This window comes from Oppia nitens, unplaced genomic scaffold (genome assembly GCF_028296485.1).
Source record: "Oppia nitens isolate AA-2021 unplaced genomic scaffold, nextdenovo-longstitch-racon4-pilon3 scaffold4_pilon_pilon_pilon, whole genome shotgun sequence".
NCBI lineage: Eukaryota > Metazoa > Arthropoda > Arachnida > Sarcoptiformes > Oppiidae > Oppia > Oppia nitens.
The window spans coordinates 3,452,435-3,740,792 of NW_026533232.1; the positions used below are offsets into that span (position 1 = coordinate 3,452,435).

At 27.1% G+C, this 288,358-nt stretch overlaps 45 protein-coding genes and 1 non-coding gene across 62 annotated transcripts; 24 read left to right on the top strand and 22 right to left on the bottom strand.

Annotated features, from left to right (window-relative positions):
* Positions 1–695: 695 nt before the first annotated feature.
* LOC128960655 (CLIP-associating protein 1-like) lies at positions 696–4,110 on the top strand. Its single transcript, XM_054306793.1, has 7 exons — positions 696–933; positions 1,376–1,703; positions 1,765–2,360; positions 2,460–2,588; positions 2,708–3,534; positions 3,599–3,667; positions 3,731–4,110. Exons 1-7 carry the CDS (start codon positions 831–833, stop codon positions 3,941–3,943), a joined length of 2,265 nt encoding a protein of 754 aa, XP_054162768.1. The 5' UTR covers positions 696–830; the 3' UTR covers positions 3,944–4,110.
* An 879-nt stretch (positions 4,111–4,989) lies between these two features.
* LOC128960656 (cyclin-dependent kinase 2-like) lies at positions 4,990–6,239 on the top strand. The gene is made up of 3 exons (XM_054306794.1): positions 4,990–5,299; positions 5,354–6,026; positions 6,081–6,239. The coding sequence occupies exons 1-3, from the start codon at positions 5,163–5,165 to the stop codon at positions 6,180–6,182; spliced, it is 912 nt and encodes a 303-aa protein (XP_054162769.1). The 5' UTR covers positions 4,990–5,162; the 3' UTR covers positions 6,183–6,239.
* Positions 6,240–6,690: 451 nt separating this feature from the next.
* On the bottom strand, positions 6,691–7,308 carry LOC128960226 (transmembrane protein 79-like). The gene has a single exon (XM_054306298.1). It carries the CDS (start codon positions 7,306–7,308, stop codon positions 6,691–6,693), a length of 618 nt encoding a protein of 205 aa, XP_054162273.1.
* Positions 7,309–9,996: 2,688 nt separating this feature from the next.
* On the top strand, positions 9,997–18,455 carry LOC128960432 (glutamate decarboxylase-like). Of its 2 annotated transcripts, none has more exons than XM_054306506.1 (13): positions 9,997–10,076; positions 10,142–10,237; positions 11,898–12,134; positions 15,363–15,453; positions 15,520–15,626; positions 16,062–16,180; positions 16,361–16,440; positions 16,530–16,701; positions 16,899–17,042; positions 17,109–17,258; positions 17,343–17,392; positions 17,493–17,640; positions 18,229–18,455. In XM_054306506.1, the coding sequence occupies exons 2-13, from the start codon at positions 10,162–10,164 to the stop codon at positions 18,400–18,402; spliced, it is 1,548 nt and encodes a 515-aa protein (XP_054162481.1). In that variant the 5' UTR covers positions 9,997–10,076; positions 10,142–10,161; the 3' UTR covers positions 18,403–18,455. The 2 variants fall into 2 exon arrangements, with proteins under 2 accessions (XP_054162481.1, XP_054162482.1); XM_054306507.1 differs by having other exon boundaries at positions 10,154–10,237.
* A 2,644-nt stretch (positions 18,456–21,099) lies between these two features.
* Positions 21,100–22,263, top strand: LOC128960686 (transmembrane emp24 domain-containing protein 7-like). Its single transcript, XM_054306842.1, has 3 exons — positions 21,100–21,551; positions 21,615–21,860; positions 21,933–22,263. The coding sequence occupies exons 1-3, from the start codon at positions 21,369–21,371 to the stop codon at positions 22,161–22,163; spliced, it is 660 nt and encodes a 219-aa protein (XP_054162817.1). The 5' UTR covers positions 21,100–21,368; the 3' UTR covers positions 22,164–22,263.
* A 90-nt stretch (positions 22,264–22,353) lies between these two features.
* LOC128960684 (uncharacterized) lies at positions 22,354–23,559 on the bottom strand. The gene is made up of 3 exons (XM_054306841.1): positions 22,624–23,559; positions 22,499–22,560; positions 22,354–22,401 (listed from the first exon to the last, which is right to left on the bottom strand). The coding sequence occupies exons 1-2, from the start codon at positions 23,488–23,490 to the stop codon at positions 22,504–22,506; spliced, it is 924 nt and encodes a 307-aa protein (XP_054162816.1). The 5' UTR covers positions 23,491–23,559; the 3' UTR covers positions 22,354–22,401; positions 22,499–22,503.
* A 145-nt stretch (positions 23,560–23,704) lies between these two features.
* On the top strand, positions 23,705–28,517 carry LOC128960508 (protein transport protein Sec24C-like). Its single transcript, XM_054306609.1, has 15 exons — positions 23,705–25,091; positions 25,166–25,328; positions 25,387–25,470; positions 25,527–25,647; positions 25,706–25,888; positions 25,954–26,207; positions 26,264–26,560; positions 26,639–26,799; positions 26,874–27,012; positions 27,075–27,197; positions 27,267–27,398; positions 27,645–27,700; positions 27,764–27,973; positions 28,034–28,221; positions 28,281–28,517. The coding sequence occupies exons 1-15, from the start codon at positions 23,811–23,813 to the stop codon at positions 28,354–28,356; spliced, it is 3,468 nt and encodes a 1,155-aa protein (XP_054162584.1). The 5' UTR covers positions 23,705–23,810; the 3' UTR covers positions 28,357–28,517.
* A 550-nt stretch (positions 28,518–29,067) lies between these two features.
* Positions 29,068–33,023, top strand: LOC128960632 (prosaposin-like). Its single transcript, XM_054306759.1, has 8 exons — positions 29,068–29,265; positions 29,334–29,518; positions 30,895–30,939; positions 31,000–31,215; positions 31,301–32,356; positions 32,430–32,510; positions 32,581–32,691; positions 32,777–33,023. The coding sequence occupies exons 1-8, from the start codon at positions 29,208–29,210 to the stop codon at positions 32,819–32,821; spliced, it is 1,797 nt and encodes a 598-aa protein (XP_054162734.1). The 5' UTR covers positions 29,068–29,207; the 3' UTR covers positions 32,822–33,023.
* Positions 33,024–34,232: 1,209 nt separating this feature from the next.
* LOC128959505 (ras suppressor protein 1-like) lies at positions 34,233–36,166 on the bottom strand. The gene is made up of 8 exons (XM_054305467.1): positions 35,751–36,166; positions 35,453–35,503; positions 35,185–35,305; positions 34,982–35,100; positions 34,842–34,924; positions 34,685–34,779; positions 34,459–34,611; positions 34,233–34,399 (listed from the first exon to the last, which is right to left on the bottom strand). Exons 1-8 carry the CDS (start codon positions 35,899–35,901, stop codon positions 34,285–34,287), a joined length of 888 nt encoding a protein of 295 aa, XP_054161442.1. The 5' UTR covers positions 35,902–36,166; the 3' UTR covers positions 34,233–34,284.
* Positions 36,167–38,348: 2,182 nt separating this feature from the next.
* On the bottom strand, positions 38,349–41,018 carry LOC128959597 (uncharacterized). 2 transcript variants are annotated; one of them, XM_054305593.1, is made up of 5 exons: positions 40,160–40,398; positions 39,645–39,926; positions 39,197–39,565; positions 39,086–39,115; positions 38,349–38,899 (listed from the first exon to the last, which is right to left on the bottom strand). In XM_054305593.1, exons 2-5 carry the CDS (start codon positions 39,898–39,900, stop codon positions 38,502–38,504), a joined length of 1,053 nt encoding a protein of 350 aa, XP_054161568.1. In that variant the 5' UTR covers positions 39,901–39,926; positions 40,160–40,398; the 3' UTR covers positions 38,349–38,501. The 2 variants fall into 2 exon arrangements, with proteins under 2 accessions (XP_054161568.1, XP_054161566.1); XM_054305591.1 differs by lacking the exon at positions 40,160–40,398 and adding an exon at positions 40,505–41,018 and having other exon boundaries at positions 38,350–38,899.
* A 1,445-nt stretch (positions 41,019–42,463) lies between these two features.
* LOC128959497 (GA-binding protein subunit beta-1-like) lies at positions 42,464–44,678 on the bottom strand. Its single transcript, XM_054305456.1, has 5 exons — positions 44,471–44,678; positions 44,178–44,260; positions 43,571–44,108; positions 43,334–43,505; positions 42,464–43,265 (listed from the first exon to the last, which is right to left on the bottom strand). The coding sequence occupies exons 2-5, from the start codon at positions 44,243–44,245 to the stop codon at positions 42,523–42,525; spliced, it is 1,521 nt and encodes a 506-aa protein (XP_054161431.1). The 5' UTR covers positions 44,246–44,260; positions 44,471–44,678; the 3' UTR covers positions 42,464–42,522.
* Positions 44,679–46,977: 2,299 nt separating this feature from the next.
* Positions 46,978–52,505, bottom strand: LOC128960227 (glutamate-gated chloride channel-like). Its single transcript, XM_054306299.1, has 8 exons — positions 52,475–52,505; positions 49,993–50,137; positions 49,138–49,217; positions 48,503–48,681; positions 48,321–48,436; positions 48,160–48,242; positions 47,547–48,085; positions 46,978–47,469 (listed from the first exon to the last, which is right to left on the bottom strand). The coding sequence occupies exons 2-8, from the start codon at positions 50,082–50,084 to the stop codon at positions 46,978–46,980; spliced, it is 1,581 nt and encodes a 526-aa protein (XP_054162274.1). The 5' UTR covers positions 50,085–50,137; positions 52,475–52,505.
* Positions 52,506–57,938: 5,433 nt separating this feature from the next.
* LOC128959548 (SWI/SNF-related matrix-associated actin-dependent regulator of chromatin subfamily E member 1-like) lies at positions 57,939–60,114 on the bottom strand. The gene is made up of 6 exons (XM_054305526.1): positions 59,863–60,114; positions 59,721–59,795; positions 59,412–59,543; positions 59,265–59,340; positions 59,116–59,189; positions 57,939–58,912 (listed from the first exon to the last, which is right to left on the bottom strand). The coding sequence occupies exons 1-6, from the start codon at positions 59,950–59,952 to the stop codon at positions 58,025–58,027; spliced, it is 1,335 nt and encodes a 444-aa protein (XP_054161501.1). The 5' UTR covers positions 59,953–60,114; the 3' UTR covers positions 57,939–58,024.
* Positions 60,115–63,977: 3,863 nt separating this feature from the next.
* On the bottom strand, positions 63,978–68,444 carry LOC128959416 (probable cation-transporting ATPase 13A5). Its single transcript, XM_054305360.1, has 13 exons — positions 68,141–68,444; positions 67,951–68,090; positions 67,720–67,864; positions 67,546–67,650; positions 67,439–67,468; positions 67,026–67,386; positions 66,796–66,953; positions 65,350–66,646; positions 65,034–65,279; positions 64,770–64,971; positions 64,293–64,447; positions 64,148–64,236; positions 63,978–64,001 (listed from the first exon to the last, which is right to left on the bottom strand). The coding sequence occupies exons 1-13, from the start codon at positions 68,363–68,365 to the stop codon at positions 63,999–64,001; spliced, it is 3,156 nt and encodes a 1,051-aa protein (XP_054161335.1). The 5' UTR covers positions 68,366–68,444; the 3' UTR covers positions 63,978–63,998.
* A 756-nt stretch (positions 68,445–69,200) lies between these two features.
* LOC128959546 (uroporphyrinogen decarboxylase-like) lies at positions 69,201–70,553 on the top strand. The gene has a single exon (XM_054305522.1). It carries the CDS (start codon positions 69,459–69,461, stop codon positions 70,542–70,544), a length of 1,086 nt encoding a protein of 361 aa, XP_054161497.1. The 5' UTR covers positions 69,201–69,458; the 3' UTR covers positions 70,545–70,553.
* On the bottom strand, positions 70,547–73,855 carry LOC128959545 (dentin sialophosphoprotein-like). Its single transcript, XM_054305521.1, has 4 exons — positions 73,664–73,855; positions 73,459–73,603; positions 71,229–72,775; positions 70,547–71,165 (listed from the first exon to the last, which is right to left on the bottom strand). Exons 1-4 carry the CDS (start codon positions 73,676–73,678, stop codon positions 70,680–70,682), a joined length of 2,193 nt encoding a protein of 730 aa, XP_054161496.1. The 5' UTR covers positions 73,679–73,855; the 3' UTR covers positions 70,547–70,679.
* A 3,489-nt stretch (positions 73,856–77,344) lies between these two features.
* On the top strand, positions 77,345–78,369 carry LOC128960469 (40S ribosomal protein S3a-like). Its single transcript, XM_054306559.1, has one exon. It carries the CDS (start codon positions 77,485–77,487, stop codon positions 78,283–78,285), a length of 801 nt encoding a protein of 266 aa, XP_054162534.1. The 5' UTR covers positions 77,345–77,484; the 3' UTR covers positions 78,286–78,369.
* Positions 78,370–78,680: 311 nt separating this feature from the next.
* LOC128960470 (uncharacterized) lies at positions 78,681–79,632 on the top strand. The gene is made up of 3 exons (XM_054306560.1): positions 78,681–78,832; positions 78,903–79,384; positions 79,457–79,632. Exons 1-3 carry the CDS (start codon positions 78,790–78,792, stop codon positions 79,463–79,465), a joined length of 534 nt encoding a protein of 177 aa, XP_054162535.1. The 5' UTR covers positions 78,681–78,789; the 3' UTR covers positions 79,466–79,632.
* A 229-nt stretch (positions 79,633–79,861) lies between these two features.
* On the bottom strand, positions 79,862–83,646 carry LOC128960468 (exosome RNA helicase MTR4-like). The gene is made up of 8 exons (XM_054306558.1): positions 83,091–83,646; positions 82,391–83,029; positions 82,191–82,322; positions 82,049–82,128; positions 81,463–81,952; positions 81,228–81,400; positions 80,462–81,132; positions 79,862–80,382 (listed from the first exon to the last, which is right to left on the bottom strand). Exons 1-8 carry the CDS (start codon positions 83,521–83,523, stop codon positions 79,899–79,901), a joined length of 3,102 nt encoding a protein of 1,033 aa, XP_054162533.1. The 5' UTR covers positions 83,524–83,646; the 3' UTR covers positions 79,862–79,898.
* Positions 83,647–86,257: 2,611 nt separating this feature from the next.
* Positions 86,258–87,468, top strand: LOC128959940 (uncharacterized). The gene is made up of 2 exons (XM_054305978.1): positions 86,258–86,437; positions 86,500–87,468. The coding sequence occupies exons 1-2, from the start codon at positions 86,314–86,316 to the stop codon at positions 87,423–87,425; spliced, it is 1,050 nt and encodes a 349-aa protein (XP_054161953.1). The 5' UTR covers positions 86,258–86,313; the 3' UTR covers positions 87,426–87,468.
* A 360-nt stretch (positions 87,469–87,828) lies between these two features.
* LOC128959589 (translation initiation factor eIF-2B subunit delta-like) lies at positions 87,829–89,712 on the top strand. The gene is made up of 4 exons (XM_054305584.1): positions 87,829–88,051; positions 88,118–89,161; positions 89,263–89,443; positions 89,512–89,712. The coding sequence occupies exons 1-4, from the start codon at positions 87,929–87,931 to the stop codon at positions 89,706–89,708; spliced, it is 1,545 nt and encodes a 514-aa protein (XP_054161559.1). The 5' UTR covers positions 87,829–87,928; the 3' UTR covers positions 89,709–89,712.
* Positions 89,713–90,236: 524 nt separating this feature from the next.
* On the bottom strand, positions 90,237–91,800 carry LOC128960228 (putative ankyrin repeat protein RF_0381). The gene is made up of 4 exons (XM_054306300.1): positions 91,697–91,800; positions 91,546–91,569; positions 91,175–91,454; positions 90,237–91,039 (listed from the first exon to the last, which is right to left on the bottom strand). The coding sequence occupies exons 1-4, from the start codon at positions 91,709–91,711 to the stop codon at positions 90,237–90,239; spliced, it is 1,122 nt and encodes a 373-aa protein (XP_054162275.1). The 5' UTR covers positions 91,712–91,800.
* Positions 91,801–94,854: 3,054 nt separating this feature from the next.
* Positions 94,855–96,674, bottom strand: LOC128959977 (differentially expressed in FDCP 8 homolog). The gene is made up of 6 exons (XM_054306023.1): positions 96,441–96,674; positions 96,032–96,361; positions 95,565–95,960; positions 95,284–95,493; positions 95,102–95,214; positions 94,855–95,032 (listed from the first exon to the last, which is right to left on the bottom strand). Exons 1-6 carry the CDS (start codon positions 96,528–96,530, stop codon positions 94,930–94,932), a joined length of 1,242 nt encoding a protein of 413 aa, XP_054161998.1. The 5' UTR covers positions 96,531–96,674; the 3' UTR covers positions 94,855–94,929.
* Positions 96,675–96,830: 156 nt separating this feature from the next.
* Positions 96,831–100,822, bottom strand: LOC128959976 (dihydropyrimidinase-like). Of its 2 annotated transcripts, none has more exons than XM_054306021.1 (3): positions 100,397–100,822; positions 98,747–98,841; positions 96,831–98,677 (listed from the first exon to the last, which is right to left on the bottom strand). In XM_054306021.1, the coding sequence occupies exons 1-3, from the start codon at positions 100,508–100,510 to the stop codon at positions 97,039–97,041; spliced, it is 1,848 nt and encodes a 615-aa protein (XP_054161996.1). In that variant the 5' UTR covers positions 100,511–100,822; the 3' UTR covers positions 96,831–97,038. The 2 variants fall into 2 exon arrangements, with proteins under 2 accessions (XP_054161996.1, XP_054161997.1); XM_054306022.1 differs by lacking the exon at positions 100,397–100,822 and adding an exon at positions 99,091–99,335.
* Positions 99,673–99,744, top strand: Trnap-ugg (transfer RNA proline (anticodon UGG)). Its single transcript has one exon. It is a non-coding gene; the product is annotated as a tRNA-Pro (tRNA).
* Positions 100,823–102,453: 1,631 nt separating the features above from the next.
* On the top strand, positions 102,454–104,610 carry LOC128959978 (trimeric intracellular cation channel type 1B.1-like). Its single transcript, XM_054306025.1, has 6 exons — positions 102,454–102,737; positions 102,803–102,959; positions 103,029–103,213; positions 103,282–103,369; positions 103,444–103,676; positions 104,201–104,610. The coding sequence occupies exons 1-6, from the start codon at positions 102,617–102,619 to the stop codon at positions 104,281–104,283; spliced, it is 867 nt and encodes a 288-aa protein (XP_054162000.1). The 5' UTR covers positions 102,454–102,616; the 3' UTR covers positions 104,284–104,610.
* Positions 104,611–104,818: 208 nt separating this feature from the next.
* On the bottom strand, positions 104,819–107,194 carry LOC128959974 (actin-binding protein IPP-like). Its single transcript, XM_054306020.1, has 3 exons — positions 106,837–107,194; positions 105,260–106,774; positions 104,819–105,202 (listed from the first exon to the last, which is right to left on the bottom strand). The coding sequence occupies exons 1-3, from the start codon at positions 106,948–106,950 to the stop codon at positions 104,978–104,980; spliced, it is 1,854 nt and encodes a 617-aa protein (XP_054161995.1). The 5' UTR covers positions 106,951–107,194; the 3' UTR covers positions 104,819–104,977.
* A 441-nt stretch (positions 107,195–107,635) lies between these two features.
* On the bottom strand, positions 107,636–112,653 carry LOC128959973 (GTPase-activating protein and VPS9 domain-containing protein 1-like). Of its 2 annotated transcripts, XM_054306019.1 has the most exons (4): positions 112,325–112,653; positions 110,625–112,260; positions 108,715–110,564; positions 107,636–108,609 (listed from the first exon to the last, which is right to left on the bottom strand). In XM_054306019.1, the coding sequence occupies exons 1-4, from the start codon at positions 112,466–112,468 to the stop codon at positions 107,671–107,673; spliced, it is 4,569 nt and encodes a 1,522-aa protein (XP_054161994.1). In that variant the 5' UTR covers positions 112,469–112,653; the 3' UTR covers positions 107,636–107,670. The 2 variants fall into 2 exon arrangements, with proteins under 2 accessions (XP_054161994.1, XP_054161993.1); XM_054306018.1 differs by having other exon boundaries at positions 108,715–112,260.
* A 396-nt stretch (positions 112,654–113,049) lies between these two features.
* On the top strand, positions 113,050–115,664 carry LOC128960526 (dymeclin-like). The gene is made up of 7 exons (XM_054306634.1): positions 113,050–113,336; positions 113,403–113,552; positions 113,631–113,852; positions 113,917–114,625; positions 114,697–114,810; positions 114,872–115,399; positions 115,461–115,664. The coding sequence occupies exons 1-7, from the start codon at positions 113,185–113,187 to the stop codon at positions 115,608–115,610; spliced, it is 2,025 nt and encodes a 674-aa protein (XP_054162609.1). The 5' UTR covers positions 113,050–113,184; the 3' UTR covers positions 115,611–115,664.
* Positions 115,665–116,341: 677 nt separating this feature from the next.
* Positions 116,342–123,135, top strand: LOC128960525 (cytoplasmic aconitate hydratase-like). 6 transcript variants are annotated; one of them, XM_054306629.1, is made up of 15 exons: positions 116,718–116,870; positions 116,934–116,982; positions 117,055–117,097; positions 117,288–117,380; positions 117,455–117,652; positions 117,712–117,820; positions 117,932–118,273; positions 118,350–119,211; positions 119,268–119,349; positions 119,419–120,175; positions 120,246–120,284; positions 120,363–120,471; positions 122,494–122,663; positions 122,721–122,859; positions 122,920–123,135. In XM_054306629.1, the coding sequence occupies exons 3-15, from the start codon at positions 117,085–117,087 to the stop codon at positions 123,037–123,039; spliced, it is 3,033 nt and encodes a 1,010-aa protein (XP_054162604.1). In that variant the 5' UTR covers positions 116,718–116,870; positions 116,934–116,982; positions 117,055–117,084; the 3' UTR covers positions 123,040–123,135. The 6 variants fall into 6 exon arrangements, with proteins under 6 accessions (XP_054162606.1, XP_054162604.1, XP_054162602.1 ...); XM_054306631.1 differs by lacking the exons at positions 116,718–116,870; positions 116,934–116,982 and adding an exon at positions 116,342–116,401; XM_054306627.1 differs by having other exon boundaries at positions 116,934–117,097.
* Positions 123,136–125,725: 2,590 nt separating this feature from the next.
* LOC128960476 (talin-2-like) lies at positions 125,726–137,042 on the top strand. Its single transcript, XM_054306567.1, has 9 exons — positions 125,726–126,196; positions 128,135–128,300; positions 128,363–128,460; positions 128,914–129,043; positions 129,112–134,456; positions 134,547–134,666; positions 134,728–135,354; positions 135,424–136,074; positions 136,300–137,042. The coding sequence occupies exons 2-9, from the start codon at positions 128,165–128,167 to the stop codon at positions 136,918–136,920; spliced, it is 7,728 nt and encodes a 2,575-aa protein (XP_054162542.1). The 5' UTR covers positions 125,726–126,196; positions 128,135–128,164; the 3' UTR covers positions 136,921–137,042.
* A 73-nt stretch (positions 137,043–137,115) lies between these two features.
* LOC128960477 (39S ribosomal protein L32, mitochondrial-like) lies at positions 137,116–138,196 on the bottom strand. Its single transcript, XM_054306568.1, has 2 exons — positions 138,024–138,196; positions 137,116–137,969 (listed from the first exon to the last, which is right to left on the bottom strand). Exons 1-2 carry the CDS (start codon positions 138,094–138,096, stop codon positions 137,434–137,436), a joined length of 609 nt encoding a protein of 202 aa, XP_054162543.1. The 5' UTR covers positions 138,097–138,196; the 3' UTR covers positions 137,116–137,433.
* A 2,938-nt stretch (positions 138,197–141,134) lies between these two features.
* Positions 141,135–148,730, top strand: LOC128959902 (bromodomain adjacent to zinc finger domain protein 2B-like). Its single transcript, XM_054305936.1, has 11 exons — positions 141,135–141,143; positions 142,345–142,401; positions 142,465–142,511; positions 142,569–143,472; positions 143,543–143,654; positions 143,723–143,827; positions 143,882–147,472; positions 147,549–147,695; positions 147,760–147,869; positions 147,930–148,352; positions 148,408–148,730. The coding sequence occupies exons 2-11, from the start codon at positions 142,370–142,372 to the stop codon at positions 148,556–148,558; spliced, it is 5,622 nt and encodes a 1,873-aa protein (XP_054161911.1). The 5' UTR covers positions 141,135–141,143; positions 142,345–142,369; the 3' UTR covers positions 148,559–148,730.
* Positions 148,731–154,625: 5,895 nt separating this feature from the next.
* On the top strand, positions 154,626–155,983 carry LOC128960230 (uncharacterized; the record flags this gene model as incomplete). The annotated part of the gene is made up of 4 exons (XM_054306301.1): positions 154,626–154,667; positions 154,734–154,829; positions 154,912–155,630; positions 155,944–155,983. Coding segments are annotated over 4 exons (897 nt in total), but the record flags the coding sequence as incomplete, so codon positions are not given.
* Positions 155,984–156,341: 358 nt separating this feature from the next.
* Positions 156,342–158,514, top strand: LOC128960231 (uncharacterized). The gene is made up of 9 exons (XM_054306302.1): positions 156,342–156,425; positions 156,521–156,700; positions 156,793–156,871; positions 156,935–157,330; positions 157,453–157,504; positions 157,639–157,710; positions 157,819–157,985; positions 158,059–158,333; positions 158,395–158,514. The coding sequence occupies exons 1-9, from the start codon at positions 156,342–156,344 to the stop codon at positions 158,512–158,514; spliced, it is 1,425 nt and encodes a 474-aa protein (XP_054162277.1).
* A 2,532-nt stretch (positions 158,515–161,046) lies between these two features.
* On the top strand, positions 161,047–170,409 carry LOC128959901 (tyrosine-protein phosphatase Lar-like). Of its 6 annotated transcripts, none has more exons than XM_054305930.1 (15): positions 161,047–161,361; positions 161,425–161,621; positions 161,747–161,834; positions 161,893–162,402; positions 162,460–162,810; positions 163,450–163,470; positions 163,588–164,169; positions 164,796–165,098; positions 165,349–167,198; positions 167,264–167,502; positions 167,626–168,104; positions 168,167–168,529; positions 168,600–169,306; positions 169,373–169,527; positions 169,606–170,409. In XM_054305930.1, the coding sequence occupies exons 1-15, from the start codon at positions 161,280–161,282 to the stop codon at positions 169,808–169,810; spliced, it is 6,132 nt and encodes a 2,043-aa protein (XP_054161905.1). In that variant the 5' UTR covers positions 161,047–161,279; the 3' UTR covers positions 169,811–170,409. The 6 variants fall into 6 exon arrangements, with proteins under 6 accessions (XP_054161905.1, XP_054161907.1, XP_054161906.1 ...); XM_054305932.1 differs by having other exon boundaries at positions 167,650–168,104; XM_054305931.1 differs by lacking the exon at positions 163,450–163,470.
* A 12,687-nt stretch (positions 170,410–183,096) lies between these two features.
* Positions 183,097–186,589, bottom strand: LOC128960026 (homeobox protein Hox-C9-like). Its single transcript, XM_054306089.1, has 2 exons — positions 185,717–186,589; positions 183,097–183,464 (listed from the first exon to the last, which is right to left on the bottom strand). Exons 1-2 carry the CDS (start codon positions 186,558–186,560, stop codon positions 183,097–183,099), a joined length of 1,212 nt encoding a protein of 403 aa, XP_054162064.1. The 5' UTR covers positions 186,561–186,589.
* A 6,208-nt stretch (positions 186,590–192,797) lies between these two features.
* On the bottom strand, positions 192,798–195,990 carry LOC128959620 (NAD(P)H-hydrate epimerase-like). The gene is made up of 3 exons (XM_054305614.1): positions 195,861–195,990; positions 193,739–193,955; positions 192,798–193,306 (listed from the first exon to the last, which is right to left on the bottom strand). Exons 1-3 carry the CDS (start codon positions 195,962–195,964, stop codon positions 192,812–192,814), a joined length of 816 nt encoding a protein of 271 aa, XP_054161589.1. The 5' UTR covers positions 195,965–195,990; the 3' UTR covers positions 192,798–192,811.
* A 474-nt stretch (positions 195,991–196,464) lies between these two features.
* On the bottom strand, positions 196,465–198,015 carry LOC128960669 (chromatin target of PRMT1 protein-like). 2 transcript variants are annotated; one of them, XM_054306823.1, is made up of 3 exons: positions 197,881–198,015; positions 197,018–197,501; positions 196,465–196,963 (listed from the first exon to the last, which is right to left on the bottom strand). In XM_054306823.1, exons 2-3 carry the CDS (start codon positions 197,481–197,483, stop codon positions 196,650–196,652), a joined length of 780 nt encoding a protein of 259 aa, XP_054162798.1. In that variant the 5' UTR covers positions 197,484–197,501; positions 197,881–198,015; the 3' UTR covers positions 196,465–196,649. The 2 variants fall into 2 exon arrangements, with proteins under 2 accessions (XP_054162798.1, XP_054162799.1); XM_054306824.1 differs by having other exon boundaries at positions 197,018–197,521.
* A 234-nt stretch (positions 198,016–198,249) lies between these two features.
* LOC128960670 (proteasome subunit alpha type-2-like) lies at positions 198,250–199,476 on the bottom strand. The gene is made up of 6 exons (XM_054306825.1): positions 199,440–199,476; positions 199,310–199,366; positions 199,179–199,255; positions 198,764–199,101; positions 198,598–198,671; positions 198,250–198,506 (listed from the first exon to the last, which is right to left on the bottom strand). The coding sequence occupies exons 2-6, from the start codon at positions 199,348–199,350 to the stop codon at positions 198,329–198,331; spliced, it is 708 nt and encodes a 235-aa protein (XP_054162800.1). The 5' UTR covers positions 199,351–199,366; positions 199,440–199,476; the 3' UTR covers positions 198,250–198,328.
* Positions 199,477–199,527: 51 nt separating this feature from the next.
* On the top strand, positions 199,528–201,009 carry LOC128960232 (probable mitochondrial glutathione transporter SLC25A40). The gene is made up of 4 exons (XM_054306303.1): positions 199,528–199,851; positions 199,908–200,137; positions 200,199–200,266; positions 200,331–201,009. The coding sequence occupies exons 1-4, from the start codon at positions 199,707–199,709 to the stop codon at positions 201,007–201,009; spliced, it is 1,122 nt and encodes a 373-aa protein (XP_054162278.1). The 5' UTR covers positions 199,528–199,706.
* Positions 201,010–201,153: 144 nt separating this feature from the next.
* On the bottom strand, positions 201,154–202,050 carry LOC128960233 (fas apoptotic inhibitory molecule 1-like). The gene is made up of 3 exons (XM_054306305.1): positions 201,924–202,050; positions 201,408–201,648; positions 201,154–201,356 (listed from the first exon to the last, which is right to left on the bottom strand). Exons 1-3 carry the CDS (start codon positions 202,032–202,034, stop codon positions 201,154–201,156), a joined length of 555 nt encoding a protein of 184 aa, XP_054162280.1. The 5' UTR covers positions 202,035–202,050.
* Positions 202,051–202,390: 340 nt separating this feature from the next.
* On the bottom strand, positions 202,391–203,157 carry LOC128960234 (mitochondrial import inner membrane translocase subunit Tim21-like). Its single transcript, XM_054306306.1, has 2 exons — positions 202,896–203,157; positions 202,391–202,836 (listed from the first exon to the last, which is right to left on the bottom strand). The coding sequence occupies exons 1-2, from the start codon at positions 203,155–203,157 to the stop codon at positions 202,415–202,417; spliced, it is 684 nt and encodes a 227-aa protein (XP_054162281.1). The 3' UTR covers positions 202,391–202,414.
* Positions 203,158–207,653: 4,496 nt separating this feature from the next.
* LOC128960491 (homeotic protein ultrabithorax-like) lies at positions 207,654–210,571 on the top strand. Its single transcript, XM_054306587.1, has 2 exons — positions 207,654–208,155; positions 210,220–210,571. Exons 1-2 carry the CDS (start codon positions 207,654–207,656, stop codon positions 210,522–210,524), a joined length of 807 nt encoding a protein of 268 aa, XP_054162562.1. The 3' UTR covers positions 210,525–210,571.
* A 19,189-nt stretch (positions 210,572–229,760) lies between these two features.
* LOC128960067 (homeobox protein Hox-B7a-like) lies at positions 229,761–251,511 on the top strand. Of its 2 annotated transcripts, none has more exons than XM_054306138.1 (3): positions 229,761–229,782; positions 244,379–245,091; positions 251,190–251,511. In XM_054306138.1, the coding sequence occupies exons 2-3, from the start codon at positions 244,446–244,448 to the stop codon at positions 251,465–251,467; spliced, it is 924 nt and encodes a 307-aa protein (XP_054162113.1). In that variant the 5' UTR covers positions 229,761–229,782; positions 244,379–244,445; the 3' UTR covers positions 251,468–251,511. The 2 variants fall into 2 exon arrangements, with proteins under 2 accessions (XP_054162113.1, XP_054162112.1); XM_054306137.1 differs by lacking the exon at positions 229,761–229,782 and adding an exon at positions 238,427–238,497.
* A 20,744-nt stretch (positions 251,512–272,255) lies between these two features.
* On the top strand, positions 272,256–272,789 carry LOC128960235 (uncharacterized). Its single transcript, XM_054306307.1, has one exon. It carries the CDS (start codon positions 272,256–272,258, stop codon positions 272,787–272,789), a length of 534 nt encoding a protein of 177 aa, XP_054162282.1.
* The last annotated feature ends 15,569 nt before the right edge of the window (positions 272,790–288,358 follow it).

Consider the following 288,358-nt stretch of genomic DNA (forward strand, 5'->3'; position numbering starts at 1 on the left):
CAGTATTACTACATTAGTATAATGTTATGCCATATAATAGTTTAGCGAACATTAGATTCAATTTTTCAATCAATTGATTGAATCGTAAAAAATACAATTCAAATATTACGTGAAAATACAAAATCATATCATTTAACTATTTATATCATCAATAGTTTAGTTTAATTTTTGTTCAATAGTTTATTAATTATTTATAAGTGTTTGTACTATATTTTTATACAATAAACAGTATTAGATTATTAAACAGTAGATTAGGTAACTATACTCAAAACTATTACATTTATTTTACAATACAATACAATAAACTAAACAATAGTATTATTTAATCTAATGTTTAATGATATTAATATATTGTATACATAATTAATAAATTGATCCACATAATTTTAATTTTTTAACAAATTAGACTAAATTTGTTAAACTAAATAAATGCAAATATATTTAAATTAATTGACGTAATTCATGAATGAATCAACATTTACGACAGTTTATAATGAAAATATTATTACAGTATTATTAATACAACAATATATTGAATACAATATAATGTGTGTAAACTGTAAGGGAGTTTCTATAGTATACCATATATGATATATACAGTGTATATATATATAGTGTATATATAGTGTATATATAGTGTATATATAGTTATATACAGCACTTATATAGTATTATATACAGTGTTTGAGTGTTTGCTTCGTTGTTAAACTTGATATATATATATAGGACTCACAAAACTAACCCTTAATTATAAGGAAAATATAAACAATTTAATCAATAGTTTGAATTAAATATATAATTAATATATATTTGTGTTAACTATAAATCAGATGAGTCTACATAAGCCTGTAGTAAAACGGGCCACTTCTGCACCACCAGTCAAGAGGAATGCCTTAAATACAAATAAAATCAATTCAATGGACGCCAACTCAAGTAATACTATTATCATTGAATGTGTCAATCATTTAATACATTAAATTATATTTTTATATTTTCTTACACTTATTTAGTACTAAAATAATAACATATTTTATAATAAAATAAAATTATATGAATTTGTCCACTGATTTGATTAGCAATACATTGCTTTCATTTATGTCATTTGACGCGCATTTTAACCGCATTTTAACTGCTTATGGATGAAACCAATTGCTACCTCTTCCCCCACTTTCTAACCCCGACCCACACCCACCCCTCCCAAACCTAATCTAAATAAATAATAATAAATAATTAAATAGTTGTATTAGTCTTGTAGTTAACTTAATGGGTTTGACAACTAATTGAACCAATTGTTAAAATTAATGTCATATATTGTTTGACACATTTTATTAATAATGGTTTTTGTTTTATTAACTCAAATAAATATATTCTTCAGAAGCCGGTGCTGCAGATGAAGTGTTGTTTATGAATGAGTTTGAAGACGTGCCTCGAGTTATGATATTTTCGGGCAAAGATCTGGAAAGAGAATTAGCAAAAATCCGAGAGATCTGTTCGGATCCAAGTATTCATTGGGAGAAAAGGACAGAAGCACTGAAGCGTTTGCGGTCACTACTAATAGCCGGCGCCGCAGACTTTGACGAGTTTTCTGGTTATTTAAAGCCATTAGAGCTGTCATTCCAAGTGTCGGTTAAAGACTTGCGATCAAAAGTAGTTCGCGAGGCTTGCGTTACAATTGCTTATATGTCTGAACGACTTGGGATCAGGTATTATATTGTGGTTTTGCATTTGTATTATTATCGGTAATTATAATGAATTTATTTACAGATGTGACCGATTTGTCGAAGCATTGCTACCAACTCTTATAAATTTGATTCAAAATAGTGCCAAAATTATGTCGAGCTCTGCAGTGGTTGCCATCCGTTTTATAATACAATCGACTCATACAAATCGTTTAATTCCAGTCATTACATACAATATATCGTCGAAATCCAAAGAGATCCGCAAATCTTGTTGTGAATTTCTTACCCAATTACTATACACATGGCCTCCTCAGGCACTGGAGAAGCACGTGGGTATCATATCGGATGCAATTAAAAAAGGCATTTGTGACGCCGATCCCGAAGCCCGAGCCTATGCACGCAAAGCATTCTGGGGTTTCTCTGATAAGTTCAAGAAAGAGGCCGACTATTTGCTTAATTCATTAGATGGTACTAAACAACGGATACTTCACGGCGAACAATATAATATGACGAACTGGAGTTCAACTAATTCACTAAACAAATCGAGTCCTCAAAGACCTCGAACTTTTCGAACCAATAGTCTGTCTTCCAATGGTTCGGTCGAAAATTTGAGTCGTCAACCAAGTATTAAATATATCGGCGGCCGATCCAAAATACCTGTCCTTTCACCACGAAATGAAGGTTTATATTTGATTCATAAGTTATTTATTATTTTGTAGGCATGTTTGTATAGAATATGTTTTATTTGATTTGATTTTTATTATTTTGATTGATGTACAGTACCTGCACGTTCAGTTATGCCCTCTCCCTTTAGAACTACCAGTGCTATTGATTCGGGGGCACAGCAAAGGGCTAAAGCAAGAGCTGACTATATTTCAGCTCTGGCACAGCCTAAAGTTATTAACAGTCGTAAGTGTTGTGAATCAAATTTAATTAAATTTTTTGTTTATTTATTAAATTATAATTATGTAGTTATAGTAAATATTTAAATTATTTGTCTGTATTTACTAATTGATGACATTTAACAGCTCGATCTACGTATAAAAGGGCCGATTATTTGGCTTCGCTTACATCACCCGATAGGAGTCGATCTAAATCAAGAGTTTCAAAGTCACAACCGGGCAGTCGGTCGGCGTCTCCCTCGCGATACTTCAATGTTTATATGGAAAAGACATATAAAGAGTCAACTATACATGACATGCATGTATTGCCAACTAATGACAGCTATATTGCTAACCATAGCCTTAACCACAGTTTAAGCCAGAGTGTTAACCATACTGTTGATCACATTATTAATCATAGTAGTGGCAGCCATAATCTTAATCATAGCCTTAATGTTAGTGTCAACCATAACGGTGGCCCCAGTGGTGATCATAATGGGAGTCAACAATATGTTGAGTGTGAAGACAGTGCTTACTTTAATATAGTTCTTATAAGCTTACGTTCCAACACAAAGGATACCGAATCTCAAAAAGAAAGTCTTAATGATTTGATTGAATTGATTCGTGAGGGAAGTAATGAAGAATGGGCTCAACGATTCAAAGAGGTTTATCGTATTTTATTGGATAAAATGACTGAATTAACTAATAGTGCCATTAGAGCTATGGCTTTAAGAGTAATGTGTGAATTATTAATGAAAAGGACTAAATATTTTCCTGAATTTATTGAATTAACTATTCTTCGAATTCTTGAGTCGAGTAAAGACTCTGAGAAAGAAGTGGTTCGTGCGGCTGAAGGCGCGGCCGGGACTGCGGCAGCTGTTTTGCCACCCGACCAGTGCCTCAAAATACTTAACTCTGTTATTAAAACCAGTGAGAGTCCTATTAACATTGCAGCTATTAAAATGTTAAATAAAGTAAGTCTACAATTATCGACAAAATGATATTTTAATATCTATAACATTATTTTTAATATTATAGTTAATTGAATTACAACCAAAGCATATTGTGATGGATTTATTACCCCAAATGATGCCATCATTACTACAAGTAATTTATAAATAAAATAATTTATAATAATAAACACTAATTGTTTATTTGTATGAATCGCAGGCTTACGACAATCCCGAGAGTGCCGTTCGTAAGGCCGCTGTTTTTTGTATGGTTTCCATACATTCAGTTGTTTCCGATGCGATTAATCCATACGTGTCGTCATTAAATGCAAGCAAAATGAAGTTATTACAGCTTTATATTGAGAGAAATAAGAGCCAATCTGGTCCCGGACCCGGAGCCAGTACTGGATCACCATTAATGGCCAGCTCTTGACTCATAACTACACCATTAAATGACTATTCTTTGTGCCACTAAATCTTCATTTCTCTGTTAAAACATTGACTTTCTTGACAATTGTGTCAATAAATTGATTCCACAAACTCTTAAATACTTAGTTTGCAATCAGTTTCTAAAACTTTAGATATTTTGTTTTAATAACTAATAAATATAATAATAATATGTTAAAACATTATTTTAAATATTAAAACATTGTTATATATTATCTGTACTAAAAACTATTTTTGCAAATTGTTTAACTCTTTAGTTTATACATAAGTACAGCACTTATCAAACATATATATATATATATTATTTAATATTCATTTTTAATTCTTTATAATTCATTTTTAATTCTTTATAATTCATTTTTAATTCTTTATAATTCATTTTTAATTCTTTATAATTCATTTTATAATTAATTTCTTAACTAATGTTTTATTATTTCATAGATATTTTAATATTTATAAACACTAACTCATTAGAAAAAATAAAATAATAAATAGATTTGTATTTTCTTATGTTTTCAATATATTTAACATTAAGTAATTGATTAATTGGGAATTTGTTGAAAAAATATTGTGAATAACTTAAAAAGTAATGATCAAAACGTCAATTTAAACAAATTAATTAACAATATAACGTTTTTAATAATATTGTAATAGTTTAAGTTGAATAAATTTATATTTATTGTAATTTATATTTTATTAAAATTTTAAAATAAATTAATGACAATAATAATTACATATTTTTATTATTTGTGATATTTAGCGATATTATAGAAAATGAATCATGGTTATTTGTTTTAATTTTAATTATTATTATTATTCAATGTTTTAATACGCTATTAATAATTAAATATTTTTTATGTATTTATTGCTTTTATTAGTTGATTAAATTCAATAAATACTAAAACATCTAATACTGATATTATAATATATTAATAAGGGTTACAAAAGTGTTGACATAATTGATGGAAATGTAAAAAATATTAATATTTAAATGAATTTATTAAATGATTTGTTACCATAAATGACGTAAAGGACAGGTGTTTGTGAGGAAAGGGAGGGAATTAAACAATAAGTTTTAGCGCCAAATATCCATTGATTGGCTGTTTTTAATGCACTTTAATATTGTCTCACATTTTCTGGTATTTAACAATCATTTTATAATTTGAATGAATGGTCCGATAGTTGTATAACTTAAGTGATAATCGATGGACAAAATGAAGACAATTGAAGAGAGTTTCTCAAAGATTGAGAAGATTGGAGAAGGAAGTTATGGAATCGTCTATAAGGCTAAAGACAAACACAATGGATCTCTTGTGGCACTCAAGAAGATCAGACTTGACTCGTAAGTTGTCTTTTGTTGACTTATTTGTCTGACATTGTGTTTGTCTATTAATAGTGAGTCAGAAGGAGTTCCCTCGACAGCCATCAGAGAGATAGCACTTCTCAAAGAGTTGAATCACCCGAATGTAGTCCGACTTCACGATGTGGTTCATTGCGACAAAAACCTATATCTTGTGTTTGAATACCTCAATCAGGATCTGAAGAAACTGCTGGACAGTACAAGTAGTGGTTTGGCCCGATCTCTGGTCAAGTCATATATGTGGCAATTATTGCAAGGCTTAGCCCACTGTCACTCGCATCGAGTTCTTCATAGAGATCTTAAGCCACAGAATTTGTTGATTGACACAAACGGTAACATAAAGTTAGGAGACTTTGGTTTAGCCCGAAGTATTGGACTTCCCATACGCACCTATACTCACGAAGTGGTTACTCTTTGGTACCGATCGCCCGAAATACTACTGGGCTCTCACTTTTATGGGCCATCAGTTGATGTTTGGAGTCTCGGTTGTATTTTTGCCGAAATGGTCACTAAAAGAGCTCTCTTTCCGGGAGACTCTGAAATCGATCAGTTGTTCCGAATATTTCGAACATTAGGAACACCAGATGAAAAAGTTTGGCCCGGAGTTAGTAATTATCCCGACTATAAGTCAACATTCCCTCAGTGGACCAAACAAGACATAAGCAAACTGTTGCCAAACATGGAATCGGATTCCATTGATCTGATTGCGGTTCGTCTCATATTTGTCTCAATACTTTAATTATATCCAAACTTTTTATTTTAGAAACTTTTGACATATGATCCCAACCGAAGAATATCTGCGCGAAAGGCTTTAAGTCATCGATACTTCAAAGATGTTTCGATACGACCACCAGATTTAGATTAACTATAATAATAATACATTTTTTACTAATAAGTTTTATATTTTTTAATTGAATTCAACACATATCTAGTTTTAATTATAATTTTATTATTTAAGAATTTAATTATTTGAGTATAATTTCATTTTATGTATATTAATGTAATGGTTATTATATATATATATATATATATGCCAATCGAAATATGATAATAATCTATATATATATATAATTCTATATATTTATGAAATGCATGAATATTTCTAATAATTACATTAAATAATATGATTTGAGATTAAATGTATGATATATGAGATGATAATGAAAATGATTGTCTTTAAGTAGTTTTACAATATATATATAACTTTACTTTTACTCAAACGAGTGGTTAAAAATAACAAAATAATGAATTCATGCAATGAATTAATATATTCAAAGATACTTAAAAATGTTTTGAATTACATATGAAGTGAAAAACAAAATATAATTAAATATTAAAAGATTTGTTATATCTATGATTGAGTTGCTTTGGATTCAAATGGTTCGTCCGAAAGGTTTGCCGCCATCGAAGAGAAAGTTGCTGTTTGTGGTCGAAAGGAAGTACGCGTTCAACGAAAAGACCAAAAGAGTCGGAACAAAAGTTACGATAAATCCAAAGATGCGATATTTGGGTGCAATTTGGTATCCAATCCAGAATCCAATTCTACCGATCAAGAAGTATACATTCAATAGTGGAATAAATCGTAAATTGCTTTCTGATAAATAGGTCGACAGAATTAGTTGATTGATGGCATTCATGACAAACTGTTCCAATGTGTTGGTTAAGATCTTATTGGATCTCTCGACAACCGATTCATATCCGGCCAATGGATTAATAGCGTGACTCAATAGACGGCTTACCCATACATTAATAGTTGTTAGTATGACTACTGACAGACCCAACACTTGGTAACGAAGAGTCCAAACTAATCGGTCGGTCAGTGAGTGCAAGTGAGGCACTGATACGTATCGCTGACCGAACTGATTGTAAGCGTAATAAGTGGCGGCCAGAAATGTAACGGCAATTGACATCGATATCAATACTGCCTTTCGGTTGGACCACAACTGAGTGTCTCCTCGACTGCTTTTATCTGTTCTGGTCTTCGGTGGCATTATTCTTGTTATTGTTGTCTTCGGTCGATATCTTCAGATGTCTGACAGTTGTGTCAACTGTTGAACTATTTGTTAGAGTTTTGGCTCTTTTTGATGATTCAAATCAGTTTCAAACCAACGGTTCATTCAAACTGCCAAACAATGGACTCAATAACTGATTGCATCCGCCCTTCACTGCCTTCACTATCACTTCAATTGGTCGACAACTCATAACACGAGATGACATCACAAGCAATACAATCAGTCATTGGATGAAACATATGAATGAAAGACAGGGGTCGCCAATACCGCCAATACTCTGAAATAGTCGACTACTTTGTTGTTAACAAAAATCCGTTGCTTTTGTCGACCCTATTGTGTGTCACACCAGAGGTCACACTCTGTGTCACACTTTGACTGTAATGCAGTTGAGAGGCATTTCGGGTTTGATTTCATTCAAATGGTTCACACATTTGACATTTAATTACAATTCAGTACTAACTCTACATTGACTTTACATCTCTCACATAATTTTATTAGGATTTAAATCTTTTAATATAAAATTTATATAAAATTATTTATAGATTTATCACTAAATTATAATTTTAATATATTTTGTTGAATTTCTAATAGTTTCCCAAATTAGTCAAACATTATTTAATTTGATTATGAAAAATCTAAATATTTTAAAAAAATATCAAATTTAAATGTTATGATAATTATTTATTTAAATTATAATTATATTTGACTGATATTGCTTTAAGTGTTCATAAATTAAAAATAATAATTTTATAATAAAATAAAATTTCTTTTTAATTACAATATATTTTACTTAAACAATAAATAAAAATGTAAATTATTAATCATGACATTGATTTGATTTGAATATCTTGTTTAGTATTTGTGTATAAAAACACATTAATGGTAACAGAAATTTACAAAAATTTTCATTTAATTAATTTTTACAAACTATTTACCAATTTTATGTATCAGTGGTAAATAAGCCTGCCCCTTTTTATATTGATGATATGCAAATAGCATTAAACAGATCACATTTAATTAATTTTAATGATTTCATGTCAAACATTAAATTTTATTTGAAGTCGATTTAGTGATTGATAACATGTTGAAGTGCGGGATGTAATGACTTATATTTTGTTTGACTATCAATTTGTTTAATCATAGACTACTGTATTATTTGTTGTTAATAACAAAATGGGTGAATTTTATTACAAGTTGATCAAAGTTTATTAAAGTATTTTATTTCAATATATTTTTTTTTAATCTAAAGTTCTACATTTATAACTTGTTTTTAATAAATAACATAATTTATTATTTATAAAATATGTTTTACTAATATATGTATATATATTAGTCTATCAATATATTTTGTTATGAAGAGTAAACACATTTTAATGTCTATATAAACTAAGATTTAAATAGACTAACAAAAACACTAAGTATTTAAAATATAAAAATTTATTGATTAAATATAAAAATTATTGAAGCAAAAAGTTAAGTACAGTATTATATAAGTTTTTTTTCACTTTTACTGTAATTTAAATCTTGAGCAATATTTATATTTTTTATATACAAATTTTTGATTTATAGAAAATGCTGCGAAAATACTAATAATTCATAACATATAATAATAGACAATTAAATTCAATGATTACAATAATGTTGAGCACATATATCTAACTATTATTTGAATGCATATGCGCTCCAAAAGGGCATTAGTTATCATTTAGTGCTCCGTTCTCTCCAATCATTGAAGTCGTTTATATCGGGATTTCATGTGTCGACAAATGCTATCCAAACGATTCGTTTTCTTTATCCCTCAAGCCTTTGGGGAGTGACTTCTCACATATAATGTCAAACTATCACACATATACACACATAGACACACACACACATACACACACACACATACACACACACACACACACACACACATACACACACATACACACACACACACATACATACATACACACACACACATACACACACACACATACATACATACATACATACATACATACATACATACATACACACACACACACACACACACACACACACACACACATCTCTCATCTCTTTCATCTTTATTTATTTTTATGGCTCCAAAATATTACTACAAATATATATTGTCTCTACAGTATGTATTTGTCCATAAACTTTAACCGATAATAATAAGCAAAATATAGCTATTTATTAGGATATTATATTAATTTAAAATAACAGACAATAAATCATAGATTTGTGAAACATTTATGAATAATAATCTATGTCTCACAAAGTATTACGCAATTTTGATAACATTTGAATAGTTCAGTCACTCTCTATGGTCTCCCCCGCAGTTTATATAACCTTTGACTTTATATAAATAGTTAGTCAAAAAAATGTGAAATCATTGATGGCGTAAATGATAGAAACATATTTTGAATGAATTGTTAGAAAATCTTGAAATAATATGTATTTTAGTTTACTATACAAGAGTTGTATACCAAAAATAATGCCAGAAGTGGGCGGAGGTTAACACAAAGCTGCAGAAGATATCGGAATTTTGTAAAATAGCAGTCTTTAAGTCTACCATTTGTCAGACTCGCCATTGCGTCACCACTTCTTACATCCAACGAGAGTCCGACCACTTCTCTTATATATATATATATATAAGCGATATTGTCATTGAATCCCGTAGTCCACAGGCAATAAGTGATGCGAATGACAGCAGTTTAACTATATATAAGTTCAACCATTAGTTTACTACAAAATTCAATATTGTTTGTATTAATTTATTATAAAATAATTAAATCTCTATTTATTAAATTTGTATAATTAATAATAGTTTAAACAACAGTTATCCAAATGGCGTCTTCTTGTTCTTGTAATGACGAAAAAAAGATAATAAACTCGACAAACATTTCACAACTTTATTATACAGGTATGTCTCAGGTTTTTTACTGTAATCTTTTGTTAAATATATATAACACTAATTTTTACAAATATATTAAATACATTTATTGACAAAATGGATTAAAATGTTTATCTATAGTACTATAATCGCATTAATGACACAAAATTAGCATTAAATGAGTTAAATGTATGATGTTTTGAGGCAACTATTATACAAATAAATTGCAAGAATAATGTTAAATAGAGACTTCATTTAGAGTACAGAATGAGTGCTTAAATGCCGTTAAATATGTTTACAATACAATCATTTGAAAAGTCGTGGGCTTTAATAAAATACTCATTTAATTAGATTTTGTGGGATTTTGTGACCAATTTATAGTACAATATTAATAATCTTTTTTTAATATAAAAAGTTAATAATAAAATATCATTTGAAATATCAGTAAAAATATTTTTATTGTTTATACAGTAATATACAATAGTTTATAGTTTTATTATTAAAAATCTAAATAATTCAAATAACATATTAAGCAAATAAAGTCTACAACACATTCATTACAAGTCAATCATAAGTTTGATCCAAAACATCGTTCAATCACTGCTTCAGTGATTTTGGGTCTCAAATTAGAAAAGTATTTATTTGTATGATATAAAAGTCTCAAGAGATGGGATTTATGAAAACCTATTGTATGAGGAAAGTCATCATTTTGTAGCTCTAGTGCTCACCGTTTGCTCTTTTCAACCAAATTATGGCATTCAGTGGTTCGCGAGAGTACGCTATGTAAAAGTGTCTCAAATTAAATGTTGGGTCTAATAACTAGAGACTCACTAAATATACATTTCATAAATTATAAAAATAAACACTATTTAGTGGCATTATTTATTAGATTAGAAAATTATAATTTTTACCAAAAATAATAGTTAAATATTGTGTTATTATGTATAAATAAAATATAATTATAATTTATTTTTATATAATTTATAACATTATGAATGTGATATTTAGTGATATATCTGATTTTGAAAATTACAAATAATCATATTTAGTAAATTGCTTATGTAAATATCAAAACCTGTTTTTTATTTCACTAACATATTTTTATGATTTTTTTATTTTCATTAAAAATGATTATACTAAATGTTAATTTAGTTTTAAAATAATTTTATTATAATTAGTATTATTATTATGTAATTCAAATGGATTATTGAGTAAATTACTTATACCTAATTACTTATACTAATTACTACTATACAGTATATATAACTACTGTCAATATGTAAATAAGTAATAATGAAGTCTTTAGTTATAAAGTCAAACACAAGCATACAGTGATTGAGTCTGTATTCGTCTATTTTTTTCATGGCTCATGAAATCAGTAAATATATGTATTTTTGTACGAAATCCAAGGCCTGAACTTTTTTGATAACATATCCATTCATTTAAATGATATTTATTTCCATAAAATGTTATACAATTGTTGTAATACAATATAACAAATTTATATTAATCTAAATTTAGAAATATTATTGATTTCATAACAAAAATAAACTTTAAAATTAGCTCTTGAAGTGTTATTTACATTATATAAAAAAAATTAACTAATATTTTAATGATTTTCAAACAAATACGACTTACATCTCATATAATACAAATTATATGCAATTTTAAACTTTACATTATTTTATAGATTTATTTCCAATCAATGAAAACGGAAACAAACCGACCAAAGAATTCTTGCTAAAAGTCATTGAAATATGTCTCGACTTTATTCAAAAATCTAACGACAGGTCCACTAAAGTGATTGACTTTCACACACCTGAAGAATTGCAAAAATTGTTTGATTTTTCGATACCCGACGAACCACTAAATATCGGACAAATATTGAATGACTGTAGAGATGCCCTTAAATATCAAGTGAAAACTGGTATGTCTTTTACATTTTCAATGCAATTCATTTGAATATTTTTCACAATATATATATATATAATGATATAAAACAGGAGTCAGCTGTAGTCGACATAAACACATATATATTATAAATGACTTCAACGCCACTAATGTGACTAATATTAATAATATTTCCAATTCTAATACAGTATTATAAAACTTATGATAAAACATATAAAAAAGTTATTTTGCAAAACAAATAGTTTTGTCTGAAAAAATCATTTTAAAGTCGACTAATATAATAGTTGGCATACAATAGAGTTATTGTGTAGTAAAAGGCAGCAAATTATCAATTAGTTTTCAGATGAACTCATTTTTTAATAAGTGGTTATATGAGGCGTGCTTTGGGATGTGAGTTAAGCTTACACTACAATCGCACACATTTTAAGGCACTGTTTTGTTGGTCGAGCCTTACATTGCCATTAAAGACTAATATTGTTTTTCTTTATGAAATTCAATATTTGAGTTGATGTTAGTGTAGTCATAATAAGAGCGTTTGTAAGAGGAACTGGATCTCAGTCCCTCATAATGGCATAGGAGAAGGAATATTGAAAAATATTTATGCGCCAATTAATTGCAATTTTGTTTCGCTTGACTTTTTGAGGGAGAGATATATATTATATATTTGAAGGGAAAGACAGTATGTATCGGTTATCACCGCTAAGGACTACTCAGTGAATTGAACAGTCGTTTGCCAACACCAGTGCCACTATTTTTCTATTGTCCCAAATGTTGGGCACTCATACCACTCATAAACTATAGACTCTCTTTACGAGAGGGGAGAGAGAGAGAGATAGAAAAAGTACGGAATCTTCAGTTGAGTGAATGACTCTAATCCTCTTATTTGTCACAAATAATAACAGAGAGAATCACTGAAAGAGACACAAAGTGAGAGAAAGATGAGAGTAATTGAAATGACATACAGTTATCGTATGAAACGTTTGGTTTAGCCATACATCATATGATTGTCTTTTGGTATAATATATATCTAAATGATTAGCTTTTCTCTACTTCACATATAAGTACTTATTATTTAAACACTTAGTTTTCTCAACCATTGCTTTTGTCAAAAAAAATATAATCTCTTATACAGTACTTGTATATTATTTTCCATTTCTCATAACTAAAGGATTATTATTTTTAGTCACATTCACAAATAGACAAAAAACTAATATAAATATAATATCAATAAATTAAATATTATATATAATTTTGTATATATTCTACTGTATATCAATTTTAATTAATATAGAAAATCTGTAGTTTCATATAGTTTAGAATTGATAAAATTTTATTAATTATGAAATAAACCAAAAAAAAGTTACATTATATAACTTTTATACAGTATAAACGATAAAAATTTAATAAAAACTGATTACATGCAATATTGAAGGTTCGTTAGTAACTTGAATTCAATTTGTAATGAAATTTATCAGAGAAACCACATCAGGAAATTAGAGGAACGGTGCAAATGAATGTCACCTCAAAGTTATATTGTAAAACACACCAATGGGTGAATGCTTTAACTGCAGTGCTTTATAAATATACTAAACACTGGGAAATATATATCATTGTTCATAGCTTACTATTCAATGTTTGCCGATATGACATGAGTAACATCATGAGAGAGAGAGAGAGAGAGTCGGGAAATAAAGTGAATGGGAAACTAATCAATGAGTACTACACTTGTGTAACACATTTTTTGATATATTTGTTCACTAAAGATAAGCCAAATGTATGGCAACAGTGCTGATAGTGATTGAGCTATATCTAAGCCATATATTGAAAATACATAACTGTGTCCAACATAGACATGGCTTAACTCACTAAAACATCAGTCATCTGTTTGATTGCCACGACTTAAGGCACTATCAGTTAAAATAAAATTCACATTTCGTCTAAACTTTCAATTTTATACTCCTTTATAAAAATCATAAATCTTTTTTAAATATGAAACGATTCTATATTTATATTTTCATAAACTTTAACTTATTATTATATTTGATACAAATCATTGAGTTATAAGTTAGAAATAGAATATTATAATAAAAGTGTCTAAAATTACATTTAATGTGAGCAATACTGCTGTCAGCCACTGCACCGACACTTACTTACAAAATATGAAATTGAAATACAATACCATTACAGGCGTGAAAGTGAGAGCGCAAACCATATGTTTAAACATATAGTATAGGCCTATAACTTATTGATTACCATTTCACTGACATTAAGCTTATGATATAAAATACAGTTATCTTTATGTTATAAATATCATATAAATGCTAAAGTGATGAGACTGTGCTCTAATCACTGACTCTCCGTCTAAATCACAGTTATAATGATATACCAGTTATTGCTTATAATTATATACAATAATATTCTTTACTTAGTGTTAATATTTGTTACAGTAAAACAACATTTAAATTATAAAATAGTGTTTTTGGTCTAAAAAATAGAGTCAAATAATAAGCTAATTTTAATTGCAAATATTATCTAATTCTCATAATTTTATAAATCTCATTAATATTTTATATTTTTATAAAAACCAAAAAATAAATATTTTTAGGCAACATTTTAATTAAATACAGGAATATATTTATAGATTAAACATTTAGTGTACATAATGTTCAGTAATTTGTGAATTATTTTCAATTAAACACAAGATTACACTTAAAGTATGTCCTATTGTATAATCGCTCAGTCAGTTGTAAAATACAATGAAAAAGGGCTCAAATAATACATTTGAAAAGAGAAAGTGAATGAAAATAATTTGAGGCACTCTTTTGATTGTATAAGCGATGGTAAACTTGACGGTCAAACATACAGTAGGAAAGCAGGTCTGTTAGGCACATGAAATACAGACACACAAACATATCATACAGTGTTGTGTTGATGACATAACTGCATCCACTGTTATATTCCCTCCGATAATATTAAACTTCTTTTATTTTGTATCACAACCCGACTCTTGCCATAACTCGTGTGTCGTTTGGCTTTTCGCTTCTCTCACTTCGACGGCTGACTCAGGGATTGGGAATTAAATGCTTGATATGAGTTAAACAGCTGTCTATACAATGATTGGTGTTATTTGCAATATATTTCATATTATTACCGTTTCAACAATAGTTTATTAATCTTAAATATAAGCGACAAAAGCAAAACAAAGGCAATTATAAGCATATTTGTAAACATTTTGTCCGCTTAGCTCATCCGCATTTCTTCAACCAATTGTCGTGTGGTCTCGACATTGTCTCCTTAGCCGGAGAATGGCTTACGGCCGCCGCTAATACTAATATGTATATTATTATATTAAACTATTTTAAATGTTATTTTTGATAAATTAAAATTTATACAATTTATAGGTTTACATACGAAATAGCACCGGTATTTATTTTAATGGAACATCATATCCTTAAAAAGATGAGAGATATTATCGGCTTTACTAATGGAGATTCAATTTTATGCCCCGGTATGTATGCACTCAACTTTCATTATAGCAACCAATTAGTTTCACAGCATTTAAAAACATTTTCATAAATTGGTTTAATTATTATTTTGTTTATATGAAATTATATTAAATTTCTCAGTTATGTATTAAGTTATGTTATTTATTAAAGTTAGTAAAGTTATAAAAGTTATAAACTAATATTTTTATTGGAAATTTAATTAATTGTTTTCTTTTTGTATTTATACAATTTAATAATGTATTGCATTGTAAATTTATTGTACTTTATAATATTATTGTAATTTATAAAAATCAAGTTAATTATATTTGCGTTGTTATTAAACAAACTTAATACATAATAAATTAAATAACTTTATTGAAATATATTAAAGTGCTGTATATATCAATATATCAATATATATATATTATATTAAATTATATATATATGCCAATGAAAAGGTGGTGCAATATCTAACTTGTATGCTGTAATCATCGCCCGACACAAACTGTTTGCTGAATATAAGGCTAAAGGACTTAAAGCACTTTCACAACAACTGGTTCTCTTCACATCAGAACACGTAAGCACTGCTAATAGCAGTTCCTCTAAACCCAGACTTCTTGTATGTCAGTCAAGTGGACCCATAAAGCAATTCATTAGATATATATAATTGAAAAATAGTGTAGAAATTGTCAATTCGTGTCTAATTGGTTTCGTTAAGACACAACACAATGCAACTAAAAGACATCTCTTTTTTTAGAGCCATTACTCGACTCGAAGTGCTGGTGCTGTTTGTGGCTTCGGTACAGATAATGTTATTGACGTTCCCTGTGATGAAAGGTTTGCAAATAAATTTCTATTAATATTCTATAGTTTAGTCATATAATTATAATCAAAGTTTAATTTAATAAATTATTTGTTGAGTTTAGGGGACGAATGATACCATCAGAGTTAGAAAGACTTGTCAAAGAAACCATTTCAAGAGGTGACCGACCATTTTTTATCAACTGTACCTCTGGTACCACCGTTTTGGGAGCTTTCGACCAAATCAACCCATTGGCAGATATCGCCGACAAATATAATATTTGGCTTCACGTTGATGTATAGTATTTCCATTTAAATTAAACATTATATGCAATTAGCGACATATTATTAGTTAAACTGTCTATTAATAATTGATTATTAATGTTAAACATAGAAACTAAGTATTTATTATGAATTAGTAAAAAAAGCTGATTAGTACAAAACAAGAGTAAAGTATTTTCAATTGTATGTATTGTCGGCATATCTATCTATAGGCCGCGTGGGGAGGAGGATGTCTATTGTCACGAAAGCATAGACACAAATTGGATGGCATTGAAAGGGCCCGATCTGTTACTTGGAATCCACACAAACTCATGAGTACTTTACTTCAGTGTTCAACCGTTCATTTCAAAGAAAATGTTGGTTTCAAATAATCATTTGAATAACAGTTATCTTACTGTCATTTTTTCTTTTTAAAAATAAAGGGTTTACTTATGGATGCAAATCAAATGTGCGCCGACTATCTGTTCCAACAGGACAAACATTATGATGTCAGCTATGATACCGGAGATAAAGTCATTCAATGCGGTCGACACAATGATATATTTAAATTGTGGATTATGTGGAGATCAAAAGTAAGCAATTTAGCTGTTTTTCTATTGTTTAAATTGTATATCAATAAAAAATGCTATCAATTGTTATTTTTTATTAATTTAAAGGGAATGGAAGGCTATGAACGACATATCGACCATTTGTTTGATTTGACTGAGTATGCATTCAATTAATAATACAATACATTATTGTTTTCATATAACTATTTTTACATAAAATATGATCCAATGTATTGTAATGTATTTGGAATGTAACAGTTATATGGTTGAAAAGCTAAAGGATCGCCCTGATCAATTTTATTTGATTATACCGGAGCCAGAATGCGTCAATATTAGCTTCTGGTATATCCCTACAAGGCTTAGGAATGTACCACACGATCGACAGAGAATACAGGAGTTGGGAACGGTATGCTAACCATTGTTATCAAAATATGCTGCAAAACATTGCTTTTATCAAAAAGCTTTGCCAAAACTGCATCTTTTCTGTTAGAGTTTTACAGTATATATAGTTTTATTTATAGTATTTATTGATTAGTTTATATAACTTATAGCATTAGTACAATACTACTCTATTGCTTTTTTATACATATAATGCTTGAATTCCAATAATTTTCAAAAATATAATAATAATAAATAGTGTTTACAAATATTTTTATAAAGCACTATAGTGTCTAAAATAAATTATTTTATGTAACACTTACAAGAGTACATAGAATATACAGTATCAAGAGTTTCGTTTAAAAACATTTTAGTTTTATAATTATAGTTTAAACTATTTCCAAATTGTTAAAATTATATTTTTAAAATAAATAAGTTTTATTTAGTTATTTTATTAATAATAAAATTTAAACACAATTTATTTGAATTATTACTTGAATTACTTATAACTTAAATGTATAGAATAAATATATATATATATATATATACTGTATATATACTGTATATGATTGAGTTATTGTTTTTAAGTAATGTTTGTTATTTTAATTAAAATAAGATAACACCACAACTAAAGGCACGAATGATGAATTCGGGAACACTTATGATAGGGTATCAACCGGTCGGCGAAATACCCAACTTTTTTCGCAATATTATATCAAACTCTGGCGTCCAAACAAAGGACATTGACTTCTTGTTGAGCGAATTGGACCGTTTGGGTCACGACTTATAAATTAATATATTTATCATTCCGACCGATATCTTAATTACAAATATATAATTATATAAATTTTATTTCTATCATTTGAATATATTATAGTATTAGATATTATGTTTCAATGAATGACAACTCACTGCCGACGTCTTTCTAATATAATATTTAACATAATATTGAAATCTATGAATTAGTTTGTTGTCATTTCCTAATTCCCGTCCTTATCTTTACTAAAAATCATAAAATTGTTGAAATGTGTGTCAAATTTAATTGAATATGACTTATGTTTAAAAGTTATAGTGTTCATAATAAATATATATTTATATTATAATTTTAAATTATTTAGACAAACAACGAGTAAATATATTTTGATGAACACTTTGTTGTGTATAAATAGCAATATACTGTATTAATGTATACAATATTATTAAATCTAAAGTATTAAATACAGTCTATATTATATGAGCAATGTATTAGAAATTAGATATATATTAGATTATATTGTATTAATAAATTAATTGTTGAATAATGTGTTAGAAAACTCAAGATATTAAAATAATGTTAAAAATTGTTGAAAGATTTTAGTTTATTTGAGAAATTAATAAACTCATGTTATTTAAAAAGATTGTCTCCAATAGACATAATTATAAACATATTAAATATCAGGCAAATGCCGACAACAAAATCAAATGTCTTCCAAATACATAAAAATTATAGCCATTTAAAAATAGGCTATAAATTAATTAAAATATTAAACATATTAACAGTGTCTTCTAACTATTTTTTTTGTTAAAAACATTAAAATAATAATTTTTTTATTGTAGTATTAATAATTTTAATTAAAATTAATAATTATACAAATATATATCCAAGAATTGTTGAAGAAATAATAACAAATAAAAGTATAAAAATCGTTAATAATTATAATTAAATTGTAACTAATAATACTGTTGTTATTGTTATTATAATGAAAAGTTTAATTGTGTTATTTTCAGTGCCTAAAAGTTCAAATATTTTATCAATGCATAATAATACTCTTATTAGTTACTCTTAATTAAAATTATTTTATTTATTTATTAGAATAAATAAATATTATTTTTTAAGTTTTTATATATAATAATAATCAGCATTTTATGTAAATTGATTTATAATATTTAAATTAATAAATAGAATTGTTAGACCTTATTAACAGTAATATACTATAAATATTAATTTAAATTGAATTGAATGTCTAATAACATTAACATTAAGACCAAGAGTATTGACATATCATTGTATTTATCAATAATATTATTTATATTATTGTTTTATATAAACAATATACTGTATGTGTGTTTAAAATATATCATTAATATTATTAAAATATAAATTATTGGTTTAAACAAAAATGGTATTTAATAATTATTTTAAAACTAAAACAATTAAATCTGTTAACAATGGATCTAATTATATAGCATTGTATATGATATGCATGAAATTTAAATTAATCTTTTTTATCATTTACTTTAGTTTAATCCCAAAATAATAAGTAACAGATAATAATAAATTAACTGAAATAACTATAATTATTAATGTATTGTGAAAATCTAATGCATAATTCATTTATTGTACACTTAGATAATATGTGAATAAAAAATAAAAATTAAATAATTTAAAATATTCTGTAATTTGAAATACTATTAAAATACTTCAATATTAACTTTAAATATATAATATTATACTGTAGTTAATTGATTAACATTTATTGTTAAACATGTTAATTGCATTAATGCTAATTTTAATACTATTAATTTATTGAAAAAAATCTGGAAATATAGATAACTATTACATTTTTATACTTCATTTATCTTAATTTTTAATTGAAACAATTATTTAGAAAAATAGTTTTAGTATTAAATCATTTATCAAAATAATACAATTAACAGATATTCAATATTACAAATCATATAATTGTTTAGAAAATATAGGATCTAATAATCAAGACTTGAAAATTATGAGATTAAAAAAGGTTTTCTTATAATTATTTTTTAATCAAAATATTTATTTTATAATAAAAATTTTGTTTTCTATACAAAAACCAGTTAAAAATGTTATGACTAGAAATGTCAGATAAAATCGTGGACACAATTTCATGTTTTGTATAAATAATGTTTCAAATGGGTATTTAGTGGTCAAAATATATAACAGACATTATAATAAATTAAAATATTTGGATCCATTGAGGAAACATAAAACAGTATATTTACTCAGTTTATTAATAATACAGTATTAAAAATAAACTGTTAATTTTGATGCCACAAATCAAACTAAATGTATACTTAAGTTATATCATTAATACTGTATTATAATTATGTATTATATCATTTATGGCTTTCATTTTTGTTTTGCTTAAAATGTTTTTAAAAAAAGTTTTATATAAATAATCAAAGTTGTATAATATAGTAAAAATTTAAAAATAAATAAATATAATGTTGAACTAAATGTTGAATTATTACAATTTCAAAATTATCAATATTAGAGTCGGATAAAAGTTTTAAAAAATGTTGAATCGCATAATAAAAAGTCTATACATTTTTAATCTCTAATTATTTAAAACTTTTAATAATAATAAAACTGTAATAATTTATTAATAATATAAATAGTTATGATTTAAGTAACAATACTGTAGTTATATTGCCATCTATTGGGTGCCATATGTTGAGAGTAATGATGAAAATAGTGTATTAAATGCAATGTCTTGAATGCAATGCATTGAATGCCACGTCGTTTACACTGTTTGTCAACCAATAGTATGACACATAAGACACCAATTAATGCATTGAATTGAAGTGAAGTGTCATTACCTGACAATTAACTGATATATGAAAGCAGTGATCCATTTGGTGATTATCTCAACTGTTGATGACATCCATAATCTACCATAAATTGGATCCGTTGTAATAATAAACTTATTTTGTTATTAGTGAGTGATTTATCGGTGGCCAATGATGATCAACCAATTGATGAATCAGATGAACAAATATGGCATTCATTTGCTAGTATTGTATTTGTGGTTACTTTTTGTTGATGTCTTGAGTGTTGAACTGACATTTGAATTGCCAGACAACGCAAAGCAGTGCTTTCATGAAGATATCAGACAAGGCGTCAAATCAACGGTCGAGTTTCAGGTATGTGTTGAGTGAGTGACCAATTGAAGTGATGAGATATTAATGAAATGATTGTATCATTAGGTGGTGACGGGCGGTCACTATGATGTTGATATGAGTCTTCAGGGACCAAGAGGTGAGGTGTTATATCAGGGAATCAAGAAGCAGTTCGACACATTCACGTGGACACCGGCCACGACCGGCACGTATACTGTCTGCTTCAGCAACGAGTTCTCTACTTTTAGTCACAAATTAGTTTACTTTGACTTTCAAGTGGGCGAAGAACCGGCACTTCCCGGCACTCAGGAACACATGACTGCTATGACTAAAGTATGTCAAACTACTCAACCCATCAAAGATTGTTAATTAAATGATTAATCTTTTATTTGTATAACTTTACAGATGGAACAGTCATCAGCCAATATACATGAAAGTCTTAACTCAGTAATCGACGCCCAAACACACTATCGATTAAATGAATCCAAAGGAAGGAAACGGGGAGAAGATTTAAACACAAGAGTCTTGTGGTGGTCTCTCATCGAAACCAGTGTTGTCTTACTTATAGGCGTCGGACAGGTCATGATTCTCAAGAATTTCTTCACCGATAAAAGGATATCAATTACTAATACATAGCTTTAGTTATATTATATTAATTTAAATTGTAATTCACTTCATACCATATTTTGCAGTAATTCAACATCTTTTAAATTCAATAAATATTTAAATTAAATATTTAATACCGTAATTACAATTTTGATAGTCTACCCAAAAAAATTATAAAATATTTACAAACAAATGCAATAATTATTATTAATTGTAATAATTAACGTAAATGTGTGATCCATTGGTCAGCGACAGTATTGTGTGTAATCTGTATATAAATTATTAAATATCAAATTTATTATAAACAATACTATATATACCGTATTATAATAAAAATGTCAAATTTAATATAACATTATAATTACTGTAATTATTTTAAAGGAGATGTCAAACCAAACAACTGTTCGTTTTCGTGGACATCATCGCTCTGTCAAACAATTTATCACTAATTATAATCACTGTTTATAAAGTTATCTATATTTTACATTACTTTATATGAACTGAGAAGTGATTTGAGTGATAGCGTTGGTTCTGTGTCTTTGGTTAACGACTGAATACTAGATGAAAGTGATGGCGAATTGTTGTCGACAATCGATTCGTTGTCCACTATTGTCTGTAATTCATTTGACATTTTATTGCTATTAATTATCGATTCATTTATAGATATTCTTCTTTCCACTTCTTTAAGTAGATTCTGATTATAAAGATTTATGTCTGACTGGTGTTGACGTAAAGCCTCAAAGTTTGAAACATTCATGTCATGAAAGACTCTGTCGATTACATCAATGAAATCGTTGGAAGACTTGAGTTCTGAAGAGTCGGTTGTAATGCGAATTCTTTGACACAAACGATGCAAATATTCAGACATTAAGTCAACCAATAAATCCATAACTGATTGACTCATATAATCAATACCATAGAAGTTACTAATTATAACAACAGATCTTCTCATCAATTCTTTGATTGCTTTTTCGTTAATCACTTTATTCTTAATCTTAAAGATATTTAAACCATTGTTTTGTTGAGTATTTGATGTAATGAGTTGAGGAATGGATTGTCTGGTGATATCATTGTTTGAGCCGTTGTTAAGTTGTCTCAAAAGTCGCAACAATTTGATGGTCTGAAGCATTACGGGACACCCGATCGGCACATCACTGACCAGACTGTTGTCTATTAGCTGTTGTGACCAAAAGTTGCGCTTCTCGTCAGTCAAATTCAAGTCTAACTTATCGGAAGTGTTTTGAAGATCAATTGGTGTAACTCTTGTGAGTTGTGAGCGCTCAACGGTTAAAATGTTGGTGTCTTCGGGAGTCGTCGGCAACGATTCGCCCCAATATTGTGTCCACAAATCACTCATTGATTTTCAAAATTATCAAAACATCTGACAATTAAAATCTCTTCAATTATTACCATAAAAAACGTATGAATTACTGAAAAATGCTATCAAATGATACAAATGTCTTCAAATGTAATGACTTTCAAATGGGTTTCACTTAATAATAGCGTAATTAATGAACAATTGATAAATAATTAAAATATTAATAAAAGACGTTTTATTGGTCTTCAGTAAGAGTTTTAATGTTTTCAGTGTTGTTGTCGTCGATTGTAAGACACGTCGACATTGACTTACATTACATTTAATTTACAATTTGTTATCTAATTATTTGACATTTCTTCATGTCTTTTAATTCAATGGATCAGCAAATGTATTATCAACCAAATACCCCACACATACCACCGCAACCGAATCCACAGCAATACTATCAGATCAATGGAAGCGCTGCCCAAATGGCAAACCCAACACCAATGCAGCCCTACGGACATCAGCCGCAGACCAATATGTCTTCGCCGCCATTTAGCCAACAGGTATCTCAACCCGTTAAGAGTGTGCCTCCGGGACCACAACTATCACAAGACTCACTGCAATCTCAAAGACCAAATCAACAACCAATGCAAACAAGTTTGGGTTCAACTGACACATCACAACATATGAACAACTTATCGGATCAAATGAGAAATGTCTCGTTGAGTGGTGTACAACAACAACCGTTTCAATCACATAACGGTTACCAAACACAACAACAATCACCCGTTTCGCCGGTTGGTTCGCAAACATATACTTTACCGCAAACACAATCTACGTTTCCATCGCTTCAAAATGATCCGCAACAACGACCACTTCAACCAAATTTGGATTTATCGGGCGGTCAACAAAACTGGTCGCGTCCTCCCGTAGCTGGCGCTCAGTTACCACAAACATCGGAAACAAATAACTGGAATCAGAATTCTCTCCAAACTCAACAAAACTTTCAAAGTAATACATATTTACCACAATCAACACCACAACCACAACTTCCACAGTCACAACAGTTTCAGCAAAGAGGATCACTTAATCCACAAAATATGGGACAACAAATTCCTTCAGTTCCACAAACAGTTAACCAAATGCCACCGATGGCCTCACGATTTCCTCCTCCGCCAACACAACAAATGCAGAATATGTCGGCTCCATTGTCAGCGCCTCCAATGCCTGGACAGATGGCTCAACAACCAATGCAAAACCGTTACGGTTCTCCATCAGCAATGTCTGGCGCTCCTCAACAACAACAACAAGCTTATCAACAACAACAACAACAATCTTATCAACAACAATCTCAACAACGCTTAGATCCTGAAGCTATGCCGAGTGTGGTTCAAGTAATAGAAGAGGACAAACAAAAGTTTAATACAACCGATATTTTGTTCACAACTTCGATTCCGGCGTCTGTTCCGCCATTAGTAACAACTATTAATGATAACGAATATGGTATCATAAATGATGGCGGATCTGCACGTCCTCATCATTTAAGACCTACTATATATCAAGTGCCCATTACTGAAGATACACTAAAATTAACTAATATTCCGCTGGGAATTGTTATTCAACCATTTGATGACACAGAAGTTGATGGCAAAAATGTATGATATTATTAATTTAGTTAATATTACAAACAATGTAAATCTAAGTCAATTAATGTATTTTCGCTCAATAGGTCGTTCCCATCACTAACAGCGAAATAATTCGTTGCAATCGTTGCAAAGCATATATGAATCCATATATGAGATTCATTGATGGCGGACGAAGATTTCAGTGCTCTCTTTGTCATCACATTACTGATTGCAGTCCATCTTATTATGCAAACTTGGATCACACGGGTCTGTCATGACATGTAATTTATATTTCATGATTTAGTTATAAGTTTAAATATTTTAGGCCAAAGATTAGACAAATTTAATCGACCGGAACTATTCTTAGGAAGCTATGAATTTCGTGCCACAGCTGAATACTGCAGAAACTGTATGTATTTTAATCTATTTATAATTTTATAGTAATTATAAATTATTTATACGAAGCTGTTTTGAACGCCCGAAGACCTCATATAATATTTGCTATGGAATTGACCGCTACTTCTAAGCCAATTCTGTACCACTTAGCGAAACATTTGTCGGGTATTATTAGAGACTGTCTTCCGCGGTATTGATGTTTAAAGTATATAATAAACTACTTATTCTAATTCGCTTATTATTTATAGAGATCCACTTAATCCCAGTAGTAGTCCTCCTTTAGTGGGATTTTTAACCTACAATTCAAAGATTCAAATTTATGATATTATAAACAACGGTCACTCGCATATCATTAGTGACGTGAGCTCTACTTTTCCTCCGTTTACAACATTTTTGGTCGACCCGTTAGTCCATTTTGAACAGATTGAAAGGTAAACTAAATTTTTAAACTAAATTTGAAAGTTTTGTATTAGAAATATCGCATTTTTTGCTTTAGTTTTCTACAATCGTTACCAACTCTTTTTGCTAATGAAGAGCTCGAAACACAGACAGTGTTGGGTCCAGTCATTGAAGCGGCTCTTCTTACAGCTCAAGTAGATTCTGGCAATTGGTTTTCAGGATATAATCCAAACGATAATAACCAGGCAATGCCAGTCGGAAAGATTTATCTCTTTCATTGTACTTTACCTAACTTTGGTACTGATGCCGATACTCCCGGCAGACTTAAGCCTCGATGGACTACTTCGCCGGGTATATAATATTTTTAATTTGTTATATGTTTTTAAATTGTATTATTGTCTTAACAGATGAAATAAGAAAACTTTTGGGAACTGATAAAGAAAAGACAATATTATCTCCGGCTTCTAATAAATACTACATTGGTTTAGGCCAGCGGTGTGTCGCAGACTTTGCCAGTGGTGTCGAACTATTTTTGTTTCCACCAATTAATGGTTCATATCTAGATGTGGCCACTTTGGGTGAATTGGTCCGAATTACAGGAACGGGAACTATCTATAAATATTTTAATGACTTTACCGACCGTTTTCTCGTTGATTTAAAATATTCTTTGCGTTCAACATTTGCCTTCGATGCCATTATGAAAGGTATGAAAACTGTTTTAATAAATTGATAATAAATTGATAATTAATTAAACGACAATTAAATATATGTCTTAATAATAGTGAGAACTTCTACTGGGATTCGTCCACATGATTATATTGGCAACTATTATGTTAGGACTACAAGTGATATCGAGTGCGCAACAATCAACACGGGATGTAATATTGCGGTCGAAATTAAATATGACGACAAATTGCCTGAAGACGAGTTTGTTGTCATTCAAGTAAATAATTGCTTTAAATTTTTCGTTTAAAATATTTACAATAATTTTTTTATCACATAATTTACTTCTTATAGGTAGCAATACTTTATACAGCTTTAAGTGGTGAACGCAGAGTTCGTGTCCATAATATGGCACTATCGACGTGTCAACAGGTGGCCGATGTTTATAGGAATGCATGTTGTGATACAACTATCAATATTTTATTAAAACAGAGTGAGTTAACTGATCTTTTAAAAATGTTTATTCAAATACTTTTTTTTTTAATTTTTTAACAGCGGTTTGGGCCCAAAGAAATGGAGATAAAACAGTTCAGCAATCAAAAGAAACACTGATTAATCGGTCCATTAATATATTAACAGCTTATCGCCGTCATTGTGCACAACCCGGTTCATCACTTGGTATAAGTGATATGTCATGTCCTAAAATAGCAGTTGTTAATTGTGGTCAATTGTCTAATCAAATATCAGGTCAACTAATACTTCCCGAAGCCTTAAAGTTATTGCCGATGTATATATGCGGTGCTCTAAAGTGCGATGCTATTGATGGCGGACCAGAGATGACACCCGATGATAAGGCTTACTCTCAAATTAAATTAATTGGTCTTTGATTCACATTATCTATTTTTATTTGTTAAAATGTTGCAATCAATATGTAATTGTTAGATATTGTATTACCGCTAATATTGATAATAATTTACCGGTAGTTATACTGTACCTATGTTTAAATAGTTAAACATTTAATTTATGCAATTTGTTATTGAAAGCAACAGTTTACAACTACTAAAAACCATTTTTAATATTACTTATATTTGAATACTAATTAATATAACATTACATTTATTATAGGTGCTCCTCTATCTCTATCACAGGTGATTCTTTATCCACAATTATTAAAAATTGAGGTATTGATTGTAGTTTATTGATATTAATATTTGAATAAAACTAATGAAATATTGTTGAAACAGTGCGATGACAGCAGCGGTCAGTTAAGAGCCACACAAATCCGGTGTTCAACTCACAAAATAATGGATACAAAAGCATTTGCTTATCTATTAGAGAATGGTTTCTATATATTGATATATATACCAAACGTTTCAATTCCTGGACAAAATCAATTCTTGAGCGCAGTTTTTGGATCACATGTCGACAATATTTCTAAAATACAGCCAGAATTGGTATTAAGTCGTATTAATTTTTAAGTTTAAAAGTTAAATGTATTTTTTTGTGTGACGCAGGGTTTGCCTAAATTGGTGACAAGTGAATCAAATTATTTAAATCAAATCATTGAAAATATTGAAAATATAAGAAAGAAATCAATGAGAGTTTATATTATAAGACAATCAATTGATAAATTAGAGACCATTTTTAGGAGCTTTCTTTATGAAGATAAAAAAGCGTCCAATAATTCAATGGCTGGCGATAGGTATTATATATTTGTAATTAAATAATTTTTTATTTTAATTTTTATTTCAATAATATCAGTACCAAATTGGAGGGCCCATCATATGTTGATCTATTGGTTCATTTGCACCGAGAAATCCGTACTCAACTTAATTAAATATTGTAAAAAAATTTTTGTTTATAAATAAAGTTATTGAGAGAACTATTTATTGAAATATCATTTTATTAATATTGAGTCTCAAATAAGTCTTAAATTATTTTAATTGTAACAATAAAATAGTATTATCATAATTACCGGTAATAGTTTTATGAGTAGAAATGGCATTAATTTGTTTTTTAATATTTTAATAATTTATTATTAAGTTAATAAAAATATATTATCTTACGTTTATTTAAAAAATACCGTTAAGTTTGTCAACAATTATATAGTATTGTCTTAATGTTTATGTATTTATTTACCGGTTGTTACCATTTTATTAACACTAGTTGTCAATAATACCATGGTTAATTTTTTAATTAATTCCTAACATTAATTTCTAATTTTATATAATAAATGAAATATAAATTAATAATACAATTTCTAAAAATTTCTTTAATTATTAATGATATAATTCATATAAATAGGAAATATATTTTATTTTCATAGACTTAGCCATTAAATTATAATCCAAATGTTGTCTACAGTTTGATATTTTTGTTAATTTATTTAATATGTTTTATTTGTATGATTAGTAACATTAATATATTAATAGCAATACATTAACATTAAAATTGATTTTATTTTATTAATAATTATGTGTTTATTATACACTACTCTACACTATATTACAGTATATGAGTCATTGTAAGTGTATTTCAGTGATCATTGATTGGATGATTAAAAGCAGTGATCACTAGTCGTACGCATCATATGATTGTATTATATAAACAGTGATCACAACTGTAAAGTAATAGTCAATTGTATTGACATTTGACTGCATTTCAATTGAATCAAACAAAGAGTAAGTTATGGACCAAATATTATTGACAAGTCTTTTACTCATCATATTGTCGATCACCACAAAAGGTATGTCATTGTTGATGATATGTTACAAACATGACATTCATTTGTATCGTTTGAATCGAAAACTATAGGCTTGAATGCATTGCCACAGCCGGTGGACAACTTGTCATCGGTGGACAAGACATGCAAAGGATGCACTTCTTTGGTCACATTTATCGATAAATTGAACACAAATTCATCCCAACTCTTGTCGGATGCATTGGTGACGATGTGTAACGACTACTCATCACTTCCCGGCAAACAAACCAAACTTACGGTAAGATATCTTTTGATTGATCATTAAATACATTATTTTATTAATATTTCTTAATTTTTATTGCAATGCAGTTATTTTTTATTGTTATTTATATCGTGTTAAGCAAAACAACAATTTTAAGCGCATTATAAATAAATGATTGAAAATAATTTAATATCTAAGTAAACAATTTATTGATAAATATATAAATTTAATAAATGATTGACTGATTTCGTTATCTTTGGTTATAAATATAAACACATTTGAAACAAGTTTTGCTATTTATTCTAAATATTATCATATATTACATTCAATACTCTTAATAAATATATCATAAGTTATAATATGATATCACATTATATTTTAAAGTCGTTTTTTCATTAAACATTCAATGGTTATAATAAATTTTAGTTATTTTATATCATAAATATATACAGTACAAAAATATTATAATTAACCTATCACATTTTTAGTAAAGTTTTATTAAAATGTATATATGAATTATTAAAAATTTTCTATAATCGATATAATTATACATTAAAGTTTATAGCATATATACAGGTTATTATAGGACTAATGGTATTAAATGACGCAAATAGGGTTTATTTACAATTTAAAGTTATTAGAGACCATTTAGATCGATATATTACTAACAATTCGAGATATTCGACTTAAGACTAAATTTTAATATAATTTATAATATAAGGTTATTAACAAAATTATTTGTCAAATTTTAATCACAATTATTGTGATAATGAAATCTATAATAAACACTGATTTCGATCTCAGACTTTTTGTATGTAAACCACGACAAGTATTAGTGTTATTTAAAAATTTATTACATAAACTATTTTATGAATGTTATGTTAAACATGATATTTATGAATGTGTTTAAGTTTGATAACAATTTAAAATATTAATATATTGTAAGTTAAACCCCTCAACAATAATTATTATTGTAAAATTATTTATATATGGACCTAAAAAGTATAAAATTGAAAATGATCACAATTAATAACTACTTTATTAAAAAATAAAAATTGTCTTCAAAATTATGTTTTTTAGGCTTAAATCTATATTATAGACAGCCAGTAGAAAATTATTTGTTCCAAACCCACTCCCACCCAACCAACCACTTCCTAACCTCACACTCACCCCAAACTAACCTAACTAATTAATAATTAAATAATTAAACTAACATTTTATATATGAATAACTGCATAAAAACAATACTTGAGGTTAGGAAGTGGTTGGTTGGGTGGGGGTGGGTTTGGAACAAATAATTTTCTACTGGCTGTCTATAATATAGATTTATTCCTTTTTTTATTTCCTATTTAGTTAATAATTTATTTTATGATTGATTACCGGTAATTAATTTTAATATTTTAATGCTATAGTGCACACATATTGTCAATGATGTACTCAAATTGTTTAACAAAGTGGTAAGTTTGATGATATGAAGTAATTATCTATTGAAACTAAATTAATGAAACAAATTATAGGACAAAAATGCGTTTTGCGATGACATCTCTGCCTGTCATAACAATACAATTAACATTAATACTGTTGAGACTAACATCGCCGATGACCCGACTTGTAATTTCTGTGTCACTGTTGTCACTAATGTTAAGGAGATAATAAGTGGCGGACCCACTGAACTAGAGGTCAAGTTTTTTGTTGAAGACGCCTGTCATTACTTGGGTAGCTTTGAAAATGAGGTAATACTTAATCAATTTGCTATTTTTTATAAATATTTTGTAGTCACCTGTAATATATAAACGGTTGTACTTTGACTACCTTTAGTGCGTCAGCTTATCCGATGAATATATCGATAATATGTTTCAATATATTCGCCAAAATCTGAATCCTAAGAAGTTTTGTAAGTCAATCGGTGCCTGTAATACAACAAAAGCAATAATTGAAAGCAATAATCAATCGGAAAAATTTGCCGATATTTCTGAAGTGATTAACATATTTCCGCCACAAACTGTTGTTCAGTTGACTCCTCTGCAAAGTGCTGTCGAAAATGGAAACAATGATATGGAATGTGTTATTTGTAAAAGAGTTGTCGAATATGTCATTAAACAACTGTCTGACAACCGAACAGAAGAAGAAATAATAACAGCTCTCCAACAGGTCTGCTCACTGTTTCCAGTAAGAGATCGAAGTAAATGCAGTAATTTTATTGAACAATATGCCAATGAGTTGATTCATATCCTCATCGATGAGGGCGATCCTAACCTTGCGTGTACTCTACTTGGCGTTTGTGTCCCAAGAAGTGTTTGGCAACCAATGAATCGATCAAATGATGTCGAAAAGGAGGAAACAGCTAATACTAAGAGTTCTGTGAAATGGACTGAAATTGAAGAAAGCATTTCAAGCGAATCAACAGTCGATAAATTAAACAACAGTAACAGCAAAGCATGTTTTGAATGCGAACTATTAATGCATTTCATTCAGAGAGAAATCTATGATTATAAAAATGAAGAACAAATTGAAAACTTCATTAAAAACCAACTCTGCCAACGATTACAGATAGTCATGACTAAGGATGCGTGCGATAACTTTGTTCAAACTTATGGACCGATGATATTTCAACTCATAGCTCAAGATGTCTTTGATCCGACAACTGTTTGTCAGAAAGAATTACATCTCTGTCCAAACACTACTATATCTGTTCCAACGGCACAATCTCCACAACAAGACTTTCAAGTGAATAATCAGGAAAAGTGTGAACTCTGCAGAAATCTTGTGCAACAAATGGATACTTTGCTAGAAAACAATGTGTTTGACAAAGAGGTTGCAAAATATGTTGAGAAAGCTTGTCATCCATTGAAAAATAAAGCCAAAAGAGTTGAGGTATTGTATATATACCTATGAATTGAAAGTTTGTTAATTGTTATTAATATTTATTATTATTGTTAAATTGTAGTGTGAATTAATGATTGAAGCATTTGCTCCATATTTCCTACAAATGATTGGCCACTTGAGCGACGCCGACAAGATTTGTAGAGTAAGTTATTTATCATAAATATTAGAAATTATCATTTATTGATAATTAATTAAATTTATAACTACTTTAGTCAATCGATATGTGCTATTCAAGTGAAGGCGTTCACCTATTGGGAGGACATAAATGCACATTTGGACCAACTTATTGGTGCCATACTATAGCTCATGCAGAGGCCTGTAAAGTAAGTGCTATTTTTAAATTTATTATTAACATCTTATTTAAGATATACTAAAATAGTTATATATTAATAATTGTTATTTTCAAAGGCAACTCATTTTTGCAAAAATAAAGTTTGGAAACCAATTGCCTAATAAATGAGAGTCACATGATATGAATAAAATATCAACTAATTTGAAGTCAGCTATTAATTAACTCAACGATTCATAATTTTATTAAATTTTTGTCACAGTTTATGAATTGCAATAAAATATTTCTATATTAAAAGTTAAAATTTATTTTAATTAACTACTAGTTTTGTATTATAATATTAATATTTGTAGACAACATAAATAATTTTTGCTACTAATTAAAAAAAATGATTTTCAATAAAACAATTCATTTTTTGAAATAACATGAAATTAAAATTAAAATTTTTATTGTATTAATTGATTAATAAAATAGTAATAATAAATGTATGAAATGATTGTGTGATTGAGTTGTACTTTATGTGTGAGTATTATAGAGACGATTGTTGACAACAAATGATAAACAATTGATTGAATGAAATAATCAAATGAAGAGATGTTTAGTACAAACTGTTGCAACGGATCCATATCGACGTCGTGTTCGTTCATTTGTACGCCTCATCACAACAGTTCCCGACCAACCAATGCGTTGTCCAATTCGTACCACTCATTGGCTATAGAAGTGACCACTACTTCGGCCGAAGAGCTCCGCAATAAGCGATACAAAGACAAATGTACTCGTCTTCAGAAACAAATTCATCAATTGGTTTACATTAATAGTGCCGTTCAGTCGGAACTTAATGTTTGTTACGATAAGCTCAAGAAGGCTCAAGAAGAGAGACGCTATCTTTTGAATAAGATTTTGCACTCAAATAAAGACATCAATCAGGAGACCATCAGTTCTCGTATATTACAAGAAGCACTCTCTAAGAAGTCAACCAAACACGTGCCTCACTCGCCATCATCTCAAAGCACATCTTATTTATCTCTTACAGACAATAATCATCTGTTTGGCTCACAATGTCTGTCCAATCAATCGACTTTAAGCCCAAAACCACAATCAGACAAATTGCCAATCAGTCAGACAAACAATTGTGAAAAACAAACCCTCAAATCTCAGTCACATGTAATGCAAACCATTAGCTCAGATATGGGACCAGATGTCGGTCCAAACAAACGAACCAAATCATGTGATTGATTGATATTTTGAAAACAAGACATGAAATCATGATATTATTAATTATAACTTTTATTTTGTAATATAACTGTAATGTAAGCATTTAATGACTTAATAAATGTTAGTATTTATAGTATATATTAAAACAAATTAAACAAAATTATAATTGTAGTTAATTACTGTTCACTAATATTGCAGTAATTTAGTGAAACTAATGGCACTATTTGTCACAATTTAATTATTTTTTGTTTTACAATTTTTACAAAAAAAATACTTTCATATATTTATTGGACATTTTAAGGCAATGACTAAAATATGTTAATATTTTAATGTATTAATAATATATTAGCTATTGTTGTAAAATTAGATCAGTTTATGAGACCATTGTATAAGTATTTGAATTCATTTAGAGTTAATTACATTTATAGGGATTTTGTTTATTTCTGGCCAACTTTCGGGCCCTTCGCTCTTCATTTCGTGGAGGGATTGCCGACGGAGTCATTGTTTGAGAGTGTCGTCCGTAAAGACTTAATGAATAAATTAGTTATTTTAATGAATTATTAATAAATATATCTAATTATCTTACAATCTATAAGTATCGGTACGAATATATTCAATAACATGTGTGACTCCTATTTGCAACTGATCTGCAATCGGAGGAACCCATGGATTACCTTCCATTCGGACAACACTACGGTGTGAACAGAGATCCAATTGACCCAATTCTGGTGGAAGTACTCTATATTTCAATAATTAAATTAAAACAACTATTAATTGATTGAGATTTTCAATTACGGTAAATGTATTCTTACGTTAATCGGTTGTTCTGAATGTGAAGTTCTCGAAGACGTATGAGAAGACCCAATTCAGTCGGAAGTACTATTAGGTCATTATCCCGAAGAACTAACTAAAATTATATAATAAATTACAAATACGATAATAATTTTTTTAAAAGATTAAAATAATTACAATTTGTAAATTCTTAAGTGAACCGATATCTGGAGATAAATACTCAAATTCATTATCTGCTAAATAAAGTGCTCTTAAGGTCTCTAAAATAATTGAAAAATAATCATTTATTGAACTGTCAATCAAATCCAATCAAATACCGAGCATAAAAAAGTTTGCGGGCAATGACTTTTCAGACAAAAAATTATAGGTCAGATCCAACACTTCGAGAGCAGGAAAGGCGCCGAACCCTCGCGGCAGTGAATGCAAGCGATTCAATCTTTAGGGATATAATCGATGATAATATATATATTCATAAGAGATAAGTGTGTCGTCATATTATTGTCTGTTTGTGTGGACTAACCCGAGATTCAATACTTTTAATCGTGTCATTGATGACAAAGATGTGGGCAATTCTTCAATTTGATTGTTGCAAAGATTCAATTGTTCTAAGTTTGATAAGTTTGCCATCGATGGCGGCAGACCTATCAGTTTATTCATATTATAGATAATATGTAACCATTAATATAATTTGTAAAATAATATGCTATTTATATGTATTATATATATGTGTGTAAAATGCATATAAGCTCTGGTGAAATGTGCCTAAAAATAATTGAATTGTTTCTTACTTTTGATTTTATTATGGCTTAATGTGAGTCGAGTCAAGTTATGGGAATACACTGTCAATGCATTAAAATTAATAATTTATTAATCAATAGTTTGCCAAATCATTGTAGTAATGAATGTATAGTAATATCTCAATGCAGTTATCAATGAATAGAAATGCCTTTTATAACAATTGCTAACTAAAGCCATATATGGTTTGTCTTAATGCAAACCAACGCCCAATGCGTTTGACTTTAAATTAAAATAGCGATTGAGATATACTATGAAAATGTTTGGTCAAAGACATTGTGAAAGACTCACTAATATTAGGAATTTCCTCCAATCCATTGATGCCTTTGTCTGACAGATCAGCTTCGCTATCATTTTCTTGAATCACTTTCTGTTTGTTCGGCATTTTGTGTCCCGGAGTACTGTTTGGTGAGACACAGGATCGCGATAACGTCATCAACATTGCAATGATTTGCTAACTATTCAAACTTATATGCTATTTGACACTACCATCTACTATACACACTACTAATTGCACAGTTAGCCAACATACACACATATATACATACATACATACTGTACATACATACAACTCCAGAGCCAAATCTCCAGATGCTCTCACTCTCACTCTTTGCTCAAAATTATTGAATATATAAATATTTTAGAAAATTTAAATTTAAGGCAATTTTATTTTTTACACAACACTTTTCAAAGTTTGTATTTTGTTTTGTTAATAAATCTATGAGTTGATATGGTTTTCACTTTTTTTAATTGTTGAAATATAAAGATAACACAAATTTATTATTTTCTTAGTTTAACAGCACTAATGATAGTAAAATAATTGGAAACATAAAATGATTAAATTAATATAAATGGCTTTCAAATGATGAACTCTATGACCAACAAAGCTATGTTTGAAATCAAATACTGTTTTATGAGAAAAACTTATGATATGTTGAGTAAATAAAATAAGGAATAAATAACTGGTTTTCATTGTGTGTGGGATTCTGTCCTAAATCTCATTCAATGTATTGCTTTTAAACTAATTTATTGAGTAAATACTATACTATATATAAATTATAAATCGTATATATTAGTTGTAGTTTATAAATGATATCATTTAAATTGTTAATTTTCAAAAGTAAATTAATAGTAAAATTTAAAATTAGATGAAAAAAGTATAAAATTGTAGAAAAACTTAATTAAAGTTTTTAAATAATTGTGTTAAATTAATTTTGAATATAAATAAAGTTCACAGAGTATGAAACAGCGGCGGCGATGCTATTAATCACAATTATCTGGTCAACATTACGTTGGATTTAAAAGTGACCAAGGGCAAAGTTGTAGATAATTTTAAACTAAATAAGATTGTAATTGGTCATTTTTTAATTAATTGTATTATTGGCTAGATAATTGCAGTCGACCAGATAATTGTAATTATCAATAATAGCATCGCCGCTGCTATTTAAGACTCTCTCTCTAAAGTTCATATTATATTTTTTATTATTAGCAAAAATATAAAAAATATACTGTATTTGTAGATATAATTTCATTATTAAATAATCATTAAATGCTATACAATTTATCATAAAATGATATACAATAACTACAAAATTATATTATTGTTAATGTGATTCAATGTTTAATAAATTGCATATAAAATGTATATATTATCAAATATTGATTAATATTAAGTAACTTAATCCTCTGACAGTTACAACTATTTCATAATATTTAATATTAAATATATTGTGATAAACTTAACAATAAATAAAATATATTCTAGAAAGTATATAAGGAATTTACAATAATTATTTAATTTAAATTATTTTTTTAAATGTTGTCTCATTTTATATAAATGATATTACATTAGGAAATGACAAAATAGGTGTCCAAAACAAATATTGTAATAATTTGTCCACAATTGAGGCCTAAGACAAAAATCGGCTAAATTTACGCCAGAAATGTTTGAATATTTATATATTTCATTATTAAATATTTGTAATTTATATCATTATTCATATAAAAATAAAACTAAAAGTATATAAATATACTGTAATTTAATTTATTAAATTGGTTAAAAATATCGCTAAATGTCATAAAACTTTTTACTATTTGTAATAATTTAACAAATATTGATAGACTATATAAATCTATATATAAATATATATATATAATTAATTTTTTAATTTATAAAAACTTGTGGCCAATAAATCATTTGTTAGGTTTTAAATAATTTTTTTATATCAGATGTTTATTATATAATTATCTGTAAATAATATTTATGACATGATTGTATGATATAAATTGAGTAAAAATATTCAAATATACGTAAATTATCGATGAAAATACGAAATTAATAACAAATTGTTATTAGATTTTTTTATTTTCATTTAATACATTAAGTTATTATTATAATATTGTGTCGACTTTTAACAAAAAAGTCTAATAAGTTAGAAAAAATGTCATTCAAATTATTAATGAAATCAGGTGTGAATTACATTATAACGATAGTATATATTTGAATTACGAAATAAGTTAATCAAAATTAATGCTATTTATATATAGTAATGATTGGTTGAAGTAATGAAATGTTTGTCACGATTGACACGATATCGACTTCAAATCGATAGCAAATACTGTGGCATTTGATTGGAAACTTATTACTAGAATATAGATGATTATAATATCTCTAAATTTTAGAGAAAACATAAAATATAAGAAATTATCGCTTATTTACATTTAAATTATATGATTTGAGGCCTTTGGAGGATTTCAATGACAAAATTAGTGGTCAACAGATCATCGGTTGCCCTTTAGATCAATGAGTAAATGTTTACAACAAATAAATTTGTTATTTTTTAAGAGCTAATGGCGTTCACTAATTGTGTCACTAATTTAAACTTAATATATAAATATATATAAATAAACTAAAGAGCATATAATACAATGCTCAACAAAAATATTTTTTTGTTCAAATCATAGTTATAATACTAAAACTAAATATTGGATTCGTTATTATCCATTCACTATAATGAAGTCTTTCTCAATTTCAATTAATGTTTAATCTTTATGTTGAATCGGATCAGTTGAATGAGATGGTGAAACTGGTAATGAAAGTCCACTGGTCACAGACGCCGCCGGATTTAGTAATTGTTGTTTCGATAAAAAGTTAAGCATCTGTTCCTGCATTCGCATCAAATGTTGGAGTAAAGCTTTTTCTCTTCGCTCGTCTCTTTCATTTTCCTCTTTCCTTCGACTCACTTCTTGCGCCAGTCGTTCCCTCTCTAATCCAACCCATTCTCGCATTACTTCCGTTTCTTTAGACAAATGAGCAAACATTCGGTCGATAAGTAAAGCTGAAGACGAGTTCTCCATCAATGAATTCATTGTTTGGTATTGAGATTGATTTATAGAGCCATCTGTTCTGAATCTCTTCGACGGCGGAATTATTGGTATATCTATACATTTAATTATTTGCAAATTATATTAACAACAATTCATTACATCCTTAAAAAGTTTAACTATAAACTATACTAACTAATCGTTTGTTACTAACACGTAATATTAGTTTACGCTTATATTAGTTATAAAGTATATAATGATTGCATAATATTTTTATGTGTAAACAATGAAAAAAATCTTACCATCATTTTGAATGTTATCATTTGAGTCTTCTATAGTAATATAGTTATGATAAAGAAAACAATTAAAACAAAAACACTGGTAAATCAAAGAGCAAAAGCTAATATACAGACCATTTGAATGGTAATCTTGAACATTGTTGCCATTGGTGTTGACGACATTGTTATTAAGTGTAGCGCTTGGAGACAAAGAATAGGCAAATATTTCACTTTTGTCTTCTCCATCCGTTCCACTATTGCCTCCATCATCGTTATCATTGGTACCATCCATGTTGTCATCAGTATTGTTAAACTCGATCGGTTCAAAGTTATATTCTTCTTCATAATTATTGAGTGCCATTTTGATGGCATTTGAGTCTTTTGCCTGATATATCTTATTTAAAGCGTCAAAAAATATACACTTCTTCTTGCGCTCCGGCGTTGGATTTTTAAGTATTCTTCGATATTCTGCTATCATATTAAAGACACGAGTCCTCACTTGGTCTAAATAATTCAAACAGAAATCAAATCAAATGATAAGTATGCTATGTCTCAGTTGGTCAGTCGTTATAGTTGTCATTACCGGCAGTTCTGTCAAATCCGTGTTCACGAATCCGTTCGGCGATCTTCTCCCAGACATGTCGTGTCCTCTTTGAGTTTGTCAATTGTCTTTGAACCATATCCTGTCCCCATAATGACAGCAATATTCGTGTTTCATTGTAACTCCAAGAGGCGCCCCTTTCGATGACGGGTCTGATCTGAGGATTGTGGACCTGATATGACTGCAGGTATGACTGATTGTTGTGATGGGTTTGCGAACTCATGTCGATATCAATCATCAATCACTTGATATTGAATTTTATCACTATATGATAGACATCAACAATAGATTCAGATTATTAGATACAATAATATCAACAATAAAGTGGTTATCAAGTCATCAAAAAAAAGGTAAATTCAGTTATAATTAACTGAAGATATTTGATTAACTCAATTAAAAATTACTAATTTAATGAAAAATAGTTAATCAGATATGGTTAAGCAAAATATGGTGATTTTGGTGACAAATGTGATGATAATAATAAATTTAATGAATACTCAGTGATGGATGAGTTGATGGACACTATGTTTAGTGATATGAGTGACATATAAAGGCATTGGAGTTATGTTTGAATGCAATGTTAGAGACAAAGAACACACATTTGATTCAAACATTGGCTGCCATTGACTGCCATTATTAGAGCCATTATTACAATCAATAGTTGTTTGAATTGTATTCAATGTATTCAATGCTATCAATGCTATTAACACTGCAATCAATGCAATGCCTCTAATGCTTCAACAAAAGCAATGCTTTCACAGCATAACAACATAACAACTGTTGTTTTTGTTATCAATCAGTCATCACTTGGAGTACCTATTGACCACAAGTACTACTATTACCTTAATATTGATTGTAATGATGTCTTGTCCACTCAATGGTCACCGTAATGGTCAGTCTAATTGTTGTGTATGACCGCACCCACACTGTTGTCACAATTGCCACAATCAATGTGTTTAACACTAAATACAATGAGAGACGAATCACACGTTTAATACACAATTGATTTGAATGTTGTTTAAGCACTAATACAGTACACCATTAATGGCATTAATAGTGTTAACAGTGAAGCGCTATATAACTAAATGTGTTTCAAGTGTTGGGTTTGTAGTTAGCGTTCACTCATTGGATAACATTGAAGACCCGATTCACTGCTATTAGTGTTTAGTTATATTAGTTATAGTTATAGTTATAGTCAGTGTTTAACAGAGTTTGTCTTCACTCCTCCCCTCACTTGCGATCGCTTTCAATACAAGAGGCGATCAATGAATGAATTGAATGACTTAAACACTATTACATTAAACATATCCACCAAACAATTGTCGAGACACTAATCATCACTCATATAATGCATACAATTATACAATTCATACAATTATATAATCCATACAATTATACAATCCATACAAACCATAGCAATCCATACCAATACCATTGCTATATACAGTATTAATAATGATTTATATTTAACTTTCTAACTATAGTTAGCTATCGATTGTTAGGGCAATCAATGACTCTAACGATAACTTAGTCTCTATTATATTCATTAGAGTCATAACAATCAGCTTATTATATAATGAATGAACCAATCATTGAATGCCTAACCAAACAATTATTGTTAAACAGACTGCACCTCAATAGACATCACACTTAAGGACAATCATCTCTAATATTATTGTATCACTTCATTGAAAATGTCATCACTTTATTCATGTATTTTATATAATTATCTCTAAATGTCAATGTCATCAATAGTTATAATTAATTGTTGTCTTTAAATCATTTTGTTGTTATATAATATATATGTATATATATAAAAAAAATTTATTAAATTTAATGATAATCAATAAAATGATTAATTAATGCAGTCATATAAATGATAGCAGATTGGGATAGGGATGCAAATCATGTATACATTGACTACTATTTTAGCGCTCATTTACTATGCCGTCACTGCTCTCCACTATATATTGTCTAACATTACTTAACATTACTTAACAATATATTATAAAATTATAATACAGAATATAATAGTAATTAGCTATATATGAGTCACTATTTATGACATTGTTTTTAATCAATTGATGATTGGTTTAAATTTGTCTAATGATTAACATTTAAAAAAAATTATGTCCATTAATATAAATTATTTAATCTAATATTGTATAAATAAATTGATAAAAATAAATATGAAAATAAGTTACAATTATAATCAAAACTATGTTATATTTAACAGCAAATCTATAGATGCTATGACTGACACAATTAGTCGATCAAATCATTTAAATTAGTTATTCATTCAATAGATTGATACAATTGATGAGTGTTAGCGCATGTCTTCTCTCATTGATATTATCAATACATTTGATATATAAATCAGATTAACAATAGTTATACCAATTATATTATGAATCATAGCCTATATTGTAAACCATTTGAGACACTCAATGGACACTTACAGTTGTATATAAGTAACAATAATTGTATATATTGTCTAAATAAGTTATAGTAATTAATGTTTAAATAACTGTGATATTGTCTAAAAAATATTGAATAAATACTATAATTAACAATGAACTACAATATAATGAAATGTCGTGTTTTACTTTTTATATTATAAAAATATGCGAGTATTTAAACAATTTATTTATCAAATTTTGTTGATATTACACAAATCCCGTATGTGTTATATAAGATTTAAATAAGTTTAATATTTTGAAATACATTTAATGGTATAATGATAAACGTGATTTTAATAGAAATATATATATATATATATTTATAATTAATACAAACCTATGTACAAATTATGGCTTTAAATTAAATTAACAAAAATGATTAAATTAGTCAAATGTTTGTGTTATTTGCGAGTAGACTTCAAATCATTCAATTCTTGTCTATATTTATCTAATTCATTGTCTTTTTCTAATACTTTATTTTTGTAATCTTCTAATTCTTGTTTCAATTGTTTTAATTCATTGGAAAGTCTATCTCTTTCTCTGACAATCTCTTCAATGGTTGTCGTAGTTGTAGTACCGGAATTGGAAATCACAACATGTTTTATATTGTGTGCTTTGGGTATAGTTGTAAATCTGGTATTACCAGTAGTTGTAATAGTTTTATTAATTTTGAAAGTATTTGCATTATTTATATTTTTTCTGTTTTGAATTTGAGTAAACTTTTGTGTCGAACTATTACCAGTAGTTTGGGTATCATTAGTGTCTTGAAGTGCTGAACCACTGACCACTACAATAGGTGTTGACTGAGTACTGTTAATGATTTGTGGCAGTTGTGTGCTATCGGCCACAATAGTTATCAACTTTGAATTGTTTCCACTATTCGTGTTTGTGGTAACAGTTGATGAAGATTGTGACGGTTTCTGACAATTTTGATCTTTCGTGAAATTGAGCGCAAGTTTTCCGGCTTCGGTCAGAGACATAGTCTGTCCACTTTCTAACACATTTTGAAACAGACCTGAATCGGTACTCGCATTGTTTATAGACAGACCTTGACTTTCAAGAAAATGAAATGCATCGGCAACTGACATACCATTACCAGCTGCTGCGAGTGCCGCCAAAGTGGTCAATATCGGGTTAGTATCATCTTTCAAATTAAATAACATTTTAATTATAATCAAATTGTTAATTAAAATCAAAATATTTTCAATAAACCTTTCTTCCAATTGATTCCCTGAGGAAATACAGGTTTATTGGAATGTAAATAGTTCCTGGGTGATTTTGAGGTACGATTCGATTTATTTGGCAATACTATTGGTCTCATCTTAACTGCTGGTGTTGGCGATGGTTTCGGTTCAGGTTTAGTACGCGTAACGCCAATGTATTTCTATACCACAACAAAAACAACAATCATTACTATCATTGGTTACTCTTTTAAATACAAAGTAATACTTGAAGTGTAGGAATCAGTTCTAGTCTTCCGTTGTCATAAGCAATATCAATGGGTGTCTTCTCAAACTTGCTCTGAACGCTAACATCAGCGCCATTGGAGAGCAGACAATCAACAACATCTGTATGTCCTCTTTCAACAGCCCAATGAAGAGGTGTCATTCGTAACATGTCTTTCGCATCGACATCTGATCCATGCATTATAAGTAATGAAACAATAGTCAGATGTCCTTCTTGTGCACACAAATGGAGTGGAGTTCTGTCGACTTTAGTTCTGGCGTCGCGACTAATTCCAGCCCTAAGCAGAACTTCTGCAGTTTCTATGTGTCCGAACTGAGCAGCGAAATGCAATGGACTGGTGCCCAACCAATCGGTAGAAAAAGGAGCTCCACTTTGCATCAAAGCTTTAACTTCATCGGTCTCACCATTTCTTGACGCTTCCAGTAATTTCTTTCCCAAATCAAATAAATTTATATTTGGAGACAAACTGTTGCTTTGACTTTGCGATGGACTCAACATATTGTGGCCACTCGTCGATACACTAGAGGAATAAAAATAATAAAAAGTTATAATAAATTTGACACAAATGTCTAAATGAAAACAATGTCACCTCAATTGATTTGAGTTGATTTTGACAAATTTGATGCAATCGCTCATCAGTTGTCCGCTGGTGTCCATTATTTACCATAAGATCTGTTTCAATGAAAATTAAGACACACATTATTGTCTGTTGTCGTGACAATTGTCAATGTAGTGGTCAGTGTATGTAAACAAATCAATGGATGGTTTTGTTGTGGAAGTGATGAAAGTGACGGAAACGACGCCATCATTGAAATCAATAGACATTTAGAGAGAAACGGAAAGCAATGACTGGACATCATTGACAACACACCAATAGCTTACCATCTGATCCAACATATGGATGGAAAGTCATGCACAACTGGTCCTGTCGTCCACTATCACCACAATTGGTGCCAACAATGTTGTCAATCGGTGCCAAAAGTGGACAAAACGTGATCTCCGGAAACAACACTCAATTCAATGCCTTTTTTGTTGAAATCCGGAATACATTACACATTAAAATCATTCATATATTACGTTCACTTCATTCCCATTGATTTCCAACAAATATTTTCCATTTTATTTGTATTTTTGTTATACATTTCAATTAAATTTCAATTAAATATATTATTAATTAGAATATATTTTTTGCCAATCAATACAAAACAATATATTTATTATATAATTAAAGTCTATGTCATTGATTGACAATAAAAATGAATCTATTGTTGTATTCAATGCTTGACGTCATTCACAAAGTTCCGCCTTTTATAACATTTTTTGCATTTTTTAAACATTTGATACAATAGTGTCATCAAAGGTCATGAGGTCACCGAAAAAGTTTGACCCCATTGTTAATATAAATATACTGTAGATATTATAATGTATTATGTGTTTAACGGTCCAACTTTTGAGTGCAATTGAAATGTCTATTAAATAACACATTAATATACTTATTGAAGCATTGGTTCATTTTTAATAACATTCAGTAGAATAACATATACTTTAAATGTTAACAAATGATAATATTAACAAACATATCCAATATATTCCAAAATTAATATAATTTAATAATTTTTTAGTCAAAAAATATAAGACAAGTCACCAAATGCTGTATATATCAGTCATAACTTCACAAAAATTATCTCTTTTTAATCTAATAAATAAAAGTAAAGTAAATAATAATACAATATTTTATATTACATTTTTAAATTAGATAAATAGTGTTAAATGCTATTAATATTATATTATGTATATAATGTACGATAAATAATTAAATAAATTTTAGTATTGAGAAAAGTTTTATTAATTTAATATTTGCATTTTAATAAATTTTAACAATAATAACATAATAAAAAATTTGCATTTACAACTTATTTATAAATTATATAATGTTATATAACATATAGTATTTGTTGTATTTATATCTTTGTTAAAATTTTAATTTAATTGTGTATTTCTCGTAATAATTGTTAACAATATTTAGTTTTTGAGTTAAAAGTTATGGTAACGGATTCAAATAAAAAGTTGTTTACTTATATAACTATCTTATGGTAAATGAAAATGTATATTAAAAAACATTTTTAAAAACTATATTGTATGTCAACACAAGTTTGTTTATCCAGGTATTTAATTTGACAAATTTGTTTAACATTTAAACAAATGTCATATACATTGTACAGTAAATTATATACCCTTATAAGGGTATCTGTATAAGGATATCATTTTTTACCCAAAAATTTCTCAAAACTACAATTTTTTGAATCAAAATTCTAGTATTTTCCATAAATCCCATTATTAAAAAAATGCCTTTTAATGTACTTAAGAAAGTTTTAATATTTGTCTATTTTATGTAACCCACAAATAATAATAATTAAATGAAATTCAATAATTTCTCAATTCGTTTACATAACTTTTGAACTCCAAATCAAACTATACAGCAATGAAAGCATATATTTATTAGTTAGTCATAACATTAGTATCTAATTATAAGAAAAATTGAAGACCTGTACCATATATTTTGTATAATTAAATTAAATGTTGTATTCAACAAAATATTTAATTAAAGCAACAGAATATTAGAATATATATATATTTATATCTATATACTGTATACTTAAGACTTATTTTGCTTTTAGTAATTATTATGTCTTTAGTAATGATTGTAATCTTAATTATTGTTTAGTTTGTAAAATACAGTAGTTTTACAATGAAATAAAATTACAGGTATATTAAAATTGAATAAAATGAGTCAATAGTTATTTTAAGTTAGATACCCTTTAAGATGCGTTATTGACAGTTTAATTATTAGATTTTTTAGATTATTATTAATATATTGCTATATATTTTAATTATTAAGAATAATAATTATTATTATTATAATTTAATGATAAATACGAAAATATAATCCCTGTTTCCAGTTGTCATTAGTTATATAACAAACAAGTATTTGAGCGATGTTTGGGTAAATTACAGATACATATCTGCATTTAATTAAAAATTTTTACTCTGATGCTTATATTGTCTTTTTAAATAAAATTTGTGTTTTTGTAATAAGTGTATAACAATAAAAAATAATATAAATAAAATAAATATTAAATTTATTTCATTATTTGGTGCAAAAAATCTTAAGGCTGTGATACTCAATGCCACAGCAGAAGACTGTTGATTATATATACAATTATATAATAAATGTATTATAATTTGTTATGCTTTAAGTATATTATAATATAGAGAATCTGTATTAAATTACCATAAATGAGATCATAAATGGCATTGTTTTGAAGGCAATAAAGTAATTACTTGAATGATATATTCACAAAAAACAATGTAATTGATGTAATGGTTAGTTAGTTAGTCTTTGATGGCAATTCAAACTCATTTTCAATCCAATCATCCAATTGCGCCGGTTTTATGACAGCATAGGTTAGAAAATAAAAGAATGAGAAGAGACCGAACAGAAGAGTGAACACTGTTTTTGATATGTGATCTATAGATCGGGCCATTCGTGCTCTTGAAGTCAGTTCTGTCGACCGAAGTATTTGTGGTCTTCGAAGCCAAGCAAACACTGAAGCCGTTGCTCTCAGTCTCTCGTCTTCATGAAATGAAGTACTACCAGAAGCCGGTGCTCTGAATGGTGAGTGTAACTGATTAATATCACTAAAAGATCGGTTCCTATTAGGTCGTTGTTGTCTATGATTGCTTTGATTGATCAGTGGTGGCACCGAAGGATCTTCGCCTTCAACAAGAGGTGCTTTTAATTCAATTTCTTCTTTATTTTGTGTGATCTGAATGTGATCTGATTGGAAAAGACCGGAATCAACCAGTTTTCGACTGTTTGGCTGTTTTGCAAATAACGTAACAATTATCTCAATATTAATAAATAGTGTAGTAATTTATCAAAATTTGCAACAAATACCTGATGTCGGAAACTGTGGTGATAGTCACTCATACCACCCGTGCTCTGTCTATCACCAGAGTTAGGTCGGCTGGGATGAGGAAGTTTTCGATGTAAATAATTAACAATAATGAACTCAATCATTGAGGCATAGATGAAAAACATGCAAACAAAGTCCCATAAGTTCATAGCTGTCAGATCTGAGACGACCGGCAATTTCGACCGAAAGCTGTTAGTTGTGGTACAGAAGTTCAACATTGTTGTCACGGCTATCATGACTCGGGCCGGCACTGCATTGACGTCCAGCCAAAAGCTAATGAAAGAACTGGTCACTAATACCATTCCCGGAACAAACACTGTACTGAAATAAAATGATTTGTCTCTCGAAAAGACCAATAAAACACTGAGACAACTGTATTCACTTCTCCAGGTGTGCCTATTATTGCATATATGGGTCTCATTTCTCATCATATATGCATTCATTGTCTTTATAGAATCGGCGGCTTTTATCGACACTTTTGTATCCCAACGTAACTCCAATTGTTCGCTTTCATGAGATACTGATATTTCAACATTAATATTAATAATTATTTTATAATTTAATAATTAATTGACTACTAATTACAATACTTACTACTTTCTATAGCAAAAAAACATTTTGGACTATCAAATGGAAATATCTTAAGATTTCCCTCACATGTCAATATCATATTACGTCTGGAAATTGATTAAAATATAATTTAATATATTATTTATAATTTGTTGTTATAACTTAAATGTTAACAAATTGCAGACCTAGTGGTGTAGATAACAGTTCCGTTTGGATATATCTTAAGCGCGATATGGATGGGATCAAAACGATCCAACGGGTATTTGAATTCCCCGTGTTTTATAAAATATGTATCCGGCATCTGATTAAAATATAATTAATAGACATTTAGCTTAACTTAATTAGCTCATGTATGTAAACTACTAACCCATAGCATGTTTGCGTGCATCAGTGCATTCAAGTACTTATGTTTGCCTCCGTCTTCGAAACCAACTCTAGGGTCGTCCCACATCTGAAGCATAATAAATCCTATTTCGTAGGTCACACTCGACTCATCCGGAGAGGACAATGTCAACAACAAAACGCTTACATTTACCACTGTCTTCACTATTTACGTAAACATAACTCATTTAGTAGTAGTAGTATAGTTTAGTATAGTCAAAAAAGTAGTTTAAAACATATTAAATTTATTGCTAAAAACAAATTTAAACATTTAGTCTAAAGCATAGTTTAACATTATTTACCAGAATATTCTTTATTATAAAATATTTCTTTGACTACAATAAAGTAGATAATAGATTATATGATACTAATGTAGATATAAAAAATAACTTATTTAATATAATGTGTTATATAACTTAATAATAAATTGTATAAAATGCAATAATTGTATAAATTTATAATTTATGTAAATTGAATTGTATTACAACATTTATTAATATATATTGTAATACAGTATATATTATATTAAATATTAAAATAAATTAACTGTAGATTTAGTGAATTATAGATAGTATTAAATTATATTGTAATTGAATAAAATTAGATTATAAATGATATTACCTGCTGGTCTCGTTCGGTGATCATATCTTATTGGATCTAATAAGTGATCCAATATTTGTTTGTCCGTATGATTCATATATCTATACATATTGTTTTAGATTTCAGATGAAAGCAATAATAAAATATAGAGTATAAATGGTAAGTAAACAAATTTAATTTATATATACAATAACCAATAAAATATTAATTAGCAATAATATTAGTTGTCTTAAATATATATTTAAGATTTTTATTCATTTTAATATATCGTAAGTACAATAATATAAATTTAACTAAATATTTATTATCAATAATGTTTACTAAATAACTAATATAATAGATGACTAATTATAATTAACTAATTGTTAACTATCATAAATGTTTTATTGAAATATATTACTATATATTTTGCATAATAATATATAACGACATATAAATGCCATATAATTTATATGTATATTTGATTAATTAAAAATATTTCACTTGATTCTTATGATTTTTATATTATATAGTTAACAAATAATTTAAATTACCGTAATCATGATAATTACAATATAACATTTATATTTTTTAAGTAAATTAATTGATCATTAATTATTTATTGAACATTAGATAATAAATTTATAATTAAATTTTAATTTTGTAGTTTATTGATATAATAATATAAAAATTAAAAGATCTGTAATTAATAATAAAGTAACTAAATTAAATTAAAAAAGCGAAAATAATTCTAAATCCTAGAGTCAAAATTAGAAAAATGGTTAAAACAAAACATTAAATTGACATAAAATATTAAAGAAGTGGCAGTCAACCCATCATTCAATTACGATAACTATATTTTTATGAAACACAATATTTTTGTAGGCCATACCATACCTTCCTATTTCTAACATTAAAACTTCTGGTAGAGCTATATATAATGAAAATGTTATGGTAATTATGAATGCAGTGAATGAATTCAAATTCATTATATTAATGGCAATGAAATCCAATTATAGGCCACAATGCAATGTTAGGGCACCTAAAATGACAAAATCAATTTTAAGTCTAATTTTTATTTTGATATATATTTTATTATTATTATTATTATTATTATTATTATTATTATTATTATTATTATTATTATTATTATTATTATTATTATTATTATTATTATTATTATTATTATTATTATTATTATTATTATTATTATTATTATTATTATTATTATTATTATTATTATTATTATTATTATTATTATTATTATTATTATTATTATTATTATTATTATTATTATTATTATTATTATTATTATTATTATTATTATTATTATTATTATTATTATTATTATTATTATTATTATTATTATTATTATATGATCAATAGTGTACAAAATAAACTTAATTCAAAACTTATATTTAATATTTAAACTTTATCTAACCAATATAACATAATATTAAATTGCAATACAATATCATATTAAGATTCCAGTAAAATGTTTGACGAACAACAATATTTGATACATAATTATTATATATTATAAAATTAAATTTATTATTTACTAGTTTAAAGTATAAAAAAAATTTAAATATAAAAGTTAAATAGACAAATTGATAAATAGACAAAATATTGAATAAACAAAAAATAAATAAATTTAATCAATAGAATTACATTGATTATTATAAATCAAACTTTTAGATATTTTTCTTTATTTACATTATTAGTGCAACAATTGACATAATAATGACAACAAAAATATTATTGTTTAATTCTTATTTTGTATTATAAATATGATATTTTAAGTTTTAATCAAAATTATATATATATTAAGTACACTGATATCTTATTATTTATTTGTAAGAGAATCATTAATTTATCATATCTTAGTTATATATTTATTAATATAAATTTTAAATATATTTTTATTTTTAAATAATGTAAAATGTTTAAAATATAATTAAAATGTATAAAACTAATTTTAAAATATATTATTTATATTTATATAATATTAATATAAAAAATTATTTAATATTGGATATATTTCGTATTTTTAATTATTAAAATATATTAAGTACGATATTATTAGTCATTAGTGTAATAATTTATAAAAAATAATTTTGCAAAAATAATTTGTTTCTCTACTTTGTTATCTTTATTTTAGTTTTTCATAATGCAAATAAATGAAATAAATAAATACTATATATTCTATAAATATATTCTTTACAGTATTTAAATATTTAATATATAATACATTAAAAATGTTATGTATAAATAAGTTTTATTAATTTAATTGTTTATACAAACAGGACTTTTATACGTTTAATAACTTTAAAGTAAATATAAGATTAATTAAATCTGTATTCATTTTTTTTTGTTAATATTATTTTATGTTTATAACTTATAAGACATTTATTATTTATTTAAATCTAGAATAAAGACTAATAATAGTAAATAATAATAATGATAAAAATAAAATGTAATTTGAGCAAAGTAAAATATTAGTATATTTAATATGTTATATGATAGTTTTACATTAAATATAATTTACATTAACTATTAATATAATATATAATACTTTGAATTTTAGTTTATAAAGAGAGAGAGAGAAAGAGAGAGAGAGAGAGAGAATTTAAAGTAAATACAGTATTGTCTACAAAATAATGTTTTTAATGTTTTATTCTAAAATATAAGTATAAATTGTGAGACATTATTAAAAAATCTCAATTGAAATTAAAGTAAACTCCTATTTGCCGACATTTATATTGCTTTTGTAAAATTTACAATTAAGTTATCAATTCAATTACAATATTTGTGAATCTAACTGAAGTATTCAAACTGCTATTGATTTGTAAAATAAATAATTAGAAATTCTGTCAAATGTGAATACTACAAATATATAGTTTATTTTAAATACTAAATTTATTTAATATTAGTGAAACATCAATAATAAATAGATAGAAAAATTCAATTATTAAGTAATGGCAGCAAAAGTGCAAATAAGAAGTTAGAGTTGTTTTGGACCTCAATTTGATCTCATTTTAGTTTCTATGGAGACATCAAAATGTTTCAATACTTTGTTCAATAATCGCGAACTTAAATCCAATACTTTTTTGTTTTACACTTTCTTATAGATTGCGTGTTCAAACAAACTACTATTTTATTATATAATATAACATATATTTTAAACAATAATTCACTAAATGTTACAAAATATTTACTGATATTTTAATTTTTAAATATTTTTAATTATCATAACATTTAAACAAAATTATTAATACAACATTTTTATCATAATTAAGTCTTATTTATAAATGTACTTTAAATGTAGTATTCTGTATAATAATGTAATACTACTAATAATAATTAAAGTATTACAAACCAGTAAACCAGTTGAGAATTATAAGTACAGCGTTGCCAAAACATACTTTATAGTTAAACTTTCATAAAATACTGTATATAATCTAATTGTTGTCTGAAATATACAATAACTATATCTTACTAATCTACACACATATATCTATTAATTTTTTAAAACAATTTTTTAAGTCAATTTTTTAAATCAATTTTTTAAAAATCAAATCAATCATTTTTTAATGTTCATAAATACTCTGTTATAAATTATAATAGACTAACATTAAAAATATGTACAGTCAGAAATTATCATTTAATAACTTTTTAAAAAATGTTTATTAGTGTAATATCAAATGAAATAAACTAGTTATTTTTCAATGTATTATAGAAATTGATTTTTAATGTATTAAAAAGTATAAAACTAAAGTTAAATTAAATGTTTTTGCATAATAATTATAAACTCATTTTCCTTCAACAATATAATTAAAATTTTTATACTCAAATTTTCCATTTAATATGTTATATAATATTATAGATAATAAATAATATTGAATAAAAAAACGAATAGAAATTTCTAATAAATATTTCTGAGAAAATTTATAAAATGTTTTTCAGTAATGCATTTCTATAGAAATTTAGTTTATTATACATTACTAAGGGATTCTATATTATATATAGAATTTGTATGAAATACAATACAATACTATTATACATTATGATATGATATAAAATAATTTATATTATAGCAATAATAATACTATAATATTAATATTGTACAGTATATTCACAATTAAACATTTTTTTGTCAATATAAAACAGGACTACTTAATTGAAAAATAATATATTTTTCATACATAAAAATCTCATACATAATGCATTATAATTATATTTAATATAAATTATATATTATGATTACTTTTACATTTTAATTATAAAATTATAAAAATAATAACAAAATCTTCTTCAATACAATAGTGATATCACTTATTATTATAATAATCAAACCATTAATTGAATTAAACATACATTAGTTATTATATTATAACAGTATAATGTACTAAAAATTATATATATATATAACTAGTGATGTACCGATTGCAAAATGCTCAATTGCATTGCTCGGAAATTGCGTGAAATTGCCGCAATTGCAAAAAGCTCGATTGCGAAAATCGCAATTGTAACATAGAAAAATTTATAATTTTTAAAAAATTAACAAAATTTAAATGGCAAAGCAATATGAATAAAAACATAAATTAATTATATAAAATTTAATTATTTTATCATAAAATGTTGCCATCTAAAAACCATGTAAAAATAATAATAAATTAGTAAATTCTTTTAATCTATTGTAAACAAAATTTTTAACGTTGTCAAAGTTAATTTTTATACATTCCCTCATGCGCGCAATTTCAAACAATTTCACGCAATTTTCCGCAATTGCGGCAATCGAAAATTGAATTGCGAAAAATTACCAACACTATATATAACTATAAATGATTTTTAATGAAACATTGTATAAAGTTATTTAAATATTTAATAAAATTAATATCTAATATTTATTAGTATATAACAAAAAATAATATATTATAATTAGAACTCTAATAATAAATACATTATTATAATATATTATAATGAAATGAAAAACAATATAAAAATGTAGTTTATGTAATGTATTAAATCAATTTTATACTAAGAAACATTTCTACTTACAATTATATTTTTATTATATCTTATAGAGTATAATACAATATATTACAGATCAGGGTTAAGCAAGGTTTTGGATTTTAGAGGGTATAGAGTAGGTGTAGACTTTTGTTGCATTTTTAAACGGCAATTTTTTAAAAAATCCAAAATCAATGGGGGGGGGGGGGGGTAAAGAGAAAATTCCCTAAAATTCCAATATAAATTCATAGAAAAATAGGTAAATTTAAAAATAATTGATAAAAACATTAATAATATACATAATAAAAATAATTTACAAATTGTAAGCATTATTTAAGATTAAATTTACAGAATTTAACACAATATAAAATAAATAAATTCTAATTATATTTAATGCTTATTTTGATAATTACTAAAATATCAATCATTAATTTTAATCTTAATCTACTGTGTGTTTATGTTTATATTTAAATATAACCTTATTAACTTAACTTGGATCATTATTAAAAATGAATAGTTAAAATAATAATAATAATGAGATATTAAACATAATAAATAGATTAATATTATAAATGTTTGACATTACTGTACTAATTTTCTGAAGTTATACAAAAAATAAATTATTCAATTTTCAATTTCATTAAAATTATTGTGTCATTTGTTTAAATTAATCATTTACTTATTAATATTAATACAAACAAAACTTTATTATCATAATAAATATTAAAATACTTTGATTTTGAATAAAGTAATACATATAACAGTTATATTTACAAATTCATATAATAAATTAAATATAAAAACATTGAATCAAATGTTTGTTTTATTTAATTAATGTTATAAATGTCGTGAAAATCAAAGTAATTGAATTGATGAAAATATATGAATACTTTATTATTACTGTATATTGCATATGAATTTTAGGTTTTATATTAAATGTAATGACAAACAATACAGTTTTAGGGAACAGTTGGATACAAAATCAGTGGTAAATAAATTGAAATCGTGATAACAGTGGTTGGGTTAACACGAATACATCAAATGTCCATTTTTACTCATTTTATCCCTCAATACATATATTTATTACAGCTATATGTTTGATATACACTCTTATAATAACTTATGTATTATTAATCATGAATTCCATATTTATATAAAAGACAGTAAACTCTATGCGAAAGTAAGTTAAGCTATTTATTGTCCAAAATAGTGGTTCGGTTTGTAATCATATATTCACTCATATTTAATAAGTTTTCTTATAATTTACTTTTTTCTATATATATATTAAAACTATAATATTATTTATTAAATATTTATTATATTCATAAAATAAAACAACTACTGCTATTACTACTACTACTACTACTACTACTACTACTAATAATAATAATAATAATAATAATAATAATAATAATAATAAAATGAGCAGTTTTATATTTTTAGCTACAATTATAGATAAATTAACTCATTTTTAGTATATTTAATATATCTGTGTATAAATGTAAAAAGTTTAAACTCATTTAATCCAAACTTATTTGAAACAAATTGTTTGATCGAAACTCCAATCCAAAATGAGTTTGGATTTAATAGAAATATTTATTGTTATAACATTTTTTTATAAACTATTTAGAGAACTACTAATTCCAAACTTAATCCAAATTATTTTTATTATTTTATAAATAGTATTGATATTAGAGATCAAAATCAAAACAATTCAAAATTAATTGTTTTACAAAAATTTAGATTTTGTTAACAGAGTGTAGGTTTGACTAAATTTAACAGAATTTATAGTGTAATTGTCATAAAAAGTGCATTTTTAAACATTTTTAATTATTTTAATATATCTTATACTATACAACAATTAATTAGTTTAATTAATTATATATAAATTAGAAAAATAAACTGATGGTTATTATAAGTCAAGCAAACATAATACTGTATAAAAAATTAATTAAAATAAACATTAAGATAGTGTGTTATATAAAATAATAGTAGTTATATATTATCAGTTAGTGTGTTGTCTTATATAATTAACTTTGAATTCTCTTTTGTTGTACAATATTATTAACATAAATGTTTAATTCATACTCACGTATCAAAAATATTTAAATACATTACATAATCTAAGTATATATTTTACAAACTATTTGTTAATTTATATTATTTAATTTCTATAAATACAACTAAATATAGTTTTTTATTATCAAAACCAAAACTCTTATTCAATCAAATAAACAAATAATTGGTATATTTATTTAGTTTTAACAATAAAATAAAAGTCATATTTGAAGAGCTAAATAAATGTAATATTAAAGTAAAATAGTTATTGAATTTGATTGTAACAAAACTTATTATTACTTTATATTGAAAAATAACAGATATATAAATATTATATTAAAGAAAACACTTAAAAACCACTTTTCTGTATGACATCAAAACTTTGTATATATTTGAAGACCAATATTGCAAATATTGTATTAATATTTGATATAACAATATTGAATTGCTTTTTATATTATATAGATTACAATATATGAAACTCAAATAATTTTTTTTAAACAAGTTTATGATTAAACTTAAGGTTTAACAAACATTTTAAAATATTTATAAATTCAATTTTTATAATATTCTCATTGCAAATCTAATTTCGAGTTTTTAGTATATTGAAATATACTATAAGGTTGTAAAAAAGTAATAATAAATTATCAATAAAATGTACAATATTTTTAGCATTAATAAATAAATAAATGCAAATAGTTATTATAACTTTTGTAATTGTGGTAATTGTAATAAAATTATAGATATATAACACTTGAATTGATTGTATTGTTATTATATATTAATATATATAAATATACTGTATGATTATGTATATACTGTATATATTATCATATACTATATTATATATAAACGAATGTAAACTTTAAATAAATAAAATATAAATACAGGTATATAGAAATATATAGTTATAACTATTAAAGTAAACGCATTATTGAAATCCAATGGCAACGGTTAGTATTAATAGACGCAACTTCTTATGAAAATTTAAGCATAAAAACTAAACTACAAATATTATATGCAAACCAATAAATAAATAATTTAATAATCAAAAAAACAATACAATAATATTACTCATTAATACATTAGTACAGTACTGTACTATGTATTTTAGTACATTTTATTATGTCAGATTATAAATAATCAATTTGCAATTAGTTTAACAGATACGACTAATGTTATATATATGACATAATAAATGATATTAAGATAATTTTTAAAAATTAATTTAGATTTAATACTTACATAATGTATTAAAATTTTGATTGCAACACATAATTTTATTGTTTTCTTAAAAGACACTATTCATAGATCACTTAATTATAGCATAAAATTGTTACTAAAAAATAATAGCATTTAATAGATTTGATGCATTCAATTTTCACTTCAATTAATTAATATAAAGCACTAATTAGAGTGACACTTGTGTTGCAAATGCTTGAAACCAATATATTTTTTGAATTAAAATAGTATTTTATTATACGGTAGTATTAAATATTTTAAAACATTTATATCGATATAATATGTGATGCGCCGACAGTTAGCAATTCATATGAATATAAATATTGTGTTTATAGAGACAGAGATACAACTTTAGGAGAAAAGAGACTAACTTTGCAATACTGGTAGTCATAAGCATAGAATAGCATAGCATTAGCAATGATTGTATCGACAAACAGAGCAACACATTATCGATAACAGCAACTCCTGGAGGATATAACCAGTTATACTATATTTGATTCAAATACTGTTTGTTTTAATTCAATGCTTTATTGAGTTATATAAAAGACAAAATAAATTAATAATATTTACATAGATTTCAATCAATCAATCAATAAAAAACACTATATTTATTTATTTAGACTCCCGTTCCCTGTACTTCATTATTAGCAATAGTATCATTTGTTTCAATCAAATTATTGTTTTTATTATCAATTGTTTGATTGTTAACTACAGAATTAGTTTCATCTTTAATCTGTTCAATGGTTTCCATTTCTTCTGTGGTAATAGGATTGGACTCTTCGACCGGTTGATCGACATTTGTTTCCATATTTATCGTGATATCAGTTTGTTGGCTATCATTGGAAGTATTTTCTATAATGCTATCATTTATGACATCATTATTTTCAACTAAATTTTCTGTATTAGTATTTGATATATCTTTTGATTCGGTTAAGCCATCAGATAAAACCGTGTCATTACTGTTGACCTCTTTTTCTCGTTGATTATCAATAATTGGCTCAATTGGTGGTTCATTTTCTTGACCGTCAGCTCCAGGTTTGTCAACTTTATCAACAACTTTACTCATCTGTTCTTCTTTCAATTGATGTTCTTTCTTCATTTGATCCAATGCTTTGTCTACCATTTTTTTGAAAGTATTTGTATCGACGGGTTTAATGGCGCACTTTTTTCTCATATCTTCTTTAAACTGATCACTCGCTTCAATAAATTTTCTTTTTTTTAGAACAAATTTTTCTTCGATTTGTTGAAGTTCTGCCTCTAACTTCTTCTGATGCATTGTTAATGACTGCACTTGTCGTTTAAGAACTTGCATTCGAGCGTTAGTTACAACAGATCTGACATCGGGTACAACAGAATCACTAAATATTTCATTAATTAATCGATGATTTCGTTGATATCTGGCGGCAGCTAAGTGTTTGACAGAGAACTCGTCGCCATCGTCTTCATCTTCAGCCGATTGAATACTAACTTTTCCTTCACTTTGCTTTTGTGGTGAAGGAAAGCCCTACAAAAATAAATAGAAAAACCGTTAGACATATAAACGGATTCAAATGAATGGTCACAACTGAGAACAGAGCAAAAGCTGCAAAAACCAAAAATATGCAACTCTTGGATTAGAACTAATGTTCAGACAAAGACTCGAGTGATTGGCCTCAAGTGTTCTCAAGTATTGAGAACTGAAGAACTGATTGTAAGAACAAATCTCACCAACAAATTGGTTGTGTGTCTGTCATGTCTGTCATGAGCCGACCCTTTGTTGTGGTCTTCGAGAACACGTTGTGCTAATCGGAAGTGGCATAACATTAGATATAATAAGTTTGAGTTTCCATCGTATGAATCGTGTCATCGATAGATACCTTTGGCTTTTGCTGAGATCCACGACTGATATGCGGGTGAGTTATGGTATGACTTAAGAGTTTCGTTATATTCAACCTAATCATGACATACATGTGTCGACACTTTAATAGTAATCAAATTCATGTCAAAGCAAATACAAAGCAAACCTTTTCTGCTTCAAAGGCCTGAATGTACTGTTGCTTCTCATCGTCGGCTAAGTCGCGCCACATCTGACCTATGATTTTGCCGATTTCCCACAGCTTTAGGTCGGGGTTCTGGGCCTTTACCACATCCCATACCTATCGGTGCAACATTTGCAATGACACAACAACAACAACAACACAACACTGCCATATCATAAGTGGTCACTTCTTTGACCATAAGTTGCATATCTTTGGTTCACAACACAAATCTCACCAATGAATCAATCGATTCATTGATTTATTCACAAAGAAATTATCAATAATTATACTAACCTTTCGACTGTAGCGCATGTATGGCATCAATGGTCTGTCCGGCGGTTTCGGTGCTTTTGGCAGTCGATGTTCACTCTATGTGATCACCATTTGGATCAAACAATACTTAATAAACATTTTATTATGACATTCATGTACTTACCATCATCTGTTGAGCTCTTTGTCCCAATTTTGTTGGATTAAAACCCGGATGACTGTACTGTGAAGTGACAAACGGCGATAAATTTGCCATTTTATACGGTTATTGTCACCAATATTTGGTCCTTAAGAAGCAATCAATAGTCTAACAAATGGCTGAATAGTCAGTGAATATTACAAACAAAGACAACGTTAACAATGAGTCAGTCATTTGTGCGCAAACTCTACACTATATATACAGTACTGTAGTATTAATACTATTAATGTATTGGTATTACTATTGAATTATTTTTGTTGTTTTACAACAATAATGCCTAATAATTATTGTTAATAACTTTTCAAACAATACTATTACTACTTTATAATAAATAATTCTAACTTTTGTTTATAAACTTTTAAAATATTTAAAAATCAATTTATAATTAATTACAGTTATAATTGATTAACTTAAATAATTACAAATTGTAATTTATTTATATGCAGATAACAAAAATAATAATATTAAAAATGATATTTATATTTGGTTTAGTCTTACTATAAGTTAGATTAGTTTTTTTTTCGGTAATTAAAACTATAAAAGTAATAAACTATATTCAAGTGAGTTATATATGATTTCTCACATCTATATATAAATTTATTATAATTAATCTGTTAGTAAAAAATGTGAAACAATGTGCCGCGCGATATAACGATATGTTATTATCTATACATTGTTATACAACTATAGGCTGTTCTTTACTATAGCTGCCACTTGTTGTTCACGCGATTAATATTTAATACAATTTTAACGATAAATATACTAATGTCGCGTGAATTACAATTAATTTTTATTGTAAATAAATGTTAAATTAAAAAAAATTTCTACATAACAAATAAGTTATTAAATTAATTAGGTTAGGTTAAGTTAACATTTGTGTAATACCATTATAATTAGGTTAAGGTTGCGGATCGAACACCAGGTTAGGTAACGGAGCAAACACTAATACATTAGGTTAGGTTATGTTAACATTTGTGTAATACCATTATAATTAGGTTAAGGTTGCGGATCGAACACCAGGTTAGGTAACGGAGCAAACACTAATACATTAGGTTAGGTTATGTTAACATTTGTGTAATACCATTATAATTAGGTTAAGGTTGCGGATCGAACACCAGGTTAGGTAACGGAGCAAACACTAATACATTAGGTTAGGTTATGTTAACATTTGTGTAATACCATTATAATTATGTTAAGGTTGAGAGGCGAACACCAGGTTATGTAATGGGACAAACACTAATACTTTTTAATAATTTATAATACCATAATACCAATACAGACATAACTTTCAAGACAGACATATGATAGAAAATATTCTCTAATTTAATGTATAATAAATTAATTGTAATTCACGCGACATTAGTATATTTATCGTTAAAATTGTATTAAATATTAATCGCGTGAACAACAAGTGGCAGCTATAGTAAAGAACCCCCCAACTATATAATTGAGTGTTTTTATACAGAAACCACCTATAAATTCATGACTTATATTAATAGAAAATATTACTAATCCTTAAACTATAAAACTTTCTTAATCTGTATACCAAATGTAGGACTTTTAGAAATGAGTTTAAATATTTATATATGATTTCTGTTTAAAATTATTAAATTTGGAAATATTGATAATATTAATTTAATATCTTAATCACGCAAACAATTATAATATAAATTATATGCTTTTTAAACAAAAAACTAAATCTGAGTCAACTATGGAAACAAATAAATAAATTCTAATTTTTGCTATAATAATGATTATTATGAAAATAACTCTTTAAGAAAATAATTATTTATTTCTGTTTGTTTTCGTGACATCTTTTACTTATAGGTTCAATAGTTTTGTTAAATTAGTTTATGTGGTACTCGGGGTTAAACTAATATATTTTATTTTAATTATATTATATTATTGTAATAATATTCTCAATACTATTGTCAATACAACGATATAAAGATTATTATGTAATTGTAATAAATCTCGTTATAATAAAATTAATTCAAAATTATGTTTATTTATTCTTTTAAAAAATAAAATTACTATTTCTGTTCAGTTTTTAACTGAAAAGTTGATAAAAAATATTAAAATTAGATTTGAATTATAACTAAACTATAATAACATTAGATTCACTTTAATAGTTTGGATAATGAATAACAAAGACGGAGAGGTTTTAACAATAAATATATTGTTTGTCTTAAGTATTATTGGCGTCCTTTACATCGCACTAATGGTCATAAAACTATAATTTAATTGTTTTCAACAAAATTTAACTAAAAATTAAATTATTTGAAATTTTCTACAGATTGTCATATTATCGGCTCTTCTACTTAGGAGAAGAAAGAAAATATTGATTCGCAACCAAACCGCCCAAACAAACCAAATCAAGTGATATATAAAAAAAAGACAAACATTTCATACAAAATTCATTTATTTACTTAATTTTATATTTTCATTACACTTTAAATTACTTAATGTTATTTTTTTGTGACAAAATAATTTGTATTATGAATATAAATAAATAAATTTTAATTTCAAATAAATTTTGACTTAAATGTATATTATAGACAGCCAGCAAAAAAGTTTTGTTTTTTATGCAATTATACATATATAAAATGTTAGTTTTATTACTTAATTATTATTTAGTTAGGTTAGTTTGGGTGAGTGTGAGGTTAGGAAGTGGTTGGGTGGGTGGGGATGGGTTTGGGGCAAATAATTTTCTACTGGCTGACTATAAATTATAGACTATAATCTACATTTGTTCCTAAATTTTTTATAAATAAAATTACATGTTATTTACTGTTTTAAATAATATTTGGTTAATCGGAAGTTTAGAGTCCAAGTGATAAAACTGTTTTTCAACGGAAAGCATTTCTTTGGGTCCTAAATAACATATACTGAGAAAAATAAAAGTACGGAAATACCTAAAACCTACTCAATTTTGGCCTAACATACCTGACTTCACATACATTAACATAACATTAATATAACAAACTTTAATACATATAACTTATTAGTTATTATTGGTAAGCGCGAGAATATTATTTTTAATAATGCTATTATTTTAATCATAAAAATTAATACATATTAATACAATTAATATACAAATACTATAAATCAATTGCACAACAAATGTTATCAAATCAATTGCAAAATAAATACTATCAAATCAATTACAGTGAAAATTGGTTTGCGAGGCATACACCAGGTTAGGTAAACTTCCGATCGGCCTATTATTTACTACAGTAGTAATACAATTATTGTTAGTATATTAGTACTCTAGTATACAATGTCTCAAAATATGTTATATTATATAATATTTTCAACATTTGGAAAATAAAATAATATAATATAACTGTATATTCATTGTATTTAAAAAATTATTTAACTAAATAAATGTCTAAATAATTTAAGCTAATAAATTATTAGTAATAATATACACTGTATTATACAGTATTAACAGCAGTATTATACTATAATAATAATAATGACATTGTCTTCAGTAATATAGGGTTAGTATTTGAAAACAAATATCTAATGTTAAATTTTTATTATATTAATTTAGTTAAGTAATGTTTGAATACAATGAATATATTATAGTTATATTATTTTATTTTATTAAAAATTAATATAAATTATATACAAAAAGTAAAGTAATGCAATATACTGTATATATAATATAAGACAATATATTAATAGATAATAATTTTATTTTTAAACACTTGAATTCATGACATTTACAATATTTGTTTCATTATTGCTGTTTCCAAATGTTGAAAATGTTATCTTTGGAGACATTGTATCCACCGGTGAATCTAAGCTATTATTTGTGGCAATAATTGATGGGTAGTATTGATCCAATTCCTCGTCAGTACTGACTGATCTCATAACCCAAGCATTTGGTTGATTTCTTAGACTATTCTTCAGAGGTCTACGTTTTGTTTGTTCTTTTCGTTTGTTATTTTCATAAATGGTATCAAAAGTGTTTGTAATTGGAGGCCATCTGTCACTTAACTCCATTTCAATCTCAATCTTTTCAAATGAATGTATGGGTCCTCTCATTGCTCTGAGTTTTGGTAAAACCAAATTAAATACAATTCCCTGAAGTATAATCACTTCCCAAATATAAGAGAATATAAAATTTGCAATCGATATCGTGAACAATATTAGTTTAAAATGATAGGGAATATCTTTAAACTAATTTCAATAATATATTAAAGTTTAAGTATTATTATTAAATTATGTTTTAATATTTACTTACATTTAAAAATGTCAAAACAAAGTTTGGTGGATATAATACAACACATGAGACTAATGCAAAATTAATTAATACGACCACTAAATACCACTCTGTTTTAATAAAATATTTTAAAATTTGTTGCAAATGTCAAAGTATTCATAATTACTATTTGTAAAGATATCACTTCTATAAGGAGGTCCGGGACTGAAAATAATGGCTGAAATAATATAAGAAATCATATTTACAGAGAAGATGGCTAAAGATATTTGTGACGCCTCTGAGGTATGTGTTCGCGATATTTCAAATTTGAACGGTTCATACCTTTTAATAAAATGTATAACATATTAATTAAACAAATTTTAAACAATGCATATAAGTATATAAATTTTGATTGTATAATATTATATGTAATAAATATTAGAACAATAGTAACAATGCTCTAATCACTATATAGTATATACAGTACAATATATATTGTATATTTTTTAGTGTCTTTTATTATTAATAATAATTTTTAAATGTATTTTTAACACTATTTAATTGTGATATAGCTAAAAATTAGCTACAGTACTGTATAATATTAATTTACTTAATTTCCAAAAAAATTAAAATCATTTGTTATCACTTTATTGCATATATTTACCAAATTTGAGAAACAGTCAAATATTTGACTCCCAGATATATAATAACTTGAAATATAATGAATGAATACATTGAGAATTGAGGCAAAAAACTGAGAATAGTTCGCGTCGGGAGTTGTTTGACAATAATAGGGTAAGATTTGGTGGTTCCGAATACAACTGGAGGTAATATATTTAAAATAATATCCACAAAAACATACGTTCCTTATAAATATAAATTAAAATTTATTGATAATTAAACTAATGATTTATTCAATCAGACTTACCATCTGATGGTTTGTTTCCCTCCCAGAATAACAAGAGAACAGCTCCGAGTAATACAAAACAATAGCAAACTTGGTATTTAAAGGCACCGATAGTGGCTGATAGGGTAGCTCTGCCTTCACTTATAAGCATTGGTACACATGATATGTCTTTTTGTTTGTAAGTAAAGGGTGAGGCAACTGATGCTTCGGCCACTGATAATGAAATGCCAGCGTTGGCTGTCCTCAGAGCTCCGCAATCATTTGCACCTATTTTTGCAATATTATTATTATACAGTATATAATAAAAATGAATGTAAAACCTAATCAAATGTCATACCGTCGCCACACATCCCGACCTGATGTCCCTGTTTTTGAAGTATTTCAATGACTTGTAATTTTAAATTAGGTGTCATTCTTGAGAAAATAGTTCCCTTATGAACAATTTGATTCAATAATTTTAAATCATTTTGTCGGATAAGATCAAACACTTTGCCTTCAATAGCCATATGGTATCGACCATTTTGTGTAATGTTTGGCAGAAGAGTTTCTTCAAGTCCTCCATTTGTTTTCAAATTAATTTTTTCACTAAAACCGGGAAGTTTTATATAACTATAGAAAACACGAAGAGCTTGATTTAGATTTGGACTCTCATAGAGCTCGACATCTACTTTAACCACAGAATCGCATTCATCAATGAGACCACATTCTCGGCCAACGCTTATTGAAGTCAATAAGTTATCACCGGTTATCATAATTGAGCGAATGTTTGCATTCTTTATTGTTTTCAATACAGAAATGGTATTACTTTTGAGTGGATTTTGAAATACAAGAAATCCATCAAAATTGAGGTCAGATTCGAGTTCGTCTCGACTTAATGTAAGAGCTGTTTCCAAATTGACGTCAATCTCTTTAGAAGCAGTGGCTAATACTCTTAGTCCATCTCTTGTATAGGACTCTAATACTATTGAATAATCTTCAGGAAGTGATGTCTGATTGCAAAACGAAGCAATCAATTCAGGCGCTCCCTTAACTATAACCACATAATGATCAGTGAATGCTTGTTTCACAATAACAAGTAACCGCTGAAGTAATGATTCAAACGGAAATTGTTTGACAATACCATAAACTAATAAATCAGGACTTGTGTCCACACATTCGACAATTGGTCCAACAATTCTTTCGGGATTTTTTTCAAAAGCTGTATTATTATAGGAATAATAATCACTTTTAAATTCCCATTTTATAGTATCAAATAAATTTAAATCCAGTCCATCGCCATCTACTTTGCCCTCGTGTTCACTCAACGAGTGACAGGCGCCCAATGATAGCAATATTTTGCTGTCTATATCTAACTGAGAGATATTACGAACGGGAGGAGTAAATGATTTGTCATTAACTGGTATAACGCCCAACAAATTTATTGAATCTTCGGTTAAAGTTCCCGTCTTATCAAAACACATGACATCAATGCCACCACAACTGCTGATAGCATTTGAATTGAGACAAAACACACCTTTACTACTGAGCCGTCTCTGTGAGTGTGCATTAATACTGGTCATCACTGCCGGTAATAATGGAGGCACCAGGAAAGTGGCCACATCCAACACTATTATTGCTATATCACCGATACGGGCCTGAGATACAAATTAAATTAATAATCAGTACTTCTTATTATAAAATAAACAATATTTTAAAACTTATTTTCACAAATATGTAAATGTTATGTTGACATTAAATTAATAAATTATTTTTTATAAAATTAAAATAAATTGAAAAGTTTTACCCCGTATTGCAAGAAACAGTAAGTGGTATAAGCCATACACGGAATCCCCAAACAAAAGAATATTGTCATACATTTTAATAAATCATTTTTAAGCTTAAAATTAACGGGTTTTGGGAATAATATACTTCGTACTAACTCTCCTTTTGTTGTGAAAAATCCTTAAATTAAAAATTAATATTTTTATATAAAATATTATTTATAAATAATTACAAGTTTTGCAAATATAATACCTGTTCTCACAACTATAGCTTTGACATAATGAGAATCACTTGATTGTACGCTAAGAACTTTTGTGCCACAAAACAATGTATTTATTTTGTGTGTCATTGGAGAGTATAATGAACTTAAATCGTCAGTTAGCGATACTTTAGATATGGGAACACTTTCACCGGTAAGCATACTCTCATCCATAATACAGTTGCCACTCATGAGGACTACATCGCACTCCATAGTGAAGCACTTGCTTGAAGTGGACAATAGTATGACATCTCCCGGAACCAACTCTTTGGACATTCGCTTTACAGAACTTCCATCTCTTATAACAGTTATTTCCGATTCTGAGTGGACCTTCTTCTTCAGTGCTAACGATTGCTATAATTAATTAAAATTTTTAATTTTAAATAAATTAAGAAATTCTGAATACTTTTCTTGTTTGCCAAACATGAAGAGTAACCTAAATATAAATATAAAATTGTTTTTTAAATCATCAAAAATTACTGTTAGTATTATTATTATTATTAAAAGTCAAACCGAAAATATTGAAAGTAATAAAACGCAAACTGAAAATTGATAGTAGAGTTGAATCATCCAAATTGTGAATATAAACATTTGGTAGATATAAAATGGTCCCGAAATCTAATAATTAATTTAATTTTTTCAATGTTTAATATGTAAAACAATTATTTAGAAAAATTAGTTAAATACCTCTTCTATGATAAGTTTGAAAATAGGCTTAATTTCAACTAATATTGAATTCAGTCCATATAGTTGTGTGCGAAGAAAAACTTCATTAGTATTTAAGCCTTCAATCATTGAATAAATTACTCCACATTTACTCGATTCCAATCCTCTGAATAGTTATAAATAACTTTTTATTTTATTTAAATTGTAAATTGCAATACATTTATAGTATATAAAAATTAAAAAAAACAATACTTTAATTTAACAAATTGATTGATTTCCATTCTCCAAATGTATTTAATTTTTTTATGATAAAAATGTATACAATTGGCGGCACTATTACATCCCTGAATCATTTTTTCAACTTTTTCCACGTATTCTTCACCAAATATGTCCTAAACTTTTTTCAGGTAATTATAAATATTATTGAAATATTGAAACTTACTTTTAAAATAACAGAATTTGATTGATCTAATGAACACCGGCTGTGAGTCAATCTTATTCTTAGTGATGGTTTCCATGAGATGACAATAAGCAAAGTACCACAAGAAATGATAATCAATATTAGGAAGAAAATGGTGCGAATGTGTGACGGCATATATCCTTCAATAATCAGCTCATCCTCTTCACCGATGTTTATACGACCACAAATCAACTCATCTCTTGTCATTTTTTAAATAAATTAGTAAAAAAAGACTTCAAATCACAATTAATCTAATTTTGTAAACAATTTGTAATACATTTTAGAAAACATCGCACAAAATAACATTTAGACAAATAAATTATTTTAAGATTTTACAAATTATTATATAAAGGAAATATAATATATTATATTATTAAATTTAATTAACGTTAATTTATTACAATTTAAAAACAAATATATAAAAACGTTGCTTAAGTTATAATAAATATAATATAAAAAAATGTCTATTAATGTTAGCAAAACATTAATCTTTAATATTATTTGTCAGGAATTTTATGATTAAATTAAAGCTGAACTTTGAACCGTTTCTTAACTTTTCTGATAAAAATAGTTAATATATTTATTTAATTTATAATAATAAGTATTTTTATTTGTAATTTAAAAAGTTACATTGAATTATTATTTATGAATTATGTTAAAATAATATTATTTTAAAATTTTTTATAACCTTATTTTTTATAAATATTTAAGTTGCATATTAATATAAATTATAATTTTTTAAAAATATTGTTATGTGAGCAGTTTAAAAACAATTTTTAAAATATTGTATTTATTGTGATTGTAAAAAATATTAATTTCAAGTTTAATTTAATTTTAAGATATTATTTAAAAATAAATAAATAGTTTTCATTACATGAGATGTTTAATTGTACTGTAAATTTGTGTTAAAATATTTTTGTATTTTGTAATATTACACAAAAAACTTGAAAATTAATTTATAATGAACAACAAAACATATAAATTAAAAGTTGAGTTGAAATAACAGTGAAGTCATTATAAATTAATTAAATTAAATGTTAAATATGTTATAAATTTGAAAATAATGTCAAATGCATTGAAATGACTGATTAAGTAATGAATGAATGAATTGAATTCAAGTGACAAATGAGTGATCAATAGACAGATGTCTCCAAATGTATGGCATTGAAGGTATTGAAGGCATTGAAGGCATTGAAGGCATGAAAAAAAACATTGAAAGCACTGTTCATATGATTTGTTGTACAAATTGTTTAATACAAGTGTTTGCTATTTGAACCACAATTTGTACCAAAAAACAGAAATGAATAAAGAATTTGCAGAACTGAAGAATGATTTAATAATCCGTGCGGCGAGAGGTGAACGGACAGAGCGAACACCGGTGTGGGTCATGCGTCAGGCGGGACGGTATTTGCAAGAGTTTAGACAATTTAGACAAAAACACGACTTCTTCGAGATTTGTCGCACACCAGAGTTGGCCGCAGAAGTGACTTTAATGCCAATTCGTCGCTTCGATTTGGACGCCGCCATCATCTTCTCAGATATTCTGGTTATTCCTCAAGCATTGGGAATGGAAGTACAAATGGTGGCCTCCGTTGGTCCCGTTCTTCCAAAACCTCTTGTAATACCACAAAATATTAATGATTTTTTAAAACAAGATATTGATGTGGAAAAAGAGTTGAGTTATGTTATGGAAGCGATAACTCTGACCAGACATAAACTCGAAGGAAAAGTCCCGCTAATAGGCTTTTCCGGCGCCCCATTCACTCTCATGGGTTATATGATTGAAGGCGGCGGTTCTAAAACGTTGTCTAAAACTAAGAAATGGTTGTATGAATACCCCGAAGAGAGTGTCCGACTTTTAAAGTTATTAACAGATGTCGTAATCAAGTACTTAGTGTCTCAGGTCAAGGCTGGCGCTCAGTTACTTCAAGTTTTTGAGTCTAGCGCTGGCTTTTTGGGACCGAAATTATTTAACCAATTTTCACTTCCTTTCATTCAACAAATCAGTAGTTCTGTAAAACAGTCATTAACTGATCTGAATTTACCAACGGTTCCAATGATTATTTTTGTTAAAGATTGTCATTTTGCCATTGAATCTCTAAGTCATTCACAATATGATGTGATAGGTATTGACTGGACTATTGAGCCGTCGAGAGGCCGACAATTAGCCGGACAATCGGTTACTCTTCAGGGAAATCTCGATCCGTGTGCTCTCTATGCCGACAGTCAGCAAATTGAAGGATTAGTTAAAGATATGATTGAAAGTTTTGGGACCAATAGATATATTGCTAATTTGGGTCACGGAATATATCCCGACGTAAATCCCGATAATTTAGCAGTTTTTGTAAACGCTGTCCATAAGTATTCACAAAATACTGATATATAATGCAATCTCAATGTTTTTATTTGTTATTTTAAATTAAGAAAATATTAAATTAAGTTTATTATACAATATTTTACGATAAATTTTTAATAAAGTTTATATTTATCTTAAATTTCAATTTGTTTTAAATGAGTAAATTTATGAAACATTAGTTTGTGCCGTGTTTTGTCCATTAAACGCATTATAATACCAATCGGCCGTAAATTTTGTGGGATCTTCAGATTGATTTGGATGAACATATGGAGGAACTATTATTTGTTTGGTTCCGGGAGGCAATACTTCACCGTTAGGAAGTGTTATTGACTCGGATGATATCATTGTCTTTATTTGAGGTCTGGGAGGTAACGCTGGTGGCGGAGGCGGGCTATTTGGTTCTGACATTTCATTATCTATTGAATTGTCTGTTTCTCTCACATTTACTTTAGGATTCAATAATGAAGAAATTGGAGTCAATTCTAATTGATTTTCACTTTTGGTTTCTGCAGTCAACTCATCAAAAGTTATGTCTGGATATATTGTTGAGACTAAAGTTTCTATTTTTTGTCCGCTATTTGTCTCATCTGATTCTTTCATAATTTCTTTTTTATGGCTATCAGTGTCAGTCGTTTCTTCTTTAATAGTTATCTACAAAAAATAGTAAAATATTAAACACATTAATCATTTAAACAAAAGTATAATTTATATTACATCAGAAATAAGAGTTGAATTGTTTTCAATCACATCTGACACAACACCCGTCAAAATAGTTTGTTCTCCATTTTGAATGTTATTTTCATTATTTTCTTTAGTATTACTTTCAATTTGTTGCTCATTATGTGGTGTTTCAATGGAATAACCTCTTTCTGAGACCCAATTAGTTAAATCTGTTTGACTGTAATCATAACTCGTGGCCATAGAATACTGGGCGTAATAGGCTGAGGCCAATGTTGGGTCATTGGTTTGCGGGTATTGAGCCATTCCATACAATGAGTTATAATAATAATTATAATACCAATTGTAATCAAAATTCATATTAAGTTTCATTGGTTGCGACACATAAGTGCTTTGAGAAGAGTCAGCGTTTGCGGTGGTAGTAGTCGTAGCAGTTTTAGTCTTTGAGAGCCACTTCTTTTTCTCGGGTATTTTGCCTGTTTGTGGTAAACCCTTACTTTTATGGGATGAGATCTCTTTACTTTTAGTTTTGTCTTCTTTTTCTTTATTTAAATCTTTCTTTTGTTTAACTTTTTCCAACAATTCTCGAGCAGTTCTCTTCTTGTCGTCTAAATTTTTGTCTGAAGTATTTGAATAATCTTTAGAATGCTTTTTATCAAAACTGTGATAACTATGCGAGCGATCGCTAATACTATTATTTGTTTTATGAAGACTATCTCTTTCGTGTGACTTATTACTTCTAGAGTCATGTTTCTCAGATTTATGGCTCCTATGCGATGGACTTCTTTGAGCATTTGGTGATCTATCATCTCGTCTTCGGTGGTCATCAATCAAATCAGACTTCTTCTTATCTGAATTTCTTCGATCTGAGTCATGATTTTGATGACTTCTTTTATCATTCAATTGTTTAACTAATTTTTCTCTCAATTTTATTTCCATTTCATGTGAATCGTCGTTATTACTAACACCTGAAACTGGATTCAATTCGCCGATAAATTTTTCATATTCTGAGTTTAACTTTTCTTTGGACTCATTTTCACAATTATTTCTTTTGTCAAACACTGCCGAGTGTTTGAAGTCATCGGGATTTATGTTTACTTTAGGATTAATGCTATGCTGTAAAATAGGTTCAGTTATTGTAAATTTAATTAGATTTTTAGGCCATTTCAGTTCAATGGGTAAATTTCCGACAGACATAACGGTCACGAATTCCACTTCTGGTTCTTCTTTAACTTTTTTCTTCTCTTCGTTACTCACTTTTGCTTTCCTTTTACTGTCTGAAGATTTTTTATCTTTTTTATGTTTCTTTGATTTCTTTTTCTTTGATCTTTTCTTTCGTTTCTTTTTCTCTTTTTCTGATTCACTTGAATCAGACGAATCAGAGCTTGAACTCGAACTCGACGACGATCTGTGCTTACGTTTCTTAGATTTCTTTTTTCGTCTTTTGCGATCATCTTCAGAATCACTCGAATCCGTTGACTCTGAACTGCTAGAACTCGATGACGACTTATGTCTCCTTCTCTTTGATTTTGACTTATGCTTAGACTTCTTGCGTTTTCTTCTATCAGTCTCTGAATCGGAATCTGTATTCAATTATCAAAAGATAACAGATTTATAAATCGAAATCAATTAAAGAATCCAAACATTACTCTTATTCAGCGAAAGTCCGGGTTTTAAGAGAGAAAAGAGGGACAGATTTGATGTGCATTTTGCCTGTTTGTGGTGATCTCACCAATAAATAACCACAAATTATACCATAACTACAATTTTATTATATAAATATATACCAATACTTACTAATTAATTAAAAAACACATTTCTTGTGTCCAATCATTCAATTAGCAAACAATCATTTTCTTATCAATAAAAGTATTTCAAATTTACTAATAATTCAGACAAAACCCTTTGCTTACCCATCGATGGCTTCATTACATCGTTTTATAAAATGACGAAATTTTTCACTTTAAAAACAAAACTAAATTATTTTAATAATGATATCACAATGCAATTGATTAATACATTACCATTAAGATTGTTAACACTGGTATACCTGATATCATTTAATTGATGTTTCTTTGAATGACAAATCAATTCAAGTCAATAATCGGTAAATTTTGTTTAACTTAAACATACAATCAATGAATGATAACAAAGCTATTGATTGATAGCAAACAATACAAATAATAATCAATAAGTCTGTCAAAGGGACCACTTATCTCATAAAACCTGGACTTCCCAACAACCACACCATCAATCACAACATTACCTGATTTGGTCCCACAATCACCACCATTGGCATCAATCGCCGAGTCTTTATTGGCCACATGTTTGTCCCGTGAGTCCCGATATTCATTGTTTGTGGTATCCATACAATCGGTTGACTCGACAGTCACCCAATTATTGGTGATTTGCTGATAAAAATCAATTAAATCATTAATTGTTGTCATCATTGCTATCATATAAAGTCATACCAATTGTTCAGACATTGTCTTAACAAACCATTTAGTGATACAATTGATTCAAATTATAACTAAAATGCAAATCAATTGAAAACCAGTTATTATATCAATAATAACTAAACAAACACTTAATTATTCAATAATTGAATCAATCATTCAATGCATTCAATGTATGAATTAATCGAATAAAACCAAAATGAATGCCATTTCATGTCTATATTTTGTAGAGATGTTTATAATATTAAATTAATGTTAGAGGTCTTCAAAAGTTTATTACAAAATCTATTATTTGTTGATTTACTTTAATATCAATTATTTAATGAATTATATTATATTAATAGAGTAGTAATAGTCGTATAAAATATGAAATTACTGTTTGATTATTAAAATATATTAATGATTACAATATTATTGATAACAATTTAATGTCATTTCTATTAAATATTTTTACAAACTTATACAATACATGCCAAATAAATATATTATTTCTAACTTATTAGATGACCTAACTATTATACAAATGTAATAATTATTATTAGTAAATACAGTATTAATTTTAATAAAACAACAATTTAATTATATTATATTTTTAAATCAATAATATATAATCAATATTAATGTAAATATATTGTATAAATTATTAAAATAGATATTCAAAATTACTATATAATCATTAATATCTATAAATTAGTATAATATAGATATCTTGAAAAAAATATTTATATGAGATAACAAACAAATATACAAATTATTGCAATTTTTAATCAATAGCTATAATAAAGTGATAAATCACTAAAATAGTTAATATAAGTGTTTTATCATTCAATAAGTTTGTCTAAAAATTTTAGTTTTTATTTAAATTATTTTATAAAAAGTAGACCAATTTTATTACAATTATTAATTTATTTATATTAATAATAGGAATATATTGAATTGAAAATCTGTATTATAATTGTTATAACAATAAAATAAGTGAAAACATCTGAATTTATCGGAAATGGTTTCGTTTTTCTATTGATTATAATATAAATTAGTGATAATCAATAATTTACTAAATATTTTAATAGAATATCAATAAAACAAAATTATTTGAAACAATTTATTTGAAAAAATAAGAAATTTACTTAAAAAATATATAAAAGAAATTTATTTTTGCGATAATTTATAATAAATTGATAATTTAGTGGAAGATATTGATTGAATGGAATGTTATAAGCAATTCAAATGATGTTTCCCTTAATAATTAATTTAATTAATTACAAATCTACATAAAATATGATAATTTAATTATCAAATTTCAATATCAATGTCAATATATGGTGTCATTTGGTCTTCTTCTTCGAGCTGTCCTTCTTCTGTGCCTTTAATTTCTTTTTCTCTTCTTTCTTCTTTTCCTTGTCCATCAAACTTTGGATCAGTTTGTAAAAGAAAAAACCTATTCACACAAAATATTTCAATTTCATCATATTTTTTATGTTTATATAATTTTATAAATCATAAGAATCACTGATTTTAAACAATATACAAGAAAATACCTAAAATTATAAGTGGTATCAAAATTAATAGTAACATTAAACTCATTTTTGTTGACAATATGTTAATTAAAGTCAATTAAAATAAAAATCACTAAACGTTTAATTAAGTGTCTATTATTTTGAACACGTTGTACAACACAAGTGATGTTTAAAAGCAGTTTAACATAACTTTTAATATGATTTAAAAGGCATTCAATGACCTTAACTTAACACAAATGCAAACGTGTATTGATTTAAACTGAAAATAGTGTTAAATTGAAACCAAGAGTTACTGAATAGTCATCAATGAGATAACAATTCATCATTTAATTGGATAACAATTTAATTCAATTGCATTTATGTTACAAATCATTCATTTTTACCTCTCATAACATTTTGTCAATTCATTTATTTTATTATTAATTTTAACTAAAAACACCTGTTTTTCATTTAACTTATTTTTAAATTAATATTTTTTGACAAATATTTCATAAAACAATTGTTTTGTCAAAACATTAGCTAATTAACTAAATGTTAATTAAAAGTAATATATAGAAGAAATGATAATATAATATAATATAATAATATTATATACAATATATATATAATTAATTAATTAATTAATTAATAATATAATATATGACAGGTATGTATATATATGTATATATGTATGCATAGTATGCCTACCGACGAGCGATGCGGTGATGAGTGCGGGCACTATAAACACCCAATTACTGAATCCATGTTCTATAGGTCCGCCAGACTCGGGATTTCCAGACAAGTCTACCATATCTTCAACTAATCAACATTTATACCATCGATTGATATTATGATTCACTGATGACCTCTCGTCAGCACAAACTCAGACACAACTCATACAAAACCAAACATACCTTTAAGGCTCTATACTATAGAGTCTATAGTCTATAGCACATCAAAATTGTCCAATCAATACATGCATATGATTACACCCACTTTGCATGATATAGTGTTGCCAGATAACTACATTTTAACAATTTAATATAATATAGTAAACTAAAATACATTTAAATATTTAATATTGCTTAAAATAACAAATGCTAATATATATATATATTTGCTAATCGTAAAAATTTATTCAAATTTGTTTCAAACTTATATTTGCAAATATTTTTGTCTCATTTACAGCGACAACAAAATAGTTATATATTCTAAATTTAATTAAATTAATTTATATCTTTAAAAATAATTGTAACAAAAAACATGGAAATCATAAGAATTTGTTGATAATAGAGGAAAAGCAAAGAATTGGGAATTAATTTTTTTATAAATTAAATTTATATCATTCCGTCAATTAATTATATACACCAATAATGTGTAATACATTGTGTATTGTTTTCTTATATATCGTTAAATTAGTAGTACTGATAATATTAATCAAAATTCAATTACTATTTCCTATAATCACACATCATTGCATAATTTGATCTTTTATAAACTTAAGTTTAGATAATTGTAGTTTTCTTATAGATATATTTATTAAAATTAATTAATTATTTTTATAGTTGGTTAAGTTTAAAAGTTTTAGTAAGTAAGTAAAAGTAGTAAAGTAATTAAATAATTAAAAATGCATTAACAATATGTAATAAGTAATAAGGCATTGCGTTATGTTAAAGGTATTATATTAAATAATACTAATTAAGTTATTTATTTTTTAATAATTTGCGATAAAATATTATTTAAAATTATGCAAAGTTTTAACAATATACTGTACTAAGAATAAATCTAATTTAAAGTTCACAAATATCTTAAATATGACAGTAATAACAAAATAAAATAAAATAATATATTAGTAGATATGAGAGAGGAATATATTCTGTATATTTTATAAATTTTAGTTATATATATATACCTATAAAAATCACTACTCAATACTGATTAATTAAATTACAAAATAGTAATTATAAATACAGTTTCATAACTTATATTAAAAATTAAATAAAACTTTTATAAGTCGTTTAAATTTATAATGCTTTACTAAAATACTGTAACTTAACTTAAGTACTGTATTATATAATAGTTTAAAATACTGTAGTAATAACCGGTAATTAATAAATTTAGTTTTAAAAGTTATAAATTTAATTGAAAAAAGCGTACACTTTATACTGCAAACAGTATTAACAGTATTATTGAAACCCATTGTATTGTAACGTAATATGTGATGAATGACTGATACAAGTGTTTCCTTTTCCGTCAAAGTCTTGACTAAACGTGTAGTTTGTGTTGAATTTGTTGTCATTTATTTGATTTGATTCATAGGTTTGCCAACAGATCAGATCAATGGCCGTCGGAAAGAATAAAGGTTTGGCCAAAGGCGGCAAAAAAGGTATCAAAAAGAAAATTGTGGATCCATTTACTCGTAAAGAGTGGTACGATGTCAAGAGTCCGTCAATGTTTTCGGTGAGAAACGTCGGCAAAACTCTGGTCAACAAAACACAGGGAACCAGAATTGCTTCCGAAGGTCTTAAGGGACGAGTCTTCGAGTGTTCGTTGGCTGACTTGCAGAACGATGAGATCGCATACAAGAAGTTTCGATTGATTGCAGAAGAAGTTCAGGGAAGGATAGTGTTGACCAACTTTCATGGTATGGATCTAACGACCGATAAGTTAAGATCAATGGTTAAAAAGTGGCAAACTTTGATTGAGGCCAACGTTGATGTCCGTACTACTGATGGATACTTATTGCGAGTGTTTGCCATCGGTTTCACCAGAAAATGGCAAAACCAAGTGAAGAAGACATCATACGCTCAACACACGCAAGTCATACAAATCCGTAAACGTATGACTGATATCATCACACGCGAGGTTCAGAACAGCGACCTTAAAGAGGTTGTCAACAAATTGATTCCCGACTCTATTGCTAAAGATATTGAAAAGACCTGTCAATCAATATATCCATTGCATGACGTTATGATCCGCAAAGTGAAAGTTTTGAAGAAACCGAAGTTTGATTTGGGAAAACTTCTTGAAATACACGGCGAAGGCAAAGGAACGACCACTACAACTGCTGTTCCCGGAGAAGAACCCATGAAAGTGGATAGACCTGAGGGATATGAACCTCCTGTTCAAGAGTCGGTTTAATTTATATTACTGACTAATAATATGTATTTGAAATGTGGTCTGAAATTTAATAAATGGTTTTGAATTAATTTTTGTCACTTTTTGTAATTATAATTTTAAACTACGGTAACATTAAATTAGTTGTCTTAAAATTATTACCGGTAAATATACACTAATATTATAAATTATAATGTCATCCAATGTCCCCTAACATCTGTAGTAAATATTTAAATATATTAATGATTGACATTTCTCTGATATTTATGATATGGGAAAACATTAAATTTAATTATTTATAAATATATATTAATACAGAATTTAGATTATAATTAATAATGAAATCATAATATTGTTAATTGTATTACACATATACAGTAAATACGACATAATATATGAATGAATATATTTTTAACACAAATATTGATAACGTTATGATTGAAGGGTTTATTGTATACAAAGTGAAAGACTATTAGAGTATAACTGAAGTGAAGACATCATCGGATCAATTGATTATCACTCGACATAATGTCTTACAGAGGATTCAAATCTAAAGGCAATTACTCAAAGAGTAAGTGATTATAATAGAGATCTAATGATATTTACTGTTATTAATGTTAAACCATTTGATGTCATCTCAGGCAACACGAGCTCTTCAAACGACAAATCATATCAATTAAGTAAAAGCCGTTTCATTACTGTCTCTGAGTTCAGAGGTCAGACCAGAGTCGATATCCGAGAGTTTTATTTCGATGATAATGGAGACCGAAAACCGGGAAAGAAAGGAATTAGTTTGTCGTTGGAAGAGTGGAACAAATTGACGGCACAGTTGCCAAAGATTGACAAAGCAATCAAACACATCGATGATTCAGATGACGAATCACAAGAGTCAACAGACAAACGGAAACAAACATCAAAAAAGAAGACTAAGAAACGCAGCTCAGACTCGGATAACGATTCCGATGAACGACCGAAATCATCAAAGACTAAGAAGAAGCAGTTGTCATCAGATGATGATTCAGATGCCGGCAATAAAAAGGCAAAGAAAATTGATTCGGACAATGATTCCGACAACAAAAAGAAAAAATCGAAAAAATATTCGGACTCTGATTCGGATTCTTCGGTATAAATGTTTTAACATTTAGTAAAGAGTTGTTTTTGATTTCATTTATGATTTATGTGTTTTATTTTACAGGAAATCTAATCACAAATTATTTGTCGATAATTATTAATTAAACACATTTAGTGTTTTATAAATGTTTATTAAATGTCATTTTATAAATGTTTCATTAATTTTTGTGTAAATTTGAAAACATTTTCATTTACCGGTAGTATAATTTTTGTTCAATAAATATCTACTAGTAATAAAATACCGTAATCTACTGTAAATTGAAAGTTTTTTTTACTGTTTATTACTGATATGTGCTAAATGTATAAATACCATAACAATTGAATAATTTTATCCATTATAAGTTAAAGGTAAGAAAATTAATGTTTTATATTACCGGTTATTATTAAGCAATAATAATTATTATTTATTTAATATAATTTATAAATTTCATAGTTAAATAACCATAAAAATATTTATTAGAAATGTCAGTACAGTATTACATATTTAAATGAATTGAAAAAAATGATTACAGATAAAGACTGGCAGCAAATACAATGTCTCTCTTAATTAATTTGATTGCTTCAGAAAACTTATTTTCGAGATCAGTATTTCCGATAACTTTAGCCGATTGACACATTTGGCGCAATAACTCTTCTAATCTTCTCATACATCGAATGATTGAACCCTCGAAAGCGTCGGTCATTTTACATAACTGTGCAAAAGTGGCGCCTTTGGTCCACCAATAGATGACATCCATTAAGTTGGGCTTAAATTTTTCAATGTAAGCATTTTCATCTAAATCTAGTTTGGCTTCAATTGAAACCGTTGCGATACGTTTTGCCAACTCTTGCATTGTTCGCAATGGTTTGGCTAACTCTTCCGTCAACTTTGGTAATTGTTGTGTCTTCTCTTCAAATACAAAACAACTCAAGAGTGCAGAAATTTGGTGAACATTAAGATCATTAAATACACCATTAAATAACATTTCTGTCAATAGTAATTCATCGCCACTTAATAGAAGTAAAAATATTAATTATTAATATATAATTATCGGTAATATTGAGTACAGTTATATAAACACTACAATACCTGGTTATCTCACACGCGACCCGACCTTTAATTTCAATGACATCGGCAGCCGTACAATAGCCAAGTCTTCTTATGACTCTTTTTCTGCATTTCAATTCATTCATTTGTAGTAAACTTTGAGCTTTTTTCAAGTTTTGTCGAACTTTTTTAATATCATCGGATATCTTAGCCTTCTTCTCGAGTAACTCAACAGCTTTTGAATCAATTTTACAAAATCCTGTTAACCTTTTTTCACATATTTCTAACTTCTTGACTATTCCTTTGAACTCTTTGTCGCTAATTTTCATGTCTTCGATTGGATCTAAAAGAGGAATATTAACTTTTTTGTCTTCAGAAGTAAATCGTTTTTTGACTTCAGTTATTGATTTAAAAACCGATTGTCTGTTGTCAAGACTTCTAAGATCTTGAGGAATAAATATTCTGAGAGAACTTATATGAGTAATATTAGTTAAACTTATGGTCACTATTTTCATTTCTCCTTTCTCTCCATCATTAGGTGGAAATATGGCATCAGTTTTAGGATCAATATTTTTAGCTAAATTTAAAAGAATATCAATCGTATAAAATGTCGATTCTTCGAGCGCCGGATTCATAGATCTCTTTTTGATAACTTTTTTGTTATAGTTTACAACGACTCCCCAACTCATATCCAAATCTTCATTGGATTTAATCTGTTAACCAAAATAAACATAAAAGATATTACAGATATATAAATAAAAAAGTATACAATAAATTGATAATAAAATATTTTAAAAGTGTTATTTACCTTTAAAAGACGTCCCGAAGTCAAAAATGGAAGTATATATCGAGGACTTGTTATATATTGAAGAAAGTCTTGCGATAAACCATTCACTTGATCTTTAAGTTTAATATATTCGGTAACATTATGTTCGTCTGAAACATTGATCTCATTGTGCTGTTTCTGAAGTTCTTCCAATTCTGTTTAAAATAAAAAATTATTGATAATTACAACACAATAATTAAATAAATCTAAAACAAACTTTGTTGAAGTTGTGGATATTGTGAGTAATGTTGAAATTGATAAAAGCTGTGTTGAAGCATATATTCGGGATTTACTTCTTCAACTCGAAGTAAATTCAAAACCATATTATAAGTTAAATGAAAGGCACTGTTGATTGGATCAGAAGCGCCTTTAACCAAATCTTTGCCAACAGATGGACTCATCTTCTCGTCGATCATCAAAATAACAATTCCTCTTTCATCCAGACCTCTTCTACCGGCACGTCCACTCATTTGTATGTATTCTCCTGAAGTAAGCCATCGGAAATCTGTTCCGTCAAATTTTCGGGCATTTGTAAAGACGACAGTTCGGGCCGGCATATTGAGACCCATTGCAAATGTTTCGGTTGCAAACAAGGCTTTAATTAATCCTTCGCCAAAAAGAATTTCAATCGTTTCTTTAATTATTGGAAGTAATCCCGAGTGATGAATACCAATTCCTCTTTTAAGAAGTGGTAATATATGTTCAACCTGTATGTAATCAACAATTTTTAATGTACCGTACATTTAATTACGGCAATTGATTATTTTCAATACTATTACCGTATGGTAATGTAAACAACAAACCTGTGGTAGTTTCTTGTCGTCATCACTTAATACATCGATTGCATTATTAAATACTTCTTCGACTAACTCTTTTTCTTCACCTTAAATAACAAATTCTTAAAAATGCTACAAATATTTAATGTTAGAAAAGTGTTTAAATTACTTGAATTAAAGTCCAATTTACTCATTTGCAATGCATATGATTCACACTCTTTCTTACTAAAGCTAAAGACAATAACCGGCGCTAAATTCCTCTCCATTATAGTTCGGATCACTTTCAGACAATTTGATTCACCTTTAAATAAATTAATAAAAATTATAATTATTTACCGGTAATATAAAGAAAATGAAAAAACGTCATACCTTTCATGCCTCCCTTACGCCCCCTCATAGCAACATCTCCTTTGGCGGCGTCACCAGCGTTTTGTAAGACATTCATTGCGAGATTGAAGTTGTCTTCTCTAAAATTGCCACTTTCATCGACAACCATATGAAGTCCGTCCCCACCCGATGGGTAAATATAATGCTGCAATGGAACCGGTCTATAATCGGTGTAAACAACATGACATGATTGGTGATGCAAGTGTGCGATCCATTCAGCAAATTGTCTGGCATTAGGAATGGTAGCCGAAAGAAACACATAATGAACAGAATCAGGCAATAAAATGATGGTTTCTTCCCAAACTACACCCCTCTCCCTGTCCCTCATATAATGTATTTCATCAAAGATAACCCAACCGACTTCACGCATGATTTCACTGCCGCGAAACAACATTAATCTTAAGATCTCAGTCGTCATTATAAGACAAGAAGCCGTTGGGTTTATAGTCACATCTCCAGTAATAAGACCCACATCTTGAAACTCTTCTTGAAATTCGCGATATTTTTGATTACTGAGTGCTTTGATTGGCGTCGTGTATATGACTCGTTGTTTGTCTCTTAAAGACATAGCAATTGCATACTCGGCAACAACAGTCTTACCAGCGGATGTGTGAGCGGACACTATTAGAAATAAAGACAATGAAATTTCAAATAAAATTTCAACGTAATGTTAAACCCATACCTAAAACGCTTTGATTGTTTTCAATGCAAAGTATGGCCTCTGTCTGAAACGGATCCAAAACAAATGCGTACTCTTTTGCCGCCTTATAGTTAGCATTTTGATGCGATTCCCGAAGCGCTACATATTCAAGATCTGTAGGAATGACCACTTCGTGAACACAGGATTCACGTCCCTCTAAAGAATGACATTTTGTTTTGGGAACCATTTCTTCGTATTTCTCTTCAGAATCTTCATTATTATCATTGTTTTGTTCGTCAACTTCGATAATTTGGACATCTTCTTCATCGGTTGACTTGACTTTCTTATTAATTTGTTGTCCAATCACTTGATCTAACACTTGATGACATTCCTTTTCTTCTTCTTCGTCAAGTTTTCGTTTCTTGTGGTCAATTGTCTGACTATTATCGGTGTCAAAGACATCAAACAAATCCATTGTCTTAATGTTTGTATTAATGGTAAGACATATGAATGTATACAACAAAACACGTGACCTTTAAATGTGTGTTATTTAGAGTACAGTAAATATTGCTGTATTGCTGTCTATAACATACTGTACTGTAATAACAGACAAAATGTTAATCAATAGGTAAAAAGCAATATCTGTTTTGTCATACATTATAATAATTACATAAATAATAGTAAGTTTAATAAATTGTTAACACATGTAATCTTATAATACAATTTGAATCTTAAGTCTCGGTTTGTATTATAAGTACTAACTTTAGTATATGTGACTAAAATTAGTGTTTTATTGAATGAAATATTTGCTTAAAAACATGAAAATATGTGATTATATTTTCTTAAAATAGTCAAAATATGTGCTTATATTTAATAAAAATTTAAAAATTGATAAATTAATTAATATTTCAGTTTTTTCTTATTTATACTTAAATACATTAATTAAAATTATACAACTTTTAAACTGTTAGTAGAATTAAAATCAATATAAATAAATCTTTAAATCCTATTGTCTTTTAGTAGACATTAGAAATTAGTAGAATTAAAAAAAATAAATATTATGTTAAAGTATTTGTCTAAAATTAACAAATAGTAATAATCTATAATAAATTCATAAAATGATTATTTATTTTTAAATATTCAACACAATAATACATATATTGATAATAGAAAAAAATAAGAAAAATGTAATTTAGTTATTATTTTCCATTATTTTATATTTATATGTGAAATATGTGCTTATATTTGATAATATGTGACTACCTTTCAAAATATGTTGTTATATGTGTTTATGTGACTAAAACTTTTGCCATAATTATTAGTTTTCAATCAATCGTTTATATATCTAATTATTTTGTTAATAAATTTATCTTTAATCACAAAAAATATAAGTTATTTGTGAAATAAATGCTCTAATTATAAGAGACAATCTTAAAACTGTACTGTATATCAAACATACTTAAAATTTAATTAAAATTAAAAAAACAAATTATATAGTTATTGATAATATTAAATTAAACAATATTGTAATTATTGATCATTTTTTATTAATTGTAAAACTAATTAGTTAATAGACTAATAATAGACTGCTAGAAAAAGTCAACTATAAAATTAAATGAAAAAAATAGATTATCGTAGTATACTATTATACAGTACATTAGTATCATATATTATAATAGTAATTTGTATAATCAAATTGCTAACAATCATAATAATAATAAACAGTAAATTTATTGTATAATAACATAAAAATTAAATAAATATAAGCACAAAATCATTTACAAACAAACAAAAAATTAATACATTTTATTATACGATTGCTTTTATACTATTTATTATATGATGAAACAATCGTATAATAAAATGTATTAATTTTTTGTTTGTTTGTAAATGATTTTGTGCTTATATTTAATACGTGATATTAATTAATTTTAAGACAATGTTTGTTGTAATTTACGATAAATTCATATTAATATTTGAGATCTTATATTACAATTGAATTCATTAATAATATTCATATTTTTTAAAAATTATTAGTATAATAATAATGTAAACTGTAGAAATTTTCTATTGGAAATTTATAGTAAATTTATAATAAATTTCTATTATATTTGTCCAAAATTGCTATAATTTTAGAATATTTTAGATAAAACTTTATTTGATATTACAATAGACGTACAAAAAAAGTTTTATTCATTATATACAGTAGTATAATGTACTGTATATATGATCCCTAAAGTGAATGCATTAACCAATAGGAGTAATGATTGGGAGCTTTAAATGATTTTGAAAACACATTTCAATAAATAATATCTCATTTGGTTTTTAATTAATGTTTATTTATTTATTAAAAATAATAACTAATATTAACTTTTATTAATTATGACAATAATAAGTAAGTATTAAAATAACATTTTGGATTTTATATATTCAATATTCAAACTGATTTTGTTTGTAATGTCATTACAATCACTATACAGTATAGTAGTGTATAAATAATATGAATAATTGATATGAATGTTAAATAATGTATAAATTGATTGATTGATACTATTTATAAATTAACATATCATATGATAATTTGCTATAATAACTAATAGCAATAGGTTTGTATTAGAGATTCAAATAAGTGTGACCCATGTCTAACCCATACCTAACCCATGTCTAACCCGTATCTAACCATACCTTAACTGATGCAAAATGAGGTCAGTTTTTTGGTCTTCAGTTTGAATGATAAATACGTTTTATTTGTTTTTTTATTTATGTCTTGATTGGCCTTAATGTGTGTTTTCATAATTTTAAATATCAAATATAGACTTATTGTATGAATATTTGGTATATTATTAGTTATTTAATACTATTTAAGTCTACAATAATATTAATGAAAATCCAGTCAACAAACAAATGCAATGAAAGCAAATGTAAGTCAATAGCAGTCAAAACAGTCAATGAATTGCATTGACTATTGAGTTATGTTTTGTAAATATAATAAGTAATCGATTGAATGATAGCATCGACTCATAGACTCTGTGACTATAGAAGTAAATGAAATATTTGAATGTGTTTTCATTGTTTTGTTTATCTAATAATTATTGTTAACATTATTATCATAAATATAAGAATCAAAATATGATTTATAAATATTATATAGTTTTAAATAAAATCAAAATGTAGTTATAATTAGTTAATTAGAGAAAAAACATGAAGTGATAGTGACTGAAGTGATGGCTATAATGCCGATAGTGACCAGTGGTGACCAATAGATATGTTATCGGTGTCTGATCTCAGAATATCCATCTCTTCCGTAGAGTTTTCATTATTTTTTCAAAACGATTGCACTATTTGTCCTAATTGTGGACATCTTTTAGATAGCAATGTCTTCAGTGAAGGTTTTTTTGCATTGATTATAATTAATTGATAAATAATATTGTTTTTTATTTGATATTTATAGTTAAACTCTCTTCACTGGTTTTACTTCTTGGCTTTGGATCTCTTATTTGTTACAAATTGATGTCAAACAAGAAGAAGAAGAAAAAGCTTAAGTATCTTCCATTTGGTTTTGCAAAAGTGGGCGCTGAAGAAGATTTTGAAAACATTAACATTTTTGATGAAAATATCGATTTATCCAATAATTTAAATGATACTAAAATACAATACAAAATGATAACATCGACACCATTTGTTAATTGGTCTCAAACACCTTCACTGTCTTCGGGGGCATCAGAATTGGCTTTCAATTTAACAGATAATGGATTGGATTACGATTCGAGTTCATTTCAAACACCATCTTTTAAACCGATTGGAAACAATACTGTGGCTAAATTGGATCAGCTTTTAAATCAAATAGAAGATATAAAGCGTTCTGTCTATGAAATCGATGAACAGATATTTGATGTCAAAGATTCAAATGTTAAATTTGAGTCAAAATTATTTAATTTAGGCCCTGATTATAGTTTAGGTATGAGCTCTGACTCTGATTTGATCGATAAGTTTAATTTCACGACTACTGAACCTCAAACACCAACACTTGAATGGGATGTCACAGATCTGAATGGTTTAAGTACTGTAAATATGAATGCAAACTATGACCAAATCAACGAAAGTAATCAATTGATACTCAATACTAAAAGCCATTTACATCCAAATACTATCGCAATTAATAACTTAAATGATTTAAATCCATTGGAATCACCTCAAGATTTGAGCTCAACTTCTGGCGAGTTTTCATTGAGTTCACCATCAGATGACACAAAAGATAGTAATTTAGCGGCCATTCAACGTATGATATCTGACGCTAAAAAGTTAGGTCTTTTGGATGACTTAATTGATATAATTATTAAAAACTCCAAAAGAGATTCAGCTTATTATGAAGATTGATATTTCATTGACACTAACTATTATGTAGTTTATATGATAGCAATTGCCTTATTTCAAACAAAATATTTTTGTGAATATATATATATATTCTAATTATTAATTGTATTTTATTTTCATTATATTTATTTTTTAAAAATCAAGTAAATTTTATTTTCAATAAAATAAACAATTAAAAAATATATGTAATTTTGAAGTACGATATTTATTTCGCTTTATATATAATATAAATATAAAAATAATACTTAATTGTATTCAACTTTTAATAATTATACAATTCGTACATAAATTTAGCCAATTTATTATAATAATTGTTTCGTCAAAATTAAAAATTAATGAAAATTATGGACAGTTGGCAACTCTACATAAGTTTAGTTGATTTACTATATATTTGCAACACATGACATGTATTGCAAACATTGATTGAATGTCAGAAATACAATAAACAAACAATACATTTAGTATTAGTATTAATATTACAATAATTTGTTAATAATATCATAAATATGGATAAAAATAGTGATCGAAGTGGTGGTCAAAGTGGTGGTCAAAGTGGTGGTCAAAGTGGTGACAAAAACATGACTAAAGAGGAGAAAGCGTTATTGAAAGCACAACGAAGAGCACAATTCGTATGTTTGGACATCAAATGACATTTTTCTCTATTGTTTTATTGTTTTTGATCATTCATTTCACAGGAATTACAAAATAAAGACAAACTAATAAACGCTTCCAAAGATAAAGAAAACAAATCAAAGGCAGAATTGAAAGCTGAAAGACGAACCAAACAAGAGATTCAAAGATTGGCAAAGACTGGTAATAATGAACAAAAGAGTGGCAAATCTGATAACAAACCTAAACCTAATGACAATAAGAATATATCCAACAAATCTGTTGATAAAAAAGATAAAGAATTGCCAAAAGTTGAGGAAACAAGTGTTAAGACAATCGATAATAAATTGACTACAAATACATCTAATGATGTAATACATGGATTACAATTAACATCAAATAAATTAAATACAAATGTTGTGACAAATATTACATCGACTTCTGGGTCTTCTGTTACCAAAAGAATACAAATATTTGCAAATATTCCCAAACGAACTCAAGATTTAAACCAATTAAGTGATGAACTCTTTTCTAAGTATTCAGAAATTCATCCAATTGTTATTCAAATTGGTTACCAAATCAATAAAAATCTGATTCGTGGCTCAAATGCTAGATGTGTTGCAATGCTTATGGCATTTAAGAAAGTGATTGAAGACTATACGACTCCGCCATCAAAGGAAATGATTCGTGACTTGAAATCATTGATTGATATTTACGTTAAATTTTTAGGTAAATGTCGTCCATTATCTATAAGTATGACAAATGGTATTAAGTTTTTGATGTCAACGTTTACCCGAATTCCCGCACAAACTGACGAAAATAGCGCTAAAATGATATTATGTGAGGGAATCGATAACTTCATTGACGAGGAGATCATATGCGCTCAAAGAGGTATTGCAGATCTAGCCATCACTAAAGTCAATGATTCTGACGTTATATTGACTTATGGCTGCTCTCTAATTATCAAACAAGTCATTTATAATGCAATCCAAATGCGAAAGAAATTTCGTGTAATTGTTGTCGACTCAAGACCTCGTTTTGATGGCAAAGAAATGCTTAAATTTTTACTTAAACATAATATTCCTTCTAATTATATACTTATTAATGCAATTTCATATGCCATGAAAGAGGTATTTATTATTTTTTTAATTGTATTATCCGGTTATACTTATAATTAAGTGCTATTATTAATATAAATACTAATTAAGATTATTTTTAATGTGATTTAAAGGTGACTAAAGTATTTTTAGGCGCACATTCATTATTAGCCAACGGTTATGTTATGGGACATATTGGCAGCTCTCAGATTGCATTAGTGGCTCAGGCATACAATGTACCGGTTCTTGTCTGTTGTGAAACATATAAATTTTCTGAACGGGTCCACACCGATAGTTTTGTACACAACGAAATCGGTAATTAATTTTAATATTATTGATAACTACGGATAATAATAAATTTTAAAAAATAAATAACTTTTTAGGTGATTCAACAGTCCTTTTGAACTCATTATGCACTTCATCTAAGTCTTCAATCGATGCAAATAATAAGGATTTAAATTTTATGGATCTTCTATACGATGTAACGCCACATGAATTAGTATCAGTAGTAATCACTGAAAATGGTGTCCTCCCGTGTACTTGTGCACCGGCTGTGCTTAGAGTTAGAGACACCAAATAATATTTATAAACTTTATTTTTATATTTGATTGTCTATGTTGTAACTTACGGTAAAATAAAAATGGTTTATAATTAAAATTTTAAAATGTTACAGTATATAATACAATAGTGTTGATTTCGTATAAAAATTATAAATTTATGTTAACCAGGGTCGATTAAATTATATTTGATATAAATATACCAATATAATTTTAATCAAATGTGCAACATAACTTATATTTTTTAATATAAGTTATTAGAATTTTTATTTTAATATTTGGTTTAAAGTATTTTATTTTTGGTTTCATTAAAGTAAAAACATAAATTAAATGAATAGTTTTAATTAACAACGTTATACAGTATTGCTATAATTTTAGTCATGTAATAAGTTTACCGGTAATATATATTTGAACTTACGTTATGACAACATTTAAATTAAACACAATATAAATTGTATTATAAAATAATGTTTATAATTATATACACTATATTATAAATAGCATTAGTTTGTTAGTTAAAGAATACATTATTTGTATTATATTTATAATATTTATAAATCGTTGAGTAGAAGATAGCGACGTATTGTTGAAGGAATAGGTGTTTGTTTGATGACATAATCAGCTCTCCTCTCGAGCCAAGACCTCAATCTAACTCTACACAAGTGTTTTAGTCTAAGAAAACAATGGCTTTGATCGACAATTAATTTATTGACTTCATTGTCATTGTTTATTAAATGATTGCGAAGAACTGCTTCATTTAATGACAAATTTCTATTAAGATTAGTGTCGGCGCCGCTGGCGATCATAAGTTTTATCAGATCTATCTTTCCTTCCTTTACTAATCGAGAAATAGGAGTTAATCCCATTTGATTGGGGACATTGACATCAGCACCCGCTCGGATCAACATTTCAGTGATACGGTCCTGATTTCGAGATATGGCTAAGTGAAGAGCACTTTCTCCACAAATGGCTGAATCGTATTCATAAATATTTAGATCACAATTGTGATCAATTAGATGGCGAACTGTGTCCTGACCATCAAGAGTGTGATCACTACTTCTTCTAATCGTTGTTATCAAAGGATTTAGTCCATAGTTATTAGAGATGTTTGGATTAGCTCCGGCCTGAAGAAGTATTTTAACAATTTCTGGATTAATACTGAGCCCACTATTAATGGCATGAAGTAGTGGTGTGTTTCCACAATTGTCTACTGTATTAACATCTGATCCCTGAAGTACCAAAAACTCGACGATTTCAAACTGATTGTTAAGAATGGCTAAAACTAAAGGAGTTCTTCCATCTAAATCTTTTTTCTCCAAATCACTTCCCGATTCAACTAACAAACGAACCAATTCTGTAAATATCAAGTAATGAAAGAATTAGAGAATATTAGTGATAATACAAATTATATTCTTATTTTAATATTCTGTGATTCTGTTGTTTAAAATGTTTACTCAATAAATATACTGAAATTCAATGTATTTTATACCAAGTGATGGCTGTTGTGCAGCTAAATGAAGAGGAATGTGACCATAATTTGATGCCATATTAAGTGTGGCTCTGTTTGCTATCAAAAGTTTTACGATTTCCACAAACAAATGATTACAAGCAAAATGAAGAGCTGATCGTCCATTAGTGTCCACTTGATTGGTACTGCAGCCATACTTGAGCAACAGTTTCACCAGATCCAAGTGTCCTCTCTGTGCACACAGACATAGGGCTGGCATGTGATGAGTACCCGAATAGAAGCGAACATCGGAGTCGACTCCCTGTTTAAGGATTGACTCGACTGTTGATAAATCGTTGTATTGGAGGGCAACTAATAGTTGCGAGTGAAGTGTCCATAACTGCATCGCTTACCAACTCTGTCAATGTCTTTGACACCTTAGATGACCAACATTTGTGCCATATATACGGTAACAATATATGATAAGTTATGATTACATAAGCAATATATAGTATATACAACACAATGTACTGTATGTTATAGTTTGCTTCACAATTGACTTACCCTTATATATAACATTGAGTGATGAATAAGCGCTCAAAAAGTTATGCTAAGAATAATCTTAATTCTTGTGATGACAACAAACAACAGAGTTTTCAATGCAATACTTTATTATTGACATCATTGCCATCAATGTATTCATTTGCCAATTGGTTATTAATTTCATATATTTATAGATTACATATAAATTTATATTTCAATTTTATATCAATATTTTTGATATTTGCTTTCATAACTCGTCTCACAATTGATGTCTAACTTATTGAGTAATAAGTTATATATGTTTTATTTGAAATCCAGTTTCACTTGAGTTCATTGTTAGTGAATCTCACTTGACTTGCATTAAAGCGTTGCCTTAAATATAAACACTAACTTTTATGGTTAATGGGCTGTATTTCAAGTTTATGCCAAATTTAATACATGTTTTATTCAAGGATTTTTAGTTTTACATAACCATCACTTGTATATATTTATATGATATATAATTTATACTATAATATTTAGTTAATAAAAATGTAAAGAAAACACAATTATAAAGGTATATCAAACTTAAATTGCAGTAAAAAACAAATAATTAAATGTTTATCAGGAATTCATTGTAAAGAGCATTGCCTTTTGAGTTCAACTTATTTGAGATAAAAATTAACTGATTTTACAGACACTTTATTTATATTTATATATATATATATAATGACTTTTAGTTAATTAACAGATTTTTTTGCCGATAATATGAATATAAGTGCTATTAATGCTTAGAATAGTAAATTACAGTACAATGCAATTATAAATGTTTAATAACAGAATACTAGTTATATTACATCTAATGATGTATTTATCCGACAACTCATTTCAAATATTTATAATTGCTATGACTTTCATGATTTCCATATTATATACAATATTATACATTTATATTCTAATAACAAATAAATTGTTATAACAGTATATTATTAGCATATCATTCTAGTAGCTAATATAAAATAAATTATTTAAATAATAATTATTTCAATTAAAATAATAAAAAAAAGCAATGTCTAAAATAAAGTACAAAATTATAAATTATATAGATTTGTATGAAGTACTTAATTACCATTAATTATTACCGAAAGAAAACTAAATTAAATTTAAATTATAATTCTATAAAATATAATTCCTGAAAATATAAAACTAGTATAATAATAATAATAATAATAATAATAATAATAATAATAATAATAATAATAATAATAATAATAATAATAATAATAATAATATATTATTATTAAAATTTATAATAAGGAATAAACATATTTTTATTTTTTACCAATAATACTGTATAACCAATTATATTACTACTGTATGTACTGTATTAACAATAGTATTAGCTATAAAACTAACATCATATGAATAAACTAAGAATAAAAAATCATTAACTTTTTGATTACTAATCAATCAATTAATTTGTTTAAATGGTTTAAATCTATACTTTTAATGACAACAACACTTCCGTTCATAAATTCCATTAATTGTCTGAACTCTGGAAAGTATACCTTAAACTCTTTAGACCCAACTTTCAGGTCAACCGACTGGTTGTTTGTCAGTCCGAAACACAATAATCTTTGATTGTCTATATTTTCTGTTTTCTTATTACTTACAAATAGAGATGGGTAAATAGAAATTTTCTAATAAATTTCCCTAAGAAAATTTCTAGAAAGTTTTTCATTATCATTATACTATGGATCCCCATATCTACAATGTATAGCTATTGTAATACTTACTTATGATATATAATATACCTGTGATGATCAATTTTGCTATCATGATAGATTTTTGAATTAAACTTTATTACGTATTTTATACTAATGTTAATAATATATTTTACTCATTTACAAATAAACTATTACAGTAATATCAAAATTATTTTTTGTCAAATTATATTTAAAACTATCTCAATATAAGCAAAACCAAAACAATAATTGCCGTCACACAATGATACCCTATAACACAGTAGTTTATGTATATTCGCGGAATATTATTAGGTATAATGCTTAGGGGCGGAGTTTATACAAAACATTATGTATTTTTGTATGTATATATTAAGTGTAATCTATGTGTTTGTGGTGCGTCTGCTATTGTTTTGGTTTTATTTGTACTGAGACATTTTTTTATTAATTAAAAATTTTGTTATGTTATATTTGTTTTATTTATTTATTTTTAATATTTTTTGTATAATTAACGTTGCAGGGACCAATTAATAATAAACCTTTGAGAGCATTAGAGTAATATACATTATATATTACACACCACACACTACTACAGGTATATTAATGGGATTCTTAGTTATAAAATTAATATAATTATCTAATTATAATTATAGTTTTTGTTAAATTTTATTTATAATTGATTTATATTTTTAGTTTAATGTAATTAAATAAATTATTTGTTCACTTTAAATATTAATTAAAATATTAATAATAATATAATTTAGTTAATATTTATAGTTAAAATAAATTGTTTCAAAATAACAATTATTGAGAAAACTAAATTAATGTGGGATCCCATAGACACAAATTTCTATATTATTTTAGATTTTGTTGTTGTGATAACTCTATTTACAAAACAAACCGATTTATCCATTTGTTAGTCTAAACTAGAGCTGATCCACATTTAAATCTTTATTCACAACCTTTCAGTCCACAAATCACTCATTTTTTATCGATTCTGTAAACTCTAGATTTTATTAAAGCGATTAACTCTAACTTTATTGATGAATATACAATCGTATTCAACATTTTATAAATCAATTATAATTACTGATATCAAATTAATTAAAAACAATAATTATTTATTTATTATAATTTATTCTTAAACAATTTCTAATAAATAACAATAAAATACCGGTAAACATTTTTAATTAAAAATATATGCACTATATTTTAATTTCAAATAATATTAAGTAAATTAATAATTTTAAAAATTGTTATTTCCACTAAAATACTTAAGATTCTTGATTTATGAGATTTATAATAAAATATTAATTTTAAATTAAATGATGATTTATATAAAGGCACATGTTAACATATCAAATTCAATTAAATTTATCTATTAATATTATAAAATATTTAAAAAACAATATTTGTTATTATTGATTGATATATTGATTATAAAATTCATAAATCTAACATAAATTGTAAATATACTTAGTTTTATATCTTTTTATAAATAAATACTGTATATTACATAAAATAAATAATTTATTAATCAATAATTGATTCATTTATTGTAGAATCGTTAGTCATTTGTTTGTTTGCCAGTCGTTGACAACGTCGACATACTTTGTTTTGACGATAATAACAATTTCTATTAAAAATATTTTTTCTTTAATATAAAAAATGGTAAAATTAATATAAAATTATAATAAAAAAATACTTGTGATAAACTGCTGAACATATTTTACAATTTGCTACGTTTGAAGAAAAAGCAAATAAAAGGTCGTCACTATCGCGACATAACTCACAAAAGTAACCCTTTCCTCGACATCCCTTTAAATTAAAATGTTTACAAAATTAAAATACATTTATGAATACAATTAATTATTTTGTCAATTATACCTCACAATGGTTTATAATATGATCCATAAATAGTTTGTGCGCATCACTGACACTAAGTAAAAGTTTATCCAAATGACACAAATCAGACAATGAATAACAGTTAAGACAATTTTCATCCAATAAATAATTATTTAGTGATATCTTAGGTTTTGTCGGTTGTCTACAAATACGGATGTATTTAAACATATGAGTCAATTCACTGCGAACTCTCTATAAAAATATAGTAATTATTATCAATTAACGATATAATCATTATATACAGTATATGATATATAACTAACCTTTATTTGTGTTAATTCATCAACTAATCCATAAAGCATTGAATTTAATTCAGTGATATTAAACAAAACTGGCTTTAATTTGATATAATTAATAAATTGTAGTGAACTTCTACTAACAGGTTTGGGAGTAAAATCCCAGTTATGTATAATACGGGCGGGAATTAGGGTGGCATCTAATTGACCGAAATGACAACAATTGCAATAATATAGTCCATTATAATCACAAATACGACTATTGGTTGGAGTTATCGTTGCTTTACATTCAGCGCAACGAAAGTCTTGATTTGAAAGACCTATTTCTGGGCAGATCTTTAAGATAACGTTTCGTGAAATTTCATTTTGATTAACATTAAGAGCACTTTCTTCAAACATCATTTTCGGACACTTTCGCATTATCTATCAATTAATTCAAACAAAAATCAATAAACATATCATTAATTTTTGTTTAAATTTTAAAATAAACATACATTGGTTTGACAGTATCGGTGGACAACAAATTGGCAGAACTGACAAATCAATGTCATGTTATCATTCTTCTTGAGACCGAATATCTTGTTTTTGGTTCGCTTAAGACACTGATCGCAGATAAGTTGTGACCCAATCTTGTTGTCATTTCTTTGGACGAGTTTGTGTCCACAAACATACAACTGTTCGTTGATATCATTCAATTGATTCAATTTGATCCTTAATTCACATATTTTTATCACTAATTTCTTTTTTATGTCATCATCGGTAACTCTACGCAAAATTTTAATATGTTTATCGATCGCCGACTCCATCTGACTGGTGGTCGACATCTAAGCAATCAATGAATTAACCAAATGATGACAAATTGATTTAATATTAATATTAATGACAAAATAATATCAAACAAACCAATTCATCGGTGTCTGCGTCCAATTGGTACTTGTCTTGACTGAAGTGATCTTCAGTTAGACTCAATTTGCTGTCTTCAGTGCTACTCATTGTGCGATCAATTGGTTACAACTAATCCATGGCTAATGTGTCACATAATGTAACCATTGATTCATTGATTCATACATTCACTGCATATTTAATAACAATATTATTATATTTCTTACACTTTATAACACATTTACAAAACAAACTGCAAATGATTACGAAATTCATTTATTTTATACGTGTATTCAAACATAACGTTTACTTTAGTTATTTAATCAATGATTTAAATAAATATATTTGATTTAATCACAAATTAAATTTTATTTAGAAATAATTTCCAATAAGAGATTCATTTATTCATTGAGTGTATATATAAGCACTAAAATTAAGATTTGATTCATTACAAGAGTATAATTCGTATTAAAAATCAAACAAAAATACGGTATATTAATACTTAATAAGCCATAGCATATCAATTGATAGGAATGTATAATAAAATTATAAAGTATTGTAAACATTAAAACAATTAAAAGCACTTTAAACGACATGTAATACTGAAGTGCGGATCTAATTACCAAATACCACTGGAACGACCACCAGGAGGATTGTGAACACGAATAGCTGTCTTTCCCATCTTGTCGTCATCAATCTGGGCGCCAGAAAAATTGAATGATGAATCCTGAAGATTACGGACACCACTTCTAGTCGGAGCTCGGAAAAAACTTTGGGCGTCATCGCCAGTCACATGAGTTGCTGTAATGATGGGCTCAGAGATAGTAGGATAATCAATAGGTACCAATCCTTTAACACCATTAGTTGCCTCGTTAACTGCTTTCTTGGAATCGCCACTTCTATCAACACAAATGGGACCAACTCTTTCTCGTTCTTTAATAGAGTTGAACACATGCGGAGCAAATGGAGGACAAGGAACAAACCGTCCACTTCCTTGACTTACTCTCAGACCTTCTTCATCCAAAACCACTCTACCATTACTTATGACAACAAGAGGTCCAAACTGGACAGTCATTCCTTCAAATATATTAAAATCAACACTTGATTGATGAGATTCTGCTTTAATAATTCTAGGTTTTTGTCCCCAAATAACCAAATCTGCATCGGATCCAACTGCAATTCTTCCCTTTCGTGGATATAAATTGAAAAGTTTTGCTGCATTAGTACTGGTGAGGGCCACAAACTGAGAGGCATCCAGTTTTCCAGTGCGAACACCCTTTTCCCACAAAACCATTAGGCGTTCCTCAACACCATTCACTCCATTTGGTATTTTCGAAAAATCCTTAGCTCCCAAAGCCTTCTGTTCAGCCGTAAAGACACAGTGATCGGAACCAAGAGTTTGCAACTGACCGCTACTTAATAAATCCAACAAATGTTCGGCTGTTGATCTATCGGGTCTCAAAGGAGGTGACATAACGTGAGCGGCTGCGTGTCTCCAACATTTGTTAAAGTGATGAACTCCATCGGTTCCAATAGCAGCAGCCAAAGCTTCACCGAACACAATATTACCTCTCATGCGGGCACTTGCGAGTGTGTCAGCAGCCATCTTACTCATAACATGAACCACATATAGCGGACAATTGACTTGATTGGCCAAAACAATTGCTCGATTAGTAGCCTCAGCTTCAACTTCCTCTGGACGACTTTGGAGATGACCTTCGGGTCCATTAATTCCCATTTTAAGCAATCTTTTGGTGTTAGCATCAATAATATCACCATTTTCTGCGTGAACCAGAGCTAAAGCACCGATATCTCTGCACGTATCAAATACTGATATCAGATGCGAATCGTTTAGCATTAAAACATTTTTGTAAGCCATAAAACACTTGAATGAATTGACGCCTTTGTCTTTCACAAGAACTGCCATTTCTTTGTCTGTCTGACCCTCTTTCCATTGAGAGACTGCCACATGAAGACTGTAATCACAGCAAACTCGTTCATCAGCCCATTGACGCCATTTATCATATGCATCCAAAAGACTTGGGTTGTTAGCGTCGGGAATAGCAAAATCAATGATACAAGTGGTTCCTCCGGCCAGAGCTGCTTTGGTTCCCGTATAAAAATCATCAATAGCTCGGGTGCCCATAAAGGGGAGCTGCAAATGTGTGTGCGGATCAATACCACCGGGAATCACATAATGGCCCTTTGCATCAATGATCTTAACACCGCCCGGTACTATCAAATGCGGTCCAATTTGTCTGCAAATAGTATTCAATTTATTAAACATATCATACATATTGTATATCATATTATTTTAATCTCATTACTTAATAATCCCTTCTTCGATGTAAACGTCGGCATCAAATATCTGGTCATCATTTACAAGACGTCCTCCTTTGACAAGCAGTCGGTTCTGTGAACTCTACAAACATTTCAAAAATAGTTTAGTTTTTTAACCATTTCGTCATTTACTTAAATCAACTGATTAACAGCTAAATCATGTGTTTGTCAAATATAGTTAGTTTTGAAGACAATTTGAGGTCGTCTTAAGGTCAATGCTTTTAATTAGTCATTAAATTGTGATAAATATAATTCAATAGATGTAATCAAATCAATAATTAACTCATGAGTTAAAACATCGGTAAAGACATCGACCGACATATGGACTGACCTGCAGATGAATCGGTACTTTCTTAGTGATCGGATTTGCCATCACTTCTAATACTGATTGACACGACTAGCGATTGCTTTGGTTTTGCAGTTAAAAGCAATTAAATAATAATTTGATTGCAATTAATACACAAAATAGTGTTTCAATAATTTTAAACAAACTTTGAATTCAAATCACTTTTTTGACGTTTAATTGATTTTCAAAATTATTTGACTTAAAGAGTCTATCGTTTGATTTCAACTGTTTTATACAAACAATACGTCAAATGTTTCAATGATTGTCATTAATGTCTATTAATATATTATTTTCATATTAATTATCAAAACAAATAAATGTTTTCAAACTACTATTTTTTGTTACACTTTAAGTAAAAATAAAAATTAATTAAAAATTACATAATTTTATAATAAATTCATATTTGATATTACAATGTATTGAATATTTGAATCAAACTTTTTCATTACATTTACATTATTTGTATTATATGTGTGACTCATTTGGTCACACCTTTAGGTCTCTTATGCTATAAATAATTGAATAGACATTGAATGACATCAAAGCCTAATACACGTTCATTCATAAGGCCCGTTGGTCTAGGGGTATGATTCTCGCTTTGGGTGCGAGAGGTCCCGGGTTCAAATCCCGGACGGGCCCATACTTTCATTTTTTATTTTTTTAGTTATATTTTTATCTAAAATGTTTTAAGTCTAAAATTAATTAATTAATTTTTTAAAAATATTTTTATTATATTTAGAAAATATTAATATACTATAAAATTTAAAGCATATAATACAGTACAGGTATAAAAGTAATGTTTATAAATACAGTATAATTATTATATGAAAATACTGTGTAATATACTGTACTTAACTTACATTTAGAAATGTATTATAAATTAAAATAATTATAATTATTAAAAATTACAAATACAGTAGTTTTTTAAATATTATAGTAACTTACTTAAGATTTACTTACTTTAATTTTAATAATTTTTCTCATATTTTATAAGACATTATAGAAAACTTAATAAAAATAAAGTTATAAATCAGTTGCAATATTTTGTATGATAATAATAATAATGTATTTATTAATTTATGATAAAAAATATCATAATTTAAAAAATTAAGAAACATTTGAATTAAACTATTGAGTTGTTAGTTATGTAAAGATTAATAATATAATTGATTTGATATACAGTAAGAGTTAGTTAGCATTGAGATAGAGATGAATGAAATTGTTGGACACGAACTCATCACCTGATGTTTAGCTAATTATAATCAAAAACAATGGCTAATACTTAACATACGTGTTGTTGTTGTTGTTGTTGTGTTTGTGTAGCCCATGGCTGAGCCTCGACATCACGTCTCACTTGTTTTGTTAGAATGTCTTGTGAGTCACCATTTAACAGATCCGATGACATCTTTGTGTGTGTTTTGTTGATGGGATCCGTCACTTGTTTTTCGCCTTCAATTATACTGAATATTGATGTCGAGTATTGTCTGCGCGCAGGACTTAACCCACTATTTAAATGACTAGTATTTGGCAAACAATTGAATATACTTTTAGCTGACTTTAAGCCTAACTTTTTTGTCGCATTCAATGATAAAGACTTTAATTGTGAAGAATCAGTGATTACTTGAAACAGAGTTGAAGTCGAATAACTTAAATGTGATTTTTTCAGAGATGTTTCACTTGATTTGCATTTAGTAGAGCTTGAAGTCAATGAGTCTATGTTTCCGGACATTTCATACAACTTATTCAATATTTTCCTATTTATTAACAAACTTTTTCTATGTTTTTACACTTCAACTATTTAAATGATAATAATATTTTTAATTTACAATTAAAACTATTTACAAGTATATAATGAATACAATTATTGGATCAATTTATTTTATAAATATATTTCGTGCAATTAGTTGGACAGGTGTCTGAATAAAATGATATTTAAATTTTAAGCTTTAATTCCAATGCCAACAAAAATTAGTAAAATTGTTAACCAAAAGTTCGTTCACGTATTTAACATAACTTATAATTTCTAATAATTTAATATAAGAAAGAAATTGTTATTAAAAACTCAAATACATAAATAATTTCGTGAATTTGTTGTACAGTTATTGTGTTATTAGTTTTATAAACTTATTTTTAATTAAATAAGTTATCTGTATATCTATTTTTTAGTTCAAAAATGTTTATTTTGCATTACATCAATTGTAATAAACAATATAACAAATACAGTATTATTATATTACATAAAATGTTAGTTTGAAATAAATGTTTCTCATTTAGCCTTTGAATGTTTGAATACAATCACATAAATTGTAGTTTTATTACACAAAAAAATTATATAAAAGCATTAATTAGATTATAGATTATAAAATCATTTTCTTGGAGGACATTAAGTATCACAAGTAAATTAACTAAATATTTAATGATCTTTAATATTAGCTGTAAATAAATTTATTCAATTTTATTTTATTTAGTACTCAATAAAATAATAAAATAAAATAAAAACATTGTATTATTACAGTACTTTCATATGAATATTCTGAAAAATTTATAAAATTTAGTCAATTAAAGGTATTATAAATAGGTATCCCTTATGTAATGAGTAAATAAAATTACTTTCAGATTATGTTTTAATTAACGATCAAATATAAAATACTGTTATCAAAGTAATAAAAAATATTTGAAACAAAAGTGTTACAATCATATACTGTATTATATAAACTGTATAAAAGTAAATGTTTTATACTAAATGAGATTTGGTTAAATGGGATAAACACTTTTTATATTGTATTAATAATAGCATTGATTTTATACAGATCCCAAGGATTTCAATTAAATTAATTGTTTTTATAATTTAATTCATAAATATAACAATCATCTCATTTAACCATTAGTTAAAAACATATAAATATTGTAATAAAATATAAATAAAATATATGAATACATAAAATAAATTAGAACTGATTCATATAAAAATGTTTATTATTGATGAATAAACCAATTTTTATACTATTTTATTGTTTTATATGAAAATATTCAAATAATTTTTTAATAAAATATTTATCAATTTGATAATAGCGATATAATATTTAAATGACAATTTTACAAAATAAAACATAAAATTTATATAAAATAATTAAAAAAAATATTTATTTTTAGAAAGAGTTGTGAATAAAATAGATTTAAAAACTATCTGAAGTACAAAATGCATTACATATGATATGAATTGGAAAATATGTGAATTATTATAACAGAAAATCCTATAGACTATAGACTACTGTATTATAATATTACTGTAGATATAAAGTGAGACACAAATAGACTAACATTAGAGTCCTCTCTAACGTCAGCTTAAAGTTTCAATCATTGACTTCACATACCATTTAACCAAACCATACATTACTATACATTGTTTGCACTTTTGATAACAATTACATTGAATTAGTGACTAAATGACATAAATTGTTGGTTTATATATAATATAATATAAGTGGTAATCACACAAATTAGTTGCCCAATGGATCCCGAGGCGTTCCTCGAGATGGCCAATCAGGTGACCAAACTTCGGATGTATCCGTACTTTGAAGTGGCACACGCTATCATCTCTTGTCTCTATATTAGAGAAGATATGGCAGCAGGTCTGACATCACAACTATTGATTCAATTGATTATAATATATGTTTTGTACGATTGTGTCCATTAGGATGTCTGCCCTTTTCACGGAAACACCCGTTTGCCTGTTGGGTGTCGTGTATGGTCTCTATCTTTGCGGGCAATATATTGTCGAGCTTTTTGTTGGCCGAACCCATTCTTATGGCATTCAAAAACACCAATCAATTGCTTTTGGCGACTGCCGTCTGGTATGAATTGAAATCAATTTTAATAATATTTGTTTGTATTGATTGAACTAAATTGTATTGATTTGTCAGGTATTTAATGTTTTACTCGCCGTTTGACATCATTTACAAAATATGCAAATTATTGCCCATTAAGATAGTGTTCGCCTCAATGAAAGAAGTGATTCGATGCAAGAAAGTCAACGATGGAGTCCTTCACGCGGCTAAGCTATACCCCAATGGATATCTGATTATGATTATCATCGGTACTATTAAAGGTATTTAAACATTTTCAAAATCATTGTTGGAATCAAATGAAGTGATGTTAATAACTATGAAAAAACAGGTAACGGATCCGCTTTCCTTAAATTAATTGAACGAACACTTCGTGGAGTTTGGACACCAAATGCTATTGAATTTTTGACCCCCACTTTGTAAGCTATGATACAAATATGATAATAATTAATAATTTTCATAACTTTGACTTTTATTAAATTATCATTTATAGTGCAACCAAAGCTAGTATTGCGGCCTCAATAGTGTTCATAATGGATAAGAAGACCGATTGGATAACAGCTCCGCCATCGTTGGTCTACTTCGGAATCGTCATATTCTTTGTCTACTTTAAGTTGTCGTCGATGTTATTAGGAATTCACGACCCATTTATACCATTTGAGAATCTATTTTGTGCCATATTTTTTGGTGGCATTTGGGACGCATTGGGCCGACTTGTGTCCGGTGGTTAGTATAAGTGAATATTTTCTAAAACAGTGGTTTTATATAAAAATAGCAAATAATATCAAATAATATTTAATATTATCTATCAATTTGCACAGTAATGTTTTATAAACAATTTTTATTTTTAATTTATCAATTGAGACCTAATTCTAATTTTATCATGAATTGCAATTACGGTAAATGTTTGCTCCATTTGCACACATTTTACACTATAGTATACATTAGTGACAAACACTTTAGTCTTTTTATGATTCAAATAAATTAATTAACAGAATCATTAAAATTAAAACATTTATTACCGTAGTTTTAATCTATAAAATACTTATAGTTTATAATTAATGAAATATTATGAAAACATTATCTACATTATAGTAATTATCTAATTCTATATAATAGCTGTAAAGTAGATCTATATTTACTATCAATTATTGGCAATTCTTTTATGTAAATAAATCAAATGAAATCTTAATCTTATTAGAAAATTACGACAAATAAAATTAATTATCAATTGTTTGATATTATTATAGCTAAAGGAAACAGCGATTCCAACGCAAAGAACGAGTTATCAAGAAATGGAAAGTCAGAAACAACCAAAAAGAAAGATCAATAATGGGTTGTATTGTACACTACTCTACAGTATATATTAATTATTCAATTCTCATCACTAGTCAATGCACTTATAATAATTGTTTGGTTATATTTTCACTCAAATTATTGAATTTCATTTAACCGTACAGTAATTAATTGGTAACTAATTAATGTTGGATTATTTTATTTGTTATGTTGTTTTGATTTACCGGTAAAATACGGTAATATAAAACCGATGATTCTTTAGGCATTATTGCATATAAATTTTAAATATTTTATATTACCGGTAAATTATAATTAATTGTTGAAATACATTATCATTAATATATATACAATAACTTACAATGAACTGAACAAAGTCAAAGCACATTAATGTGTCTTAAAACATATAATTCTCAGACAAAATGTTATAATTCATTAATTTTATCAATTTATTTTTAACTTATAATTGTAATGAAATTTTAAAATAGTATACATACATATATATATATTTTTCTGTGATTAATATGCTTTAATTTTTTAGTTATTTTAATATAATACACAATAACTAAAAAATTGTAGACATTATCACAATTGACATTCAGTTGAGCGCTCGTCACTAAATTGTAGTTAACTCATCAAAATAATTATATTAATAGCGCCCAATAGCTGATGGATTGTTTTAATAAAAGATAAAATAAAAAATAGTCTAAAAATTTACAATAATAACAATGGTTTCAAATGACAGCAACGGCTGCTTCAGAACGACTTGTTGGCAAAGGTATGCTTTCTCTCCATTGATTAGATTCGGGATCAAAGATATCAACCGAATCTAATGTATTTGTTAGTGAATACTCATCGCCTAAAGTCTTACCACCGAAAACAAAAAGGCATTCATTGATAGCACAGGCACACGAAGATATTCGTGGTGATGGTGTGTTTGACACTCGTGACCATAGATTCTGCATAATTTCAAATAAATTGAATATTTTATACATAACATCAATTACAAGACTCACTTCATTAATGTTATATCTCTCTACTGAAGACAGGGCGTGATTGGCATCATTAGCCCCTCCGACTACATAAATCATTCCGTGTAAAACAGTACATCCAAATGATGCTCTGGGCTGAATCATATCCGCCAGTTTCCTGAACTCATGAGTGGCCGGATTGTAACTCATGACACTCTTTAAGACACGATTTTGTTCATTATAACCACCGATTATATAAATGAGTCCTTCAAAAGAAATGATTCCCATTGCGAACCGTATATCCGGCAGTTTATCATAAATATTCCACTCATTGCTTATAGGATCGTATCTTTCAATACTATTACCAACCAGATTACCGATCCAACCACCAAAAGCATAGAGATATGAGTCGATAGCACACATACCAAAGCAAGAGCGGGGTTGGCGTAAACTTTTTCCTTTAGTCCACTCATTGTTTTGCGGATCATATATTTCAACGCTATCTAAAATAAGTGAATCACATTCACCTCCGGCTACATATAGTAAGCCATTGAGATTAGTCACACAATGAAAACTTCTTGGATACAAAAGAGGTGGTAAAGCCTTCCAAAGTCCTCGAAGTATATCTAATCGCTCACAAATAGCAACGGGTTTAATATCATCCCATCGATGACTTGCCTGATGGTTACCTCCAATAACGTAAATGTATTTTCTAGCATTAATTCTGGGCTGCCATCGGACTTCGTAAAAGCCATTCAAACCGTAATTATTATGACAATTAATGGCCAATAAATTTGATTTTTTATTATTCTCAACTAAAGCAATGGCCTCTTTATATTTGTCGAGAACTGATCGCAGTTTTGATTTTACTTCTTCATCATTACAGTCATTAATAAACGCTTCCATTTGTTTAATAGGAATGACTGGAATTCTGACGCAATCCATAAGTTCATCGAAGTATTGAAACCGATTTGATTGGTCTTTAAAAATCCATTTGACTGTTGCATCTAATACTTGAAACTCATTGTCAATACTTAAACCTTCACTTCGAAGAAAACTTTTTAATAAGTCTTTTGGTAAATCAAAAAACTCTTCTTCTTTAATGACTTCAGCAAAATGTCTTTCAATATAACGTTTTGAATCAAATCTTAATGGAGTTAATGAATGAAAGTCTGCGAATCTTAAGATTCCGATACAATTAATTGGATCTAATTGTTTGGTCATATATTGACAACAAATGGACACAATTTCATTCAAATCGAGACGATTTGCTGCAGAAAGCAGTTCTTGAACGTTGTCACCAGTGATAACCACTTCTCCAGAATAGATATAATCGAGTAATGATTCAAATATTTTAGATGAAATGTCTTTGATTTCAACAAAATTCAACTCCTTTTCTATTAAATCATTTGAAAACAAGGCCTCAAAGTAAAGACTGGAAGCGCTTAACACTACCCGATGGACACTAAATACTTTTCCGTCGACTTTAAGTTCAAAGTCACAAAACTTTGAGTCCCTTTTGAAACGCTGAAGACCTGATGATAATTTGGACCAATGGTTCTGTTCAATGAAGAGACAAAACAATGGTATTAATAAACCAAACAAACAAAACCAAAGCAAACCTTATTTTTATATTCAGCGATACTATTGACAATCTTTAGCTGATTTACACTATTGTCGGTATCACATGAAGATCTGGTCCGCCGTCGAGAGTGATGATGATATCTTTGACTCATTGTTTGGTCACAACTATTGTTTGTCTTTCAGTCAAAACAACTCTTTTGTTGACAACATATCTGAATAACGATTTAAAGTTACAAATGTTATGACAAACACTATATTCCCAATCAATGCAAATGTGATCAACAATTGTCTACTTTGATGACTCTTATACTAACCACTCATTCATACAAATATATTGTTAATTCATGTAATTATCACTTAATAACAACTCATTTATCGCTATAATTACTAAATAAAACAAATGTTGTTTTAATTAATGGGAATTTAACACTCATATCAACGCATACTATGACGTCATATACTTTTGTTTATATTATTAAAAACTATTTTATAACCAAAATTAAAGCGCAAACTATTTTCTGTATAATATTATTGTAAATAACTTATTGAACGAATAATTGCTATCTTTAATCGTTTGGTTCATTGATCGCATAACTAATACAATAAGCTTTTGTTTGACAATAAATAAGTATTTTTTATTAAATAATTAAAAGTAAATTTTCATTTGAAATATAATATTAATTTATCAATAAAATGATTATATCATATCATTATATCATATTTATAAAACATAATTACCATTAATATAACAAAAATATATTATTATTATTGTTAAATAAATAATATTAATAAAAGTTAATTCATTATATATATATATATATATATTGTGAACCCTATTAATAGTTTTGCAATAAAATCAATAAATGGATGGATTAATCCATAGTTTTAATGAATTCAATGGCTGAACAAAACTGTGTCCACCAATACGCTTCTTCGCCTTCAAAATGCTTGTCGTAGAAACTGCTGACGTATTGAACAGTTGACAAAAGTGATGGTGGATTTGCTTTGATGAGAACAAAGACGAGAACAGGCATCAAATCATCTGCCGCTGGAACCGATCTGTCTGTGGCTAAACTCAACAAATTCATAATATTAGTGCAACACTTGACCACACACTTGATCTTATCTCGGGGTGTCTTATGAGCGCCAATGGCTTGTATTTCATGTTGAGCTGAAGGCCAGGGACTCTCTGAGTGGTATATCTTTGGGATTCCTAGATGTTTATGGTTTGGTGTTATAGTTTGCGATAAATTTTGAATGTATTTATGAAGAATTTGATCGCGTAAGACATCTCCGTCACCATTAGGATAAAGTGCATGAATATAGATCTGACTCATCACTTGTCTCTCAATCAGTTGTTTAGCCATTTCTAACTGGTCTTCAGTAGCCGATTGCCACTGACTATCACTATTTAAAGTACTTTCAAGAAAAACCATAAATTTATCGACTAATTGTGTCTTTTCGTCGGCCGCTATCAGTGATTGAAACTTCTTGATAAACAATTGTACGCTTCTGTCTTTACGTTCAAGAAATTGTTTTACAGAAAGTGATATCAAATTTCGAGAACAAATAGATTTTTCCCGTTCAATGTGTTGTAAAATACTATCAAAATAAGCCAAACTCGACAATAACTGTTGTCGACATCGTGTCAGATATGATATATAAACACTCCTTTTCTTGTAATCCTCTTTTAAAGACCAAAACAACTTTTGAAATGTATTTTCATCGAGAGATTCAATACTGCGAAGAGTTTCGTTCAATAAAACTGAATGACTTATATTCCTAAGATTTATAGCTTCAGCGCGAAGTAACTAAAATTAATATAATATTTCATTAATACAACAAATGTTAAAAACTAGTAAATTGTAATAAATTGTTACTAAATATAAATCATTTTCTCAATGTTTATGCCATACCTTAAGAATATTAATAATTTCATTAACTTTTGTCCTATTATTAGCATTACTCGTATGATTCATAAGAGCTGGTATTGTAATCAAATCAATTAAACTTAGAACTCGTCTTAATTTTCTTTTAGTGATCTCAAGAACTTCCAATTCATTCAATGAATTATTCTTTTCTTCATCAATAAGCATATCTGTTGTTATATTTGCTTTTATAGGACTCTCATCACTAGTCGTATTCATTAAACAACTTTTAGCTCTATATTTGGCCAAAATTTCATCTGAAGATTCATTGATACTGTAATCAGCATTCGATTGATTGAATTTAGAAGAATCGTAATCATAATAGTCATCATTAGATGAAACTCTTTTGTTGTCTTTAAGTGAACGCATTTTGTCTTTGAAAGTTGTTTTAAAGTTTGAAAATTTGAAAAATCCTTTTCTATTAGTGTGACGGTTGAGTTCATCATCATTAGGTGAATATCCCGGATGACGACCGCTTGTATTTATAATAGGTCTTAAAGTTTTTGGTATCGCACCGGTAGATTCGTGATTGAATTGTTTATTAACATTTTTTATCTCAATAGTACTACTTGTACTACATATCGATAGATCTGAAGTATTAAATGTTGAATCACTTGAAACTGTCAATTGTTCACTTGAATGCTCTTCAGTTTGCATCTTACAAATCATATTATTTGATTCCATAGTCTTTACTGTTTGATTGGCATCATTAGAGATATCCATTTCAAAATCAATCAAACTATTGACTAAATCGTTATTTATTTGTTTTGTTACTTTCTTTTGTATCAAATCAATAGATAATAATTCAGAAACATTGGATCCATTAGTAGACATAACATTACATTTAGATATATTGTCATTAATTACAGACCGAACGTTAACATCCTCTTCAAACTTTCGGACATCAAATGTTAACCTTCCGAGTGATTGCATATTATGTGATAATAAAGTGGGCGATAAAGACATAGAAAAGCTATCACCAAAATGGTCACTATTATCACTAACAAGTGTATCACCAAATGAATTCCTTTCGATTTCATTTTTTGCTAAATTTATTAATTTCAATGAATTCGAATTTGAACTCTTGGACCGAATTATTGTAGAAGTGCCAGAAGAATCGGTAACATCTTGTGAAAAATGAGCCAAATTTGGACCAATTTTGACGTTTCTTTGTTTAAGTGTCCCATTCTTAGGACTTTCAATAAGACTATTGCACTCATAAGACATAGTTTCTTCTTCAGGTTCCGATCGGGTGACACTAACACTATCGTCCGGATCAAACTCTTTTAATCTTTCAGTATCTGATGTCAACACATCAGTACTCCAGGCATCACTCTGACTGGCAGTTTCTGATGAATCCAAAATTGATTGCAATGTTTGTGACTGTTGTCCAGCAAATAACATATTAATTCCCGGAGTTTGTAAATTTGTTAAATTATCCGATTGTTCGATAGCTTCCGAATCACTGCCCAAAACATCAGTACTCCAGGTGTCGCTTAACATTGATTTAGTTTCATCGACAGCAGCCACAGGTTTTATATCAAATTTACCAAATTTGTCTTCAATGTCGTCTCTATTAGCGGGACGATTGGGTTGAGTTACGGGAATAGTATTAAGACGTCTGAAAGTTGAGTTATTACGAGAACTGACAATATTTACGGGCACTGCAACTGCATCTGCCATCGGCTCATCTTCGACTTCTTCATCAGACGAAGGACTCGATTGATTCGGAGAGTGTGATGAAGGGGTATCACGACCGCTGACATTAGGCGTTCCTCTACCTGAGCTAACATTCGCTGAAACCATATCAGACATATTGTCGTTTTCATTCTCTAAATCTAAAGAGGATTCAACAGAATGATTAGAAGCGGCCTCAGAGATGGCTTCTAAGTTATCACTTGTTCCAATTGATTCCTGATCTTGAGATAATGAAAATCGTGTCCTTTTTTCACTACCGCTGACAGCACTGACAACACTTTCAGTCTCTTCATTATTTTGAGTTAACAATAAATCCAAATTCAGTCTAACTTTTGTCGATCGCTTTTGTTGTTCAGCTTTTAATACTTTATCTTCAGAGAGCATTCCGGGACAATCACGAGTGCTTCCAATAGGTATCACTAATACATCTGCTAATTGATTGTCACTAAACTTGTTTTGGTTGTTAATTAATTCATTTTGTGAAGTGATAGATGTTTCAGTCAATTTACCCTTATTTTTAGTAACCCTGTTTAAAATACTTCTTCGATTTCGCGGTGAATTTTCTGGATTTAAATTTACATTTGATTTATCATTGCTTTCAATAATAAAATTCTCAGGAATTTTATCAAGAATTTCCTTCATTTTCTTTATATTTTCATCGACTGTTTCAATATTCAATTGGTTTAAAATATTAACAAATAATTTGAGCTCAAATTCTGATATAAGAACTGAATATTTAGTAATAATCTGTGGATTATTAAGTTCTTCTGGTAAATCATCATTACGTTTATCAAGGATTTGATCCAATAGTTTTGCAATTCCTTCTTTAGGTACCTTAGAGTAGAGATCGTCTAATTTAGAATCAATTTGTTCCCATTTAGAGAGAGCTAACATTTGAATGATTTGCGCAATTTGTTGTAAATTAAATCGTGAAATATGACTGACATGAGCGTCGGTAATACCCAAAAAATCGGGATTCAAAATAGCGGGACAAATAAAAAAGCCAAACAAGAGATCAGTGCAAATGGCACCGACTTCTCGAGACTCAATATTTTTGTTTTCAATAATAATAACATAGAGTTGTCTTATAATCCACGAAAGACTGTGAGGAAAGCAGTAAATATTGTTTTGAATGCCTTCTATAAACTTCGTGACAAAATGTGCTAATTTATTGATTGTCCAAATTCTATACTTCTGAAGATTTTCATAATATAATTGAGTCCCTTCTTTACCAAAATGTCTGATCCGTTCGGACGGAGCAAACCTGACGGCAGCTCTATTAGGATCCATATCTAAGAACAGATCGTCTTCGGCTAACAATTGCATAATTGGCTCATAAAGTGCTGCCGTAAGGAAGGGCTTTGCATCCAATATTTGGTCGCAAAATAACCGATAAATATGATTAAAAGCACACCAATTGTAACGCAATACTCGCCGTGGATTTGGGAGAACAGATAACTCCAAAACAATCAAATGTTTCATTAGATTCAATGCAAACACTTTATCTTCACTTAAGATACAATTGGAGTAAAGAGTCGACAAAATAATATGTGATATATTTTCAACCATTTCTGGCTTCACTTTTCCAATACTTATTACACACTTAGCCAACACTTCTGGAGTTTTTCGAAGAAAACTCATTAACTCTGAAATATGCAATTCATTTGCTGTCAACTTCTTGTATGAGTCGACAAAGTGAAGACTTTCCAAACGATTGGATGCATTACAACAGTTCAAGAGATCACTGTTTCCATGAGTTAGAAGACGTTCACAGTTTGACCGCTGCTCTCGTGATATATAAGATGTATTGAATACTCGGGATGAGCTTATTATCATCTGTCAAATCAATAACAAAAAGTCAGATAATTATGTCATCAAATAAATTACTAAATAATAATACCTTTTCATTGAGTTTCTGCAATTGATATCTTTCATTGGAAACGAAGATATGCTCTCGTCTTAAATGTTGCCACAAATCCAACAAATCAAACGAACCATCATTTCGTTGGCCTCTTGAGTCCGGTAACCACTTCTTTGTTTTCATATTCAAAGTCAGAGTCGTATCAAATCAATAGATTTAGTGTCAAAACAATGTTGACATCAAATGTCATAATTGTGTCACAAATTAATCATTAAATCAATTCATCAATTGATCCATAAATTCACTATTGAGTCAATCAATCAATCAATTCATTCAATAGACAATATATCCTATACTGTAGTCATAATAATAATAATAATAATAATATTTCATAACATTTGACCTCAAATATATATTCATATATAACGTTACCAAATATTACTACAGTTTTGAATATAAATTAAATTTACAGTATTTTAAAAATAATGGGTCTTTAAATTTAATGTAAAAAAGTTTGGGTCAAATATTTTAATTAAATTATAATATATAATAAATGAATGAATTAAAAAACAATTGATTAATCAAATATAATTTAATAAAGTATTTAACAATTCATGTCTATTAATACTTTAAATTTTTATATAAATAAAATAAATAAATAATAATTAGCGTTATTGACTGTCTACACGTGCACTACTGTTATATTAATACTGTATTTAATATAATAAAATAGGTATACATTTAGTGTATATTAATATGTATTGAAATTAAATAACAAATGTAATGATGTGTATGTTATATGTGTTGGGATTTTGACAACCAATGCAACTGTTAATGACTTTAATATAATTATAATTAAATTATAATTAATTAATAGTATTATCAAAACAATATCACTGATGGGTCTCAATATAAGCTCATTAAACAATTTAAAGCAAAACCAATACTTAAACAAATTGGTGTCCAATCAACACATTAGTACCGATGCATCAAATGATGACTTCTGGAAACAATTGCTGTCCTTTGCTTTCGACAATTTGCCGCAAATGTGGTATTATATCAAATGATATCTACCATTGATTTATATCACTATTAATTCATTTTATTATCACTTAAGTAATGAACAGAAGTTTTTTGATGAAAACGTCGCTCCTTTGCTGTCCACTCTTATTGAAAACAATTTAACTTCACATAACATCGGATCCATTGTCCGCATTGTAATCAACAAAACAAGTCAATTGAAAGAAGAAGAGAGTGATCAACAAAAGTATTTATCAATAGACACACTTAGGATAGTATACTATATATAGTAATATATACCATAAATGATTGTTTTGTCAATTAGTTATAATTTGATTGTATGGCAAACATATAACGCTTTATTCATCTTGAGATCGGCCGCTAAGTATTTGATTGAAACACTTACTGAAGATAATATAATTCGTCATTTCGTGGCAATTGTCGACTCAAACGATACAAAAAGCGATAAGAATGAAGAGTCCGGTCTCGTTATTATTGAACAACTGTTGAATGCATTAATTGAGATTCTAGTGGATATTCCTCTGAGGTAACCATTTATTTCTAAATAGTTTCAATAAAGTTTGAAATTAATTAATTGATTAACTAATCAGTGATATGACATATAATCTTCAATTGGAAGCAATCAATGGTCTTTTAGTACTTTTGTCAACTCAGATGTATTCGGCCCGACCGGCAAACAAGTCATCCATTTATAGATTAGTTATGCAGAAGAAATGTGCAATTCATGCCTTATTATTAACTAAAAGTCTTTTAACAAACTTTGTCGCTCAAAGACCTGCACCAGAGTTTCAGAGCGGAAGTATTATCTTGGGTTTAGCTTCTGGTCTTTGGAATGTTTTGACTCTTGGCTATGGCAAAGGTGGCGACAGTGATAAACCGGCATTTCTTGCCCGACAGAGTTTGCTTTTGCTTTTGGTTTTGACCAATCATTGCACAACTGAAGTGAATCCCTATAGAGAAGCTTTATTTAGTTGCTGTGATTCACAACTTGAGTCCAAAACAGCTACAGACCAGACGGTCACCGGATTTAAAATAGATTTTACAAAACTCTATAAAACCCTTTGTGTTAACCTTAATGACGATCAAACAACACTTCTACTATATATGCTTCTCCATCGTAATCACTACTTTAAGTCATTTGTATTGAGTCGTGCACTTGAATTGGATCAACTGGTGATTCCTATATTAAAAATTCTTTATACATCCCCTGACCGTAACTCACATCATATTTATATGGCTTTAATTATTCTTTTGGTTCTCAGCGAAGATAATCTATTTAACGAATCCATTCACGACATCGTAAGTTTATTCAATATATTTTTTTAACTATTAATATTTGTATTACCGGTTTGTTTTGTTTTGATTTGAAGACATTGAAGAGTATTGTTTGGTATACTGATAGACAACTTACCGAAATATCTTTGGGTGGTCTTATTATTCTTATTGTTATTCGAACCATTCAATACAATATGTCGAGATCCAGAGTAATAATGATTTTATCTATTTACCACTTTTTATATTATTTTAATATTATTTAATTTTTAGGACCGCTTTTTACACACTAATCTTTGCGCCACATTAGCCAATATGTCGAATCATTTTAAACGTCTCAGTCCTTATGTCTCACAAAGACTGGTATCACTATTTGAAAAATTATCCAAAAAATTCAATAAAATTCTAGAAGAGATACAAACTAACGATAATAAGACATCAAACGGTGTGGTCCAGTCTGATGCCAGTTCTGATTGTGAGACTAATTCAGTGGTACCGGATGTAGTCCAAGACGTTTCTATATTTGAAGAAGTTTTACGAATGCTTTTGGAAATAATAAACGCCTGTTTGGCCGCACAGTTGACTAATAACCCTAATTTAGTTTATACTTTGTTATATAAGCGACAAGTATTAGAGCCTTTTCACTCTCACCCGTGCTTTCAGGACATTGTTATGAACATTGAGACGGTTTTGACATATTTCTCGAACCGAATTGAATCAGTCGATAGAAATCTTTCGGTTGCAGAAGTATACGAAATAATACAACAGTCGTCACTTCAATGGCCATCTGATAGGCTTAAGGTTTGCTATCAAATAATAACAACTTTTTATTTTGTAAATTAAAAAATATATATATTGTTAGAAATTCCCGGAATTGAGGTTCCGATACGTTGAGGACGAACAGCCCGAAGAATTTTTTATTCCCTACATCTGGTCTCTAGTGTTCCGGTCGTCACATATTTATTGGAATTCACAAAATATTTTACTTTTTAATCCTTACCGAAACAATTAATTTATTAAACAAATTATATCTAATATATTATTATTTATCTAATTGTATGGAATGGGCGCCTAATACAACTGTAATGTATTGAGATATTTAGATGATTTTTATATGATATAATTTATTTATTTTTAAATATTAATATAATATATGTAAAGTTAATTAATAAAAATTTTAAGCATTTCTATTATATTATTATAATGATTTGTTAATGTACTACAGTATAACCATGGAATAGGGTATACAATGACAGGTCATAAAATAAGTATTGCGGTTAAGGTATTACTGTATATAACCGATACATACCATTACACGATAATAATATTTTTATGTCTATTTTTCATTACATCTTATTATTTTTACTCATGATTTGTAAATTTTGATACAATATACTGATTTCAAATGTGTATATATTTTGAAAAAAATACAAATCATAAAATATAGACTATAGAAATACAGTACAGTATATTAAAATGTACATTAAGTATATCCGTATATTGTATAAAATAATAGATTCATATCATTTATATAACACACTTTAAATTATAATAATTTATAATTAAATTATTCCTATAATGTATAGTATATCATACACTTAGGGTATTCTGTATATCACATATTCATATGACATACAGCTATTAATATGTAATATACTGTACAGTATCCTAGTATTAGTTTTAGATGGTGCTCTAGGTCATTTTGATACATCACATGATTGTGTGGAATAGCCATAATGTTTGGGGGTTTCATACCAACTCCTGGGGTCATCTAATTTGACATTTTTTGTTTTCATTCACAATGTAAGCAATGAATGACTAAATTAAATGTTTGCAAATTTAGATTACAGTTAAGTGAAAAAAAAACTATAATTTTGATGACAAAAATCATATAAAACATAAACAAAGACTTTTGTGTCTAATTCCCTAAAATGGTTCACTTATTAAACATATTAAACATTTAAAACAATGTAACTTTTTATTACAGTATAATACATTGTAATTTTTCTAAAATTTCTAGTTTGTAATTGTATGTATGTTATACTGTAGCGGTATATTTTACCTTAATTATACATATTTATGTATTTTATGCTCAAATATAAAATAATTACATTATATCGTACAGTAGTGTAGTGTACAGTACAGTACAGTATAACTGTTATACAAATGAGGAAATATACATATTATATAATAAAGAAGTAATAAAATTAAAAGCAATTGTGGTTAGCATTAGATTATAAGTATCATAATTGGTTGTCAACACAAAGTATAGGTATTATTAATATTAATATATAATTTAAATCAATTTAATATTCATTTGATTTGATTGTCACAGTTGTCACTGTTATAACTTATTTGCAAACTTGTAGTCAATAGTCGATCACGTATTCACTTTTAACAGTATTTCCTATTAAATGATAAACATTTATATTAATTTGTTTATTGCTATTATATAGTCATTACGGGGTTATAACAGCAATCAAGATATGTCATCAAACGGTAAATAATTTAATTTGATTTAATTATTTTTAAAAATAAAAATTTAAATGTTGTAATAAAATAGATTTGAATTAATAAAATTGTATGACTTTATCGATAAGATAATACATTTAAGATTAATACAGTATTATACTGTATATCACTGTACAGTATATACTGTTTATTAATATTAATAATTTTAATTAATTAGTAAATCCGTTGTCATATTTACTGAAGAATATTGAATTGGATGGCAATAACTATCAATATTATGATATCTCTACTCTTAATCCATCAAAATATGGTTAATATAATGACTAAACTATTATTTTTTGAAATAATAATATAATTTATAAATTATGTTATATTTATATACAGAAAGACTTCCGTTTAGTATTCGTGTTCTTCTGGAATCAGCCGTAAGAAGTTGTGATGGATTTCAAGTAAAGGAAAAAGACGTCCAAAATATAATTGATTGGGAAATACAACAGAAATCAAACGCAGAAATACCATTTAAACCATCGAGAGTTATCTTACAAGACTTGACAGGAGTTCCCGCAGTTGTCGATTTCGCTGGTGATGATTGTATCAATTAGTGACAATTAATATTAAATATTATATTTATTATTATATAGCAATGAGAGAAGCATTTGCCAAACTCGGTGGTGACGCCAACAAAATCAATCCTTTATGTCCGGCAGATCTGGTGATTGACCACTCAGTTCAGGTGGACTTCTCGCGAACGTATGCTTTGTTTTTCATATATCTGTGTCTTTGAGTCTTTGCAAAGCGTGTCTAATATAGTTACCAATTGTTACTCAATTGTTGTCATAATTGTTGCCAATTTTCCAATAGTGTGTTACAAAAAACGGCAAAATCAAGTGAAGTGATAAATGCTATTTGCGATGACTGTGCCGGTAGTGGTCAGTGCGCTCTCGCAAAAACATTATCAAAAAATTCAATTCCCCTTAAGAGACATCCACTTTCAAATGGATTATCTTTGAACTCAACTCCTTTGGAAAGCTGGCAACCATTGAGACCACACATATCACATACTCCTAACAATAATAAAGATAGTCTTAAAGAGCAGTTAATCCCGAGTATTGAAAATCTAAGCTTAAATAATGGGATCAATCCATACGCAGACTCTAAATTGAAACATAAGACCTGTCCCTTTCATCGACTTAAGTCATTGGGGTTTGACTTTAACTAATTTTCTTTATACTAACAAAACATTGATTTTAAATTTGTAATAAAATAATTTATAAATCAGTGCCGAAGCTCTTCATCGGAATGAAGAACTAGAATTTGAACGAAACAAAGAGAGATTTGAATTCTTGAAGTGGGGGGCAAATGCTCTCAAGAATACGACTATTATTCCTCCCGGTTCTGGAATCTGCCATCAGGTGAATCTCGAGTATTTGGCACGAGTTGTCTTTAAAAGCGATGACAATATATTATATCCGGACAGTGTTGTGGGACTAGACTCACACACAACAATGATTAATGGTCTCGGAGTAGTTGGTTGGGGTGTCGGTGGCATTGAAGCTGAAGCAGTAATGTTAGGTCAGGCTATATGTATGGTTTTACCAGAAGTTGTGGGATATAAGTTAGTGGGAACACTTCCTCCATATGCAACTTCAACTGATGTTGTTTTGACTATAACTAAGAATTTGCGACAACTCGGTGTCGTCGGAAAATTTGTTGAGTTTTACGGACCGGGAGTTTCTGAACTGTCTATAGCAGATCGGGCAACCATTGCAAACATGTGTCCAGAATATGGAGCTACCATTGGTTTCTTTCCAACCGATGAGAAAACTTTCCAATATTTAACAAAAACTGGTCGTCCGGAAGATGTTATAAAATATGCCGAAACTTATTTAAGAAAAGTAAAAATGTTTAGAAATGATTACAATGACAGCAATGAAGATCCTGTGTTTTCTCAAGTCATTGAACTTGATTTGGGATCTATTACTCCCAGTGTTAGTGGACCTAAAAGACCTCATGACAGGGTCTCGGTATCGCAAATGAAAGAGGATTTCCAACAATGTTTGACCAATAAAATTAGTTTTAAAGGATTTGGCATTTCTAGTGATAAAACAAAAGCATGCATTCCTTTCATATTTGATGGAAAAGTATGTTTTTTTAATTAATTTTATTGACAAAATAATTTTTTTATATTCATTTACAGGAGTATACTCTTTCTCACGGATCTATTGTTATATCAGCCATCACTTCGTGTACAAACACAAGCAATCCTTCAGTAATGTTGGGTAAATATTATTGTTCGCATAATTGTATATAATTGATTTATCGGTAATGGAAAAATACTAAACATATAGGTGCGGGTTTGTTGTGCAAAAAGGCTGTAGAAAAAGGTTTATCAGTTGCACCTTATATTAAGACATCAATGTCTCCGGGAAGTGGTGTTGTCACTTATTATCTTAATGAATCCGGAGTTACTCCTTATCTGGAAAAATTGGGTTTTGATATCGTTGGCTATGGATGTATGACATGTATTGGTAACAGTGGGCCACTTCCCGAACCAATAGTCGAGGCTATAGATAAAGGAGATTTGGTGGCTGTGAGTGTACTTTCAGGAAATCGTAATTTTGAGGGTCGAGTACATCCCAACACTCGGGCTAATTATTTGGCATCACCTCTATTAGTAGTGGCTTATGCTATCGCTGGAACTGTTAATATAGATTTTGAAACTGAGCCTTTAGGTAAAGACACATCTGGTAATGAAGTCTTCTTACGGGATATATGGCCGCAAAGACAAGAGATTCATGAAATGGAACAGAAGTGTGTTATTCCCGGAATGTTTAAAGAAGTTTATTCAAAGATTCGCTACGGAAATGAACGTTGGAATCAATTGAATGCTTCTAATAATCTTCTTTATGAATTTGATCCAAACTCTACATATATAAAATCTCCGCCATATTTTGATGGAATGAAGGCTAAACTATCTAAAATTGAATCCATTCATAATGCAAGAGTGCTCTTGAATTTAGGTGATTCCGTCACAACTGATCACATATCACCTGCCGGTTCTATTGCACGTAACAGTCCGGCCGCTAAATATCTGATGGAAAGGGGGTTTGTTTTATTTATTTTTATATTAATACAATACTAATGCAATTTTATATAATTACTTAATCTCTTATAGAATCTCTCCGTCAGCTTTCAATTCGTACGGTTCTCGCAGGTATTGAAATATTTTTTTCGTTTAACTTTTGTATTAATAATACAATATTTAAATGTTTATAACTTTATATACATTTAGAGGTAACGATGCAATTATGACAAGGGGTACATTTGCTAACATACGTTTGGTCAACAAATTAATGAGTAAACCCGGACCATACACTTTGCACATTTCTACTGGTAAAGAGGTTGGTATCATAATTTGCTTAATATATCATATCATATATATTTTTATAACAAGTAAATCATTTCAATATTGATAAACTATTATTTAAGTAAAGTTATTATAGAAAAAGTAAAGTTTCCACCAAAAGTTATAATATAATTATAAACGATAAAAATAGGTAATTATATTTTGAAGTTAAACTTAATCAAAAATTTGTCAAAAATTTTATCAAAAATTGTGTTAAAAAGATGTTTTCAATGCTTAATCTTTTTATAATCGTTATATCAGTAATTAAATGTGTAATTCTTAAGTTTAATAATCAGTCTAACATACAAAGATCTAATGAAATATCTAATTTAAATAAAATTATAAACATATAATTGGATAAAATTAATTTTAATAATTAAAAAATATTATATTATATTGTACTTTACTTTAGTGTAAATTACATTACATTATGTAATACTGTAGTTACTGTATTGTTGTTTACATATAATTAATAATAATTATTACTGAATACTGTATTAATTAAAAATTTTAATTTAAAATATCATATATCGGTAATACTATACAGTAGTACATAATTACAGTGTCACACAATGTCTTAAATTAATATTAATTTTAAATAATAATTTTAAATAATAATTTTAAATAATTTTAACTAAATAATTAGTTTGCACTATTAGTCTAAAATTTTTATAATTTTGTTGAAAATATTAATTTATAAAATAATTATTATATAATATATGAGAATTTTTTTTACTATTAACATTTTTGAATCAATGATTTGAATTTAATTACATACAAATTAAATATTACTTTTGAGTTTTACACACCTGTGATATTGTTTTTAGTAGATTATCTTAATTTGCAAAATGTGTTTATTATTAGACGACTAAAGTTACAATAAGTGTGTATATATTATTAGAAAATGTTATATTTTTATTGTGTTTATTTTGTTGCATAATTGGGTGAAAATTCAATAAATAGTAATGAACTCATTTAAAGTGTAACGCAATGACACATTTGTTTATAACATAAAATTTTTGTATTTATAAACAAATGACATATTTTAATAATTTAAAAATATTAATAAATAACTATTTTTAAAACAATTTATAAAACATATTAAGTATATTCTTTATTGAATAATAATATTATAATTTAGAGATATATTTTATAACAGATTTTAATTATTTAAAACATTTATTTTATTTAGATTTTGTGATTTTATAGTTTTTATTTATATAATAAAAAATTAAATTTAATATAATATTTATAAACATAGATATAAAACTTGAGTAAATATTTATCACAGAATATTCTGTATATTATAAAAACATAAATATTTAAATATTTATTTATAACTAATTAATTTTTTGATTTAAAATAATTTATTTACATTACATCTAAATTTTATAAATATTGTTTAATATATAATATAAACAAAAAATTATTATTTTCAAATGATTTTTTGTGTTTAGTTTCAAAGTTAATATAATATTAAATCAATTAAATAATAATTTCTTAACTCAAATATCAATTAATAATTTGACACTAAAAGACAGTGATGTTATGTTAGATAAGACCACAATTTCTACACTTTTTACTTTTCTAATATTATATAACATTGAATTACATTATTATAAGTATACTTAGGATATGTTAGGATAATTTGGGAGTTATAATAGTCTGAAACAGTTGGAAACGGAGAGTAAAAATGCAATAACTCATACATAATGTGAGTGAAAATCATTTCTAATTGTTTGAATGTATAATTTCTGTATTGTTTTTAACTTATGAGTTAATTGATTGATGAATTTATAATAAATTAAATTATTAAAAAGATTAAATATAGTTAACGATTTATAAAAAAAGACATTTTTATCAATTTAAAAAATATAGAATAAAAATTAATTCAATAATAATTATTATTATAACATTAAATAGTAAATATTGTTTTTACTAAATTTTATAAAAATAGATATTTTGTTTTTAAATATAATATTATATTAATAGTTGATTCCAATGTATTACTTGATAGATGAGTGTATTTGATGCCTCAGAGTTATACAAATCTGAGGAAATACCTCTGATTATAATTTGTGGTAAAGAGTATGGATGCGGTTCATCACGAGATTGGGCAGCAAAAGGACCTTATCTTTTGGGTGTTAGGGCTGTTATCGCTGAAAGTTTTGAACGCATTCATCGCAGGTCTGTTTTATTAAAATTTATATAACAATAAAATGTAATTTTTGATATAATTAATAGCAATTTGATTGGTATGGGAATCATTCCCTTGCAATTCATGAACGGACAAAACACTGAGTCTTTAGGATTGACGGCTAAGGAGTTGTATAGTATTGACATTCCGGACAATTTATCGACAAGACATAGGATTTCAGTTAAAGTAAATTATTAAATGAAATTTTTTTAATTTATTTTTAATTTTGATATTTTCTTCTGAAAGCTGGATAACGGAAAAAGCTTTGAAGTGATTATGCGATTTGACACAGAAGTAGAACTCGAATACTATAGAAATGGCGGTATTCTTCACTATATGTTACGACAACTCCTTAATAAACCATAAAAATGTTATAAAATAACTTATTTTTCAAAATTGTTATTAAATATTATTTTTAAATGTCTAATAATTTTATATATAATAAATTGGCTAAAATGACAATCAAATTATTAAATAATTGATGTAATGTATAAAATAGCAATAAAGATGAGAATCAATATTTTATATAATATGAATACTGTATAACATTAATGTATTAGTTTTCATATTTTTTGCTGAATTGATTTGGCTTTACATTCAATTTGATGTACAGTACAGTAATTCTTAGTATTTTTTGTGATAAAGAGTCATATTTTTGTGTGCAATGTTTGACTGCAGCGAAACTCCACTAAAAAGTGGTTTTTATAGATGTGTTGTATGAAGAAAGTGGTGAATATCCACATAACTTGACATAACATAACTATGCCTCACATTTATCTTATGTTAACAAAAGTTTGTAAGTTATGATAACATGTCTTTTTGATGCAGTATTTTGTTGGTTGCTATGGTATTGAGATGTAGGCGCCAGTAGGTCGCGATCTGATTTTAATTCGGTGAGTGCGGCGCCTTATATCCGATCAATTGATGCACAGACCTGAACTACAAAAGCCATTACTACTACTACTACTACTACTACTGCTCTACTCAATAGACAATTGTAAGCAAAGATTGAGATATGTTTTGTCATCAGATAACGATATAGCAATGACTTGAGTACAGCCAATGTTATCACAAGCCATAGATAGCATTATTTTAAATACTGTCGGACGTGACAAATGATTGTCTATTTTATTAAATGACTATATATTTGTAATCGTCTACTCCTTCACATCCCTGTCCTAACAGAACTTTCACTCCCTTACTGTCCTATAGTCATTAAAGCGATAATTTGGAGAAATAAAGATTTGATTAATAAATTACATCAACAAATCTATTGAATAGAAAATAATTAAAATAAATCTGAAATTGTTGGCTAAAAACACATTTTTGGTTCAATTGACAAAACAATGTGACAGTAGTTAAGATTCATCGGTTCCTAACATTGAGTCACTGCAGGAAAAGTTACATTAATATCAGTGTTCACTCAATGACTGCCAGTCGGGCCAAACATTTTTGCATAACTAAACTAAAACCAAAATCTATTGAAGTAAAGGCAACTCTATATCACATCACTTTAGCTGCCGTTCCCCTCATTTTTATAGTTTTATAAAAGAAATCACTGGTTTAGCTCAACATCTTTGAACTATTGGCCAATGTGTGCATCACTGCATCCTTTTGCTATGTGCTTACAGCCCCTACACATTCTCTCTCTCTCTCTCTCTCTCTCTCTCTCTCTCTCTCAATGTTACAGTAACTCAACTTTTAGAAGCATAACATCCCATTCCCCGCATCACTCTATGACTCTATGATTTACAGTCATTCACAATATGTATTGTCCGGAAATGTTATGTCTTATGAGTGAATGAGTGCCACATAAATGCAGACAAAATACTGTAGACTAACAGTAAAAGAGAAATACAGAGACACTCAGGGATGGGAAGGCATTCAATGTTCACTGTATGAGATGCTCATCAATACAGTATAGCAGTGTTTCGTATGATGCACTCAACTAACACATACAACTCAATTCAGTACTAACTTTCAAAGTTATATAAATCAGCGAAAGAGAGAGAGAGAGAGAGAGAGAGAGAGAGAGAGAGATTTATGCATTAATACATATATTTTATGATAAAATAAAAGAATTGCATTCATTTAGTCAGTTATTGATGTCATTGAAAGCCATGTATTGCTGTCATAACTGAACTGTTCATTGAATGTGAATAATAGTATCCATTAATATGGGAATATATAGTGTATTCTTGCCATCACTTAATCTAATTAAATGAAATCTCAAACTGTTTTGCCATTCAATACATACAATCCTTTTAGTAAAGAATTACATAATATAACTATAGTCTAATTGAATTACTATTGGATATGAATTACTATAAACTAAAATCTAAAGTTATACTAAATTTGTAAGTTAGAGGTAATGATAATTAATGAATTAAGTTTTGATGAAACACTAGCAATAGATGAAGACATTGTGACATAAAATGAGGACACAATTGGGAAGTCAATGAATTTGAATGTGTGTCGAAATGGATTGTATTGAGATGTATGTAATGTTTGTAATGTTTGTGCCAAAGAGTCAAACCTAATACAAACCTCATGTCTATATAAGGTTTGTCCCGTTTTCTACATTCACTCAATGAGTTGGTGTTTCCCTTAAGCTTATGCTTTGCATTACTTTGCCTTATATTAGCTATCATTAAGTAGTTCTCTATTTACTCCTTAATAAACCAAACACTCCTTACAATTGACATCTTTGACCAACTCTTTGATAACGAAGTCAACACTTCGACACCTATGGGACCGATCAAAGACAGACTAATAGTTTGATTATTCGGTGTTTGACTTATCAGTCAAGTGTTTAACAACTGTTTGATGACGTCATTGGAACAGATAGTGTCTTAAGCGCCATATTTTCAGTAAGTATTGGGTGTGACAGACATATCATACAAATACTGTATATATACTTAAGATATATCTCTGCTATCCGTATGAGTGATGTCTGCAGTGTTTCTATTGTATGGCAAAGCACTCGACCCACTGTTTGGGCCATCAGTTCAAGTTTGCCGGGGGTTGGCGTGTGGGTCGGCCTTCCGATAGGTGTGTCTATGGTAAAGGAGTGGGGAAAAGCTATCGGTGCTTAACATGTATTTTCAATGTATTGCTATCCCTATGTTGTATTGATAACTCCCACCACAACTGCAGTGCAAACTCAATGCAGTCAACAGAGATAGCGATGTATGCAATGTATGCCATAAGTGTTGGCAACCGATGCCCAACACTGGTAGTACTGTCAGTCTGTACGCCACCGATGATCACATATGAGAGCAATTAGTAGTGACTGCTCTCGTATATCCCGTTCCCTCAGTGCCTGTGCTCACAGCCAGTGTTCAAACATTGAGTGCACTGTAAAACCAACACTAAATCCAGTGATTCACTGAAACAGTACTGACATTGGATTTCATACAATAATAACAACACTTAATGTAATTATTTGTTATTATATTTTGATTTTTATTTATAATCACTTGATATCAAAACCAACGATTCAAACGATAGGAACCATTGAAAGGTTTGACATTTTCATACTTTTTTCATTTCATAAATCTATTTAAACTTTAAAACTATCGCCAAAAATGATAAAATCCCAAATATTCTTGAAGTTAGCCCTAAATAAACAACTTTTTCGTGACATTTGCGTTGATTATATAAATAAGTATCAAATCTGTAAACTAAAAACGGGTCCTAACTATTGAAAGTCATTATTTACTAACATTTTTCAAATATTACTTTAATAATTATTGAAAATAACTTATAGTTAATATTGTATTTATCATTTAAAGCTACATATTGACTGACATTTAAAAGTATTGAATTACTTTTACTTTTTTGTTTTCAACTAAACAATAATATGTGATAAATATTTTTGTTATTAAAGATTATTAAGAGGAAAGTTGTGGTTAGTTATGTATTATGTAATAATATTGTATTCATAAAAAATGGTTTATTAATGTTTGTTAAGCAATTGACAGATTATTGGCACCAAAGTTGTCTAAAAATATTAATACAAGTCATATATAGCATACATAACATACACAACACATACTAAACACTAACTCCAACTATATTTTATAAAATAGGAAATCCGCGCAAATTATAATTAAATGTAAAAATAATGTGTTAAAAATAATAGTTGACAAATTTGATACTCGTTTTAATAAATTTTCACTACTTTTTAACATTATTGTAGACTCGGTGGGGGTTAGGAGGGCTAATACAACTGATTTAAATAAAAGTTTGTTAACATTTGTTTTTTAGACACAATTTTTTTAAATTCATTGATTTGAATGCATGTGAAGGCAATGCCTGTTAGTCTGTATAAGGCTTTAGAGCTTTAAGTTCTATAATAGGAAATGAATCCCACGCTATATATCTCTATATATCTCTATATATCTCTATATATCTCTCAACACTAACAACACATTCACACAATTTATTGTAATCATTGCCACAAATCGCCATCATTTCCGATTGTCTTCATTTCTTAGTCTTAATTGTTGTCCCATCTGTGGTCATATGGAGAGGTATGCGGGGGTTGGGTTGGGTTGGGGTTGGGGTTGGGGTTATCGACTTACAAAATTGGGGTCAATATTAAAACTTTTTTTTTAAATCACAATTTTTATATGAATTACAATTTTATTATCAATTAATTCTAAACATTAAAATATATGCAAGGCCACTTTGTTTTTTTACTTTCACATAATATCGACGTTTGATAACTAATATTATTTAACATAAATAAGTAAATTTAACTGTTTTTAAAATATACAATAGTATATTGTTATACAACAAACAATAGTTATTTAATTAATATATGATTTATCATATAAAATAACATTGCGGTCATAGTATTTGATAATAGAAAAAGTTGACAAAAGTTGTCAAAAATAAGTTTTTATTTGAATTATATGCAAAACCAATGTAAAACTATAGTGTAATTATATAAATGTTGAAAAATGTTAGGAATAGTGATGCAATTAAATTATATAAAGTGCTGACTGTATGTATCACTCAATGAGACCATTGAAATGCCGATTCCATCGATTCCAGTGTGCATTCAATGTATTATATGGACAAACGTTACGATATATTGCATGTAATATATAGTAAGCGATTGTTTGATTAAATTATACGATAGGGAGAGGAAAGATAAATAAATCAAATTTAGTGTAAAACTTATAAAATAATGTATCGACGGTTTGTCATCAAATATAATATCAAGTGAATGAGTAAACGGATAGACAGTTAAACAATGTAAGAGACAAACAGTAATAAAATAACGAGTGAAAGGACAGTATCTCTACAAACAATAAAACTATAGATCTTTAGGTTTATTATATCATACATAGAGATAAAGTTTTATCTCTAAGAGACCTCAATAACCTTTAACTAGAATTGAATGGAAAGCCATTATATTTAGTGATTTATGAAGCATTTAATTATATAATAGGACAGTGAGATAGTGATCGTTGTGGCAAAAATGGCAACACTTTCACTAAAGATCAGTGTTGTTGACAAAAATGTTGTGAAGACAATGCAATTCGAGCCATCGCTTATGATATACGATGCCTGCCGTCTAATCAAAGAAAAAATCAGTGAAGCAAACATCGGTCAACGTATGATATCAATTGATTTATCATTTATGCATAAACTAATCAATTGATTCAAATAATTACAGCTAAAGATTACGGTTTATTTTTGACGGATGAAGACCCGAAAAAGGGTGTTTGGTTAGAACCGGGACGATCTCTGGAGTACTATCTGCTTAGAAATGGCGTAAGTCTACCACAGTTTGTCATTATTGCTAAATCAATACGCGCTATACATTACTGTATATCAATAATTTTTGCTTAATGAACAAAATCCTATTATTTATTATAAAAATGAAATTTCAAGAAACAAATGATCATTAATTGAAATAAAACTCAAATGAAATATCGTTTTGAGACAATGTCTATCAATCAAATTAATTTGTTTTGCACTATAAGACATCTTATCCCTATTGGCTAAAAGTTATAAAAATTATTGATTTTAGCTATTTTTTGATATATTTTTGGAGGGATGCGCACATCCAGAGTGATATCGTTTAGTTAGAAATTGGATATTATATGGGATAGTATGAGATGGGGATGATATGTATGACGGGATCACTATTGATGTGTTCCTTCCCTCAGCTCAAGTCCATTAAGTCAATTAAATTAATAAATTTATTTGTCGTTTTGATGTTAGGATTTACTTGAGTATAGAAGAAAAATGAGAACTCTTAGGGTGCGAATGCTTGACGGATCAGTCAAAACGGTTTTAGTCGATGACAGCCAACCCGTCTCTAATCTAATGGTCGTTATTTGTACAAAAATTGGTATCAATTAGCCATTTCTTGTATTTTTATCTCTTTGTCTAATTGTTTTGTCGAATTATAATGAAAAGGTATTACAAATCATGACGAGTATTCACTCGTAAGAGATTTTCCAGAAGAGTTTAGAGATGGAACTCTTTCTTCTACGGGAACATTAACTCTGAACAGGAAAAAGGATAAGACGAGTACTTTAGGCAGAGATAAAACAATTGACTCTAAAATGGAACAGTTGAAGAAAAAACTTAAAACTGATGACGACCTCAATTGGGTCGACCATTCAAAGACACTTAGAGAACAGGGTATAGATGAAGAAGAGACACTTCTATTGAGAAGAAAGTTTTTCTTTTCGGATCAAAATATAGACTCAAGAGATCCGGTACAATTGAATTTATTATATGTTCAGTCCAGGGATGCCATTATAGCGGGTACACATCCCGTCACTCTTGATGAGGGCTGTCAGTTTGCTGGCATTCAATGTCAAATACAATTCGGTGATTTCGTTGAAAGCAAACACAGAACAGGATTTCTTGACCTCAAAGAGTTTTTGCCGAGAGATTACGCGCGAAGAGATAAAGCAATTGAAAAGAAAGTATTGGGTCAACACAGACAACATATCGGAGAGTCTGAATTAGAGGCCAAAGTCAAGTATGTAGGACTGGCCCGTTCTCTCAGCACTTATGGCGTCACTTTCTTTTTGGTTAAAGAAAAAATGAAAGGCAAAAACAAATTAGTTCCTCGACTTTTAGGTGTTACTAAAGATAGTGTTCTTCGTTTGGATGAAAAAACTAAAGAAATAATAAAGACGTGGCCATTGACTACAGTCAAACGTTGGGCCGCTTCTCCTAATAGTTTTACATTAGATTTTGGCGATTATTCCGATTCATATTATTCAGTTCAGACGACAGAAGGCGAACAAATATCTCAATTAATTGCCGGATATATTGATATTATTTTAAGACGAAAGAAAGCAAAAGATCACTTTGGCATTGAAGGAGATGAAGGCTCGACTATGGTTGAGGACAGTGTGTCGCCATCAAAGGCAACCATTCTTCAGCACCAACCCGGACAGAAACCGTCCAAACCAATCATCGAGGATTTGGCTATACCTGGCATTATAAGACCCGGAACTAATGGACCTCAAACTATAAATATCAAAGAAATGCCTGAACAGCAGTTAACAGCAATTCAAAGTCAAGCGCCGGTACAACAATCGCCACTTATGGCTGCACAGCATCCTAAGTATCTTCAAACTGGTTTATCAGAACCACAACGAGCTTTACATTCAACAATAGGTGTGGGTCAGGACGCGGTTCAAAAAGCACTTAAAGAATTAGAGACAAAGGCTAAGATACCAGAATATGGTCCAGACTTTGGATGGAAACAAAGCCAATTGGATGTCAAGAAAGAGACTGTTTCATCACAAATGGCTGCTTTGAACGCAGCAACGGCTCAAGTCATTACATTGACATCAGTTTCTGAGGATGAAGTGGATCATCCAGCACTGGGAGCTGCCATTCATACAATTAGTACTAACTTACCTGAATTGTCTCGCGATGTAAAGGTTATTGCAGCGCTTATGGATGACGACGATAAAGGGGAAAAACTTATCGATGCGGCCAGAAATCTGTGTTCAGCCTTTTCTGAACTGCTTAAAGCTGCCGAACCCACTACTAAAGCTCCGCGACAGAGCCTTTTGAATGCCGCCTCCAAAGTTGGAGAAGCGACCACTAATTTGTTGTATACTATTGGAGAAGAGGATGAATATGATAGAGAAGCTGCAGATATGCTTTTAAGTTTATCAAAACCAGTGGCTAATGCAGCAGCAAATTTGGTGTTAAAAGCCAAAGATGTGGCCTCACGTTGTGAAGATCAGACGGCGCAAAACAGAGTTATCAGTTCCGCCACTCAGTGCGCTTTAGCCACTTCTCAATTAGTCGCCTGCGCTAAAGTGGTTGCGCCCACTATTAATAATCCCAATTGTCAACAACAGATTATTGAAGCGTCTAAAGAAGTGGCCAAATCTGTTGATAACATTGTTAAGGTATGCCAAGACTCATGTTCTGATCCACGACTTATCGGAGACTTGAAACATGCGGCGGCAGATGTAACACAAGCGCTTAACAATCTATTAAATCACGTGAGAAGTTTGAGCGATACGAGAGGCCGTCGTCCCACTGAACACGACGGTGCTGTCGATACCATACTTGACGCAACTGACAGGTTATTTAGCAGTACAGGAGATGCAACAGAAATGGTAAGACAGGCAAAAATCTTGGCGCAGGCGACCGCACAGCTTATACATAACATCAAAGGTCAGGCCGAGACTCAGCCAGATTCAGACCTTCAAAAACGCTTACTATCGGCGGCCAAAGTATTGGCTGACGCGACCTCAAGACTAGTCGAAGCGGCCAAAGGCTGTGCCACAAATCCGCACGACTCTGACTCTCAGGCGGCACTCAAAAGAGCTGCTGAAGACCTAAGAACTGCTACAAATACTGCCGCTAGTAATGCACTTAAACGTAAAGTTATTACCCGATTGGAGTCGAGTGCAAAACACGCTACAGCTATGGCCACACAGAATATTGCAGCGGCACAGGGATGTGGTCCTTATAATAGCAATGACGTCACACAAGACGAGTTGCTACAGATTTGCAGAGATGTCAACGATATTATATCTAAAGTGGTTCAGGGAGTTAGGGGTACACAAGCAGAACCCGACAACTCAAGCAAACAGTTAGCTCTTATCAATGCATGCGATCAGTTTATAGCACCGGCACAACGCCTCGTTATGACTTCCAAAAGTTCTATCCCAACCATAACAGACCAATCATCTGCCATTCAATTGGGACAGACATCACAACAATTAGCAGAAGCGCTGACAGAATTGCGATTAAATTTAGTGAAAGCACAGGACGCGTGCAGTTCTTCACTTGAAATGGATGCCGCCATTGACTCTATTAGAGAATTAGACAGAGAATTAGCTGAATGTCGAAAGGCGGCCATTAATTATCATTTGAAACCACTTCCCGGAGAATCTTTTGAATATTGTTGTTCACAATTAAACACTACATGTAAATCTGTGGGCTCATCGATGGCACAGCTTTTGACTGCTGCTTCTCAGGGCAACGAAAACTTCACGGGACACGCGGCCAGAGACGTGTCAAATGCCTTAAAAAACTTGACGACTGCTGTCAGAGGAGTAGCCGCCACTTCTACTGAACGAGATGTTCAAATGCGTGTCATTGATAATGCAAGGGATGTGTTGGAAAAGTCGATACTTTTATTTGAAGAAACAAAATGGGCTCTTCATAACACACACGACAGAGAACGACAACAAAGACTAACACAAGTGGCTAAAAGTGTATCCAATTCACTGAATAATTGTGTCAATTGTCTTCCGGGACATAAAGATGTTGACGAAGCCATCAGAAACATAACGGACTCAACACAACTCATTAACAAAGAACTTCCCGTCACTCACAAGTCATACAATGAATTGCAAATTAATTTGTCAAACGCTGCCTCAAAACTTAGTGAATCAGTTTCCGATGTCATTGACGGTTCAAGAAGTCCGAGTATGTTAGCTAACTGTTCCAAACAATTTAATGACGATTTTAGTCAGTTATTTGACTGTGGACTTGAAATTGCTGGTCAAACCAAAGACTATGACACTCGCTCTCAGATGTTATCCAATCTTAAGACACTATCGATGTGTTCGAGCAAACTATTAGTTTCCGCCAAATCTGTTTCTGTCGATCCAAACGCGCCGAATACTAGAAGTCTTTTGGCCACATCTGGCCGATCTGTTACTGAAAGTATCAACAATTTGGTTAATATTTTCAGTTCTTCAGCTCCGGGACAGAAGGAATGTGATTCTGCTATAAGAAACATTCAGATGATGCGACCATTACTTGATAATCCTTGTGAACCAATAAATGTTTTGACTTATTTTGAATGCTTGGAAACGGTAACAGAAAAAAGCAGACGACTGGGCGACGCAATGACCGGTATTGCAAATCACGCGAAGAAGAATGAACACCAAGAATTTGGTCATTCCATTAAAGAGGCTTCAGATTCTATTTGTGGTCTACTGGAGGGCGCAGCACAAGCAGCCTATCTCGTTGGTTCATCAGATCCATCAAGTGTTTCGGGAAGGGCTGGTTTAGTTGATATCAATGCTTTCCATAGGGCTAATGAAGCCATTCAGTCTGCTTGTCAGCAGTTGTCTACCCGTACTAGTAATCAACAACAGATATTATCTGCGGCAACAGTCATAGCTAAGCACACGTCTGCACTGTGTAATGCATGTCGCGTCGCATCTTCTAAAACAACAAATCCTGTCGCTAAAAGACATTTTGTTCAGTCGGCTAAAGATGTTGCCAATGCAACGGCCAGTTTAGTCAAAGAGATTAAAGCCTTAGATCAGGACCCGGATTCTCAGCGCAATCATTACAATTGTTCTGAAGCCACGAAACCACTTCTTGAAGCCGTTGAAAACTTGACTATATTTGCGAATTCACCCGAATTTGCTCCCATTCCCGCAAAAATTAGTGTCAAAGCTCGTTCTTCACAAGAACCCATCACTTTGTATGGAAAAGCAATAATAGACGCTTCTTGTAATATGATTACTGCTGCCAAATCACTTGCGCTTAATCCCAAAGACCCTCCGGGATGGCAAACATTGGCGAATCACAGCAAAAATGTAAGCGATTCTATCAAAAAACTGGTTACTTCTATCAAAGACGCCTCTCCCGGACAACGGGAGTGCGATGAAGCTGTTGAGAAGTTGAGCGGATGTATCCGTGAGTTGGATCAGTCGTCACTCAATATTATTAGTCAAAACTTGGAGTCGCGACAAGATAATACACTTAAAGGCTTTAGAGAGGCCACGAATGGTGCGGCCACTGAAATCTTCGAACACATCGATTCTGTTCGTATGTCAGGTAAAGCCGAAGCTGAAAAATTAGGTCATTCTGTGACACAAATGGTGTCATATTTTGATCCTTTGGTTCAAAATGCTATCGGATGCGCGTCTAAGACACAGAACTCCAAACAACAAATGGTAATCTTAGATCAAACCAAGACTGTGACCGAATGCGCGCTGCAATTGATTTATTCAGTTAAAGAATGCGGAGGAAACTCAAAGGCTTCGTCAGTTCACGCGGAGATCGACGACTCAAGTGATGCAATGAAAGAAGCGCTACAAGACTTGTTACATACATTGGAATCGGCCGCCACTGAAGCCGGACAAGTGACTGGTATTATAGAGTCGATTACAAAATCTATAACCAAAATAGATGAAAGACATTATTCATATTCATCGACATCAGCGTTGCCATCAGGTTCTACATATGTTGACTATCAGACAAAAATGGTTAACACTGCCAAAGAAATTGCAAGAATTGCTCAGGACATGGTCTGAAACTGTCATTATTTCATAATATATTTTAAATTATTAAATCAAAGTAACAATATTAACGCAATTTATAAAATTAACTTTTCAAAGGTCGGCAAATCAACGACACAAGTGGCGAGTTTAGGTCCATTGGCCGCAAATCTGTCTCATAATTACTCAAATTTAGCCAATGATGTGAATGGTGTGGTTGGAGCCACCAGTAATGCTGAGGTTTGATTCTTAAATATATATTAAATATATATTTATTAATTTGATTGTTACCCACCAATAGGTCGCCTCTCGTATAAAAGCCAGTGTTCAAGAACTTGGAACCGCATGTATTGACATAACCAAAAGTGCCGGTCAATGTCAATCAAATCCTGGAGATACCTATAGTCAACGAGATCTGGCAGATAATGCTAAGAATGTATCCGAAAAGGTTTCATATGTTTTAGCTGCACTTCAGGCCGGTTCAAGAGGAACTCAGGCCTGTATTAACGCTGCCTCAACAGTCAGCGGAATTATAGGAGATTTAGACACAACTATAATGTTTGCCGCTTCGGGAACATTAAACTCAGAAAATGAAAACGAAACGTTTGCCGATCATAGAGAAGCCATTCTTAAAACAGCAAAGGCTTTGGTGGAGGACACGAAAACATTAGTCGCAGGCGCGGCCTCCAGTCAGGAACAGTTAGCTGTCGCCGCGCAAAATGCAGTCACAACTATAATGCAATTGTCAGAAGTGGTCAAATTAGGTGCAGCTTCACTGGGCTCTAATAACTCAGAAGCACAGGTCTTGTTGTTGAATGCCGTTAAAGATGTAGCCACAGCTCTTGGAGAACTAATTGGATCGACAAAGACTGCTTCCGGAAAAAGCATTAATGATCCGGCGATGATGTACTTAAAGGAATCAGCAAAGGTTTGACATTATTATTATTTTCCTGTATATCCTGTATAATAAACAAATTGATATTTCTATAACTTATAGGTTATGGTCACAAATGTCACATCACTACTAAAAACAGTAAAAACAGTTGAAGATGAGCATCAAAGAGGTACCCGAGCTCTTGAAGCAACTATCGAAGCCATAGGACAAGAAATTCGAGCCTTTGATTCTGGAGAAATGCCAACTGTTAGAAAAGCTTCTCCTGAAGATCTGGTTAGAGTTACAAAACCGGTGACATTAGCCACTGCTAAAGCTGTAGCCGCGGGTACAAGTGGTAAACAGGACGATGTGATTGTAGCGGCAAATATGGGTCGAAAAGCTATTTATGATTTATTAATCACATGTAAAGCTGCCGCTAATTCTGCAGAAACACAAGAATTGAGATCTCGTGTGTTAGAATCAGGAAGAAGCTGTGCTTATCATTATAGAGAACTGTTACAAATGGTTCACCAAACTATTAGCAGAGGAATGTCTGGAAATGAAACTAAAAATCAATTGGTTATTATGTCTCGAACTATTGCTACTTCAGTCACAGAAATTGTTAGCAGTGCTGAACTCCTAAAGGGTTCAGATTGGGTCGATCCCGACGATCCAACTGTTATCGCTGAGAATGAATTGTTGGGCGCAGCCTCTTCTATAGATGCGGCCGCTAAGAAACTGGCCAGTCTTCAGCCCCGACGAACAAGCATTAGAGTGAGCACATGTTGTTTGCTTTTACAGCACTTAATTTAAGACATTATAAGTCATATATTCGAGATATGTTTGATATTCTTGGTTGTGATTATAACATCAACCGAGAATCAGACATATACGCGAATCTAATGATACCATTCACTTACTCGACAATACTTCAATATATTTGCATTTTATTAATTGAAATTTTCAACATTTTTATTAATAACAAGTATTTAATTTCAGTTACCACACGAAGAGATGAATTTCGATGAAATGATATTAGAAGCGGCAAAGTCTATAACAGCTGCAACCGCTGCACTCGTAAGAGCTGCTTCTGCAGCACAAAGAGAACTTGTATTGGCCGGTAAGGTTGAGGGACAACCTCTTTATGCATCAGATGACGGCCAATGGTCTGACGGTCTAATATCCGCTGCTAGACATGTTGCTGCCGCTACTCATAGTTTAGTTGAAGCGGCCAATGCTTTAGTCCAGGGACAGGCATCAGAGGAAAAATTAATATCAGCTGCAAAACAAGTGGCCGGTTCCACAGCACAACTATTAGTCGCTTGCAAAGTAAAAGCTGACACCGATTCACAAGCAATGAGACGATTGCAAACAGCAGGAAATGCAGTCAAAAAAGCGACCGACAATTTGGTTCGTTCAGCACAACAGGCCATTGAACACGACGAAGAACAAAGCATTATTATCAGTAAAAGACGAGTCCCTGGAATAGCTCAGGAAATAGTTGCGAGAGAAGAGATACTTAAGAAAGAGAGGGAATTGGTTGAGGCCAGAGAAAAATTGGCTGCAATTCATAGAGCAAAATATGGAAACAGACCTCCAGATGAATATCAGGGATACTAAAGCCTTATCGATAGTTATTTGGATTTTTGTTAAACATTACTTATTTCCACAAAAAATGACTTTAAAAATAGTTTATAACTTATATATCATTTTATAACAAATTCCTACCTTTTCTATATAGAATTGTGTTGTTTTCTTAAATTTAAAGATATTTAAAATAATTTATGTTTTAGTTTTCATTAATTGTTTTATATTTTAATTTTATTCAATTATTATTTTTTGTGCAATTCTTACTAATCTATAACTCAATTAAACAAAAAGTGCCTAAAGATAGACATGTTATAATATAATGAACTATAATTCAAATTAAAACAACTTATATTACTTATATACACTGCATATCATATTTAGATTATATTTAAAATAAAATGTTATTAATTCTAACAGATCTCAAAATGTTGGGGCCTTTAAATAATAATATAAAATATATAAACATATTATATATGACAACAATTTATTCTTTCAAATTGTAATAATTGTAATCAAAATCTATATTAAAATAAAATAAATTAATTAATCTTTTGTTAAGACTTTTGGTTGTTGTTCAGCAATAATAGCATTCTTTTGAATCCATTTATTGCCAACACTTTTGGTCATCAAATTCTGTGAGAACCAATCGGGTCTCTGTCTGTCCACTTCAACGATTCGCTTATTGTCTGTCGTCTTGTCATTTGTTTTATCATTTTCATACCTAAACTCCATTTCTTTATCAATTGGCTCGAAATAGTTGATCCGTTCTTTCATTTTTTCGAGCAGTACTTTGGTTTCGTCTTTGACTCGTTTATAGCAATTACCGCAAATGGTGTGCAGTTCGTGATAGTGGCCGCAGTGGTCACAAATAATGATGTTTTGTTTGGGTCTAATGATGTCACTCGAGTCCGGATATTTCTCGACACCGAATCGCCGAACAAGTCTTCGCTCAAGAGTTAGTCTCCTCTTTGGTGTCGCCCATAGAAAGCCACTCATTATGTCATCCAATAGTGAACGAGACATATGGTCAGCATTTTTGGTCACTTTTCGGTCGATGTTTACCACAAACACCGGATTGACTGTAATTCAACAATTTGTTAGTAAAATCAATGGTTTGTTCAAACAATTCATACGTCTATTAAATCCAAATATGTTTGCATTGATTACATCCGATAAAGTGATTGTCAATCGATATAATCTATTCATTATATAAAACAATTAAACATTCAATAAGTAAATCAAAATTCAATTTAAATTATACTAAAAAATAACATTCAATTCAAACACATTAAATGTATACAAAGTGTACACTAATAAAGGGACCGTTCGTTCATAAACTTAATCATTAGCGTTGCCAACTGTCACGGATTTTGACCGGAATAATCAAAGAATTAGATCCAGAGATCAATTAACATTGATAATAGATTGTCCCGGATTAAAATTAAAATTATAATTTATAAACTAATAATATAAAATCAGTGTCAAAAAGGTTATAACTGGTTTTTGGTCAATATCTCTCTAAATACTATATCTAGAATAAAACTATTAAATATTATTTATTGTACTATGGTTTCTACGTATATCATAATACAGATATTTTAATGTTTGGATGTATCGCAGCTCCGGGATTTATAGTCAGGGAGGTGTATAAACTATTAAATTATTAAAAAAAAATTATATGAAATATTGAAATTTAGTTAAAAATATTATATACAAATTCATTCATAACATTTCATAATTATTCTGAAATTGAATTGTTTTCGATGAATAAATCAAAAAAAACTGCAAAAGTTTGATATAATCACAATTAAAAATATGATAGTATTTTTAAATTTAATTAATTGTTTTAATTTATAAATTATATGCTAATAATTTGTATATAAAAAACATATAATATAAAAATTCAATATTAATTTTGTTATATAATAAAAAATACAAAATGGAGAACAAATTTATTAAAAGTTGATTTACGGATCAGATTCTTATTTATTCTAAATTATTAGAAAAATATTACTAAGAGTTATAAAATAATATAATTAATTTTAAATATTATATTATGTATATTATTCCGTTTTACTGAATTGATAAAAATAGAAATGTGAATCACTTTAATAAAAATAAAATAAATTTTATATTAAAATAAATATTTTGTAGTTTATATTAAAGAGTTATGTTTTAAACAAAATTATTATGAATTATTTTATTAGATGAAGACATCAATCATATAGTAGATTATTTACAATTAGTTCAAAATTTTAATTACATTTACAAAAATTTAACATGGTATTTTATTGTACAGTGTATATAAAAAGTTATAAAATTATAAATTACTTTTACTAAAGTACTGTTAGAAATTTAAAAAACAATTTTTTATCACAGAGTATTTTAATTTAATTTTTCAAAACAGTAACAATTAATCACAGCTTTTATGTTAAAGTTAGTTATAGAAGAATAAATTATATTTTCAAAAAAAAATATTATAGTTATAAAAAAAACAACATGGTCATATTGTATATGATTTATATATATTTAAATTTTCTATCAAATCAAACTTAATTAGCATCTCATTATGCATTTGCTGATATACATTGAAAGCCATTATAGACCATAAAAATTATAACATTATAAAGTTAATTAATATAAAAAAATATAATATTTAAATTAAAAACTAAGTGTTTTTCAATAAAATGTTTTAAACTTTTTGCTGATCTTATATAATATAGTAATAAATATAGTTTTCCATTTAAATTAATACCATTATATACTGTATAGGGTTATACAGTATACTGTATTATAAGATTATATTAATACTAACATAATATACATATACCGGTATATCACTTATGATATACAGTATTTTATATGTAATACAATACTGTAGTCAATTATAAATGTGTTAACATTTAGTAGATATTTATAATTTTATTTCATTTAGTTATTTCATTGATAGATTAGATTGGGATCAATAATTTATATAATTTTGTATAATTAAATAATTGATCAATGTTAATTAAAGTCAAATTAATATTGTCGTTTAAAATACATTAACTGTAAAATTATTAAGAATAATGTAATTTAAAAAAAGATGGACTAATTTATATAAATTATATATATTCACTTTATTATTGTACAATATTATTATATACTATACTCTATGTATAAATAATATATAAATAATAGTAACCGTAAAGTTTGTAACTATTATTACTATTATATAATCACTTGTATTGAACTGTTATAGTTATGCAGTAATACATGACTGTATGAGCAGTGACTGCCAGTGAGTTAGAGTATAGAGTCTACAGCCATATGTAGTGAACGTGTCAGTGATATCTGGTTTGAGGGCAAACAATATATATATATATATATATTATATAACTATATATTTATTTGATAACATATAAGACATTGACATAACAGATATCATATGCAGTGATTGTTAACTCAATTGTTTGTTTTATATATAATTATCAATATATTTGCATTATTTGCATATTTGTTGAAATTACTGATAATTAGTAAAAAATAATGAAATGATAAATAAAAAGATGATATAATATTGATAATCGTATAAATGGTTTGAAATAAAGCATTGAATTCATTGATTAAAGCCTTTACTTAAGCTTTATATAAATTATTGATTACTTTATGACTACTTTTGTAAAGATGTGTCGCTTTTGCTTTAGTTTAGGTATCACTCTATCAGACAATACTTATTGTTAGCATTGATGAAGAGTTATATAATTTGATTAATAATATTCAATTTGGACACAAAATATCTGTTAAGAGTGTTATGTTTTTGTAAGAATTGATGACAAATGATATGATAAAGACATGAGTTTGTGGTCACCCGTCGATCTGGTCTCTGGCGGATCCGCTAAAACAGATGCCAATCACATGATTGACGCAATCAATTGCACTCAATTGAGATGTGAGTCATTTATTTGTCGCTCTCGTTATAATCACAATTGTTTTCAATGTTTAGATTCAAATTAATTGTCGATTTTTTAATGGTTTGCTTATTATTTATTTAATGCGTTTGTATTAATATTTTTTGCACAATATTTGATTTTATTAATTATATGATTGATTTAAATTGATTTAAATTTTAATAATGATTTCGTTTGAGTGCACAAACATTTTATTATATAATACAATTGATTTAAAGTATCCATTGATTTCTATGTCTACCAATAGGTCCCAAACGACAAGATAAAAGTCACCAAAACTATACTAATAGTCTATTATTGTGTGTAAATTAATTTTATAAATATTTTAGACATACAATAGTTTTATACATAAATTTGGCCCAATTATAATCAAACTTATAATCAAATATAATTGTCAAGTTTTAACCCTTAATTCATAATAACTAATTCAAAACATTTAGTGAACCAAAAGTTGGGTTAGGATAGGGTTAGCATAGATTCAGTTGTATTATATATTTACACTTTTTGGCACTTAATTGTTTACACATAACAATTTCTTAATAGTTCGGTAATCCCGACAATCGGGACCCGTATATATAAACACGCCTTTTAATTATATAATTAGTTGATAAGATAGAGCTAATAATATACTGTATTATAAGTATAATAAGTAATTATTATTATAGTATATTACAAACTATTACTAATATACAGTGAGTCGGTTATTATTTAAGTACTGAGAGTTATAATAATAGATTTAAATTAGTGTAGAAAATAGTCAAATTACTAATAGTAAATACATTTTATTTTTACAATTTTAAATCCAAGTATTAAATCATATTTATTTGAGTTTTAAATTACAATACGCGCCAACAGTTATCTAATTTCAATGAAACTACCGGTACATGTATTTTGCTATTTATTACAAATAGTTTAGAGATAAACCCAACTATTCTCAAATCAAACCAATTAAGTGATTATGAAATCGCATTAAAAATTGATATTTCAGAGAAAGTTATAAATTATAAACACATATAAAAAGTGTATGTATTAAACATAATTGAAAATTTACATAATTATTATAAAAGGAAAGTTACAATCATTGCTATATTACATGTGTTAGCAAAATATGTGATTTTTTGGTAAATCTTAAGAGTACTAAAATTTTACTTTAATTATTAAATATCTAATTATTAGATGAATAAAGTGATAATAATAATAATAATGGCAATTAAGAGAAATGAATATAACATTAATAATTAAATTGACAATTAAAACATATATTCATAGATACAGTACTACTGTATTAAGTAATATATAGTTTATTGAATGAATTTTTCATATCGTATTCTATGTATTATTAATACATTTATAGATTTATAACAAAGCATTTATTTGTACGAAATTTATGTATAAATCTATTGTATTATACATTATGTCTAATGAATTGACACACAATCACAATCACAATCACATTCACAATACATATCTAATTGTTTTATACAACCATTTGTTGTAATATTAGTTCGAAATTAATTGATAACAATGTTATGATTAAAGACAACATTTCATCTATAAATCGGTATTTGATTGATGTCTTGACATTGATTTACAACAATTAATCAATGAATTTGTCTTTCAATAGCCATTTGATGACAAGCAATGACAGCTCATATATAAAACACAATTCAAGTGAGTTTTCAATTGATTTTCATCACAAAAATAGATTATATTTATTGATAATTATAGAGAAAAAACACGATTTGACTGATAAAGTGGTGATTAATAGAAGTGATGAAAGATTTAGTTCAGCTAATGAACAACCATTACCTCTTGTAATCTCCAAATTACGTGATGAAGTCGATGTAAAGTGTAGTAAACGTATCAATAAAATGAATGCAAATGAAGACGATTGTGCTCTGCCTTTGGATTTATGTGTTAAGAAACCAAAAGATGAAATCAAAGATACTTCTTCTGAAATCAGAAAGACATCAATATTTGCTAAATCCAGTGTTGATATCAACCATACTTTCAATAACAAGAGTCACAACATTGCTGGCATCTCAGCTATTAATACTCCACAATATAATCCATTATATCATTCCTCGAGAAAAAGAGGTCGAAAACCGAAATCAATTTTGGCCACAACTAGTGCTTCAAGCAATACAGTTAGTAATGTGACAGTTCCCTCCAATTTGAACGCATTGACCAACTTTAGTGACAATAAACCTCGAAAGAGAGGCCGACCTCCAACATTGTCACCCCCTTTACCCGGTGTCCAAAGCAAGCAACCACTAGCAGCTCATATATCCCACGTGACTAAGGCCTTGTCCTCTTCGAGTGCCTTTCAACACCATTTGCCATATATGATGTTAAATGCTCTCCAACCGGGATTTAGTCATCAATTGCAAGCACTGGCCAACAATGCATTCTTTTCCGATAAATTAAATGGAAATGAAATGTTAAAATTTCATAAAAACAGTGCGAATGTCTCCGAAAGTAGTGATAATATGGATTCAATGGCCAGTGAGTCTGAATCTAATGATGAATCGGGAACCGACTCCGGTTCACAGGTCAATCGTTTACATACTTCTGGATATAACAACATGTTTGGTGTCAATGAAAACGAATTAAGGATTCCCTTTCAATTTGGGTTTGTTTTTAGTATTTTTACTTATTTTTGTTGAAAAAGTTATTTATTATAAAATATATGATTTTGACAGTTGGAGACGTGAAACAAGAATTACAAATATTACAAATTCCGGCGTTGAAGGAGAAGTTGTCTATTATTCTCCCTGTGATCACAAACTTAGAACTTATTCCGATATCGTTAAGGTTTGTATTGAATATGAGTTTGATTTACCACAATATGAAATGATTTTTATTTTTTGTTTTGTTTATAGTATTTAACTAAAAAACGCATAACAAATGTATCGAAACGTTATTTTGATTTTAATCCACAAGTAGTTCTCGGAAATTATAAAATCAGAAGCAATAGTGGAAATGACGTAAGTTTTGGTCACTAAATTGTAGTTAAAAATTAAATATTATTTGGTTTTTAGATGATTATATCAGAGAAAGATTTTTGCAAACAATTGGAAGAATTGAGGCGAATGCCGGGCAATAGGGTCGACAATAAAAGAAAGTCCAGCAATGATTCAATTAGTGGCGAAAGTATTTCTAACAAAGAAACTCATGGGAAGAATCACGGACTCATGGATAGGACCAGAGCTCAGATGCCAAGAGATGCCAAACGAGCCAAACTCGAAGCACTTAAAATTAATATAAAAGAACAACAACAGCTGGAACTGATGAGGTTAGAGAAAATCAATAAATCTCAACAAATAGAAGAAGCGAGACGTAAAAAACGTGAAGAATTGGAAAAACAAAAACAGGAGGAGATTCTCAAAAAGGAAAAAGAACTGAAGAGACAACAATTGGAACTGATTCGTGAACAAGAAATTCAAAGAAGGAGAGAGTTATTAATAATGGCAGACTTAGAACGAGAAAGAAGACGTCAACATATGATGTTAGTCCGAGCATTGGATACACATAAGAAAAACGAAGAAAGAGAGCGAAAGAAAGAGGAGATTATTGCCGAACGTCTGAGACTTCAAGAGAAGAAAATGCAAAAAAGAAAGTTAGAAATGGAATTAATGAGAGAACTGAAGAAACCGGTTGACGATATGATGCTTAAAGATTTACAGCCATTGCCGACACTAAATCGAATTCCCGGTCTTAAACTTCCCGGTAAAGTCTTTGCCGACACTTTAATGGTTTACGAATTTCTTCATAATTTTGGTGAAACTCTTGGCTTTGATATGGATAGTCTTCCCACACTGAATACTCTAACTCAAGCTTTGCTTAATATTGATGAGGGCTCTGAAGAGGAGCTCCTTTCAGTGATTCACCATTTATTGGTTTGTGCTATTGAAGACCCGGGACTTCCAACTAATATGACAACAATAATGGGACAAAAGCTTAAAGACGCGCCCATTACTAACTATAATATCACTGAAATTTTAAGACTTTATTTCCAAGCATTTAATTTAAATATTAGAGACGATATTAAAGAAGAAAGAATTGAGAGTCAAATGGTTAACATTTTGGGAAAATCGGTTACATTTCTCGCTCTCAATGCCATCAAAAAGGCAGAAATATTAGCCTTTTTATGCAACGAACTACTCTGTAATCAAGCGATTGTTAAACAAATTGATGAAAATATCGAAACAGTTTCTAATATTAGAAGAGATAAATGGATTCATGAAAATGAATTGAGAAAATGGAAGACAATTAAAGCTAAACGAGAGAAGAAATCGCAGCAACAAATGGATGAAAACAAGAAGAATGATTTGGAAACAGTTGAAGAAGATAGAGATAGTGCCGATAGTGATGCTGAAGAAACACAAAATGGATCGATTAATACAACCAATAATGACTCTGAAGACGAACCAGGACTGACTAACGAAGAAATCGATAAGAAAATTGATAAATTGACGAAACAGTTCAATCAGATGAATAATAAGTTAAACAAAGCTATTAATATGTATAGAGTTAGTCCATTAGGACAGGACAGGTATAGGAGGAGGTATTGGGTTTTACCAAATGCTGGCGGAGTGTTTGTCGAAGGCATTGAATCCGGAGAACCAGAAGAATTGGCTAATAATGTTTGGACTGAAGAGGAACTAAATAAGTGTAATGAAGTTAAAGATGAAATTAATGAAACAAAGTGTGAAAATAGCAAAACTGATTCTGAATTACAAAAAGATTTAAATAATGAGAACAACGAGGAAAACAGTATAGAAGAAAAAGAAGAGAAAGAAGAAAATGATATGAATGAAAATGAAGACATTAAGGAGTTGGATGAAGATGAGACAAATGGTACGGAAAAAGTGAATGACATCAAGAGTGAAGATATTAAAAAAGAGTCGGACCAACAAATTAATGAAATAACACACAATTTTAATGGTGTCTTAAGTAAAGATGTGAAATCTGAAACAAATACAGATACAGATGTAAAATTTGACACAAGTGTTACAAATGATGTGATAAAAAGTGACTTAAAAAGCAATACTAAAACGGATACAAATCTCGAAAAAGTTATTGACGATAATGTGTCTTCAGATATCACTTCTGCGCTACAAAATGATAGCCAATGGTTGTCTCCATTTGTTACTCAAGTATTAGCCGGCTCTTTGCTACTTAACAACGGAACTTCTCAATTGAATAATGGTGTTTCATCCACGACATCGTTTGGATTAAATTCGAATAACAGTTCAAACTCAAAGTCTACTCAACCGGAAAAGACATGGTTTAGTGTTTTGCCTCGAATGCCTTGTGATGATAGTGTTAGTCCCGATGAAATGGATTTAAGTTTATGTGAGACTAACAAAACTCCAAAAACATTAATTAAATTGAATGATTCAAATAATTCATCACAAAAAATACAACAATTGCCACTTTCATCTCTAATAAATGGTTTGCCATCCAATTTGTTTATGCAAGCATTCCTTTATCCACATATATTGAGTTCATTATTTAATCAACAAAATGGTGGCAATGGTCCCTGTCCTCCAGATGCATCGCCCTTGTCTTTTAGGGCCTCATCGGTTACTAAAGACTTAAATAACACGACATCTACAATGTCTCTAAATAATGAATCTAATTGTGAAACACAAGAAACTATTAAACCGATGTTTGAGACAATAAATGGCGACCTTTTGTTTGATAATGAAATCGATATTTGTCCGGCTCTTAAAAACAGAATTATTCAACAGAGAGAACAGCAATACGAAAGACCACAGAAAATATCAAATGAGTATCAGTTCGGGTGGTGGAGGATAACAGATGCCTCACAATTGAGAAATATGATTGAAGTATTGCATAACAGAGGAATTAGAGAAAGACATTTACAAAAACATTTAATTAAATATCTAACATATGCTTCACAGTCCTGTAAATCAAATGTTGCTGAACTTGAAATTACAGATTTGGACCGAAAAATTGCAGAAAATTGTTTATTTGGTGCACCAAGAGATGGCAAATGTCCTCATGAAGAATGTGCTTCAAGCGATTGGTGTCAAGAAGTGGCACTACGTTTTGATATTACAGTTTTAGAACAAATAGAAGCACTCGAAGAGAAGATAACGACATCGAGTATGCAAATTAGAAATTGGAAACCTTTGCCTAGAATTTCAAACGATGAAGATATGAATTTTAAAGCTGCGGCTAATTTTGTCGGTTTAATAAAACGAAAAATTGAATCGGAAGATAATGATGACAATGATTGTGTAAAATTAAATGATGATAATAACGAATCTCCACTTTCATCTAAAGAGTTGTGTCCCGAAATAGATGGTGTAAATCCTGTGTTTGTGGCACGCGATCGACTTCTAGCACTCGAAGCTGTGATAGAACGGCGTTATTTAAAGCCGCCCTTAGGTTTCAAAAGTAATACAATTCTTATATCAACCAATAATTCAGACGCCGGAGCTTCAGATGAATACAGTGAGAACGCGGCCGACGAGAATGCGACGAGTGGTCTCTTGAGATGGAGGGAAGCCGTCAGAGAAAGTGAATGCAGTTCTCAAATCGCTCTTTGCCTCCACTTTCTTGAAGGTTGTATTGCATGGGATAAGTCTATTATGAGAGCTGTAAGTAACGATTTTTGTGTTGAATTTTTAATTAATATTAAGTATTGTTTTTAAATAATTAAAATTTGAATGACAGAGCTGTCAGTTTTGTGGTTCCGGTGAAAATGAAGCACAACTTCTTCTTTGTGATGGTTGTGATAAAGGATATCATATGTATTGCTTTAAACCAAAAATGGAGTCAATTCCTGATGGCGACTGGTTTTGCTTTGAATGTCAAAACAAAGTATAAAATTATTGAGAATTAATAAATTCAAAAGCATTGAAATGACATTTATTTTTATTTAAAGAATACTATCGACAAAGTGTGTATAGTTTGTGGCAAAAAAGGAAAACTTTTGAATTGCGATTCTTGTGCTAAAGTGTTTCATCCAAACTGTTTGGATCCACCCATTAATAAGTAAGCAATTAAAATATAAATAAGATTTAAATTAATTACTACTGTATTATATTTTTACAGACCATTAAAAGGCAAATGGATTTGTCATATGTGTGGACGTAAACCAAAGAAACCAAATTCTCAGAAATCATCGAAGAAATCTCATAATTATTCATCAGAAGAAAAATTAATTGAATCGATAAATATTGCTTCGACTCCTATAAACAATACGCCGGAAAAGAGTTCAGTAAAAGAAGTGTCAAAACGAATGTCGAACGGAACAAATAAAACAGAAAAAGAACCGAAAAAAGACAAGAAATCTAAACAATCGGATAAAAGTTGTGAATTAAACTTTTGTAAGAAAATCTTAGAAGCCATGGAAGATAATGAGCATTCGTGGCCATTCTTATTGCCCGTTAATACCAAACAGTTTCCCACTTATAAAAAGATAATCAAGAAACCAATGGACACGACGACAATCAAATCCAAATTGGATGCCTCGAGGCTTGTATTTTGTAATTTTTATGTAATATATTAACTAATTTTTTTTATAACATAGCTATAAAAATAAAGAAGAGTTTTCACTGGATGTGAGGCAAATATTTGACAATTGTGTTACTTTTAATGAGGACGAGTCACCTGTAGGACAGGCCGGTCATAATTTGAGAGCATTTTTTCAGATCAAATGGAAAGAGTATTTCGGTAGTTGAATGATATGAATGAATGATTTGCATTTTTTAGACATCAAATTGTTTTATAAGAAATTGTAAAATTATTAGATGATTATTATAATTATTTAATTTATTTATTAAATTAATTCTGATTTTAGATTACATTTATAATACATTTAATGAGACATTATTTAGTTGTGCCTCAATTGCCCCAAATATATTTAAATAACACATATATTCATATAAAACATTAATTGTATTATATATATATTAAATATAAGTTAATTTTTAAAATCCAAAAGTGTATTAATTTGTATTTTTGTATATTCTCTTCCAAATTGCAATCATTTTATATATTTGTCCCAATCATGTATTAATTTAAATATTTACATTTATAGTAATCTTAATTGCATAATAATTTATTTATTAACATAAAAAATAAAATTTCATTTATTCATTAATTTATAAAAACTAAGATTTAATTTGTATCAAAAAAATAAAATAAAATGTATTTAATTAATATATATTGAATATATTCACTAATTTGATTCTAAATAGATTTATATAAGTTTTGGTATAGTTTTTCAGTCATTTTTATTTTAGAAATAATATATTATAGCGAATATGAAATAATTTTTCTTATATTTATTTAAGTTATATTACAATAAGTAGTTTAGTATTTATTATTATTATAAAGTTATTACCAAATTATATATTTAGTAAATTAAAATATATTTGAATTTTTATTATCGAAAGATTTTAGAGATATTTATTAAAAATCTATTTGTCTGTATTTATATACCCGGAATAGTTCTCAATATTTTAAAAATAATTTGAAATAATATCACAATTAATTTCATATTTAGTTGTAAATAATTAAATGCGAATATTAAGACATGAGTCTATGATTACATTATTTTACAAATTGTCAAATAAATAAATAGTAATGAAGAACTAGTGTTGGAAAAAAAGAAAAATTTCTAAAATAATAAAGAAATTTCTGTCTATAGTATGCCCAGTCTATAGCATGCTATGCATACTATAGTATTAATTTTGTTGTCTTAATATTTGTCATTTAATAACAATTTCATTATAATCAAAAATAATAACTAAATATTATTAGTATTTTAATTAATATTTAAAGTAAAAAATTTATATACAGTATTATATCTAATTTATTAAATTAAACTAAAAATATAATTAATTGACGAATAAAATTTAAAAAAAACTAATTATTATCATATATTAATTTTATTGTATATATTCTTATTCTTATAGTACAGTACAGTGTGTGTACTCAAAATGGTAATGAGTTTGAAATTAAATTAAATAAATGAAATAAATTTATTTTAAATGTTTAATATCTTCAATATTACGGTCATATATAGTATGTGTTTAACTTACAACTTGTAGTCTATAAAGAAGGGGACGTTTTTCCATTTTGTATGTCTTTTAGGGCTTTCGGTTTTGATGGCTTTCCAAAGCAATTATTGTCATCACATTTTCATTTAGAGTATATTATGTGTGAAATGGGCTGAACTTCGCACTCGAAAGACGGACCACTTCAAGGAACTATAGCTCATTAGCTTCGATACTTGAAATCAAATTCAGACAATATGTCTGGTTCTGCAATATCGCAGTCGAAGTAATCACTTTCACTGATATCAAGCAAACAAACTCGAAATACAATTCACTATTTAGTCGACATTCACTCATCATTACTCTACTAAATACTTCATAAAAATATTAATTATTCAAATGTTTATTTAAGTATAAAATTAGTTACAAAATAGTAGTTAATTAATATTTAATTTTAAATATCGAGGTAATGATGGTATGATAGGACACTTGAGGCGCTAATATCGACTTCACTGGTCGGTTGCTAAACACGACTTTACTTATCTGTAGCTAAAACTCGACTTTTTGATAGTAATATAATAATTATTATGGAATATAACGGATAGTACTATACTAACAAACTTTTAACAAAATAAATGTTAGAATTTTTTTTGTTGAATATTCAGTGAATGGAATATCACATTCACTACAATATTCAATAATAATTGAATATTGAATTACTGCTAAAAGTCATACTAAATATTAAAATAACATTAAATAAAATAAACTTATAAATCGTATGAATAATAATAATCTCGTTTAAAATTTGACTGAAATAATAATAATAATCATAAATAAATCTCCGATCCTTTATATGTGTTATTAATAAAGTAAATTTATTACAATAGCTATAAATATGGGGATTCCATAGTATAATAATAAAGTTAAATTTATATTTTCCCATCTCTATAAAGAACTAACTTTTTATAAATAAATACAAATTTTTGTTAAAAATCTTAATTTTATAAATTAATGTTTAATAAATATTGTGATAATAAATAAAAATTAATTTATTAAATATACAATTAACAATGAATATCTCGTGACGTAGTATTAGTGACAAAGTCACAGAAATTGAATGGTCGCTAACTGCGTAAATTGTGACTTTGTCACAGAATCATGTGACCAAAATCAAATTCATATTAGCCAATCAAAATTAATTTAATTGTTTAACCGTTTAATTGTTAGTACAGTGTGTGACTTGATATAGTGATCAATTAACGTAATATTATTAAATATATAAAATTGTATATAAAGAAGTTGAGGAATTGATCCAATTATCATTAGATGGTAAAAATAGCTGAAGAAGTTGAGGAATGGATCCAATTATCATTAGATGGTAAAAATAGCTGAAGAAGTTGAGGAATGGATCCAATTATCATCAAATGGTAAAAATAGCTGAAGAAGTTGAGGAATGGATCCAATTATCATCAAATGGTAAAAATAGCTGAAGAAGTAGAGGAATTGATCCAATTATCATCAAATGGTAAAAATAGCTGAAGAAGTTGAGGAATAGATCCAATTATCATCTAATGGCAAAAATAGCTGAAGATGTTGAGGAATAGGTCCAGTTATCAACTAATGATAAAATAGCTGATATGTTGAGAAAATGGTCCAAAACATTGAATTAACTTTATAAAAGTTTTGTAAATTAAGTTATTACTAGTTATTTAAAAATTGATTGTATTTTTATTTCATTCGACATGTCTGACAATCAACAAATGCATAAGTCATCGTTGTCCTTATCAATCGATTAATTCTGCTGTTTAAATGATAATTACCATTTGTTAATAATTCAACTTTTATTAATTAATATTAAAATGATGATTTACTAAACCAGTTACTACAAATACAATCTATAATAACTGGACAATCAATTAGTACAGATTTAACACCATCACTCAAAACATCAACATCATGTCATTAACTTCTTCAGTTGTTTTTACCATTTGATAACTATACTTATTCCTCAGCTTCTTCATCTATTTTTACCATTTGATGATAATTGGATCTATTCCTCAACTTCTTAAGGTATTTTTACCATTTGATGATAATTGGATCTATTCCTCAACTTCTTAAGGTATTTTTACCATTTGATGATAATGGGATCTATTCCTCAACTTCTTAAGGTATTTTTACCATTTGATGATAATGGGATCTATTCCTCAACTTCTTAAGGTATTTTTACCATTTGATGATAATGGGATCTATTCCTCAACTTCTTAAGGTATTTTTACCATTTGATGATAATGGGATCTATTCCTCAACTTCTTAAGGTATTTTTACCATTTGATGATAATGGGATCTATTCCTCAACTTCTTAAGGTATTTTTACCATTTGATGATAATGGGATCTATTCCTCAACTTCTTAAGGTATTTTTACCATTTGATGATAATTAGATATTTAAATTTATAAATTATTTTTTTAGTCACATTATTTTTTGTACACACTGTACATTATATCAATAACAATGAAAATTAGAACTCTATTTTGATTGGTTAATTAACGCGCGTGAATAACCACTGGTCAACAATTCGAACACTTAGCTTAAGTCTAATGTATTATTTTTAAACACTTAGGAGATATATTTATTTAATTATGTAACTACAGTATATAATTTTAACAATCTAGTATAAATCTATATATATTTATAAATATACTGTTAAATTACGTTTAAATTTTAATAATGTAATTTATAAATACGATATAATTAAATAAAACATTTATAGTATAAATTATATAAAATATATAATATTTTAAAAATGTGTTTTCTTGATACTTATTATACGAATTTTGTAGAGTCTATCAAATGTTATCAGAAAAACTGAATCTTATGTTTGTTTTGTTTAAGTAAAAAAATATAAATTGTTTTCAAACTTTTTTTAATGTCTGACAGTATTATACACTCTATACAGTACTTTATAGACACTCTAATTACAAGATTGTGTGAATAATTGGCTTCAATAGAGTGACATTTATTGAATTTGTTGCACTTTTGATGGTTTAACACAACAAAAATGTTGTTATGGATACATGTTTTAAGAAATAAGGAATATATAACATATACAGAATATACAGAATATACAGAATCTCAATACTTATTTTTTTGCATTTTTGAAACACTGAATAAACTGAATATTTGCAAAATTTTTAGATAATTGAAAGAATTTAAGAATTAATTTGTAGAGACTTTCTGATAGTATGAAGTTTAATGATATTCACGGCCTTAACATTCAATTGAATGAATCCAAACAAAAGGCTTTGAGGAATAATTCATTTTTTGATGGCATTGTGTTCAGTGATCAACCGATTCGTGTGAATTCATTTATACCAATAAAGATATCTTCTTCGGCCAGTCAGTGGTTGGGTTCACTATTTCTTGGCGTTACTACACGTAATCCCAAGTCTTTTGCTGAAAATCCATTGCCTAAACATATTATCGGTTTTTGTAATGAAGAAGATTTCTGGATTAAAGCCATTCCGAGTCAATTGATTGACTCAAGTATTATACTTCACATAACATTTGACGGTTTAATGGAGATTACGGCCACTGAAGAACCGAATTTAACGCAAATATTTTTTAAAGATCTTCCCATTAATTCTCCTCTTTGGCTAATCATTGATTTGTATGGATCTTCAAATAGTATTCAATTTGCTACGTATGACAATCCTATGTCCAGTGAAATGCTACTCCTGGGACCCGATATGACTTCAGCTTTTAAATGTGGTTCAGAAGGTGTAGTTCCTTATAGGAGAACCCGAGTTATGCTCATTGGTCCCCATAATTCAGGCAAATCTACTTTAAAGAAAATTTTAATCAATAATATGTAAGTTTTATTAAAATATATTTAAACAAAACTTTTTACATTAAAATATAATTTATTTATTTCAATAATAATTTATGAAAAATAGAATGCAATTATAATTAAAATTTATTGTCTGTAAATAAAAACATTAGTACTTATATTATTAATAATGAAAATTACTCAAATATTATATGTCTATTATAATTATCTATTTTCTAAGCGTTTATTTTGAAAAACAGAAACGAAGTGTTAAATATATTTGTTATAATTATATTACAAAATATCAAAATGTGTTTATTGTTTGAAATTATTTGATTAATTAATCAAATTATATATAATTAATATAATCACAGAACAGAAGAAACTTCATCGCCAATAGGTTTGGACGCATCGGTTACTTGTATTTCAAAAATTGATAGCAATTGGGTCAATACAAAGACATTAAACTCTAATATAATTGACACACAATTAGCATTCAATGAATTAGTTGAGACTGAACTCTACAAGAATTTGGCCCAAAATATTGTCAGAGAAATACATTTTAATAGTAAAGAACAGATCGAAGAAATGCCAAAAATTATGTCAATTAATAAGATTTCATCGAAAGAATTGGTTAAAAATGTATTAAAATTTTCGACGAGAAAAATCAGAAGATCTTATTCAACAAAAGAAGTCAAACAAATTAGTGATTCAATGGTTCAAGTGATTCAAATTTAAATAATTTATATTAAAAAAAATATTATAATTTTTAAAAATTTTTAATAGAATGAAGTGCCGGAAGAACTGACTTTAATGGTTGAAAATTTGTTGAAAAATCAGAATTTAACTGATTTTGAAAAATTGAAAAAAACAAATGAAGTGATTTTAAAAGAAAATTCATTTAAATTTATATTTAATATTTGTGATTTCACTGGTTATACATTATATATTATTTTACATCAAGTAATGTATAATCGATATTTTAATTAAGTTATTTGTATTTAATATATTAAATTAAATATTATTTAGTTATTCTTTACTGCTTACGCTGTTTATGTACTGGTCATTGATATTAGTGAAGACTTGGAAGCGCCTCTTGAATTGTCTAAAGATGACACACTTGTGGTAATCGATAAAGTGTTATATAATTCTATACAATTACTGTAAATTTATACTAAAATTAAATTGTATTTTAAATGTATAATAGACTGAATTACATAAAGGAGATTTAAGTACATTAAATATAATCCATATGTGGCTGACTATTATTCATTCAACAGTTGGTCGATACCCGACATCAACGGAAATAGAAAAAGAAGAGGAATGGGATAATCAAACAAAACTTCAGCCTCAGGTCCTATTAGTGGCCACACATCGCAACTCAGTTCATGTCGAACCTATAACTAGGGATCAGATTATAAAAGAATCGTTTGAAAAGATATATTCAAGTTTAGAGGGAAAGACTTATAAAAACCATTTAAATGAAAATTATTTGGCTTTAGATTGTGATGAGATGTCATATGACGAACCAATACTATTAAATGAATTAAAAGCTAATATCGAGAAAATTGTAATAAAGGAGAAGTTAGTAAACTTTGACATCCCTGCGCCGTGGATGGAGTTCGAACAGATCCTTGAAAAACTTAAACAAAGAGGCATTTATTTTGCAGACATCAATCAGTTGCATGAGTTTGCCTGTTCTCGCATCGATGCCTTTCAATCATACGATGCTCTGAACGCTGCCCTTCACTTCTACCACAATCAGGGAAAGGTGTTTTGTGTTGACCACATCGGATATTTTTCACTTTTTGAATCTCAAAACGCTTACGATTCCGGTATCATTATATTAGATCCCATTTGGTTTCTTCAATGCATTTATAAATTATGCTCTTATATTAAACAAGTGTCTGACGATGACAATGCACAGTATGGTATACTTAGGTCTCATATATTTTTTAAATATTTTTTGAAAATATATAAATTAACAATTAATTTCTTTAGTGAAAACATTATAAATAATGTTTGGACTGAATATGCGGAACAAAAGTTTATACTTTTAGGATGTCTCGAAAAATTAGATATTATTTGTGAGTTATATATTGACTATAATTAGTTATTATAACATTTGTAGCTGTTTTTGTAGATTATTTTAAATATAATAATTTTTATTACAATTATTGTTAATATGCTAATGTCTAAAATAATTTAATAGTTGAATTGCGGCCATATATTCAAATAGAGGACGCGCCCGATATTACCGCAAACACATCTGTGCCTAAATTATATTTCTTTCCGTGGATTACAAGAGCTGTTCCCGACAACGAACCAGTAATAGCACAATCGGGCGAATCATTTCAAGACTCGTCCTTTCAATTAGTTATTGATTTTAATCATTTGCCAGTTGTAAGTGTTTAATAATAAATGCAATTAAGAGCTATTACTGTACATACTTTCACTAAACATTTATTTTAATTAAAGGGTTTATTTTCCCGATTACTCGTCAAACTTAGTCGTTGGTCATGGAATCAGGGATGGGGTCGAAGGCCAGAGATGTATAACTCTGAAGGAAGAATTGCTGTTGACTTTGATCACGACATTCTACTCAAGATATGTCTTAAATATAATCGTATATTTTTGATGATAATTAAAATCTTTGATGAGTTACAAACAGATCAAATTGAAAACTTTTTGATCGGTCCGACAGCTAATGTCTGCGTTAAGGTCTCAATATTTTTTTAATTACATGAAAAATATTATTTAAATTATTCTAATTTTTTGTACAGTTGTTTATAAGAAAAATAATTTATAATTTATAGGTCCAACACTTAATTGAAACAGAATTAGAGAATTTGAGAAATTCATTTTATAGACGACTTAACTTCAAACTAGTAGTTCCCTGTCCTTGTGATGTGACGTGTGAACCGCATAAGATTGATGGGTGCAATGATATCGAGTGCCTACACTTTTTACCACTTAATCAATGTCTCACTAAAAAGGTATGAATCATATGACAAAATAATAATATAACTTAATTCAACTTTTGATTTATAAATCAATAAAAAAAATACTGTATATAATTAAAACACAGGTCGTTGAGTGTAAGTACAGTCGACAGGTTAGGACAATATTTATTCAACGATACTTTCCTCAATTGCCATTTAATTCAAGTTTGTACTCAAAAGTAATATAAATTATATAATAATTATTATTATTAAAACTTAATAATTTAGATGAGGATACAAACAACAATACTTCCCAATCATTAAATCGTGAGAATGGTTGGGACCATATTTTTCAAGTGGAACCGGTATGGATGAGAGAGGCGGCCAAACTGCTGGCACCCAACCATCCAAATAAAGATTGGCTCGCATTAGCTAAACGTTTGGGTTATAATGAGCGCGATATCTCAAAATTTACTGATGATATCGCACCCTGTCTTGCATTGCTTAGGGACTGGTATGAGACTAATGGAAGGACTCGTTATTGTATCGATGTTTTGCTGTCTTGTCTTAGAATGATATCACGTGAAGATGTGGCCGCACTTATAGAGTACGACTTAGAACCTGAAGGGTCGGCGCCGCCTGTATTCATAAGTTATCAAAGAGATTCTCAGGAACAGGTCTCAGGTCTGACACTTTACCATTACTTATAATCATTTTAATTAACATTTTGTTATAGATTTAATTAAATTAATAGTTTTAATGAACAAAAATTTATTAATATATTAATTTGAATTTATATAATAAAGAATTGCGTCAAAAATTGGAACTAGCAGGATTTCCATGTTGGATGGATACTAGGTTAATTATTTATTTAAATTATCAAATACTACTTTTATTACAACAAGATATTTATTAATAATTAAAACTAAAGTTAAAATTATAAATTACGAATATGTTTTAAAAATTTTTTATAATTGATTTATTAATTACAGATCAATGGGTGGCGGAGATTCACTCTATGGCAAGATATACGACGGCATTAGTAGAGCTAAAGTAGTTTTATGGTATGAGTTATTATATTTTGGTTATACAGTACTCTTAATATATTTTATTTAAAGTTTATCAAATGTTAGCATTTTTAATATTATATACATTCATATGAATTATAATAGTTGTCTAACCCCCCGATACGTGGCCTCTCCTATGTGTAACCGTGAAATAACTTTAGCTGATGTCTTGCATAAACCGATTCTTCCAATTATTATTGAAGTCACTCCATGGCCACCTCCAGGTGCAATGGCGGTCATTATGAGTTCAATTGTTTATATAGATCTTTGTGGTAAATGCTATAGAGTTTAATACAGAATATATGCGATATACTAAGTATTATAATTATAAACTCTAATTGAAAGGTGTGGGCAGTCATTCAGGAATCGGTAGAATTCAAGATCTTGAAACACGTTTTCGAGAAATTCTTGATCGAGTTTCACGATATATAGCCGGTTATGTAGACGCACCTATAGTAGCGCCGAGATATCTACAATTACCGGATATTTTTTCGCCTATTAGAGAGACACCTCAACAAATGGATGAATCTGAAAATACTAACGAAGTGCCCGAAACTACTAATGATAGCGACAATCAACCCGAAGCACAGGGAGGAGCCATTGCTTCTGAGGTCTCATTTGTATTTTATTATAAATATTTATTTTAAAATATAATTATTAATTTTAAATCTATTATCTTAGGCGGCAAATGAAGAATCTCTTAGAGAAGATCTGTTTTCTGGAGATAATATATCAGTTTTGACAACAACAAGACGAGGTCATAACCGGGTGACAAACTGTGCCATTTGCTCAATACTTTAACTATTGCTTAACTATCTACCAGTATATGTCTATATGTTTGGAAATTTTTAAAAATTACTTTAAATTAAATGTTTTTATCCATATAAAGCTAATATTGTAATTGTAATTAAAATTGTAAATGAAAAATTAAATAATATAATATACTTTATAAATTTATTTTAAATACTTTTTTGATTTAGTTAAAATTAATAAATGTTAATAATAATTAATTATATTTTTATTAATAATTATTTTATGACTTTTAAATCAATTAAATTTTTGTAAAAACATGCAATTTTTATGTTTAAAATTATGTAAAAATTGTTTTGATTTAAAAAAATAATTACAAAATGAATCGTTTTATTCATAACAAGTGATTCATAAAAAATTTAATTTTTATCTAAAACAATGTTTAATACCAGGGTTAAGTAAGGGGGTAGGGGGGTAAGGCCAAAATACCAAAATACCCCCCTAAGATCGAGATTTTAAGATTTTACCTTCCAGACTTTTTGACCAAATGGGAAAAATTGTCGCTTAAAAACGAGGAGAAATTTTTTCTCGCCGAAGTCGCCTAAGGCGCCGAGATTTTTTTAAGTTTTTAAAAATTTTAATTTTAATTAAAACTATTTTAGTATGTGTTTTTATGTTTTTAAAATTTATATGAATCTAATTATTGATTAAAAATAAGTAAAAAAGTTAAAATAACATTAAAACTCATTTAAAAATAACATAATTTTAATTAAAATATTAAACTAAAAAATTAAAAATTACCTATTTGTTGAAAAGAGTAATCACATTACAGTTTAAATATAAGTTTAAGATAGTTTAAGAAGTTAATAAAACAATAAATACTTATATTACAAGGTTTTATTAATAATTTTTAAAATTTTAACTAAAAAATTAAAAATATTTTCACTTTTATAATTAGTATTTAGTCAGTATTTATATAAAAATAACATTAAAAAATAAAAATATATATCTATAAACTATAAACATTAAGTATTATTTAAAAAATTAATTATTTTAAAAGTTAAAAATTACTAAAATACTAAAAAACTCATAGTGTATCATTAATGCTTTTATCAACTATTTTTAAGTATTAAATACATTATTATTTTATTTTTTGTTAAAATTTGTTTTTATTAATTTTTAGAATATCTTTTTAAAAAATATTTATTTTTTGTTAAAATTTGTTTTTGTGAATTTTTAAGTTTTTTTGGAAATTTTACCTATTTTCCTGGGAATTTATACGGGAACTTATGGGAACTTTATCGAATTTACATGGGAATATTCGGGAATTTAAGGGAATATTATGGAATTTTCTCTTGACCCCCTCTTGATTTTGGATTTTTGAAAAAATTGCCGTTTAAAATGCAATAAAAATCTTACCCCCCCCCCCCCCAATACCCCCCAAGATTTTTCGAGAATTTTGTAAATTTTACCCCGGTCTACCCCCCTTAAATTCCAAAACCTTGCTTAACCCTGGTTTAATACAGTATTTATAATACTATAATATATATAGATTTTAGTGACATTCACTTCTAAATGCATTCAATTGTATACTATTTAAATGAATGCATTTTTATCGTCAATATTATTAATATTGATGTTATATGCGTTGAAAAATATTATAAACGATGTAATTAATTATATAAATAATTATATCATTCATATAATAAACGCCTGTTTTTCAATTAAATATGAATGCAAAGCATTTTTTCGATATTATATATTAGATATTAATATATTAATAAATAAATTTAGTATATATAATATAATCCATATATCAAAGTTTGCAATGAATATACGGTACACTTAAATGTATTTTCAGGAGGAGGGGGGGGGTTAAGACAAATGACACTTAATAACGATGAAATAATTAAATTTATTAACAAAATGTTGTTTAATACTTTAAGATGAACAATGTTACCATTAATTAGATAAATAAATTTTTAAACAATATAATTATATTTAAATAACATTGTTTTAAACGGGAGGTGGGGGTGGACTACATTTTATATTAAATATTGAATTTGTAAGACAGGGTAGACTTTAATAATATTATTGAGTATAAAAGCCTCTTAACTTTGATCCACTTTATAAATATTAATATATATATAAATTTATAATTGTATATAATTAGTACAAATAGACTGTATTTATATATATTAGGATTAAATAACAAAAAAATCAATAATTAAAACCTTATATAAACAATGTATTGTTTTTAGTGTCTTAGATGTAATCATTTTAAATAATTAAAGAGTAATTAATAATTGATGACATATGACATGTGGGTCTCCTTTGAAATCTATTTTCTAAAAGCTATACAAAACAATACATATTGTGTTTAATGTTGGAAAAGCTGTTCAAAGCACTGGTATTATAGACAATGAAATAATGTATTAGTTTGAAGGCATCTATCGATAGCATCAGTCAATGAACGCTTATGTCAAAGTCCCCCAACTATGACCCAACCCCTGCACTCAATGGTTATATGTATGTAATGGGGGGGCAATCGAGACATGCAATCATAGAATTTGGTGAGCAATGGGTGGGCTTTAGTGGAGTGCACTCACTATAGCTATAATAACAGTACTGTTAATACAATTTGTTTGCAATCTATAGCTTGTATTGAATTGAAGCACAAAATGGTGTCAACAGTGGTGTCAATCAATAGATGCAAACTTCAAGACTTGATTCATATCATTGATTATAGCGATTGACAAACATTTGCATTGCTTTTAATGATGAGTCGGATGTCTCATAATTGTCGTTAAATCCAAATGGTTGTCCATTTGAGGCCATTATTGGTCTCATTGGTGTCACTGATCGCACTGACACTATGTGTTGATGTCTTAGCCGACGGTTTGCCACTTAATGATTGTTGTCATTGTATGTGTAATCTAATGACGAGTATTATGTGTTCAGATCCGCCGCGAATCATAACAGCACCAAAGGATCAGTTGGTGGTTAGTGGACGAGTGGCCACATTTGTTTGCGCCGCTATCGGCACTCCGAAACCACAAATTGAATGGCGAAAGAATGGCAAACGACTGGTTACTCAAAGATATACAGTCCTCGAGATTCCTAACGGTTCTGTCTTAAGGATAGAACCGGTCAGAGCTGTATGTATTGCTTACTTGAAATGATGTCAAGTCTGTCATCTTTGACGATAATTTGATTAAATAATACTTTAATCGATGATAATATAAAACATGTTATAATGAAGACTGAATTGTTTTGATCCCAGAATCGAGACAACTCCACATACGAGTGTTTGGCCGAGAATGGCGTCGGAGAACCAGTTAGAGCTCAAGCACTACTTAATGTGTTTTCCGGTAAATAATACTAACGATTGTTTTATTTACAGTTTATTAACATTTATTACATTAAAAGATGAAGACATACCAAAAGGCTTTCCACGATTTACATTACAACCTCATATGCAAGGAGTAGAAAGAGGTCGAAATGCATTGATTCCATGCAAGGCTGAGGGCGATCCCGATCCTCATATCACATGGTTTAAGGATATGGTTCCCATAGATATGAGTAATACCCGTTACTCATATTATTCGGGTGCTTCACTACAGATAGTGGGCGCCGAAGAGCAGGATCAGGGACAGTATGAATGCGTTGCTGAGAATAAAGTTGGCACCGCTTACTCAGATTTGGCTACACTTTATGTCCGGACTCGTATGGTTCCGCCGTATTTCTCGATTCCACCTGAAAAACAGTACGAAGTAATGCCCGGAAGTTCACTAAACTTGACGTGTGTTGCGGTTGGCTCTCCCATGCCTTACGTTAGTTGGAAGAGAGGACAGACCGATATTAGAAAAGAGGAACACGAAGGCCTACCTATCGGTAAAAATGTGTTGATATTGGAGGACATTCGAGAAAGTGCTAACTGTATGTTTCAAAGTATTTATGTATTAATTTTATTGAACTAATAATGATTTAAAATAGATACATGTATTGCACACTCAAAACTGGGAAATATCGAGGCCTTAACTCAAGTGATAGTTCAGTCATTGCCGAGACCTCCTACTAATGTTCGGGTATCGGATGTGACGCCATCATCAGTGAGACTTTCGTGGTCTTATGATATCGGAGCTGAAAATATAGTATATTTTGTAATTCAATACAAACCGAAAAATGCAAACCAAGAATTGAGTGAAATTAGTGGAATCACTACATTCTTCTACATCGTTGGTTCGCTCACTCCTTTCACCGAATATGAGTACTATGTCGTGGCTGTCAATGCTATCGGAAGAGGTCAGCCCAGCTCTGCTACTTATGTCATGACTGGAGAAACAAGTAAGTGATTCGTATTTTTTTAATGATTTAATTGATTACAATATATTTCTTAATACAATACTTTATAATAATGTAGTAAATTATGTTAACATTATTGATGACAATTGCAATTTAGATAAACATTTTGAGTATAGATTTTCTGTATATCGGTATTTGTATATATATTTACTACAAATAGTGTTTTACTACTCCTATATTATTCTGTTTTGTTTCGTTAGATTGTATTATGTATTTAATACTAATACTATCGTAATAATATAGATTACGATAAGAAAATTTTCATAATTTTATTTATTCAAACCGTATTATTAATAATAATTAAAATGTTTATTAAATAATAATACAGTAGTATATCATAATTAGAAACAATAAATATAAAAATTGTTTTGATATTTTTAATAAAATTCTAATTTTAGTATAATTTTGTTAATCCTTATAAAAATGTATGTCGTATTGTATTACAAGAACAAGATGTTTAATAATACTAAATCAATAATTTCTAGTATTTTATTAATTTTTATATTTAATTTTATGAAAAATATTTCTTAAAACTAATTTTAATAATAAATTCTTTTATATCAATAAACTAACAATTTATTTGCTAATTAACTCATTTACATAATGCTTACACACTAACAGACGCCATGAATGAAAGGCGAAGTAAGTAATGATTTTGATAGTTGACTGAAAATAATTTTTAAAAATAAAACTTGAAATTGAATTCTGTGTATTACAGTATATATTTATAATGTATTATTTTAAATATTTACAAATTAGTGATTTCATCGCATCCCCGAAATCTTAATGCCCGCCCATTAAGTTCCAGTACTATTGTTGTGCAATGGGATCAACCAGAAGAACCAAATGGTCAGGTGACCGGTTATAAAGTGTATTATACGGCACAACCAAGTTTACCGACGACTGCGTGGAATACCCAAACTGTGGACAGCAATCAGTTGACCACTATCTCTGATTTACAGCCACATATGATTTATACTATTCGTGTTCAGGCATTTACCAGTAGAGGTTCTGGTCCTCTGTCAATGCCGGTTCAAGTCAAGACACAACAGGGTGTTCCCAGTCAACCTTCCAATCTTAGAGCTACCGCAACTTCTGCGACTTCAGTTCAACTCAATTGGCAAAAGCCTTTGCACGTCGGAGAAGCCATAATAGGATATGAAGTTTATTGGAACGACACGTTTACCAACAGAGAGGAAAAGAGAGCCATTCCTGATGTCGAGACTTTTACTTTGGGTGATCTCAATCCCGATACACTTTACTATGTATGGGTGGCTGCAAAATCTCGCAGAGGAGAAGGGGCCGCCACACCACCCATACCTGTTAAAACCGAACAGTTTGGTAAGGCATATATTTTTTTTTTTTAATTTTATATACAAATATTTACAATATCTCTACATTGATTAAATAAAATTACCTATCATCATTATTCATTGGAAAGTAAATATGTTATACGATAATAATAATAATCATGGTTATTTATTTTTGCTCTAAGTATTACCTGTAAATATTTTTAATACAGTGTATATAAATTTAGCAATTATGTTAACAGGTTTAGTTTTTTAAAGACATAATTGGTGCAAATTATTTACATTAATCAGTTTATTGGTTGCATAATATGATTTAGCACTGCTTATAATATTTATGATTGTAATTACAGTAATATTATCAAATGTTTTTGAAATTTATTATCTAAACAAAGCTATTAATTTTTATTTTTAATTGATATTTAAATTTAAATTTAAAAATCACAAAAATACCGTATAATAATTTCCTATTATGATTATCTTTAAAATCCTTATTTATTTGTATTTTGTTAGTTATAATTTTTTACATTGTTTTATTTGTCACATTACAAGTAGATTAATATTTACAAAAATTTAATTAAATTATTTAAATGCAATGTTTTTAATTTGCTTATTATATTATTTTGTGCACACAATTTGATATGTTTATCCCGACTGTAGTTCCCGGAGCCCCTCCACAACAAGTGCGCGGTAATGCATTAGATTCGAGAGCCGTGCGCCTCCAATGGCAACCCCCACCCCGTGCCAAACATCACGGAACTATTACTTATTACAAAATAATTTATTTTGAAGACAATATAAATATTGCTAAAAAGCATGAAGTTAATGTTACAGCTAATGAGTTGACAGTAGATCTCAAAAATTTAAACAAATGGACTAATTATCGCATATCAGTGGTTGCGGGCACTGAGATGGGGGACGGACCCGCATCTCAGCCTATTATAGTACAAACCGATGAAGACGGTAAGGATTACATCAATTGACTAAACTGTGCCACTCATGGCTCTGTTTCCTTCACATAATACTAACTGATAACCGATAATTAAAAAATGTTATAATAAATTAACAAATATTTGATTAATTTCTAAACTTTCAAAAGCTTTCTATTTTTGGATTTATGTAACTCATGTATTTGACAGATAAATGTCAATTATTTTATTTTAACACAAATTACTAAAATTTTTATATTAATTATAATTAACTATTTCGATAGTTCCGGGCGAACCTCGAGATGTCAGAGCAACTGCATTGAACAGTACATCAATTTTAGTTGAATGGTTAGCACCCATACATAAGGAACAGAATGGTCTTATTAGAGGATATCAAATACATGTACAAGAAGTTAATGGAAATGGAGATTTGATTAATGATCCGATCAGATTTGATGTTGCAGATGGTATGGCCGAAGAATATAATATAACAGGTCTACAACCAGACACTGATTATGCTATACAAGTGGCAGCTGTAACTCGTAAGGGTGACGGCACTCGAAGTCGATCAACCAGTGTTCGCACATTAGGTGGAGTTCCTTCTAAACCTGACATTTTAATTCGTCTTTTACAAGATGAGCCACAAATGAGTGTTGAGGTACAGTGGTCACGACCTAACCATACTTATGGACAGCTAATGAAATATAAGTTAAAATACGGACGAATGGACTCTAATAATAGAGAAGAAATGGAAATTGAATCACAAGAACAACACAGAATTATTAAAGATTTGGATAGAGGAGCCAGATATGAGTTTCGTATTTCCGGCAGTAATGTTATTGGTTGGGGACAGGAGTCTGTAGCATATGTCGAAACCCCAGAAGGTATTCCTAGAGCTCCGCCACAGAATTTGACGTATCGATTGCAAAGTCCAACAACAGTTGTTGTCAATTGGGATCCACCGCTACCTCAATATAGAAATGGAAAAATATCTGGATATGGAATACATTTCCATAAACTGTTGGATCAATCACCAAATGAATCCAATACTTCACAAACTCGGATGGTTTTTAGTTCATTGGATGAAAATACAGAATACACTTTTAGAGTGCGAACTCATACAAGTCGTGGTGCAGGTCCGTGGAGTAATCGAATTCAATTGCAAACTCCAGGTGATGTACCGCCTGCACCAACAAATGTTCAATCATTGAGTACATCTGAGACATCAGTAGAAGTTTGGTGGGATGAGATGCCATTCTTTAATGATATACTCGGTTATCACGTGTTGTACTCTCAAACGCCAGTTGAAGATCTTGATCTTTGGTATCGTAAAGAAGTAGCCCTGACCTGGTCGGCTTCTATTACTGGTTTAGAGCCTAAAACAATGTATGCCATTCGTGTAGCAGCTTATACTAATCAAGGATTGGGACGACTTTCAGAGTTGATTACTGTTAGAACTGATCCGACTGATGTGCCGCTTAACTTACAAGCACTTGATGTGACCACTCATACAATGACATTGACGTGGAAACCACCTAAAAAGTTAGAGCCAACGAAATATAAGATAACATATGGCGCTCACAAAGAATTTTACGACAGTCAAGGAGTCCTCCAAAGGCTACCAATTAGTCCCGAATCTATTTATGTGTCATCCGATGTCACTGAATATAGAGTCAATATATTAATGCCATTTACCACTTATCAAGTGAATGTAACTGCCATTCCATCAGATGAAACATTCAGACCACCCGCTAAAATCACTGTAACAACAGCTATGGCCGCTCCCAAACCTATGGTTAAACCAGATTCTATAGAATCACAAAATAAACAACAGATTACTGTAATACTTCCACAAGCGTCTGAAGAATATGGACCAATTAGTCATTACTATTTGGTGGTCGTTCCCAATACTTTTGCAACTAAAGAACCGGATAAGTATACAATTGAAGAGTTGTCATCGACACCAACAGATCGAATTGGACCTTATATTGCTGCGAAATGGATGAGAAGAGCCATTCCTAACACATTTTTATTAGGAGACGGACAGAAATTTAATGGTTTTGTCAATAGAAGACTTCATAAAGAAATTCTTTATCACATCTTTGTTCGGGCTGTTGTCGACACTCCTATAAAGGTTTTTCAAAAATTAATTTATATTTTGTTTATTATAATCTAAATATTTATTTATTAAAATTGTAGAGTCTATTCACAAGTTCGCCATTTTCTGATGCTCTCAGTTTGGATTCAATTATAGCCGAAGGTCACGCAAGAAGTCCTAATGTCCAGCAATCGGAGTCACAGCAACCATCACCAGAAAAACCTGGAGATAGAGTTCCAGTGACGAGAGCTGGTGATAAATCGGGTGCTATTTTAATATTGTCTATTGTATTGGCAATACTTTTGGTGGTAATGTCTGTTGGATTTTGTATTATCAGACGGTATTATATTTATTTTAATTATTTTTTTATGATTTATTATTATTTATTTTTTGTTTATTTTTGTTTTAATTTTATTTTATTAATAATTTATAAATTGATGAAAAAATATGGTCAATGAAATAGTCGTCGTTTTTCCATTTCCTGCAGACGACGTCAACTTATCAAATCTCCCGCCGCCGACACAACTATGAAATTATTGTTAAGTACAGCAGAACCGAGAGATCTGACAACTCATCCATCAGATCCGGTAGAATTGCGTCGACTTAACTATCAGACATCAGCTATGATGAGTCATCCGCCTATTCCCGTCACTGAATTGTCCAATCATATTGATCTTCTTAAGTCTAATGATAATATGAAGTTTTCTCAGGAATATGAGTCCATAGAACCGGGACAACAGTTTACTTGGGATAACTCAAACATTGAGTTCAATAAACCAAAGAATAGATACGCGAATGTCATTGCATACGATCACAGCAGAGTTGTTCTCCAACCTCTAGACAACATTCCCGGCTCTGACTATATTAATGCCAACTATTGTGATGGTTATCGCAAACAAAACGCTTATATTGCGACTCAGGGAGCGTTACCCGAAACATTTGGTTTGTTTTATATTATGTTTATAATTAGCGATTGTATTGTAACTCTTTTCATATAATTTTAGGTGATTTTTGGAGAATGGTTTGGGAACAGAGAAGTGCAGCAATTGTTATGATGACTAAACTGGAAGAAAGAACTCGAATAAAATGTGACCAATACTGGCCATCACGAGGAACAGACACTTACGGTGTAATGCATGTGACTCTTACAAACTATGAAGAGTTAGCTTCGTATTGTATCAGAACTTTTACATTACAACGAACCGGTTATGTAGAGCAACGGGAAGTCCGTCAGTTCCAGTTTACCGCGTGGCCCGACCACGGAGTACCCGATCATCCGACACCTTTTCTTATGTTCTTAAGACGAATTAAAACAATGAATCCACCAGAAGCTGGTCCTCTTATTATACACTGTTCAGCTGGTGTTGGTATGTATTACAAAATTTTGATTATTTCTCATTTTATATTTACTTAAAATGACTTATTATTAACAAACAGGTCGTACGGGTTGTTATATCGTAATTGATTCGATGTTAGAGCGACTCAAATATGAGAATACAATTGATATCTACGGTCACGTAACATGTCTTAGAGCTCAACGTAATTATACGGTTCAAACTGAAGACCAGTATATCTTTATTCACGACGCAGTACTCGAAGCAGTTATTGCTGGCAATACTGAAGTGTCGGCCCGTAATCTTTATAATCACATTCAAATGCTTATGCAAGTGGTTCCCGGAGAAAATATTACAGGAATGGAATTGGAGTTTAAAAAGATCGCATCCATGAAAACTGTGGCCAATAAGTTCATAAGCGCTAACCTTCCGGTCAACAAATTTAAGAATCGACTAATGAATATATTGCCATATGAGTCAACTCGTGTTTTCTTACAACCTCTCAGAGGTGTTGATGGATCTGATTATATAAACGCTAGTTTTATAGATGGATACAAATATAGAAGCGCTTATATCGCAACTCAAGGACCACTTCCTGAGACTACAGAAGATTTTTGGCGAAGTCTTTGGGAACACAACTCAAATATTGTCGTAATTTTGACAAAATTGAAAGAAATGGGACGCGAAAAGTGTCATCAATACTGGCCTTTAGAGCGCTCTCAACGATATCTCTATTATGTTGTCGATCCCATTACGGAATACAATATGCCTCAGTATATACTCAGAGAATTTAAAATAACTGATGCCCGGGTATTGTCCCTCATTTGTTTAGTCATTAAATAACAATAAATTTAATAAAATTATGTCAATTAACAGGACGGCCAATCACGGGTTATACGGCAATTTCATTTTGTCGAATGGCCAGAACAAGGAGTTCCCAAATCTGGTGACGGATTCATTGAATTTATAACACAAGTGCACAAAACAAAAGAACAGTTTGGACACGACGGACCAATAACTGTTCACTGCAGGTATAGCATCAAAACATAATTTAAATATTGATTTACAATTAATTAATTTTATTATTAAATTAAATACAATACATAAAGTGCTGGTGTTGGCAGAACCGGTGTTTTTATAACACTTAGCATTGTTTTGGAACGACTCCAGAATGAGGGTGTGTGTGATCTCTTTCAAACGGTACGAACGTTACGAACTCAGAGGCCGGGAATGGTTCAAACCGAAGATCAGTATCAGTTCTGTTACAGAGCAGCACTTGAATACATCAGTTCTTTCGATAACTACAACAACTGATTGCCGTAATATCACGTCTTTCACAGCAGTAGTTACGCTGTCATTAAATTTCTTAATACTAGATATTGCAGCTAAAAATAGATGAAAACTATGGTTGAATTTGAGCCAAATTATCATCAGTACAAACATTGTCGACTGAATTATTATAATTATTATTACACTTTATTTTGAGTGTAAATCCCAATTATTGCTCTAAATCTTAGTTTGGAGAACAGGACTGGTGATGAAGTTCCTCATTATGTTAGTAATGCACACAAACACTCTGTTAATTCACTCAATGATTTGCAGCTCAACCATAACATAACATAACATATTTAATGGCAATATTTGTGACTTTAATCGAAGGATTTGTGCCTAAAATCTAATATATTTAATAATCACTTGACATACATGCATACATACATACATAATAAGTCATATAATTTATGTCTTAATGTCCTCAATATTTGGTCAAATTCTAGTCTTAACATAATATTCTTTGAATGACTGAAATTCTTATTTTTAAACAAAAGAGTCAGAATTTGTTGAATTAATATAAGTATCGATTTCTGTGCCTCTATTCGGTATAATTTTGTTTTTAGTAGATATTCATTATATAACAGCAAACATATTGTGATTTTCATAAAATATTTGTGACTCAAAAAACATATTTCTAAACATTTTTTGACTATAATTATAGAAAAATTCTCTTATATGTGTAGTCATATAAATATATTTGCAAATATGAATAATTATATGTATTATAATATGGCAACAAAATATTGAACTTCTTAATAATAGTTGTAACAAAATTATATACATTACACAAACATACGTATATACAGTATATAATATAATTTAAATTATTATCTAATATTTGATGAAAATTTGATCGGATTTTGGCCTTGAATTGAATAATAATTATACCGTAATAACACTGTATTTAGTAAAACATATGAAATTTTTTATGTTTAAAAATGCATATCATGTTTGCAATTAATATCTTATAATAATAATTAAAACATTAAATGTGACTTAATTTTCTGTAATTGTAAATATATAAATATACAATTTGTATTAACTGTATTGATAGAAGATTTTTGTTAATTTTATGTGACATTTTTATAATATATACATACATACAGTATAATTAGCCAAATGTATTCAATTTTTAATAATGTATTTAAAGCAAAGTTTTTAGATAATTTTATTTACATTTTTGCATTACCTGTAATTATCTAATAATTGCTGTGAGTTTTATCTAAGTTTTACGAAATCTTATATTATTTTTCCATTTAATTAAAATCCAAATGTTTTAATATTATTTATTATATGAAAATACTAAATAACATAATGTGTAATAAAGTTATATAATTTTTAATCAATGTTTATTATCTTGTCTAAATTACTTTAAAATTTTTAAATAATTGATAAATAATTATAATTAGAGACTACAAACTATGTCTTTTACATATTTATTTATTTATTCAAATCATATAATTATAATTTGTTTAGTAAAATGTAAAAAAAACAAAACATGAACTTCAGAATCGATTTCTTTTTTCTCGCTTTTTACTAACTCAACAATAAAAAAGAATTTAAATGAATATTTTGCTAATTTTTATAATATATATTAAATATATTGAATAATCAAATGTTTTGGTATAGTATTGTGTAAATGTGTGTTAATATAGAATCAAAAAAAGTAGAATAAAATTGTTTGAAAAACTAATGTCTTCTTCTTAAAGAATATGTCATCAAAATGGCGAACAATATCTTAGATTTAAAAAGTTTTTACGAATGCTTTTTTAATTAACTTATTTTATGTGATGTACTCTATAAGTGGATAAATTGTGATTAAATGAGTGGATTAGTAGATAAATAGGTGAATATGTGAAAGGGTTTAATAAGTGGCTGATTAATACACTGTAAAGTAAAAACGTCATAAATTGTTGAATGTATTAGAAATAAAATAAATTATTCAAATATAACACTTAGATATACTTTTTAAATGTTTGTTCTGACAATTCTGGTATTTATCATAGAATTTGAAATTTGTTTAATAATAAAAAGTGTATTAAAATTATTGATAAATACCAAAATACATAATTAACTATTTGAAATCTCAAATATTTTTTCACAGAATTTAAATATATTATTATTGTAAGGGATTTTAAAAGATAGTCAAACATTTTGCAAAAGCAAAATTTAACTCAATTTTTATAATTATTTTATTTGTAAACAAATATTTTTTAAATATAAATTAATGCTTAATTTATTAAAAATTGATTTTTTAATCATAAAAAATAAAAGTAGTATAAATATTAAAGTCGAGACTCAATAGTTTAAAATCCTTGTTATTTAATAACGATATAAAAGTAGTATTTAGTAAATATTTTTAATAACTTTGTAGAGTACATCTGAATGCTGTTTATATAATCTATTTTATGTAATAGTTTTTAAAATTTTAAACTTAATATTAAACTAAATATTAATACACAAAGTTGAAAATGGGATTAAACATTTAAATTATTTTATGTGCTATAGTACTCTTATTTTATATAAAGTTATGAAATTATTTGGCTATTAATTAAAAAAGATTGCATTTTTTAAAAATCCAGATAAATTTTCTCTAGAATTATAGATAAAAATTGTCAATTTTTTGGTAAAAGTATGTATTAAATAAATAAACAAATATTCAGAAATTTTAAAGTTTTAAATAATGTGTTTATAGTTTTGGAACAATCTTTTGACCATTTAGTTTGAAATTAACTTTATTATCGTAATCTGTATTCAAACCGTTTATTGTAATGATATTTGATTTAAAAACATTACTTTAATATAAATATAAATTATTTACTAATAAACTTTTTATAGAGAATGCAATAAATGTTTTTGTAAATAGTCTGTGAGATAATGTTAACTCCAAACAAATGTTTAAAAATTTCAAGAAATTGTTGAAAAAACTTACAAACAATTGTTGAGAAATTATAAGCAAATTGTAAAAAATTAGAAAATAAATATAAAACAGTTTATTAAAAATGTAATATCTTTTATCATATAATTATATTTAAGTTTATTGTTATCCTTTTTCTCCGCCAAATGTTTCAAATGTTGAACTTCTCTAATGTTAAACATTAACACATAAATTATATAATACATTGACATACATATAATGTTCAATACTTTAATAAGTGTTGTATATATCTGTGTGAATATGAAAGCCATTGATAGCAATGTTATGCAAAACTTTTATAGCCTTCCAATCAAAAGCCTGTTTTCGGATTAAAATCAGTGGAACTGAAGACTTAAATATTATCAAAGAGTTTATATACAGACTAATAGTAAACTAACAAAATATTATTTAAAAATGATTATTCTTCTCAATAATCTATTTAAACGATTTAATAATAAGTTATAAATTATAAATTATGAATTGTAATTTTATAAAAAAAATATCTTAGCAAAACTTGTAAAATTATTACTAATACAAATATTATTAATATAATTTATATTTTTTTATATATTTGAATTTTTAAATACTTTTTATTATTAAATTAAAAAATTAATTGACATAATAAATAAAAAATATTAAGCTATAATTTTGCTTATTATTAAATATATTTTTAATTATGTGTTTAATTTATTAATATGTTTGCTAAAAGTATCCATTTTAATTTTTAATATCTGATTATTAAATAATTTTTTTATCATAAAAATATAAATTATATGTGAAATAAATATTTTAGTCATCACACAGTTAGTTCTTAGTGTTAATAAATAAACAAAAATATTTTCTATAAAATAACTTCTAATTTGACCTCAAAATTGTTAATAAAAAATATTTAAAAATAGTATCAATATTTATGAATTGGGAATAAACTTTCTAAACAATACAAACCATAACTAATTGAGTCAAATGTTGGAAGTTTCAGAAATATTTACAGTTTTATTTTGATAGTTAGTTTAGGTGTTCACTGTATACGTATATCAGTTGTACATTACTTTACCATATTATATGATCCATATATAAATGTGCAGAAAGTCATATAACTTTTGTATTGTTTGTTCTCATGAATAAACATTATATTTCTGAGTTTAAATCTTTGAAAGTAAAGGGAAACATATTTTCAAAGTTTTATAGTAATATCTTAAGACATGTGAGTGAGTCAAAGGATCGGTTTATCAGTTAAATCAAAAGTAAAATATTTATTTGATTTGAAAGTAAATAATTAGAGTTAAAAAATACAAACTTTTAAAGCAAAGGTTTTGAAAGTCATATAAAGTGGTCATAATATTAAGTAATTTACAATCGCATAGTACTGTACAACACAAATGCTACACTCAGTTGTATGGATAGCTAGTAATACCCAAAGGGGTTATACAGCTTCTCAGCCATTTGAAGACATTTGAAAGCATTTGATAAAATCAAAGTTTTTACAATAGGAGGGGTATTGACAAACGTAACACAAGAGTTAATTTCAAACATAAGCGTCTTTGAGACGATTGGACATAAAATTTGTTGGTCAACCCTAACATATATATCATATATAGATATTTTTTTTGGCAATTTCAACATTTCTAACTATTACATTAAAATCAATTTATATATATTGTGTTATATTTTTAGATTGTTTATATATTTATCTTAAATAATATTAATAACAAATTGTATTTGTTATGACTATGTAAATAGTTTAAAGCTAATACATGATTTTAAAGATGATTAATTTATAACAAAAAAATAAATAAAATAATTTGTTGAAACATTGACACAATTAACATTACAAAACAATGCTAAATGTATCGTTAAATTTGTGGCAGACTTTAAGCTAAATGATCATCAATTTGTAAGCTAATAAAGAATTTAAAAGTTAATAAAGTTATGATCACAAAAAGGCATTTATTTACTGACTTTTTATGATTCAAACTAATAATAAGAAATACATTACAGTAAATACAGTTTATGCTAATCAATAAATTGATCATTAATTATGAATAATCGCAGAAATGAGACTATGGCTTATAATTATGTAATTCTTTGTCGGTCTGATCTCCTCTCGTGAAGTCCGAAAAAGCGGTATTTTAGGGATATTTAACAAACAGAATATAATGTTAGTCTGAGTGCTGTTGTTGAGTGGATTCTGTGGGGAGAGGAGAGGGATGTCAGTGAAACACCATTGATATAAATGTATATGTGTTCAGACTTTGTTATATATTACATGAAAAGCAATTTATTAACTTTAGAAACCAAGTCAGGGGCCGTCCAATTGTCACTGAATGTTATGATGTTAGCCGACCACCGGAGCTGATTGGCTGAGCACAGCCTTCCGGGAAAGCCCTGCTTGAATGGGCGCCGTTTACTATCGCATCGAAGCCAACACAAACTTACATGAAGAACATTGAAAGATCTGGTGTCTAATGTTGTGACCATTTAATCCTATATTGTATGCCATCCCGTCATGAATGCTGTTAAAGACCCGAAATAACAATATATCTACAGTTTATATATATATATATATTTTCACAATATTTGTCTACAATCATAAAGTTTTAAATTCTGTGTTTATCAGTGTATTATAATAATAATACATAAAATTCAGAGCAGAATTCTTATCGATAGTAATAGTGGTGTTCATAAAAATTATATCTATAATTATGATGAATACTACATATCTCGATCACAAAACGTTGTTTTTACAATGTAGTGCCCGCAGATCGGGCACAGGCCTAACGATCGGCTTATGCAACACAATTGGCTTTATAACTAATTTAAGTCATCTACATACCTGGCCAATCTGAGATCGATTCAAAGTGGTATCCAATTATGACGGGTGCTAACTATGCAATATGACACTATTTGTAACTGCTATAGCATTCAAAGATTGTGGGCTAACTAAAGAGCAAAATGGATTTAAAGCACCGACCGATCACCAAATGAGCAGCGGTTGGCCCAACTCATTACGACCATCTCCTTCATCAACTGCATTGACCAGCGATATGGCCGCCACAGTGGCCGCCTGTTCGCGACAAATGGATGTCTGGAATACTGGCTGTTGTAACACAACTACAATGTCCGGTGCGACCATCGGTGGCAATCCTAATGCATTCTATCCCTGGATAGCTATTGCAGGTAACCATTTACTCCATATTATCCATATATCACACATATTATCAATATTGTCAATAACTTTATAATATAGAAATTAAAAATACCATTTTAGGTAAGAAAAACCTATTTATAGAAGATATTTATCTTATTATAGGAAATATAATAAAAATTTGTATATACAAAAAATTAATATTATAATTTTTAATATATTTTAATAATTTTTAATCAAATTGTTTTTTAATATTTACACATAATATTATATAAAAAAATTAAAGTAAGTGAATACTAAAGTGCACTATACATACAATCTATAGTGTATTTAATCGATATCTTGTTTGTTCACCAGATTGACACTCAAATGGACTCCATTGGTCTCGATATAGATGTCAATAATATTTAATTTTAAATCAATGTCGAGACCAATGGAGTCCATTTGAGTGTTAATCAGTTGGACACACAAGTTATTGATTGTAATTATAATGTAATTATTATTTATTTATTTCATATAATTTAAAAATTATGAAATTAATATTTTAAAAAATTTTTGGCAAAGGAGTTAAACGCATCTAAAATATAATAGTATTCTTGATTTTGGACAAAAAGTACAAATTTTTATTAAAGAGATTAATAAAGAAATTAATTGACTGTAATATAATTAGAAATATAAATTTGGTTTATGCTGTAAAAGAAAATAATACAATCAAATCAAATATAATTACATATACTGTAATATCAAGAATTTATTTTTAGAATTTTATATATAAAACTAATTATTTAAAAAAATCTAACGACATTGAGTTAATATTATTAAATATAAAAAGATGTATACAAATTAATCAAATATTTGGTTTGTAAACAATAACTATAGATTATAAATTGACATTAATTATAATTTTAAAACTTTGTGTTTAAGATATATGATAACATTATATTTGTTCATAGTTAGTGTAAAAATAAATAAGGAAATAAACGCAAAAATTATAACATTTATTAATTATATTAATAATAAGATATATAAAAATAGTTCTTTATATAATAAACTGTTTCTATATTTAAAAAAATAATAACACTAGAAGTTTCACATTCAATACCAATGCAATTACCAATAATGTAAATAATAGTGTTTAACATTTTACTCATCATTATTTTAAAAAATACCCGTACTATACGTATAACTTTTGCCCAGTAGTGCCAAAAACTTTTTTTTTATCTATTTTTTCTGTATTTTAGTCTAAGTTTATATAAGTTTAGAAATTTGAAATATTAGCCCACAAAGAGTCGGACTTGATTTCGTAAATAATTAGATTATATACTCATTGGGTTTAATGGTTGATATAGTGTATAAGTCAATGAATGGGTAAGTGTGTAAATACGTAAGTGTTTTGGTTAATAACTTAGGATAAGTAAAAAGTGGATTAACGGGTAATAAATTGGATAAATGGATTTATGTAGGAATAAGTATAAATTAAATTATGTTTGTGTGTATACATAAACAAATGTTTTAGTGAGTATAACAATGAATTATATAAACAATTAAAATTTTTTATATATTTTCTAAAAGTTTATTCTGGAAACCCTATCTAGAATTCATAATTAGTTTTTAGTTTATTAATGTAATTGTTTTTAAGATTTAATATTTACTTTGAATAACTTTAATATTTGTTAAAACTTCTATGCAGTCATAATGTAACCTAAAATGTGATTAATTGGGAAATTCAATTGAATTCAATTTATTTAAAGAGTTATGTAAAACAATAAATGTGTTTTTCATACATTTGTTGAAAAGTTTTATTGTGATTTAGTTTTTATTTTTACCTACCATTATATTATTAAATTGTTATTATTATACATTATGCAAGTATGTGATCCATCAATACTTATGAAATTAGATTAATTATAATCCAATATTCAATCAATCAATCTTTATTAGATATTTATTTCAGCAAACTTTGATTTTAAAAGAAATTCATTGATACATAACTATATAAAAATAATATAAAATAAGTTTTGAAATCTTAATAAATATTAAAGGATTAGTTAAAAATATTAAATTTTACTTAATTTTTCAGTAAATTTTTAATCTGACATCAAGTGTTGTAACTGATTCAACAAATTAATAACTTTTTTTTAAAAACGAGACTTATTTTATAATCGTGTATAAGAATATTCGTTTAATTTTATTGTTAATATTAATTTTAAAAAATAATGTTATTTTTAATATAAAAGTTGAAAGTTTTTAATTTAATTTATCATATAAATTATAATATTTTATAGTAATTGTTTATTTTAGAATATATTAATGAAATAATAAAAGATTTCTACAAAAAAATTGAAGAAATTAATCAAAAGTATAGACTGAGTTTAAAATGTCGTCTTATATGTGGCGCTGTATTACTGATAAATAGTTTTATTTAGTGGTATTATATAATATACCGTATATTCTACTATTTTGTTCAAAAATAGCAATTACTTTATGTCTATTGAGTGCATACACTATACACTGCATATAACTGCAAACACTAATACTAAAAGATAATAAATTTTATTTATATTATAAATCATTGTTTTATCTGAAAAGAGCATCAAATATAAGACAAAACAGAATATTCTTGAAATTAATTTTATCTGACATTTACAGTCAAAAAACACAAACATTTTGTGACAATATTGCTAATGAAAAATTCATAATTAATATTATTTTGTTTATAATTACAATTTTTATTATAAGATTCAGGATTTTACAACATTATTATCATTCTGTAAATGATATAAAATATAAATAATAAATATCATTAAATTAATATATTTTGATTTAACATATAAAAATTGTATACATTTAGATAATTATATGTCATAAAGAAAATGCTATAAAATGTCATTAAAAAATAAAAACTTTTTTGGATGACATGAATATATGGATTGAATGAAAAGCATTTCCTAATCGTATACAAACTGTAGTCCGACTATTGAAATAAGTATCGGACCACCATTTGTATACGTAAGAGGAATGGGCTTATAATCAGCACAACACTCATATCGACATCTCTTATACCATATCATACCATATCAAGTACACCGGTGTCCGTCAAGAAGTTAATGATAAGACCATTGAGTGTCGTCAGCATCAAACTGATGGCAATAGTGTCCACTAAACTACTTCACTACTAAATGAAAGGCATAAGCGATTGTATGGAAAAACCTTAAGTAATGAAAGCTGAGGGCAATGTTAGACTCGTCTCTGATTCGGTCAATACTTGTGATGACATTAGATTACACCTACTTTTATAAAATATGAAGACTGACTCCACTGACTCCCTGTCAGTCTCTCTCACCCCCTCTTTGCCACTCTCGCGGTGAGCCCTCTCTCCAGTGAAAACTCATGTTTAACGGGTGTGTCGTTTACTTTACCACTGAAATACCAATTTTGTTATTAATATTGAATATGAATAACGGCTTAGAGTTTTTAAAATTACATTCAAAAAGCGATTAAGTTTTTTTAATAATTTTTTCAGACTATTTAAATGTTTGCTTTAAATTATTATTAAGTTTAACGACTTTTATGCAAACTTTCAAATCAATAAATTTTCAGATAATAGAGTCGGGTTGAGAATAGAGTTTTTAAACGTTAGTCTATATATATATATATATATAAATATATATTTGATATTTGAATTTAATTTTAAATTTAATTTATACAAAAAATATGTATATATATTGTCTATTAATGTAAATATCTGTGAATATAATTTAAAACTTGTTATAATACTAAAATGATGACACAATGATGAGTAAAATTTTTTATTATTTGGATATTTCAGATCAAAGAATGCAAGTCATGTGTAATTTAGTGGTTTTTTCGCCGAAAATGCTTTTTATTAAATAAATATTTCAATTGATAAGTGTTTGTCACGAACTCTTTATTGTCATCTATTTTATTGATATTTAATAGTTATTCTTAAATTAGCAAAACATATATTTACTAATTTAACGTTATTTTTAATTATATTTAATATTTAATATTTAACAAACATAATAAAATATTATACATACAAAAATAAAACAACACTTGTAATGTTAACATTAATATAAAAAACTTTTATATATACTGTATTATATATATATATAATAATTACTATAACATTGTAAATATTCATTAAAAAAAAATTTTAATAAAGAAAATCTTTAAAAATTAAATTTAATAAATGATAATTTTAATTTTGCTTGATCAATTTTTTAAAATAATATTTTTAATTTACAAATTAATAAAAATATTTCAATTAACATTATTAATCTTTATTATTTATAATAATAAAAATAATGATACATTTTGTTACTGATTTATTGTGTGATAAGCATAATAAAGTATATACTATTAATTAATTTAGATAACAATTATTGTTAGTCAACAATATTTTTATACGGCAGAAAAATACTGTCGTATTTTAATTTTTAGTAATATTATAAAATATATTTTAATAAAATAATTATTACAAAATTTATATACATTTGGTATATTTAAGAAGACGGATAATAATGATTAAGCATTAAAATAGTAAATTCATCGATTAATTTGATATGAATCACACAATATTATTATATTAAATATATTGGATATTATTTATATTAAAGCAATGTTTTGGTGTTAGGTTTGGACTACAAAAGAGCTTATATTAAGAGCCATAAGTGAACTTTGGATGCTTTTGAATGTAAGCCTAAGGAAAAGCAATCAAATATCTGCAAAGTTTATTGCTTAACATTCGAGGGGTCACCACATAAACAGAGGGGTCACCACATAAGCAAAGGACCAAATTGGAGCTCATTTATAATAGAGGAGAGGAAAAGCCAGATCTCAATAAAAGTTTAATTCAATGGGATCTTAAAAATTTGGTTTTGCGAGCGGACACAAGTTTGTTTGAACTGTCTATTGAATACAACCTAAAAATAGCTGTATTGCCAAACGTTTGCATTGTGACCCCCTTTATATGAGCCCTACTTTATTGCATAACTCAATCTTCGTTAAGATAGACCTAACGTTATCAAAGAAAACAGGCATAAAATAATGGTTGTGTACGTCAACCAATGCCTGAGTGCTAATACCAGTGCCAATCCAAGTGCCTCATGGGGTTTGCAAAGACTAACAGAAGCCAAAAGCGGTTCAAATCGATTGCTGAAAAAGATGAACGAAAAAGAGTGAAGAGCTGTACCACCGATAAGACTAACACAGACTACACATAGACTTTACTATCAATACTATGAATAGCACTTTATAGGTCCTCTATAGGGTGTACTTTCAATACATTGCACTTACATTGTAGGCATAAGCACAGGGATAGGCAGTGTATATACTCATGAATACATACCATGGATAACATGGATGTGCTTTAGATGTGAATATCAAATATGATTTGTTTTCATTTCAATTTTTCTATTATTTTCGTTGTCTTCAACTGTATTTTTATGTAAATTGTTAAAAATATTTTTTAATTATTTTATTTTAAATGACAGTTTTAAAAAAATATAATAAATATTTATTTTTGTATTGTCTAAAATAATGATTATTTTTTAGAGTAAATATCAAATCACATAAACGGTGGACAGTATGTGTGGTCACACATAACTATAAAAATATATCATTTAATTAATTATTTAGTTAATAGCCATAAATTTTTGTTGCATAAATTAATTGATTGAAATCTATATCTTAAATTTTCATATTTAATGTATTAAATAATTCTATTTAAGCTCATTTTATAACATTACAAAAATGTTATTAATTTAATGATAACCTTATAATAAAATTAATATTTAAAATACACAATAGATTTAATTTTTTGTTAAGAAATAGTGATATTAATTTCAAAGTTTAAATACTTGTTGGTGTGGTAATCGGCAAATTTATATAAAATTAATTGTAATTTATATTAAATTAACATCCAAGCAATGAAGCATTTTAAAGATAAATTAAATTTAGATAAAATGAAACATAAAATAATGCATAACTACTTTCACGATAAGAGCACATATTTTTGAATACTTAAAATTTTTTGAAGACTAAAAATGGCTCAAAATTGTTACATAAGTACCGTATTTATCAAAACTAATCAAATAATTATATAAAAATATTGACATTGAAAGCTATACTATATTATATATATATTAACTCGTCATTAGATCTTCAAATTAACTTTTATTTAGTCGATAAATATTAAACGATATAACATTTTAAAATATATTTAAAACTTAGAATCAACAAAGAAAAAACTTAAATTTATAAAATTAATTAATTTAATATCAATTCAATTAATAATTTTTAAATTTTTATTAATATTTTTCAATTAATATTTGTTTTATTATATTATAATAAATGGTGATTACATGTATATTTGCGGTCAGTATACTGAACACATTAAAGTAATTAGTTAGCTATTATTTATTATTATTTATAATTATTAATTTATATCATTATTACTTAGAGTTGTACTCAATACTAAACTAAAAATAATTTAAATACAAATTTATTTGTTAAGTATATTTTTTATTGACTTATTGTCATGTGATTGTCAAATGAGATCCCTATGAAAATAAGCCAAAAAGTAATTATATGACAACAAAATAATATTTTACATAAAATATTTTGAAAGAAATCTTATAATTAATGGAAATGAATTGAAAAATTTACATCAAATAATTTATTTTTACAATAAACTTTTTTTTTAATTCACATGAAATATCTTATATTATGTGTGGAGTCGTCTAGAGTTTACAACAAAGAAAATGCTTTAATAAATTAATAGTAAATACCTATATATATAAATAATATATTGTGTTTGTATGTTAAAAAATACCACAATTATTAATATTATATGGAATATTCTACAGATCTTTGCATTTTTGAGATGAAATACAACATTTAAGTTAAAAATTCAATTATATATTTTCAATGGTTATCATAAATATTGATAGTATTATTTAATATAATTTATGCATTTAAATGCATTTTTGTTATTCAATATTCTGAGACAACAACTAAAACTACAACACAATAATCATCTGTAAAGTATGTATTATAATATCATATAATTATAATAATAAGCTAATGATTTGAAGCAATCGTTAATCAATCAAATACTTCAATTCATATATTTTGTATTAAATTGTTTTTGTAATGAATTGATTAAATTCATTATTCATTCATTCATTTGTTTCGATCGGTATTTCTCTGAGAAGTTTTTTTGCTTTTCATTCGTCTATTTTGAAACCAAATCTTGACCTGTCTTTCAGTTAGATTCAAATTGCGGGCCAATTCCCAGCGTTTCTGTTTGGAAACGTATGCATTAAACAGAAACTCCTTTTCCAACTCCAGTGTCTGAAACTTTGAATACGGTTTTCGCTTTTTGCGGACCGACACGTGATGGCCAGTGTTGTTAGCCGGAGCACCCGTCCAGTCGAGCTGTGCTGCAGCGGCCGCATTGGTGGCCAGTAGTGCGGCATGGTGATGCAATACTGCCGCATGAGCGTGATGGTGGTGGTGATGATGATGTACTGCTGCCGCCAATGCATCACCTATGCGTTCAAATCAAAATTCAATGTTAACTTTTATCATTGAAATGACATGACATATAATTTTTCTATATATTTATTACTTTTATAAATTTTACTGTCTATATATGGTTTATATTTGTGAAACAAATGATAATTAAACAACCAATAGATAATAATATCAATCGATAGTCGAATAGTATGATATATTGTCAATAAAGTTTATACAATATGTATACAAATAATTTAACTAAAATTATAACAAAAATTTAGTAATGAAAATCAAGTGAACCGCTGCTGTAATAAAATATTTTAATGGCATAACTGCTGGCACTTTAGGCTTTATATTTTATAAGATATATGTGAGAGATATGAATTTGATTGCACTCTCATTGTTATAAATGTATAATTAATTGTTGTGCAAATTACTGCTGTTTTAAAAAAGTAAAATATAACAAATATAAAGTGAAACTACTGTAGTAACCGATATACTTGATCGACAAATATTAGTTAATAGAGAGATATTTGAAGACATGAAATGTAAGTTTTGCTGTCAGTCATAGAGCATTAAAATTGTGATTTCGACCATTTATTTCTCTTATATATATATATATATACTACTTATACCACAGGGAGTGAGATATATAACTTCAGGTGTTTTTTAGGTAATATTGTTGCCTAAAAATCTTAATACAATCGCCAAACTTTGGCCTAAAGGTCTCGCACACTACGATTGATCCTATTTTAAGAATTTTTTTCTAATTTTACAGCTTTAGTCCGTAACTGTTATCTAACGAAATGTTTTATGATATGGTGTTTGGAGACTAAAAAAAGGTATAGTAATTGATGTGTGGATACTATTGCTGTAATAGTCTGTTGTATTTGAAAATTATTGAGCGATTGCTGAGCGGGTCTGTACTTTACAAAAGGATTCTTCAGCTCTCACTATCAAAACAATAAAACAGTAAAAATGAATTATCACTCATAGTGTGCACACTATAGTCATATAAGTCATACTATGGCCACAACTATCAACTGCCATATATTGTCTCTGCACTCACACATCATATAAGTTGTTCCCAGTATTGTATGCTTTCTTCTTGAGTAACAAATGCATCAAAAAATGCTTACTTTTTGACAATAAATAGCCGATACAAGAGAGCAAAGTTACAATAAAATCAAAGTCAATTCATAAGAAATAACATATTTAATAGATTTTTACTTTATTTTTGTACGAAGGGATTGCATAATCTTATGAATCAATATTAATGGTCACAAATGGACACAAATGTTAAATATATAAAAGTAATGAAAGTCAAAATAAATTTTAGGAAATCAATGATACAATTGAATCATAAGTTACATAAATGGCTTGAATCACATTTGAGAGCATTTGGTGTAAATATGTTGAGGCAATTGGCAATTGGGTTCAAATGTTGGTCACCTTTACTATAATTGTTTAAAATAACAATTCAAATCTGTTTATTGTATTTATTCATATCTATGTAACCAATGTAGCCATCGCTTAGGCCCCGATTGGCACTATTGTCACACAAATACAATATACGCTAAACATTGCAAAGTTATGATAGTAGTTGAGTTGGACACAGGTTTGGTTATTCCCCAAAACCTAATATAATAAAGTAAACGTCAAGTCAAGCGTATGTATCCATAAGCTTATACAGTACAAGGCTGTTGTGTTTGTAACTACTTTTGTGTGATTATTGTTAGGCTATAACATAACTTTGTGCCAAATGTGCTCTCAATATGTGATGCACTGACATTGGTTATCATTTTTATTATATAAGAGAGTGAAAGACAAGTATAATATGTTAAATCGGGTTCACCATTAAAAAAGTGAATGAGCCTTCAGGTAACTCATAATATAAGTTAAGTGAATGCAAGTAAAATGTTTTATTTGAGTTTATTTTATATAACTTTTTTGCCGCATATCTATCTATAGATGCAATTTCAGTACAATAGACATGAATTGAAAATTAAATAAAACTGTTAGACATTAAATATTAAAGTAGTGGCACTAGAATTCACATTATTACTTCATTATAACAGATCGTTATTTAATTTTATATCTTTCATATTATGCACAGATATTACAAAAACCCTAAACAATGATTATTTGTTGTTTTACTAAACATATCTTATATTATCATCAATTTATTACATTTATGTCACATATTTATTATATGCAATATTTATTATATTACACAAAATATTATTTTTTATAAGTTATAAAACGTTTATTTAATAATAATTACCGGTAGGTGTTGAAGTCTGAGGAGCTCCGGTTGACGATTGATTCCAAGTTCCAACAGCTGATCCACTGCATGGCTGATCGGTAGCAACGCTCGGGAAACTTCTGATGGCTGAATGGTATGAATCAACAAAAGCTGATCTGTGATCGGTTTCTGCGGTCAAATAGGGATCAGGTCTTGTAGTTTGATGATATGGTGAGTAATTGCACCAGGCAGCTGATGCAGCAGCAGCTACATGATTGGCCGCAGCGTGATGTGCGGCTGCCGCTGCAAACGCACTGCCATGACATACAGCGGCCGCCACTATTGAATCGCCGGGCATTTGAGAAGACGGGTTAACGGCTGTTTCATATGCAGAGTTTGACCAGAATTTAGTGGGCGCCGGCTTACAAGGTCTGCTTGACGTGGCCTCGGGTGTTGTACTCCCATAATAATAAGAACCAGTATTAGTTGGAGGTGGCGGGTGGTGGGTATGAGTGCTATTGTTTGTGGTACCGACTGGCATACAGCATGAAGACGATGAAGAGGAGGCACCGCCTGTTCCGTTGTGTTGATTGGCATATAAATCAAAATCATAATTATTTGTTGTGGAAGTCCATAGAGGTGTAGTAGTACTACTAATGCCACTGTTTAGTTGCAGATCAGTTGATCCCGACCTCATTCTTTCAGAGGAAGAGGAAGCACCTGATGATGAGGTGACGTGAGTAGAGGTCTGGCCTACACTTGAATCAAATGAATTATTGAGACTTTCGGGCCGTTTGGCTGAGATGAGGGCGCCGTTGATGTTGTGTTCAGTTGTTTCAAATCCGTTCATAACGGATGGTCTTATAAGTGATGTCACAATCATACAGAATCTTCGTTACATATTTGATAATATGAACCATTCAAACATATTGGCACTCATTTGTACTAATTGTCTAATTGTTTGTCGATTTCAACCAATGTGTCTAACGATTAAAAATATCGTATTTAATACAATACACATAAAGTCATATTTTATGTAAATTACATCAAAATTGCTAATAAAAAGCAATCAAAAGAAAATGAGAGACCAAAGTAAGGATAGTTAGTCCCTGAGCTGAGAACTCAGTTGTGTTTGAGTTAAGTTTTCGTCTCTCAATTGTTCACTTTCGTTGACTCTGTATTTCAGACATTCATATTATCGTATATCTCATGTGAGCAAAAGCGGTCATCAAATGGGAGGCAACCAATGCTACCACCGCTCAACACTACCATTGGCTGTCACTAGACTTACATGACTTACACGGCTTATATCAGACTTACTCTATCTATAGGTTGTCTTACAAATGCTTTCTAATGCTTAGTTAGCTTATTATCATCTAAAAGATGCCTTTTTTTGTTTTTTTATTTTCTAAATGTTGTGACCCATAGTATTACTGCGAGAAAAATATCATTTTAAACCCATAGGCTATGATTAGTGTTAAATTATAATCAGAAATTATGATGAACTGTGTATACCTTTATGTATGCCTTTCTTTATAATTGTGTTCATAATAATTCACTTCTTTACAAAAACATTACCAATTGTATGAATTTTCAAATAAATAGTTGAGTCTATTGAATATTCAATTTGTCAATTGCAATATAATCATAATATATAAATATACAAAAAATTTGTCTTCAATATACAAGTTTGTGCCGAAAAGTTTAAAACATGTAATCATTATATATATATATACATACACATACACATACACATACACATACACATACACATACACATACACATACACATACACATACACATACACATACACATACACATACACATACACATACACATACACACACACACACACACACACACACACACACACACACACACACACACCACAATCAATATATAAATTTACATTAGCCTAGCATTTAATTATTAGCAACGCTTTTATTCAAAATAAACATTTGATTTAATTATAAGAGAGTTTCAATGTTGTGCTCTATGTTTATAATGAAAATTATATGCGATTACATGTGAACCACAAAATCTTTATCAAATGCCGACATTCTTTGCCATCAAAGACATGAACAGCAAAAACCAGAAATTCACAACTCATGGCATCAAAGGAAACATATGAAAGGATATATGAGTCGTTCAAATATAATGACACCAAAAGTCACTAAAATTTTAAATACAAGGCTTCACTTGGATTCACTCAATATAAAAATAATATCTTTTATTTTATTTAAATGAATATAATTTTATTTTTATAAGAAACGTTTATAATTTATATGCAAAACTTTAGTTTATCAAAAATTCTTACAATTTTTTTTTGTATTTTAATATTTATTTACATATAAATAATATAAATATTTATAATATAAATATTTTTATAATAACAATAGATATTAAAATATACAAAAATAGTTATTAAAAATATTATTTGTTGTTTTTGTATTTATTATCCTCAAAAAATATTAATAAAATAAATGACATTTTACAAATTTTAAATGATTTATTATGCACTTATAATATTTTACTTATTTAATTTTTTGTAAACACATTTAGTTATGTACTGTAGTATCCAACATAATAGACAAAATAGTAATAAATGTTTTTACTGTGCATTATAAGTATTTTTATGACTCTCTGTTTATACATTTTATGGTTAAATTTTAACACATTTTTGTGTTTAATACACAAAATTATTTTAATCCAATATCTAGTCATTTTCACCCTTGCATTCATTTACTTATATATACATTATGTTATACATTCAGTACTATATATTAACTATTTTATAACATTATAAAATAATTAATATGCGATAAATTTAAAGCAAATTTTGTATCATAACATTTGCTATAAAATTACATTAAAATTATATTTTACAGTAGAAATAAACAATTGATAAATATTGTATATATAAATATACAGTATATTTATTTCAATTAGCTTTTAAATTTATTTTTTGCTTGAATTACTTCAAACAAAGTTAGTATAAAATAATTGAATTGGTCTCTCTCTCTCTCTCTCTCTCTCTCTCTCTTTCTCTCTCTCTCTCTCTCTCTCTCTCTCTCTTTCTCTTTCTCTTTTTTTCTCTCTCTCTCTCTTTCTTTCTTTCTTTCTGTTTAAGTATGAGATGAGCCCTACTTTAGATGAGAGCAATAGATAAGTTGAGTAAAGGAAACCACTTGCATATGGAGTGCTGAGAAATGTTGAGAAAAATAGCTGACGAGAGGACCACCGGTACTAACAGAGGTTCCTCTCTCTCTCTCTCTCTCTCTCTCTCTCTCTCTCTCTCTCTCTCTCTCTCTCTCTCTTTCTCTCTCTGTTATCTGGACTACGAGTACATGCATTGCATACAAAAGATGGGCATAATTTGCATCACTTTTAAAGACATGTTTGACTGCCATCTAGTCATACATTTGGTTCTCAATATACTGATCGCCAGTAATGCCAAAGAGAGTCAACGGTTGCGCTCTGGGATCACATTCAATGGCATCAGTTTTGGTGAATCGATGGGCGATGCGATCACTAATATAGTTATCCAATCATATTAGTCAATGGTTTAAGAGGTCTCGCTATTGGAGATGTAATGGCTATAAAGCAGGCTATGAACGGTTGCCTTATTATTATGTGGCTAACAAAGCGATCAATTATATTATTGCCACTTAACACACATTAACCAAAAAAGGCTTTCCTTTATATATCTATATATTATATCAATGAACAATACCTGACAACAAATATGGCAAATATAGATCCAAATATTCATTATATAATGGTTTTTACTTATTATGCATTAATATTACTTTTTAATTACTACTTTTCTCATGTTTTACACATTTTTTAAAAATAATAAAACTTTAATCATATCATTAATAGTTATTTTATGCCTCATTTTCTACCTATTAGTCAAAAACTCTTAAGATTTTAGTAATAAGTATTTATATGAATATGAATTTTAATTTTAATTTATAACTTTATAATTTAAATAAAAATATAAAATCATAACTTTTATTATATATTTATTTCTATCGGAAATGAGTAATTTAAGTATAAATTTTGAAATGATAAGTTAATTAAAACTAAGATTAGTTAATCTTTTTAGTTAAATTAACCAATATATTGATTTAATAAAATTGTTAATAAATTAAATTTACATAAATTAAAATAATTGTGCAAACATTTCTTCAATATATACTTTTATTTAGACACACCTTAAATGTATTCACATTAAAAATTAATTCAATGGGAAAATCTATTAAATACTGTACATTATCTAATGTTTACTATTGAATTACTATTATTTGCGTAATTTAACTAATCTCTAGTATTGTGTATTTATTAAAATATATTTCAATTTATAATTTTAAATTATATATTAAAATATTGTAAAATAATAATATAATAAATATGTCTAATTACTGATTTTATTAAATACAAAATAAAATAAATTTGTATAATATAAGTGTAAAATAATTTATATAATAAATGATTCTAATAATGTCAATAAAAACAATTGTAATAAATGATAAATAAGTATAATAAATTATATATTAAATAATAAATGCCACAAAATATTTGTATTATAAATAAATTATTATCAAATATTTCAATTGATATCAAAATACATTAATGAAATGTACATTATTACTATAAAGATATCTATAATATCGTTGATTATTGATGTTATTATATTATTAATATTTATTAAAAAACAGTTAATCATTATTACAAAATTTAACTGCTAATAAAATTGTTATAAATATTAAAATTTAAAGAATAAGAATAATTAATTTGAGGATCAAAGTAATTATGTGATAAATATAGTACTAAAAAGCATTTTTATTTCCTAATATTGTAAAATCTTTTAATTAAATTAAATTAGTTATTTTAAAATACTAAATGAAATCCTATTATTAATAACATAAAATATAAAAACTAAACTTAATTAAATTATTAAAATTAACAATACATTTTGAATAAGGAAATTTTGAGTTAAATTTTTAAAAATAGTCTTTAAATAGTCATGATGATAAATTAAAAGTTATAAAAATATATTATACGGTATTAATAATAAATATAATATATAATTACTTTCCTCAATTAACACATAATTTTTATTTTAATGAACAGAAAAATTGATTTCAAAAAATATTTTTGATTATTTAATAGTATTAATGCCTTAACTAAAGAAATCCACAAATATTAGCAATAAATGTTAATTATGAACAAAATTTAATCGGATATTGTATTTGACTATATTTTCAAAGAATTACAATTTCATATATAATATTTATATCAAACACAACAGTCACTGATTTTATCCCAATTAACATATTTACTACCAATACATACGTTATATTTAATGTAAATTTATTAATATATCGATTATAATTTTATGCATTTATATATTGAATATATTTATATAAAATATGAGAATTCAATAAATGGTTGAGACATCAAATTCGAGACAATTTTATTAGTTTTTTGTCTGAGACTTGAGTTTATATAAAATAATTTGCAAAGACTGTATATATACTGACTCTTTATTGTAGTCAAACCACTCGTTGATCACAATTCATATGCCGACAAAAATAAGATAATGAGATAATATACATAATAAACATATAATTTGTGTCTAATTTAAGTTATTTGTTTAATCTTAATACTAAATATCATAATTTACAATATAATATACTGTATTAATATATAGCAAATATATATAATAGTACAACTATTTTATAAAAAAATAGTAATAAAAAATAATAATTACAATTTTACAAATTTAATTTAAATATATAGTTTGTTTTAATAAATAATTTAAATATATGAATTCATATACCGTATAATGTCTAAAGCTTAATAGTAACATATGTAAGAAAACAATAGATATGAATATAAAATAAAAATACCACCTGGATTATAGTATAGGGTTATTATTATGATAATATAAGCACACAAGTTGTAAACATGATTTATAATATGATTAATCAAATAATAAATTTTTACATTCATTGTATGCCGTCTTTTATTATATGAATATAACTTTTAATATATTGAATATGTAATATCGTTGAAACCTATATATTCAGTAAACATTTTTTTCTAAAGAATAACACACAAAGAAAACTTAATTATAATTTCAATAATATATATGAAATGTGATGAACTTTAAAGACGTTGAAAAATACAAATAACAGACTTTTTTAAAATTGTCTATTAATGGCATTCATATGCGATATACCGTAGAGATGATTGTAAACTCATAATTTGAAAATATAATTATTAGCAAAAACATAATATGTTATATATATTTTTTTAAATATAAAAATATTGGTTTGACTTTATTTAAAATGGTAAGACATTTGTCACTCTTTGAAAAAATTAGTTATCATTAGTTGAGAAATAAAAGATGAGAGGTCTGGTACTCTCTTTCTCTCTATTTTTTCATTTTGTGTATACATCGATAGGCAGGTATGTTATAGTCTATAACTTATAGAAAACCAATACTCATTTTTTGAGGGACACTCAGACATTGGTATCCCTTATAGCCATTAATGAGTTTCCCTTCTTTACAAAAATCGTTGAAACGTTGGTTTTCTAAACATATATACAATGCTTTAATAAGTGTTGTATATATCTGTGTGAATATGAAAGCCATTGATAGCAATGTTATGCAAAACTTTTATAGCCTTCCAATCAAAAGCCTGTTTTCGGATTAAAATCAGTGGAACTGAAGCCTTAAAAATGGCTTTTTATATATATTATATCGAAAGAGATACAACTCTTGCAATTGTTTGCTCTCATGAATAAACATTAGGTTTTAAACCTAAATTTTAAGTAAAGAAAAGTCCAAAAAATTGGACACTTTATAGTACTACTACTTTCATGTTATGACTCAAGCGACCGGTTTATCAGTAAAATAAAAAATAAAAATCTTATTTGATTTGAGTGCAAATAATTAGTGCTAAAAAAGACAACTAAATCTCAAAGCTTTAAAAGTCATATAAATTTTGATTTATTAGTTTAATTTGTTTAAAAAAAACAAAAAAAATATATATAATGTTTTGCTTTTTGGTTAAACTATTAGTTTAATATTTATAAAAATAATTAAATATCAAATCAATAATTTAATTTCTTTTATTGAGAAGAACGCATTGTTCAGTCGTTGGATATTTGACTAAATTAAGTGAATATCTTTGAGCCATCTCTGGAGGAATAAACCGTCCGCCCAACCAATGATATTGTCCCGTAAAATGTTGGGCACACTTCTTAGGAGCCGTCAATGAAACCAAACAGTCTGGCTTTAAAATTGGTGTGCCATCATTAGGTGGACCCTCCTCTACGTGCCAACCACTGGGTATATCAACACTAATTATAGGAATACCATTTGTTTTGGATTCAACAATTTTGGTTAAAATTTCAGCAAATTGTGGTCTTAGCGGCGGTTTATAGCTAAACCCAAATATCGCATCCACTATAAGATTGTAAGAGTCTTTAATTTGTTGACTTTGTTGCGGCAAATCTGGTATAAACTTTATGTCATATTTGTTGCATTGTTTGACCAAATTCTTGAATAAATCTGAATTTCCAGGTTTTGGGTAAAATATTGTCGGTTCAAATCCCTATCAAATAAAACAAATTAGTTATTATCAAAAACTATTTTATAAATTGTATATAACGTTTGTATTTCATTTATATTTTTGTATTTGTGTTGAAATTCAAAACAAATTAAATCAAATTTATTGCGATATTTGTATTATATATAATATATTTTTAATACGTATGCTTTTATTTTGCTTAATTCATAATATTAGTATTTGTATATAAATTTGTAAATATAAATAAGTAAGATTAATCTTAAATATTTTATAAAAATATTAATGCCTTTATATACAATATCATATAATATTAATTAACTATTAATAAACCATATATCAATAAGTATAAATTTTTATGTACAGGTAATTATAACGTTATAAAAACATATAAAGTAAAATTTATTGTATGTATTCACTACTCTATATAATAAATATAACAAAAGTAATAAAACATACAAATAGTTTGAGATGTCGAGCGGCTACGAGACCATCGCCACCATTATTGCCGGGACCGCAACATATCAGGACAGTTGGGTTATCACATCCGTAGACATTGCTATAAGACTTTGCTATAGCTGTAGCAACACTAAGACCCGCCAATTCCATCAACTGATCCACACTAAAGCCATACTCCGAGAAGAGCTCTTCGTCTACTTTAATTGCTTCTGTTTGACTGTAAAATTACCCCAAATTTGAGATCATCTTTGCTTTTATTTATTGTCTTTTTATGATTCAAACAAATAATAAGAAATACATTAAACTATATGTTAACCAATACAGTCATATAATATCTGATCCAAAATCCAAAGTTGTTTGCCATAAATGAATCATAAAATCTTTTGCCGGCAAATCATTTGCGACACTTATTCATTGAATAATTTAATTTCAACATTAAAACAACTCAATTGATAATTAAATGTCAATAATTGTAACAACTAATCCTATATTTCTAGTATTATATTATAAACATGTGTTTAATATCGTATTACATAATAATCATAAAAATCATAATTTATATTCAAATAAACACCAATTCACTCATCAAATACTTTATTATCGTTGCTTTGCTGACAAAGCAAACAAATTAATGTATTATATTATTAAAACTAAATAAACTTTTTAAACCATTTTCACATTCAGTAAACTTTTATTGGATATACAACTTATAATTAAAAAAAATATTCTCAAATACTGTATAAACTCAAATTTGTTTGTCATTTGAATGGATCTGTCAAATGATTAAACAGTAGTTTTTAAATATATTGTAAATTAAAGATTGTATGACATGTATGACATGAAAATCATATAAAAGATATATAAATTATTCTAATAATATAAATGCTATAATATTATAGTTATAAAGAACTCTAATATTTCACATAATCACGTTTTGTCGGTTATATTATACTTTATATAATTATAAATTACCGGTAAACTACAGTTACTGTAGTACAGTATATCTAGAGTCTAGATGTCTAGATATTGGTCAGTCTAGATGTCTAGATATTGGTCAGTCTAGATGTCTAGATATTGGTCAGTCTAGATTGTAGACTGACCAATACTTACTGTATAATTAAAAATCTTGAAAAATTAATGGCAATCCTTGACAAAACCTTAATATAAGCTTTATTTAATTTTTAAAATTATTAAATAGCACTTATTTGACTTATTTTAAACAATATAGTTAATAATACTTATAAAATATATCAATTAATTTATAAGCAATAATTTTTCATATAAAAAATTAACTTTTTTGATGATTGTTGTTTATGGTTCACTAATAAATTAGTAATAATCTATGTATTTATATAATACACTATTATTGCTTAACACAGCAGTAATAATCTTAATCTTAATTTTATTAATTATTTATATATTAAAATGACAATCCTTAACATTATAATGTCAAGAGTAAAATAATAGACTATAATTGATTTTTTAGCAAATCCTTGCAAATCAAAGCTAATCTTTGAAGTTTTGGTCAGTATATCTAAGATTTGATTAGTATCTAAATAAATGCAATAAAAATGTAAAATGTAGAAAATAAATATTTTTCAATAATCACATATTTTATATAATTTATAGAAGCATTTTAAGTAATTTATTTGTAAATTTAAATATTTACAAAACTACAACTAATTCAATCAATATAATAATAATTATGATTTATAATATAGTCTCCATTTTTACGTATACTGTATTAATATATATAATATCAATTTTAAATGAATATCTTATTGTACATAAATATATAATTTTAAACCATTAGTTAGTATTTGATAAAAATTATAATAAATTTGTCGAAATTATATGACATAAAAATAGCTAATTTATTGATAGACCTAACAATTGATCCAATGGTCACATAAAGTAAGCAATAGTTATGTGATTAGTGTGTGAGTCGACCCCTTTGGACTGACAATGTATTTATCAATATTTTCAAACAATAATACATTATATAATAACACATACAATGACTGGTATTGGCTAAAGATTATTGTAATTATATTATAAATTATATAATAATTATACTTAAATTATATAAACTTAAACAATAAAACTTATGATTAAAAAATACCTCAAATATTTTAAATCCATTAAATTTGCAAAATTACGACACAATTGAAACACAAATTGCTTTTTTATGAAATGATTGAAAAAGTGTTGGGTTTTATGTAACATAAAAAAAGTAATAATTGTGTTAACTATTTGTTTACAATTTATAGTTTATTATAAATAATAATTAAAATTTATATCATTTAATATGATTTGTAAACATTAAACATATGACAAATGATTGATTCACTATAAACGTAACACTTAATAGTGGGTGAGATAACTAAATGATAACTATTGAACCTAACATTGATTAAACTTTTAACTAAAATTTAAGCAAAAAATCTAAATAACTAAAAAATTTTGTTTATTATTTTACTAATTGTCAACAAAAAGCATTAACGAGTAATAAATGTATTTAAGTCTAAAAATGCTTATTAATAAGTTTAGACAGAAATAACTGCATTACAATGAAATAAGTTAAAAATAAAGTAAACATTATAAACAACAAAATAATTAAATTTAGTCAATTATTATGATACTGTACTATAATTATAATAAATAATAGTACCGTAAATATTTTATTGCAATTATTTCAATAAATAATAGTTAGTGTTGAATTATAAAAACAAAATGTAGTTAATTTTAATAATTTAAATATTATATACAAAAATGTCTAAATAATAGCAATAAATGTTTTAATATTAGAACACAAAAAATATTAGAAATTACTAATAAATAAGTAAATAACTGAATTTAAATCCTCTAAATAATGGATTTAATCGTTTTAAATGATAATTTAAGTTAAATATCAATTAGTTTGAGACATATATACATCCAATTCTGAGTCCAAATGACTCTTTGTTTTGGCCATATATGCGTCCAAATCATTATCTAATTGTTCCCTATTAGGTGCACCTCCTCTGCCAGTCTTTCCTCTGTTATTATTATTATTATTTCTCGCATTAAAGTTTCGGTTTAAACGGAATTTCTTATTGGATGCCGTCTTCACTTGATTTCCACGTATTTGTTGTCCGACTTTTCGTTTACCTCTAAGTCCAACCTTTGCCACATTCGGTGAATTCTTAAGTGTGGTCTGTCCTCTACGGAATCCTTTATTAAGAACTACATAAAAGTAGACAAATATTACAAAATTATATTTTTATGGTAAAAGACAACCTTTAGGTCTGACTCCAGTGTTTACAAAATTGTTTCGTCGGATTGGCGTTCGGACAAAGTTTTGATTTTGAACGGCATTTCGGTTGACATTAAAGTTACGCTTATTTATTGGTTTCCTTTGGTTTTGTTTACGATATGTTTGGTTTGCATTTCTGTTGACATTTGCATTAATCAATTGATTGTTATTTCGTTTAATTCCAAGTCTTTGTTTAACCGATCGTGTCTTCTGTGGTTTGGGTGTATTGGAAGTTCTGAGTGCCGCCAAAACCGAGGGTCTATTAGCCATCTGTAAGGCTAATCGTCTATTCTTTTGTGATCCCTGTCTCAGAGCCTGTCTATTAGAGACAGTGTTTTGAATGACTTTATTATTATTTCCTACATTTTGTCGCAGACGTTGGAACCGTTCACTCAAAGACATTCTTGTAGTTGAATTAAGCGCTCGTTTCACTGAATCTATTGATGCCATCAACTGACGACCAAAATCCTAATTAAAGCATTCAATTGCTATCAAATGATTACAATCTCTTTAATTTGCATTAAATCATAATTTAATGCATTGTTTGTAACAGTGATCTTAAGTCAACTCAAACTCAATCATTGAGTCAATACTTTGAAAGTATTGGTATATAATTGATGTCACAAATTGGACACAAATGACTCAAATGAGTGACATATTTAATGATATAATTGCTATAATAAGCCTTTGTATGGCAAAAGTGGAACCGTTGAGTGACAACAATCATTGATATTATCATCATTCGAGTCCATAGCTTTGTTTGCCATCAATTACTCAATTAATTGAAGGTTTGAGTTCCTAATGAAGAGTAAGAAACAAAACATATATTAATAATATTAATACTCACCACAAAAGTCTTGTTTGATCAGACAATTGGATCAATTGATGCAAATGACGATAATATAAGTTATGTTATGTAAACACAAATGGCTTTCAAAAGTCTAAAACAGTCTAAACGTTATCAAAGCGTTCAATGATTAACACTATTGTTGATTCTATTCTCTCATTGGTTATCATCAATGAGTGCCAACCAATCATATGTTTACTTGAAATAAGCGATAATTTTCAATAAATTTATCATTAATTTCATTATACAGTATATTATGAGTAAATTCAATATTAATTAAATTCAATATTTATAAAAGTTATTTGTCTAAAAATTTAGCAAAATTTATAATTATATCAATAAATAAATTATAAAGAAACTATACGTCAAGTTTTCATGGATTAACCAGATTTTATTTTATCCAAATCATAAAAAGATACATAAGTTAAAACAATTTGATTTATAGCAATCAAATAGCAATTGTTGCCAAATAGTCTTTTACTTCAGTCGGTGATAATCTTCTGAATCCTTGTGTATCGCAAATACCGATTTCAATGTTGTCAGCAGTCATTTGTCCCTCAAATCCCTCCTTTAATGTAAGTATTGCCGTTTGAATCGCATCTTCCAATTCTAGTTCTTCGCTATAACTGTTGATAATAATAATACATTTAAATATAGAATTTAAAATAATATTTAATGAAAACAACGAAAGTTATAATTTATAGTCTAATGAAATACCGTTTTTCAAGAAATGATTTGCCATTTATGTGATTCTTTCCCATTGCTGTCGCCTTCCATGCAAAGTATGCACCCTTTAAATGCATTTAAGATATACCATAATTACCGGTAATAATCAAATGTTTTACACAAAATACTGTCAAAAACATATATTAATTTAACTTACAGATGGATCGCATTGAAACAGATAAGGTCTGTCATTATCCCAACCGGCTATCAGTAAAGACACGCCAAAGGGTCGGACGCCTCCCGATTGGGTATATTCTTGCATAATATGTGCCACGCGTTGAACCAATTGTATGGTAGGGATCGGCTCGTTATACAACAGATAATATTGTTGAGCTATTTTACGAGCTCTGCGTACAAGTAGTCTATAGTCGGGACCCATACCGCTGTATACGAGACCGATGTGTCCGGTAATGGCCTCCACTTTATATATGCTGTGCTCTTCATATATAATGGATTTGTGTTTCTTTTCGGTGGCCAATACAACACCATTTGATGCTAAATATTGTTGAATAGACAGTCAATTCGTGTCCATTAATGTTAATATATATAAAACATAATTAAGTGTAACTAACCCTTAATGCCCACAGCGGGCGCACCCGCGGCCACTGCGGCCAACGCGTACTCGATTTGAACCAATTTTCCCGACGGACTAAATGTATTATTAATTATTAATTACTTTAATAATCATTAATGTCATCAATACCTGAATGTCGTCAATGAAAAGCTGTATCTCTCGGATGCCATTAGTTATTGACTTTGACTTCAAATTATAATTAAATTCAATTCAATTGTAATTAACTTTGAATTCAATTGAATGACAATTAAATGCAAACCTAAAGTGACAAAGCATTAAATCATTGATTCAAACATCAATTACGTCGACATTTCATTCAAACATTATATGACTGTAATATTAGTAATAAATAATACTCTATTCAAGTGATAGTATAGTACGTGATGTATGTATGACTCCTATCCATGTGTTTTAAATTTGTTGATTAACTGATGCAATGATAGTGTGATTGACTGATAACAACATTGGATGCGATTGTCGTCACAAATGTCTAACAATTATTGTATTGACTGTCACTTTGGTTAAGATGAGTGATCTCTTAGAAGAAGACTTAGCAGTTGTCAACACTTCTGTGTTTGTAAACGACATGACTTCACAATTGACTACATCTATAACACCTGTTCAACAGATGATGTCTTCGTGTACCGGAGCTCTCATGACCTCAATGTTTGGTATTACTTTGCCATCAATTGTTAATTGATTTGATCTCATGAATGTGTCCATACAGTCACCCCATTAGATGTGGTGAAGATTAGATTGCAATCACAGCAAAAGGAGTTTATGAAAAACAAGTGTTATCTCTACTGTAATGGTCTTATGGATCACATTTGCTATTGTCCAGCAAATACTGTTCCGTCCATTAATGGCAACAATGGCAGCAATTCCGGTGTAAAGACTTTTAATTCTTTGAATAGGAATGTATTGATGACAAGGAATACACATTTTACGGGAACTTTGGTTTGTATTTGTTTTTAGTTTTGTTTGTATTTTATGACTTAATTGTTTAATTCAATTGAAGGACGCATTTATTAAAATAACACGAAATGAAGGCATAACAGCCCTTTGGAGTGGACTTCCGCCCACTTTGTATGAAATTAATTTCAAATCCATTTTTTAGCTATAATAATATGATTTATTAATAATATTTTAGAGTTATGGCAATTCCGGCGACTGTTATATATTTTACAATTTATGATCAGTTAAGAGATCGGACGTATAGAAAGTTACAATTAAGTGATGAACCTCTTTGGGTGCCCGTCTTGTCCGGAGGTTTTGCTCGTATATTTGCCGCGACTACTATCAGCCCATTGGAAATGATTCGGACGAAAATGCAATCAAAAAGATTAAGTTATTTACAGTTAAGTGAAGCCGTTCTCAATCTTCTTCGAACTCAAGGGTTTTTCTCGTTATGGCGTGGATTAAGTGCAACCATTATGAGAGACGTTCCCTTTTCATGTATATATTGGGCTAATTATGAATATATGAAGAAACGTTTCAATCAAAAAGAGCCGACTTTTGCATTTAGTTTTATTAACGGTGCGACCGCTGGAACGGTAGCAGCAATTATAACACTTCCATTTGATGTCGTGAAGACTCACCGACAAATAGAATTAGGAGAAATGCAAATCATTCAAAATAGTGCCAAAAATGCGAGTAAAACGCGAGAAATTTTAATTAGAATATATCAACAAAATGGGTTTAAAGGACTTTTTTCAGGTATAGTTCCCCGAATTATCAAAGTAGCGCCTGCCTGTGCTATAATGATTAGTACCTATGAGTTCGGTAAAGCATTTTTTAAACAATATAATGAATCAAAGCTTAACAAATAGATTTATAACTATAATAATTGTTGACAAATTGTGATATTAGTTATTTAGTTAACATATCTGACTTCATGTCTAGTCATTAAATAATTGTATAAAAATATATTTAAAACTTTATTTTTAAACTTTTGTATTTAAAATAACAAAACATTACACTAAGCCTTCAGTTATTTCTTTGTCGTTTACTATAAGCGAGTAAACGATTCCTTCTTTTTTATTGCCAGAACTGATGGTTTTGACGACAGCCTTGTGTTGACCATCAATGAGGAAATGCATTTCAGTTCCCTCGTCAGCGAACTCGTGATTCGACTCAGCTTTTGATCCGTTGACCCAAATGTCAAGCGTTTCCTTCTCTGTGACAATAAATTCAAATCATAAACAGTGGACAAGTGTTTAATACAAACCGAGAGCCACTCTAAACATAGTATTGTTGACCTCAACAATCCAAATGCACATCACTTTAGACTGAATCTCCTTAAACTTCTTGAGTTGTTTTCCGTTAACAAACAATGAATATTCATAAGTAAATCCAGTGCTGGCGTTGATTAGTATTTCGCATTTTGCCAATACTTGGTGGTCATCACCTTTGATGTCAAATAACTCACTTCCAACCAATTTGAACATCCAATCCCGTCGTACGATATCCTAATTTAGCGATATATTTATATATTTTTTTATCAAAATTATAAATATTATACATACAACTTAATATATTTAGTTGTATTATTTAATATTGTATTGAATGTATGATAAATATTAATTAATTTTAACTACTATAATGAATTAATAATTAAACGGAAAAAATCCTACCTATAATTGTTAATAATAAACAAATAATAAGTTTTCTAATAATAGTATTAATTAAAATAATTGATTGAAAATGCATTATACAATCATACTGTATGATATAATAGTAATACCTGTCCATCAAGTTTGAGGATCCGTTTGCCTGTAGTGGTGCCATGTTCAAACTCAATGCGATGCACTTTGTCGGGTAGAGGTACTTCCCATACGGCCACTAGATCTGACATTTCGGACAATCTGTATAAGTCTATAGAAATTAACTCAAAAAATAAATGTTTGTCTCAATACATGTTTCCATAGAAAAGGAATTGTATTGAAATCAAAACAAACTCTAAGTTAGAGAATATTCTTTATGATTAATGCTTTCATTTTCAATGTTCAAATCGATAGACAATATTATAAGTAATAAAATAACAAATAATAATAATAATTGTATTTTATATATTTTGATGACTATATATCATATACAGTATAACTATTAATAAAAATATTTTTGTATACAATTTCAATTGATTGATACAATAATAATATTAATAATTTATATAATAATGTTATAAAAGCATTTTTATTACAATTACGGTAATTAATGTAAAACTTGTTATCTTCACTATTGGTGTGCAGTAAAGATAGGTTTGTCTTCAATAAGTCTGTTGTCCTCCAGAACTATCACTTGTCTTGAATGGTCTAATTCAACAAAAAGATATCTAAATTGTGAGTTTGATTTCTTCTTGAAAGCCTCTAAATGAACGGTTCCACTGGCTTTGGGACCCTTCAGATAAAACTTGACTCTAATGACAGTCTGTCCGTCCTTTTCGTATTCAACGGCACTCACGTGTCGGCGCCGACCGCGTGAACTCATTTCGCCAAACCCTTTGATTGGTTCGCCGATGGCTTCCGTAACTCGCGTATCATTTTTACATAGTTTTAGTGCACTTGAATAAAGTCCTGAAGGACTGGCCGATGAAAACAATTCCCGAAAAATGGCCCAAAATATAAAAGCTGTGACTCCGATGCCGGCGATTATGACACCTGTTTGGACACATTGTCAACGTTAGACACTTTTGTCATCAAAAACTATCATTAGATACCAATAGATGTGATGTCTTGAGTCGTTTGCTTCACTTTTTCGCCAATTGTTAGCTCTGATTGCAAATTGTTTGGTCTCTCAGATAATAAACTACTTTTGTTTGACTTATGATTTGATGACAAACAACGATATGATATAAAATTAAACTTAAATTTATTGATATTTTGAATAAAACTTATGTTTACACGAAATAAACATTTGTTTGAATGTTTGGCACAAATATTTGACAATACTTTTGATTGAACTCTCAATACGTTTGACATTATTTTTCAATTGATTTGTGGCATTAAAATAATAGTTACTATAATTGCAATTAATTAATAACTAAATCAATCAATTTTTTTATCAAATATATGGCAGTTATGTATTATACAGTATATTATATGGTTATACAGTAATAACAAAATAAAGTCATTTAATGTTATAAACGTTACTTATTTTCATGTAATGTATTGTTTTTAATTAGTGTTAAAGATTTGTCCCAAAACCCCGTTTTATGCCATCACGTGTTGCAATATCTTAAATATCTTAAACGTTTTGTATATTAATATTTAAAATAATATTAATAATTACTTATAATGTCATCAATTGTCTGTTTAGTCACGTATTGGTAATTCAAACTCTTTTATTTCACGTCTTGATCTTTGGTTAAGACCAAGACGTGACAATATCTTGCAAAACCAAGATCTTGTTTTTCAACACTACTTTGAATATTACATTGAATTCAAAGATATTAATACATAATATGTTACATAAGGTTTATAAATAAAATTTTTAAATAACTATTTTATAAATAGGAAATATACAGTAATTATATAATAATTATTTTAAATTTATAATATGTTAATTGAGTCAGTTAGACATGAATGATGATTATTTATAATAATGAAAAAATTACTGTAATATCCATATTATTATACCATCAGAACTGAATATCTAATTAAATGTGTAAAAGATAATTGACCAAGCTTATTGAAAATAATTTTATAACTAGATTTGTTCACAAAATAAAATGATTCAGTAAACTAATAAAATTTATAATTTTCAGTAAATATCGACATATAATAGCCATATCTCGAAAACTATAAAAATAAAAATTGACTCGTTTTCCACATATTTCATATATACTTGATATAAGTTACATAAAGTTAAGGTTAAGTTATTACAATGATATCAAAAAATTGTTTGTTATAAATATTTTGCTAGAAAATCAATATTTACGAAAAATAATCAAGAAAATAAACTTGGTCATTTTATTTAATAAAATCAATGACAAAAATGTTATAATTGTATATAAATAGGATAAATATGTATATTGTTATAATACCACCAATTATTATGATGAATGTCGACTCAATTATTTGACAAAACTTTTAAAAATTTTAATTTTCTAAAATATTTTCCTAAACGAAAAATCTATTAATAAAAATAATCATATATTTTATACATTTTACAAATGTTTGCCTAAAATTTTAGTTTTTTCCCAAAACTATTTTATATTTGTGAATATGTGTGACCAGATGTCAGTGAAAGATGCAATGATTGAACCAAAGTTATAGCCAATGGTATCCATTGATATCATATCACTCATAAAAGTTGATAAAAAATTTATAGTATGAATAGAATAATGTAATATATAATATAAATAAATTATTTTTAATCAATTTTATTAATTTGCTTAATATTGCTATATAACAGGTATTCTAATTTATTCATAATATTTATATATTTTGTCAGTAAAATAATTAAATAAAAATTGTAAAGTACCAGGGCATATTTGTGTGAACAATAATTGTATAAATTTAAAAATAATTTTATTTGTTATGAAAATTACTGATAAAAACAAATGAGTGATACAACAGAATAATAGTTTAACAAAAACTATATATAGGGTTCGGGCAAATTCCCTCTCGTTTTATTTCCTAAAAGTTCCCTATATTCCCTGCTCCTGGAAATTCGCAGGTAATCTATTTCCTTGTGCTACCGCCTATTGAATAATAGACAATAAATTTTGTTATAAGATTTGAATAACATATGTTGCATTAAATTGTATATTGAGTGTAATTGTTAAATAGTATCACTAAATTCATTGAATTCAAATTTATTTTTAAATATTTTAATGAAATTTTATGCAAATTTTTGGTATTATTTATTTTAGAAATATAAAATATATTTTCTTTTCTAACGGGCTAGGGATGGAAAATAAAATATTTTCCCTATTTTCCGGGAAAATTTGAGGGATTTTATTAGGGAACCTCCCTCTCTGTGAAAGTCGTACGAACTCTAGTTATATATAATCTTTTAAATTACATTCTTGAAACTAAATACTGTATAATATTAAATGAATTTAAACTATTAATAAGATTTAATTAACACAATTTACAATACATTATAAACAAATATTTTTATATAATATTTTTCAATTTACAATATATAATATTTGTAAAATTATTTTTTCAATTTATATTTTAAAAAGTTAATTATATATTTACCATAAAAATTAATAATTTATTATATAATTTTGATTTAATAAGAATACTGTATAATATAAATTATAAATAAATATTCATGATTTATAAATCATAACAATTATTTCGACTTAACATTTTAATATATATTTTATATAATAAGTATTACCAAAATTGTACTAAAATTTATTAAATGTTTACAAAATATTTAATATATTATAGACAAAGTATTAATACTTTAGTTGGATTTTGTTTGGATTGTATGTTTGTAACGTATATATTATATACATTATATTAGTAGGTTTCGGGCAATTTTTTCCTCATTTTATATTTTAAAAGTTCCAAATATTCCTTCCTTACAATTTTCATTCCGGGAATCTATTTTTATGTTTACTACTTATTGAACTCCAACTTTACATTTTATTATACTGTTTGAAAAACACATGTATGTTGTATATTGAATTTGTATTGTAAAATAGTATCACTAAATTTACAGAATTTATATTTATTTTTAAATATTTTCCATAAAATGTTATGTTAAATATTTTAGTTTTGGTATTTTTATTAATAATTTTTAAAATATATTTTCCCTCAGAAGGGTTAGGCAGCAAAAACTATTTTCTGAAAAAATTGAATGAAAATATTTAGGGAAATTGAAGGAACTCATTTAGGGAACTCATTTAGGGAACTCATTTAGGGAACTCATTTAGGGAACTCATTTAGGGAACTCATTTTTGAAGCCACAACTCTATATATTAGATAAAATACGATTAGACTAATATAGTTTTTAAATATTTGTATTCAACTTTCTAAAAATATACTATTAGATTATTAGCTATTTTTATTGATTAATAAGCTACTTATATATTTATAATAAATATTTATTTGTTGTATTACTATTATTAATATAGAAACCATAAAAATATTATAAATTCAAGATATCATTTAATTTTTCTCGAAAGATTACTAGACCTGACCTAAACTAATGAAATTTTATTTAATTTTTAATTTGATTTCTGGACATAAATTGTCTAATTAATCTGTAATTTAAATATATACTTAATGTATTTATATAAATAGCTTATAATATATAGTTTATAATTTTACATAATAATAAATTAAATTGATCATTTTATTGTTATTTAGACTTCATTGTACCAATAAAATAATATATGACACGTTATTTTTAAGTATAATTATTTTATTTTTAATTAAATAAATATAAAATAGTTCTAAAATAATCAATATTATTTGAATTGTATATTTATGTTATATCAATTATTTTATTATTTTTGCTAATTTAAAAAATATAGATCAACTACAAAATAAAGTATTTTGTTTGATATGTATTAAAATGAAATGTTTTTAAATATGTTAATTTATGTCAAATATATCAATAATATAAAAAATATTTTTTGTATAAATAAAAAACATTGTTTCTGAACAATTGATTTGTAGCCAAAAAATTACTTGAATAATAAAAACTAATCAAAATTAAAACTAATAGTTATATTTCAGCCGTAGGTGAGAGTTGTGGTAAATGACTCATTGAAAGGAAATGGTATTAAATAGAGTGTTATTAGTGAAGAAATGAATACATTTGACAACAAAGCAAAAGACTTTATGAATAACCGCAGAGAACGAGACTATGGCTTATAATTATGTAATTCTTTGTCGGTCTGATCTCCTCTCGTGAAGTCCGAAAAAGCGGTATTTTAGGGATATTTAACAAACAGAATATAATGTTAGTCTGAGTGCTGTTGTTGAGTGGATTCTGTGGGGAGAGGAGAGGGATGTCAGTGAAACACCATTGATATAAATGTATATGTGTTCAGACTTTGTTATATATTACATGAAAAGCAATTTATTAACTTTAGAAACCAAGTCAGGGGCCGTCCAATTGTCACTGAATGTTATGATGTTAGCCGACCACCGGAGCTGATTGGCTGAGCACAGCCTTCCGGGAAAGCCCTGCTTGAATGGGCGCCGTTTACTATCGCATCGAAGCCAACACAAACTTACATGAAGAACATTGAAAGATCTGGTGTCTAATGTTGTGACCATTTAATCCTATATTGTATGCCATCCCGTCATGAATGCTGTTAAAGACCCGAAATAACAATATATCTACAGTTTATATATATATATATATATTTTCACAATATTTGTCTACAATCATAAAGTTTTAAATTCTGTGTTTATCAGTGTATTATAATAATAATAATTAAAATTCAGAGCAGCAATACTTATCTGTAGTAATAGTGGTGTTCATCTAAAATATATCTATAATTATGATGAATACTACATATTTCGATCACAACACATCGGCCACAGGTTTTTACAATGCAGTGCCCGCAGATCAGGCACATGCCTACCGTTCGGCTTATGCATCACAATCGGCTCTGTCATTAATGCCCACCTCTACATACCCGGCCAGTCTGAGATCGAGCCAAAGTGGCATTCAATCTGACGGCACAAACTATGACGGGTGCAAACTATACGATACAACATCTACACAACCGTTTAAAAGCGAAGCATTCAAAGATTGTGGGCTAACTAAAGAGCAAAATGGATTTAAAGCACCGACCGATCACCAAATGAGCAGCGGTTGGCCCAACTCATTACGACCATCTCCTTCATCAACTGCATTGACCAGCGATATGGCCGCCACAGTGGCCGCCTGTTCGCGACAAATGGATGTCTGGAATACTGGCTGTTGTAACACAACTACAATGACCGGTGCGACCATCGGTGGCAATCCTAATGCATTCTATCCCTGGATGGCTATTGCAGGTAACCATTTACTCCATATTATTCGCACATATACTGTAGAGTTGATTATCTTTAAAAACAATTTTCTCACATTTAAATAGACTATTACCTAAAAAATTCACTCAAACGTTATAATTATAATTAGAAAAAAGTAGTCTTATTGTGTTTTAATTAGTAAAAAAAAATAAATTTTATAAATAAAAAAAATTAAGTTATAAAAACTGAAATTTCAAAATTAAGTGAAGTGAAAAAAAAAATTAAGATTTAGTTTTTAAGGTTAGTTTTTTTGTTACAATAAAAAAATTTTAATAAAAAATTTAGTTTTAATAGTATACTAACTTCTAAAATTAAATATTAAACAAATTCAATTATTGGCTTAAATAATAAATTAGACAGAAAATGAATAAAATAGAAAGTATTTACTATATATTAAAAAATTATTGACATTTAAAATTCAATATTAATATATAGTAAATAACAATAAAATTTAATTTATTTGATACAATTATTGTAAATACGAGTAAATGTTTGATATTTTTTTTGTCAATACGTTTATTACAAGTGAATGTTTTTTGCAAAACAACTGAACTCATAATTATTATAGTAATAAACATTGTTTTATAGCATATCCCTTAAAGGCCACTAAAAAGCCGGTGCCTTAAAGATACACTAAAAATTGCTAAAATTTTATCACAACTTATTTGTAGCAAAACATTTTATTATTAACTAAACTATTACAGATTAACTTTTAGCAATAATTGATAATAATATAATAATAATAAATAATAATTATTATACTATTATAGCAATAACTATAATCTTCAATGTGTTTTATATTAGATCAAAATTTAAATTACATATTTTCAATGTTATTACTTATTTTAATAATTTTACATTTAAAAATTTACAATTACTTTAATTAACATATGAAATTATAGAATGTAAAGTATAGTAGATTATTAATTTAAAAAATAATATATAAAATTAAATAATAAATAGTTTGCAATAATAAAGATAATATTTATTATAACATTATAAAAAACAATTTTTAATATACATTTTATATACCATTTCTAATCAATTAGTCATTTGATAGCAATACCTTAGTATAAATTAATATAATTAAAAATAAATTTAAAAATTTAAATTTAAATAAATATAAAAATATAGTACTATATATGTACAGTCTGTATAATAATAATAAAATTAAAGCACCTTAACTATAACACAAATAATAAATCATATAAATAGTTACTAATCAGTATATAATCTTGAAATTTTTTAATATAAAAATATTTTGAATATCATAAAAAGAATAAATAAATAAATATAAATATATATATATATAGTATAATTATATATAAGACTCACTTATTTTAGTTGAATCATCAGTGAACCCATTTTCAGGCTATAATAAAAAAATATATCATAAAACAAGTCATTTAAAATGCTTGAAGACATAGCTTAATGTCTTCATTAAGTTACTATTTTGTAATTATGTAATGACAACAAAATAAGCAAAATATGAAAGTAATAGTTAATATTCACTTAAAATTTTAAAAACAAACACAATAGCGATGTGTTTCTTCTTCGAGTAAATCTTTGACTAAAATGATGTCTAAAGTGATGAACTGTTTGTTATAAAGAGATGTTTGCTTTTTTAGAGTTTAATTTTATTGCCACAGATTTGCATGAATTTACTTGTATTATATGCGTAGTCAACCAATTGCCAGGTATTTGAATAAATAAAATTTAGGCCATTGTCCCCTTACATAATATCTATTGAATAACCAAATGTCACAGTCATGCAATCAGATGACACAAAATAGCCCCCAAAAAATACCAGATTTACGACACTTAATGCATGAGAGAGCGGGTCCAACATGTTGTTTGAAACTAAAAATAAAATTTTACAATACTTTTAAAAGGAAATTGTTTTATAAGATACAAAAACAAGTGAGAGTCTGTTATATAACTCAAAATGTAATTCAAGAAACATATAAGCAATAAAAGTAATATACAATATATAGTTTTACAACTGTCTCTATAAATGTCTAATTTGGATGATCTTCCGAACCACTGTAGGTCTGGCCGGTGCTAATGGTTTAAGAAGGAGAGGCCGTCAAACATACACCCGATACCAAACACTTGAGTTAGAAAAGGAGTTCCACACTAACCACTACTTAACCCGACGGAGACGTATAGAAATGGCTCATTCATTATGTCTGACTGAAAGACAAATCAAAATATGGTTTCAAAATAGAAGAATGAAACTGAAGAAAGAGATCCAAGCAATCAAAGAGTTGAATGAACAGGAAAGGCAGGCACAGGCAACCAAATTGCAATCCAACTCATCCTCAAACACCAACGACACCAATACTAAAACATAAGTCAATTTTATCCATAATTATTGATTGTACTAAATGTCATACATGTCACACACTCTCTCATCACTCAATATATTGAAGCAAAGGTCAGACAATATTAGTTTCATTTTTAAATTATAAAACTTTGCATTTGTTTTGTTTGTACTTTTCATTTCTAACTCTACAATAGTGTCGGCATTTTCTTTCATATTTTGCCAAAAAAGACACTAATATTAAGTTTATCTTTCTATAAGATAGTTATCAGCATTAAAGCATAGTATCACGAAATTATTATAAAATACATAATTATCTATTAAAGTACAAGACTTGTCATTGAAGTATAGGTTATCAGTTGATAGTTAATCCTAAAATTGATTTTGTAGTAAATCTTCATATAATACGCCAATCGCAAGTATACGAAAAATGCATTAAACGTGCAATTATTTGATAAAAATTCAATATATTATCCATAATTTTACTAATATCTCATTAAAAGTTATCTATATATATATAAATATAATTATATAAACGAGACGTACATTAAATAAGTATACGTATTTGCTTTAACTTAAAACAAATGATATGCAGTATTTTGATTCATTAAATTTTATGTAAATTATTTTCAATTGTCATATAATTATATTATAATAATATACATAGTTAGATGTTTTGCAACTTAATTAAATTTTTTTGAATATATTATATATATACAGTATATTAACTTCATATGTAATTAATATAGTATATTGATACCAATAGGACTGCAACGTACAGTATAACAAAAAACACACACAAACACAATGTATACGAGTATTTAATAAATTAAACTAAAGATAAATATTATACGAAATTTTGTATTATACTATATATTAATTTATATTAATAACAATATGTCTATTCAGAATGTAGTTGTCCTCCGGGTTAAGCATTTGGTATAATTTGTTAAATAAAATATCATTTAAAGTAAAATTTTCTAATTTAGTAATTAATTATACAATGTCTTTCTCAATACTCATTAAATTTTAATTTTATTATCATTAAATATTTATAAAAATTATTTCTTTATTTAATTTGTTGTAAACATATGTTTATATTTATATCCAAAATACATATATTTAAAATTTCATATAAAGATATTTGTGTAAAATGTCGTTTATATTTCAATTATAAATAACAAGATTTTGATAATTAAGCCTTAAACTAAGTTTATTTTTATTTATTTATTTATTTAAATAATATTATTTTATATAAAATATAGTATTATATTTTAAATAATTTAAACAGTAGTTTGAATAAATAAATTAAAAATCAATCGATTCATATTGATTTTTATAAACATTCTATCAATTATTATAATAAAATAATATTTATATATTAAAAGCAATAATAATGTAAACTCAATATATTAGAGATTTTTTAAAAGTGTTTATTTCACAGTATTATTATAATAATGGAAATTTTAAACATTAATGAATAATTATTACTCTTATAAACAACAATTTTAAAATTTATTATATTATAGGTTTATATATTGCTTTAAAAAATTATATAATTAAAAAACCAAAAATTTCCAAAAATTACCCTTGAAAATTTAACTAAAGGTTTTTATATGTATTTAATAATATTATAATATTATTTCTTAGTTAATAATAAATTTAATTTATTTAATTCTAAAAATGTTATAAATCAAATATTTGTATCAAGTTTTAAAAAATCAAAATATACCTGTACAATTAAATGTATTTACTAAACTGATATGTATAATGTTAGTATAATATTAATACATACAAAGTACAAAGTTAATAATTGACTGTAAAACTAATGTTGGGCTCTAATTATATATTATTTTTTAAAATAAATAAATTGTAGTTAAAGTGTTAAGAAATAGTTTAGATATAAGTAGAGAGAATAGGGAGTCCATGGAGTCCATGGAGGACATGGAGAAAAAACAGGTTGATTGTTGAATAAGTAGTAATTCAAATAAAATTTATGCATTATTTTATTACAGGGCAACAAATGACGGCTCCTTATATAATATATGATGTTTTCAGTTACAATGTATTTATGTAGTTAGTTGTTATAAGTACTGTATAGTATATGATAGACATTCATTTGCTTATAAATTGTTTGCTGGCAGTGACTGTTTGATATGATAGCAAAATATAAATACATAATATATAATATATTAGTGTATATTGTGAATAATGTTAGTAAAAGCATAACAAAGTCTGGTATGTAAGAGATCTTTGTTTTTATGTGAATCGCGTTTTTAAATATTTAGATTTTGTTGGCTTTTCAAAGCACACACCAGTGCTTCAAAAAACAGTGTATATTTTAGTCGAGACATACAATTGCCTGACTTTCATCCATTTTCACGAAACCAACCAATCATTGCTTAACATATCGGAGCACTAAATAATTGCCAAAATCTCGTCTCTCACTCAATACAATCAAAATTTACTGTAAAATCATGTTTGGAGTCTCACTAAGTTTCACTCTATCTTTATATCTATTTGTTAATCTCTCTCTCTCTCTCTCTCCTCTCTCTCTCTCTCTCTCTCTCTCTCTCTCTCTCTCATACACACACACACAAACACATAAAGTGTATGCTATATATCATATGTTTTTACATATTTAGTTTTCTTTTCTCATCAAAGCCAAAGACATTGATCTTTTTAAATATATTTAATAAAGAAATGCATTTTAATTCAAGATATTTTACACACAATCATGTGTTGAGTGAAAACAGGGCTAAAATTAATTTTCTCTAAGTTTTCAATTTCTATATATTATTATATATTTTTGTTCAACACTTATAGGATTTGGCAAATATTCAGTTTGTATTTGCCATCCAATCAATGCTTGAACTGCTGATACACTGAGATAGCAGATAAAGGAGAGTAGTTATACAGCAGTGCACTAATAGAAAGGCATTCCGTACTAACCATTAATCTAATTGAATACTATTCCTAAGTGACAGACACACTACTAAAGGAAAGTTGGATATACATAGAGAAGCCAACTATTGAACAAACAGTGAATATAATATTGTGTTAGCCATGTCAGCCATGATTGCCTGACTCCCCAAATAATACTCTGTTGAATGCTGTGAATCTCATTTTGCTATTTAATTAAATATATTTGAAATGATGCCCTTTCAAAGCCCACTTATTTACACCCAGTTCCATATATTATTGATTTTTTAGTTAAATATATTAAAATATATGAATGAATTTTATAATAACCATAGCATAGCATTGAGTTTCCAATGACAACAACCCTATATTAGTATTGATATCAATAATTGATTAAAAATAGTAACACAAAATGTTTGCCATAAGTTTGAGTTAAGTTTAGACAAAACACTCGTAAATGTGACACAAGACTTATGAAAAGTAATTTGTGTTAGCAATGCAAATGTCACTTAAGTTTTATTACATCAACTTTTTTAGTGTCAAAACTTTAAACCTAACAACATATCTAATTATTGACTATATATCTAATAAACTTTTCTCTTTCAGTACAAATGTCTCACTTTATGGCATTTGTTTATTTAGATTTTAAATCAATTTTTTGTAAAATGTATTTATTTATTGTCAGAGAATTTTTCAATATATACATCAATTTAATAATATAAATATAATATAACATTTTATTTTTACTTATAAACGATATAAATACTCTATTGGTATAGCATACTTTATAAAAAAACATTGCATATATGATAAAATAAAGTAATAATTAGATAAATTGCTGTCTTACCCATATTTGTGACACTTTTTCAGAGACAAACCATTATATGACTCATTGATGCAAAAAGCCATAAACCATACCTTATAGTGATTATAATAGTGAAAAGCAATAATAATAATAATAATCACAAAAATATTATTAAAGTGTCATTTTGTTGTGTTTATTGACTTATCAAATGTTTGGTTATATTATGTATAAGAAAACCTTTTCAACAACTCATGTCTTTGACTATAATGACAACACATCACAACATTTATTAAAGTTAGATATTAACGTCTAAGTTATTGCATGACAATTGTCATCAAAAATTATTATATAAAATATATAACTTTTTGTATACTTATAAATTATGTTTTGCTGTCGTTAATATAATATAGCTATTGACACAAACTTATAACAAATATTGTAAAGTTGAAGAAATTTGAGTATCTTATGAGTTGCTTAACTATTACCAAATACTGGAAACAAACTGATAGTTTTAGTGAATTGTATGGTCACACCGGTAATACCCGTCATATAGTTTAACAACTTTCGACTTTTTAGTGGTCAACAAAACGCCTTTAAAACAACATTTTTGAGCGATTGTCTCAGTTTTATGATTGGGATGAGTGGTCCATATATGTGGTCATAAGCAGGCCTTGACCTGTACTATGTGTCAGTCAAATGTCTAACAATTGTTAGTGCAATAAAACATTCTCTTTTCATATCACTTTCACTTTAGTTATGTAATGATTGCGCTTTGAGTGCAATTTAGACCTCAGGCCTTATAGTGCCCCTTATAAACACATAAACATATATTGAAGTCGAAAGTTAGAAAATGTTAACTAAGAATCTGATCCAATAATGCCATTCCTATAATGCAAGTGCTATAAAACTATAACATTCACTCAAACCTATTGCACTTAACTCTCAAACTGTCCCTTATATTGTCACCAGACTTATATTGTCTTTTAGCTCTCTCTCTCTCTCTCTCTCTCTCTCTCTCTCTCTCTCTCTCTCTCTCTCCCTATATCTGAGTCTATCCAATACAGGTAATGTAGTATTTTTAAGAAAATACTTGTATAGAAGGGCAGACCAGATGGCCAACAATTTTAGATGCGATACTTTCTTATATCAGTCAGTCATAGATTCGGTTACTGTTATATAATGTAAATATAGTCTAGAATTTTATCTAAGTTTTTGCAATTTATTGATTTGTGTTAAATTTATTTGTAGTTTTGATATAACCGTGTAAATTAATTGTTATATATTTAAAAAAATATTTTGGTGTAATTTTATTGTCGGCAAACGTTTTAAATACAATGTTTTGGTGAGTATTAAATACATGATAAAAATGAATATTTTGGTTTAATTCAATGTATTTATAAACTATAAATAAGCAAATGCTTTATTAAATGTAAAAATTTTGTAGGTTTTCATACATTGGTCTAAAATATATTCATACTGTTAGTTAGGGTTTGACGTTTAACTATATATACTAATAATCTCTCTTTCTTTCTTTCTTTCTTTCTTTCAGCTATCAAATGAGCAAAATTTATAGTTTTTTTTACTGAAGAACTTGAAATTTATTTTAAAAAAGATAAGAAACAGAGACAGAGCCCTAACTATACAGTAATATTGAATAGCATTTTTCATTTAAACGTTTCTATCATATGACCCGTAGGTGGCTTTTCACTCGCCACTTGATTTTTAAGGCTAATATTTTCAATTTATTTAACATTATTTTAATATAAGTCTCTTTACTATTGAAAAAAATCATTTTATAATAAATACTATGTGTTACATATAAGTTATATATTTAAATGTTGAGAAAAATTGCTTTAATATCTGATGTCCGCTTCATATGTAACGCTGATGAATACCCGATAACACTAATATCACTGACACTGTGATAGTATAAAAGTAATAAAAATCTTTAAAAATAACTAAATAAGGCCTTTATTTTAACTTCTTTGAACGACTCATAAAATGCCGAAATATTTTTCAAAAATTAAATTATTTTCTATATTATTGAGATATGTTTCACAGATACAATATAAATATATCTCAATATAGAGCCTTGAGTATACAAGTTATAAATTGAACAGTAGTTAAATATTTATAGTAATAATCTGTACAAATTTATAATTATTATATAAAACAAAAAAATAAATGAATGAATGAAACCATATCTTATAGACAAAGTTAAATATTACGATAATAATAATTTTTATGTATTTATTTTTTGTTTTTTATTTTATTTAATATTGTATTTATAGTCATTTTTATAAAGTATAGTATAATACTTTATATACAAGCATTGAAAACTTACAACCATTTTATCATTTTAATAGCAAAACACGATATTAATTCATATGATTTTTAATGGTATAATTTTAGATTTCTAGATAAGTGTTATATAAATCATTTAAAAATTATGTTAAGTTATTACAACATACTTCATATTTAAATACAATTAAATTTATAATATTTTACTAGCATATTATTTATTAGCTATATACAGTAATAACTAAACATATAGTAATTTTAGAAATATATAAACATTATATTAATTTTTTAGTCTTTTGTTTAGTTTTATCTTTTAAAAAATTATTGAGTAAATAAAAAAATTTGCATTGTTACATAAAATATTAGTTTATAAAATTAAATCTATAATTTAAAAATTTTCAATTTTTAAAACTGCAATTTAAAAAATAAACAATTTTACAAATATTTATAATATGCATTATTTTTAATAAAATTTATTAATTTTTTATCACATTAAATGAAATGTAAAAATTAAATATTAAAATATTGTTTTAAAAATAATTTTAGAAATAAATTATTATTATTATTAATGAAGATATAATAATGTTTATCATATAAATTAATGCTTATTCATAAAACAAACGTCAATTGAATTTCAATATATGTTAAGATTGTTATTGTAATACAATTAATTGCAAATAATAATTAGCTGTTAATTTTTTTTATAAATCATGTGAAATTGTGATAATTTTTGTTATTTCTGTTTTTTGCGACAATTTAAAACCAATTTAGATCATTGAAAATATATTGAGATTAGAAATATAAACTATAATAAATATAAATTATAAGCTATTTTATAAGGTTAGATAATTTATTTTATATAACTTATATAATTTATATTATTTCATAATTGACTATTATTTTTAAGTTTAGACTTTAGATTGACTCAATGATTAAAATTTAACTATAAGTTAAGTTTGTTTTTATTATTGCATTTAAACTTTAGTTTTTATTAAAATTAATATTTTCATGATTATTAATCAATATTAACAATCTTAAACATAATATAATTAATTTACTTAGAACAATTAGTTTTATTTATTTAAAAGTAATTTTTCATTAATTTTTAATTGTTGTATAGCACTGTATGTATACAATATACACGTAAATTCAGTATATATTTTATATATAGGCATATTTAAGATCTATTAACTCACATGTGTATGCAAAATGTCAAATACGTATGTATTTATGGATAATACATATACAATATTTATTGTATGTATATTATGTACAGTATGTATACACATTAGGTATGTTTGGTTGAGGTTTTGTCTATTGTAAACTAATCTATTTTATTATAATTATAAATTATAATTTATTACATTTCATGAAAATAAACATAATATTAATGGAAATAATGTTAAGTTTATGACAGTATTTAGTAGTTGTTTTGCCATAAAAAGGCGATAACAAAGAATTTCTGTATTTGGTATTCACAATGAAATTGATAGCTTAAGAACTAATTGATTTATTAATGTTTTAAATTTATTAAATAATTTAGATGTATAATAATGTTAAACTATTTTATAATTTATTAGTTTTCTACATAGTTTTTATATGTAAATGTGAATTATACAAATAAGATCTCTTATATAAAAATATAAATTACAAAAACAAACTTTTCAATTTCAATTTATTTTTGTTTTTACAGTAAAACATTAATAATGAAAAATAGAAAGTTAGCCAAAACTCGTTTTTAAATATATTTTTTAATTAAGCTTAAGATCAGTGCCGACGCCAAGTAGTTATCAATTTTTAAAATTTTTTAATTTAGACTGAATTAGTTATCATTTATTTAGTATTATAATACTTTGTTATCGTTTAAAATAAATTTAACAATTTTATGGTTAAATAAGTAACAAAAATATGCCGTTTATAAAATGAAATAATTTCATTTAATTTATAAATAGTCACCTTTAAAATTATGAAATAATAGCAATTTTAAACTCATATTAAATAAATTTAAAATCTAAATATATATGTTTATAATAACTATTTTGAATCACAATATTTATTTTAAAAAGTGTAGTAATAAATTATAGTTAGTATAAGATTTAAATAATTAATAGTCTAATAGACAAATAGTAATTTATTGATAAAATATATTGTATATAATCATATTTATTAAATATATAAATTAAGATATTTTCAACCACAACACTCTATTTATTTTAACAATTATTACTTAAATAAATTAATATTATAGAACATTAAATTTTATCGAAATTTTATTAAAATAATAAAACTACAGGTCATCAATGATAATAAAATAATATTACAAATAATATAGTTTTAGCTTTAAATTTATAAAAAGAAATTACCCTTTAATTTGCTATTTATGTCTCTTTAAATAGTAGCTTAAATAGATAATAATAATACTAATATAGTAATAAACATTAATTAATTTTTTTGTTGTAGTTTTATTCATGTTTTGTAAGCCACAAAAAGTGTTGTGTTATATAAATTGTCGGCATTTTTATTATTTGATGTAATATTAAAAATTATATAAAGAGAGAAAATTGTTGTTAAATGGAGGCATTAAAGCCATTGTGTCACCGATTAGTCTCTACTATAATATTCCAGTGATTGCCTATTTAATTGTTATTTTAATAGTAATAATAGTAATTATTTATCTAAATGAACATATAATTTGTTAATACAAGTCATTGGCTTTTCATTTGACAATTTTTAATATTATAAATAAAATGCATTTTAAAATAATTTCCATATTTAAAGCCACATGACGTCCATATATAGGGCCTTACTATCTCTCAGTTAAAACTCCTCTCACAAAAAAATAGTAAAAGCATTTGCTTTACAATTATATATGTGTTGAGTGCCGGTTGGCTCAGCACAGCAGCGGCACAACAGTGGAGCACTGGTAGTACAACCAGAGTCAAGGCCTAACTTTCATTTGAGGTCTTATTATGTGCAACATAATACACATTATATATTCACTGTATTATTATGTAGCACTTGTATGGCCTTTAAATTTACCAAAATTTTTTGTGTTACTCCAAAAAAACACAAACGGATAGATAAAAATTGAAAAGAGAATACAGTATTGAATTTTTCAGCTCTCAATTACATTGTTATCATTATATTTGAGTCTATCGTGAGAAACATTCATAATATTGTTACCAATAGTTTGTCTCTCAAATTATAATCTTACATATATTACATAACATATCATTAAATTTACTTTGTTTTTAGGATAGGACTATACATATTCATCTATTTTTATCTAACAATTATAGTGAATTAAATGTAATTTGTGTATATTATATAACTATTGCAATTGAAACTATCACTATATTTATACATATAGCATACATTTCATTGTCTTTTATGTTAAATATAATATTTTTACGACTGAAAAAAGCATTCAAAATCAATATTTTGGTTTTTTCTAGTAATGATTGAATAAACTAAACCTATATTTTTAGTCATGTATATTATTAAACCGGTATATAATAGCATTAATCGATTTTATTGTATAAATGCGTTCATTCAATGAATTTTCTCTTTTGTTTGTCTTTTATTACTTTTTCTCTACTCTTCATCAGAAAAGCCAATCTCAAGACAATAGATCTTTGATGTCGTTCATTGAGTTTATGGCAAATCGATAATAAATACGATATGTAGTGTTTATTGTGATTTCCAATATATTTTATTTAAATAATCGATAAAAATGCCATTTTATTTAGTTTTTGTTACATGTTTTATACAATTGTATTTTAAATACATTTTATATTAAATTTTCATAATAAAATAATACTTATAATAAATTACTTAAAAACCATTTATATGAAGTTTTAATAGTCATTTGCAATTTAAAAATCTTCTACATAAATATTAATTTATAAATAAATAATGTTTTTAGTGTATTATATTTAAAAAATGAATATACAGTATTACATTATATGAAATTATTAAAAAGTTTTTCAAAATTAAAATAAAATACAAAAAGCATTGAAAACATGTGTAGTCCACCAGATATCGCGTGTGAACTGTAAAGAAACGGCAGGTTTTGCTGACAAACATCCAGTGGTCGCTCTATTCTCTATATTCTCTGTTACCAATTGTGTACAAAAAAGTTGTCCGATAGAGAAGCACAGGAGCACACCCTATCAGAGCTTAAATTTAATATTTGACAACAAAAAATAACAATTTTTACAAATAGATTATTAGACTTTTGGTTTTTATTATCAATTTAAAAACCCATTACATAATAAAACATGTAATAAGAATCTCTTGTTTTGCATTCATCACAAATATATCTGTTATACAAATACTATAAATATATATTTATGATATATACTGTACATAATGTAATAAATATTTGTTTGTTATTTAAATGCATGACATTTGTGTTCACATAAGCGAAACAAGTATTTAAATCATTAGACTTATTATTTGACACAAACACACATTAGTAACAAAATTGTGTACTTTTATTATGTTATTAATTGTCTCACTATTGTCTCTCTATCTCTATCTCTGTTTTATATTCTTTATTAATAAACATTTCAAAATATTATAGTCACCACTGCTTTCATTAGCACTTATATTGATTTAAAATATTAGTTATTATTATTTTTTTACAATTAATGGTTTTTTAATTATTGATTTTATGGCTTGTAATCAATGCTTTATAATATTAATAATTTTTGGCGTTTTATGGCATATATCTTGCTATGTATTTGTTAATACTTTAAGTTTTGTGTTTATCTTTGTATGATTATATCACAGAAATAAGCTTTAATTTCAAATAAAAACTAATAATATATATACATATATATATACTGTATATATATATATAAAACGCTTATATAATGTACCGTAATAATTTATTTATTATAAGGTAGTAATATTTATTGTAACATATAAATAATAAAAAGCTTTTATAATTTTTAACACTATAATAATGACAGTTTTAGCGACAATTTATGACTTTTTTGATGTCATTTTCTAGTTTTTTTTTAGTTGAGTCAGACTTTTAGTTAATTCTGAAAAATAGAAAATTGAATAAAAATTATTCAAAATATTTTCCCACTTTATTTACAACGAATAAAATTCTTACATAACATATATATAATACAAAATGCGTGTCTTTTAAAAATACAATGATTTACAACATAACATATATTGTTTGTTATATATTTTGTTTCATTCAATTTTGAGCACTTATTCGACCAAAAAGTTTTAGTTTGCGTTTAAAAACTTCTTTTGTATTTCTGATGAGTTGTGGTTTTGTTCGCACCAATGGTTTGAATCAAATTCAGGTATTGGAAGATCTCGAAGGTTCTTAGCAGAGGTTCTTAGCAGAGGTTCTTAGCGGATGTTTGCCTCAAAAAGTCCTTTTCTTAGTTGGCATACCTATAGTTGAAAATATATTTAGTTTTTTTTAAATAGTTAGCAAATAAGTTGATATACACACCTAATATTTGGATTCCGCAAAAATGTTTCAAAAAATATAGTTAATAACTATAATGTTTTGTGGGGTTCTCTCAGACTTTTTTTTAGTTCATATATGCAATAAATCACATTTTTGTGAATTATTTGCACATAAATTTGTCAAAATTATAATTAAAAATTATTTTTGATAAATTGAAGTTTAGAAAAATTAGTGTTGGATTAAACATATAGTAATGTTTGAAAACATTTCTTTCACTACAAAGTGCAGTAAATTTAGTGAACAAATATTACTAAATATAATAGTAAGCAATTTTTGCAAAAAAAAATGAAAAAATATTTGCAGTATTTTTAGACATCTTTTAGGAACAGCTGTTAGTGTTAACGTTGTTATTATAATCACTTTTCTAACTTTTAGCTGACTTAGGATTTTTGTTTTAAACTTTATGTGAACTCAAAAATTGCAAACAATATACAAACAGTTTGTGAGCCCTATATCTTATACTATATGTTTGCCAAATTTCCACAATTTTTTCAAATAATATGCCAAACATTCTTTTAGTTAAAAAATTAATATTATTTTTGTTTCATTTTATATCGTGTTTTACTTTTAAAAGCTAAACTAAGGTAGCAAAGGTTGCCTGGGCTTTGAGTACTGGTAGATACATATAAGTAAACTATGTCTAACAAACAACAATACGATTAACTTTGAGTTAATAATTTATGCTTTTGTGTGCTATGATGCCGCTCTCTCTTTCTCTCTTTCTCTCTCTCTCTCTCTCTCTCTCTCTCTCTTTCCATTAATATGAAGTCTCTCTTGAAAATCTCTCTCATGTTTTAAGCAAAAGCCATAAAGAACTCAAAATACAAAATCAAACGACGCCTTTAATAATAGGAGAGCGCATAGACTCGTATAGCATAACAAACATAACTAATCTAAACATATAGTTGTTTAGTATATACAGTATATGGTTTGAGTTATTTTTTAGATAAAAACAATGTTTTATTTGAACCTATATTATGGGTAATATTAAATAAAGTTAAAATTTATTTAAGAACCTATACATTGTCTACAATTGCTAAAAGTTAAACACTTTTCGTTAATCAATAATAATAACAAAATTATTATTCTTTTCTTTAATAAATTTAAAAAACGCGAAACTTTTTCATTGAATTCTTTTATGCCGTCAATTAAATAAAAAATAAAGAAAAAAGTAGAGAAAATTGGTTACAAAAGAATTAAACGTTAAGAAATAAACTTATTATAAATGACTTTTTAATTTATTCATTTGTTATTTTCAATGATGTATTTATAATAGAGTAATAAAGTTATAATAATATTATATCTATTATATTTTTATTTAAAATAAAAACAAAAAATAATCAATATTTTCTTTGAATGATTTACAGAAAACTGCAAATCATATTTGCAATTAATTTTTATTTTATAATACATTGACTTTTTTGTGTAATTAAATTTTTGTTATATAAATGTAAACAAATATTTTTAAAATTTGTGTTAAAATAAATTTATTTAATCCCTGATCTCAAACTAAAAGATTACATTTGTATTGTATGGTTTCAAACACGTGTATATCTATTGTTCAATTAGTAATTGTATTTATAGTTAGTATTATTATTAACACAAAGTTGTGTAAGTTATCTAAAAATAGTATTGTGTTTATAATCTAATCTGTTGTAAAACAGCTGCCATTTAAGCTTTTGCTATATTTTAAAAAATCATTGCATACTTTTATGCCAATAGGTCTGTGTTTTTTATGTTGAGTTTAAGCCCTGTTTTGTGAGATTTGTTTTGAAGAATATATGCTTTTGAAGAGCCAGTACTTCGAAAGCATTGATCCCAAACCTCTCCCTCTTCTCTCTCTCTTTAAATTTCTTTGCCAAACAACTACTACAGTCCCCACACAACACCCAAATTTGAAAGCAAGTCAACGATACTCTCTCTCTTTCTTTCTTTCTTTCTCTCTCTCTCTCTCTCTCTCTCTCTCTCTGGTTTCGCCATTGGATGAGATGTCAAATATTACGATTTACGGCATCCATGTCCTGCTCTCCACTTTCTTGGGGTCACTTCAAAGGTCAACCAATGGGAGATTGTGTGCCACTACTGCACCACTGCTACACATCCATTGCTTAACATATATACTAACTTATGTATATATATATATATATATATATATATATATATATATATATATATATATATATATATATATATATATATATATATATATATATATATATATATATATATATATATATATATATATATATAATATTTCTTAATATATATATATATACCGCTGAGTGAATTATTATGCAATGCAAACCCTGTTTCTCACATTTCGTTATATATTTTGTAAGCCATTTATAAATCACGTCCAAAGACTAATACACCACAAGAGTTGTATGTCTTCTATATTATCGCTAAAATTTGTTTTTTTCTGCTCAACGCGTTTCACTTCTTATCATTTATTTTCAATGCTAACAAAAAATACTATATATTATAATAAATATTTTTATGATTGCATTTATTTTGGCATCGATTACATGACTATGTACTGAAAATTCACATTTTCACGTACTCGTCACTAAAAAAAATGTGTTTATATATAATTTCAAAGTATATATTTAAAAGTTAAGATCAATTTTTTGATACAGCACTGGAAACAACTGATAATGCAATGTATTTACATTTCAATATACAGTATTGTATAACATTTAAATGGTTTAATCCCAAATATATATTTTAAATGTATTGTTTTTTAAAATGTTAATAATTTTTAATAGATTTAAATTAGTATAATATTCTAGCATTTAACTTTTCTTAATTTAAATCAAATACATAATACTTTAACAAAAGTTTCAGCAATTATTTTTAAATTTTAATATTAAAAACAATTTATTAACAAAATGTTCCAAAATTATACTAAAATTATTTAGTTTCATGTATTTCTGATTAATTGTTTTTAATAATTATTCATTAACTTAGTTTACATACTCAAAATCAATTCTAATTTTGAAAAATCAAATAATTTATAAACAAATATTTATTGAAAAGCAATTTTTAAAATAATTTTTCTAATATTACTTTAATTATGAATTAACTTTAAATATTATATTCTAAAATTTTAATTAAAGTAAAATTATTTATATTTTTGTATACAATTTCCAGGTTAAACATTTGTAGTGAGAAGTCTAATACAATAATCTATCACTAATAAGCTAATACTGTATTTTTAATACATGATTCTAAATTAAATATAAAGAAAATCAAATTATTTATTTAATATTTAAAATAAAATACAGAAAGAATTGTTTAAAAATGATTTGATATTATGAAACATTTAATTATTAAAATAAATATTTAAAAACAATTTCCCATCTAATGATACATTTAGAAATTAAATTATTTCATATATAAATAATACATTTTGAAAACCTAATTTTTTACATTTTATTTATATATAATAAATATATGGATCTTTATTGCAAATATAAATATATCAAATAAATTGATATTATTTTTTTTGTATATAATAAATTTATAGTTATTTAAGAAATTTTGTTTCAAAATTCAATTCAATATTACTTAATTTATTGGTTTTAAAAATTATTTAGAGTCACTAAATAAATCAAAATAATTATAATTTTCACACTTTTTATTTTTACTTTATTTTGTAACTTCCATTTTTATTTGCCTATATATTTATTTTTACGAGATTTTAAATGACAATAAAGATTAAATTATATAATGACATAAAACATTGATTTACAATTATGCTAATTATAACTTATAGCAATAAATTATAAATTATTACAAATTTTATATACAAAGTTTTAAAATCCATTCTTAATGAGATTCAAAAAATTTAATTAAATTGTTTCCCAAAAGTTTGGTTATTATTTGTTGAAAAACTTATGTTGTTTTCAATTAATTTAAAATGCAATGCATTATATATTATGCAATAAAGAGTATAATATAAATGTGATAAACGAAAGTAGAGTTAGTTTTGGGTTATATATGTAGTAAATGAAGGAAAGGCTAATATTGATGTTTTGCCGGCGCTTTGCATCTAATGTTAGTTTCAGTTATTGAGAGCTTAATGTTGTCTCAACTTGTGTTCAAATATCCAGTCATAACGCGTTTCGGATAATTTATCCGACAGTTTAGGCTTCCGTTATGACAAACCTTTAGTCCAACATTTGCAGCATTGATAGCAATAGTATTGTTGCCATCATTGGCATCCATATCTTAAATGATAAGAGAGTATAAAACTTCAATATGACTTAACTTTGCTATACAACAGACCCTCTCACTCACTCTCTTTCTCAATGGTATTATTGATGATATATATAATAAAAGAAAATATATTATATGACCTACCAGTGCATACTCCTCCCACACTCTGATAAGAGAATTGTGTTTATATTTGGTTTGTTATATCAAGTATGAGATGCAATCGATTGTCTCTACGTTTTCGCTTTCATAATAACTCCAGTCTAACAATCCCTGAATTAGTCCCCATGAGAACCAAACCCTCGCTCACAAAATGTGATGTAATTTTGGGATTAGTTTTGTCTCTTTTACTTTCAATTTATTCAATGGTAACAAAACTTTGTTATTCATCTAAATTTTCTAATCAAAAGAGCGAATGAATGAGTTTATATAAATGTATATAACTTATGTGAGTGAGTGAGTGAAACACACACACACAGAGAGAGAGAGAGAGAGAGAGAGAGAGAGAGAGAGAGACTGCAGTAGTAATATAATGTATCAAATTATATAACTTGATATATATGACAATTTTAGAACTTATTTATTATTAATATAAAAATAGAAATAAATAATAACTAACATAAGGGAAGCAATAGGTTTTAAGGAGATTTGTTTTTACAGTATTCAAAACAATAATATACATTAAAATCATTAAATATTAAACAGAGAGAGAAGAGAGAGAGAGAGAGAGAGAGAGAGAGAGAGAGAGAGAGAGAGAGAGAGAGAGAGAGAGAGAGAGAGAGAGAGAGAGAGAGAGAGAGAGAGAGAGAGATTATAAATTAATGTTTATATTGAATAAAAGCTCAAAATATTTATTATGATATAAATAAGTGAATGACAAACACTATAAAAGAAATACAAAGTTTTACTAAATTTATTCATCGAAACAAAAATAAACAGAAAAACAAGGTTTCTATCAAATGTCAAAGCAATTCGTGCTCCGGGAGTAATATAGTAGTCAATATAGTAGTCAATATTGTTTTTGTCTACTTTTAAATCTATACAAACAGCATAAGCTCTAAATTGCTATAAATTGGACTATAGTTTTGGTTTTATATATGTGTCTGAATAAGACTAAGACATAACTTACCATTGAGTGGATAGTTTGATAAATCCAGTAAATAGCTATTGAGATATCAGTTAACTTAAGGGTAATTTTGATCAAAAAATATTTGATGATAAAACTAATTGATCACATTTATATTATCAAGTAAAACTGTATAATTAATTATAAAAATTTAAAAGCAAACATAACAAACATCTAACTTATTGTAAGTATTATACCGTAAATTCATTTTTGTTACATAAAACTGGCAAAAAATTAAGTTAATTTTCAGATGATTTTCAAACTGAACTGCAAAAGAAAAAGACGAAAAATGAGACAATATTTGAGAAACAGGAATATAGAGGACAGAGACTAAAAGGTAATAAATGCAAACTAAGTCGTCAATTGAACATTCAGTCAGTTATTGAAATTGTAGTCTCTTTTGTAGTAAATAGAGGTTAGGTTTGGCCTAAAAAAACATCTTTTACTCATAACATTCTTCCGTAGGTCAGTCACTGTTCACTCATTTTACGACTTGAGTTGTTTATGGCTTATCGGACTCATTGGACTTATTGCACCACCAATTGAATCATCAATTGAATGACAGTTAAGTTACAAATAAAGTTACCATTGAATTACACTTTAGACTGAATTTTAAAATGTTTTAAAAGATAACAAATAACACATTTATAGATAATATTGTCAGTAATAGAAAAATTCTAAAGTATTTTTGTTAAAAAATTTTTAGTAAAATAAATATTTAAGTTAATTACAATAAAAATAATATAATTTTGTACTTTATTTTTCAATAATACATTATATTTTATTATTTCAAACAATAAAAAACGAATAAAATAATTACTTTAATATAATTGTATCAAGCACACACTACATACACACACTACATACACACACTACACACACACACCCACACATACATACATACATACATACATACATACATACATACATACATACATACATACATACATACATACATACATACATACATACATACATACATACATACATACATACATACATACATACATACATACATACATACATACATACATACATACATACATACATACATACATACATACATACATACATACATACATATAATTAGACATTCTTTGTGATAAATTTAATATAATTAATCTATTATATAATATTATATAAGTTATATCAATATGTAGTAATATATGATAATTTTATGTAATATGAACATCAATACAGAAATAGATAAAAGCAATAAATTATGGATCACTTGAAAGTGAATTTATTTGATAATATAATATAATATAATATAATAGAATAACATTATTTGCTCATATATTGTCATTCATAATAACCAAATGGATAAAAATATAAATATTTAGATATGATGTCACATATATTTATCATATTCTAACAAATGTTTATCTTTTTCATTGTTATTATGTATGCATTCACTCACCCCAGACCCACACCGATGGCCGGTCAGTGTGAAGCACTTAATATTGAGAATCGTTTTTATATAATAAAAGCATGACTTGAGAAATGTTAACAACAAAGTCATTGGATATCATAAAAACAAACGATATATATATTTTAAAATATAGTTTATTTAGTGATTTTATGTGCAACTCTTAATTATCAAGTGACACAGCTCTGGTAGCTTTATTGGTTGAATCAATTATTTATTGGATGAACATTATTGACAATTAATACCTCCAGCAAAAGGTAAGAAAAAAATATTTCATTTTATATGTAAAGCAATTAATTTGAAGTCGAGTTTAGTTTGAAGTTTTAAGTGCAGTTGAATGCAGACATTGAATGACTTAATGAAAGATTGAAAGCCTGATTGATATGTTTATTATGTTTATTTGATGAGATGTATGTGTGGTGTCTCACCATTTCTCATACGTAGACAGTATTGTAGATCTCTATAAATTGTTGGACAGGCAGAGGGATAGCCAGCAAATAGCATTCACACAATTATTTACGGAGAGCACTGTAAAGCTATTGTAGAGGGAAAGGGAGGCTGCGCTGCGTTGGGTTGCGTTTGGTTTGGGGGACGAAACGTACGCCAAAATGATTGATTAGAGTTGGTATGACTTGCTTTGCCTCTTGGCTTTGCTTTGGCACCAAAATGGAGTTCACTCTCCGCTCTCATATTGCTCTTTACCATTGATATCACTGCCATTACCATTGATATCACTACCACTACCATTGAAATCTCAGTGAAGAAGCCATTACACACCAAACTACTCATTGACACTATTGTCAAAGTGTAAGACAACTGATTTAAATAATATTTTCTTCAATGTTTTAGTATATCATAATTCCTTACAATTGTGCCATAAATTATCTATATTTTTATTTTATTTAAATCTTATATATATATATATATATATATATCAATATTTATATTCAAATCATTTGGCGCCAAAACATTTAAAGACGTTTAAATAAAGGTAAGATTTAATGGTATTTTTAATTGATAATTAAATATTTATTATTATTATTTTAATTATGTGTTCATTTAAAATGTTGTAAAATGTTTTACTGTTGTATAAATTAATGTTTGCTTGAATTGTATGGTTTTAATGGTTGGGGATTGTTATGACTGGCGTTGGCCGATGTCAGGCATATAACAGTAAAATGTGATGTTTATGGGCACTACAGTTGAGTTATTATACGACCGATTTGAGGCTCGCCTCAGACCAGTCTAACAGAGAGACTGTGCTCTCAATTCACATTCATTTATATATAATATTTGTCTACATTTTCAATGATATTTATTTTATATTTATGTTTATATTTATATTTAACATAACAATTACTGGCAATAATTTTTACTATCTTTTATATATATATATATATATATATATTTATATTCATTGTTATTATCATTATTATTAGTATTAATGTTGTTAAAACTTAAAATTGTTATTTAATTTGTTATGAATAATGTGTAAATAGTGGCATAAATTTAAAAAACGATATAATGGAAAGGTATGAGCAATAACAGCACAATCTATAAGAGTTACGGGACAGTTAGAGACAGTTTGTGACAGTCATAAAATAAAGAGGAGCTCACAAAATCACTTGAACTGGCTATTAGGCCATACCATAAACACCCTCTAACAAGCCATAAATGTGCAATAAATTGCATCAGAGACAGGCCTTTACCCCGTTATAAAGCACTAACTTTTATATAATGTTATTGTAATTACAGGTCATAAAAGAGTGAACGGACTGACCCACTAAAGAATTTTCATTTTAAAAAATGTTTTCAAATATAAAGCACACAAACAAACAAACTTTACTGTACTTTGTGTCAAAAAACAGTACAAAAAACTTATTTTTAATACTCTGTGTATCCTTTTTGTGTGATTTTTTTTGCATAAGTCCTGTCCTTTTATTACCTCTAGTCTCCAATTCTTAGATTTTGAATTTTTCACAACATTTTTGTTGTCAAAACAGACACTAAAAATACAAACTTTTAATTTGTAGATTGATTTAATCAAATTTATTATATATGTATTTAATCTAAATATCATTACTAACTCATGTTTCAGTTTTATGAATTTTACAATAATTGTGATAATAATTATGAATGTAATATATTTAGTTGTTAGTGCTCATATATGTATGCATATATGGTTTAATAAATTGTTAATCAATTTAATAGTAATAATATTACTATTTATGAACTGTAATCCTCCCTGTGGTTAACCAATTTTTTTTAATGAATACCCTCAACACTATATGATGCGTTTGATTGCAATTATTAATAAAATGGTAAGTTATATAATAGTAATAATATTTATATTTAGGGTTTGACTCTAAAATTATAGTCTTAGATATGACTTACTTATGATACTATGGTTTGAATTAATAACTTCTAATTCTTTTTCAATACTTTTCTCACACTTTAATAGTTTGTCTAACATTTTAATGAATTAAAATCACTTTTGGACAGACATTTACATTGAATTATATATGAAGTCATAGTATCTGTGATACAATATTATAGTTAGTTTGCAATTAATGTCTTTTGAAAATTCATTGAGTCATTCAATGTGATTACCATTTTTATCAAATGCTTTAGTATTACAATTAAATAACTGATGAATATTCTCAACGGTTGTCGACATTTAACACCTTTTTATTATAATCGCTATTTATAACATTATTTGGTTTAATTTAATTCTCGACCAGAATTTAACATTTAGTTCAAATAAATTTTGATTAGTGTAACAACAGATTGAAAATTGTTTGATATTTCAAAATACTCTTTTGACTTAAATGTAAATTTATTCACTTTGTATGAATGTTTAGAAATACTAATACTACTACTACTAATAATAATAGAGTTGAATAGCTTGAAAATATTTCATACCTGTACTCTCATATATTTAATCGGTTAATATATCAATATATCAAAAGAGTTTTGTCTCTCCCGTTCACTGTTTTCAATGAAAAAGCAATTTTTTAGTTTAGATTTCACTTTAGGAGAGGCCATACATTTGAAATAATATATAACTTTTTAAAGAAATGATTATTAATAATAATAATAATACTAAAAAATATAGGGCCTATGTTTTATTCAATTGAAATCATAGACATTTCTTAACATTTAGAGGATATGTCACACAAACTAATTCACATTTTTGTGACAAAACCGGTCTTATTCTTACACAAAGATAGATAGTTTTGATGATATTTTCAATATATTTATATAATTATCATATACTGTATGTTATTACTTACTTTATATTCTTCACTTATTTTTTATCATTACTTTATTTAGTGATATCGTCAGTGAAAACACTTTTTATGATATTTCTGTGAGTCTATGGATATAAACAGTAATAGACACGACTGTCACTCAAAAAGTTTATATAGTATTAGTGTTTGAATTCCCAAAATGTATTTCAATTATTGTCATTTCATATGCAAAAAAATGTTGTGATAATCAAATATATTTGTCGTCAATCGTCCAAATCATTTCGTTTTAATATTTGTTTGTTTTTATTAAACAACAAAATAAAAACTAGTGCTTATTTTTTGGTGAGTAAACACCGACTTTAATATAGGGCTAAATTTTTAGGCAAATGTTTAGATGAAAGAGAAAAGGACTACAAAAGATACATTGCTTTTAGTGATTCACTGCTCTCTCTCTCTCTCTCTCTCTCTCTCTCTCTCTCTCTCTCTCTCTCTCTCTCTCTCTCTCTCTCTCTCTCTCTCTCTCTCTCTGTCTCTCTATTGTATCCCTTCTTTGATCAGCCATTTTGCTCTCTTTTTCTCTCTTTTGTTGTCTAAAATGCAATTTTATTTGAAAATATTTTTACTAAAATTTTTAGCAAAAAAATCAATAAAACTAGAAATACAAAAGTAGTTCAAAAAAAATTATGTCCAAATATTAATTGATTTCATATATATTGTATCTATAAATTAGTTTCTTATTTAATCAGACGAAACAAAACATTGAGAAAATAAATGTTTATTAAAAACAATAGTACAATATATTCAATTGTTTTGATGCTCTAATAACTATATAATATATTTGATTATTCTGTGTTAAATTTATTTTTAAATAGATATATATATATATATATATATATATAGGTATATATACTGTATATTATATTTTTAAATAAATACGATACAAAAATTATATGTCATATTTACAAACAATTGTAATTTACAATATTTCAACAATTTATATATGTTTTGCAATTATATTTTTGATTTAACACAGTATTAGAACAATTGATTCATCAATAGTTTAAACAATGAAATTTAACAAAAAGTATAATATAATAATTTATTTAAAATATTTAGAATAGCTTAGAAATTAAATATAAAATTAAATAGGCTTATTATTATTCAATTAATTAATTTAAATATAAATTTAGAATATATTTAAATATTACTGTTAATTATTGTATTAAATTCAATAGTTTATTGATGAACGATTAACTATACATTATTAGCTATTTAGTTTTATTAAGAAATTATACAATTTCTAGTTTGCATATAGATTTAATAAATTAGTTAGTTTGCAATATACATACATTTGAAATATTATATATATATATTATAATATATGTATTGATTAGAATATATCAATGATAATATACATTAAACTATTTTATAATGCAATTTAATACCAATGACATCAATCTTGATATTGAGATCTATAGAGTCGGGTATTAAGTATTGGACAGACTATGGCTATTGATTTATCTATTATAATAACTCTACCGTAATTTAATGGTAGCAATGGTAGTATGAGTGGTATTGTTGGTCATACTAGAGATTTTAAGCAAAAAATATGATATAACTCTAAACTTAATGCATAACTCATAGCTATGTATCTCAAGTGGATTGTGATCTCTAAATAAATCAGTCAATTGACACGAGAGCGCCATTTCCATCGGGGATTACATGACTTTGTCATGATTTACGACAACGACATTACATTATATACTTTCTCTTTAAATCCAATATCCATTTCATGCCATTTCTATGACTTATTAGATTCTTATTTTTATTTTACATTATATTAACTGAAATACAGTGTATTTTATTTGTGTATATATTTATGAGTTAAAGAAATAATTTCATCAAAGCTGTGCTAATATTTATACAACAATTCAATTGTTTCTATAAAGCAAAGAGTAAACACATTATTTTGATCCCAATTTACTGTTCACATAATGCATTGAATAATAAACTCGTATAATGTTAAAAGTTTTTACATCTATTTTATGTTTTTATTTAGTATAACAAACATTGTTTCAAATAACTAAATTATCTCAATTTTACTGCACATAACCGTCACTATCTCTTCAAAGAATCGCTTCAGAGGTCGCTACCATCCTTACCATTAATACATCTGAAACTTACCATTAGATTAGTTAGACTCTAACTTAGAGCCTAACTTAGAGGCAAACATTTATTGACAGTCCATTCATTTTAAAACTATTCTTAATTATCGCTACATTCCCGTCACGTATTATACTCTCTCTCTCTCTCTCTCTCTCTCTCTCTCTCTCTCTCTCTCTCTCTCTCTCTCTCTCTTCTCTTTCATTTATAACTATTTCATTTTATATCTCATATTTGTATTATCATTCAAATTATTTCCAAAAAACTGCCAATTGAATTAAATAATATAATTAATTAATATATAAAGTAATTTATAGTATAAAACAAAATTAAATTGTTTATATCATGACTTAGCAATCATTGCATAATTAATAAATTTTAGTCTTAATTTAAAAATTTCTTTAATAGTATATTTAGACTAAAGTTAATATTACTCTGAGATATTAAATAGCAAATAATTTCGTCCAAATGGATTATATACGTGATATTATATTTAATAAATTAAATAAATAAATATACAGTAATATATTGAAGGTTAACAACTAATTAATATAATTTCTCTGTTTTATCAAATATAAAACAACTTTAGGAAATCGAAATAATAGCCAAAAACAGTAGATTTTATGGGTTTTTAATTATGGCATTAATTTATTATGTGTTTTGTGGTACTGAAGAAAGTTTTTACAACTTTTTATGAACTGTTTTGTCATTTATGGCATTTAAATGACTACACCTCTAATCCTAAGCTATGAAATAGCGAAGAAACACTTAAAAAAGCGAAATAACAATTATTGCTGACATAAAACTCATATCAAAAATTATTACTACAAATAAATATCACTTGTTTTGTATTAAATTAATATAAAATTGTGTTTATTTTATAACTGTTTTTAATTTATTTATATGTGAAAAATTCGAGTGCTTTGTACTCAATGAACATATAAATGATTGTTATATTATATAACATTATTACTAATAAAAGTTCACAAAAGTGCACATCACTCGGCAATAAAGTTTGCAATTATTATATGTCTATAAATTTGTTTTAATTTTATTACTTCATACAAAAAACAATAAATTCAATTACTTCGTTAGATATTTTATACAAATTTGTAATATATTTAATATTTGTATAAAATTGTTGTTTAGAAAATTTAAAGATTTATCATAAGTGAATAATAAAATATTATTAAATATAAATATTAATAAATTTACATTGTCAACAAAACATAGATTTTAAATAAAATGTTATATAATTTATTGTAATAACATAACTGTTATAATTGCCATAAATGCCTAGATATGAAACTTATAAACAAATAACATATAAATTATAAATATATTAATAGTTAAATTGTTATTAAGTTAACAAAATTATTTTATATTTGTGTTATATATATATATACCGAACGATGCTTTTTAGTTTGTCACATTATAATAGAAATTAGTTACAATATAATTAAATTTTAATAGTGGTAAATCTTTAAAAAATTACAAATCTTGATTAAATAGTTTTTTGATAATAGATTAATGTTAAAAAACCTATTAATTTATAAATTTATATTATTGTATACATTGTAACTATAAAATCATAGAAAGGTTTAACAATATTTAAAAAAATGTTTCAGTTAAGAATTTTAATTTGAATTCTATATCATAAATTATATTTTGTTTTTATTATAAACCATATTTTAATTAAAGCCTCTTAAATATAAAACAAAAAATTATAAAATAATATGCTTTAGTTAGCAAAAATTTGGCAAACGAGTTATCCATTTTTGTTTTTAAGCCATTTATATATTGATTTTTATGAGTCATTTCAAACAGTCTCTCTCTCTCTCTCTCTCTCTCTCTCTCTCTCTCTCTCTCTTATTCTGTCATAAATATTCAGGGAGTCATGCATTACCTGGCAGTATATGCTCTGAATAAATTGAATTGATTATATATATATTTTTAAAACTATGTAAATATAGAAAAAAATATAATTGAAGTAAATTAATTAATTGAAATACACTCTGAAATAATAAGCAATATAAAAGTTGCTTTAAATTGTAATTTAAATAAAGTTAAGGTTTATAAATATTTAAAATTTTTAGTTTATACTGTATATCGAACCATTTATTTTTACACTTTATATTTTATACATTATATTAATATAAATAATATATAAATTAAATTTTTTATATATCTATGGCGTTTGCGCTAAACTACACACCAATCATAGGCCCAGAAATGTTGATATAATATATATCTAGTGTTAGTTAAAACATTTATTATATTTGATTTTTCTTTTCACTGCTCTCTCTCTCTCTCTTTCTCTCTCTCTCTCTCTCTCTCTCTCTCTCTCTCTCTCTCTCTCTCTCTCTCTCTCTCTCTCTCTCTCTCTTATAAGACGGAAAATATAAGCCCCAAAACAGTGATAGTAGTGGTGGTTTTATACCCGGGAATGGGAGCAATGGTAAGAAATGTGATGATCACACGTTGGTTCATATGATGGTTGATTTCAGCTTCTATAGCTCTCTTCCCACGTTTGATGTAAAGCCGTCCAACAGCTCAGTGAGCCTTTTGTGTATATATATTATAACCCGACAGCAGATTTAGTTGATGGCAGACTTCTCGTAAATTATATGCGAAAATATGAACCAACACTAAAAGCACACTACATATGACTCCCAATAACCAGAACAGAGAGTAGAATAGATCAGAAATAGGGAGTACTGTTGAGGAGGACTTACTACCAGTTCTCAGAGATACTGCAGTTTACTGTATAATACAGTAATAGTGGAGTTTGTATTAAAAACGTATACTTTTTGGTTGAAATTTATTCACATATAGAGTTCACTCAACGGTTATGTGATTTCAATTGAGATTCAATGTATTGATTATACAATATGTTTGTAGAAATATATATATACAGAGATACCCATTGTGTAAATGAGTCGTTTGAACAAATAAAGGACCCGTCGATTGGTTGCACTAATTCATGGCACAGACCATCCACTAAGGTATCGGGCGCTCAATTTTGGCTCTTTTGTCAGCCAATAATATAAAATATTAATGTTTGTAATCCCTTTTAAAATTTGATGTTTTTGGCTCTCAAGCAAACAACACATTATGAGTAAATATTTTTCAAAGATCAGCATCTTTTAGATCATGTATTGCATACCATTTAGTGTCTCAAAACAACATAATCTTTACTACAAATAAAATGCAAATTTTGTTTAAATTCATTAGACTGTGTCAAAGCTGACTCAGAGATGTAATACATTTTTTGTAAAATGTTATTTTAAAAATATTATATATAATATATTGTTGGAAACTCTGCACAAAAAAATTAGACAACTATTTTAATATATATCTTATAAGAGGAGAGTAATATGTATGGTAGTGACGGTAGAGATGATACAAAAAAGCAACTCTAAGGAGGAGTTAACAGCAACTCCGGGCAAACCAGCCTTCCATTGATATGCACACTATTTTCCACGGTTTTGATTACATCAATGGCTAAGTTATAGACTGGAAGGACTCAAAACGTGATTTAAGTGCTTCTTGACAGCACATCCTTAGTTTATGTGCTTTTTCTTTCATTATTATATCAATTGCCTTTTCATCTGATTTTCATACAATAATACCTTTCCATTGACTCAAAAAAGGTATTAAAATATCTGAAATAATTGTCACTTGAATTGGTCCTCACTATCTCTCAGAACCGATTGTAAAACAAGTTTTTATTTGTAGACCAATTTCGACAATTTTTCGCTTATTTTATATGAATATATGTTCAAAAATTATATTTTATGGTTTAAAATAATCGATAAAAAAGTTTATTTGAGTTATAGTATAAAAAAATATTTATAACAGAAAATAAACGATTTTTCTGTCAAAACTGTATATACTGTATATTATTGTAATAAATTGGATGTAATGTTAAATATAAAGATCGAAGAGTCATAAAGATCTTTCTGAGAGATAGTCAGTGAGTGTGAGTGAGAGTTGTGTTCACTTAAAACACTTTTATATGTTATTTCAAAAGCAAATGCTATACAAAAGTGTGTGTCTCTGACGGCTCTCAACTATAATATTTGATGCATTGATTCAAACTCTTGAAGATCACGCAAATGAGTAGTACTTGAATAATATTAAAGTTTACAATTGATGTTTAAATTGTGTATAACCAGAGATTCAGTGCTCTTTATTATAGTTGTTGTTGTTGTCGGTGTTATTATGTTGTGTCCTCACCTCTAATACAACAATTATATTATACAATAATCAACTTTACATATGATATTGAGGTGAGCTATTACTTGCATTTTCATCATAACAACGATATTTTATTTATATTATTAAGATTATCGTTAATAATAATTCAATAATTATCTTGTTTTTACTCTATTTAATATTATAAGAGTAAGTATAAGTTAACTCAACTTTTCATATTATAATAACTTATTGATACATAAATTATATTTTTGACTTATAAAAATTTTTATGTTGATTTTTGCAACAATTTTTATGGATTATTTGTAAAAAAAATATTTAGGAAAAATATTTATATTTATATATCAATTCTTTTTCATTAACAACATGTTTGAAATAAATTTAAAAATTATTATTATAAACTTAAACATAAATTTGATAAAATAATTATAAAATATTTTTTTTAGTTAAACTTTCTTAATAGTTTTAAGTGAAAATATTTATCAAATTTATAGCTATTTTAAAAAAGCACAGTTATATAATTAATACTAATGAAAATATAATGGCATAATAACTATGTTGAAGACAACTAAGTGACAGTAGTCTAGTTAGGTGTAAATTGTGTGCATTTTATATGTTTGAAAGTCAATTCATTGCATTAAATGTCATCAGTGATTGTTGTGTAACATTATTTCTATTTATCTATTATACTATAGTAAGTTTGTGTGTATATTTGCAGTTAGTGTTACTTAACTTTTATATGACTATATCATACATTACATATGATTATATGGCACCCATAGTGTTCCTCAATAATATATTTAAGGTTGTACCTAACAGTGAGCCCTGTGCTCCAACTATAGTAGTATAGTCGGCACTTGTAGAGCTCATCATAGACTCATAGCATTCAAATTGCTTTATTATGAATTGCAAGCGATAAAAATCATAATAGTCTTGTAAACACCTCATAAATGTTATATATTTATATTATATTATAATAAACTATATATAAATATATATATATATATATAACTTATATTACATGTAATTGAAAGAAGAAGTGCTAACTGTATTGCAATTAATGACTTTCCTCTCATTCGATACTTTTTACTTAACTTATGTGTTAGTAATTCTTAAATATTTTTAGGTTTTCTATAAAATATTGATTATTATTAATAATATATTGAATATTATTAATAATATATTGAATATTATTAATTAATAAATTATACATATATTTGTTTATTTTGCTTTATTTTAACTTAGTTTATCAAATGGTTTGTTTAAAAAAATAATTTAATTATATTAATAGTATTAAGTTTAAAATTTATTTACAATATTTAATAACATAGTATAATATATTGAATCTAATTTAATGTGATGTCCAAATCACGATTATTAAACAAATGATATGGAATGCCATTGAATGGCAACCATTTTATTGTCGTTTTAAAAATAATTTTATACATTATTATCGTTTTTTGATATATTATTTATATAATTAAATATAGTATTACTTTGAAACATAAGGTCACGTACCGGTTGGCTATCTATTTGTGTGTTGCAAATAGCACTTCTGCCACCTCAAGGATTCCCTTTATATATATATATATATTCTGTATATTACTTTTAAAGTGAGTTTGTTTGCAATTATAGCGACTATTATTTAGGGCTCGTTTAGGACTTGCAATCCGACTACTGAACTAAACTAAACATCTTTTAATGATAATTCAGACAAAGATAGCAAACGACGAGAACTACTTTAATGTATTGCAATTATTTTGGTTTCTCTCAAATACACATCAAATTATTTTCTAATTTTATTTGCATATAATTTTATTTTTAAAAATATCTTAAACTTCTTACTTATTTCTTATTATTAATTTTATTAGCATTTATATCGTTATAAAAATATTTTGTTTATTAAAACTATATTATCATATAATTATTGTGTGAACTTATTTTTTGTTTTATTATTTTTTATAGGCAATTTTTTAAAACCATTTATTTATTTTTAGTTTATAATACAAAAATAGTTTTTGCAGTTTTAAATTACATTTAATTTAATTAACAATTAATTCTTATTGTTAAAAGTTAAATTAAATGCATTTTTGTGTCTTAAAGTTTATTAAATATATGATAGGACTATACATGTAGACCTCATTTACATATTAATTAAGAATTATGTAATGATTATGAAGAGAATATCTTCTGGACTGTCGGGAGAGGAGACGTTTAGTCTGATATTTATTAGTGAAAATGCAGTATAAGTTGTATTCTCCACCTCAGCTCATGTATATTATTATTGCCAGTGAGTCCAGTGTTTGGTTAGTATTTTTTGTATAGTAGGGCGTGAATCGTGAAATGTTTGTGTAAAAGCAAATCATAATTTTGAAGTTCACTACACCTGCCTTACTATTTCTGATCGCATCTACTTCTCAGATAGGAATGCCTGCCATGGAGTCGATCGCTGAAAGACAACGTTTGTTTCAGTATATAAATATATTGTATATATGTATATATATAGTATATATTGTATATTATATTTACTATATATTTGTGTATATATCTGTATATTTATATACAGTATATGTGTGTTGCGATGTCTGTGCAGTTATGGTTTGTCTGTTTCTCTGTCCCTTTTAGTGTCAGTTTTTTGTTGTTGTAAACTCAGTCTCTAACTCATTATTAAGCTATAATATAATACAACTATTATACTGTTCATTGTGTTTTATACATTATGTTTAAGTGTTAACTTATTTTGATCATAACATTTATTAACTGCTTAATATTTATTTATAAACACATAATACCGATATAATGTCAAATGTAAAAATGTGTCTACATTGGGGAGGCGCCCAAAATATGGTTTATATTTAAATATATTGTGTTTAGATATAACCAATAGACAGACACTGTTTGGCACTTTTTTTGGTCATTTTTGTAAAGCGAGACAAAGCACATCATAAATGCTAATCAAGACATACAGTACTGTAGGACTTATTTAAATGCATGAGAGCTAATGCACAGACATATTAAGCGAAGGTAGTGTTTATCATAATCAATGTTATCATGATTTGAGTTTGGATGACATGTTTTGCACAAAGTTATCATTTATCCAAATTTGCATTAATGTCTTCAACTGTTCATTAGCTGTTCTGTCGTGCATTTCATTGCATTTCTCTGTCTCTTATTCTTTGTTTTAGTCTTATCCTCTGTTTTTTCATGAGCTACCAGTCCTGTGAATGTTGTGAGACGTTGTAATTAGTTTTTAGTCTTATATATAATATCAAAGTCTGAATTTTAGTTATTTAGCATTTGTGAGTCTCAATGTATATAATCTACAACATATGCAGTATATGTACGTATAAATTATATAATATAAATACTATATATATATATATAAGTTTATTCTCATTAATATCTGCCAAAATTCCAAGGGTTGGGTTTGTTTAGCAAAGACAAGGATTGGCCCCCAATCATGACGTCTACAATACATCATACATCAAATGATCCTATTTTTGCTTTAATCTAATGTCGGCAATGCTTTATATTTAATTCAAACTTATGTCTTGTTTAATGAACTTAAAATGATTTTGTTTTATTACAAATATTCTTTATATAAAATGAGTAAAATGTACATGCTAAATTTCATCATCAAACTTACCTTAAATTGTGCTTTTATATAATCTCTTATAATATTTAGATAATATTCAATTGTTTTAATTTATTACTTTATATATTTTTGCCATATGGTGTAAACCAACTCTAATGTATTTATACATTTATATTATGTTTTGCTATATAATTATATTTTTTAAGTTCAGGTAAGCAATTAATAAAATTGTCATTTAATATACCTATTGTTATGATTTATTGATTATCATCGATGTCTGCGCACAATATGTGTCTTTTATTTGAATGCCATTATTTTTATAATATAGAAACGATAATAAACTCATTTTTTCTCATTTAACTAACTTATGGGTAAATTGCATGACTCTTAAGTTATCTCTCTTTCTTTCTTTCTATATTTCTCTCACTAACTTACTCTCACTTTTCTTTCATTTTATACTATATTTTTATATCACTAACTAATTTTATCACTCATTCAGGTTTTTTTGAGATTTTACTACAAACACATAAAACGAAATATTAATATAATTTATAAACATAATAAAAAGTGCCATTAATATATATATATATATATATATATTAAAATTTATTAAACAAAATTTTTAAGGAACAGTTAAATAAAAATATAACTGTAATTGAAGTTGATATTTACATAATTTTTCAATAACTCACTTTTATATGATAAAATGTATACTTATGTAAAATATACATACTGTATATTGTTGCAAAAATGTATTTTGAATGTAATGTTAAACTGAATAATATTGGTTTAATAGTTGATGTTATATTTCTAATAATAGATTATATAATATAAGCCTTATTTCTTATATATTTATGTAAACGGTATGCATAGTAGTGTTTGCGGTGCCCTTTCAATAGTTTCAATACATAGACTGTCAGAGACTGTCTTATATAAGCATAACTAAGACTATGTTTGGCCGCAAATATAAATGTTTTGCATTCGGAGTGCTTTGAGTTTCCAGGAATTGTTGCCATCACTGACTGCTTCTCTATTTTTTAACACAACCTAAACTCCAATTGTTTTTGTTTAGAGTACTCGCTTGAAAAAGATATAGATTAGAGCTAAAAGCTATGTCTAAAAAACAGACATTGGCACAGATAGACAGACAGACAGAAAGAAAGAAAGAAAGAGAGAGAGAGAGAGAGAGAGAGAGAGAGAGATGTCAAATGTGGTGAACGCGCCTTTGAATTGTTTTATGAGTCTTTCCTCAGGTCTAACACAGATTGCTTTGGACTCAATACTCGATAGTTTTTAACAATTTTGGTTTTCAAAAAAAACACAGACATATCATTTGAGACATTGAGAGCAATTGATTAGATTATTTAAAGTTAAAAACTTTTTTTAAAATACAAATGAATTAAGTTTAAGTTGAAACCAATCGATAGTTTAATATTTGAAAGCATTAAATAGAGAATTGTTGTAAAGGTTTGCAAATCTTAGTCCTTGATTTGTAATCTGAACGACAAAAAAATTAATGGAAATAATTTTCTCAGAAGAAAATAGAGAGAAAAATACAAAAATAGTTTTCAATTCATTATATGATATAATGTTTATATGATTTCCAGTCTTGAGTTTGTTAGGCAATGTGTGTATCATTTGAGGCCTGTGTTGTCTATACGAGAATAGGGAGAAATACAGTGCAATAGGAATGTAGTGAGAGATGTGCCGCTCGGGACTCACTGTTTGCCCAAATGTTGAACCGCTTTGTTTCCTGCGGCTCAACACAACTTTGATATATTATTTGAAACATTTGAGAGACACACAAATAATACAGATATTTCACTATTTCTTAGGCCTCACACGTATCCAAACTGTTTTGACTTTCTTATGTAATAAAATAAAGTTTGAATCTCAATGATTGTTCACATATTTTATAAATATTATTGATTTGTGACTATCATATAATGTGATATAATGTATGTAAAGTTAAAGTAAAATGAGTTATGGGTTAGTCTTCATAGTCTTTATCTAAATGTATTGCTTGAAAGCCGTGTCAGTGTGTGTGTGATATGTAGTGTATATACAGTATATGTGTGCAAATGTGTGTATCTGTGGGTATGAGATATTTGCTATAATGTTGAGCCTGTGGTCAGTCGAGACAGAGTTATAAAAACCGTTAAGTTTTATTGCACTCATAAGAGAGTGACTTCCGTTTTAATACATTTACAGAATCTGGTGGACCTGTTCTTCACTTTTATATATGTTTTGGTAAAAGTGTTGCCAATTCCTAGAAATAGTATAAATAAAATAAGTCTAAAAAAGAATAAATAAATAAATATCATAAAAGACTAATAAATTATTTTGTTTATATAAAACAGGTTAAGCCTAAAGTTAGAGAACAGGCGGCTATAGAAAGAGAGAGAGAGAGAGAGAGAGAGACAAAAAATGTGTGATATGAGTACATATTACCCAAACAATGGGGGTTATGTGTCGGGACCCACACCTCATGACCAATACAACGGTGAAACACATCATCACGTGATGAATGCTTGTCATGAGAACGGTAGAGGACCGCCACAAGTACACCCTTACCATCAAATGCAATACGGAGGTCAACAAACACAACAACAACCCAATTATCCCCGATTCCCACCTTTTGATCGAATTGAGGTCAAGCCTTGTCCCGACGGTACAAATCCACAAGAGCCTAGTCCTTACTACAACTGCAACACTAACAGTGCACCGGCACCTCATCAACCTAATGTACAGCAGCCGCCACCACCACATCAACAATCAGTTATACCCATTCAATACGATACATGCGGTAGTCGCGGATCTATAACACCTCCTCATGAATCACAACAACAATATTCAAGTTGCAAAATGCAACAACCAATGCACCCACACAACGATGGTCTGTCCACTGGTCTGCCCAATATGATGGCAGGAGGACCGCCCTGTTCGCCGCCGTCGCCACACCACACACAACACCATCAAATGTATCAGTCTGGAGGACCCGTTCCCAGTCCTCAACAAAACTCCAATCCGGGACTCTCGTCACCACTTTATCCATGGATGAGATCTCAGTTTGGTTTGTTATCTCTTTCCATATATTTACTTAAATTCATTAACTTTAGATCTTATCAATGAATTATTGGCTAACATATTGATAGTCTATATTTACATAACTCATGAGATTTTGCTAAAACTTGCGATTCAAATCCGATTGACTTATAGTTTGCAAAATTTTGCATTTTTCCTAATAGTTTTGAAATTATTTTAAAAATATTAAAAGAGTCTAAAACTTTAAAATTTTTATAGTTTGCATTATAATAATTTAATTTTAACTTCAATTAAAATATATTAAAAATTTGTGGCTTAAAGTGTCTTATGTTATTTACAATTTTAGCACAAATTTAAGTTATTTAATAATATTATTCCTTAAAATCAATGAAAATATATAAATATATTCTAAAGACAAATGATAAATAATAGTATACTATTCAAAAATACTATTAAATAAAATAAAAATAGCCTAAAAACCTATTTGTAATATAATAACAAATAAATAAATAATTAAATCATATGAAAAAGCGCTTATATCGTTAACAAGTTATTAAATAATAAAATAAACCTATAAATCAATTTTGAAAGTGAAATAATAATAAAATATCTGTCACATATTTTTTTTGTCGAAAGGCTTGTTATTAATAATATATTAAATATATTTATAAGATTTTATTATCCAAGATTTTTATTAAAATATCTATGATATAAATCTTTATAAAGGTAATTTAAAATACAGTATATAATCATTTTGTATTTAATATAGTATATTTAATTTTTTAATAATAGTATATTTAAATATTTAGTTTATTTAATTTACTTTATAATTTTAATGACTTAATTTATAACATTGTATTATTTGTATTACATTCAGTATCTAATTTACATATATCTCAGTAGTAAATAATAATTCTTAATTTAAAAATCAATTAAATTATTTATTGAGATTTAAATAATAAAATATATATACAACTATCTATTATTATTATTATTATTATGTTTTAAGCTAATAATTACTTATAAAATAAAAATTTGCTATAAAAATGTACGTAATATAAAAAACAGATTTATAGTTGTAAGTTTATAAATTTTAATTTTAAAATAAAAAATGAAATTTCAAATGCCAAATATCTTTAGGCTTAACTGTATATCATTCAAAATATGGTAATTTTAATACATAATAAACATAATATATAACTAATGCGATTTTAATTAGATACGATTAGATTAATGTCAGATATATAGTAATTGCCATTTTATTTCATTAGACATTTTATATTTTACGATCACTTTCTTTATTTGTATCTATTTTGCTGTTTAAAACTCATAGCGTTTAAAATAATTTATAGGTTTTATGAGAATTAGTTTTTAGTTTGTATTTTTTAAATGCTAATAATAATAATAATTTATACTTTTTTTAATATAGTATAAGATTATTAAAAGAAATACGTTTAAAAGTATTTTATTAAATCATTATTGATAATCGTGTTTATTATTAGTTTATAAATCATAAATCGATATATTTAAATTTATATTATTATAAAAATTCAAGAATTTACAATTAGTAATCAAAATCAAATTGTTAATTATCTATGTATTATAACAATACATATGAATAACTATATTATTATTCTAAAATGTCATACATATCTATATTTGTTATTTCATATAATATTAATAGTATTAAATATAGTACTGTATTCTTAACTCTACACTTTTTTAGTGAAAATTTAGTGTGAATTATAGCCTGAGATGACTGTAACATAACATAAGCATAAATATATAATTTAATTTTTTATTAGATTATTTATATAGTTTATGAATGAAACATAAGTTTCTAATGTCTTTTTAAATTTATAATATTTGTGTTTTAGCATTAATTAAAATATAATTAAGTTTTTATCTGGCCATATCATATCTTAATTATACATAAATATTAATCAAAATACATTTTTTATTCTGCAATGGCTGTAATAAATTATGTTTTTAAAACAATAAAATAAAAACTGATTTACAGTTTATTAGCTATAAATTTGTTTAATAGTCAATCAAATAAAAACAAAAGATATTTTTATAAAAAAGATATTCTATTTGAAAGAGGAAAAGAAAAAATTGTTTTTTAATACACAGTAATGTAGTGACAGTCAGATTAATAATAGACATAAAATTTAAATATTATTTTTTCTTTTAAAAAATCTTTGTATTATTTCTCACGGCTTATGTCACCATTTTTTGTAGTCTCTTTCCCTATGATTTGCTAAACAGACGCTCACAAAACAACAGTGTCTGACACCAAATCTTTCAAACATCAAAATTAATGTGTTTTGCCTGTAAATCATTAAGCAGACAGTAATTCAGCGTTTATTTAAAAATATGTTCACTTACTATATATATATATTTTGGTTAATTTAAAAAATTATTTTATGAGAAAACTTCGTATAAGAGGCGAATAAATTTTGTTTTAAGTTTTTTGCTTAACTCACAGACAGAAAGAAAATGAAGATTTTTTAGATTTTTATTTTCAAAGAAATATTATTCTCAAACATTTTTGCTATTAATGTATATTTTTTCACTTTTTAAATATCATATATACTAAAAATCATTATTGAACTGAAATATATTATATCAAATTTATATCATTTTGTAAAGCATGTGAAAACATTGTGTAGGCGAATGGGGTAAAATTATTTTATAAATTATTATATAAATATAATATACTATTATAGATTTTTATTAAATTAGCTGAAATGTTGCAAAAATTATCATTTATTATATGTTTTCTTAAAAAAAACAATATAATAAATAATGATTAATAAATATTTATTTATTTTTTTTTAAATGTATTTTAAATTTTTAGTTATTAACAGTTTAATAAAAATGCTAAGAATATAGAATTGTAATATAAATTATTAATATAAAATTTAATTAAGTTTGTGATCTAAATATTAATTTAGTTTTTTTTTTATATTAATAGGGCTTAAAATAATAAAATATATGCTATTAGTTGTCTTTTTTTGACTGTCAAAATGAAATATGTGTTCAAATACTCATATATATAGTAATATTAGAAATATATGACAACTAATCATAAATGCTATGACAAAGAGTAAGTGTTTTAGTGGGAACAGCCCTTAATAGATATATATATATATATATTAGTTATTTAGAGATAATCTTCAAAATTTATTAACAAAAACTTATTACACAATTTATTAAAGCTATGAACCACTTATCATATAAATACAACCATTTCATAGCTATGTATAAAAGAGAGTCATATGTAGTATTAAACAGTATGTACAGTACATACAGTCATTACAGTATAATAATGAACTGTATATACCGGTGCCATCTATAGTGTACGCGTGACATGAAATCAATATATTTCTGGTGAGAGCACTGTTAGTAACACACCTTTAGGTGCCAGTAGTTGAGCCCCTGGTTTGCAGTGAGTGTTGCCATTGGAGATACACTTAATATGCAAACCAATGGTATGCATTGACTGAGCGCTGCATCCAATTTAAACTTTAAAGCACTGCCTAATAGGCTTTCCTATGAATGACTGATTATAGCTATTGAAGACTAGTTGTTGATGTGTGTCGAGTGCAGCGCTCGTGTAGTTAGCGTTTGGTTGGCATTTGGTGTGTAATTAAAGTATATTGACTTGACTTCAACTGAGATCGCGCTACCGATTCTGTAATATTGTGTTCATTCATTGTATTCAACAATTCACTCAATGATGACGTCCTTTACATTTAAATTATAATTTAATATATTATTAAATAATTTGTATTCATTTTGTTTTACTCTATGAACTGTTTTTTAATGATTACTTTATTACATGTTTTTAATTACATATTCCATACCCTTTGTCACACTTTTTATGTCATTATTATTAACACTTTTATTAGCCATTTATTTCTCTCTTTATTGTCTATTAGTAGTGCTTAACATAGAATTTGCAATATTTGTTATAATGAATTAGGTTTTGTATTATTTAGATATATTACAAGATATAATTTATAAATATTTACAATTTTATAAATATTATATAACAATATTTCTTTATTATAGAGTTTGTAATACTCTATTTATACCACGAGTTTATTTATTTGCTTTTTCATTTCATGACTTATTTTTATAAGATATAATATATTCAATTAATATCAATCTTCATTAAAATTCAATAACAAGTTAACAATATTTTTTCATAAAATTTAAAAAAAATAAAATTTATGTTTCAATTGACTTACTGTATGAATTAATTTAAAACAATATAAAGTATTTTTATATGACTTGAAAATCCTTTTTTCCAATTATTGTATTTTTGAAATGTTTGCTATATTGCCCGTCTTTTAGTTAGTTTCAGTGTTTGTGTTATTTTCATTAAAATTGAAACTCAAACTAATAAGAAAAGTTATTTTTTGGTTCGTATAACTTATTGTGAATCCAATTAAATAGAAAAATAAAGTGATTCTCTTGTGATAGAAGTGAGACTATAGTTGAGCTTTGGATGCATTTGAGAGCTGAGAAAAGGCATTAGAAAAGTTTGTATCATTTCCTATGGGATTTGAGTCCATTTGATTGCATAGCTTTATGAGTTGGTTGAGCGCTCACATCACATACAATGCCATCATTGCTGACTTAATCCATTGTAGACATTGATAAACTGGTCTTCACTTTAGTTGTTCTCCTCCTCCTCCCAAACAACAACTGAGATAAAGGTTCTCTACGTGTTTGTCCTATTGAAAAGGCATTCCCTTTAATTAAAGCCTTATATAAGTTATACGAATATAAATTTATCACAACTCAAGTTTTCCTATTTTGTTTCATTGTATTGCTTGAGATTAATGTTAGTTTTCTAAATATTTATCTCACTTTAAGCCCTTATTTTTGAGTATAGTCTTGAATACAAAAATATAAATAAAAAATCTAATGAAATGACAAACTATACCAAAACACATATATTGTACTTTACTTTACTATATTATTATCTATATATTGTGTGCATAACTCTGTGTGATATTCAACATTAAACATGAGTTTAGTCATAAATATTTGTGAGTTTAAGCATTAATATAAGAGGTGTCCAAAATATATCAATGATTTTGTGAATTTTACGAATCATTTACTTTAATATCAGTAGAAATGCTATGGTTTTTGTGTTAGACCAGTACACAGGTATTGATTGTACAAAAAAGCAGCAAATAATTCATATGAGATTTTCATATGACTTGAAAAATAAGTAAAAAATGTTTATTGGGAGGAATAGTTGAAAATATACAATATATACACAATATATACTATATATATACAGTAGTGTTTGAATTGAGTACATTTGTCTGCAATGTTCTCTCATTGCAGTCATTTCTAACCATTTCATGGTTTAGTATTTGCTTTCAAGTCGTACACCAAAAGGCAATCAGAGATGAAGTTTTTCGAGAGACTAATGGTCTGTAAGAGAATTCAGTGCACTATATATTGTTTACATAAACATAATATACTAAAAATCAACTAAAAGAGAGGCATATAGTTGTAGAGTTGGTGGCACTTTCAGTGCAATTAAGTATAGTTTGCCGTTATATGATATACAGTCTAATATTATTGTATGTTTAGATTGTATTTATTTAATATTTTTTAGACAAACAATTTAATATTCATTTCACATCACAGTAGTTTCTCCGATGATATTTCTAAATACAGTATGACTATATATATATACAGTATATATATATATAATCTTGAGCCACATTATAGAAATTATTATTTTTGTTATTTTTGAAAATTTATTAGTAAATAGTATATATTTGATAACATGGCTGTGAATACAATAGTTTAATTCAACTCTTCAAATGATTTTCAATTAAAAAATAATTAAAAAATGCATAAATTGAATCAAAACACTGAGTAAAAAATCAAATACATAAAACTAATCTATTTTATAGCTTTCTTTTGCTCTCAAATCAACCAATATGTAGATTTGCTATATATATACTACTTTAAGACTACTTTATATATACTACTAGATGTTTGTAAATATTTAAATAAAATCATTATATATTTATACTATAAAATAATAAAACAATATTTATATTATATAATTAAAATATTGTTTGAATTTAGAGCGTAAAAGAGGACGACAGACATATACGAGATATCAGACCTTAGAGTTGGAAAAGGAGTTTCATTTTAACCGATATTTAACTCGAAGAAGACGTATAGAGATCGCACACTCTCTATGTTTGACTGAAAGACAAATTAAAATATGGTTTCAAAATAGACGAATGAAATGGAAAAAGGAGAACAAGAATAAGATTGAACAGGGAATGCCAATGGGTCCGGGAGGGGCACCCCATGAACTTACACCACATCATGATAACGGACATCGAGGGGGTGTTTGAAACTTTGAAATCATCAAAAACACCACTTTTAAGGCAAAACTTATTTTATTCACAACATTTCTTTCTCATCAATTACACCATTATATTCGTAATATTGTACATAAAATATTAATAATTACAATAATTGATAATAATATAATAATGAATTGCAAATAATAAAATAATAATATGAATTTAAACTTATAATAATGAACTGTAGTGAACTACTGTACAAAAAAATCATTTTATAATCAAGTGTTTTATGTTTTGACTATTTTAATTGTATGACTGAAGAGGATGGGAGAACAGTGACTGAAAAAACACATTTTTATTACTTCAACGATAGCAACAACAGCACCAACAAAGGCTGAAATTACCGACAACTGAATGACTATTCATCTCAGTATCTCTTCAAATAATTTTACACACACACATACATACACACACACACACACACACACACACACACACACACACACATACACACACACACACACACACACACACACACACACACACACACACATACATACATACATACATACATACACACACACACACACACACACACACACACCACTACCATATCATTGACTTTGATGGTCATCGCATACCTATTTAGAAATGGTCTCATCTCCTCCTTAAGTGTCAAAACTATACAATAATATTAACCTTAACTCAAGTCCCTAACTCTTTGAGATATTGAAAAAAATGTTAAACTTTTTTACTTAAGAAGAATATGGGATTTGATAAATAGTTTTATTGGTCGTGCAATTAAAGGTTGTAAAATATTTAGGAAAGTCCACTATTACTCTAATAATAGTTGGCCTAACTTTTACTATACAACCACTAAAAATAATAAGTTTTTACTATGTGTATGGTTTAGAATAATACAGCATAACAATTGTATTTGCATTTTTATGGCTACTTTCTATACAATACTAGAAAATACACACATTTTGTTGTTATTTTTTGGTTATACTTTAGCTAAACTATAAGACACTAAACTAGAAGCTAAAGGCTGTCCAATACAATAGCTATTGGTGCCAAAAAACACGATAATAAAAATAAAGTTTTAAACTAATTTTAAACAATCTATTCAATTGAATTACAGTGAGTGACAGTGCAGTCCATTTTTGTGAATATTTATCAACACTATTATTATGTATGAAAAATTATAATTTATTTAATATTTCCCGTACAATCAGTTTATATGTAATCTAAATTATTTATAAGTCATATGAGAATAACAACAATTACATTCAAATAAAACATTATATTATTTATTGTGTTTATAAAACAATCAACTAATTCAGTGGACTGACTATAAATGACTGATAAATTAATTGGTGAATTGTGTTAATCAATGGACAAGTTTATGGACACAAATTATGCTCAACTCTGATATGGTTTTTCACATCTTAATAGAGATCACTGTAATGTATACTACGATATATATAAATATATATTATATTTACAATAATTTCTAATGTATACGATATAACAATTATAACTAAATAATGTATACAAATACATTGTATTAATTGACAGCATTATGTTTTACACATATACTGAAAATTTTCTTAAATAATTGATGTAATCTATGGTCTATTATTATTAATTACAGCTAAATATATACATAAATTGAGTGTTAAAACTATGTGAAAAAAGTTTGTTGTTTTTTAATTTTATTACCTATAATATTAATATATTATTATTATTATTACATTAATGTACTGGTGTAAATTAATGATGATAATTATAAATCATTTCAAAACATTTATTTAAATTAGTTATCTTTGCATTTGAGCTATAATTTATAACTGAGACATTGATATTAAGAAATACAGTCTTATAACTTGTATATTATATGAGTTTACATAAATATTAAGATCTACTTTTGAGTGTATCTATTATATAGTAGATTTGAGTGCAATGACAGAGCACACACATAATGTTAGGCCAGTAGTCCTATTCCTACTATATATTGTATTTGGACTCAAACAGAGTCTGATATGCCGAAAATGATGACAATTTTGACCCTATAATAGCGATAATACTAATAATAATAATATAGTAGTAATTTAATAGTAGTGTTAGATAAGGTAACCAAAAGTGCTACCAATGCTATCATTTTGAACTATTGTTTTGTCGTTTATATAATATAAAAGTTGATGGTTTAAACTTTTTTCGCTCCGTTATATTGTATAATATACATGACTTATATATTGAGTAACTTTCAAAAACATTTAATAGTTATTATTTGGGCGGATTGTTATGATGTCTATGAATGTCACGAAATTGAATAACAATATAATGATAAAACGGTATTTATTTAACAAATATTTATACGTGAATCCCACTCTTACTTTTAATAGTTAGCTATCGCTTAACCCCTTTAAACCTCCCGTTAGCCCATTTTGCACTTCATTATACAACACTTTGTGCTTATAATTGATAATAAAATACTTAATAATAACATAAAAATAACTGCAACACAATATAAACGTTAAGAAAGTGATATAAAGCAATAATTTATATGTAATGAGACAACTGTAAGCAACAATGAAAAAGTGCGCCATTGATACAATTATTTTATGTCCTTTAAATATATATATATATATATTCAATATATATACGTATATAAATATATATATATATACTGTATATATTATATTAATAAATACTATTTTAGCAAATAATTTATTAAAATATATTATAAGTTTGTCTAAACATCCTTCATTACAAGATATTTTATTTTTACAATTATATTTACATTAAGATTATGATATATTTTTTGCAATAAATATACATATGATATTAGAATTATAGCCTAATATAAAGTTAAGCGACAAATTTAAAAGTTTGTATTACAATCTTTGTAACACATTTTGAAGTAATTAAAGTCATAAACTATGTGACTGTAATGATTAGACATTAATATAATTAATGACTAGTAATGCATTTGGGTTTCATTAAAAATGACAAATTATGACTTTTGGTATTTAAGTAATACACAAAATACCGGTTGACTGGGCTCTCAAAGAGCTGTAACTCAACCGTTATATTAAAAGATATTTTGGTATTTTTGCTGTTTATGTTTGTCGGGTTGTTGTCGACGGTGTCGATATATGTGATATAAGTGCGAGACATAGCCACACAAGACTTGCTATAATTATATGGATTTATGGCCACAAAGTAAGTCACCATTTATTAGAAAAATAACACTTCTTCTCAACGCTAAAGTCATATCCGTTAGAAATATTTATCGCATTAATAATTGTCAGGACTATCATTAAAACTTATCAATAGTGGACTTTCTATGGCTTACTATCAGTGTTTCAGCTATTATTATGGCTCTTATGTCACAATCTCTCACTTGTCTCCAACAAAACTCATTCATTTCTGTCATTTCTTATATACATAAATCAACTCTAATAAAGATTTTCATTTATATATATATATATTATACCATAACTTATCTCTAAACTTATTATAACATTTCTAAGCATCTAATAAAAGCATTCAATCAATCATTAAATGCATTTATTTTATTGAGTTGTTGTTGTCATAGATTTTACTGTCATTTACAGAAATCTAAAGAAGATATTTATTAAATGATTTATTATATAATTTTAAATTTTATATATGATATGACTATATATTTGCATATATTTTTGTTATCAAATACGCTTTGCATTTATTATGCATCTTGTATTTAATTTAATTTTACAATAATTATAATACATTTATTATTTAGCATTTATAAATTTAAGATGATTAATAATTAGGACTATTAATAATTACGATTTATTTAATAGTTAAAAATTTGTTATTTAAAAATATTAGATTAGAATTGTTTTAATATATCATACAATTACTTATACTAAAAATAACAATTTTGTTTATAAAAAAATATGGTTTTAGTATTAAGTGTTTATATATGTATACAAATGGATGAAATTTTATGTCATTTCGGTAATTCATTGGTTAGTATATAATCAGCGACAAAGAGTAATGTCTATTACATAAAGAGGACTTTTATTTTCAAATGTAATTCAATCGTAAAAGAAATAAATACATAAAGAAATGAAAATAACGTTTTATTTCAGCAAATGATCATTACTTTTGGAGTCCATTGACGACAATCTAGTGTTTGCTATTGAAATGTCTGACAAAATTAGAGACCTGTTGACAACTCAGCAGTCAAGACTATCTTCATTATGTCCAAAATGTGATGGCGTTATACACATACATACTATTACTCAATTGCTATCAATTTACAAACAATGGTTGCATTAGGGATATCAACACCAATATATACAGTATCTGTGTCTATGTTATAAAGTTATGTTATTCGGCATTAATTTTTAAAAATATACTTATTTGTAAAGTAAGTATTATATTATTGATACAATTTTATTGAATTTTCAAGTAATGCATTTATGCTTATATTTATTTAGTTTTTATTTTTATGATCTTTCATATAGTGTTTGCTCTGAACGTTGTGTCTTATATTCCGAGATTTCAATTCAGTGAAAACTGAAAATGTAATCACAAATAGAAACGACTGTAAAGGGAATGTTAGCAATGAAAAGGCCGGGCAAATAGTTATCTCCAACACTAACACTGGTAAGTCTCTCTCTCTCTCTCTCTCTCTCTCTCTCTCTCTCCTCTCATGAAATATGGCTGAAAGTTGACGTTATGCTGAGTTTAAGCACATTTCATGAAAATAGGAAAACATAAATATCTTGTGTATACAGAGTTTCCAAATTAATGTAAAATGTAATGCGATTCCAGCGGTTTCACTGATAGTACGGCATAAGTACATACATACCAGTGCTCTCTTACATTACAGTAATAATTGTAGAATTCATTTATTCACAGAATCTCTTAGCTAAAGAATATATATAAGCAAACAACAAAAGTTAGACAAACCATATATCTGTAAGCAAAGTGAGACTCAAAACTAATTTAATTATTTCATTGGATTAATGACTAAACTTGAATATTAAAGATAAACAACACTTTAATCTTTAAATTAAATTTCGAGAATCATATATATTTCAATTTAAGCACTAAAATGATGAACTCATAATTTATGTTACTCTCACAAGTTAGACCTTGATAATTTAATTAAATATTAACATAAAACATATTATGTATTATATAATTGTATATTTTTGTATTATATGTGAAATATTGGTGTTTTATTTTTAAGAATTAAATTTCTTTAATGTGTGCATACTTTACATGTTTGATAAAAAAAGCAAACAAATTGATATTTTAATTAAAAAGATTAAACTATTGTTTTTTAATATATATAAAACAATATATGCTTTTAATAAAATTATAGCAATAACTCTTAAAATAAATTGAAACAAAATATCTGCACTTTTGAATGTTATTAAAGAACATATTTTACATCAATTTGATACTCAGGCTATAACTTATTAGTAGTCATATTGAATAGTAGAGCACAGGTGGCCGTAAAGTGTGTTTGATTTATGTTATTTAATACATATATTTAAGGCTGTTTTCTCAACTATAAATGCTATGGTATTGGATAAAAGATAAGATAACTTATAGACAATGTTTTATGAGAATATGGAAAAGGTTTTGGTTAAACAAAATCTTTTTCAATCATTATTTTCAATCTTCTTTGTTGCGATCAATTGTGAACAGAATTTAAACAAAGAAATAACATTTTTTGATATATTATCCTATATTTTGTAAAGTTATCCCAAAAGAGTAAAATTATTTTTTGTCAAAGAAAAAGGAGTGCAAAGCGAGTAAAAGGGATTTGGTTTGAAGCGATTGCATCCAATGGATCCAATGGTTGCAATGGATGCGGCATTGTTTGTCTTAAGCAATGCCTTAATTGTTAGACTATTTGATTAATATCGTTAAGTAAAGAAGTGTTTGCGCTCTTCTCAGGTCCCAAATGTCAGATTTATTTTCATCAGTGAATCCAGAGATACAGTATTGCATTATTATAACAAACGATTGGGCACTAGTGTCTCACACTATAGTCATAATTCATAGCACAAACACATTTATTATCTGGTGATCGCAAATCATTAATGCACTGAAAATCTATATAAACTATACATTTTCTACCATATATTGTCTGTTATAAACCTTATCACTAGTTTTGTTGAATATATTCTTGAATTCCATTAGAGTCAGTGTAACGTCTCTACAGATTAGACTCAATATATATAACTTAGATATAGAGTATATATAATGTAATGCATAATATATTTCTTAATATATCTCATGAGTTTCCAAAAACTAAGACGAATCATAGTATTAGTACATATAATACATAGCTATTCAGGTCTTACATAAAAAGACAACCAAAGAAAGGAATGGCATATAATTTATGGGTGAATACAACGACACAACAAAAACTATTTTTGTCAAAAACTTGCGTTTCTTTCTTTATTCTCTTCCGTCTTCACTCAACTCAACCTCTCTCTCTCTCTCTCTCTCTCTCTCTCTCTCTCTCTCAAACACACACACAAATACGTATATAAATACAGACAGACACATCAATATTGGGTGTTATGAAAAATTCTCACAAAATGTTAAATAGATTTTTTGGTGAATCTGCAAAAAATGTGATTTATTCGATAAGGTCCTCATTTTTTAGTGTTGCATCGGTCACACAGTTGAATACAATGAATACATTTACTATAGTTTTGGTTTAATCATTGTCTACAATAATGTTGTGTTTTGATCTCCCGCCTTGTTTATCTATTATTATCTAAACCAATATTTTTGTTATTATAAAATATTGATTTTTATTATTTTAATAACATATTAATATTGATTTTTATAGGGTTTAATATAAAATTTTAGGCACTATTATACACGTTCATTCGTGTTTGTTAAATACAAATAATATATTTTAAAATTTGGCAAATATCAAAAATTAGTTCACTATTATATACAGTATTTAAAGTTTTTTTTTGTTAATTACCAAAGAGTTTCTATGAATGAAAAATTGAATGCAATTTTATTAAATACTCGTGTATTTTGATGGGCAAAGTTTTACTTTAATATTGTATGTAATAATATTGTAATGCATTATACTATTTTCAATTTGAAAATAAAATTAAATACTTGCATAACAGTTGTTGTGTCTGTTATTTAAATTTAAAAAAATAAACTTATAATTTATTTTTAGTTTTTAAATTTTTCACACACACATACATACACACATACACACTCACATACATACGCACACACACACACACACACACACACACACACACACACACACACACACACACACACACACACACACACACACACACACACACACACACACATGCACAAACTGCATCCTTAATGACTAAAGTTAAAGTTAATTCAAAATATCAAATCATTTGTATGCAAGTATGCGTTACTATATATTATGTATTAAAATTTTGTGCACAACTTGTCTGATGTTTGCTGTGATGTATGACTTTTGTTAGGCTATTGTTTCATACAATTCGTTCATTTTGTTAATGACTTGAAGCAAACATTGATGTAATTAAAGTTTTCTTAAAGTTGACATAAAAAAGATTGATTCATCCATGAAATTCCTCGCATAATCTCAAAGCCATTAATTTCAATGACCTACCAGTGCTATGTATGTGTTGTGAACTTTTAAATTGAGAAATAAAGTAATATAAGTTCGGCATTGAGTTTGAGCTGACATTTCTTTCTCTACACTTATTACTAAAACTCATTCTTTGAGTCAACTTCTCTCTCCCTTCTCTTTTGCGTTCATTTTATTTTAAATGTATAGTAAAGCATAATATAGTACAGTATATAGCATTCAATTGTTAGTTTCCCAATGAGTTTCACATTTTTCACATATCTTTTTTGCAGTTTATCCCAATTTTTCATTTTTCTTATTTTTCTATTTTTTGAGCGTAAAGTCTAAGTTGTAAATCATATTTGTGATTATAATAAGCGATATTTCTTTTTCTTCTTACATTTATATATGGTATGGATGGCAATGCATGCGATTTGTTAAGACATCAATAAGTTTTTGCCATCAAATAGTGTTACATTAGTAAAACCTGTCTCTTTATTTATATGTGAATTCATCTGTGCGTACACTACTTGAGCTGCACTTAAAGCTCATAGAAAAAGACAAAAATGCAGAGTAAAGCATAGCATTGGTAGTAATGGCCACAAGAAACAGGGCTTATAGGAAATGAGTGGAAGCCTTGTCTTTCCGCCACAACGACTACAATGACTTGAAATCATATAAGGAATGGTATGAAAAGCATCGGCTATTTGGTGATTGCATTCCTGTTGCAAATCCCAGTATTGTTTCACAAATGTAGCGATTTTCTCATTTTCTTTCTTTTTTATTTCTCCTGAGAGTACGTGAGTCTAAAGAAACACATATAACACATATAACACATAAAATCATTTTTCTAAAGTAAGCCATTATTGCAAAAGTTTTACTTTACTTTATTTTGTGTACACATTGAAAGAAAACTTTTCTCTTTACATTATATTAGTTGAGTCTAACATTTTATTTGTTTGTTTTTCATCCAAAACTATTTACTTTATTCTCTATTTCTCATTCTGTTTGATTCATCGATTAAATTCATTTGATTGATATAAAGCTTTTGGCTAAACAAGAATCGGGCGGTTTTCCTATTATAACATACATCACATTACTTATCACTAATTGTAAGGCTTTTCTATAATTAACACAAAAAAATCTTTTATGTTGTAATGCTGTAAAAATACAAACATTGCTTTCAATTACAAATTCAATTATTAAAAATGTATCATTAATTATATGCACAATAATTATATGTCAACAAAATTTATTACATTAAACATGTGATAAGTTATTCACTGATAACACTTTTTAATTATTGACCAAAATGTTACTCAACAGCAACATTGCTAAGCTATACAGTAATGCACACTTTAAAGGGCATAGGTATAGACATTGATAAAACTGAATACATTGTGTGTACTAACTGTGGATTGTATTATAAATTCAATGATTATATCGAGATGGCTGTACCTTAACTTTACAATTACACACATTTGAAAGTAAAAAAAGTAGTTGTAGTAATGGTAGTAAAGGTAGTAAAGGTATTATAGAAATTTTAGGTATGATAGTAATGGTGGCAGTAGTAGTACCTGTAGTAGTAGTAGTAGTAGTAATAATAGTAAAATAAAAGTAGAAACTTGGGTGCAAACATATCTAATATGATTCCAATTAATTGTGTATTAATACACTATACTACTAATATACAGTGTATATAAAAGTTTGATAGATATATTGATAAATATATTAAAGTGAAAAAATATTAATAGTAAGATTCTGTTAGTGATATGGTATAAGTATTTAATACAATACAAAATTGTGTATAATACATTGTGTATATACAATACATTATATATAAAAATATGATTATTTTATAATTATAAAACTGAAAGTTCATTTATAGATTTTATTTTGTATTTATTTTTTTTTGTTTACATATAAATGAGTTTTTGGATAAATTTTTTTCGTAAGTCTAAGTCATGAGACAGTGATTAATAGTAATATTATATTAACAAAAATTTAATTAATTTAACATTAGTTTTAAGTTAAATATGAAATAAGTAATATAACTGCATTGAGGCGGAGATACATTTGAAATGCGGTGCAATGCCGGCGCCAATCACTGCTTTTGATAGGCCATTGCAGGCATTCAAGAGCTCATCCATCACTGTCTACATAGTGAAAGCCCAATGGCCTGAAGCATGTGAACCAACAAACATAATATAAATTTATATGATTTATATCATACTTTGTATTAGCGTTTAATGCAATTTCATATTTGATGTATAATAATCCTAAATACTCCACGAATTACACTATTATACACACAATTGTTTTGATCAACAGTTGTCTTACTCTTTGCTTATCAATATTTGCTTTCTTAGTCTCTCTATCTCTGGCCTCTGGGTATGACTACTCGGGTGCGATTGAGTTAGTCATGCTGTTGCTGTTACTGTTTTTATTGTTTTATACTCTCAGAAACAGATAATATGTATACAAACAACTGTCCGCATATAATACTGTCTTATCGTATATAATATTAGGTATAATACTATAGATAGTATTGCCTCTAAATTGCTTATAAGTGTTGTGTTTGAAAATGTGTAAACAAAAATGCAGAGAACAAGTAACCAATGCATGTCTTAACCGTCGAATGCAATCCAATTGAATTGATTTCTCTGCCAAACAAATCCTCTTCTAGAAGACCACACAAACAAATATTATGGCAAATAATAAGTATATTAAGTAAAGTAATGTTTGAACCAAACTATTAGTTATCTGCAAACATATTCTCTTAATAATCGCTGCAAATGTGAAATGTGTGCCATTTTTTATCTTAAGTTAGATTTTATTCAATTAAAAACACTTATACTCGAGTATCAAATGACCAGATAGTATGTCATCTAAATAGCTCTCATAATCATTATTATAATTTCATAATCTCTCTCTATCTCTCTTTTTCTCTTAAAATATGAAATGCGAACCATTAAAGAACTGAATGATTAATTTTGGATAGTTATTCAAACGATGACAAAAATAATATATTGAATTGAAAAACATTAAATTATATATCAATGATTGTGTCACTATAAGTACTAAAAATTTGTTGTAAATTACATATTCATAATTTATTTAAATTTATATATTATTATTAGAAATTGCAATGTATTTCTGGTACAAATTTGCCGTTTCATTAAATTTGTGATTGTTAAAAGTAAATTATTTATCTTTTTACTGATTGTTGTTATTATTAATAATATAAGTATTACATATTAATGCAATATTACATGCAATTACTATTTTATGGCTTCCACTCAAATTTTTCTTATTAATTTTATTATTTCTTTATTTAATTATTTGATAAATTGCTTATGAAATGAGATTTTAGTTCATTTTGATTGATATTGTATTAAAAAAAGAAAATTTAAACATTCATCAAATTTATTATAAATATACCTTTTATATACAATAAATTAATCATTTTGTTGGCAATTTTATATTACAATTTAATATTATACTGTTTAGTAATTTATATGCTTAACTAAAATTGTTGCAAAAATTTAATTTATCCAATTTTAAGTATTACTTATATACTCAATATACTGTATTTTTCAAATCATTATATAATTTAATACTATATTATATTCTCTTTTAGCAATTTTCAATAATTTAATAGTGAATATAGTGTAAGATATATACATAATTCAATGTCTAATATTTTGAATCACAAATGATTAGAAACCAAAACATTTTATTAGTCTTTAAATATAGTTATTAGTGTTTAGGAAATTATAAACACAAACAAAATAATTTAAAGTTTTTTTAGAACAGAAAAAATAAATTACAGAACTTATCGACACTAATAATTATAAGTCATTTGTTTTCTACTGTATATAATTTATTATAAATAAAAATATTATAATATTTTATTCTTATTTTGTTGTATTAAAAGAAAATGTTTTATTTTAAAAATTCATTTTTATTTTCAATATTTTAATATCAATTTATTGAAATAAAAAATAACAGTCATTAAAATAATATATTGTTTTATAATAAAACATAAGTAGATATTAATGTTATGTAAAAGTAAAAAATGTGTTGTTATTTAATTACAATACAATAAATTATTGCCTATTACACTTATATTCAGTAAATCTATTAATAACAATAATTAACAATAGTTTAATTTATTAAAAATTGTTAAAAAATAACAATAAACTATAATATTATGATTTCTGGTTGAATAGCAAAATAAATTTATTGTCAAAATGTGTAGAAATGAATTATGTTTAGTAATAACAATAAATTATTTTAATTGCAATTTGTTTTTGTCTTCAATTTTTTTGTTGCTACTCCTAAGTCTACTATTAAAAAAGTATACTATTATTGTTATTGTTGTCAATAAGTAATTATAGTGACAATTGTTAGAACTGGCGACAATCAGATAGACACACATGCATTGGGAAACACAAAAACAACAATAGTGTGTATATTTGTAAATGATTTTATCATTAAATAATTAATGATACAATACTAAAGCTATGTAACAAAATAAAAAAAACTATTTTATAATAATGTACATATATTTTATGGATTATTTTATTTTTATGCATAAAACCATGAATTCATTAACATAATATATAATTTATAATAAATATAAAAAATGAATACTTATATACCGTATATTGTTAATTAATACTAATCGTATTTAGATACAAATAATGCAAACTTAGTTTTATGTAATTAAAATCATTTTTAAAGATTTAAATAACTAATATATATTGATACTGTATATTAAATTAAGTTTAAAATTAATTAAAAAATTATATTTTATTATTACTCTAAAGAAATCAATATATTGTCAAATACAGTATTAAAATAACTTAAAAAAACAAAATAAATAGATATTATACAATATTACATGATTCATATTAATTATGAATGAAAATATTAAAAACTATTATCAGTATTTACTATTTTAATATATAAACTTAATATGAAATTATATATATATATTATATTATATTGCATATTATGTTTATTATATATTAAATTAAGTTTAAAAATAAGTAATAATATAAATTATTTTAATTAATATTAAATTTTATTTTTAATGTAAAAATTAATATAATGTTAAATATTATGTTCAGTCATTAACCTAAAATAAAAATAAAAACATACAGTATTACATGATTCATACATATATGATAATATTAAAAATAATTATACAGTATTTACTATTTTAATAACTAGAAAATGAAAAAAACTAGAATTGAAATTTGAGACTAATTTTGCCATATATTGTATAACCATATTATACAGTATACACTGTTTACTATATTCATAAGTAATATAGTGCTAGAATATAATTCACAATTATATTCAGTAATGCATTACTAATTAGTAATCCATTAAATCATTATTAGAAATGTTTGAATACAATAAACCTCTATTGTACCAAAATTTTATTATTAATATAAAAATTATTTGATAAAATTTACGAAAATTTTCCATAATTATTCAACATATTATATTAATTTATATACATTTAATTTTATATCAAATATTAAAAAGCAATAAAAACACTATTTGTTGTATATTTTATATAAATAAATAATTTATATAATATTAGAATACATTTTTATTAACATTAAATTAAAAGTATATAATTAATAAATTATGTATAAATAAATCTTATTATTTAAATTTATAAATTCACAGCAATCAAAAAGGCATATAAATCTATTAGCATATAGTAAAATAAAATATCTAAAATATTTATAATGTAAATAAAAATGTACAATGTAAATTTTACTTTACTATATAATGTCATATTAAATATATTAATTTATATATTTTCCTTGTGTTTTTCCTAATTTAAAATATTTTATAGTAAATTTCTAATTGAAATATTTAATAAAAAATGTTTTAATACATACATAATAATATTTATCATTAAAAACTAATAACCAAAATTGATATACAAAGTTTGTATTACAAACTATATAAATATATAATTGCCTATATATTTGCTAAATATTTGTTTCATTCAATATTTATGTACATTAGACACGAATAATTAACAATAAGTTATAATTTACTATCATTAATGCATTGAAGTTTACATTAAAACATTTTGATGAATATTTTTGATGATTTGAATATAATTTTTGTAATTACTTTTAGAGATTCATTAAAAAAATGATCACCGATTATAATAAAAAGCAACATTAGTTAATAATAATTTAAAGGACTAATTTTAATAAATTAAAATTTAATCTCATATGTATAATATATATATTTTATTAAATATACTGTTATATGATATTATAGTTATAGACTATATACTATATATAAATCAAATCACATTAATATATTAATAGACAAATAAATTCTAATTATAATTTTTGCAGTCACTATACAAATTAATATCAAACTATCTGATAGGACTTTACAATAATTTAATATAATTAAATAAAAATAATTTTAAAAATCGCATTATAAGTCAAAACAATAATTACTTAGTAGTCTTAGATTTGATTATACATTATATGTATGTAAAGATATACCTGAAAAGCCTAACATTCCGTTCTTTTATTTAACTCATGAAGATTCAGACCCTCAGGCGTTACACAAAAAAAGTAAAAATGAGTTTAAATTAGTATTTGCCGGCAATAGTGACCCCTTATCTCTAATTGAAGACTAGCTGCGAATACATGAAAATCTATTTTTCTCACAAACTTTAACTTATTTGATGACATATCTGATGTCAAAATTTTTATCAATGATTTTCAGTAAAAGTTTACATACAAAAAATACATACATTATTTATAGTGTCATTTGATTTATAGTATCAGTGTTTTGACGGTCACACATAATATTGTTATATCGTTAAGTATTATTGTATTTAAATTATTAGTGAGAAAAATATGTATAGAAATATTAAAGAAATGGAGGCAATGGAGGTAATGGAGTTCATATGGCGGACGACAGTCACTGATACATAAAATGCAGGGAAAGGCATAATTTATGTGCTCTTCTCCACTCGTTTTATATTTTTTACACCAGTCATCTCATCAATGGTTATGTTGTGTTCAATAAAATTCGTTTATTAAAAATTCTATAATAATTAAATTCACAGTTTAACTATTAACTGTATAATTTTATTTAAATCAATTAAACTAATAATTTAATATATTATAATATATAAATATTATATAGTTATGTATGTATGTATGTACAGTATATTCAATACTATTACAATATTTTATCAATAATAAACAAAACATTAGTATTTATTAAAATATATTGTTGTAATTAATTACTATCATATGTTTATTTAATTAAAATATACATATATAAAACATTATATTATAAAATATATTAAGTATATATAATATATATATATATATTTAGTTTTCAAATCAGAACTATAAAATCGATTCTTCATTTTTGTCTTATATTATACAATACTTTCATACATTAAACACTAAAGTATTGGTTGAATGCAATTTCTTTTAGAGAAAAAAAATCATCTATTATTTTAAACATCCATTACTATAATGATTTAATATATCAAAAGTTTCTTTTAATAAAATACCAAACTTTACTTAACTGTTCTCCACTAACAATATACTATATTATATTTCAAGTAATATACTTTTTTAAGAAATAATTTTTTAGATAGATAGACAGACAAACAGATAGATCAATAGAGAGAGAGCGAGAGAGAGAGAGAGAGAGAGAGAGAAAGACTAATATTTTATTCATTCAAAAATTAAAAAATTCTTTTAAAATAGATTTTTATTTATTATAATAAATTAATAAAATAATTTATTTATGGACACATACTTTAATAAGTTTCAATGTATAAGTTACATAAGTTTATATACTTAAGTTACAATGTATACAAACTCTGTATAATGGTGTAATCAAAGCACACAATTTGGACCTATAAATAATTGTATAAATAATATTTTATATAAATAGTATAATTTTGATTAATAAATTTGTTAATAATTTAAAATATATTATATTTTTTATATTTTTACATTATATATTATGATTAAATATAATTTCTTAATATTAAAATTTTATTTGATTTTTATTATCATATACAATTATAATTTATAATTAGTTTATAGACATTTACTTTATAATAATTAAGCAAACAATATAATAAACAATGTGTTATTTTTAATGTTCTATATATTGATATTTAATGTTATATATAATAATAATAATATTTATTGCAACACATTATAATAAAACTAATGTTTGTTTATTATAGATAAAAATCTACAATTTGAACGAATATACATATATGTGATGATATACAGTACAGTATGTTTAAAAAACTAGATTTAATTGAATTTAAATAATTTATTAAAATTTATATTTACAGAGAAATGAAATACTTAAATAACCAAAAAATATTGTGAAAACTTTAAGAATTATAATTTGTTTTGAAGACAACATAACTATAGATCAGAAGACTGATGAAGAAGATAGAAATCTAGTGAAGAATTGCACATAAATTATGCCTTTCTCTGCAATTTATATATTAGTGATTGCCGTCCGCCATATCAACTCAATTGCATTCATTTATTTAACATATAATTATACAATTTATTTCTATACATATTTTTATCACTAATAATTTTAATACAATAATACTTAACGTTATAATGATATTATGTGTGACCGTCACAACACTGATAATATAAATCAAATGACACTATAAATACAGAATATTACATGTGTTTTTTGTGAGTAATTTTTTACTGAAAATCATTGATAAAAATTTTTACAATCCTACAGTTTAACCGTAAAAACCGGAACCAAAAAAACGGTTTCGGTTTTGTGTATTTTTTAGTAAATTACATTATAAATTGATAGCAAATATAATACTAATTTGATATTGTTAATGTATTGTATACAACTTATTGATGGTAAAGTATTACATATTATTGTTTTGATTTATATTTTATTGAAACTGTAAATACATGTATAATTTTGTATAATATTATACATTATTAACAACTACTGTATATAAAATTTTTGGAGTATTTTTTGACAATACTTTTTTTACACAATTGTTAATAAAAAAATGTGGATAAAAAATAAAACAACTAATAATATTTTGATGAGTGTTATCTAATATTTTAAAGTTTGTGATGCTTTATAAAATTGATTATTATTATTAATTGGTTCCGGAATCCGGACAAATGGGTTTGTTTTTGTCTTTACGGTTTCGGTTCGGTTCTTAAAAAATGTTTAATTTTGAACCTCTAATAAGGGGTCACTTTTGGCGGATAAACAACAAAAACTAATTTAAACTCATTTTTACTTTTTTTTGTGTAACGCCTGAGGGTCTGAATCTTCATGAGTTAAATAAAAGAACGGAATGTTAGGCTTTTCAGGTATACCTTTACATACATATAATGTATAATCAAATCTAAGACTACTAAGTAATTATTGTTTTGACTTATAATGCGATTTTTAAAATTTATTTTTATTTAATTATATTAAATTATTGTAAACTACTATCAGAGAGTTTGATATTAAATTGTATAATATGTGACTTTAAAAAGTATAATTATAATTTATTTGTATATTTAAGCGATTTGATTTATATATAGTATATACTGTATTTTAATATTAAATATAATACATATTTATTTATATAGCATTTAATTTATATGCTGATTTATATGTACATATATTTTGATTTTATATATATTATTTGTCAATATATTATACAAATATAATATATATAGTATATATATATAATAATAATAATTTCCTATATAAGATATACCGGTATATATTATATTTACTATGTATATTTTATAATAAATATATGATACAATTTAAATATAAAATGCATATATAATGCATCTGAGATTAGGTTTTAATTTGTTATTATTAAAATTAGACCTTTAAATTAATTCTGTATTTATTATAATCGGTGAACATTTTTTTTAATGAATCTCAAAGTAATTACAAAAATTATATTCAAATCATCAAAAAATATCAAAAATGTTTATAATGTTCACTTCAATGATTAATGATAGTAAATTATAACTTATTGTTAATTATTCGTGTCTAATGTATCATATAATACATATACATGTATTGGATAACTAATAGTTTGGTTCAAACTTTACTTTGTTAGCAAATATTGATAAGTAAAGAGTAAGACAACTGTTGATCAAAACAATTGTGTGTATAATAGTGTAATTCGTGGAGTATTTAGGATTATTATACTTGAGATGAAGTTTACATTAAACGCTAATACAAAGTATGGTATCATTTCATATATATTATGTTTGTTGGTTCACATGCTTCAGGCCATTGGGCTTTCACTATGAAGACAGTGATGGATCAGATATTCAATGACTGCAATGGCTTATCAAACACAATGATTGGCTCCGGGATTGCACCGCATTTCTAATGTAACTCCTCCTCAATGCAGTTATATGACGTCACCATCTATGGTGAACACATGTACTGACGGTTCAATTTTATGGTTACCCTCTTCTGCCACTTGAGGGCTGTTGAAGACAAGTAAAGTTGTTTTTTTTGAGTTCATCGGCCAATCGACCCAATGGCCAAATGTGAGCCCAAAATGGCTTCACTTAATACTACCTTTCCTTTGTTGGCATCACCACAAAGACATTCAGACATTATTCAAACCATTGATAATATTTTATATCAGGTAATCATTAAATCATATTTTGATCGCATGAATAATATTCACTACACTTTCAAATATATGTATCACTAGTTATCATTGATTTTTGATAACTTTCAACATTTAGAGCACACTGTCTATCATAATGTGTAACACTTTTACATAATACTAATTCACTATCACTTCTATTGTCTAAACATTGGATTATATCAATCCATGGCTTTAATCATCTAAGATATGATTCATATATTGTGATCACTTTATTTATATTTAATGTAAAATTAATTAAATTTTTGTTATTTAATATTACTATTAATCACTGTCTCATGACTTAGACTTACAAAATTATTTTTAATCCAAAAACTCATTTATATGTAAACAAAAAAAATAAATACAAAAAACCATAAATGAACTTTCAGTTTTATAATTATAGAGTAATCATATTTTTATATATAATGTATTATACACTTAGTTTATAAATAATTAAATACTTATACAGTATCACTAACAGAATCTTAATATTAATATTTTTTTATTTTATTTTAATGCATTTATCAATATATAATATATGTATTAAATGTTATATTGTATATATGATAATATAGTGTATTAATATACAATTAATTGGTATTATATTAGATGTGTTTGCACCCACTTTTTCTACTCTTTTATTTTATTATAATTATTACTATTCAACAAAACAACAACAATCTTAACAATCTCTCTCTCTCTCACACACACTCACATAAAATCTATGTATTTAATGCATATATATATATATACAATATATCAATTGTATAAATTATTTAATATAAAATAAATTAAAAACAATGGTAATGCTATTAATATAATTATTGTAATAACATTTAAGCTATGATTTTATCACTTTTTTTTGTTAGCCATATCTTTCACTATGTGTTATATTTTAAAAACTTTAGTTAATTTTTACGGTTTCTTATGATTAGTAAATTAATAGTCAAACATATCTATGTTTGTAATAATAAAAAAGTTGATATCATTTATTATGAGAGTCGCGTCACTAGAAAGACAACTCTTAGTCTTTTCTATTAACTATATCTATGAAATTAATATATAAAAATTTTCTTTTTTTTAATTACTTAACATAAACTATATTAAAACTTTAGTACATTTGCCAATAATTGTTACTTTTTGTTGTAATTTTGAAATAGGCGTCAAATATTTCGTTGATATTTTTGTTATTTGTCTAACACATGACTTACCGTTTGATTCATTCATTTATTTGCCAGAAAATCAATTTCATTACATAAGAATCTTTTATCTTTTCAAACATTTTTTTATGTTTTATTTTATTTATATTTTGTTTGAGATCTAAAATTTTTAAGAGTTATTAAATAAAACAAGAATGAAATGCAAAGTTATATACAAAAACTCTTTTTTGTTAAATTTTTGTTGAGTTTTGTTATATTCAAAGGCAACACATTTGCTTTTATACATTGTATTTGTTGTGAAAAATATTGAAAAGATGAGATCCATTAACATTTTCATTGAATGGGTAATAGTGGTGGCAGTGGTGGCACTGGCGGTCATTTCCTCCATAAAAGACAAACACTGTTGGAAATCAATGAGCACCACATCTACACATATCCACACATTTGCACATTGATATCAATTTATTTACGGCATTATGTTATAGAAAATAAATATATTCACATATATTAATACATCTTTATATAGTATGAATAGTCATATCTATTTCTCTCTCTCTCTCTCTCTATATATATATATATATATATATATACATACTATTTATATATACTGTATATATCTCTTTAATGTAATGTTAAGTAATTTGTGTGATTTTTATATTTATTTTCTTTCATTTATTATATAATCCTATATATTAATGCAATGTATATAATATATATATGTTTGATTTATAACCGAGTCTATGATGCTATCGGTGTGTTTGTCTCTACAATTATCTTATAGTTGTGTCGTTTATAATTGCAAACGACGCGCTAAATATAATTACAATGTTATCATGTTGCTGCTCATAATTTAAAATTTTAATAAGTATACATATTTTACAGTGTATACAGTATATATATATACTGTATATATATATATAATAAAATACATATTCAACATTTTTATACGTTAAAACAAAAATGGAAAGAGAGAGAGAGAGAGAGAGAGAGAGAATATGTATATATGTATGTCCCCTCCGGACATATTTATAAAGTTCTCTATTATTATATAATATATAGACAAAAATTTTCATTTGTGATATTGTTAATGATGATTAACAGATACTCTCTTATAAGTCTCTTTCTCTCTCTCTCTCTCTCTCTCTCTATATATATATATATATATACAGCTTGTCTTTTGGGAAGATAGCGCCACCTAAACGGTATAATATAAAAAATTGGTTGACACGTGGTTTTGATTGTTTACATATCAAACCCTTAACCTGTGATTTTCATCTAATTATCTCTAGTCGTGTATAAGATATAACCATTTAAAGAGGTCTGGTCAGAAGTTTTTCGGTGATACCAATGGAGTTATCGGAGGAACACAAACGTGTCATAATTTATTATGAGTTTTTGTCCACACAAGACCCGAACGAAATTTATCGTCGGATGGTGGACAGGTTGGGCAATAATAGCCCTGCTTACAGTACAATCACCAAATGGATCCGACATTTCAAACTCGGTGTACGGTCACTCAAAGATGGCGAAAGAAAAGGTCCGGAAGTTACTATATCGACCCCTGAAAATGCGGCCGCTGTCGAAAAGATAATAAGAGCAGATCCATGGATCACATACCGTGAGTTAGAGGAAAAATCAGGCATTCATCGCACAACACTTCAAAAAATATGCACTGATTTGATTGGCGTACGGAAGCGTTTATGTCGGTTTGTTCCTCACTTTCTATCAGATGAACAAAAACAACAACGTGTGAACATTTGCCGAGAAAATCTAAAGATGTGGAAGAATAAGGGACATGTTTTAATTGATAAGATCACTACAGGTGATGAAACATATGTTCACTATTATGAGTATGATATGAGTATGAAAACAATGATATGAATTACTATATTTTAAATATTTATATTGTATTCTCTGATTTGGTTGTGAATTAGAAAGTATATAAAAAAGTATTATATTATATATATTATTTAAAATAAGTTTTAACATTGTATTTTTAGGCAAAAGTTTATTGCGTAATCTTAATTTATGTAAAATGTATAAAAAGATTAATTTTAACAAAAATTATATTACTTTTGTAACTTTTCTGAAAAATTTTGTTAATAATTAAAATATAATTTATTCAAAAACATTTCACAGTTCAGCAAAAGTATAAATTAAAATGAGTTTAATTAAAATTTTAAAATAAGATTTAGATAAATGTTTTTTTCTGAAAAAAATAAATGATATTTTTGAATAAGTATCAATATTTTTAATAAGTAGAGATGAATGATAATTGATTTTATTATTATATTAAGTCTTAAAACTATTGAATCTGATGAGAGAAAAATGATTGTAAGAGAAGAGCGTTAAGTGAAGAATAAACAGAAATAGAAAATAAAAACGAGAGATGAAGACGAAGAAGAAGAAGCCATTTGTTTGAGTGATGTAATGCCTGTGTTATGTATTGGACACACAATAGTAGAAAACAAACAATAATTTGATTGATTTGCAATCGATTAGATTACTCGACTACTTAACAAATACAATACAATTTCTTATAAGTTATGGCAAACTAGAATTTATCGTAAAAATCCAAATGTATTTTATTGTCATTTAATGATTTTGTATAGTTTAAGAGTTAAGACTTTAAATGATTTTGTTTCTCAATCACTATAAAGACTATCTAAAGACTCAACAATATTATATATACTACTATATAATATACATACTGTAGTATAAAGTAAAACAATTTGCATATAATAAGCATTATTAAAGAAAATGGACTAAAGAACTGAAAAGTTATAATTATTTGATGGAAAATATAGTGCAGTAAAGCGTGTTTTCTCTCAACAATTTAATGACCCGTAACTTAATGATCGGTAAACGGAATTCTTTAGTAAAAAATAAAAATTTAAACTCAATTTCAGTCATTGCTTTAGTTGTGTGTAAGGTTTGCATGAATTGAAAATTACTTTATTTTCTCAATCAGTAAGTCAGTGGAGATAATTTAAGAGTGATTGGCGACACAACTGTTTTAGTATTGGCAAACACTTTAATGGCAATATCATGTCATTGGCATAAAATGTGTTTTTAATGAATATTGGATACAAACACGACAAATATAGATAAGTCTAACTCAAAACAATTTAATTCACAATTTCAGTTCATTACATATAGTAGTGTATAAATACAATATACATATATTATAGTAAAATTTTCTTTCTATTCAATACTTATTTGTCAATAAAAGCATTTTCATAATTCATGTGTTTTTAAAAGTAGCCAATACTTTGTCTTTATGTTTGTTTCTGTATATTAGTGGAGGAAATATGAAATTATGAGACCAAACACCTGCGTTTGGCTCAGTTGGTTCAGCACTGTTTGGTACCAAAGCTGTCTCCAGTGCCACACACTCTGAGCCAAACAAATAATTGACTATTTGAGTAGTGTGAGTGTTTGCAAGTGTTTTTCTCATTATGACCCATACCTAAACTAACTGTCCTTACAGTATATATAAAATTAGCACCTGTTTACATAATAACAATGGCAAAAACATCATAATATTAATCACAAATTTATTATATCTGTATAAAAATATAATAAACAAAAATATTTCATAGATTAATAAAAATAAGAAATATCTAAATATATTTCTAAAAATAGAAATTTTAATATAAGATAATATATAATGCATTTGTTTTGTAAGAAATATAGATAATAAAAATTGAAAATCCATTTTCGCTTCACTGATCTCTCTCTCTCTCTCTCTCTCTCTCTCTCTCTCTCTCACACACACACACACACACACACACACACACACACACACACACAATATATATATATATATATACTGTACATTGTAGTTGTATTTTATGTTTAATATTAAAATATTATAAATGCGGTAACAATGGCGTATATATTAAATATTAAATATTAAATATATATATATTAGTGACCGTATATATTTATATACTGTATATACATTTATAATATATATATATAAATGAAACAAAAATACCATATTTATATATATATATACACGAAATTATCATTGAAGCAGTATATAAATTTATAAATATAGTACAGTATAACATGGATGGAATATTTACATTATTATTGAATCAATAATTCATTTTTGACAGCATATAATGTTAGCATTATTTTTCATTTTCACTATAAAGCAATGGCACTCAAGTTTGTGTGTATATGTATATGTATATGTATATGTATATGTATATGTATATGTATATGTATATGTATATGTATATGTATATGTATATGTATATGTATATGTATATGTATATGTATTCACTATTTAAATTGCATCCAAATATTATTTTTCACTATTGGTTGGACTTAGTGTTCAAAGCATTCAAAGACAGATTACTTGATATAACATAAAGAATCATATAATGAATCAAATGGTTAGGTCTCATACACTGCTGTTTCCCTACATTTGGTTAGACTTATGTATCATTCCTATGAATTATGACAACTCAATGCCACTTACATAACACTGGTATGACTGTTTTACTAAGCTCTCTCTCTCTCTCTCTCTCTCTCTCTCTCTCTCTCTCTCTGTAGTTATAAAAGACAAGTTATTGGATCCTATGGATGTTATTTAATCCAAATACCAATAGCTACAGTATTATCAAAGCCAATGGCAATCACATGTATTTTAATATAATATTGGAAACGCATTCTTGTGGACCCAATATTATTTCAATTGATTTTCACAAGTATTGCTTGAATATAACTTAAATTTTTACGTCCGACCAAACACTCGCATACATTGGATTTGTTGGTTATGTTGGGTTTGTGTAGGTTTTCAAATTCTGTTGGTTTGTGTAGGTTTTGAAGTCCTTTCTCATTCAATCTTATTTTTTCAATATATATAGTCTGTGTGTATATGTATGTTATGTCGGTTCAAATCCCGGTCACATAAATCAAAGTAAAGCAAAAAAAAAAGAGAAGAGAAGAGAAAAAGAGGGGATTTTCAATCTACTGAACACCAGTACTGGTACTACACTACAGCACTACAGCACTGCATCATTTCATTTGATAATAACTTGAGTACTGTTGGCTTGTGCTGCCTGTTCTCTCATCTTGAACTGCCGTTCCCTTTAGAGTAATGTTACAAACATATGAAGACGTTGTAGAAAAATATTGAGAAAAAACTTTTTAATATAAGAAGTTTGAGGGAATATCAGTAAAGTTTGATATAAAAGAGCTTTTAGTATAGCATTAAAAAGTGATCGTGAGATCAGTGTTGGGGTCACTTTAGGGGCGTCTCTCACGGATGTGTTGAACTCCATGACAATTGCTATCTTCAAGACTTTGATTTTTTATACAAATATACTGTAGACTCAATCAAATGTGAGAGAAAGAGAGAAAATATGTATATAAAAAAAGCTATTGAATGGTTGTGTAGACACTCCTAATTCATGTCATTGAAAGCTCAAAGTATTGTAAATAATGCAAAACTGAGATTTGAGTGCATTTTTTATATTGTGAATATCAAGTGAAGTCAATACTCTATTTTCAGGCAATTTTTTATGAATTTCTCTCTAGACTCAGGTGTGGCCATTCATGTTATACTCAAATACTGTATCATATTATAATATGAATGTATTTTTTTTAAAAGAGTGATGAGTCCTCTATTCACTCAATAATATGCTAACATATAATATACAATATATAGTAAAGTACTGTTAGATTATATATGTGTTTGTTAGCATTTGCACAACGCATGAATTAATGCATAAGTTATATAAAAATATTTTGTGTGTTTAGCCAAAATTATTATTTTGTTGTAGATTTATAAGTTATAGGAATTAAAGTGATTTTAATAGCAATGTTAGCACTAATTTGAGTGAAATTAACGTTAGGATGCAAAAGCTCTAATGAATGTTAGGACAGAGATGAATGACTTGAAGCGATCATATCATCTCAACTATAAGCTTAAAGGCAGTCCTTTCATAGCTCTTTGTAGGCCATAGTCATCAGTCATTGTCATCGATGTGAAGAGTTTTCGCTTCAACTCATAGCCCAATACGATAAGACATCATCTCTACAATGACTCAACTGCTAACTAACTCAAAATTTATCTTTTAATATAAAAAGCAACAAAAATATCATACAATATAATACAGATTCTTACTATATTTGACACAACTGCACCTTTTATAATGAATTGTAGTTTATATATTCGGCTCAATATAATCGACACCCCTCTCAACGTACACACATATATATATACTTATATATTGCTATACACACACAAATATATGCCGTATATATTGTGTATATTTGGTGCTATCATATCAGTGAAGCTGAACAACACATTAGTATCGATTGGTTTTTGTGAACACATTTAATGCATTTTCGATTCGTAAGTCTTATACAGTACTATACTATAGAGTACTCCTCACACTTGTCTCACATCTCTTTCCCTCATTTTTATTGATTCTCTAAGCAATACATTTCACTGCTATTTATAATTCTATATAACTTTGAAAGTTGTCTCAAATTTTTCAAACATTTATTTCAATATCTCTTATATTCATATATCCTATTGTTTATACATTTCACATCAAATGCTAGTTGGATGTACTGTATACTAAATATGAGTGTGTGGGGGAAAGGCGGCACAAAAAATTCACAAATAAAATGTACGCATAGATTATGAAATATTGGTTATACTATACCCTCTCATTTTGATTACACTAAACCCGGGTATATATATGGCATATATAACACATGACTGGTCCGACACAGCTTTTATGCTTTTTTTTGTTTAATATTTTTAATTCAAATGCATATCTCTACACATTTAGACTTTTGATAACTGATTCCTCACTTCTGCTAACATTTACTTTTGTTTCTTTTGCTTCGTTTGTTACATTATTTCTATATTCAATACAAACGGTATAACTTTATGCATAAGGAATGGTATGAAAGCAAACAATATATCACCGACACATCCAAACCAAATTAAAATCGTTTCTATCATTCAAAACATGCAAAAAGGCTTGAGTTTTAAGCCCAGCTGTGCTCTTCTCGCAACTCATTTCATATGACTTATTGAGTGAACCCTCTCCTCCTATGTCTTAACAATATTTCTAAATGTATGTAATATTGTATAATCAAACACAACATAACACTATACTGACTACAGTCTGATTAATAAATCAATGAAAGTCAGTGAGAGAGTGACTCAAACGGATCACTAGGAAATAGCTATACTATAATATTGATATAATATTGTTATACTGTATGTATATATCAAAGTAGATTCAGTTTAACATTTTCTATCAATTTTTGTATATTAAATTTTTTTCTATCTATGATCATTAAAAAATAAGTGATATAAACCATGATTAAGTTTAATTCACTTTTACTTGAAAAACACATTAATTTTAATATCAATAATATTAGGTAAACATTTATATACTGTATATAATAGATACACAAAAATATATACATGTAATATATTACGATAACGGTATTAAATTTGTTAGTTTAATGATCATACATAATTATTAATATAATTTATTGCAAAACAAACAACAATTCATATCAAATTTAAAAAGAGATTTTCATTAGAGATATATTGTGTGGGCTTTACATCATAAGTGACTCGTTTTACTCAATTGCCAATGAATTGCATGCCATCAAAATGGTTGTTATAAATGTTATTATCAAATAATTTACATAATTTTGAGATAATGTTTATATAATTGCAATTATGAGTTAAAGATATATGTTTAGCAAAAAAACTGTTTACTACTACTTAAAAGATATAAATTAATGTTATGTATGTGTTTGTTGATAGCGCTAAACAATCATCAATGTGTTGATGACCTATGTATGGCCAAAGTAATGGTGTTATATGTGTAATACATAAACAATCGGAAGCAATAACCTTGATAATAGTGATCATACACTGATATGGTGATACTCTTGGCCTCTTTCACGCTTAATTAGGCCACTGAATGAGCTAATAAACTCAGATTATACTTAGTAAGTGAGAGACAGAGAGAGACAGAGAGAGAGAGAGAGAGAGAGAGACAGAGAGAGAGAGAGAGAGAGAGAGAGACCACTTTGATGATCACATTTATAGGTTCGGTACAACCGTTCACTAAAATTGTGTGTTCACTACTACAGTCAGTCTATGTTTATATATTTTTATCTGTATTCACTTCTCTAAGTGTTATCCTATGATATGCAATATATTACACATATTATATGTATGTTTAGACAGGAGTAAAGCACCGCTCCTTCAGTCATATATCTAACTCTGCTTTTAAATCTATTTCTGTTTCGTGTTTTTTTTATACAAAAGTCTATCCATTTTGTGAATACTTTTTGTGTCAAACAAACAACTAATAAAATATATAATTCTTATTACACACTATTTACTGGTGTTTAGTGTTTGGTTTGTTGTTATGTTAATATTTTGTAAATAAACATAACATACAGTATATTACTACTGAACACATTTTATGGGTATTCATAACTAACTGCTAAGTGATAACTAAGCTGTCATTTATATAGTCAATAGTTGAAACTGTTAGGCAATATTATGTTAACATTGAATACAATATACAAGACTGACATATATTTCTTACTTTAGTTATTCTCGTTTCTTAACTCGCTTTTAGGCAAATATCTCTTTTCATTATTTTATTTTATAGATATTTGCTTTGAATAGACAGCCCAACAAAATGAATAGATTTATACATTACTGAGTAGTGTTCAATCATTGTATAGATGGCTATATTATTATTAAAAGAAAAAACAGAAAGAAAGACTCAAATGATATGTTTTGCATGTTTTGTAGTATTTTATCTACTCATCCCTCCCTTTCTCTCTCTCTCTCTCTCTCTCTCTCTCATCTTCTGTTAAATTTTAGTTTATATGAAGAGTATATTTGAGTTTTCATTCATTCATTCATTCTCTTCTTTGGTGTAATATTTAGCTTTAGTAGAGACAGTAAGTGTAGTCATCCCTAAGGTATTAAGCACTGAAAATGTCAACAAAGCTCTGAAACTGATGGATCTCTTGAGGCCACAATGCGCTACATTATAGCCAAGAAGTTATCGAAACAAAGTTTGTTTCTCTGATGACAAATGAGACTTCTCTGTGATATCACATCGAGAAAAGGCGTATATTTGCTATGAAGACATGAAATGCAGTCAAAGCTCTTAATCAAATCAAATCAACATAAGAATAATAGCCAAAAACCAATTGCAATCAATAGTAATACACTTATATACTGTTATCATATATATAGTACACTGACTCATCAAATATCGACACACACACACACACATATATATATATATATATATATATATATACCACACAAATATATACATTATATTATGTATATGTATATGTTTATACTATATCTATATCAAATATATAGTATTTTTATGATATAATAATAATATCAATAGCAATATATACCATTTTTGATGTTTTCTCGATATTTTCAATTCATACGATAACGAAAACATATGCATATATTTATACAACTAGTATTGACTAAATACTATACAACACAAATAAACAGAAAAACAAATGTTTGAAAACAGTGACTAAAATAGTGACTTTTCATAGCAATATTGTCCTTCAATTTTACTGTTTTAAAGTTTATTTTCAACTTTTAGAGCCTTCAATTCAATTCAATGCTTTTAAGGTGTGTTTTATACCAGTTTTGAAGACATAGCTCTCTAACATAAATAGTTTATATAGAAGACCAATACATAGTAGAGATAGTGTTATAGTTGTATACATTTGCAGATATGTTGTGTTATATCCATTTAAACTGTTCTTTAGGTTAATGTTATTTTGGTGTCATTTCCTAAAACTGGACACAACTCTAAACTCTATAAATAAATAAAATAGAAAAAGACGAGTAAAATAAGAGGCTTTTAATAGATAATAGTGGCACTGGTATGGAATGAAGTGGCACTGGTATGTTATAAGACACCTGCAGTTTTATGTGTTGTCTATGAAGAAGTTTTTGAGCGGCCTTTTTGTGGTGTAGTTATCTTTCAGATCCCATCCAAGCGTTACTAAAAGTTTCTATAACTGAGAGCTATTTCACTAAAAGTTTATATTTTTAACTTTTCCACTAAAAAAGTATGAAAAAGATAGCATTGCTTGAAATGTTTATACATTAGTCTCTTTTTTGAATGATGTCAAGTATAAGTAAACTCCAGTCAAACACAAAATTACAAATGTTTTGTTATATCTTTGCCTGAATTTCTACCACAACTATAGTAAACAGATTTAGTTCAAAATATCCAAACCAACATCCCTTTCCAGTATTACTCTGTTTTTAATAAAATATTTTTTCGGGTAAATACCCACTCTTGCACTCACTAGTGATCTTTTATATCCATTTTCATTGAATTGCAATAACAGTTTTTAGAGCATAAACGTCAACAATCGCTATACTACTCATCACTTTTGCTTTGAAACATTTGTTTGATATTTCATTTGTCTTTGTTTCTCATCTTTCTTCTTAAGACTTAACTAAAAAAGATATATATAATAGATAGATAGATAGATAGATAGAGATAGATAGAGAGAGAGAGAGAGAGAGAGAGAGAGAGAGAGGAGTTAGCTAAGAGTGATATATATTTGCCTACAAAGCAATCGATGTTTTAGTAATGAGTAAAAAGAGTCGAAATGTGAGGAAACGGTATATAAAAGAAATATAGAGAAGAAAAGAGAGAGAAAAATAAACAAACTTTATATCATATTATATGAGAACTTAATTAAGTTAAAGTTAAGTCAATTTTGAAAAGAAGGCGTTTAACACATAACTAAACATTAGAGTACATTATGGAGGGAGGGGTGGAGTCCATGAAATTCATAAATTCTGGTTATGACATGAAATACAAGACCAAAATTACTATTTCTAATTAGTTTCTAAACATTATAAACATTGTAAACATTATAACTCCATTACAGCTATTTATCGATAATAAAGCAAATCTCTCACCAAATATACTAACCTTTCCTCACATTACCCGCCATTCCTTTAGTTGTTTTTTGTGTGATTTTCTTACATTTAATGTCTAATCTGTTTCCTATATCTAATTAAACCATTGACCCATTATCTAAATTTTTACATGTGTCTTAATATAATAGCTATTGATTTATCAATAATTATTTATCATTCAAATTTGTTTTATTTATAACAATTACTTTACATTACATTACCAAATACTATATTATTTATTGATTTTCTTATATTATTTTTCAATATTCACTATTATGTTTATATTTATGTTATTACAGAAATAATAATATTTTTATTACTATTATTTTGTTGATATATCTGAACATCATTTAGTTGTTTAAACACAAATCATATTAATATAATATTTAATTGATATAATAATTTAGATAAATCAAATCAATTAAAAATAAATAAATCTATATTTTATTTTTAAAAATAATTTTTATTTAAATAAACTTTTATTGATTTAGCCGTTAATATAAAAACCCATATATTATTTTTATAATTAAATGATTATTTTGCAAATTTTTTTATTACATATCATTTCCATAATAATAAAAAACAAAATTTATTACTTTTAAATAAATGATTTATTTAACAGTAATTGAAATTTTAAAATCATATAAAATGCTAGTAATTACTTATATACACACATTAACATTAATTAAATATTTAGTTTCATTTTAATTATCTCAGTAATTTATTAAATTTATATAACTTAAATATAAATATATTGTCATATTTCTTTAACTATTATAGAGGAAAGTTGAAAGCAAATTAAAAAATTATTTAATATAGTATTTATAGTAATGTTTTTAGAAAACGGTATAATAAATTAACAGATAAAAGGTATAAAAAAATTTAAGACATTACTTCAATGTTTATATAAAGTATGTATAGATTTATATTAAAGTTTTTGTCGTTTAGGAAACAAATATAAGTAGAAATGGGCAAATATAAATTTCTAATAAATTTCTATAGAAATTTAACTTTATTATTATACTATGGCCATTGTAATACTGTATTAATGGGATATAATATAAATATACTCTACACTACACTACTATACAAATAGAATTCCTATCTATAAAATGAATATAATTATCTAATTATAATGTATTTTTACAAACTAACAAATACAGAGATAGCAAAATTAACATTGGGATCATATGTACATAATTTTTTTATAGAAACTTTCTATAACTTTCTCTATTATTTTAGAAATTTCTCATTTGCCAACTCTAAATATAAGTATTATTTTTATTTTGATTAAATGACAAATTGAGTTATAATTACTTTATTTATATTATGTTTGTTTTTTAACAAATTTATTACCAGAAAATAAATTATACACCACTCGTAAATGTTATTTAGATAAGAGAGTTAAGCATAATATTTTTGAATCAAATAAAAAATGTGCGAAATATTCGTAACATTAATATAAACGCCAAACACATGATTTGTAGATTAAAAGTGACCGCCATTTCAATCCATTACTTGTTTGCTACTATAGATGTTTGTGTGTATTATGTATTTGTATTGCCATTGAATGTTAAAGAAAAAACAGGAAAAAAGAGAGACATTGCGAGAGAAATACATTTGTTATGTTCAAGAAATAACTTTTGTGTGTATTTTATATAATTTATGGCAAAATTAATGAAATGTAACACTTTTTTTAGCAGACAGTCTATACGACAAAAAAGCGTCAATCAATTGAATGCTAATCTAGTTTTAAGTCCATTAATAGATTGCTAACAGAATATGTCAAACAATTTTGTCAATAACTGCTATTTTATTAACCGATTAATTCTTTGATCATTATATAGCAAACAAACACATATTATTTCCCTGTGCTGTCTATTGAATTGTTCAAAAAATGACATTCACCTCATTTAAAGTATCCTTGTTTTATGACTATATTGTGGTTATATACTATATATATATATATATATATATATATATAACAGTACAATAAAATGTTTGCCCATATATTTTATATTTTTTGGTCTATAAATTTTTGTAGATTAGACAAATAATATGATTTTGCTTTACATTTGACCCTCAAATAACATGTAAATGACATTAACTTAAGTATCCTATCCTAGTCTCACTTAGTTTTTATATTTATTTATATTATATTATATTTATATAGTAAACGTATTTCTTTGTTTAAATAGTTATTCAATCATTGATTATGTGTTTGATTGGGACACCATTTATGGGTATGAATTGGTTTAGGCAACAGTTTCTTTGGTTTTCAGTGTGTGATTGTATGCGAGTTTTGTCCATTAATGTCATTAATGATGTTTATCTGATGAGGTTTTGAGGTATGCAATGGTTATTGATTGTCTTCTCTCTATTATGTCTTTCCCTTTATTTGACTCTCTTTTCTCAACAATGGAAATGAAAAATCAAATCAAAAGCTGTATATATGAGATAATATGCAATGCATTGCTTGTTATATAATTTATTATATTATATATTTATACATATATAATATATATTGTGTATATATATATATATATATATAATAATATATATTGTATATAGTGTGCACTTATATATTATAGTAACATTGATGTGTAGGCTTAGACTTATATTTTTGGTGTTTGCTTGTGCTGGTTGTGTGCCTCGTATCACGAAATATTGTGTTTTGCAATCAATCTAGGATTATAAATCATGAGATGTGCCAGTGCTATGCCTGTGCCAGTGCTATGAGATTGTGGCGCAAGTGCTGCACTAGACTGTAGTTTTGTGAAGCATAGCATTGCAATTGTAGTGAAAAGTTTGCTTTGCTTTTGCCATTGACAGCACTGATTGATGACTTTGAATTTGCTTGAGTCCAATACAAGCACCCATCCATTGCATTGGAAAACCTATATAACAAACTACTAGTCTCTCTTACTCTCTTTTTCTCTTAATTTGATTCAAAGTTTGTTATTTGTTATTCAACTGAATATATCCTGATTTATAGTATTTCTCAGATGAGTCACATTTTCATTTGACTTCGGGATTTACCTCCGAGTATATGTGCTGTTAATGATATGCTCACACTTTCATAGCAATCATACCACCATTTTTACTATTGATTAAACACTTTGCTAGACATTTGACATAATAAGCAAATTTTTAGGGGAAATGTAAAAACACAAAATAATACACTACTTTGATAGAGGACAGGGATGAATGTATGACTTAGAGATGGTTTATAAAATGTATTTGTCTGACGAACAGTCAATAGTGTATGAGATGAGTGACCTCATGCCAGATGATAGAGTAATACGTTTTCAGTTTATTTTAATATAAAATACTATTTGGATGAAGCAATTGAAAAGTAGTGTTAGTTTACTACACTATAGCCCTGTGCCTACTGTTAGATGACGCGATAATAACGGAATTGAAACTCATTTCCTACTTTACTTGGATGCGTGCCTTCTTTGCCTCTCTCTCTCTCTCTCTCTCTCTCTCTCTCTCTCTCTCTCTCTCTCTCTCTCTCTCTCTGGTTGTGCAATGCCTGTGCCAAACATGTCCTTTTGCAAGTTTGCAATAAATTATATAAAAGCATAAGTAGTTATAACATATTATTTATTATGCCATATACTCCGTATACTCAATACTTGATGCTATAGTGTAGTGTTTGGTGGTTTTGGTGGTTTGGCTTAAAACTTATAAGTTATATCTAAAACCTAAACCAATGACAAATGTATGAGAGAGACGTTGGCATTGCTGCTGATGTTGCACTTGTATGTATGCATTTCATATACTCTCCATACGCTCGGTTGTCTTGTACTGTGATGTTGCCATAGATGTTGTTCACTGCACCAGTAGTCATAGGTTTGCTATAATCATGATATATGTGACCAAAAAAGCTGAATACAAATATATATATTGCATTAGTTTATCGTGTTTTATGCTGTGCTTTAAGTCTATGTTTGCTTTTGTTTTATGCAAAATGTAAAACTATGATAAAGCATAGCATCCAATCAACTATCTCTTACATTATATATGCTTTTCTCAATATAATACAATGAACACAATGTTTTTTATTTTTAACTTTGATGTAAAAATTTAAAACTTTAGATAGACTTACCCATCAATGCATTTCATGTCGAGTGAGAGCCAGATGTGGTGTACAAGAATTTCCTTCCTTTCCATTCAAATACATTGAAAGACCAAAAAAAGAGCTGAAGAACGAAGCACTGGATGTGTTGTTCTCTTTATGTTATCTTTTTCTTATGACTTCTTATGACTGAATTGTGGACTAAAAAGAAAAACATCGATTGTTTACAAATATTAAAGAATCGACTCATTCCTATCAAAATAAAACTTATAATAAGCTTTAAGCTATGAATTACTATCATATAGACTATACTGTATACAAATACTGTATATTCAATATGTACTATATATGAATGTGCATATGTTATATGTTTTGAAGGCAGTACTGTTGGGTGCTTAGGGTTGTCTGTGTTGGCATCAATTTTGGTAAATTTATTGCCAATAAACAAATGCTTTACTCATTCACTTACACTTTCCAACAACTCATACACAACATAACAACATTTAGTAAATAGTTTAATATTTTCTCATAGAAATAGCAAATTCATAGTAGTAAACATTTAAGAGAGAGAGAGAGAGAGAGAGAGAGAGAGAGAGAGAGAGAGAGAGAGAGAGAGAGAGAGAGAGATCGTATAGTTATGGTGCACATCCAAACACTTAGATATACATTGAAAAAGCAATAACAATAAAAATAAAGAGTCGGTGGGGAAAACTGGTTGGTTATGGCCTATTTGCTGACAACATAGAAAACACACGCATTTTAAACACCATTTCTTATTGTAATTGTTTCTTAAAAGTTTTACTATCTCTGTGAGGTGAGAGAGAGAGAGAGAGAGAGAGAGAGAGAGAGAGAGAGAGAGAGAGAGAGCTATTTATGGGATTTATATGCTAGTGCCCTCCATGGCCTCTATGCCCCTTATAATTGTTAATATTATTGCTGCCATTACTTTTATTTTCAATGTCATGGAGAACACTACTAATATTTTACTAAACACTTAAAACACTTTTCCTCAAACATCTCTACTACTATCCATTGGATTCATAAATATTAGCGCAGAGCTAGCAATAAGGTTAAGCTTATTTAATAGTAAGTCATTACTTGCAATTGTTTAACCAATGAATCTACCAATAAATGCACCATAAATGACATATTCATTTGCAATTGTCACAATCATTTGGTATCATCCATGTCCTTTACAATATTATCGCCACTATTTTATATATATAGTATATATCGTTCAATTAGATATTGAGTTGTCGTTAGAGCTTAGTTTTGGCCATTTTTAGGTGCTTTTTATGTGCGACAATTGATGCAATTTTTCATAGTTACCAACCCATCAAACATGACTTTGGCTTAACTATCAGTTTGACATCTCATCAGTCAGTGTTATACTATACTATGCAATGAAAATTGTTAAAATCATTGTTTTGCATCAAAAAAAAGTTTCATAAAATTGCATTTTAATGCATCGTTTTATACCTATTGGAGTGTGTAATTAAATTCCTATAGAATGCCATCAAAAAGCTATGCTATCAATCTTTACAATATATAGCATAATAGTATACCATTTAAAGTTTTAGTCCTAAAAATATTATACTTCCTAACATATAATGCATAAATTGGGTGCCATTGGTTAACATACATTGCGTTTGCCTTCATATTTACGATATATACATCGTATAAAATGCATAATAAGTTGACTTTTAATTTATGATGAGATTAACTTTGCTCCAGCACTAGGATTTATAGTGCACTGCACTATACACTCCCTATGCTTTTCATTAATTTACTCAAACAATAGAAAGTGGATTTAAATTTTGTGTAATCATACTATATTTCACAATATTTTCCAACAATACTTTTATATAATATTTCTATATCATATATATATATATAGTATACTGTTACTGTGTATGGTTTATAAAATATTAAAGTAATATTAAACAATACCTCAAAACATATACAGTACTATCTTTTACTGCTCTAGTGATCGTTTATAATAGCAAACAGTGTAACATTAGTTAAAGACCAACAAAAAGGTATATACTTTATACAAAAGACATGTCCCCTATCACTACCTAAAAGTGACTGATATTTTGTTGACTTTAAAATATCAATCTCTTTGCTGTCGTAACTACACTATTAATACAGTATTCAATACGAGAGAGAGAGAGAGAGAGAGAGAGAGAGAGAGAGAGAGAGAGAGAGAGATATGCTTTATTTTAAGCGAAAATTTTTGGTGTTATTTAGTATTATATTTATGTTCACATAAAATATATTTTTGAACATTTTTTTCTTTTAACACGATTTTAATTTAGGCATAACTGAAATTCGTGGATAACTTTAATATAAAATTTAATGCACTCCAAG

Excerpts from the sequence above, each read along its gene's own strand:
- LOC128959545 (XM_054305521.1), bottom strand. Across the intron at positions 72,776-73,458 it reads TGATTGTGGGACCAAATCAG|ATTCCGATTCAGAGACTGAT; the intron begins GTAATGTTGTGA and ends AATTGAATACAG. Across the intron at positions 71,166-71,228 it reads ATTCAACTCTTATTTCTGAT|ATAACTATTAAAGAAGAAAC; the intron begins GTAATATAAATT and ends TATTTTTTGTAG.
- LOC128960232 (XM_054306303.1), top strand. The coding sequence starts at position 199,707 with ATGAGTGATCTCTTAGAAGAAGACTTAGCAGTTGTCAACACTTCTGTG. Across the intron at positions 200,138-200,198 it reads CACATTTTACGGGAACTTTG|GACGCATTTATTAAAATAAC; the intron begins GTTTGTATTTGT and ends ATTCAATTGAAG. Across the intron at positions 200,267-200,330 it reads AGTGGACTTCCGCCCACTTT|AGTTATGGCAATTCCGGCGA; the intron begins GTATGAAATTAA and ends ATAATATTTTAG.
- LOC128960686 (XM_054306842.1), top strand. The coding sequence starts at position 21,369 with ATGATGATCAACCAATTGATGAATCAGATGAACAAATATGGCATTCAT. Across the intron at positions 21,552-21,614 it reads AATCAACGGTCGAGTTTCAG|GTGGTGACGGGCGGTCACTA; the intron begins GTATGTGTTGAG and ends TTGTATCATTAG. Across the intron at positions 21,861-21,932 it reads ACATGACTGCTATGACTAAA|ATGGAACAGTCATCAGCCAA; the intron begins GTATGTCAAACT and ends ATAACTTTACAG.
- LOC128960226 (XM_054306298.1), bottom strand. The coding sequence starts at position 7,308 with ATGCCACCGAAGACCAGAACAGATAAAAGCAGTCGAGGAGACACTCAG.
- LOC128959597 (XM_054305593.1), bottom strand. The coding sequence starts at position 39,900 with ATGATTGATATCGACATGAGTTCGCAAACCCATCACAACAATCAGTCA. Across the intron at positions 39,566-39,644 it reads CGGATTTGACAGAACTGCCG|ACCAAGTGAGGACTCGTGTC; the intron begins GTAATGACAACT and ends TGAATTATTTAG. Across the intron at positions 39,116-39,196 it reads TCAAGATTACCATTCAAATG|AAGACTCAAATGATAACATT; the intron begins GTCTGTATATTA and ends ATATTACTATAG.
- LOC128959497 (XM_054305456.1), bottom strand. The coding sequence starts at position 44,245 with ATGGACACCAGCGGACAACTGATGAGCGATTGCATCAAATTTGTCAAA. Across the intron at positions 43,506-43,570 it reads AACTGATTCCTACACTTCAA|AAATACATTGGCGTTACGCG; the intron begins GTATTACTTTGT and ends GTTGTGGTATAG. Across the intron at positions 43,266-43,333 it reads GGGAATCAATTGGAAGAAAG|ATGATACTAACCCGATATTG; the intron begins GTTTATTGAAAA and ends TTAATTTGAAAG.
- LOC128960228 (XM_054306300.1), bottom strand. Across the intron at positions 91,455-91,545 it reads CAAAGACATTGACAGAGTTG|GGAGTCGACTCCGATGTTCG; the intron begins GTAAGCGATGCA and ends ATCCTTAAACAG. Across the intron at positions 91,040-91,174 it reads TGCACAACAGCCATCACTTG|AATTGGTTCGTTTGTTAGTT; the intron begins GTATAAAATACA and ends TGATATTTACAG.
- LOC128960670 (XM_054306825.1), bottom strand. The coding sequence starts at position 199,350 with ATGGCATCCGAGAGATACAGCTTTTCATTGACGACATTCAG. Across the intron at positions 198,672-198,763 it reads TGTTTCAATGCGATCCATCT|GGTGCATACTTTGCATGGAA; the intron begins GTAAGTTAAATT and ends ATGCATTTAAAG. Across the intron at positions 198,507-198,597 it reads AAATCATTTCTTGAAAAACG|TTATAGCGAAGAACTAGAAT; the intron begins GTATTTCATTAG and ends TATTATCAACAG.
- LOC128960234 (XM_054306306.1), bottom strand. The coding sequence starts at position 203,157 with ATGTCAAACGTATTGAGAGTTCAATCAAAAGTATTGTCAAATATTTGT. Across the intron at positions 202,837-202,895 it reads TCAAGACATCACATCTATTG|GTGTCATAATCGCCGGCATC; the intron begins GTATCTAATGAT and ends GTGTCCAAACAG.
- LOC128959978 (XM_054306025.1), top strand. The coding sequence starts at position 102,617 with ATGGATCCCGAGGCGTTCCTCGAGATGGCCAATCAGGTGACCAAACTT. Across the intron at positions 103,370-103,443 it reads GAATTTTTGACCCCCACTTT|TGCAACCAAAGCTAGTATTG; the intron begins GTAAGCTATGAT and ends TATCATTTATAG. Across the intron at positions 103,677-104,200 it reads GGGCCGACTTGTGTCCGGTG|CTAAAGGAAACAGCGATTCC; the intron begins GTTAGTATAAGT and ends ATATTATTATAG.
- LOC128960470 (XM_054306560.1), top strand. The coding sequence starts at position 78,790 with ATGTCTTACAGAGGATTCAAATCTAAAGGCAATTACTCAAAGA. Across the intron at positions 78,833-78,902 it reads TAAAGGCAATTACTCAAAGA|GCAACACGAGCTCTTCAAAC; the intron begins GTAAGTGATTAT and ends ATGTCATCTCAG.
- LOC128959973 (XM_054306018.1), bottom strand. The coding sequence starts at position 112,468 with ATGAAAACAAAGAAGTGGTTACCGGACTCAAGAGGCCAACGAAATGAT. Across the intron at positions 112,261-112,324 it reads TGCAGAAACTCAATGAAAAG|ATGATAATAAGCTCATCCCG; the intron begins GTATTATTATTT and ends TTGATTTGACAG. Across the intron at positions 108,610-108,714 it reads AAATTATTAATATTCTTAAG|TTACTTCGCGCTGAAGCTAT; the intron begins GTATGGCATAAA and ends TATTAATTTTAG.
- LOC128960655 (XM_054306793.1), top strand. The coding sequence starts at position 831 with ATGAGTCTACATAAGCCTGTAGTAAAACGGGCCACTTCTGCACCACCA. Across the intron at positions 934-1,375 it reads TTCAATGGACGCCAACTCAA|AAGCCGGTGCTGCAGATGAA; the intron begins GTAATACTATTA and ends TATATTCTTCAG. Across the intron at positions 2,589-2,707 it reads GCCTAAAGTTATTAACAGTC|CTCGATCTACGTATAAAAGG; the intron begins GTAAGTGTTGTG and ends GACATTTAACAG.
- LOC128960632 (XM_054306759.1), top strand. The coding sequence starts at position 29,208 with ATGGACCAAATATTATTGACAAGTCTTTTACTCATCATATTGTCGATC. Across the intron at positions 29,519-30,894 it reads GCAAACAAACCAAACTTACG|TGCACACATATTGTCAATGA; the intron begins GTAAGATATCTT and ends TTAATGCTATAG. Across the intron at positions 32,692-32,776 it reads CTCATGCAGAGGCCTGTAAA|GCAACTCATTTTTGCAAAAA; the intron begins GTAAGTGCTATT and ends TTATTTTCAAAG.
- LOC128959940 (XM_054305978.1), top strand. The coding sequence starts at position 86,314 with ATGTTATCGGTGTCTGATCTCAGAATATCCATCTCTTCCGTAGAGTTT. Across the intron at positions 86,438-86,499 it reads TAGCAATGTCTTCAGTGAAG|TTAAACTCTCTTCACTGGTT; the intron begins GTTTTTTTGCAT and ends TGATATTTATAG.
- LOC128960231 (XM_054306302.1), top strand. The coding sequence starts at position 156,342 with ATGATAATTAAAATCTTTGATGAGTTACAAACAGATCAAATTGAAAAC. Across the intron at positions 156,701-156,792 it reads ATCAATGTCTCACTAAAAAG|GTCGTTGAGTGTAAGTACAG; the intron begins GTATGAATCATA and ends ATTAAAACACAG. Across the intron at positions 157,505-157,638 it reads CCATGTTGGATGGATACTAG|ATCAATGGGTGGCGGAGATT; the intron begins GTTAATTATTTA and ends TATTAATTACAG.
- LOC128960233 (XM_054306305.1), bottom strand. The coding sequence starts at position 202,034 with ATGTCAGATCTAGTGGCCGTATGGGAAGTACCTCTACCCGACAAAGTG. Across the intron at positions 201,649-201,923 it reads TCCTCAAACTTGATGGACAG|GATATCGTACGACGGGATTG; the intron begins GTATTACTATTA and ends TCGCTAAATTAG. Across the intron at positions 201,357-201,407 it reads TATGTTTAGAGTGGCTCTCG|AGAAGGAAACGCTTGACATT; the intron begins GTTTGTATTAAA and ends TTATTGTCACAG.
- LOC128960067 (XM_054306138.1), top strand. The coding sequence starts at position 244,446 with ATGTGTGATATGAGTACATATTACCCAAACAATGGGGGTTATGTGTCG. Across the intron at positions 245,092-251,189 it reads ATGGATGAGATCTCAGTTTG|AGCGTAAAAGAGGACGACAG; the intron begins GTTTGTTATCTC and ends GTTTGAATTTAG.
- LOC128960477 (XM_054306568.1), bottom strand. The coding sequence starts at position 138,096 with ATGAATAGATTATATCGATTGACAATCACTTTATCGGATGTAATCAAT. Across the intron at positions 137,970-138,023 it reads CATATTTGGATTTAATAGAC|TCAATCCGGTGTTTGTGGTA; the intron begins GTATGAATTGTT and ends GTTGAATTACAG.
- LOC128960235 (XM_054306307.1), top strand. The coding sequence starts at position 272,256 with ATGGAGTTATCGGAGGAACACAAACGTGTCATAATTTATTATGAGTTT.
- LOC128960491 (XM_054306587.1), top strand. The coding sequence starts at position 207,654 with ATGATGAATACTACATATTTCGATCACAACACATCGGCCACAGGTTTT. Across the intron at positions 208,156-210,219 it reads TCCCTGGATGGCTATTGCAG|GTCTGGCCGGTGCTAATGGT; the intron begins GTAACCATTTAC and ends GAACCACTGTAG.
- LOC128959902 (XM_054305936.1), top strand. The coding sequence starts at position 142,370 with ATGATTAAAGACAACATTTCATCTATAAATCG. Across the intron at positions 142,512-142,568 it reads ATATATAAAACACAATTCAA|AGAAAAAACACGATTTGACT; the intron begins GTGAGTTTTCAA and ends TGATAATTATAG. Across the intron at positions 143,828-143,881 it reads GAAGCAATAGTGGAAATGAC|ATGATTATATCAGAGAAAGA; the intron begins GTAAGTTTTGGT and ends TTTGGTTTTTAG.
- LOC128960026 (XM_054306089.1), bottom strand. The coding sequence starts at position 186,560 with ATGATTGTGACATCACTTATAAGACCATCCGTTATGAACGGATTTGAA. Across the intron at positions 183,465-185,716 it reads TCAGACTTCAACACCTACCG|GTGATGCATTGGCGGCAGCA; the intron begins GTAATTATTATT and ends TTGAACGCATAG.
- LOC128959546 (XM_054305522.1), top strand. The coding sequence starts at position 69,459 with ATGAATAAAGAATTTGCAGAACTGAAGAATGATTTAATAATCCGTGCG.
- LOC128959974 (XM_054306020.1), bottom strand. The coding sequence starts at position 106,950 with ATGAGTCAAAGATATCATCATCACTCTCGACGGCGGACCAGATCTTCA. Across the intron at positions 106,775-106,836 it reads TCGCTGAATATAAAAATAAG|AACCATTGGTCCAAATTATC; the intron begins GTTTGCTTTGGT and ends TTCATTGAACAG. Across the intron at positions 105,203-105,259 it reads AGAGATATAACATTAATGAA|AATCTATGGTCACGAGTGTC; the intron begins GTGAGTCTTGTA and ends GAAATTATGCAG.
- LOC128960525 (XM_054306631.1), top strand. Across the intron at positions 117,381-117,454 it reads TCTTAATCCATCAAAATATG|AAAGACTTCCGTTTAGTATT; the intron begins GTTAATATAATG and ends ATTTATATACAG. Across the intron at positions 122,664-122,720 it reads TTTGAACGCATTCATCGCAG|CAATTTGATTGGTATGGGAA; the intron begins GTCTGTTTTATT and ends TATAATTAATAG.
- LOC128960684 (XM_054306841.1), bottom strand. The coding sequence starts at position 23,490 with ATGAGTGATTTGTGGACACAATATTGGGGCGAATCGTTGCCGACGACT. Across the intron at positions 22,561-22,623 it reads CACTTCTCAGTTCATATAAA|AGCGATGATGTCCACGAAAA; the intron begins GTAATGTAAAAT and ends ATTGTTTGACAG.
- LOC128960656 (XM_054306794.1), top strand. The coding sequence starts at position 5,163 with ATGGACAAAATGAAGACAATTGAAGAGAGTTTCTCAAAGATTGAGAAG. Across the intron at positions 5,300-5,353 it reads AAGAAGATCAGACTTGACTC|TGAGTCAGAAGGAGTTCCCT; the intron begins GTAAGTTGTCTT and ends GTCTATTAATAG. Across the intron at positions 6,027-6,080 it reads ATTCCATTGATCTGATTGCG|AAACTTTTGACATATGATCC; the intron begins GTTCGTCTCATA and ends TTTTTATTTTAG.
- LOC128959901 (XM_054305930.1), top strand. The coding sequence starts at position 161,280 with ATGGTTGTCCATTTGAGGCCATTATTGGTCTCATTGGTGTCACTGATC. Across the intron at positions 167,503-167,625 it reads GGATTTTGTATTATCAGACG|TCGTCGTTTTTCCATTTCCT; the intron begins GTATTATATTTA and ends TCAATGAAATAG. Across the intron at positions 168,105-168,166 it reads AGCGTTACCCGAAACATTTG|GTGATTTTTGGAGAATGGTT; the intron begins GTTTGTTTTATA and ends ATATAATTTTAG.
- LOC128959620 (XM_054305614.1), bottom strand. The coding sequence starts at position 195,964 with ATGTTACATAAAACCCAACACTTTTTCAATCATTTCATAAAAAAGCAA. Across the intron at positions 193,956-195,860 it reads ATGGATTTAAAATATTTGAG|TCAAACAGAAGCAATTAAAG; the intron begins GTATTTTTTAAT and ends GTAATTTTACAG. Across the intron at positions 193,307-193,738 it reads CTCGACATCTCAAACTATTT|GGATTTGAACCGACAATATT; the intron begins GTATGTTTTATT and ends TTTATTTGATAG.
- LOC128959505 (XM_054305467.1), bottom strand. The coding sequence starts at position 35,901 with ATGTTGATGACGTTATCGCGATCCTGTGTCTCACCAAACAGTACTCCG. Across the intron at positions 34,780-34,841 it reads CACTTAAGAATTTACAAATT|TTAGTTCTTCGGGATAATGA; the intron begins GTAATTATTTTA and ends ATATAATTTTAG. Across the intron at positions 34,612-34,684 it reads ATTCAGAACAACCGATTAAC|AGTACTTCCACCAGAATTGG; the intron begins GTAAGAATACAT and ends ATTGAAATATAG.
- LOC128959977 (XM_054306023.1), bottom strand. The coding sequence starts at position 96,530 with ATGAGTAGCACTGAAGACAGCAAATTGAGTCTAACTGAAGATCACTTC. Across the intron at positions 95,494-95,564 it reads ATGAATTAACACAAATAAAG|AGAGTTCGCAGTGAATTGAC; the intron begins GTTAGTTATATA and ends ATATTTTTATAG. Across the intron at positions 95,215-95,283 it reads ATATTATAAACCATTGTGAG|GGATGTCGAGGAAAGGGTTA; the intron begins GTATAATTGACA and ends TTTAATTTAAAG.
- LOC128960227 (XM_054306299.1), bottom strand. The coding sequence starts at position 50,084 with ATGAATTTGAATTCATTCACTGCATTCATAATTACCATAACATTTTCA. Across the intron at positions 48,682-49,137 it reads TCACCGAACGAGACCAGCAG|TGAAGACAGTGGTAAATGTA; the intron begins GTAATATCATTT and ends TTACGTAAATAG. Across the intron at positions 48,086-48,159 it reads TTTTTTTGCTATAGAAAGTA|TATCTCATGAAAGCGAACAA; the intron begins GTAAGTATTGTA and ends TTGAAATATCAG.
- LOC128960669 (XM_054306823.1), bottom strand. The coding sequence starts at position 197,483 with ATGGCATCAATAGATTCAGTGAAACGAGCGCTTAATTCAACTACAAGA. Across the intron at positions 196,964-197,017 it reads CACTGGAGTCAGACCTAAAG|TTCTTAATAAAGGATTCCGT; the intron begins GTTGTCTTTTAC and ends ACTTTTATGTAG.
- LOC128959589 (XM_054305584.1), top strand. The coding sequence starts at position 87,929 with ATGGATAAAAATAGTGATCGAAGTGGTGGTCAAAGTGGTGGTCAAAGT. Across the intron at positions 89,162-89,262 it reads TTTCATATGCCATGAAAGAG|GTGACTAAAGTATTTTTAGG; the intron begins GTATTTATTATT and ends TGTGATTTAAAG. Across the intron at positions 89,444-89,511 it reads TTTTGTACACAACGAAATCG|GTGATTCAACAGTCCTTTTG; the intron begins GTAATTAATTTT and ends ATAACTTTTTAG.
- LOC128960468 (XM_054306558.1), bottom strand. The coding sequence starts at position 83,523 with ATGGATTTGTTTGATGTCTTTGACACCGATAATAGTCAGACAATTGAC. Across the intron at positions 82,129-82,190 it reads TAAATTGGACTTTAATTCAA|GTGAAGAAAAAGAGTTAGTC; the intron begins GTAATTTAAACA and ends TTGTTATTTAAG. Across the intron at positions 81,401-81,462 it reads ATATCCACAACTTCAACAAA|AATTGGAAGAACTTCAGAAA; the intron begins GTTTGTTTTAGA and ends TATTTTAAACAG.
- LOC128960526 (XM_054306634.1), top strand. The coding sequence starts at position 113,185 with ATGGGTCTCAATATAAGCTCATTAAACAATTTAAAGCAAAACCAATAC. Across the intron at positions 114,811-114,871 it reads ACAATATGTCGAGATCCAGA|GACCGCTTTTTACACACTAA; the intron begins GTAATAATGATT and ends TTTAATTTTTAG. Across the intron at positions 115,400-115,460 it reads GGCCATCTGATAGGCTTAAG|AAATTCCCGGAATTGAGGTT; the intron begins GTTTGCTATCAA and ends ATATATTGTTAG.
- LOC128959416 (XM_054305360.1), bottom strand. The coding sequence starts at position 68,365 with ATGACAAGAGATGAGTTGATTTGTGGTCGTATAAACATCGGTGAAGAG. Across the intron at positions 67,469-67,545 it reads TATTACTTTCAATATTTTCG|GTTACTCTTCATGTTTGGCA; the intron begins GTTTGACTTTTA and ends ATTTATATTTAG. Across the intron at positions 64,237-64,292 it reads AAGTGATATCTTTACAAATA|AGTGGTATTTAGTGGTCGTA; the intron begins GTAATTATGAAT and ends TTATTAAAACAG.
- LOC128959976 (XM_054306021.1), bottom strand. The coding sequence starts at position 100,510 with ATGTCATCGGATCTGTTAAATGGTGACTCACAAGACATTCTAACAAAA. Across the intron at positions 98,842-100,396 it reads AACAACAACAACAACAACAC|AGTTCACAGAACCGACTGCT; the intron begins GTATGTTAAGTA and ends AAATGTTTGTAG. Across the intron at positions 98,678-98,746 it reads ATCGAAGAAGGGATTATTAA|ACAAATTGGACCGCATTTGA; the intron begins GTAATGAGATTA and ends TACTATTTGCAG.
- LOC128960432 (XM_054306506.1), top strand. The coding sequence starts at position 10,162 with ATGGCGTCTTCTTGTTCTTGTAATGACGAAAAAAAGATAATAAACTCG. Across the intron at positions 12,135-15,362 it reads TAAATATCAAGTGAAAACTG|CTCATCCGCATTTCTTCAAC; the intron begins GTATGTCTTTTA and ends TTGTCCGCTTAG. Across the intron at positions 16,441-16,529 it reads GACGTTCCCTGTGATGAAAG|GGGACGAATGATACCATCAG; the intron begins GTTTGCAAATAA and ends TGTTGAGTTTAG.
- LOC128960476 (XM_054306567.1), top strand. The coding sequence starts at position 128,165 with ATGGCAACACTTTCACTAAAGATCAGTGTTGTTGACAAAAATGTTGTG. Across the intron at positions 128,301-128,362 it reads TGAAGCAAACATCGGTCAAC|CTAAAGATTACGGTTTATTT; the intron begins GTATGATATCAA and ends AAATAATTACAG. Across the intron at positions 136,075-136,299 it reads CCCGACGAACAAGCATTAGA|TTACCACACGAAGAGATGAA; the intron begins GTGAGCACATGT and ends ATTTAATTTCAG.
- LOC128959548 (XM_054305526.1), bottom strand. The coding sequence starts at position 59,952 with ATGGCAAATTTATCGCCGTTTGTCACTTCACAGTACAGTCATCCGGGT. Across the intron at positions 59,796-59,862 it reads AAAGAGCTCAACAGATGATG|AGTGAACATCGACTGCCAAA; the intron begins GTAAGTACATGA and ends GTGATCACATAG. Across the intron at positions 59,341-59,411 it reads AGGCCTTTGAAGCAGAAAAG|GTTGAATATAACGAAACTCT; the intron begins GTTTGCTTTGTA and ends TGTCATGATTAG.
- LOC128960508 (XM_054306609.1), top strand. The coding sequence starts at position 23,811 with ATGTCTTTTAATTCAATGGATCAGCAAATGTATTATCAACCAAATACC. Across the intron at positions 27,974-28,033 it reads CTAAAATACAGCCAGAATTG|GGTTTGCCTAAATTGGTGAC; the intron begins GTATTAAGTCGT and ends TGTGTGACGCAG. Across the intron at positions 28,222-28,280 it reads AATTCAATGGCTGGCGATAG|TACCAAATTGGAGGGCCCAT; the intron begins GTATTATATATT and ends CAATAATATCAG.
- LOC128960469 (XM_054306559.1), top strand. The coding sequence starts at position 77,485 with ATGGCCGTCGGAAAGAATAAAGGTTTGGCCAAAGGCGGCAAAAAAGGT.